The sequence below is a fragment of the Natator depressus genome, chromosome 5 (assembly GCF_965152275.1).
Source record: "Natator depressus isolate rNatDep1 chromosome 5, rNatDep2.hap1, whole genome shotgun sequence".
NCBI classification, from domain to species: Eukaryota; Metazoa; Chordata; order Testudines; family Cheloniidae; genus Natator; species Natator depressus.
In genome coordinates, this window is record NC_134238.1 from 119,187,582 (window position 1) to 119,467,806 (window position 280,225).

The following is a 280,225-nucleotide window of genomic DNA, read 5'->3' on the forward strand; positions in this document are numbered from 1 at the left end:
ACCTTGGTTAATGTGTGATTTTCTGAAGTTGTGCTTTTCTTGTTAGCTTAGCTTTTATGGTGGTTGTATTGACTGATGATTTATTGCACTGTTATTAAGCAACTAACCTTGAAGAATAAGATAATGGCTACCAAGAGGGGGTTTTTAAAATAAAAACTAAAAACTTCTGAAAGTGAGGCATCAAACAGAAGTGACAGATTGCCCTTTACACTTTGCCGAGCCATTCAGTTTTTGTATGCCATAAGAGGACACTATCTCTTACTCATCTCTACTTATATAGCCTCTGGTACAATGAAGGTTATATGTTAGATATTTTTGTCCTTTTTGCGCTTATTCTTTTCTTTACAATATAAATGTGCTCATCTGCACACGGCACGATCTCTCCCCTCAGCACAGATTTAATGTAATAGCAGGAACAGCGTTGTAATGGTACCACCCTCCTACTACTAAGAGAGCATTACTTTTCCAAGACAAGCGACAAACCGTTTCATAGTGCAGTGTGAAATACTGTCAGTTAAAATTAAACTGTCGTGGTCAAAATGAATTAACAAAATTCATTTGGGAATGCCGGTTCCAGTTCCACGCTCTGATTGTTTGCATCTGCAAGTAAGGCCGCCTCCTTCATTACTGACTTCCAATGGAAGAAGAATCCGAATTTAAACAAGCAGTCAGATCTGCCTGGCAGCCTCTTGCCCCTGTGTGCAGCTGCTGCATCAAAGTCATTGCATAGCTAGAAGTCGCTTGTGCCGGTGGTTTTCAAACTTTTTTTCTGGGGACCCAGTTGAAGCAAATTGTTGATGCCTATGACCCAACGGAGCTGGGGATGAGGGGTTTGGGGTGTGGGAGGGGCTCATGACTGGGGCAGAGGGTTGGGGTTCAGGATGGGGCCAGGAATGAGGGGTTCAAGCTGTGGAAGGCTCAGGGCTGGGGCAGGGGGGTTGGGATACGGGAGTGGGTCAGGGCTCTGGGTTGGGGGTGCAGGCTCTGGGGTGGGGCCAGGGATGAGGGGTTTGAGGTGCAGGAGGAGCTCTGGGTTTGGGGGGGGGCCCAGGGCTGGGGCAGGGGGGCTGGGTGCAGGAGGGGGTCAGGGCTCTGGGCTGGGGGTGCAGGCTCGGGTGGGGCCGGGGATGAGGGGTTTTGGGTGCAGGAAGTGGTTCCGAGTTTGGGGGATACTCGGCTGGGGCAGGGGATTGGGGCGCGGGGCTGGGGCACGGACTTACCTCCGGCGGTTCCTGGTCAGCGGCACAGCCAGGGTGCAGAGGCAGGCTTCCCTGGATGTGGACCATGCTGCACCCTGGAAGTGGCCAGCAGCAAGTGCGACTCCATGCGGCTCTTGCCCCCAGTTGGGAGTGCAGAGCTGGTGCTCAGGGTGGAGGCAGCGCATGGAGCCCAGTGGTCCCCCCTGCCTAGAACCCCCGGACCCACTGCTGGCTGCTTCTGGGGCGCAGCGCGGTGTCGGAACAGGTAGGCACAAGCCTGCCTTAGCTGGGCAGCACCGCCGATGGGACTCTTAATGTCCCTGTCAGCGGTGCAGACCAGAGCCGCTAGGGTCCCTGGGTGCTGAGCAAGGCGACCCAGTGCTTTACATGCCACGACCCAGTACTGGGTCACAACCCAAACTTTGAAAAACATTGGCTTATGCTATAGTAACTGTAACAATAGCTACGGGAGTCAGTGGGTGTTGGCCCCGGCTGTGTGAGGGGTATAACCTTTTATAATCCTGAAGCATATCATCTGTTAAAGGGCCAGGAGCAAAGAACACTCTCTTAAGAGCACAGGCTTTTTGGTAAACAAGTTAAACACCCATTTCATCATTTGCGTTTGCAGGCTGCTCTTCAACCCAAGCACACACATGGCTTTTGTTCCACTCCTTCAAAATCTGAGTGATTTACCTGCTACATGTTTCAACTTAGTTTTTTTGTGATTATTCTGCATTCCACACCAATGTCTATTTTGAAATTCACTTATTTCTAGAGTTGCCAGTTTTGGTTGGATGTATTCCTGGAGATTTAATCACATGACAATCTTTAATTAAAGATTAATCTTTAATTCCTGGAGACTCCCAGCCAATCCTGGAGGGTTGGCAACCCTGTTATTTCCAATGTCACACAAACCAATGTTGTAAAAACTTTCTTTGTAAAATGTATTGAATGACTCAAACAACTGTTTCTGTATTATAAGAGCTTTGCCATCTAGCTGTGTGTTCATGATGTCTTTTGCATTTGAATTTCTTTGCAATTTTTGGTGAGCGCAATACACTTTTGCAAAACAATTGCTTTTGTTGCATGTGTGATCCTGGCCCACTTATGTTAGACATCCTTGCATTGTTTTATGATTGCCCTTACATTTATTGCAAACAAATCTAGTCTCTGCCACTTGTTTTCCCTTGTATTCTGTTTTTCTGAATTTCTAAGTAGTGCTCTTCAGTTCTTTTACTGCTTTGCTTAGACTTTCATTTGGGAAGCATCATTTTTAATAGCTCTGCAAATACCCACTGTTTCAATGGCAAGTCCTTTTTCTCACAATCTTGATTTGACCTGGTTATCAATTATATTGCAAATAGTTGTTAGCTATTCAGTTTCCATTGACTTAGCAATGTAGGTCTGTTATATAACATTAATTGTCACAGTGTGGAGGATTTTACCCTCTTCAGTTTGTCCTTACTCCTTGCTTCCAGGAAAACTTGGAAACACTGCAATCACTGCCTCCACTTCTCTGCCAAGTTCCCTTCTGAACTGATATTTGGGTGGGTTCATTTGCTCCAAATTTCCTTCTGTGCAGGGTGGATTGATTTAAATCAGCGAGCAGGAAAGCTTGATTTAATTAATGGAATTGTGTTTTGCATTTGTGCTTTTAGATTATTTTCCTAAAGAAAGGTTGATTCTTATGGGTTGGTAACCATTAAACATGTTGATTTGCAACTAAATACACTTTACAGTAAAGGTGGTGCTTCTTCTCACATGAGAACGGCCATACTGGGTCAGACCAAAGGTCCATCTAGCCCAGTATCCTGTCTTCTGACAGTCAGTAATGCCAGGTGCCTCAGAGGGAATGAACAGAACAGGTAATCATCAAGTGATCCATCCCCTGTCTCTCATTCCCAGCTTCTGGCAAACAGAGGCTAGGGACACCATCCCTACCCATCCTGGCTAATGGCCATTGATGGACCTATCCTCCATGAACTTATCTAGTTCTTTTTGAACCCTGTTATATTCTTGGCCTTCACAACAACCTCTGGCAAAGAGTTCCACAGGTTGACTGTCCGTTGTGTGAAAAAATACTTCCTTTTGTTTGTTTTAAACCTGCTGCCCATTAATTTCATTTGGTGGCCCCTCGTTCTTGTGTTACGAGGAGTAAATAACACTTCCTTATCTACTTTCTCCATGCCAGTCATGATTTTATAGACCTCTACGATATCCCTCTTTGGTTGTCTCTTTTCCAAGCTGAAAAATCACAGTTTTATTAATCTTTCCTCAAATGGCAACTGTTCTATACCTCTAATCATTTTTGTTGCCTTTTTCTGAACCTTTTCCAGTTCCAATATATCTTTTTTTGAGATGGGGCGACCACATCTGCACTTTTTTTGTGGACTGTTATAAATTTACAACAAAATATCCAACCAATTAATTGTTTTTCAGTTTCAAGGCCCTTCCTCCTCTGCCCCACACAATTTGCTACTAGGTGGAAATCTTATAGATCAGTTCTCATCCCTAGAGTAATTTTGTATGGTTAAGTAAGAAAACAGATATGTTTATAAAAGAAATGCTAACAAACCGTTACCCACAGCAACCCAAACAGTGGCATCACATCTGCATCATCATTCAAATTTTTTGGAAGATTTTTTTCCTCCCCTATTTTATGATTAAAGATAAAAAGATGACATTTTTCTATTCTTCCTTTTTTGTAGCAACTGTCATTGCCACACTGTTTTTGTTGTTGCTATCATTTTATGTGTGCATTCAAATCTCCCACAATATGATTGGATACCTCCTTACAATCTCATTATTTCACCAGGTTTCAATTCACCTAGAGTTAATTATGCTGAGGTAAGTAAAAATAATGCTGTATACTGAACGCAAATCTGGCAAACTGATGAAGTAACTGCAGTATTATTTATTTTTGCTGATTTAAGCAAGATATTAAAATATCAAAAGTTCATAATGTGTCTAGTACTTAAGTGAACTACAGGTATCTCCTTGTGTATATGCATGAATATAATGAGGAGTCCGGTGGCACCTTAAAGACTAACAGATTTATTTGGGCATAAGCTTTCGTGCATAAAAACCCCACTTCTTCCGATGCAACAGATACAGACTAACATGGCTATCCATCTGATGCATGAATATCTGAATATTCTTGATAACCAGGAGGATATACTATATCTATGCACATTTAAGCAATTGTATATCTTAAATATCAATTTATTCAGATTCTTAATTTTCCATTTTTATTATGTTAGAAAATGGTGAAGGATACCTTTCTTATTTACTAGATGATGATTAATGTTTTATCTGTGATTTGTGTCAAGCTCTATTTGGATGGAAATTCAAATTCAAATAAAATGCACAAAATCATTTTACTTTATTTTTTAAATTAAACTACCTTAAAAGTGCTGGATACGAAGGAAAAAAGTTTATCTAAACGTGTTTTGCATTTGAAACTAACTGATATATTAAACAAAGGAAGCACTATCTGCAGTTAGTGACTTTAACTGATGATTTCTGGTCACCAGGTGCTTCAAAATTTTAGAACTAGTAGATCTCATCCTCTCAAATGTAGTTTTTATTCATAGATTGGAAGAGGAAAACAAGCTTTTCTGCTTTTTCAACTCTCAGTTGTTGTCTTAACTTTGAATGAATTAGTTGAATAAACTGAAATGAAGAAAATATTCTCTCTGCAGCTGCAGAAGAGGCTACTCCTGTCAACAGCTGGTTTAGAATTTAACAAACTCTAATTCTGGATCCTGAGCCAGTAACTTCTGCTAATTCAGTAGTTTGATTTTCTTTAAAACTTGGCAGGAAACACGTATCATTTAATATTTTTTGTATTTATTTTAAATTATTTTAACAGAGTGTAATAAGTTTAGGCCTTAACATAAGCTGTCAATTTCAAATTTAATTTTAAATAGGTTTATTTTTTAAATTAAATGTGTTTTATTTTTATTATTTTTTAAACAATGAATTTTATCCACCCTGCTTCTGGGTATAGTGTAATTACTGTAACAAATATTGGGATAAATCCACGCCAATTTACACTCTGTAGGATGTAGTTACCGGTTGATTTACACAGTAATGGGATCGATTGAGATGTTACATCAGCATGGAATTTGGTCCCAACTGTTTAAAAAGTTGTTAGAATTGGTTTAATTTATTGTCCATCATAGTTAAAACCGGGGTGTCAATAATAAGAATTTGTATGGAATTTTACACTCTTTATTTTTACTGCAATCAACGTTATTTTAGAGTATCATGATTTACTTTATCATATTAGTTATATGCTGCTAGATAATCTATTGCTGTTTGCAGTGTTGCTGTAGCTATGTTGGTCCCAGGATATTAGAGAGACCAAGTGGGTGAGGTAATATCTTTCATTGGACTAAATTGTGTAGATGAAAGACAGCCTGAAGAAGAGCTCAAAAGCTTGTCTCTTTCCCCAACAGAAGTTGATCCAATAAAAGATATTACCTCACCCACCTTGTCTTGGTAGATAATCTAGTAATTCAGTAATATTATTGCAGGAGGTAGTTAAGTCATTGGAAGAATACTTCTGTCAGCCTAGCTTTCTCTGCACCGGGAGCTAGGTCAGCTTAAGTATGTTGCTCAGAGAGTGGATTTTTCATATTGCTGAGTGACATAGTTGGGTTGACCTAACTTTTTAGTGCAGACTTAGTCTTAGTCTTTATTCTACTACTCAAAGGTTTAAGTAGCATATTAAAAACTTTCAGCCCATTGCTCCCCATGGGCACTGTTTAGCCCTATGGGTATGTCTTCCCTGCAGAGTTAACTCTGGTGATTGGCACCCGGGTCTCAGGAGTGAGCAGAAACACTGCAAAGCCATACCCGAGTTACTGTGTCCTCACTGGTGCTGCACTCACCCATGTATGGCACTAGGACTTCTGGAGCCATATCCGAAGGTTCTTTGTGATTCAGTAAACTGAGCTACTCAATGATGCTTTCCAGTGAATTGTGGGAGAACGTATCTGACCTTCTGGACAAGGATGGGAGGGCAATTGTGAAAAGGCAGTGGAGGAGGACTATCAGCACTCAAGTGATTTAGTCTGCATCCTCACTGCAAAGTGGGTGGGTTACCAATCTGAGTGAAAGCCTCTTTCAAGCTTTAGCCTACAGTCCCAGATAAGCCAGCTAGCCAGGGTTAAAAGCACCACTAAACTTAGGAGAGAGGGTTTGTGTGTGGATGGGAGGGAGATTGGGGCAACACCTGAATGAGAGCCTGAGTTAACTCTGCAGTGATGACATATGGTAATTCATGTGGATAGTCCCATTTAAGTTAATGGTGCTGAGTTTATGAGTAAGGATTGAAGGATCAGACCCTAAATGCATAGTTTTTATAAGATTGTATTTAATCTAGGGGAAACTATCTGTCAAAGACATTTTCAAAAGTCCCTATATGGTGGAGAGGCTACTGCAACCTTCTTGAAGTTGCACTAAATTATTTTAGTTACTAATTGTTTGGTACATAGTCCAAAACAATGTTAAGGTTTCCAACTAAGTGAATTAAAGCTTGAGGGCAGCAATTTGGTTTCTTTTTCTTTTAAGTCTTTGGAAACATAACATTGACTGGATTCCCCTTCTAATATCCATGACTGACAGCTTGTAACTTACTTTAGTGTTACTGCCGACAAAGATACCCTGCTAGCTATGGACTGGTGGGTAAAATATTACATTTCCCTCTTATATCCTAGCACTAACAGTCTATAGAGTTTTCCTCCATGTTTTTAGTGTTCTCTTACCCTTGTTTTTCTAGGTAACGGGATTACAATCTGCTCATATTGAAAATATTAACACCCTTCAAGGATAATACATAATTTTGCCTCAGGTCTTACAAATGTATTGACCTCAATGGTTACTAAGCAAATATCTACACTACCCATTTTTGTTGACAAAAGTGATGGCGACACCCAAAAGTCGACATAATAAAATCGGAATCTCATGTTTACACTTGCTCCTTCTTGCATCCACAGTGAGGGCACCATCATTGACAGTGTGAGCATTGCATTGTGGGTACCTATCCCACAGTCCAGCTTGACACCTTCTGTCGCTAGGTCTTGTAGGAAAGCAGAGAGGATTGCGGCACATCTTGGGACCTGGCTAAATGTCCTGTGATGCATTGCTTTATGTCCAAGCAGTCCATGGGCTTCCGGCTTTCTTTCGCATCATTTTTGCAACAGCTATTCTCTGCTCTGCACTCCGGCATCTTTGTGGGAAGGGATGGATTCTGCACTGCTCTCCTATGCACTGTTAACTGTCATGAAGACATAGTGGATGGCAATGCAGTTAATTGTCAAGTTCCTAACTGAAGGAGACTTGCAGATGCCCAACATTTTGAGTGATATGAATAGGAGCAACTTTAGATTGCTTTTGGCATTCACAGAGCAGCTGCATAGGATAGACCATTGCTTTGGGGCTTGGGAAACAAGCACTGAATAGTGGGATTGTATTGTCATGCAGGTGTGGGATGAAGATCAGTGGCTACAGAACTTTCAGATGCGGAAAGCCACCTTCCTGGAACTCTGTGCAGAGCTCGCCCCAGACTTGCAGTGCAAGGACACCAGAATGAGAGCTGCCCTCTCGGTAGAGAAGTGTGTGGCAATCGCTGTGTGGAAGCTGGGGGCTACTGATCAGTCACAAATCAATTTGGAGTGGGGAAGTCGACCGTTGGGGCTGCATTAATGCAAGTGTGCAGGGAAATTACAGATATGAAGGACCGTGATTCTGGGAAATGTGCGTGCAATAGTGGATGGCTTTGCAGAAATGGGGTTCCCTAATTGTGGAGGGGCGATAGATGATACACATATTCCAATTTTGGCATCAGACCACCTTGCAACAGAGTACATCAATCGGAAGGGGTACTTCTCCATGGTAATGCAGGTGCTTGTGGATCACTGAGGGCTTTTTACTGACATCAACGCGGGGTGGTCCGGGAAGGTGCATGACGCATGCATCTTCAGGAACGCTGGCCTGTACAGAAAGTTACGAGTGGAGACTTTCTTTCCAAACAAGAAGAGTATAGTGGGGGATGTTAAAATGTCCATTGTGATCCTGGGAGACCTGGCGTACCCCTTACATTCATGGCTCATGAAACCTTACACAGGACACCTGGACAGGAGTAAGGAGCAGTTCAACAGGTGGAGTAGGCTCCAGATGACAGCTGAATGTGCCTTTGGCAGATTAAAGGCACACTGGTGATGCCTTTATGGCAGGCTAGACCTTAATGAGGATAATATTCCCATGGTCATAGCCGCGTGCTGTACATTACATATAATCTCTGTGAGTGCTGACGCAGACCGCTTGGCCACTGATTTTGAACAGCCAGATACCAGGGCTGTCAGAGGAGCCCATAGGGGGGCAGTTCGAATCAGGGAGGCTTTGAGACAGCACTTTGACAATGAGCAGCAATAATGTATATCTCCGTCACAGGGGCTAGTTTTCCTAGGATGCAATGGTGTCATTTTTGGCCTTACATGCCTGTAAGAAAATGATGACAATGCCTGTGCATGTATTGGTAGTGCCTGCAATCTCAATTTGTAGAAAAAATATAAAGGGTGATTCACCATTAAAGAACACCTCGATTTTAGTGAACAAGAAAGAGCTCACATGAACGCCTGATGGGAAAGGAGGAACCAGGGAAGGACAGACCTTCACACCTGTGTGTAGGTCCAGCTATCACTGTAAGTTCTCTGCAGGGGTGGAGTGAAGGGGAAACCGAGAACTCCCACAAAGCGAATAGGAACGTGCAGGTGGAGTTGGATGGGGGCATGGAAAAGTGTTCTGAATGTGTTGCTGGGCCGGATGAGCATGGACCTGCTCAGTCTGCAGCTCTATTAAGGACAGCAGCATCTGCGTTTGCTCCTCCATTACTTTAATCATCCTCTCAGTTGCGTCTTTAACAAACGCTTGAATCTCTTTTCTCTCCTGCCATTTGGCTTCCCAGCACTCCTTATGTTCCCTTTTTTCTGCATTGGAACACTGCAGTACCTCCTGGAACATGTCTTCTTTGCTGTGTCTTGGGCGCTTTCTTATCTGGTGGAGATGCTCGGCAGGGGTGCATGGGATGCTCCTGAAGTCCACATCTGGGGAAGCACAGGGGACAATGCACAGAAGCAGGATTGTTAAATTCATGCACAGCATAGTAACATTTCAGTTAAATTCACCCTTTGCAACATTGTAATCACTGTCTCACTGACCCTAGCCAGGCACACATCTCTGTGAACAGCTAAAGCATGGTGAGTGTTGGTGGGAGAGGGGGGGTTGCTCCACAATGGGGAAAAGAGAGCACAGTGTCTGCAAGGCTCATGCAGCATTCTAAGGAATAAATTCTAAAATTCTCCCACACTTTTCCACAGGCAGGGGTCATTCTAGCAGACATCTCACGGCTAAGGGTAAGCAGGGAAGCGAGGGTACATCTACTCCATGCTTGTGGCTTCCACCCTGCTCCCTATGCTGCTCGCCTATGTGCCGCTTTGGTCCCCGCACAAGTGATTGCTGAATGGTGTGGGAAAGTTTCCTACCATGGGGGATGGAACAAAGCTTCTCTGCCATGCAACCTGCCGCAGAGGATTACTGAGTACCTCCAGGAAACTTTCCTGGAGATCTCTCTGGAGGATTCCTGGTGGGAGATTTTGGCTGCATCAACACCCTGTTCCGCTGTACTGATTAGCTACACAGGGAAATGTCCAGCTCACAGAAACACCACCAGACTCCCACATTTCTATACCCTGAACCCATCTCCGCACTACACAAACCACAGCCACTTGCCAGGCATCTCATCTCCTGCTTCTTGCTCCCCGGAGAGTGTCTGCTGCGACTGGCCAGACACTTCTGGAGTGGAGAACAGTTCCTGGCTGCCTGCCCCACTGGGCAACCCCACCGGGAGCTGCACATCCTCGTCTAACTCCACCTCTTCATCAGTAACTTCGTCTTCCGGGTTAGGTCCTCTCTTTGCTGCATCCATTCCCCCCAAAGTATCCACGGATCTCTTGGCAGTGGAGGTGGGGTCACCACTGAGGATAGTGTTCAGCTCCTTACAGAACTGGCAGGTCTTAGGTGAAGCACCAGAGCATCGGTTTGCCTCTGTCGCCTTATGGTACGTCTGCCTCAGCTCCTTTATCTTCGCTCTGCACTGCAGCGTGTCCTGATCATAGCCCTTTTTGCACAAGCCTCGAGAAATGTGCCTGTAGGTATCCCATTTCCTACGGCTCAAGCACAGCTGGGACTGCACAGCCTCTTCTCCCCATATACTGAGCAGATCCAACAGCTCCGCAGTGGTCCAAGCGGGATAGTGTTTGGTGTGATAACCTGCCATGGTAACCTGGGAAGATGCGAGGAGACCTCTCCACACGGAGCCAGCAGGAAATGGAATTTCAAAAATTCCCAGGGCTTCTAAGGGGAAGGGGTGGATGGTCATTTATCTGGCTGCAGGGCAGTGGAGTTCAAACCGCTGACCAGAGCAGTCATGATGGGCATTGTGGGACACCTCCTGGAGGCCAATAAAAGCGATGAAATCAAGCGTGGTGTCTACACTGACACTCTGTTGAAAAAAAAGTAGAGGAAAAAGACGTAAGTCGCTCATCGGGGTAGATGCATTTAGTCATCAATACTGGGCATTTTTCCCAACAAAAATTGCATCGCAGTGTGTACTCCCGCACTGTTTGGTCAACAAAAAGCAGTTTTGGGCGACAAAACTTGGTAATGTAGACCAGGCCTAATTTAGTATCCAAATTTTTCTTTCATCTTTCTAATTCTCATGTTGACTTTTATTAAGGAATGAGAAAAGCACACTATTCGTTGATTGCCAGTTAAATACTTATTTGAAATTGGTGATTAGGACCTGCATTGAAGGGATATCATCATACACTTTGAGAGACATGGTTCCTCTGATTCCTCTCCCAAGCACAGGACTATCTCTAACCCTTGTGTGGAGTGGGAGGTAGGGGGGATGGCTCTGTGTGTCCTCCTCCCTGCATACCTGCATAAGGACCAGAGATGGAGTGGCCCTGGTTGTGTCACACTGCAAGTTAATAGCAAGACTATACATCCAAAAAAGAAAAAGTTTGTGGGGTTTTTTTAAAGATACTTTATTTTAATGAGCTTTTGCAATGCTTTGAACAAAAGCAGCATTTTATATCTACAATGATGTGAGTCTTCACTCACTTCATCATTTCATCACATCACTTCATCACTCACATTCCCTCAGCTTGGTACTTTGTCTTCCATGCTAAAAACAGGTAAATTTTTCATCTCAGTAATTACCAAGATTGAGCTATCCCAAGGTAAATACCAGTGAGGACAAGTCACTTCAGATTTATCAGAAGGTAAACTGGCTGAGGTCATCTCTATATCCCCACCTGGGATTACGTTGGTGAGTTAATTTTGCAGTAAAACTGAAGTGCCTTGTCTTCACTGTTTTTTTAACCTCAGGATAGCTCCTGTGTGTTAGGTACCCTGAGGTAAAAGTTGTACATTTTTTAGCAGTGAAGACAAGCCTTGAGTATTTACATTGATTCCTTTGTTAGTAACTCATCTGAGAACTTCCCTTTCATATGTAGATCCGGGGGCATAACCCTTAAAGGAGGAAACTGAAACCCTGCATCCAAGCATCAGGGGAATTTGCTGGTGCACAGGAGCTGTAAGGATCATCCTCTCCAGGGTAGACACAAGAAACTCTGTATATGAGCCATAGTGTTAGCTTTATGCCCCTTTGCCTGCACAGGTGGCATTCAGGAATAGGAGGGGGTGTGATGACCAATGTAGCCTACACTCTATTCTTGCTAGTGCAGTAGCCCATAGGAGAGGGTGCAAGTTACAGCAACCCTCACACAGTCAATTATGGGCACATGCAAGTTTCATTTCTGATGTAAAAAGAAAAGGAGTACTTGTGGCACCTTAGAGACTAACAAATTTTTTTGAGCATAAGCCTGCTACTCTGAAACATTTCTGATGTAGTGATAGCAAGTTCTACCTAAACAAAATGTTTGTAATGGCACTTCTTTTTAAAACCATTTCCCTGCAATGTTCAGTAGCAGCATGTACACTGAGAATACTCTGTTGGGATTGGTAAAGCCCCAATCCTTCAAACACTTATACACATGCTTAACTTCACTATCACAAGCAGTCCCATTGATTTCAGTGGGACAATCCATGAAGTTAAGCATGTTTAAATGTTTGCAGGATCAGGACCTCATGTACATCCTAACCTTCTGCTGAAGAAAAGATGGACAGCTCAGCCCTACAGCAAGAAACAAGAACACAGAATTACTCCTTAGATACCGGAAACCATTATTTTTACAAATACTATTGCAGGTATATTAAACTTCTGTGATAAATGCAGCCAACATCACACTTCAAAATTCTTTATCAATTTTGATTTACAGCCAAAATGACAAACAGAATTAAGTGTCTAACCAGTGCTAAATATTCAGATATTTTCAGAGTTTTAATAAGTATTTATTTATCTATTTTAAGTACATGAAACAAAGATCTTTGTTTCTCAACATTATAATTTTTGTCTGACTTCTGTTTAGGAAGAGATAAAATAACAAAATTACCTTATTTTAAAATTGATCTTCTATGCCTTATGAAAGAGACCTATAGAACATAATAGAAAATGGTAACCTTGTATGCATTTTGTAAACTTAATAGAGAAGAGACTCCCTGATTTTATATGAATTCGTATAGGGGATATAATTGTCATATTGTATAGGTTGAAAGAGTAATTTCTGTAGACCCCTATTGGTTTCATTCTTATAAAATTCCAAGGGGCTCTCACATATTTTCTTATAATTACTGATGTCAATAGGGAAACATTTTAAAGAGCTATGATCCAGTTCTGCAAACACTTAACTTTAAGCCTGTGAATAGTCCCATTGACTACAGTGGGACTATCTGAAGCATTGAAAGGTAAGCTCTGCTTAATTGTTTGCAGGATTGAGGTTTTAAAACAGTTTTAGAACCTTTAAAACTGTTAAACTGGGGGATGATATCTTCCTTTCTCCACCCATAGTGCCAAATCAGAGACTATGTATTTATAACTCTTCTAATCTGAAATAGTCCTTCTATAATTTTCTTCCTAATGGTGGTTTTACACTTAGTGTATTAAAACAAATTTTAAAAAGATGAAAATAAGTCCAAAAGCCCACCAAGATTCTTTGCTTAATTAAATTTCCTCCTGTCTCATGAGTCACTGTGAATAATTGCTAAATTGTTTACCAAAGATGTATATAGAAGATAAAAAGCCTATGGCTCACATACTCAGTCCTGGGTCACTTAGAGTTTTATTCAGTTTCTTTTAAATGTAACACACTCCTCCTGGTTAAGTTTAAAAGAAAAAGAAAAAAAAAGAGGAAGTCCAGAAATAATGGAAGGTTTCTCTTTGTAATGCACATGCATAGTTGCAGGGAACAGGGAAAGAAGCTTTGATGCCCTCTTCTTGGAATTGTTTTAACATTTATCTCATGTCTCCTTATCTGATTGTGAAGGCTCAGGTCAGGGAGAATTAAAATTTTCCCATATTCAAGAAACAATTCTCTGTTGTTGCTAGCTTTCTTTCAGATTCTTTTCTTCTCTTTGAGGACAGTTGCAGACAGTGCACCAGAATTACATTCACTCTGTTAGATTCCTTGAGAGGACTTTGTAGCCTGGCCCCAACATAACAGTTAATTTTTGTCTTGTAATTTGAACAATGCACTCCAGCACAGTAGGCTTTAGCAATACAAGCGCTTCCACAATTTTAAAGCTCCTTGACCTTACCTACTTTTCAAGCTGTTCCATGTGTCAGTGACTAGATTAGTTGCAACAAGTATTTTCGTATAATTCTCTGGTTCCTGAGCAGCTTTCATTCCCTGATTGTTTGGATTTTTCTCAGTCTGCTTTTCACTGCCAGTGATCCATTTGCCCAGTTTTTATAAGTTGCAATATACATTTTAAATTGTTTTCTTTTAACGGAGCAGGGAGAATGTCAGCTGTGGGTTAATTATTGCGTAGCATTCCCTCAGAACGGTGCTCTTCTAGTTGCACTTACTGTTAATACAAGCCCAGTTACCTGTCTGGGTATTTCTGCAGTTGATATTCTCTTAGATTATAAACACTTTAGAGCATTATTCATACGCAGGGCCCTACCAAATTCACGGCCATGAAAAACGTGTCACGGACCACGAAATCTGGTCTTCCACCGGTGAAATCTGGTCTTTTGTGTGCTTTTACCCCATACTATACAGATTTCACCGGGGAGACCAGCGTTTCTCAAATTGGGGGGGTCCTGCCCCAACAGGGAGTTGCTGGCGGGGGGCGGGTGTGTCGCAAGATTATTTTAAGGAGGTTGCGCGCTTGCCTTCAGAGCTGGGTGACCAGAGAGCGGTGGCTGTTGGCCGGGTGCCCACTTCTGAAGGCGGCACCCCACAAGCAGCCGCGCAGAAGTAAGGGTGGCAACACCATGCCATGCCACCTTTACTTCTGCGCTGCTGCTGGCGGCGGCTCGGCCTTCACAGCAGCAGCTGCTGCTCTCCAGCCACCCAGCTTTGATGCCAGCACTGCCACCAGCAGCACTGCAGAAGTAAAGGTAGCAGTACAACCCGCCCCTACAATAACCTTGCGACCCCCCTCCACCCGCAACTCCTTTTTGGGTCAGGACCCCTGCAGTTACAACACATTGAAATTTCACATTTAAATATTTGAAATCATGAAATTTATGGTTTTTAAAATCCTAGGAGTGTGAAATTCACCAAAATGGATCGTGAATTTGTGTACACATATGTTCAACACCTGGCACAACTGGGTCCCAGTCCTGAATTAGGGTTTCTAGGCACTATTGCAATGCAAAATGATTATATGGTTTAATTAGCTTTAAAGTAATCCATCTTTTCGTGCTTGTTTTATTCTCTTGTCTTGCACGGTCATATTTTTATTTTACCATCCTGTTAGTACAATCAAAGCACCTGCTGTCTCAAATGTAGCTTTTAGTGATTTATTTTAGCTTATGTAATTGCATCTGTTTTATGCTCATCTGAACCTAGGGTCTGATCCAACGCCTAATGAAGTTTGTGGGAGTCTTTCCATTGTCTTCTATGGGGTTTGGTTCAAGCCCATTAAGATGCTGCTTCATTCCAACAACTGTAGCTTCTACACAAGACTCTTTCTCTCTTACCTCATAATCAAGTTTTGCTAATATAGAAGCTTTAATTGTCTTACTGTCACTGGAAGTGATCTGGTGGTGGGGTCCCATCCCAGCTGGTAACTGTCTTCAGTAACTTGGGTTTCAGATGCATTCAGATTATCTAAGAGGAGCACTCTTCAGTATTTTCCAGTCTTACAGGCAAGACATGAGCCAAATGACCAGTTAAGTGTAACGTTCTTTATACTCTGCAGAATTAGTTGTATTATTCTGGAAAGTATCTAAACTGCCTACTGCCCTACCTTTTCCAGCTGGAATTGTGATTTGTCCATAGCACCCTCTAAACCAAAAGTCACAGACCTATCGGTGTGGACCCACCATGGCCCCAGTCCTACTCAGCAGTGTTAGGTGGATTTATGTCCTCTGTCACTCTGGAGTGACTGCTGTCAAGGTCATCTATTTTCTCTGTCTCAGCAACAGTTGGCTACATCTCAGGTGACAGCTGTGATTAGTATTGTGTAATTAAAAGGTGGAATAGCAAGTATCCCAAGAGGCATCAACAGAACAAGCAAGGGTCAGGCACAAAGAATTCTGAATTATAAAGTTATTTCTCTAGTCAGAGAATATTTTTCATTACTGAAAAGCACTTTGCCTTTTCCCTGCCATTTTTAAACATTCTATCCTCATGCTAGAGCTGTTAAAAACAACTTTGAAAAAAACTGTTTTGACAGAAAGTATCTTTTTCCACTCATCATATCCAAAAATGTACTAGCCTTTCAAAAAATGATTCACCTTAAGACAGAGAGAGTCCTGTAAAGTTTCATTCTGGTATATATCAGTATCAGAAAATTATGAGTGACTGAAAATATGGCTTTAGGATGGAAACTGAATTAACCTTAACTAGAACTGTTGCTGGCATTCAGGCTGTTATGACAGTAGTTCCATGCAGCACTTTATCTATTCAATGCACTTGTACAAACATTAATTGATTTTAAAAGGCCAATAATATACACTAGTAAAAACTTCACAGCAAGTTCTGACACAGCCTGAACACTCTCATACTATACATGACGTTGCATTTCCTTATTATTGTAGCTTTCCAGGGGATTCCTCCCATCCCAGGGACCACTTGAGTTCAGTGTCTGCTTAGAACCAGATCTGACTAAGGGCGTAAGAGCCTTCCCAAAAGTTGGGGAGCGGGGGCTGGAAAGGGTGGGGGTGGGACCGAAGCCGAAAACAGCCGCCTGCCTATGTTGTCCCCCCTGGCCCAGGGGAGGTAAAGGTGGAGGGTCCACGCCAGCTCCCCACAGCTGCCCACTCAGCTCTCCCTGACCCGGCTCCAGCCAGGTGTGGGGGGATCTCGGAGCCGCAGCCTGGCCATGGTAAGAGCTGCGCGGGCAGCTATGGGGAGCCATGATGGACCCTCCACCTGCCCGTGGTGCAGGGGGCCTGAGGAGAGCAGCCCGTGTGCCTGCCCCCTGGGCCTCCCACCCAGGGCAGGTGGAGGGTCCCCACAGCTGCCCACATGGCTCTTATCATGGCCAGCCTGCAGCTCTGAGGTCTCCCCAGCCAGAGTTGGGTCAGGAAGAGCCGCATGGGCTGGGGGCTGTTCTCAGCACCTCCCCCACCCCCCACTGTCCCCATATCTACTCTAGAGACACCATCAGAGGACCCAGCCACACCATCAGGGGCTCATTCATCTGCACATCTACCAATGTGATATATGCCATCATGTGCCAGCAATGCCCCTCTGCCATGTACATTGGCCAAACTGGGCAGTCTCTACATAAAAGAATAAATGGTCACAAATCAGTCATCAGGAATGGTAACATACAAAAGCCAGTAGGAGAACACTTGAATCTCCCTGGATATTCAATAACAGATTGAAAAGTAGCCATCCTTCACCAAAAAAACTTCAAAAACAGACTTCAAAGAGACACTGCAGACTACAATTCATTTGAAAACTTAACACCATTAATTTGGGCTTGAATAGGGACTGGGAGTCGCTGGCTCACTACAAAAGCAATTTTCCCTTTCTTGGTATTGACACCTCCTCATCACTTATTGGGAGTGGACCACATCCACCCTGACTGAATTGGCCTTGTCAGCACTGGTTCTCCACTTGTAAGGCAACTCCCTTCTCTTCATGTGCCAATATATTTATGCCTGTATCTGTAATTTTCACTCCATGCATCTGAAGAAGTGGGGTTTTTACCCACAAAAGCTTATGACCAAATAAATCTGTTAGTCTTCAAGGTGCCACCAGACTCCTCGTTGTTTTTGTCCATTATGGTTAGGGGCGGGGGCTAATTCCCACCCAAACCTACTCCTGGGAGATGTTGACTCTTTTTATCCATACCCGAACCTACAGCCCTTGGGGGTGGGGGAGAGGAGGAGGAGAGGGTCTCTGTTAGAGCCTCTCCCTTCCTCCATCCTTCTGCTGTTGGGGGTGGTGGAAATATTTATTTTCTTGGCTTGTCTGCCATTTGCACAGCCACTTCCCGTTACTCATAGATTCCAAGGTCAAAAAGGACCATCATGATCATCTAGTCTGACCTCCTGCACAATGCAGGCCACAGAACCTCACCCACCCACTCCTGAAATAGACCCCTAACCTCTGACTGAGTTACTAAAGTCCTCAAATCATGGCTTAAAGACTTGACGTTACGGAGAATTCACCATTTACACTCGTTTCAACTTGCAAATGACCCATGCTGCAGAGAAAGGTGAAAAACCTCCAGGGACTCTGCCAATCTAACCTGGGGGAAAATTCCTTCCTGGCCCCAAATATGGCAATCAGTGATACCCTGAGCATGTGGGCAAGACCCACTAGGCAGATACCTGGGAAAGAATTATCTGTAGTAACTCAGAGCCTCCCTGTCTAGTGTCCTGGCTCCAGCCATTGGGGATTTTTGCTACTGGCAGTCACTGATGGGCCACATGCCATTGTAGGCAGTCCCATCTTACCATCCCCCCCATAAACTTATCAAGCTCAGTCTTGAAGCCAGTTAGGTTTTTTGCCCCCACTGCTCCCCGTGGAAGGCTATTCCAGAACTTCACTCCTCTGATGATTAGAAACCTTTGTCTAATTTCAAGCCTAAACTTATTGATGGCCAGTTTATATTACTTTGTTCTAGGGTCCACATTGGCGCTTAACTTAAATAACTACTCCCCCTCTCTAGTATTTATCCCTCTGATATATTTATAGAGAGCAATCCTGTCAGCCTCTTTTTGGTTAGACTAAACAAGCCAAGCTCTCTGAATCTCCACTCATAAGGTAGGTTTTCCATTTCTCAGATCATCCTTGTAGCTCTTCTCTGCACCTGTTCCAGTTTGAATTCATCTTTCTTAAAAATGCAAGACCAGAACTGCACACGGTCTCACCAGTGCCTTGTATAATGGTACTAACCCTGCCCCGTCTCTACTGGAAATACCTCTCTTGATGTACCCTAGTAGTGCATTAGCTTTTCACGGCCACATCACATAGACTGCTCATAGTTATCCTCTGATCAACCAATATATCCAGGTCTTTCCTCTGTTGCTTCCAACTGATAAGTTCCCAGTTTATAGCAAAAATTCTTGTTAGTCTCTAAACGCATGACCTTGCTCTTTGCACTATTAAATTTCAGCCCATTTCTATTACTCCAGTTTACAAGGTCATCCAAATCGTCTTGTATAATATTCCAGTTCTCCTCCGTATGACAATACTCCCAAATTTGTGTCATCTGCAAATTTTATTAGCACACCCATGCTTTTTGTGCCAAGATCAGTAATAAAACTGTTAAATAAGATTGGTCCCAAAACTGATCCCTGAGGAACTCCACTAGTAACCTCCCTCCAGCCTGACAGTTGACCTTTCAGTAAGAGCCGTTGTAGTCTCCCCTTTAACCAGTTCCTTATCCACTTTTCAATTCTCATATTAATCCCCATCTTCTCTAATTTAACTAATAATTTCCCATGTGGAACTGTATCAAATGCCTTACTGTAATCCAGATAGATTAGATCTACTGCATTTCTTTTGTCTAAAAAATCAGTTATCTTCTCAAAGAAGGAGACAACATTGGTCTACCTTTTGTAAAACCATGTTGTATTTTATCTCAGTTACTGTTCACCTCTATGCCCTTAACTACTTTCTCTTTCAAAATTTGTTCCAAGACCTTACACACAATTGAGGTCAAACTAACACGCCTGTAGTTTCCTGGATCACTTTTTTCACCCCTTTCTTAAAAATAGGACCAATGTTAGCAATTCTACAGTCATAAAAGGTATAACACCCAAGTTTACAGATTCATTAAAAATCCTTGCTACCGGGCTTGCAATTTCATGTGCCAGTTCCTTTAATATTCTTGGATGGAGATTATCCTGGCCCCCAGTTTAGTCCCATTAAACTGTTAAAATTGATTTCCATCTCGGATGTGGTAATTTCTACCTCCGTATCCTCATTGCCATTAGCCACCCTGCAACTACCCTTAAGCTCTTCCTTAGCCTCATTAGAAACTGAGGCAAAGTATTTATTTAGGTGTTGGACAGGGCCATGCCTAGATAATCTTTAATCTCCACCCCATCTTCAGTGCTTAGTGGTCCAACTTCTTCTTTCCATGTTTTCTTCTTATTTATATGGCTACAAAACTTTTGACTACTGATTTTAATTCCCTTTGCAAGGGAATTAAACTCTACTTGGCTTTTGGTAGCTCTCACTTCAACCCTACGCTTTCTGACCTCCAAGAGGTAGCTTTCCTTGCTGATCTCCTCCCACCTTCCATTCCTTATAGGGCTTCCGCTTTCTCTTAGTCACCTGTTTGAGATGCTTGCTCATCTAGCTTGGTCTGCAACCCTTCCCTACAAATTTGTTCCCCGTGCTTGGGATGCAGGCTTCAGACAGCTTCTGCAACTTTCTTGAACAGCACATAACTACTCTCTGGGAATGGTACAGGTATCAACAGTTCACAATCAAGCTGGAAGGGGCATATCAAGTGGGGCCCCGCAGGGATCAGTTCTGGGTCCGGTTCTGTTCAATATCTTCATCAATGATTTAGATAGTGGCATAGAGAGTACACTTATAAAATTTGTGGATGATACCAAGCTGGGAGGGGTTGCAAGTGCTTGGAGCATAAAATTAAAATTCAAAATTATCTGGACAAACTGAAGAATTGGTCTGGAGTAAATGGGATGAAATTCAATTGGGACAAATGCAAAGTACTCCACTTAAGAAGGAACAATCAGTTGCATGCATACAAAATGTGAAATGACTACCTAGGAAAGAGTACTTTGGAAAGGGATTTTGGGGGGCGGTCATAGTGGATCACAAGCTGAATATGAGTCAACAGGGTAACACTGTTGTAAAAAAAAGCAAACATCATTCTGGGATGTATTAGCAGGGTGTTGTAAGCAAGACGCCTGAAGTAATTCTTCCACTGTACTCTGCACTGATTAGGCCTCAACTGGAGTATGTGGACAAATTGGAGAAAGTCCAGAGACAAGCAAGAAAAATGATTTAAGGTCTAGAAAACACGACATATGAATGAAGACTGAAAAAACTGGGTTTGTTTAGTCTGGAGAAGAGAAGACTGGGGGGGGACATAACAGTTTTCAAGTACATAAAAGGTTGTTGTAAGGAGGAGGGAGAAAAATTGTTCTCTTTAACCTCTGAGGATAGGACAAAAAGCAATGGGCTTAAATTGCAGCCACGGCAGTTTAGGTTGAACATTAGGAAAAACTTCCTGTCAGGGTGGTTAAGCACTAGAATAAACTGCCTAGGGAATGTTGTGGAACCTCCATCATTGGAGATTTTTTAAGAACAGTTTAGACAAACACCTGTCAGGGATGGTCTAGATCAGAGGTGGGCAAACTACGGCCCACGGGCCACGTCCGGCCCGCGGGACCCTCCTGCCCGGCCCCTGAGCTCCTGGCCCGGGAGGCTAGCCCCCGACCCCTCCCCTGCCGTTCCCCCTCTCCTGCAGCCTCAGCATGCTGCGCCGCCAGTGCAACGCTCTGGGTGGCCGGGCAGTGCAGTTACATAGCCACAGCCTGACCTAGTGCTCCAGGCAGTGCGGTAAGGGGGCAGGGAACAGGGGGTGGTGGATAGGGGTCGGGGCGATCAGAGGGCGGGGAACAGGGGGATTGGATGGGGCAGGGGTCCCAAGGGGGCAGTCAGGAAGGAGAGGAGGTTTCCTAACAGTGATTCTATTTGCTATATGTCTCAAAAACAACAAATACTGGATGTTTTGCTCCAGTGGATGTTCTCCTTTTTCTGGTACCAGGACTGTTCTATGTCTTCCCACTAATTCCAGTGATACCAGTGTTCTCAGAAAACTGAAGCAGGACATCTGTCTTCTGATCATGATAAACTCAGTATGGACCAGGCAGTTTTGGTTCTCCAACCCAATGGATCTGTCAGCCTATCTGCAAATCACCCTCCTGCTTCCTTCCCTGCCAGCATCAAGGCAAGATTCTACACCTGGACCCTGCATCATTACACCTCACAGCCTTAAAGCTGGTTGGATTGTTGGATCATATTAAAGAAGTTCTGTATTAAAATCACAAATGAGTTTGATTCCCCATAGTTTAAATTCCAGGGTATTACTAATTAAGAGGTCTCTTGGTTTTTGGTACTGGTTCTCTCCCTCTCTGTGTGAAACTTGCAAGCCCTAGTACATTCTAAGACAGAGTCTGTTCTCAAAGCAATTCTTTGTAACAACTATTCACAGAGAGAGAGACTCAAAGCAATACTCTGTAACAACAGAAACAGCACCCAGAGACTCCCTGCCCTTTTGTTGTATTCATCTTGCTTTGTTAACAATTGTGATTAAAATAGAGATAGAGGATGTATGTGGATGGATGCTTGGTGTGGATAATAACTGAATGATCAGGGAGGTGCCAGCCTAAGAATCCAGTGTCCATCGGCTGAAGAAGGCGTCAAGTGGAAACAATGAGAGGACCCCCGGAGGGCAGACTGGAATCCACCCAACAGCCTCAAGAATAGGAGAACCAAAGAACAAGATAACATCTGGCAGCACGGAGCCATCAGGAATGTGCCATCTGCTGATTGATTCAGCAACAGCATGATGAAGCAATTCCCACAGACTGGCATAGGAAGAAATTCCTATAAAAATGGACTCTAGAAAGTGAGAACTTTGGGGTCTGATTCTGCAAACCAACTTCCAGGAGCATCAGATGTGTATCTGACAAGGCCCTGCTCCCTCCTCATGTCCAGGCCACCTGGCCAGTGGCTTGGCATGAGCAACTCTAAGGCTAACTATGGTAACAACCTTGCAGAACCTGTGCGTGTGTGTGTGTGTGTGTGTGTGTATATAAATATGAAATTGAATGGAATGTTATAGCTATAACTAACTGCTTACTATGATTCTTTCTGTATTCACAATAAATGTGGCATTTTGCCTTTTCCCCTTTAATAAGATCCTGCTGGTTTTTATTTTATTGGTATAACAGGATTACTTGAACTTCTCTCGTATCAACAGCCATCACCTAACTAGCCGACATAAAGAGAGCAAGTGGCGTTACTCCACAACAGGGATCCCACAAGGCCGAGCTTCTATAAAGTTACCCTGTTGTATTTCCACTGTGAGCTCTTGACTCCTGCATATACTGCAGTAAAATCCTACTCATTCACCATACAAAATGAAAAGGGAAGGGAAAGTTGAACAGCCAATAGGAAAAATATATTGATACACAATGAATGATCTCTAGACTCCTATTGCCACCTATAAGATTAAAAACATTACACCCCATAATACTATGGGTTCTCATCAGGGCCAGCTCCAGGCACCAGCGTTCCAAGCAGGTGCTTGGGACAGCAGTTAGAAAGGGGCGGCAGTTTGGCGGCAGCTTCTCCCCTTTGCTGGCCGCGGCGGCAAATGGGCGGCAACTTCCTTTTGCCGTCTACGGCGGCAGTTTTTTTCACTGCTTGGGGTGGAAAAAACTGTCTAGCCGGCCCTGGTTCTCATGTACCCCATCACCTTTTGGGAGCAGCCTCAGCCTGCAATTCCTTACACATAAGAGACCCTTCCAAACACCCACTTACACCAGCCTGAATTTGGCTTATCACCATGTATATGTGCTGCCACAGATTGAAGATAAAGGAAGGAAATTCTGGCTTTTATTAATGCCATTCCCAAAATGGCTGAAGAGGTTTCTTGTAAGTCATCAAAAGGTGCTCTCTATTCCTACAGAAAGAGGCTTTTCCTGTGTACCTGGCTAGTGCATTGGAGTTCCAAGTGCTGTCCAGAGCGGTCACAATGGAGCACTCTGGGATAGCTTCCGGAGGCCAATACCGTCAATTTGCGTCCACACTACCCCAAATTCGACCCAGCAAGGTTGATTTTAGCGCTACTCCCCTCGTCGGGGAGGAGTACAGAAGTCGATTTTAAGAGCCCTTTAGGTAGACGGAACAGGGTTGCTTGTGTGGACGCAGTCATTTTTAAATTGACCTAACACGGCTAAATTCGACCTAACCCCGTAGTGTAGACCAGGCCTAAGATACAGCCTTTCCTATCCATCCATTCCGCTAAAACTCTAATCCAGTCCTTCATCATATCCTGTCCCAACCTACTGCATCATCATCTTCTGGACTTTACAAGTGCACTCTTGCCCTATTTACATCAATTCAAACCACTGCTACAACGATCATGTTCCTAGCTCGTTGCTCTTGCCATGTCGCAGCTCTCTTGCAGCCCTCAGCTGGCTCCCTTTCTTCATTGCATCAAACCAGTAATTTTCACTTTCAAGGCACTTTGAGGTGTAGCTTTACCCTAACCATCATCATTTCTCATTTCTGTTAGGATGTTATTTCCAGCCTCCACTCTCAGTGATACCCGCCTTCATCATCCACTTGTAAAATTTTCAAACAAGTACCTTTGTGATTTCTACCATGCTGCCCCTCACAAATGGGAGGAGCTCCCATAAACATCCACAAAGCCATCTCATTGTTCTCCGTCAAATTTCTCCTCCTTTGCTGTGATGGCTACAAAAAGCTTGGCAACAGCTAGGCAGCTAGTATGTTGAGACCTCTCCCTGTCGTGCTAACCAATACTGTCTCATTATGTCCTTGTGCTCCTTAATTTGTCTGTATCCACCTGTTGTCTCTTGGCTTATACTTTAGTTTGTAAGCTTGTTAGGGCAGACATCATCTTTCTGTAATGTGTTTCAACAGTGCCTAGCATAGTCCTGGTCCATGAACAGGGCTTTTAGACACTACTGCAATACAAATAATTAATAATAAATAATAAATTCAGAAGTAGTTCATTAGAGAGACAAAGTGGGTGAGGTAGTATCTTTTACTGGACCAACTTCTGGTCTTTCTCACCAACAGAAGTTGGTCCAATAAAAGATATTTCTTCATCCACCTTCTTTCTAATATCCTGGGACCGACACGGCTACAACAACACTGCATACAAGTAATTCATTATTATTTATACAGCACTGTACTATATATATGGTACTTTACAAATAGGTCACCCATGTACAGGATAACCATACAAGAACAAGGATGTGTAGAGACACTATCTGTAGGATACGGGCAATGGAAATATTCACAGGAGAAACATGTATTAAGCAGGGAGCCTGTGTATTCTGAAATTCTACAGCCCTTATCTGGAATTAGCTATAGGATCTACCCTTTGCTGTAGAATCTAAACTCTTATTTAAAACAATTGGTTTCTAGACTTTATGGTTGGAGAAAAACTATGAAACGTGATGAAACCAATGCAGTAAAATCTGTGAACAGCCTCAAACAAAAGTTCAGAGAGAGATGTATTATTAATCTTATTGGGGTGGTAACTCTGAAACCTAAAGATAAGTTAAAATGTCATCATTCTTAACTATTTCATTGTTCATTTTAGCAAAAACATCCACCTAATGTAATCAGCAATCCCAAACTCCTTTGCTTTCAGAGATCTCAAAATTGTCCCCTACCCAACTGTCAAAACCCCCCACATTCCTGCTGACAATTTCTAATGCAGTTACGTGTTGTCCAGGGCCGGATTAAGACCTTTAGAGACGCTAAGCGCTGAAAAGATTATGGTGCCCCCACATATGTAATTAAAAATAAAAACAATACTATACTGTAAAATAAAATTTTATTTTTCGAAATGACACAAAACATGTATGCTGAAATTAAAATAGGTTCTTTCTAGATTTTCTGATATCCAGAATTTTGCAAAGTTCATCTAAGCTGACTCGATGAAGCATGTCCGCTTCCATACACAATAGGGAAAGTGAATCAAGTCTGTCCTGACACATTGTTGTTCTCTAAGGGTTTTTTATTCTTTTCAGCTGAGAAAAAGAGCATTCCGCTTTGCTGGTGCCCTAAGCACGTGCTTAGTCTGCCTATTGGGTAATCCAGCCCTGGTGTTTGTCCCTACAAGACTCTGCCATACTCTAAAATTGAAAAATGCAGCAACAGTGTAAAATAAATTGAATTCAATACCAAAATAAAAAGGACTACTATACCAATTTTATTATTCATTTTCATTCACTTTTAGTTCAATAAATCCCTCCATTTTTAATGAAGCTGAGTCTACTGCAGAATTTCCTGCTTACTGCACTTGAGCTCTTCAGAAGGGCCATGCTGCAGTATTTAGGCCCATTTTGTGCAGACTAGATAGGGTCTTGGTTTTAAGGCATGATTTATAGGAATGCAAGAGGAGGTCCCTGGCACTAAAACGAAGGTAGAAGCTTCTCCAAGCATAGCAGGTAGGTGGAAAGTAACCATAAAATCAAGAGTGGGAGGAAACCAAAGGTACAATTAGGAGACAGGATTGAGACAGACATAAAAAGCAATGGGGAAGAAGGAAGAAACGAAAGAAGAGATTGGTGCAGAATCTTGAAGCAAGAACACAACTTGAAATGTAAAATAATAATAGAGGAAGCCAGTGAAGGGTGTCATATCTGGTAAAGGAACATGGACTGGCTACAGAGCTTGCTTATACACACCACATGTTCATCAGAGGATCCTTTACTGCTCTGTCAGGTATGTCTTTGGTTCGTTTAAATAAGGTGTTTTACACACAGCATCACCTAGTGACTGAACAGTATAAGACAGTTTAGCATTCCATTACATCTCCCTCTTTAAGTTCTACATTCTTGCCATTTACACTCATGCTATCTTTGAAGTTCTGTACATATCAATCTCTTAAGTGTCTCTGAATAGTACTGGTTTTCCAATTACATGTCCTGAATGTGTAACAGCTTGGTCATCTGGTTATCTATTAGTTTCAAAGACTGAATGTGGTCAATTTGGAGTTGTCGTCTTCTTGTGCTGCATCTGCCTCTGTAAAGTTTGCTCTGTTTATTGTTCTTTCTGAGGAACTGTAGCTGTCAATAGTTTTTGCTGAATTCTCCACTGTCAGTGTTGATCACATATGGTCATAGTGCTGAATTCTTTTTCTTTACCACCACTGGAGTTGTCCATCTTTTTTTCCTCCAGCCAATTTGACATGAATATGGTCACCAGGTTATAGACCCAGCGTTTCTTTAACTGAATGACATCTGTTGTAAAAGTGTTAATAAGCTCTTTTAGCCTTTTTAACCAAATTTGGCTACTCTCCATGTCTAGCCACTTTGAAGACATATCTTCATGTCTAGCCAAAGTTGGAACAGAAACTGAGTGGTCTTCCCATGAGGAGTTGTGCTGGTTTATATCCAGTAGCTGCTACTGGTATTGATCTGTAACTCAGAAGAGCAAGGAATGAATCTTCCTGATGCAAGATTTTCTTGGCTGTCTATATAGCTCTCTCAGCCTCTCCATTCACTCGTGAGTAATGTGGGCTGTAATAATATGATCACAATCATATTTCATTTGGAATTAAATTCTGCTGCAGTGAATTGTAGTTCATTATCCATCGCTAGTTGTTCTGGAATATCAAAATGAACAAAAGTACACTTTAGTTTCTTGATAACCCTGCAATGTTATGTCTTTCATGTACGTTATTTCTATATACCTGGAAAAATAGCCCACTACGACCAGATAATGATGTACTCTGAATCACAAATCTGCAGTTAGTTTCTTTGCCCTGGTCTACACTAGGAGTTTAGGTCGAATTTTGCAGCGTTAAATCGATGTAAACCTGCATCCGTCCACACGATGAAGCCCTTTTTTTCGACTTAAAGGGCTCTTAAAATCGATTTCCTTAATCCACCTCTGACAAGTGGATTAGCGCTTAAATCGGCCTTGCTGGGTCGAATTTGGGGTACTGTGGACGCAATTAGATGGTATTGGCCTCCGGGAGCTATCCCAGAGTGCTCTATTGTGACCGCTCTGGACAGCACTCTCAACTCAGATGCACTGGCCAGGTAGACAGGAAAAGGCCCGCAAACTTTTGAATTTCAATTTCCTGTTTGCATGGTCACCTGCAGCTTGCCATGCTGGCCAGAGCTCATCAGCAGAGGTGACCATGCAGTCCCAGAATCGCAAAAGAGCTCCAGCATGGACCGAACGGGAGGTACGGGATCTGATCGCTGTATGGGGAGAGGAATCTGTGCTATCAGAACTCCATTCCAGTTTTCGAAATGCCAAAACATTTGTCAAAATCTCCCAGGGCATGAAGGACAGAGGCCGTAACAGGGACCTGAAGCAATGCCGTGTGAAACTTAAGGAGCTGAGGCAAGCCTACCAGAAAACCAGAGAGGCAAATGGCCGCTCTGGGTCAGAGCCCCAAACATGCCGCTTCTATGATGAGCTGCATGCCATTTTAGGGGGTTCAGCCACCACTACCCCAGCCGTGTTGTTTGACTCCTTCAATGGAGATGGAGGCAACACAGAAGCAGGTTTTGGGGATGAGGAAGATGATGATGATGAAGTTGTAGATAGCTCACAGCAAGGAAGTGGAGAAACCGGTTTTCCCGACAGCCAGGAATTGTTTCTCACCCTGGACCTGGAGGCAGTCCCCCCTGGACCCACCCAAGGCTGCCCCCCGGACCCGCCAGGCGGAGAAGGGACCTCTGGTGAGTGTACCTTTTAAAATACTATACATGGTTTAAAAGCAAGCATGTTTAATGATTAATTTGCCCTGGCACTTGCAGCTTTCCTGGATTACTCCCAAAGCCTTTGCAAAAGGTTTCTGGGGAGGGCAGCCTTATTCCACCCACCATGGTAGGACACTTTACCACACCAGGCCAGTAGCACGTACTCGGGAATCATTGTAGAACAAAGCATTGCAGTGTATGTTTGCTGGCATTCAAACAACATCCGTTCTTTATCTCTCTGTGTTATCCTCAGGAGAACGATATCATTCATGGTCACCTGGTTGAAATAGGGTGCTTTTCTTAAGGGGACATGCAGAGGTGCCCGTTCCTGCTGGGCTGTTTGCCTGTGGCTGAACAGAAATGTTCCCCGCTGTTAGCCACGGGGCGGGGGGTGTGAGGGGCTAGCCACGTGGTGGGGGGAGGCAAAATGCGACCTTGGAACAAAAGCACATGTGCTGTGTATGTAATGTTAACAGCAAGGTTTACCGTGAAAGAGTGTAGCCATTGTTCTAGAAAATGTGTCTTTTTAAATACCACTGCCTCTTTTTTTTTTTCTCCACCAGCTGCATGTGTTTCAAGGATCACAGGATCTTCTCCTTCCCAGAGGCTAGTGAAGATTAGAAGGCGAAAAAAACGCACTCCTGATGAAATGTTCTCTGAGGTCATGGTGTCCTCCCACACTGACATAGCACAGACGAATGCGTGGAGGCAGACAATGTCAGAGTGCAGGAAAGCACAATATGACCGGGAGGAGAGGTGGTGGGCTGAAGAGAGTAAGTGGCGGGCTGAAGAGAGTAAGTGGCAGGCTGAAGAGAGGGCTGAAGCTCAAATGTGGCGGCAACGTGATGAGAGGAGGTAGGATTCAATGCTGAGGCTGCTGGAGGATCAAACCAATATGCTCCAGCGTATGGTTGAGCTGCAGGAAAGGCAGCAGGAGCACAGACTGCCGCTACAGCCCCTGTGTAACCAACCGCCCTCCTCCCCAAGTTCCATAGCCTCCTCACCCAGACGCCCAAGAACGCGGTGGGGGCGCCTCCGGCCACCCAGCCACTCCACCCCAGAGGATTGCCCAAGCAACAGAAGGCTGGCATTCAATAAGTTTTAAAGTTTTAAACTTTTAAAGTGCTGTGTGGCCTTGTCCTTCCCTCCTCCACCACCCTTCCTGGTGCTTCTCTCCTCCACCCCCTCCCCCCTTGGCTACCTTGGTAGCGATCCCCCTATTTGTGTGATGAATGAATAAAGAATGCATGAATGTGAAGCAACAATGACTTTATTGCCTCTCCAAGTGGTGATTGAAGGGAAGAGGGGAGGCTGGTTAGCTTACAGGGAAGTAGAGTGAACCAAGTCGGGGGAGGGGTTTCATCAAGGAGAAACAAACAGAACTTTCACACCGTAGCCTGGCCAGTCATGAAACTGGTTTTCAAAGCTTCTCTGATGCGCACCGCGCCCTCCTGTGCTCTTCTAACCGCCCTGGTGTCCGGCTGTGCGAAACCAGCAGCCAGGCGGTTTGCCTCAACCTCCCACCCCGCCATAAACGTCTCCCCCTTACTCTCACAGATATTATGGAGCGCACAGCAAGCAGTAATAACAGTGGGAATATTGGTTTCGTTGAGGTCTAACCGAGTCAGTAAACTGTGCCAGCACGCTTTTAAACGTTCAAATGCACATTCTACCACCATTCTGCACTTGCTCAGCCTGTAGTTGAACAGCTCCTGACTACTGTCCAGGCTGCCTGTGTATGGCTTCATGAACCATGGCATTAAGGGGTAGTCTGGGTCCCCAAGGATACAGATAGGCATTTCAGCGTCCCCAATGATTATTTTCTGGTCTGGGAATAAAGTCCCTTCTTGCAGCTTTTGAAACAGACCAGTGTTCCTGAAGATGCGAGCGTCATGTACCTTTCCCGGCCATCCCACATTGATGTTGGTGAAACGTCCCTTGTGATCCACCAGTGCTTGCAGCACTATTGAAAAGTACCCCTTGCGGTTTATGTACTCGCCGGCTTGGTGCTTCGGTGCCAAGATAGGGATATGGGTTCCGTCTATAGCCCCACCACAGTTAGGGAATCCCATTGCAGCAAAGCCATCCACTATGACCTGCACATTTCCCAGGGTCACTACGCTTAATATCAGCAGATCTTTGATTGCGTTGGCTACTTGCATCACAGCAGCCCCCACAGTAGATTTGCCCGCTTCAAATTGATTCCCGACTGACCGGTAGCTGTCTGGCGTTGGAAGCTTCCACAGGGCTATTACCACTCGCTTCTCAACTATGAGGGCTGCTCTCATCTTGGTATTCTTGTGCCTCAGGGCAGGGGAAAGCAAGTCACAAAGTTCCATAAAAATGCCCTTATGCATGCGAAAGTTTCGCAGCCACTGGGAATCGTCCCAGACCTGCAACACTATGCGGTCCCACCAGTCTGTGCTTGTTTCCCGAGCCCAGAATCGGCGTTCCACCGCATGAACCTGCCCCATTAGCACCATGATGCCCACATTGCCAGGGCCCATGCTTTGAAAGAAGTCTGTGTCCATGTCCTCATCACTCACGTTACCGCGCTGACGTCGCCTACTCGCCCGGTTTCACTTTGCCAGGTTCTGGTGCTGCATATACTGCTGGATAATGCGCGTGGTGTTTAATGTGCTCCTAATTGCCAAAGTGATCTGAGCGGGCTCCATGCTTGCCGTGGTATGGCGTCTGCACAGAAAAAAGGCGTGGAACGATTGTCTGCCGTTGCCCTGATGGAGGGAGGGGCAACTGACGACATGGCTTACAGGGTTGGCTTACAGGGAATTAAAATCAACAAAGGGGGTGGCTTTGCGAGAAACTGAATGACCCCCTCAAGGATAGAACTCAAAACCTCAAGGATAGAACTCAAAACTGGGTTTATCAGGCTGTTGATTTCACAGAGGGAAGGAGGGAGGGAGGAGAAAATGAATACAAAACAAATCTGGTCTATTTCTTGTTTTGAGCCACTTCATCTATCTTTATACATCTTGCTGGCAGCAGACTGTGCAGTACGACCACTAGCCATCTTCATCTCCTGGGTGCTTGGCAGAAGACAGTGCAGTATGACGACTAGCCATCATCTTCTGCTGGCTGGAGGTTAAAAGACAGCGCACTGCCGGTAGGACTGAATCGCCACAAGACGAAACTTAAAAGGGAAATGACCTGGCTGAGTCACTCCCATGTTTGCCCAGACGCCCGATTAAAAGAGCACCCAGGACTACGTCGATGACGGCTACCAGTCATACTGCACTGTCTGCTGCCAAAAGGCAATTAACTGCTGCTGTATAGCAATGCAGTACCACGTTTGCCAGCACCCAGGAGACATACGGTGATGGTTAGCTGAGCGGGCTCCATGCTTGCCGTGGTATGGCGTCTGCACAGGTAACTCAAGAAAAAAAGGCGCAAAACAATTGTCTGCCCTTGCTTTCACGGAGGGAGGGAGGGAGGGAATGGGGGCCTGACGAAATGTACCCAGAATCATCCGTGACAATGTTTTAGCCCCATCAGGCACTGGGATTTCTACCCAGAATTCAAATGGGCAGCGAAGACTGCAGGAACTGTGGGATAGCCACCCACAGTGCAACGCTCAGGAAGTCGACGATTGCCTCGGTACTGTGGACGCACTCCGCCGACTACATGCACTTAGAGCACTTGTGTGGGGACACACACAATCAGCTGTATAAAACCACTTTCTACAAAACCGACTTCTATAAATTCGACCTAATTTCGTAGTGTAGACATACCCTTTGTTCCAAGGTCTCTCGGGTTAAGAGCACTTGTACATTGTAGATTTGTACTGGATGTTTTTTCAAGAGTCCAAAATCCTCCACAAATTCTTCCATCCTTCTCACTATGCCAATCATGGCTGTCACACCGTGGCTGAGAAAGCTGTTAATCTTTGATTCTTTGATCACATACAAAGACAAAAGCTAGGCATTTGGAATGTAGGTTGCTTCTGTGATGAACTGGCGCATACAGTTCAGAACTGCTAGTTAGAACTGTGAGAGGTAACTTCAGCTCTGGGAGGGGTTGAAGGTGATTGTAACTCCCTTCCGAGAGGACTGTGCCATAAACTCCTAAGCCAATTTTAAAGTCAATAGTCTTGCAATCAATATTCAATTTCACTCTCCAGACAGTCTCCATGTTATCACAAGCGATAGATCCGAGAAACAATGGCTCTTGATTGTTTGTAATATGAGTCAACTTCCTGACTTTGGTATGGCTAACAGCTACAAAATGATCATATTTCATTGCAGTTATTACCACCATGTGCTTCTGGCTGACATGCATCATCTCTTGGGATCTGACTTTTTCCACATCTTGTGCACGTAGGCTGGAATTTGTCCCTCTTATCCTGGGAGTTCTCTCTCTCCTTGCCTGAAGGGTTTTATGATAAACTGTAAACAGACACTTGTGTTAAAAGTTCTTGGCTAGTTTTTCAAGTTTGTCAAGTTGCTCTAGGGTTTGCTATTTCACCAGCTCAGAATGCTTTGCTCTCTGTCTAGCTGTAGCTAGAGTTAAATCTCTTTTCAATTGTAGCTACTGTGATTATCACTACAAAAGTTTTTTTTTTCCTCCTGCTGATAATAGCCCACTTTAATTGATTGGTCTCCTTAAGAGTTGGTATGGCAACTCCCATTTTTTCATGTTCTCTGTATCTATCTATCTTCCTACTATATTTTCCACTGCATGCATCTGATGAAGTGGGCTTTAGCCCACAAAAGCTTATGCTCAAATAAATTTGTTAGTCTCTAAGGTGCTGCTCGTTCTTTCTGTGAAAAGTTTGTGTGTGTCAACCCAGTAACCAACCTCTCTGATATTTTAATATTTTGCATTCTCAAAAATCAGTTTCCAGCCAATGTATGCAGCGCTCTCATAAAACATTCAACATTTTCCCCTGGTTCTTGAATTCTCTGGTGAAAATATGCTCTTTCATAAATCACATTTCTCTGAGGTATAAAGCATGCATCGCATAGTCAGAACTTTCAAAGTCATCTTTGTGACTGTCTTCAGTAAAGTCAAAGGATTTAAAGATATGTTCTGCTGGCTTCCCCGTAGCATAAATTAAAGAAGATACCTGTATATCATCAGTTTCCTTGTGGTGCCTGGTAGCAATGCAAGATCTTGCAAATATTGTTTCTAGTCAGTCATTCTGAAGGTTTGTCAAAGTTGAAGTTCTCTGGGGGCACTGAAGAGTGGCATATTGATGAGATCCTGCAACCTTTGTTGCTTTATTCCTTTAGTTTCTATTCTTAGGCCTGGTCTACACGGGGGGGGGGGGGGCAGGGGGAAATCAAAGATACGCAACTTCAGCTACAAGAATAGCGTAGGTGAAGTCGATGTATCTTAGATCGACTTAAAATCCCCCGTCCCCCCACTCCCCCGTTGATTCCGCTTCCGCCTCTCACCCTGGTGGAGTTCCGGAGTCGACAGCAGAGCGATCAGGGATCGATGCATCGCGCCTACACTAGTCACGATACATCGATCCCCAATAGATCGATCACTACCCGCCAATCCGGCGGGTAGTGTAGACGTGGCCTTAGTTTACTCTTTACACAATGTCATGTTCCTGTGCCAGATATCGACTTGCTTATATATACCATAAGATCTTTCAATGCTGTCAGATATGAGTGAGGTTCCTTTAAATAAGGTATTTTACACACATCGCCACCTAGTGGCCAAACAGTATAATACAGTTTAGTATGCCATTACAAAGAGGGTCAATGAGGGGACAGATATGGTAGGAGTAGCAGAAGAAAGATGATCTTACCACAAACATTTTGGATTAACTGTAGAAGCAAAAGGTGAAATGCAGGGAGGTTGCAGTAACTGAGATGAAATGTAATCAAAGTTCTGTTTAAGAGATGAAATGTCTCATGTCCCATCTCAGGATGGGAGAGTGCTGGAAACCATTGTACTATAGCTAGGATGAAAAACCTTTCATAAGACACTGTGTTTAGAGGCAATATTAAGAGGGGAGTAGGCATGAACTGCACAACAGAAGATGCTTTCAGGTGTCCTTGCTGTTATACAGAAGTGAGATTTTAAAAAGAAAAAAATAATTTAGCTGCATTTTTTTCTAATTTGTTTTAAGTAGGTAGTTACTATATCAATTACATGTTTTACTCCTCCAATCCAATCTCCCAACCCCAGAATATGGCTAATGGGCCTATCAGAAAGCTGCCCCACCATCCTCAGATTTTGATTCAGTCTGGCTCTTATCCTCTCTGCATTCGGACCAGGCACTCTCCTCTTCCTTGGATGATGGTCATTGAAACCACAGGAAAAGGCGGCTGCCAGTCTCCATTGTTGTGCCCGGCTGGGTCCCAACCTGCAGCAGCCCACAGCTGCAACTGCATTGAAAGCATGGAGCATGCCTAGTGCGGAAATAACATTTGGAATTTAACTGCTAAAACCTAAGAAGTTTCTATTGAGCATATGCAAACTGCAAATTTTCAAAGGCTAATAACAAATTTCAACAGTTTTTCACAGGGATGACAAAAGGCACATCCTTGATAAAAAGGTCCCCTGCCGAATTTCAAGTCTCTGTTCTAAAGAAAGGGTGGCACTAGAGATGTTGAAGAAAGCATCACAAGAAATTTTTCACATTGACAGAACAATGTATTCTTTCCCAAGTCTCAAAAATGTCAAGCGTTTTGGCTGAAATTTAAAAAAAAGTCAGTCTGAAGCAAACAGCTGGCATGGAAAATAATCAGTCCAAACAGTTAAAGTCTGGCAAAGTTATAAGCAACTTAAAAAAAGTCTTATTATGGGATGTATGGGGCAACCTTAAGTAATGGGGCTGGCAGCCCCACCTATAATGTTTACCGTAAAAAAAAAAAAAAGAAGAAATTCATCTGAAACATTTTTTGAAGAGATCTTCTGGAACGTGAGGTATTTCCTTGGGGCACAACCTGAATTTGTGGCAAGATACAGCCTTTCAGTATGAGAGGGATTATGCCAAGCTAGATTTTCAGCTATCTAAAATTCAGTTATATTAGTATAAGGTTTGTTCTGCTCTGAAAAGTGACAGTAAAATGGTATCTGGTAGTAGTCATCACTGAAGCACTGGTCACAGAACAAACTGTTGCAAGTTTGGGACAAGATGCCTAGATAGCAAGACTGGTTGGTGGGAGGGCAGAGGAACATAGCTTTACATTCACAAAGGCTCCAAGTAGCCAAATAGTTATGCTGGAGTGTAACACTTGCCCTCAACAGAGGCTCCCTGTCATCTTTTCAGTACAATAGAACAAGGGAAACTTCAAGCAATAGCTAAGTTATCTACAAAATGTAAGCAGGCTGATTCGGTCTCCTTTCCATCTCCCATTGTTTTCTGTGTCCTTTTTTCAGCCTCTGTTCCCCCACAATTTTCCCTACCCAGTCACTTTCTTTGCTGGCAGAGCATGCTACTGACATAGTAGAGGAGTGACAGATTCACCAAGGGAAACAGAGAAGGCAGAAGAATAAAGTACATAATCTGCCTACAATGCCTCTGCAACACAGAGGTTCCCCGATGGTCAGCAGGGGAAGCTTCAGGAGTATACCTGAAACCTGGCTGAATGCATAATGATCCTGAAAGGCTATATAGCATAGGTAGAGCCCTACCAAATTCAGGGTCCATTTTGGTCAATTTCACGGTCATAGGATTTGTTAATTTTATTATTTTAGCTATTTAAATCTGAAATTTCACAGTGTTATAACTGTAGAGGCCCTGACCCAAAAGGGGGTTGTAGGATGGTCACAAGGTTATTGTAGGGGAGGAGTCTCGGTATTGCCACCCCCACCCTTACTTAGTACTGCTGCTGGTGGAAACACTGCCTTGCGAGCTGGGTGGCCGAAGAGCAGCAGCTGCTGGCCAAGAGCCCAGCTCTGAAGACAGCACCACCACCAGCAGTGGTGCAAAAGTAAGAATGGCATGGTAAGTTGTTGCTACCCTTACTTCTGCCTTCGGGGTAGACCCAAGGCTAGCAGCCGCCACTATCCAGCTGCCCAGCTCTGAAGGCAGCAGCACAGAAGATGGCATGGTATTGCCACCCTAACTTCTGTGCTGCTGTTGGCGGGGCCCTGCCTTCAGACCTGGGTTCCTGGGCAGCAGCCACTGCCCTCTGGCCACCCAGCTCTGAAGGCAGCGCAGAAGTAAGGGTGACAGTACCCTGACCCCCACTACACCTTGTAACAACCCCCCCACAAGCCCCTTTTTGGTCAGAAGCCCCAGTTTGAGAAACACTGGTCTGGTCTCCCCCATGAAATCTGTATAGTATAGGGTAAAAGTACAAGAAAGACCAGATTTCCACAGTCCGTGACACGTTTTTCACGGCCTTGAATTTGGTAGGGCCCTAAGCCTAAGTTTGAAAAGGCTGGTAAACACCAGAGTGTCATGGAAGATGCCCAACTCCTGTCAGCCCTGTGCCCTATGGCCTTAGAAGCAAGAAGTGACTATTTCCCACAGCACCAAAAGGTAAAGACTCCCCAGCCTTCCTCTCTGCTTATCTACACAGGCCCGTGACTCCTTAGTCACACCACAGAACTAATACTCACCTCACCGATCATTCCCCCCCGCCCCACTCCCTCCTCCACCCAGATACCGGCCACTGCTCCTCACACTTCCCCTGCTCCTACCCTGACTCCCAGACACACACCCCCTCCCCCTGCTGCTCCTCACACTTCTCCTGCTCCTTCCTAAACTCCCAGACACACCCCCTCCCCCCACTGCTCCTCACACTTCCCCTGCTCCTACCCCGACTCCCAGACACACACACCCCTCCCCCCACTGCTCCTACTCCAACTCCCAGACACACACCCCTCCCCACTGCTCCTCACACTTCCCCTACTCCTACCCCGACTCCCAGACACACACACCCCCTCCCCCCCTGCTCCTCACACTTCCCCTGCTCCTACCCCGACGTCCAGACACACACCCCTCCCCCCCGCTCCTCACACTTCCCCTGCTCCTACCCTGACGTCCAGACACACACCCCCTCCCCCCCGCTCCTCACACTTCCCCTGCTCCTACCCTGACGTCCAGACACACACCCCCTCCCCCGCGCTCCTCACACTTCCCCTACTCCTACCCCGACGTCCAGACACACACCCCCTCCCCCCCTGCTCCTCACACTTCCCCTACTCCTACCCCGACGTCCAGACACACACACCCCTCCCCCCACTTCCCCTACTCCTACCCCGACGTCCAGACACACACACCCTTCCCCCCTTACTCCTCACACTTCCCCTACTCCTACCCCGACGTTCAGACACACACCCCTCCCCCCACCGCTCCTCACACTTCCCCTACTCCTACCCTGACGTCCAGACACACACACCCCTCCCCCCACTTCCCCTACTCCTACCCCGACGTCCAGACACACACACCCTTCCCCCCTTACTCCTCACACTTCCCCTACTCCTACCCCGACGTTCAGACACACACCCCTCCCCCCACCGCTCCTCACACTTCCCCTACTCCTACCCCGACGTCCAGACACACACACCCCTCCCCCCCTGCTCCTCACACTTCCCCTGCTCCTACCCCGACGTCCAGACACACACCCCTCCCCCCCGCTCCTCACACTTCCCCTGCTCCTACCCCGACGTCCAGACACACACCCCTCCCCCCCGCTCCTCACACTTCCCCTGCTCCTACCCCGACGTCCAGACACACACCCCCTCTCCCCCTTGCTCCTCACACTTCCCCTGCTCCTACCCTGACTCCCAGACACACACACCCCTCCCCCCACTGCTCCTCATACTTCCCCTGCTCCTACCCAGACGTCCAGACACACACACCCCTCCCCCCACTTCCCCTGCTCCTACCTCGACGTCCAGACACACACCCCCTCCCCCCTGCTCCTCACACTTCCCCTACTCCTACCCCGACGTCCAGACACACACCCCCTCCCCCCCGCTCCTCACACTTCCCCTGCTCCTACCCTGACGTCCAGACACACACACCCCTCCCCCCACTTCCCCTACTCCTACCCCGACGTCCAGACACACACACCCTTCCCCCCTTGCTCCTCACACTTCCCCTACTCCTACCCCGACGTTCAGACACACACCCCTCCCCCCCCGCTCCTCACACTTCCCCTGCTCCTACCCCGACGTCCAGACACACACCCCTCCCCCCCGCTCCTCACACTTCCCCTGCTCCTACCCCGACGTCCAGACACACACCCCTCCCCCCCGCTCCTCACACTTCCCCTGCTCCTACCCCGACGTCCAGACACACACCCCCTCTCCCCCTTGCTCCTCACACTTCCCCTGCTCCTACCCTGACTCCCAGACACACACACCCCTCCCCCCACTGCTCCTCATACTTCCCCTGCTCCTACCCAGACGTCCAGACACACACACCCCTCCCCCCACTTCCCCTGCTCCTACCTCGACGTCCAGACACACACACCCCTCCCCCCTGCTCCTCACACTTCCCCTGCTCCTACCCTGACGTCCAGACACACGCCCCCTCTCCCCCTTGCTCCTCACACTTCCCCTGCTCCTACCCCGACTCCCAGACACACACCCCCCTCCCCCCACTGCTCCTCATACTTCCCCTGCTCCTACCCAGACGTCCAGACACACACCCCCCTCCCCCCACTTCCCCTGCTCCTACCCCGACGTCCAGACACACACACCCCTCCCCCCTGCTCCTCACACTTCCCCTGCTCCTACCCCGACGTCCAGACACACACACCCCTCCCCCCTGCTCCTCACACTTCCCCTGCTCCTACCCTGACGTCCAGACACACACCCCCTCTCCCCCTTGCTCCTCACACTTCCTCTGCTCCTACCCTGACGTCCAGACACACACTCCCTCCCCCCTTGCTCCTCACACTTCCCCTGCTCCTACCCTGACGTCCAGACACACACCCCCCTCCCCCCACTTCCCCTGCTCCTACCCCGACGTCCAGACACACACACCCCTCCCCCCTGCTCCTCACACTTCCCCTGCTCCTACCCAGACGTCCAGACACACACCCCCCTCCCCCCACTTCCCCTGCTCCTACCCCGACGTCCAGACACACACACCCCTCCCCCCTGCTCCTCACACTTCCCCTGCTCCTACCCCGACGTCCAGACACACACACCCCTCCCCCCTGCTCCTCACACTTCCCCTGCTCCTACCCTGACGTCCAGACACACACCCCCTCTCCCCCTTGCTCCTCACACTTCCTCTGCTCCTACCCTGACGTCCAGACACACACTCCCTCCCCCCTTGCTCCTCACACTTCCCCTGCTCCTACCCTGACGTCCAGACACACACTCCCTCCCCCCTTGCTCCTCACACTTCCCCTACTCTTACCCTGACGTTCAGACACACACCCCCTCCCCCCCCTGCTCCTTACACTTCTCCTGCTCCTACCCCGACGTCCAGACACACACACCCCTCCCCCCCGCTCCTCACACTTCCCCTACTCCTACCCCGACGTCCAGACACACACCCCCTCCCCCTGCTGCTCCTCACACTTCCCTGCTCCTCCCCTTCTGCCCCTCAGTTACCTCCCACTGCTCTTCGCTCTCCTCCCGCCCCGCCGTTGCCCAATCTTCGGCCCGGCCTCGTTTCCTATAAGGCCCTGGAGTGTCGCCCCGCCCCCTCCTGCCGTCGGCCCCGCCCATCACGAGGATGCGTTGCTGCGAGAACAGTGCCTCGGCCACTGGTTGCCATGGGGGTGGGGCTAGGTAACCAGGAGGCGGTCGGGGGGCGGGGCGGGCGGTGACGTGTCGCCCCCATTGTTGTGCCCTTTCCCCCAGTGCCGCTCGGCCGTTGGAATCCAGCGCGCCAGGCCCGAGCCTGCGAGAGACGCGCCGCGCGCCGGCCTTGGGGCTCGCCTTCCACCGCCCCCCCCTCCCCCGCCGCTGTCCCTCTCTCCGTCCGGGGGGCTCGGCCTCCTCGCGGCGCACGCGGCTGTCGGCCATGCTGCCCAACACCGGGTAAGCGGGACCGCTCTGTCCCTGCGAGCATCCGCCCGTGCCCCCCTCCCCCCGTCTGCCTGCGCCCCCCCCCGAGCCCCGCCTGTCTGCCCGCGCCGCCCCCCCCCGAGCCTCGCCTGTCTGCCTGCACCCTTCCCCCCTGCTTCCCCGCCCTTGCCCTTTTCTGTCTGCCATGGGTCCAGCCCCGTGCCCCCCAGGGTCTGTGCCCATTCCCATCCCACCTGTCCTACGTCCATATCCATCCCTCCTTGTGCTTGTCTGTCTGCTCCCCCCCCCGCCGTCAGTCTGTCTGCACCTGTCATATGCGCCCCACTCCCCCCCCCCCCGCTTAAAGTGGTCTGAAAAAAGTGGTTGGGGGGGGCATCATAATATGGAAGCAGCAGCAGCAGCTTTGGTAAGATGGGAGAGTAAAGCTCAGTGACCGTGTCCCCATTCCATTTTTCCCCTTTTCGATTCCCCCCTCTCCAGTTTAAGCTTTGGGGACCCCTCTGCATGCCAGCTTATGCCCCCACCTGCATTCATGTGTCTCAAGCTGTGAGCCAGGGTGCGTGTGTCCAGCGTGCGTGTGTCCAGCTGTGAGCCAGGGTGCGTGTGTCCAGCGTGTCCAGGGTGCTGCGAAATGGGATCATCTCCCTTGTGGTGTATTTTGTGCTTTCTGGACTCAGCTTTGTGGGTGCTATGTTCATCCATAGTGTACTCTGGACAAAGCAACCAGTCACATAAAATATTCTTGAGGGTTTAAAATTTTTTTTTTTAGTAGAGTTAATGTGAGTTGTTCCTTATTTCTCACAGTAATTTGCCTGGTTGTTATTCACATAGCAGTGTGAATGTACTAAGTAACAGCCCCAAAGGACTTGCAATATATAGGCTCCTACACAATTGGGCAGAATAGCAGTGCAGAATGGGCTAGCTAGTTTTAAGTGATTCATTATCAATCATATTTATTACTGTATTGCCTAAGGACCAACCATGAGTGGGATCCTGTTATGTCAGACACTGTACAAATATAGAGTAGTTGACAGTCCCTGTCTTGAAGACCTTTTAATCTAAATAGATGTGAAAGATGGAGGGAACGAGAAAGGAGTATAACATACAAGTAAGTGTCTTAGTGACTGGTTAACCCCCAAAAAGGCTTGTTGAAAAAGAATAGAGGTATATGAGCATATACTCATAGTGATGCTCCCCTTGCCCCCATGAGTTTTCAAGGCCAGGCTCTAAAGTCTGGGAGAGGTAAAGCTCTTCAAAGAAAAGGTTGCCAGAATTGTTTTATAGGAGCCAAACATTGCACTTTTCCATAGTCTTGTTTTCAGAAACTGCTAAACCATTTTGTCTGAAATTTTCCAAAAAGCAACCTGAGGTAGAAGCCTAGCATGGACATTTTTTTGCCCAAACAGTTAAAGTTTGGCAAAGTTGTAAGCAACTGAAAACAAGATGTTATAATGAGATGTGTCAGGTATCCTTAATAATGAGCAGTACTACCAACCCCCCATACAATCTTTATATAATAAAAACGTAGCCTATATTATAGACCTAAAAGGATCTTTTTTCCCTTTTCCATAATAGCCATTTTCCTCTTAATAGGTTGGTTTTCTTTGTGTCGAACAAACCAAAGTACAAAACTATGTTATAACATCCATGTTGTAACTGGGATCCTGATTTTGTAACTGCAGAGTAGATGGGATCAAAGGGAGCTGCCAGGAGAGAAGTTTCAGCAGGGCAAAGGGCATGAGGCCGTTGGTGGGAGGAATTGAATGCAGAGATATGGACAATGAGAGAGCTATGGAGAGTTTTGTATGACTTGCCGAGCAATATATTTAAGACTAGAAGATTTTGCAATGTAAATGATTAATCCAAATTATTTAGTGTAGCCCTTGCTCTAAAAAGTGGATCAACTTCATGGGTTTATATCTTTTGAATTTAGGGACAACTAATGCTTTTTCCTTTTGTTGGCCGTGCTGGCTCTGCAGAAACTAGAATCTAGTCAAGTAACTTTTGAGCTTTATTTGAGTTCTCTTGATCTTATAGCTGCATGTTCACCAATTGACCTCAATCCTGCAGTGGGATCTGCTAGACCAGGCCCCTGCAGGGCTCTGTTGACTTCAGTGGAACTCTGCCGGGGTATACGGATTTGTGCTAGTGGATCCGGTTGCTAGAACAGGTGACTGGGTCCCAGTCTTGCTCTTTCAAGGCCAGAGAATTTTCTCTTTTGAGTGTATTGGGAATAGGAGTGTGCTCAGAGTTTGCAGAAAGCTAGCTGAGACCCAGAGAAAAGTTATGAATAAAGACTGGCCCAGATTTTCAACAGTATGTATGCTGAAGTGCATGTGTGCACAGCACTGTATGTGTGTGTGTGTATGTCTGTATGCAAATTGGGGTTGCTCTTGCGTGGATTTGTGCACATTTGAAAATTTAGATCTTTGGTTTTTCACTAAATAATGGAAAATAGTTGACAGTTACAGATTTTATGCAGAACAACAAAATACACTTCCCTTTTTTGGAAAACCTATCACTTAAGAGAGAGGATTGTCAAATACTTCTTTTAAATTCAGTAATACTTTGCTTATATACCAAATTTTGACCTCAGGCTGTAATATGTTTACAAAGATAAGATAGTTTTATTGCACTCATTTTAAAGTTAGTTTAAATCAAGGTACAGGGAAGGTATAAAGGGCATAATTTTTAAACTTGACATCAATAGGAGCTCACCAACTCTGAAAACCAGAACACTTATTTTTGGGGGGCTTCGACACCTCCCTGCAGCCCCTGGCACATTATGTTAGTGTTGTGATTATGAACTGAAACATCAGATCATGTTTAAGTTAGAACACTGCTGTTTTTATGTTTAGAATTCTGTAATTTATAACACACTTTGCAAGCTGTGTAAGTGGATTATGCTATGCAGAAGAAGTTTGAGATTTCAGTTCAGACACTGCACTCTTACTCTATTATCAGACTGCAGCACTTATAAAAGTTATTGTTTGAAATCATGTGTTGAGTATTCTTGCAAAACGGAGAGGATCCATTTGTGTGGCTCAGGTGGTCTTTTTGGCCCTACTGTCTATAAACATGTTAAATTATCCACCTGCACTGACTCTGTCATATAATGTTGTACTGCAGCTTAATAAGTTTCTGGTATACCTACATTAAAACTTATATATAAGAAATAGTCAAAAATTTTAGCACTAATTGTAATTATTTTTCCTCTTAAAGATAACTTAGAAGTCACTTAATTTATTGTTTTCACACTGGAATAAATGACCACCCCCCCCCCCCCCCCGGTTTCTAGGAAGTTAGCAGGATGTACTCTCTTCATCACGGGTGCAAGCCGTGGCATTGGCAAAGCAATTGCTTTGAAGGCTGCAAAGGACGGTGCAAACATTGTAATAGCTGCTAAGACAGGCGAACCTCATCGCACTCTCCCAGGAACGATCTACACTGCTGCAGAAGAGAGTAAGTTTTAAACAGAGAGGATGGTCTTGTTAATGTGTTTGACTGGGACTCTGGAGACCCAAATTCATTTCCTGGCTCTGCCACAGACTGTGACACCTTGGGCAAATCACTTAGTCTCTCTCAGCTCCAGTTGCCCAAATGTAAACTAGGGATAATACTTGCTCTATCTCACAGGGGTGTTGTCAAGGTAAATGTACTAATGTGTGTGAGGTGTGAAGAGTCTATGGTGATGGAGACTGTGTATCTGTATAAAGTGTATGTGCATAGATATAGATATGTGGATAGAGAGTTTATGGTATTGGCACATACTATTCATTACTTTAAAGTTTCTTTTAAGTGTTTATTAAATGGTAGTCATAGAATAAAGTGTGATGTGATATTCCAGTTGAAAAAAAAACTTCCTAGAATTTGATTATTGTGGTAATGAAATAATAGTTGGTTAGATATGACTTGAGTTTCTTTAATTCCAAATTTTTTACAATTAAAAATATCCATTGAACCATTAATTTAACATGTGCCTCACCTAACAAACATGTTAAAAGTATTTTATTTTAAAGAAGTAGCGCCACTACAATTGTTTCCTTATTTTAAGCCAAGCTACTATTTGTTGCCAAAATAACGCGTGCAAATTTACAGCATTAGAACAGTCAACCCAGGTGCACACCTATGTTTACGCACATACATCAATAGGATCTAGCCCTAAAACAGTATTTAGTTTGGTTATTTCTTTCAAGAATTTTCACAAAAGGAAGAGCATGAGTTAAATTACTCCTGTATGTTTCTTAATAGTGGTATGCTGTAGTCTCCATGATTTATTTGGGGGGAAGCAGTATGATAGAGCGAGAAGCAGCAATCCTTATTTAGGTTGCATAGTATTTTTCAATATAAAAATTCTTCAGACCGTTTTAAAGTGCTCTAGTACTTCTATGGTTTGCAGCAGCTCTTCAAAATTTGTCAGGGGAATAGGTCTGAGGTCGGGAGCCATGTAATTCCAGGCAGGTTTGGTAGGCTTATGAGCCACCTCATGTCAGTTTTATTCACCGCATCCTGCTCTTAACTTGTTACCAACCGTCCCCCGCCCCCAGTTTGCGCATGCAGTGCCCCATCATGCCTCTCACAAAACACATCTGGTCAGGACGCAGACAAAGTAAATTCTCCATCCATTCCCCCCTCAAAGTACCCTTTGGCCTAGGGAATGGTGCACAGGGCTGGGAACAAAGAGACCTCTGCTCACTAGAGCTTACTCTGTTCTTTAAATAAATAAATCGGCTTGCTAGAGAAACACTTCCTTCTTATTTTTCCTGCCTCCAAAGTGTAGAATTCCTCCCTCTATTCCCACAAATTATCCTGGCATGAAGATCAGGATGAGCAATATTTACTCCTGGACCTGTGACTGGCCCTTTTCCAATCAGTTTAAGCAGTATGACGTTGCTTATTTTAAAACAAATATTTTATTTTTTTAAAGGTACATTTGGAACACTACAAATTTATAGTGATTGAAGAACAGGCCATACTTTAACTTTTAGCTTTTTCCCAATAATTTGAAGTATTCCCCCTTTCTCCAAGGAAGTCTCGCTGAAGAATGCATAATTGCAGATTCCCCTTTACCTTTCATCGTCAAACAGTAGAAGATGTTGCTGCATAGGAAAGTTAGTTTTCTCTTAGGAATGAATGTGTCTGTGTGTACTGACCCCCTAATGCCACTGTGTGGGCTTGTGATCCTTTGCAGCTCTTAAATTTTCTGGTTTGCCACAGTTATTAACTCTCATTCCTGTGAGGTGTTGAGCAACTTTGACTCCTATTGAAGCCAGTGGAAGTTGATGGTGCTCTGTAGCTGTAAAGATTGCATCATATGTTTCTGAAGTCTGTTTGATAATCATTACCAATGCTCAGAGAATATTTTATCCCTTTGCTCAGTGTAAGAGCAAGTTCAAAATGAAATGTCTTTTTTTTTTTTCTTTTTTTTCTTTTTCCACTATACAGTTGAAGCTGCTGGAGGAAAGGCTTTACCATGCATCGTCAATGTGAGGGAAGAACAGCAAATAGTTGACGCAGTGGAGAAAGCTGTACAGAAATTTGGAGGTATAATGAGTGATCATGGAGGGTGTTCTGTGTGTGTTAATGAAAAGCCTTCTAAATTTTCTGTCAAAATAGTCAAAAGGTTAGCTTAAAAAAATTGAATAAACTTGGATAGTACACTTTGTTTTTTCTCTGCTTTTTGTTTTAAATGGTAGAGTTTAAAATATTAACACAAAATGAATTATTTTAAAATCAGGAATAGACATTTTGGTGAACAATGCGAGTGCTATCTCCTTGACTGGCACCTTGGAAACTCCTACAAAGAAAGTGGATCTTATGATGAGTGCTAACGCAAGAGGAACCTATCTTGCGTAAGTACTATATGGGGGGAAACTAAATTGTTTAAATACATCAGTAGATTTAATTACATAATTTTCAACCTAGTTAACAATATCACTTCATGCAGTAACTTTTATAGTTATCTTATTATGCTAACTTTTTAATTTGAGGTGAAAGTTTAAGGTATAAGGTGTGTGTGCATGTACACACACGTACATACATGAATGAATAATTGAGAGATTCTGAATGAATGGTTGAAGATTAACTCTTGCAACTCTATTTTGGGTTGAAAGACTAAAGGATGTGTCATTGGAAAGGTTTTCTCCTAGGTTTGCAGTAAGATCTAGGGCACAGATCTACAAAGATATTTAGGCCCCTAACATACTTTGAAAGTAATGGAAGTAAGGAGCATAAATACCTTTGTGGATCTGGTCCTTAATGTCTGATTTTGAATGCTGGTGACTTTGTGACACAGAAGTATTCAGGCTCTCCATACAGGAAACAAACAGCTAAGTTAATGCAGTTCTGGCAAATGAACTTCAGATCGTAAGACCCCAGGTTTTGCTAAAACTTTCCTGTTCTCTTGTTCTAAATGAAATCATTATAAATGTTAAATCACTTTGTATATTTTTGTGATGGGTGTATCTTAATTGTAAATTGCCTTCTTACAAGTGTTCCTTTTCAGCCCTATGAAGGAAAAATGCCTGTCAAATGATTTACAGTAAACAAATCAGAATAATTAAGAAGGAAATCAATTTTCAGTGAAAGAAAATGTGGTCTACAATTCCATCATAACAATATTGCTTTCATTACTTCATCAAATATCACTGAGAGTTGACTCCACAATTGTATGGCTCTTTTTATATTTTGTTCATCTTTCCAAATTGGTAATACACTAAAATGAAATCTCATATTTTCTAGGCACTTAGTGTATCATTTTTTAAAAATTGTTCAGAATTGGGGAAACCTTAATTTTGAGGCTTTCATTCAATTAATGCTTGTGGTGATCAAGGAGCTCTTTGATCTTTTGAATTCTATTCTTCGCACGACATCCGTAGTGCTACATTATTAAGATTAATTTGTTTTTAAAATCATATTGTCTGAGTAATGAACCTAACCTAGTGAAAAGGAATTGCATATTTGTTTGAAATGATTCTGATCTTTTAAAAATAGTATAAAACCTGTGGGGGTGGGGAGGGAGAAGGGGGTTGCTATAAAAGTAGTTTAAAAATGGTAAACAACAAAAACACTTTTCTGTTTCTTATACTATATGTTGTACTAAAGAAGCTATACTTAAGGAGGTGGTCTTTGTTTTAGTTTTTTCCTAACGTAGTTGTAACGTGTTACTTAACTATGGGTAAAGTGCCACAGTTCATTCGGGAAAATCATCCTTTAGAATAACAGGCAGGAAAACATTTCAAGAAAATATTGAAAAACACCCTATGAATGTCTGTTGCTACATTGCCACATCTCTGAATAAGTACTCTTTTCTCGTTTACAATATTACAGTAGTATTTTTCTCAATAATGGCAACCACATTTCCTCGGTCGTGACATTAACTCTGATTAATATCTGTAAGAAGTGCTGACATTGCTATCTCTTCTTTTTTTGCTACAGTGCATTAAAAGGGGAAAATAGCTGTAGTTTTGTGTTGTTACCCATTGACAAATATGAAAGATAAATGACACCCAAAGAAAAATATTTACCAGGTGTTGTCAGTTGGTGTGCGTGTATGCTCTCTCTGTAATGCTGTCCCAGCCATGCACAGATAGTTGGTTCAGCAGACCTCGATAGTACTACCCAGAAAGAAAGATCACCGGCATGGTTCAGTGACAAAGGCACTCGGCCAGGTTTATTGCCCTTAAGGCATGGTATTGGTGCCCTGGCTCTGTGGTTACAGGTGCACTAACACACGAGTGCCCACTGGCAAGGAACAGCTCAGTCAGCACGAGGAATTTCTGTTGTCCCCTCAGCCTCACAAATGGTTAAGGTGATGTATCCCGATATTTATAGACTGAGACGAACAACTTACATATCACCATACGTGTTTCATGACATTTGCTTGTTACCTCCCCTAGTATCTTGCTCCAGGCATTTCTGCTGTCAACCCTCTATCTGGTGTTAGGTCAGGATGTACCTGGGCTAATCTTTTGGAGAGTGTTCACAGACATACCCAGTATCTGTTGCTGCTTAGGAGTGCCTGTGTCCTAGCAACACTAGCAATACCTTGGCCAAGATCATGTGTCAGACAGTAAATTTATAAGCATCAGCTTTAATACATGGCCTGACTTTGGTTCATGACATGGCCTAACTTTGACTATGGTTCAGGCCTCAGATCTTATACCACGCCCACTGCTCCAGGCTCGCTCTGTCTCCTACACCAGGGAATGGTCTTTGTTACTACCACTGTAACTATTAGTTCAGAAGACCTAGGGCATAATCTATCCACACACTTCATCCCCTTTTTTCTTCTTCCCTTGCTGCTTGTGTAGCCAGGTTCTATTAATAAATGTGTGAAAAGTCAGTTCTTTAATGAGATTTGTGGTAAACTCCACGTGCAGGATACTACATTTATTAAGATTAGTAGCATGGTTGTGTGTGGTTTTTAAATTTTCTATTTTATACATGTTCTTATCAACATGGTCTTGGTTCACACACTTGCAGAAAATTAAAGCATACATTAATTTGAGTTATACAGTATCAAAAAAATTGCATTGAAAGGCACTCTCCATCTCAACCAAAACCATCCTTGCCCAACCCTTCCACTGAGAAATATAATGGCTGCACGTGCCTTACAAAGTGCCCAGAAGGTGAATGGACTTGGGCTTGTTGGACCAAAGGAAGAAGCAGATTTCATAGTCATGGCTGTAGCCTTTGGAATTGAAGGCAAACATTGTTTTTCTTCAGATGAGAAGTAATTTAATGTCTGATAACATAAAAATTAAACATTTTGTTTAAATATTTGAGTTCTGGTTGACTGTGAAGCAATTATTAAAGTAGACTGGAAATGTGTTTAATCCTACTTACTATTTTAATACTTTATTGTGGCATAACCTAGAGATCTTAACCAGATTCAGGCCCTGGTGTGCTGTGCACTGTTCAGACTTACAGTAAATGACAATCTCTACTCCCCAAATTGTTGACAGTCTGAAGCCGCACCTCTGTAATTGACTGCACATAACTGCATGTAGTCAGTTGTGGGATAGGGGTCTAAAAGCTTATATCAGTTTCTCGCTACTAACTAACTATCGTAAATTACATCACTTTCCAACAGATATCCATTTGTAGCACTAGGTTTAGAGATGGCAATTGTATTGACCAGCTTTTATAAAAAACAGTTTGCATCTTATTTATGGTAACAAGTGCCTTATACACTGTAAAGTCTTTGGACTTTTGAACTGAAGAAAATGGGTGCAGTTTTCTTTTTAACGGAGAATGGGATTTTCCCTATAGTATGTTTTTGTGAAAGGGAAAATACTTAAAGGATGACATGCATGGCTAATGTGGAAGAAAAACCTCTCTGCTTAATACATTGGATAAATGGTTTAACAGTCTGAAAATATCTAGCTAAAAGTGTCACAATTAGAGCTCCTGAGTGCTGAGCACTTCTGAAAATCTGCCTCCATTTGTGGGTTTTAAGTTGTTTTGGAAAATCTGGCCCAGTGTGCATGCATAAATATTAGGAAGGACTTTTCATTTAGATAAGATGACATTATTATCTTGGTTCTCTGTTTAGATTAAGCAGAATATTGATATGAGGGCAGGTGCAAAGGGGGGGGGGGGGAGGGGGACAGGGATAGCTCTGGTTTGAGCATTGGCCTGCTAAACCCAGGGTTGTGAGATCAATCCTTAAGGGGGCCATTTAGGGATCTGTGGCAAAAATTGGGGTTTGGTCCTGCTTTGAGCAGGGAGTTGGACTAGATGACCTCCTGAGATAGATAGATATAATATATAATTTTTTATAATTAAAAAAAAAATGGAGTAGATTACTTTGAGATCTTTTATTTTAAAAGATGCTGTGTGTCCACTGGCATCTTTAAAAGATAGTGGCTTTGCCAAAATTATAAAATTTTTGTTTAAAAGAGATGCACCTGACAACTACTAACATGTCTAATTTTTGTTTCATTTTCAGGTCTAAAATATGCCTTCCTCACTTAAGAAGGAGTAACATTGCTCATATCCTTAACATTAGCCCACCACTTAACCTGAATCCCATATGGTTCAAAAATCATTGTGGTAGGTGGTGTTATATTTACTTATTTTTAAAATGTTTTTAAAATGAATAATTATGAAATGCACAAGAGTGACAGGCCTGGATACTGAAGCCCTTGCTTTACCATAGCCTGTACTGTACCTGTTGTTTCTGGGGAAGCCTAAACAACATGCCTCATGACTATTTCAGGGGTGAGAGGGTAATTCACTCTCCATGGCCCTGTTAGTCCTTTCCCATATAAAGAATACCATTGACATAATTCCATGAAACACCATGGTAGATGGTAATAGTTGTCCTAATCATTTCCTTACCTAAAAAACAGACAAAATTACCCCCGATTTGTCATTCTTTTATAAGAATAATGAAATACAATTTTCTAGTCATGTGGGCCAGAAGCAAGTCATAGACCCTATGTGTACGGAACAGCTTGATGACAATTCTGCTGTCTCTGTGCTCTTCAAAGTGTTTTGTGCCAAAGGATGGCAAAAACTTAATTTTTCAAACCTACAGTGAAACTAGATCACCTTCTTTGCCTGTAGTTTCTGTAGTTGCCATTTTAGTACAGTTGAAACAATAATAAATGGCAACATAAAGAAGTTAATCTTGACAGAACAAGAAGCGATGGTCTCAAGTTGCAGTGGGGGAGGTCTAGGTTGGCTATTAGGACACACTATTTCACTAGGAGGGTGGTGAAGCACTGGAATGGGTTACCTAGGGAGGTGGTGGAATATCCATCCTTAGAGGTTTTTAAGGCCCAGCTTGACAAAGCCCTGGCTGGGATGGTTTAGTTGGTGTTGGTCCTGCTTTGAGCAGGGGGTTGGACTAGATGACCTCCTGAGGTCTCTTCCAACTCTAATCTTGTATGATTCTAGATTCAAAACTTTTAGTTAATTAAAAAGTTCAATGCAGACCCATTCTCTTCCCAGTTCTTACTTTATGCAGATTGTTCCACGCTAAGGAACTTCTTTTTAATAAATAATTACACTACATCAAGGAGTAAAGAATTAAATCAGTGAATCTTAAAATTTTGTCACAGACATTACGTTTTTACCTGACTAAATAAAATTCTTACTTTGTCTTAGCTTATACCATTTCTAAATATGGCATGTCTATGTGCGTGCTGGGGATGGCAGAAGAATTTAGAGGAGAAGTTGCAGTCAATGCTTTATGGCCTCAAACAGGTGACTTGTTTTAAGATACTATAATGTTCTCTTTGATGTTAGTAGTTGTATTTCTTCTCTGCTCAACCTTCCATCTTGCAGACCTCGTGTATGTCACTTTGAATAGGCTTTCTTAAGATTGTTCAGAGCAGGTATTTGAAAATGAGTTCACTGTTCTGAGGGGTGGGGTTTTTTTCTTTGTTTTTTGTTGGTTTTCATTGCTCAGATTCAGTGTTTTTCCTACAAAATACTGGTGTCTGGTAGATGCACCACTCTTTCATAGTTGTTAGGCCACTGACTGTAATCAAATGGCTGACCGCATGCTCTGCAAATAGTGAGTGGCTGCTTACTAGCAGCTTATTTATGCCTTACATTTGACTGAAGCAACCTGTGGAGTGTTTGGCTCACTTGACCCGCTTTAAAAAAAAATATTTTTAAAGGTTTCATTTGCCCATTGCTTTTCTGAAGTTCATTTACTCTGTTCCCTTTTTAACGTGCACAGGACTCTGATGTGAACAGCATCACAAAGGGATTATCATTTGTTATGTTATCTTTAATATGTGCTGTGCATCTGTGCCTCTGAGAAGATATTTGACAAGAAGCAAGTTCTGATAGTGTTTGGAAGGCCTGACTACTTTGTCCTGCCTCAGCGCAGGGGGCTGGGCTTGATGACTCTTTGAGATCCCTTCCAGTCCTACGTTTTTATGATTCTATGATATTTAAATACTTATCAGATTCCTCTCAGCCTTCTCTTCTCTTCTCTAGAATAAATGTGCCCAGTTATATAAACTTTTCCTTTTAGGTCATGTTTTCTAAACCTTTTATTTTTTGTTGCTTTCCTCTGGACTCTGTCTAGTTTGTTCACATCTTTCTTATAGTGTGGTGTCCAAAACTGGACACAGTACTACCACTCAGGCCCCACCGGTGCCGAGTAGAGTGGGACAGTTACCTCCCAAGTCTTACATGCAACGCTCCTGTTACTACACCCCAGAATACTAGCCTTTTTTGAAGCTGCATCATGTTGTTCACTCATATTCAATTTGTGACCCACTATAAGCCCCAGATTCTTTTCAGTGGTACTGTCACCTAGTCAGTTATTCCCCATTTTGTAGGTGTGCATTTGATTTTTTTTTTTCCATTGTAAGTGAAGTACTGTGCACGTTGTTGAATTTCATCTTGTTGATTTCAGACCAATTCTCCAATTGGTCAAGAATTCTGAATTCTAATCCTGCCCTCCAAAGTGCTCATAAAAGGTTGTTATAAAGAGGACTTACAATCAATTGGTCTTCATGTCTGCCGAAGTTGGGACAAGAAGTGATTGGCTTATTTTGCAGCAAGGGAGATATAGGTTGGATGTTAGGAAAAGTAAGCATAATTAAGCACTGGAACACAGGGTACCTAGAGAGTTTGTGGAATCCCCATCACTGGAAACTTTTAAGAACAGGTTAGAAAAACACCTGTCAAAGATAGTCTAGATATACTTGGTCCTGCCTCAGCATGGGGTGATCGATTAGATGAGATTGTACTGGCACAACAACTTTGGTTTAAAAAAAGTCACATATCTAATTGAAATAATTATACTGGTACAAAAACTGTATGTAGACGGGGCCTTAGTCTCTCATTTTGAAGAAAACAATAATTGAACCAAGTAAGATTATTTTGAGAATCAAAGGTATGGGCTACATTATACTTTATTCTAGTGTTTTCCTTTGCAAAATTTAGATATTTTCCTTCTCTTCCACCTGCACAATAAGTTACACTATCCCTGTAGAAACAGACAGATCTACACATTAGTGATTTAAAGCAAATGAATGTAGGAAGGTCCAAATGTGTTTCTTAACATTTGTTCTTATTTCTCATTAGTCTGTCCAGAGCTGCTCATTACTTTAGACATAAATAACTTAACTAAAAATCTCTTATGACCCCTTGAGCAGCAAAGTAAATCTGTCGAGTTTATATTTTAAAGGTTTTGATTTTTTTGGATGTTTGTTAATTGTTTAAGTGTTCAGTTTGTAATGCTTTGACTGGAGGTAACCAGATTTAAAGTTGCGGGGAACAGCTTGAAAAATAGAACATAACTCTTCTCAGTATTTTATCCATCTTCTAAGGCTTACCCTCTCTGCACATAGGTCAATATGGCTTAAATGTCTTTTTAATTTAGGATATATTATAAGGCATAGCCACTTACAGATGTGATTTGAAAAAAGGAAAAGTGCTATACAGGATCATAGGGACAGCTTTCATATGCTGCTTATACTCATTCGAATATGAAGAGTACATGCATGCTTAGAATTCTAGCATATTGGGCACATACACTGAGTAATAAGGTTTGCACCTTTGCACCACTAATATATTTCAAAATTGTACTTTAATTGTATTCTTAAATGATTCAACTTATGTGCTTCAAAGGAAAGTGTGAAACAACTGTGGAACTAGAAAATTGCAAACTCTAGTGGCACTCCAATAAAAAAGGGACTTGTTGCTGTTGATTAAAATGTCCTAAAAAAGAAATCAGATGTTTCTATCAATTACATCTTTGTGAATCTGTGTCTGAGAAGTAGCTGGAATTCTCTTCCTTCCTTTCCCTCCCTCCTTTGCTCCAAAAGCTTTATGGTCATTTTGACCTACTGCTATTATCATAAGTTAAACTATCAAACAAAGTTAAAAAACTGAATTAAATTTTGTATGTGAATTTAGTACTTACAACAGGTGGTGAATTGACACTCTCCGAGATTGAAGTCCTTTCTTTGAACAAAAGAACAGGTAGAACAGATGGCAAAAATGAAGCTTCTGCATGCTGCCCTGCCAATATGCTTCAGCCCCGACTTGGGGAGATCACCTCTAGCATTTGTCTATACTAGGAGACTTTCCTAGTTAAACACAGTTCATAATAGCTAAGTTAGCTGACCTGGTGCTAACCACAACTTTATGACAAGTAGAGAAAAGGGCAAGTTAGGGTAAGCCACTTGTAGTTAAAACCAGGGCCGTCCTTAGGATTTATGGGGCCCTACGCAGTATTATTAAACTGGTGCCTCTATGCCCGATGGCAGCCCGGGCTTGCAGCCCCAGGGTGGGGGAGGGCAGCAAAGGATATGGAGACGCCCGGCCCGCCTCATGGCGACGGAGAATCACAGTTCCCTGCAGAGACCCCCGTACCCTCTCCCTCACGCAGAACCCTCTGTGTTTCTTCTCTAAAAGAAGGTAAGTTTTTTAGGATTTAAATAGCTCTGATTCCATAGAAACTGCCTCTCCTAACCCAACTGAGTTATTCTGTGGTCTTCTTTTTTTTCCTGCCCTGACGCTGGATCCTGTAGGAGAGTCCAAGCTTAAAGGCTGTGTTCCTTGCAGAAGCAAAATGTCTGTGACAGACTCCTGTATATCTGATGTTCTTGTGGCTTGGGTAGAAGGGCTTTTGCCCAACAGATATTTGTTTGCTACTCTGGCCCACAAGGATCTTGAGTATTGGCTTCAGTGCATGCAGATGGAAGAAGCTCCTGTAGCTCTCCAGGTTCACAGTCTCTGCTCCTTCAAAACCCTAATCCCTGTGGCTGTCCAAGTTCAGGTCAGAGAGATGCTCTATTCTGAGAGGGCCTTGGAAGCCAAAAACAGCTTGGGTTTTGTCACTAAAGTTGTCTTTCTCATTATCAAGTAACAAGGAGAAGGCACCAAAATGGATTGATTTAAATCAACAAGTAGTAAACCTTGGTTTACCTACTTGATTTTAATCTTGTTTTGCATTTGTACTTCTTAGTCCTTTTCCTAAAGAAAGGTTGATGCTTATTGGTTGGTAACCATTAAAACATGTTGATTTGCAACTAAATGTACCATTTACCCAAAATTTGATGTTACAATGTATGCTCCTGGTTGGCAAGAAGTATTTGTGCATATTTATTTAAGCAGTTATATAGTTTAACATCTATTTATTCAGATTCCTAACTTTTCCATTTTTATTATGTTAGAAAATGGTGATTGACACATTTCTTATTTACTAGAGGATTAATCTTTTTACTCATGTTTTATGTGAAGCTCTACTTGGCTGGAAAGTGAAATTCAATTTAAAAACACATCATTTAAGGATTTTTTTTTTATTAGATTAAATAAAACTACCTTAAATGTGCTGGATACATAAGAGAAAAAAGTAGTTTTTATCAAATATGTCTTGCATTTAAAAGTGATTTTAAAAAAAAAAGTATTATAAAGGTATACTTCATTGGATGGAGGGATGCACTAGATTACCTCATGAGGTCCCTTCCAGCTCTACATTTCTATGATTATTTGTAGTTAGCAGAGTGAACTGATTTTATGGTTACGCTATCCTTCAGGACTTTAGAACTCATGGATCGCATCCACTCACCAGTTTTTATTTAGACACTGGAAGAGGAAAAGAGGCTTGCCTGCTTTTTCAACTCTAAGTTGGAGTCTTAAATTTAAACGAACTAGTCAGTGAACTAAACTAGTTGAGTAAACTGAAATTAAGATATTCTCTCTGTGCTTCACAAATTGTGGGTCCGGATGCTTAGTCAGTGACTTCTACCAGCTCAGTAGTTTGATTTAAAAAAACAAAACAAAAACTTCTTCATCAAATGTGTACTGCTCGAATATTTTTCAATTTAAATTATTTTTATATAATAAGTAATATAGCAAGTTTAGGACTTAACATAGGTTGCCAGAATTTCAAATTTAATTTTAAGTATTTTTATTTTTAAAAAGAAAAATGTATTTATATCAAACCAGTTTTTTGACCATTCATCACTTTGTTTTTTAAATCCACTCTGGATGGAACCTTCACTCCCTCTGAGTTCCATTTCTGTTGCAAGAGATCTAAGTGTGGTGCATTCAGCAGGGAAATTGTCCAGTTCCAAAAAAGGAACTTTTAATTCTTGGAGTACTGAGGGAGAAGTCTTCATCCACAATTCTAGGGCCTGTGTTGCCTTCCCTGCTGCTGAATGAAGGATCAGCTTCCCCCAAAGAGGTTGCACTCCCTTCTTCTGGTCTTAGCCCCTCTTGGCTCTGTAGGAGATTCAGGAGAGAGGCTATCCACTCTCCCCTGCCCTAGACTCTAACCTTCATTTTAGTTGAGTAGAAGCCCATTTCTAAATACTTCATCACTGAGGAGGGTGCCAAGGATTTCCACAGTCTGCCTTGCTGCTGTCTGGAATAAAGCGCGAGGCTCGCTGTTTTGGGGGCCCTTGTTTCCCTACACCTCATACTAGGCATTCCTTGGTTCTACTTTCAGTACTTCAGTACAACCCCTCCCCGTTGGGGTTTCAAGCCCCGCTTTGGCCTTCATGGGCTAACTTCAGTTTATCCTTATGGAGGCTGTCCACCATCTCCCACCATAGAGTCAGCAATCAAAGAGGTGGGGTGGGAGAGGAAATGGTTCTTTTGTCTCCCCACGCCATATTCCATTCCTATGAAATTGGCCTCTAAACCTGTGTAATTCCAAAAGGGTGGTAGAACTAATAGCACCTGTGCAATCACACATAACAGGCGCTCTCAGTCCTGGCTAAGTAAACATGTTCAAACTTGATATTTTTTGTGTGGAAAGTTACTACTTTTAATTATACACCTCTACCCTGATATAATGTGACCCCATATAATACGAATTCGGATATAACGCGGTAAAGCAGCGCTCCGGGGGGGCGGGGCTGTGCACTCCAGTGGATCAAAGCAAGTTCGATATAACGCGGTTTCACCTATAATGCGGTAAGATTTTTTTGGCTCCCAAGGACAGCGTTATATCGGGGTAGAGGTGTTTTTGAACATATATCACCCTATCTTTTTTTTTTAAAGCACTTGTATCTTACAAATTAAGTATTTAAAAATACTGTTGGATACACTAGAAGCTCTCTCTATTTTGTGTGAGGCTCATCACAGGAGCCTTCAAAACCTGATGCACTGAAGAGCCACTCTTCAAGCAACAACAACATATTCTAATAAATTTCTTTTGTTTATAAAGTGCCCTCTGTGCGAGTCTGCACAGTAATTTATAAGGTAATTAAAAACTTTCTGTAAAATCAAATATTCTATATGCAGACTAAACTTTATAGTAGTGAATGTCTTCCCTAATTCACTTTAAGAGCATTAGAAACGTAAGGTAAGGCTTTCAAAGTATCTGTAATTCAATGTCTGCCTCCATGATCACAGTATCCTAAATTAAGGAGGAGGAATAATAGCTTAAAATCTTTTGAATGTACAAAAGCAGTCTCAAAATGTTTATCTTCAAAATACATGAAAAAGAAAGATTACCTGAAAATTGTTATCACGTCCTAAGAGAGAAGAATGAAGTAGTTGTGTGGCATCTAAAATACTGTGAACCATTATCTTTTTAATGAATCCACTGAAATTTAATGTGAATCTATTTGATTAACTTTGTTCCCTGTAGCTTATCACTTTGCTAAAATGGATGTAAATTATTTCTTATTAACGCTTGATTTTGGTTTAAGCAGATGTCTGGTCTTCTATTCATGGAGAAAATCAAGCTTGTCTGAAACCAAAAGAATAAATGTATTTGAGTGAAGCCCTGCCTGCTCTGTGGGGATCATAAAGATTCCATGGACTTTTCTGAAGAGTAGGGGGAAAAGCCTATTGTCATAGAATCATAGAATATCAGGGTTGGAGGGGACCTCAGGAAGTCATCTAGTCCAACCCCCTGCTCAAAGCAGGACCAATCCCCAATTAAATCATCCCAGCCAGGGCTTTGACAAGACTGACCGTAAAAACCTCTAAGGAAGGAGATTCCACCACTTCCCTAGGTAACCCATTCCAGTGCTTCACCACCCTCCTAGTGAAACTAGGAAAAACTCCTAGTGAAAAAGTTTTTCCTAATATCCAACCTAAACCTCCCTCACTGCAACTTGAGACCATTACTCCTTGTTCTGTCATCTGGTACCACTGAGAACGGTCTAGAGCCATCCTTGTTGGAACCCCCTTTCAGGTAGTTGAAAGCAGCTATCAAATCCCCCCTCATTCTTCTCTTCTGCAGACTAAATAATCCCAGTTCCCTCAGCCTCTCCTCATAAATCATGTGCTCCAGCCCCCTAATCATTTTTGTTGCTGTCCGTTGGACTCTTTCCAATTTTTCCACATCCTTCTTATAGTGTGGGGCTCAAAACTGGACACAGTACTCCAGATGAGGCCTCACCAATTCCGAATAGACGGGAATGATCACGTCCGTCAATCTGCTGGCAATGCTCCTACTTATACACCCCCAAATGCTGTTAGCCTTCTTGGCAACAAGGGCATACTGTTGACTCATATCCAGCTTCTCGTCCACTGTAACCCCTAGGTCCTTTTCTGCAGAACTGCTGCCTAGCCCCTAGGTCCCTAGTCTGTAGCAGTGCATGGGATTCTTTAGTCGTAAGTGCAGGACTCTGCACTTGTCCTTGTTGAACGTCATCAGATTTCTTTTGGCACATTCCTCTAACCTGTCTAGGTCCCTCTGTATCCTATCCCTACCCTACAGGGTATCTACCAGTTCTCCCAGTTTAGTGTCATCTGCAAACTTGCTGAGGGTGCAATCCATGCCATCCTCCAGATCGTTAATGAAGATATTGAACAAAACCGGCCCCAGGACCAACCCTTGGGGCACTCTGCTCGATACCGGCTGCCAACTAGACATGGAGCCATTGATCACTACCTGTTGAGCCCAATGATCTAGCCAGCTTTCTGTCCACCTTATAGTCGATTCATCCAGTCCATACTTGTTTAACTTGCTGGCAAGAATACTGTGGGAGACAGTATCGAAAGCTTTGCTAAAGTCAAGGAACAACACGTCCACTGCTTTCCCCTCATCCACAGAGCCAGTTATCTCATCATAGAAGGCAATTAGGTTAGTCAGGCATGACTTGCCCTTGGTGAATCCATGCTGACTGTTCCTGATCACTTTCCTCTCCTCAAAGTGCTTCAAAATTATTCCTTGAGGACGTGCTCCATGATGTTTCCAGGGACTGAGGTGAGGCTGACTGGCCTGTAGTTCTCAGGATCCTCCTCCTTCCCTTTTTTAAAGATGGGCACTACATTAGCCTTTCTCCAGTCATCCGGGACTTCCCCGGATCGCCATGAGTTTTCAAAGATAATGGTCAATGGCTCTGCAATCACATCCGCCAACTCCTTTAGCACTCTTGGATGCAACGCATCCGGCCCCATGAACTTGTGCTCGTCCAGCTTTTCTAAATAGTCCTGAACTACTTCTTTCTCCACAGAGGGCTGGTCACCTCCTCCCCATGCTGTGCTTCCCAGTGCAGTAGTCTGGGAGTTGACCTTGTTTGTGAAGACAGAGGCAAAAAAAAGCATTGAGTACATTAGCTTTCTCCACATCCTCTGTCACTAGGTTGCCTCCCTCATTCAGTAAGGGGCTCACACTTTCCTTGACTTTCTTCTTGTTGCTAACATACCTGAAGAAACCCTTCTTGTTACTCTTAACATCTCTTGCTAGCTGCAACTCCAGGTGTGATTTGGCCTTCCTGATTTCACTCCTGCATCCCCGAGCAATATTTTTATACTCCTCCCTGGTCATTTGTCTAATCTTCCTCTTCTTGTAAACTTCTTTTTTGTGTTCAAGATCAGCAAGGATTTCACTGTGAAGCCAAGCTGGTCGCCTGCCATATTTACTATTCTTTCTACACATCGGGATGGTTTGTCCCTGTAATCTCAATAAGGATTCTTTAAAATACAGCCAGCTCTCCTGGACTCCTTTCCCCCTCATGATGTTCTCCCAGGGGATCCTGCCCATCAGTTCCCTGAGGGAGTCAAAGTCTGCTTTTCTGAGGTCCAGGGTCCGTATTCTGCTGCTCTCCTTTCTTCCTTTTGTCAGGATCCTGAACTCAATTATCTCATGGTCACTGCCTCCCAGGTTCCCATCCACTTTTGCTTCCCCTACTAATTCTTCCCAGTTTGTGAGCAGCAGGTCAAGAAGAGCTCTGCCCCTAGTTGGTTCCTCCCTCACTTGCACCAGGAAATTGTCCCCTACACTTTCCAAAAACTTCCTGGATTGTCTGTGCACTGCTGTATTGCTCTCCCAGCAGATATCAGGGTGATTGAAGTCCCCCATAAGAACCAGGGCCTGTGATCTAATAACTTCTGTTAGTTGCCTGAAGAATGCCTTGTCCACGTCATCCACCTGGTCTGGTGGTCTATAGCAGACTCTCACCACGACATCACCCTTGTTGCTCACACTTCTAAACTTAATCCAGAGACTCTCAGGTTTTTCTGCAGTTTCATACTTGAGCTCTGAGCAGTCATACTGCTCTCTTACATACAATGCAACTCCCCCACCTTTTCTGCCCTGTCTGTACTTCCTGAACAGTTTATATCCGTCCATGACAGTACTCCAGTCATGTGAGTTATTCCAATCACATCATAATTCCTTGACTGTGCCAGGACTTCCACTTTTCCCTGCTTGTTTCCCAGGCTTCTTCAATTTGTGTATAGGCACTTAAGATAACTTACTGATCATCCTGCTTTCTCAGTATGAGGCAGGAGTCCTCCCCTCTTGTGCTCTCCTGCTTGTGCTTCCTCCTGGTATCCCACTTCCCCACTTACTTTAGGGCTTTGGTCTCCTTCCCCCGGTGAACCTAATTTAAAGCCCTCCTCACTATTTTAGCCAGCCTGCTGCAAAGATGCTATTCCCTCTCTTCATTAGGTGGAGCCCCTCTTTGCCTAGCAGTCCTTCTTGAACACCATCCCATGGTCAAAGAATCCAAAGCCTTCTCTCCGACACCACCTGTGTAGCCATTCGTTGACTTCCATGATTTGACAGTCCTTGGACAATTCTATTCCATCTTCATTCTTTATTCTTTATTAGTAATAACTTAGTGAGTTTTTTCAGTATTCTGTGTTAATTAGTGCTACAGTTCTTCTCTTTGCATGAAAATAAAACTATGTACTTTGTATCTGTGTGCAGTCGGAGAAAGGAGAAGAACTTTAAAACATCAGTGCTGACCATCAGATTTTCTTTTTTTCTCCCTGAACTTTTTAGCTATACATACGTCTGCTATGGATATGCTGGGAGGAGCCGGTGTGGAACAGCAATGCAGAAAAACTGATATCCTTGCAGATGCTGCATATTGCATTTTAACAAAACCAAAAAGTTTCACAGGAAACTTTGTTATTGATGAAAATCTGCTGAGAGAAGAAGGAATTAAGAATTTTGATGTATATGCAGTTGCACCAGGTAAGAAAGGACATAATGTTAAGAAAGGAAATAAGCTACAAGTAAGTTTATAATCTGTTCTTCTGCTAAAGACCTGTGGATGTTCAGTCCCATGGTACCCTTCTGCATTCCCAGAAACAGTTGGCCCAATCTTCCAGAGCTTCCACTAACTAAATCTTAGTTAACGAAAGGAAAATGTTTCCATGTCACTGATTTACGCAACCTGTTATTCCTCAGCCTGTGATTTCTCTCTCCCCTCCTCAGGCACCCTCTGCTTTTTCTTTTCAATGAAAGGTTTTCCATTGCAACTGCACAAGACTTCTAGTTCTGTTTTATACTTCTTGGAGAACAGACCAAAGTCATAAGTAAAATCTGTCTCTAAAACAAAATATTAGGTACCTGGCTTTCCCTTGCTACTGACTTTTGCTTTCCAGAAGCTGTACAATACCTATTTAGAAGCCTAGACTTTGTTTAATACTGATACAAAAATAGATTATTATTTTTGCTGTTTATCTTCACCTTCCTCACATTATTTTATTTTAGGTCATCCATTGCTACCAGACTTCTTTCTAGATGTAGATCCTAATACTCTAGCTATGAAAATGGAAGCACATGGTAAGAAATTAAGTACTTACATGAAATTCATTCACTGAACCTAATTTCCAATGTTGAAGCTGAAACATAAACGTTGTTCAATATATTTCCTTCCAAGAACTTGGTCTCATGTAAGATACTTGGGGGCAAAAATGGTGTGTGTGTGTGTGTGTGTGTGTTTGGAGGCACTGGCAATGGCTCCCCAGTTAAGGTGGGGTCAAAAACATTTTGCCTTTGATAGGACCTTCACTGTTTCTGATTCAGAGAGTTTTGCCTTACTTTAAAAATTAAAAGCGGGAAGCACTCTTCATAGGTCTGAGTTTTTGGGGGAATCGGGGTCATCAGTGCTTCCTGGAAAAAGAAATAAACAGTCAAAAGCATACTTCTCAGAAATCTTTTGTGATCTGCCTCGCCTAATTGTATACCCTTCTATATAATAATTATAGCTAACTTCCACATTCAAACAGATGTAAACATCACCCTGATTGGAACTGGAGTACTTGTGGCACCTTAGAGACTAACCAGTTTATTTGAGCATAAGCTTTCGTGAGCTACAGCGCACTTCATCGGATGCATACTGTGGAAAATACAGAAGATGTTTGTTTTTATACACAGAAATCATGAAAAAATGGGTGTTTATCACTACAAAAGGTTTTCTCTTCCCCCACCCCACTCTCCTGCTGGTAATAGCTTATGTAAAGTGATCACTCTCCTTACAATGTGTATGATAATCAAGGTGGGGCATTTCCAGCACAAATCCAGGTTTTCTCCCCACACCCACTCTCCTGTTGGTTCCCCCCCCCCCCCCCCCCCGACGTTCTTGTTAAACCCTGGATTTGTGCTGGAAATGGTCCATCTTGATTATCATACACATTGTAAGGAGAGTGATCACTTTACATAAGCTATTACCAACAGGAGAGTCTATAAAAGTATGATTACATGCTGTTCCGCAGGATGGTCTTACGGTTAAGGCACCAGAGTGGGATGCAAGATAATTGTGTGGTTTGTTTTTTGTTTTCCTTTCCCCCAGCTCTGCCACAGACATCTTAGATGATGGTAGTCATTTAAGCCACAGTTTTCAGAGGCAATATTATTTGTTAGTCTTTAGTTGTTTTTGTAACCTGTAATCTGAAAATGATTAATGTAATGTGCTTTTTAAAAAAGCAAACTTTACATAAGAAAACAATGAGCAAGAACAAATCACTTCATAGAATATTCAGCACTATTTTATCACTCAGTTAACTTAATATAGAATTAATTTTCTAAAATATTTTTTAAAAACACTATGCAATCTAATATTAAGTGTAAATTACAAATAAAATCCTCATAGTTAAACACTTATATTGTGCTTAATGTATACGTATCTACTAATCAAAATTCTGACCATCAGTATGGTAGGAGGATGGATCAGTTTACTCCTTTCAAGCCTTCTGGATAACTAACTGCTGAAAGCGACTGCGCATACACATTCTTTACGCAAAATATGTGACTGTTTTGCCTGTCGCAATAATTGACCTTATTCAGTACATACATAACCATTTAAAAGAGAGCCTAGAAAATAATTTTAGTATAATATTACACTCTTTACATAGAGTTTGTTGTAAATAAATTGTGAAAAGGTCAGAATTAAGATTTAATTCAATTTGTTACTGGGGGGGGTTTTCTGTATGTGTGTGTGGGAGGCGAAATATGAATCATGGAAATGTAGGGCTGGCAGAGTCCTTGAGAAGTCATCTAGGCCAGTGGTTCTCAACCTTTTTGGGCTCAGGACCCATTTGTAAATGTTTATGGCCCATTGCAACCCAGAAAATAGTCTGGGGGTGGAGGCCCTTGGGTGGCTTCAGTCGGGTCCTGCCCCCCTCCCCCCCACCAGGGGGGAGGGTTGGGTCTTGCCTGGCACTTACCCCACAGTGGCAGCTCCGACAGCTCCTGTGCTGTGGGGCTAGCTGGGCTTGGCTCTCTGGTCCAGGCGTTGCAACGTCTGTCCTTGGACTGGACCAAATTTGTGTGAGTGGAGTTGTGACCTGGCTCATAGGGTTGCAGTGCCACTCTCTCAAATTTGGCCTACCCGGACTTCCATCATTATGATGGCTGGGCCAAACCTGAGTGGCACTGGGACCCCAGAGAAGGGGTTCTCATGACAGACTTTTTGGTGGCCTCAGAGTGCAGCCGCTTTCACACTTTCCCCTAAAATACTTAATTAGCTTTAAGAAAAACAAATAAATATGCACATATACACGTCCAAATCATTGTAATTTATTTATTGCTAGCTAGTAAGTGTTGTGAAAAGTGATATTCACATACAAATATCACTGTTCACAACAGACTTAATTTGTCCCCATGCTTGGCAGGGCTGAATAAGCCCTGGACGATGGGATAGGGGGGCTAGAGCCTGAAGCCCCACCGCTGGAGCCTACAGAGAGAGAGACACGCACACACACGCACGCTGTAGTCCATCCCCTATTCTGAGCAGGACCAATATAGCTACGCCGTCCCTCAGTGGAGTGTGGGTCATTACAGAGTAAGCTTCAGTTCTTCATCCTCTTTCTTTTTAATATCCACATTGACTAAAAATGCACTTTTCATTCTAAATTTGCTAATTCTTTCTTTTGTTTGGCAGTTGATAAAATATACTTCCTCAGTCTTAAGATCTAGAATGCTGTTGAAGTTTTGAAATGCAGTATGTACTTTTAAACAGATTTTTCTAGCGCAATGGTGTAAAAAAGTATCTACTTTATTCAGTGGAAAAAACCCATCTTCTAGGTGCTTCACCAGTGTTCAGAGAGGGGAAGAAAATAGAATCAGCCAAGCATGAAGGCCCCGATGCAGCCAAGCATGAAGGCCCCGATGGAGCTGAGTCTGCTGCTGCTAAGCCTTTGGGACCTGTTGCAGAAACATTTAAAATTATTCAGGGAGCAATCAGTGAAGATGTTGTAAGGTCTACCCAAGGTGTTTATCTGTTTGAACTATCTGGTAAGGAAGACTTTCTTCTGTTAAATCTTCAGCTACAAATTTACAGTGAAATACATTCAGCATTTGCACAGAGAAAAACTTCATTCTTAGTTCATCCACAGATACAGCGAGTGAAGAGGTTTTTTGTTTGAAACCTTGAAGAATGTGGACACAAGACCTCTTCCCTTCCATTCGTGAAACACTAAACCATTTAAATTAACATAACACTATTATCATAATGTCTTATTACACAATTGACAGCAAGAAAAGTTACCTCCTAGATCGTCAGGAGTTAGGCACAAACTTGTATTTGATGCGCTGTAAACTATTTCCATTGTTCTTGTTTGTAGGTGACGAAGGAGGGACTTGGTACATTGATCTTAAGAACAAAGCTGGGAGCGCAGGAATTGGAGAGCCACCTGTGAAAGTAGATGTGGTTATGAGCATGTCTAGCAATGACTTTGTGAAAATGTTTTCAGGTGAGTAACAAAAGGTTTTACCAAAGTTGAGCCAGGTTTATTAGTGTTTAGAATTATTCAAATGACTAATTGATAATTAGATATTTCTCTCGTTATATGTTCTCATAACCAGATGAATCTTAGGCTTTTGGTAGCTCTAGTGAAAAAATATTATTCCCTGATCTCTCTCCATCTCTTCACTTGTTCTGGTCTGAGAATATGAACCGTGGTGCTATCTTCATGTCACTGAAATCTTAACAGCTAGTTAAGACACTCTCACTTTCCTTCCCAACTTTTAAGATGTTTAAGAAAGGACTCAATAGGTCCATTGATCTTTCTACTAGGTCCAGGCCCAAATAACCTCTCTAAAATTTTTCACACTTACAGTGTGTGAGTATAATGCATCCACAGAGTGCACAAAATTAGTTTTGTTCCAATGTACTGATATCAAATGCACACTCCAGCGCTTGTTTATAAGTGGTATTCAGTGAGTAAAAAGTAGTTTTTGTTCGTTTCAGACTACAAACACGTAAACTTTTGCTAACACTGAATAATTGAGATCAATTTTAACTACAGATCTTGGTAGCAAAATAAGTTAGTTCATTTGTCTCTCTGACCCCTGGAGACTTGAGTTCAAAATACTCAGCTCAAGTAAGATTGCTGTTCTTAATCTAGTCCTTGTTTGGTCATATAACAAAGTCACAATATTCTGCTGCACTCTGGCATTATTAGCAGGCCCAGAATAGGGCTAACAGGAAGTGTATTGGTGAGAAGGAATTGAAAATACTTTTGGAAAGGAAAAATTTCTCCACCGTTTTTAAAAATTGTATTTGGATGCTGTGTTATCTGATACTTTTTCCAGTTTTCCAGTTGAAATAACTATTAACACTCATAGATATTCAGAAGAGACATAGCCAAAATCATAAATTCATCACATACAAAACTGTATATTAGTCATTATGATAAAGTCCACAAAAAGTCACCATAGAATTGTTGGCTCAGAAAAGGGAATATCTCTTAAGCCCTGATTCATCAGTCCATTCCTGTTCAGCAAAACACTTCAGTACATACTTAACTTCAGGTATGTGCTGAAGAGCTTTGCTAAACTGGAACCTTAGGGAAAAAATATTTAATCAAAGAGAAGTGCAATTTGGCTTTCTTAACACTAATCAAAAAGCACCAAAAAATTATATTGAAGAGAAGTTTTTTATAGCATCTGAGAATTAGTAGTCTTTTTTAGTGATGTGTTGTCCCCAGTGCACATCTGTACTACTTTTCTTTTTCCTGATAACATGTTTATTCCCTCTTTTTAGGCAAACTAAAGCCAACCATGGCCTTCATGTCAGGAAAACTGAAAATTAAAGGTAACATGGCCTTAGCAATGAAGTTGGAAAAAATGATGACTCAATTCAGCTCCAAACTGTGACGGGAAGGCTTATTGTTTGGAACATTGTCCTTTAATAAAAATGTAACACTCTTTGTTGTTTAAAACACTAATCCTTGCTTTTTTTTTGATGTATTATGAAAAATATGGAATTGACCTGATGAAATGTGGAATTGCTAGAGGAAGAATAACTTGACATTATTCTAATTAGGACAACAGATCCATCATATGGCATCACATTCCAGATCTCCTCCTCCTCTCCACTGGGGTCTTGCACTCTTTGTGGGGCTGGAAGGTATTTCCATTTCTTCTTTAGGCTCCTCCTTGGCTTTGAGACTTCCTTGTCCCAATCATCATTTTTCTAATGAAGGAGGTTTATATTGGATTTTCTTCAAGCTACTCAGTTGCACTGAGGAGCAGTTAAAATAAAGTGAAGGTGACCGCAGGTGTTTCTTTTCTTCAAGGGCTATACACTCTCTGTCCCCTGTGCTGAAAGAGCTTCAGAGCTGTTGAGAGATTTGAATCAGTTTACCATAATAGCCTTGCGTGGCTATATGATTAGTAGTCTAACAATTTAAAATTATTTACTTTTCTTTTTCTTGTGCTCTCAACATAAAAATTTGAATTGATGTTTTGAGGGTTTGTGTACCTTTTTTATGTTTTAAAGAAATTTTTTATACTAAACCTTTTACTGTGGAAACTGATTTCTGCTAAAGAGTTCTAAAACTTCTAAGCCAAACTCAGGAACTCTTGGTAAAAGTATACTAATAAAAAACAAACTATAAGCCTTTGTGGCTAGGTGCCTAAATAGTTCAATCAAATAACAATGTTTTTTACAGAGAATATTTTAAACATAATTGATTTGTTGCTGGAAACTATTCCTGCCAAGCTGTACTCAAATTAAATAAATAAAGAGCAGTATTTTCTATCAGAGTGCATGAGCAGACGTATCTAGAAGTGCCAAATAAGGAGCAATTTTGTTAATTTTGAATAGCTTGATATAATTAAAAGAAATAAAGATATTGAGAGAATTCTGATCTTCAAGGAAAAATTGTCTTCATGAAAGAGCTTATTAACAAAGAACGCTTTGTAACAATAAAAATATTAAGTGCATTCTGAAATTTCCTGATAGCAGAAAATATTTCACAAATCTCAAATGAACACACATGCTCATGGAGCATGTTTCTAAACCCTTTCATAAAACCTTACAGAAAGTTGAACAGAGCAATGAGTCCAAGCTATGGGAGCAAGATTACTTACTTGTATTTCTTCTCTATCATCAACCCCATGTCCTTAACATTTCTACCTTACCAGGCCATAACCCTACATGCAGAAGCTCTTATTTTTCAAGATTTCTTTAGGAGTGTTGAACTGAAGGTCATATGCCTTCCTAAACACATGCACATTACCCAAAGTTAGTGAAAGAGAAAGTCTTTCTTGGCTGCGTCTCCAGTTTATAAATAAGTTTTATGCTAATAGTTGGTATGTTGCTTGCTTGTGTATTCAGTAATGCAGCTCTTGGACAAAAACAGCTAGTGGCTATTAAAGGGCAAGTGGTGATGGGCTATGGTGTCTATATAACATTGTGCATAGACTGCTCCTTTGAAATATCATGATCGCATTGGTGACCCATGCTTCTGTCCTTGTTTGATATCTGTCACGTGGGCACATAATCTATAAATAACAAAGAAAAATAAAGTTCACAGACCCTTGTGCCTAAGGGTGAGTCTGAACACAAATTGCACCACTATAAGATTTGTGGACAAAGTGCAGCTGAATTACTAAAAAATGTATACAGTATAGGTAGATAACTCAGTGTCATCCACACTGCCTGCAGGCTCACTGCTTTATGAGAAATGTTTGCTGTCTGTTGTGGGATAACTGCCATGTATTGTGAGATGCACTATTACTGTAATCATGTTGGTCCCAGAGAGACTTTTTTTGTTTTGGTTTTCACCAAAAAGGTTAGTAGCGATTGGATGTCTACCATAGTGAATGCCAGTGAAAATGAGGTAGGATCAGAGCCTAAAATAGGCAAAGACCAAGTTAAAAATTACTTAGACAAGCTAGAGGTCTTCAGGTCACCAGGACCTGATGGAAATACACTCTAGCATACTCAAGGAACTGACTGAGGGGATATCTGAGCCATTAGAGATTATCTTGGAAAAGACATGGAAGATGGGGGATATTCCAGAGGACTGGAAAAGGGCAAACATAGTGCCTATCTGTCAAAAGGGAAATATGAACAGTCTGGGGAATTACAGACCAGTCAGCTTAACTTCAGTACCAGAACGATAATAGAGCAAATAATTAAACAGTCAATTTGCAAACACCTAGACGATAATAAGGTGATAACAGTGAGCATGGATTTGTCAAGAACAAATTGTGTCAAACTAACATAATAGCTTTCTTTGACAGGGTAATAAGCCTTGTGGATGGGGGGAAGTGGTAGATGTGGTATATCTTGATTTTAGTAAAGCTTTTGATACTGTCTTGCATGACCTCCTAAACGAACTAGGGAAATACAACCTAAATGGAGCTACTGTAAGGTGGGTGCATAACTGCAAAACCATTCCGAGAGACTAGTTATCGGTGGATCACAGTCAAGCTGGAAGAGCATATCGTGTGGGGTCCTGCAGGGATCAGTTCTGTTCACTGTCTTCATCAATGATTTAGATAATGGCATAGAGTGTACACTTACAAAGTTTGCGGATGATAATAAGCTGGGAGGGGTTGCAAGTGCTTTGGAGGATAGGATTAAAATTCAAAATGATCTGGACAAACTGGAGAAATGGTCTGAAGTAAATGGGATGAAATTCAATAAGGACAAATGCAAAGTGCTCCACTTAGGAAGGAACAATCAGTTGCGCACACATAAAATGGGGAATGACTGTCCAAGAAGGATACTATAGAAAGGGATCTGGGGGTCATAGTGGATCACAAGCTAAATATGAGTCAACAGTGTAACATTGTTGCAAAAAAAGGAAACCTCATTCTGGGATATTTTAACAGGAGTGTTGTAAGCAAGACACGAAAAGTAATTCTTCGCTGATTAGGCCTCAATTGGAGTATTGTGTCTAGTTCTGGGAGCCATGTTTAGGAAAAATGTGGACAAATTGGAGATAGTCCAGAGGAGAGCAACAGAAATGATTAAAGGTCTAGAAAACCTGACCTATGAGGGAAGATTGAAAAAACTGGGTTTGTTTAGTCTGGAGAAGAGAAATGTGAGGGGGACATAACAATTTTCAAGTACATAAAGGGTTGTTACCAGGAGGAGAGAGGAAAATTGTTCTCTTTAACCTCTGAGGATAGGAGAAGAAGCAATGGACTTAAATTGCAGCAAAGGGGGTTTAGGTTGGACATTAGAAAAAACTTCCTGTCGGGGTGGTGAAGCATTGGAACAAATTGCCGAGGGAGGTTGTGGAATCTCCATCATTGGAGATTTTTAAGAGCAGGTTAGACAAACACCTGTCAGGGATGGTCTAGATAATACTTAGTCTTGCCAAGTGTGCGGTGGACTGTACTAGACGACCTCTCAGGGTCCCTTCCAGGCCTATGATTCTGTGGTATCATAAGCAAACTAGGGAAATGTGATCTAGATGAAATTACTATAAGGTAGGTGCACACTGCTTGAAAGACTGTACTCAGAGAAGTTACCAATGGTTTGCTGTCAAAATAGGAGGGTGTATCTAATACTGGGTCTAGTCCTGGGTCCAGTATTATTCAATATTTTCCAAAATGACTTGGATAATGGAGTGGAGAATATGCTTATAAAATTTGCAGATGACATCAAACTGGGAGGGGTTGCAAGCACTTTGGAAGACAGTATTAGAATTAAAAATGACCACGAGAAACCTGGAGAATTGGTCTGAATTCAGGAGGAAATTCAATAAAGCAGTGGTTCTCAACTTATTACACATTGTGGGCCGTCCAGCTGCCTGCCCCGGACCCCCACCTTGCAGCTGCCCTGGACCTTGCAGGGCTGGCTCTCCACCCTGGACCCCAGGTGGTGGGCTGGCTGCCCAGACCCTCACCACATGGAGTGGGCAGCCATGCGGCTACCCCGGACTCCAGAGTTTGTGGGACGAGCCAGTTGTCCCAGAGTTTGTGTGGCAGAAGCAGCCCCGGACCCTGCCATGTGGGGTGGGCTGGCTGCCCTGGCCCCCTGCCACACGGCTGCCCCAGAGCTTGCGGGGATGGCCGGCAGCCCCGGACCCCGCCATGCAGGACTCGACAGGAGCCTCTGACCCCAGACTCCCACCATGTGGGGAGAGCGAGCAGCCCCGCCCCAACCGCGCTGGGCGACAAGAAATAGTTATCCCACTCTACTTTGCACTGTTGAGGTCTCATCTGGAGTAGTGTGTCCAGTTCTGGCTGCCACACTTTAGGAAAGATACGGACATATTGGAGAGAGTCCAGAGGACAGCAACAAAAATGATAAAAAGGTCTAGAAAACTTGACCTCTGAGGGAAGGTTAAATAAATGGGGCATGTTTAGTCTTGAGAAAAGAAGACTAAGGGCTGTTATAAAAAAGATGGTGATCAGTTTTTCTCCATGTCCGTTGAAGGAAGGATGAGAAGTAATGGGCTGAATCTGCAGCAAGGGAGATTTAGGTTAAATATTAAGAAAAACTTTCTAACTATAAGAGTAGTTAAGTACTAGAATAGGCTTCAAAGGGAGTTGATGGAATCCCTACTGTTTGAGGTCTTTAAGGACAGGTTAGAGAAATAACTGTCAGAGATGGTTTAGGTAGGGGGCTGGAGGTCCCTTTCTCCCCTACATTTCTATTATTCTGCATTACACAAATTATGTTAAAAGAATATTATGGATGCAGAGTCAAATACTCAGGAAATGCCACAATTACTTGCTGATGCAACCTCAATTGGGTCCTCTTGTGTGTATGCATTATTATGATATAGTAAAATTACGTGATCACAAACTATTTTTTATACAGGACCCCTGCCTCATTCAGTGCCTAGGATGGACAGTGTTTTGGGGATGAATCAGGGCTGTGTAGTGAAGGGAGCTGTTGTCAGTAGGACCCCTGCTTCATTTGTTGCAGATGCTGGAAGTTGTGTAGTGAATGTTTGCAGGAAGAAAAAGGATGCTTATGTGCTTAAGAAAGTTGAATGAAACTCTGGAGAAATTGGATTCTGCCTGTGCCACCGAGTTGCTGTGTGGTGTTAGGCAAGTCACTTTAAACCAGACTTTTAACAGGTGGCTACTGCTTGTGTGTCCCTCATTTTCTGGATGCCCAATGTCAGACCCTGGGGTCTCATTTGTGAGTGTTCAGCACTTGTGCAGCTGCAGCTGAAATCAATGGGAGCTGTGCTTTGAACATAAGACGTGCTATATAATGCTAAGTACTCTGAAAAATCACACCCAAGGCATCGCAAATTATATACCCAAAATTAGTGTGTGTTTTATTCTTTGTGGCTCAGTTCCCATCCATAAAATTGGGATAATACTACCTCACTTCACAGGGTATTGTGAAAATAATGTGTGTAAAGCACTTAGATACTCTAGTTTCAAGCACCATAAAAATGTTCATGAGGAAATGAATAACAAAGAGTAGGGGTTGAATAGTGTTCAGTACATAGGGCTTAGGGCCACCCACTGAGCAATGAAGAGAAAACATATATTAAATAGCTGCTCAAGTGAGCATTGACCATCCTGTGCACTAAATGAGGTAGGAGTCCTGTGGAAAAATACTAACCGATTATATAGATTGTCATAATGCACAGGCACTGAATTAAGGTTGAACAGGCGATCATAATTCTGGCACTTCCTAATCTTTGAATGCATGATTTTCTTATTTTTTTCATCTTTAATGCTCTTTTAATGGTGTGTGTGTGTAATTTTCTAGGTTTTTTAAAAAGCAAAGTGAAAAAACAGTAATTCCATCATGTGGTATCATACTGACGCCCATATGGGTCATCAGCAGGGCTGGAGCCTTCATATCCTCAGTCCAGACCTCTGCCACTTGAGTTAGTAGAGCACCCAAAAGCCGTAGTAGATTGTCCTGTATCTGGACCAGCCACTAGAGGCAGAAGGGGAATGAGACACACCCTTTGGTAGTGGGTTTCAGTTGTTCGCTGACAGCAAAGGAATATTTTTAGGTTTCAGAGAAATCACAGGTTCTATCCTAGGCTTGAGGGGAGAGTTCTCTAGTGGTTTCAGACCCATCTGAGCCTGTCCTGTTGTACGTCCCCTGTCTCCACATTCATTCTCAGTCTCCTGCCAGGCTCCTTGTCCCAGTCTACTCCCTCTGCCTTGCCCCCCATGTTGGCCCTTGTGTCCTCTGCAACTGCATCAGACTGTTTTCTCCTCCATAGTGCCTGGGCCCAGCAGTGGGAGCAAAGGAGATACAGCGTCCCTGTTCTCAGTTCAACTGCCTGGCACCACAATCCGGGAGCAGGATTTTCCAGGGAATTGGCGCAAGCTCAGTACAAAAGGAATCTTTGGAGAAGCTAACTGCCAAACCCTAACAAGTCTTCACTGAGCATTTGTAAACCATGATTTTTTTTTATTTTTTATTTTTTTTTAGATTAATGAGTTGGCCAGATTTGGGTGCCTTTTCATGGGAACAGCCAAAGGCACATCCCTGTCACAAATTTCAGGTCCCTGCTCCAAAGCATGAAGGTACTAGAGCTTCTCAATGAGATGGTTGTAAGGATTTTTTAAAATATGGACAAAATATGTTTTGCCCTCTTCTCATCCTCAGAAATGACTGAACCATTTGTGCTGAAGCTTTTGAAAACAATTCAGCCTAAGTCAGACACCTGGCATGGAAAACTTCAGCCCAAATGGCTAAAGTTTGTCAAAGCTTAGAAGCACCCGAGAACAGGATTTTATCATGCAAAATGTTGGGCAATGTAAACTAAAGGTGGTGCTACCAGCTCTGCAGAATAAAATGGTGATATTTTATAAAATTAACTAAGTACAAAAAACAATCAATTTTTTTTCTTTTTGTATGGTAACAAAAAAATCCAGACCTATTTGTTCTTTGTTCAGTGCCTGCAGAGAGCCCTTAGATGTTCTACTTTCCTATGGTTTCACATTTTAATACATTTAGAGCAGACCTCTTTAAGCCTTTTTTAAAAAAAGGAAATACATTTATTTTCAAATAAGCTGTGAAATAAACCTCTTCAGAGAGATTATCTCTGCTGTGAGCAGTGATAGATTTTCATGAAAGCTTTTTGTAACTTTCTTATGCATGTGGTGTTTGTGTGTTCTGACCTTTTATGTTTGTTTCAGACGGAATAGCTTTGACCTTTTGAGATGTACTACAACTGGATAGACGTACATGTACAGATTCCCAGCGTGATGTTGTGCATTTCAGTTAGTCCAGCAAATGTCATGATATTCTTAGTGCAGGATTAAATACATCTTGTTTTAGTTTGTTTTACCTTTTCAGCAGGATTTTTCTTTTCCTGCAGCATAAAAGCCTGATTATCAGGTTATAAAATGAAAAGCACATGGCAAAGCACGCTTGTTCAAGGGTCACTAATCTTCAGACTGTCATCATGGTATGGTATATTGACTAAGAAACTCTACTCCCCAGGACCAGTGGAAGTTCATAGGTACAGAAGACTCTTTTGAATCATGGCTATGGAGCTCTCTTCCTTGTGGCCTGGGGACTGCTCCCAAATGAGAGCTAGTCACTATTTTCAACAACATTTCTGTCTCTGATTAGTACATTTTAAAAAATCTACTAAATTTTCAACCACCTTGACTATGCCCTCTGCTATTTTCCACTCAGATATCTCTCACCTCTTCAGCGTGACTTTTTCACATGGCAAGCATACCTAAAATAAGTGATTTAACTAAATCAGAATCTGGAATGGAGGGGGAAAAATAATACCATTAATGTCATTCTGATCTATATTTATCAGGTGCTCCCAGTATGGTGATGTTTACTGTAAAAACCTACATATAAGAATTCTTGAAGCACGTTGATCTTCAGTTGGTTTGCTTTGGCTGCTTGTTAACAGCAGGTGTACCACTGCTAGCTAATTACAACTATTGGACATGGGTGGCTTATTTATCCTCTGATTTTTTGGCACTTCTAGGGAGCATTTTATACCTTGAAAAAAGAAAAGGAGTACTTGTGGCACCTTGGAGACTAGCCAATTTATTTGAGCATAAGCTTTCGTGAGCTACAGCTCACTTCCTCGGATGCATACTGTGGAAAATACAGAAGATGTTCTTATACATGCAAACCATGAATAAATGGGTGTTTACCACTACAAAAGGTTTTCTCTCCCCCCACCCCACTCTCCTGCTGGTAATAGCTTATCTAAAGTGATCACTCTCCTTACAATATGTATGATAATCAAGGTGGGCCATTTCCAGCACAAATCCAGGGTTTAACAAGCACGTCTGAGGAATGCGGGGGGATGGAGAGGGGTTAGGAAAAAACAAGGGGAAATAGGTTACCTTGCATAATGACTTAGCCACTCCCAGTCTCTATTCAAGCCTAAGTTAATTGTATCCAATTTGCAAATGAATTCCAATTCAACAGTCTCTCGCTGGAGTCTGGTTTTGAAGTTTTTCTGTTGTAATATCGCAACTTTCATGTCTGTAATCGCGTGACCAGAGAGATTGAAGTGTTCTCCGACTGGTTTATGAACGATTACAGACATGAAAGTTGCGATATTACAACAGAAAAACTTCAAAACCAGACTCCAGCGAGAGACTGTTGAATTGGAATTCATTTGCAAATTGGATACAATTAACTTAGGCTTGAATAGAGACTGGGAGTAGCTAAGTCATTATGCAAGGTAACCTATTTCCCCTTGTTTTTTCCTAACTCCACCCCCGCCCCACCCCCCGTTCCTCAGAGGTTCTTGTTAAACCCTGGATTTGTGCTGGAAATGGCCCACCTTGATTATCATACACATTGTAAGGAGAGTGATCACTTTAGATAAGCTATTACCAGCAGGAGAGTGGGTTGGGGGGAGAGAAAACCTTTTGTAGTGGTAAACACCCATTTTTTCATGGTTTGTATGTATAAGAACATCTTCTGTATTTTCCACAGTATGCATCCAATGAAGTGAGCTGTAGCTCACGAAAGCTTATGCTCAAATAAATTGGTTAGTCTCTAAGGTGCCACAAGTACTCCTTTTCTTTTTGCGAATACAGACTAACACGGCTGTTACTCTGAAACCTGTTTTTATACCTTGGTTACAAGGTATGAGGAGAATGCACTCTTCTACTAAACCTTCCCTGCTTTTAAAGTTACTGATTGACAAGGTTACTGGGCAACTTCACTGGCTAGAATGAATTTACACACGCAACTTGGTAGATAGTGGTTGTCAGTGTTAGAAATGTGCAGCGTTATTGTCCCACTTGTTACAGGAGCTGTTCCAAGTAAACGCAGTAATGTTTACTGCATTTACTCCTCCACCCTCCCCAAGTAGATCAAAAGTAGAAACAGGAGTACAGAGTAGGAAAGTGAACAAAAGCATAGAGCCTCTCGCTAGAAAAGTATCTGTAGAGTTGGCCCAGAGCTCAGCTCATTAACACAGTGAACCTTCCCCAGTGCAAGTGCCAGTTAGGTCTTTTCAAACAGCAGGAGTTTTCCTGAGCAGCTATGTTTTCATTTAAAGGGGCCATTCCCTATGGGCCAAACTGGCATTTTACACTGTCTCTGGCCTCTCAGGCCATTCTGGCTCTGCTGCTCAGCAGGTGATGGGGCCTCCTGCCCTAGGTAGCTATGTGTATGTTTGTGGGAAGTCGTGGGGGCTTAGTCCAGACTCCAAAGGGGACTGAGAAGGGCAGACCCAGCCTGGCTCTCTCCCTCACGTTGCCCCTGCCCCAGAAACAGCTGGGACTATTACTAATAAATTATCCATGTTCTAACAAATAATCCCTTGTTCTAAATATTATGGATTCCTCTTGGCCTGCCACAAGCCCCAGTAACTCCTGTGACATTCCTTCCTTGTGAAAGCCCCTGGACTCTAGGAATTTGATTCCCACACTGGTCTGCTAGAGCCCAGACTGGTTAATCTGGGCACAGAGCAAACCCTATCTGTTCTATAAGGCAGACTGTGGGATAGGAGGTTTGGTTAGTTTTGATTGGCAGGTGGTGCACAAAGCAATGTAAGCAGATTTCATTGCATTTTATTATAAGTTTTGTATGTAATTATTCTGATTTTTTTATGGTTGGAAAAGTACCCAGAACCCTGAGTGGAGGCTTTCTAATTGGGTTATATAAAAATATATGAAAGTAAGTGAGAGTTTTGCATGCAATAAGAGTGGAGGATCAGAGAATAATAAGTATGTCCTATGATCACTCCTTTAGGTCTCCTACGAGACTCAGGATTTAGCAAAACTACTAAACTGTGCTCATGAGATCGAAGTTAGAGCCCATCCAATAAACACTTCCCATCTAAGGATATTACACAGTAAATAAAACAGTTTTTTGCAATGCACATGGTTGCAGTTCCCCTCGGCATAGCTGAGTTGTAAGTAATCTAATATCTAAACAAATCTTTGGCTACAAGATAGCAATAGGCTGTCTAAAACTTCAGACACAGAGTCTAACTTTTTCAAGTAACAGCAAACAGATGGCTCATCCCAAAGAGGAATATTTCTCTCTTGATCAATGGCACAGAGTTCTGCAGGGAGAGGATTGCTGCTTTAGCATCATCTTGGATGTTTGATGCCTTTTCCACAGTGCCTTCTGTATGCTCCCCATTACCCAGCAGCAATGTCTTCTCCCTGTCAGCGGCTGGATGGGGAATAGGGGAAAGAGACAATAGACCTTCTACCCGGTGAGTGGAGAGCTCTCTTCCACAGAGCAGGTAGGAGAAGGGAAAACTGGACATCCACAGGCAGAGAGTAAGAACCCCTAGCCCTGCCAGCAGCTAAGAGAAGAGAGAGAAACCCATTGCTGGGTTACAGAAACCAGAGGGAGAGAGAGGACCCCAGCCCTCTCGAGGCCTGATCCAGAACTCATTGAAGTCAATGGAAAAGACTCCCCATTGACTTCTCTGGGCTTTAGATCAAATCTATACCATGAGACAGGAGGGTGAATGGAGCAAGTGGGTAGCAACTGGGCTGAGATTGTGAGGGTAGTAACTGGTGCTTGGGAGGGGCGGGAAGAGAGTAGTCACCACAACTTAACCCCTGTGTGAAAGGTGCTGTGGGTTTTTTCTTACTTTAAATGAATGAGTAGATGAATTACACACATGTTTTTTTTCTCAGCTATTCCTATATGATCCAAGAGTTTCTTCTCAAGTTCAGACTATCTAATAGCTCCCAGAATATTTTTGCCAGACAAATGGGATGTAGGTGGGGACATCTTATGCTCCCATCCCAGCATCGCATTGGGAGTGAAGAGCCTGAGATCATGATAACTAAACCAAACCAAATCCTTTCAGTTATATCCTCTTGAGTCTCCCATGGAAAAGGGAGGAAAAAATAATCATCTGATTGCCTTAGGTGAAGTAGGGAGGAAAGTAGCCCACTGCCTGGTTGGGTTTATTTTCTTTATGGGAGGGGCTATGATATGTACAATAGAAAATATCCTACAGAAATAACATCCAGGTGATGCTATCGAAAGGGGAAGGTGACTGTTCACACTAATATGTGTTACACAAATGTTCACAAGTGTACACAAAAATTGTGTTAAATCTTGTACAAAGTATGCCTTGTTGAGGTATTGTTGGAAAAGTTATAATCTGCTGAGTATTATCTTGGTACAATGTGTGTATCGACATTGTGTGTGGAGTTGTGAAATTTTGCCATATGTTTGTAACTCAAACATTTGAGCCTGAGAAACACCCACAGGTTGGCTCTTCAGGAATAACAAAGGAATTGTAAACAAGCGCCTGTCATGCCATTTCTGAAGTACCTCAAATGGCAGGTACACAGAAGGTGCAAGCAAAAATTTGCAATTCATATGAAGGACTGATGGCAAAGCACATACACTATGTAATTGCCTGACCCCATGACACAGCCAGAATTTTTCCAGCAAAAAGTGTCAAGATCTAAAAAGGGAGGAAAAAAGGCCCCTGGCCACCTTTACTTTACCCCATCCCTGAACTGGTGAATTCTGACAGGAAATTTTAAACAAAAAAACTGTAGTCCCCAAAGACTATTTGGCTAACCCAGAGAGACATATAGAAAACTAACAGTTTTAACATCACTGCTATCATTTTGGAATACATACTTTGATTCAACTGTAGTGTATTTTGTTTGCTTTAATCTTTTAATAACTCTCATTTCTTTTTCTTAGTTAATAAATCTTTAGTTAGTTTAGTAAAGGATTGGCTGCAACATTGTCTTTTGTGTAAGGTCCTGAGCATTCATTGATCTGGGTAAGTGACCATCCCCTGGGGCTGGAAGTCCTAGTGTATGATGATTTTGGTTTTAATAACCTGTCATAGAATCATAGAACTGTAACGAACCTCGAGGGGTTATCTAGTCCAGTTCTCTGCACTCAAGGCAGGACTAAGTATTATCTAGACCATCCCTGACAGGTGTTTGTCCAACCTGCTCTTAAAAATCCCCAATGCTGGAGATTCCATAACCTCCCTCGGCAATTTATTCCAGTGCTTAACCACTCTGACAGTTAGGAAATTTTTCCTAATGTCCAACCTAAACTGCCCTTGCTGCAATTTAAGCCCATTGCTTCTTGTCCTATCCTCAGAGGTTAAGAAGAACAATTTTTCTCCCTCCTCCTTATAACAACATTTTATGTACTTGAAAACTGTTATCATGTCCCCCCTCACACTTCTCTTTTCCAGACTAAACAAACTCAGTTTTTTCAGTCTTCCCTCATACATCATGTTTTCTAGACCTTTAATCATTTTTGTTGCTCTTCTCTGGACTTTCTCCAATTTGTCCACATCTTTCCTGAAATGTGGCTCCCAGAACTGGACACAATACTTCAGCTGAGGCCTAATCAGTGTGGAGTGGAGCGGAAGAATTACTTCTCGTGTCTTGCTTACAATACTCCTGCTAATACATCCCAGAATTATGTTTGCTTTTTTTGCAACAGCGTTACACTGTTGACTCATATTTAGCTTGTGATCCACTATGACGCCGAGATCCCTTTCCGCCATACTCCTTCTTAAGCAGTCATTTCCCATTTTGTATGTGTGCAACTGATTGTTCCTTCCTAAGTGTAGTCTAGTTTGAGACCTCATCACAGAAGTCTAGTTTGTCTGGTTGGTAATATAGGCTGGAGTGTCTAATGGGACTGGACGTGGCTCCCTGTTAAGCTAGTATAGCGATCCAGGAGCACACATTTGTTGCTGGTTTGATTAAATTTAATTATAAAATGTGCCACCAGTGTGAGAGTGTCTGCCCAGATTTTTGGACACTCTGACCTGAGATTGGCCCTCTCCGTTGTGATCCATATCAGGCATGGTGGCACCAGCCTTCATGTTTTTCTTGTAGATGATGATTATTTCTATTACAGTAACACTGAGAGGCCCCAAATTAGGTCATGACCCTGTTGCGCTTGGTGCCGTAGATGCGCATAGTAAGAGACAGCCCCTGCTCTGACACACTTGTCTAAATGGCCACATCAGATAAAAGATGCATCATTAGATGTACTGTGTGCTGTAAAGTACATTAGAAAATAATGCCAGGGCAATGGCTAGAGACCACGAAGTGTCATCATTCCTTAAATATTGAAAACATATAGTCCATTATCCTTAGCCAATAAAAAAAAGACTTACTGTACATTGTCAAGACTTCATCCAAACATCTATCCTGTAATTACCATGCGTTTGTACTGCCAGATTACCTACTTTTGTTTCAAATGGGTTTCATATTCAATGATTATTACACATGCTTCCCATACCAATTATTCCGGCTTTAGTTTAAATTAGGGCTGTCAAGCGATTAAAAAAATTAATTGGGCGATTAATCGCACTGTTAACAATAAAATACCATTTATTTAAATATTTTTGGATCTTTTCTACATTTTCAAATATATTGATTTCAATTACAACACAGAATACAAAGTGTACAGTGCTCACTTTATATTTATTTTTGATTACAAGTATTTGCACTGTAAAAAAAACAAAAGAAATAGTATTTTTCAATTCACCTAATACAAGTACTGTACTGCAATCTCTTTATCATGAAAGTTGAACTTACAAATGTAGAATTATGTACAAAAAAAACCTGCATTCAAAAATAAAACAATGGAAAATTTTAGAGCCTGCAAGTCCACTCAGTCCTACTTCTTGTTCAGCCAATTGCTCAGACAAACAAGTTTGTTTACATTTGCAGAAGATAATACTTCTTGTTTACAATGTCACCTGAAAGTGAGAACAGGCGTTCTCATGGCACTGTTGTAGCTGGCGTCACAAGATATTTACTTGCCAGATGTATTAAAGATTCATATAACCCTTCATGCTTCAGTCACCATTCCAGGGGACATGCATCCGTGCTGATGATGGGTTCTGCTCGATAACAATCCAAAGCAGTGTGGACCGATGCATGTTCATTTTCATTATCTGAGTCAGATGCCATCAGCAGAAGGTTGATTTTCTTTTTTGGTGGTTCGGGTTCTGTAGTTTCCACATCGTAGTGTTGCTCTTTTAAGACTTCTGAAAGCATGTGCCACATCTTGCCGCTCTCAGATTTTGGAAGGCACTTCAGATTCTTAAACCTTGGGTTGAGTGCTGTAGCTATCTTTAGAAATCTCACATTGGTACCTTCTTTGCGTTTTGTCAAATCTGCAGTGAAAGTGTTTTTAAAATTAACAACATGTGCTGGGTCATCATTCAAGACTGCTATAACATGAAATATGTGGCAGAACGAAGGTAAAATAGAACAGGGGACGTACAATTTTCCTCCAAGGAGTTGAGTCACAAATTGAATTTACGCATTATTTTTTTAATGAGCGTCATCAGCATGAAAGCATGTCCTCTGGAATGGTGACTGAAGCATGAAGGGACATATGAATCTTTAACACATCTGGCAAGTAAATATCTTGTGACGCCAGCTACAACAGTGCCATGAGAACGCCTGTTCTCACTTTCAGGTGACATTGTAAACAAGAAGCATTATCTTCTGCAAATGTAAACAAACTTGTTTGTCTGAGCAATTGGCTGAACAAGAAGTAGGACTGAGTGGACTTGCAGGCTCTAAAATTTTCCATTGTTTTATTTTTGAGTGCAGTTATGTAACAAAAAAAATCTACATTTGTAAGTTGCACTTTCACGACAAAGCGATTGCACTACAGTCCTTGTATGAGGTAAATTGAAAAATACTATTTCATCATTTTTACAATGCAAATATTTATGATAAAAATAATATACACTTTGATTTCAATTACAACACAGACTAGAACACATATGAAAATGTAGAAAAACATCCAAAATATTTAATAAATTTCAATTGGTATTCTATTGTTTAACAGTGCAATTAAACTGTGATTAATTGTGATTAATTTTTTTAATCGTGATTAATTTTTTTGAGTTAATCGTTTGAGTTAACTGTGATTAATCAACAGCCCTAGTTTAAATCACTCTGCTCTACCTGTACATTTCTGTGTTATGTAACTGCTGATATGTCCGCACGGTTAGCACCGTTATTTCCTACTCCATAAGGATAAGGGGAAACTGGCATCTGAGATACCAATATGTGCAGTGGTAGTTAAAATAGGGAGCTCATATTAAGGTAGGGAGAGCCAGGGAAGGTCTTCCTCTGCTTTTAGCAAAGGCATGAGAGCTGTACGCCTGCCTTCTCCCCCTCAGTTTAATCCCAATTATGTGGTGGTTTGGCAAATGGTGACTTTTTAATGATGAGGACTCTGTGCATTTTGTAACACTTCTTTATCCCTTGTTCCTGTGTCTTTTTGGTTTGACTTCCACACTTTTTTCCAGTATTTCCCCAGCATCTGGAATTTTTATTTAAAATAGAATGAATCGCTAACGCTGAAAGAGATTTATTCTTAATACGGGTTTTTTTGGGGGGGAGTGGGAGTTCCTAAGTGCTTTGTCTTGGAAGCAAATGTTCAAAGGTATCAGCAGTCCCTTTAATCCATATTACATGGTTTATTCAGAGATTACAATATGAATTCCATTTATATGTTCACGGGTAAGTTTCCAGCTGCTTTCTTGAGGCCTTAAAAACCATAAGCAGCGCTGAAAAGGACACCTGTCCAATAGCCCCAAACCACACTGGATAACAGATGGCTGCAGAAGTGAATCAAATGCTGCATTTTATTTGAGGCACTTGGATGGCACCGTAAACCTTGAGAACAGTTTAGGACCTTTGCCTAACCTTTGTCTTTGGAATGTTCAGTCTTGTAGCTGCACCATGCCCCAATCTTCAGTCTGCTTCTAGACCCTTACAGAGCCCTTCAGGGGGTCTAGCAGATGGGAGAGATGGTGCTATAAGATGACTGGTTCCCTCATTCTGCCTGCAGAGGGAAGAGCCTCAGTCAGTGACCTCTCCGTGCACACATTCCAAGGGCATATTGATCTAGCTTTTGCTTCTTTTGTGTTGCTCACGAGAAATGAGTCATTAGCTTAAAATAAAAAAGTTATTTCTCCACTGAGCTTCCCAATGCCGCCTCTCCACTCTGAGTGCAATCTTCTCAGGCCAGGGACTACCTAGTACTTGTGCAGAGCCTATCAGCGGCATGTTAAAACAGAGGAAGGGTGGTCCAGTGGTTAGAGCAGTACACCAATCCTTGCTGTGTTATAGAGTTCCTGTGTGACTGTGCACATGTCACTTGGTCTTTCTGTGCCTCACAGAGGTGTTGTGAGTTTAAATACATTGCAGGTTACAGGGTGTTCAGATCCTACCGTAATGGAGGCCATGCAAGTACCTAAGACAATAGAATGAACATTCGCCACTGAAGGCAGAGTTGTCACTGATCTTGCCAAGGTCTAAGTCTCAAGCTCTTGGCTTTTCTTTATGTGGTGATAAATATCAGCTGCATCTCCCACAATCCTTTGGGTGTGTCTGCATTGCCCTCGGTGGCCTCAGGAGAAACATGCCCCAGCACGTGCCAGGTAAGTGAAGGACAAAATAATTGATAAAAATGTATTATTTTGGTAATTTTGAACAATACATATTCTGTTCCTGCTATTAAATTCAGTGGACCAGGACCTGACCGTCAGTGATTTTAGTTCTTAAATAACTTTCTTTACATAATAATACAAACTTTTTATTTGTTTGATTTTTCACCTGTAAGGACCAGTCTCCCATACTCAGTGAATATGGATCATGTTATGAATGGTGCTTTACTGTGACTAGATACAGAGGCTGAACTTTCAAATTTGGAGTTTCCAAGTTTTGTTTTGTTTGTTGTAATATTATCAAAACCCTCATTTCCTATATTTTGTTATGTGAATTGTTGCTGTTTTCTTCTTCGCCTTACATTGGGCAGTTCCATGGAAAATATCTAAATACAACAACTCCTGATCTGTAAAGAGTCCACTACTCATTCACTAAAATCAGGGTGCTTATTTTGGCTGCATGTGTTCCCATTTACTGGTCAGACTTTTTCCTGACCTGCACAGTGAGGTTAATGCAATTAGACTGGGTCTAGAAACCTTGGCTCAGATTCTGATTTCAGCTACACCAGTGTAAATCCAGAGAAATGCTACTGAAGATGCTGGTTTACCAAGAGCCCCTCTGCACCCAGTGTTGGGCCTTTCCTCTGCCTCAGTTTCCCCTTACTGTCAGTCATTCACTGGCTCCCAGCAATGACAGATTCTGCAATGGCCTAGCCCTCCAGCTAAATCCAAAAAGTCCACCCCATCCTGGTGAACCAGAGTCCAAATGAAACACTGTCCTTCTCTTGGGCTCTAGTCATACTATTCACCCTCCAGTTATTAGCAGGGGTTGCTGCACCCCAAGAAAAAGTGGCAGCAGAGGGGGAACCTACACCCACCCTCTACTATGAGTTCCCAGCTCTGAGAAACCTCACCAACCAGGCTATCTGCTCTTCCCTCATCGCTGAAAGCTGCCCTATTTTCTTCCCAAGGCCGCTTCGTATGCTCCGATTCCTCCTGGCTGCCCTCCCACACTTTAGCGAGCACTGACTTCCAAGTCTGCTCCTGTTTCCTCTCCCTGCAGTCCCCCTTTGTTCAGCTGTGCAGGCTGACCCACAGACCTGCTCTGAGTCACCTATTTGTCACTCACCTCCCCTATCTGGGAAGGTGAGTGAAGTCTGGCACAGGTACAGCTGAGCTCCAGCCCTCTTAAAGAGCCAGCCCATCCTGTGACAGAAGTCTGATGGAGGTACATTTGGGTGCCTGAGATCAGAATGGTACCCATCATGATGCGTGAGACGCGTGCAGCATTCTGTGAGGTTCCAGATGAAAACTTGAAGCCAGTTTATCTGCCCGTGGCTGACTAACACTTGTTGGATAACTTCGATGCCAAAATGGCCCTCCTGCCATACATAAACTAGCTGATTATGATGTAACCCCATCTGAGCCCGACACAGAAAACGAGACATGGAAGAGGATGATTCTTGTGACTGCTTTTGGTTCAATTCACTTTCACAGGATCTGCATCCTGCAAGAGACTGCAGCTTGTGGAAAGACAATTTCCAAATAAAATGACGTCCCAGTTCAACGCTTTGCACTTAGGAACTGAGGAGCCAGTTTTGTGTGTGTATCTGAGTGGCTTTGGGTGGGGTGGAGTGGGGAGGCGAGGGGAGTGGGTGAGGAGTGATTAGATCAGTATTTTAAACGGATCAAGAGCCTGATGAATGTTCCAATGAAGAAAGTGGAATATTTACATCAAATCTGGGGCCCTGACTGTGATAACGTTTTACTGGTGTCAGACAGGAGTCCATCCTCTGAAGCTGGAGGAGGTATACTGGTGTAATCCTTGTGTAAGTCAGATCAGAATCAGATCCCTAAGTCAGTGCTGGCTCCATTGATTTCATGATGACTTCTCTGGCATTGATGCTTTACTGCACTTCGAGATTAGCTCCAATTAAGCCACTGAAGCATCTCTGTGAAGCTCTGTGTCAGCTCCATGGATTTCAGTGGAGCTGAATTCCAAATGCGCTAGCACAGTGTGGCTAAATTAGGTCCTGCTCGCTCTAAAAATAGCAAAAGGCAGCCGTCCTGATTAAAATCTAATTATGTTTGGGAGACTAATTCTTTCCCCATCCGTTCTTTTTGGTCTCATCCCAACTGCTCCTGTGATGGCTCCTTAACATATGTCCAACCTCTAGTCAGAAGCAGGGACCACACCATTTGTGTTATTCTTCCCATGTCTCTCCTTATCGCCCATTCACCCAGCTCAGCAACTTTCATGCGGCTCCTCTCCTGCAGACAGAGCTGGGGGACTTCCAGGGGTGCAGAGCAGAGCATGGCTGTTACATCTGCTGTGCCATGGGCACTGAGCCTTCGTGTATTCACTTTAAAGCCCTGCTCTGTGAAAAGTACAGGGGGCTTCAGAGCAGCCTGGACTCGGGTGAGAAAAGGCCAGAGATGGGGGATGGGGTAGGAGAGAAGAGAGGTGTAGGTGGATGGGTGGAATGGAAGTAGGAATCTGGGGAGAGAAGAGGAAGAAGGAAGGGCATCGCAGAGATAAAGAAGAGTAAGAGATACAATAACAGGGAGGTTGCTGCCTGCCACCTCGCTGACACTGCTGGTGGTCTTGAGGTGCGATACACCATGGTCTCTCCCACCATTCCTCAGCATTCACAGTCTCCTTGAAGAGCATGGCTGGGTCAAGGAGACAGAACCACTGTCTCAACAGACAGAACCACTTCTTTCATAGAATCGTAGACTATCATGGTTGAAAGGGACCTCAGGAGGTCATCTAGTCCAACCCCCTGCTCAAAGCAGGACCAATCTCCAATTTTTGCCCCTGATCCCTAAATGGCCCCCTCAAGGATTGAACTCACAACCCTGGGTTTAGCAGGCCAATGCTCAAACCACTGAGCTATCCCCCTCCCTTTCCTCTGCTCGCTGTGCTGGCTGTTTGTGCCAAGTGTAGTAGGAAGTGCTGCTCATCAGGAACTGGGGCAGGAGAATAGACCATGATCCAGCAGCTCCTCCATACCGGCAGCAGGAATCAAGGGAGAGGTGACAGGATCAGAGGGAGGAAGCAAAGCTCTAGACAAAATCCAGATCTCCCTCCAGAATCCAAGACCTCTCCCCTCAGGATTCTGGTTGGAACTGGCAGCCTCTGCTCTTCATCAGAAGAAATGGCACTGATATCAGCTCCCTTGGCTGTGAAAACCTGCCCCCACTTTATGGCTCAGGTTTGCAAGGGGGAGCTTTTACTGGATCCTCAGCTGCTTCTCTGTGTGTGGGTGTCAGCAGCTGCCAAGGTTACTTTCCATCACCTACGTTTGCCCAGGAGGCTAGGTCCTAGTGCATGCAAAGTTTGCCAGGGTGATTCATGCCTTTGTCCAATGAAACTATACCTGCAGACCGCTCAGAAAGTTCAGGTGATACAGATGAGGTTGCTGGCTTGTTGGGTGCTATTCCGTGCAAGGAGTTCATCAAGCCAGTGCTCTGTGCCAGCTTCCAGCCTGCTGCTAGGAACAATGGAAAGTGTCACTTCAGCACACAGTCCCCCATTTTTACTCAGAAGGCAAGAATGTTTCTTGACTTTCCCTATTAGTCCACAACAGCTCACATTTGCTGACCCTCCTGGCCTATCAGTTCTCCCAGCTTTTTCTGTGGGACATTGGAGGGCTTTGAATTTATACATTGTTTTAAGTTATTTTGTTTTTATTGATATAGGGTCTGATCCTGCAGATGTGTGATGGAACACACCCTTGTGTTCACACCTTCCACACGATTGTAACCTTTCTATGACGTATGCCTTGCAAAGTATCATTTGAAAACTCGTAACTTGCTGATTAGTAATATCGTGGTAAAGTGCACATAGCAACATTATAAAGTTATGAACATATGTTGAAATCATGACTGAAGTGTGTTTCCCAGATACATCTGGGAGTGGCTATACCAGTTTCTCAAAGACAAAGTGCAAGCTGACGCCCCAGCCAGGTGTCAATGAAGCTGATGGGCCAGGCCCGTTACCTTCGAAGTGGCCATTCTTTGGCAAGGAAGGGGGGCAGGGACAAAGAGAGCTGCATCTTAGCAAAGAAACAGCACGGAGTCTCTGTACCCCAGCAGACTGTATCCTGGTTCTCAACTAGAAATGTTTTTCAAAGAGGAAATAAGAAAACTATAAAAGGAGGGACAAATGCCCCAAGACACGCCCCCTCTCTCCTTGGCATTGCATCTAAGAAGACAAAGGAAAACAGCTGTTGGAGTTTTGGGGAAAGGATCCTGACCTAAAGAGTTTGGTCAGTAATACTGCTGGAAACATGGGGTGGGAAACTTTGCTTTGAATCTAATATACTTTGTTAAGTTAGTCAATACAAAGCATTTTATCTTTTTTTTTCTTGTAACTATTTCTGACTTTTATGCCTCATTACTTGTACTCCCTTAAAATCTCTCTTTGTAGTTAATAAACTTGTTTTATTGTTTTATGTAATCCAGTGTGTTCAAGTTCAAGTGTCTGGGTAACTCCATTTAGGGTGGCAATTTGTGTGTATATTAGTCCCTCAGAGGAATAATGGACTTAATATGTTCGTATGGTCCAGGACACACATTTCTGGGGGGAAATCCAGGACTGGGGGTGTGTTGGGGTCATCCTGCAGTATATAACCAAGGGTGGTTGAAAGCCAGGGTGTGACTGGGAGGCTGTATTTACACAAACATATGGGAATAGCCTGCATGCCGGTGGCTGTTTGTGACCAGTCCAGGTTGGAGCCTAAGCAGCAAGACATTGCAAGGCACCCTAGGTTACAGAGCAGGGGTGACACAGCCCCCTACTGGTCTGGCTTGCACCGTGGTATGTCACAGTATGGAGCTCCAACTGACTATAGTGAGAGCTATTAGTAGGTGTTCTGTGGTACTCTTATCCACAGGATCTTGAGCGTCTCACTTCTAATAACACATTCATCCTCACAACACCCTTCTTGTGTGAGACTGGCAAGTATGATTATTACAGATGGGGAAACTGAGAGGTTAAATGACTTGTCTGAGGTTACACAAGAAAGTTTGTGGTAGAGGTTGGAATAGAACTCAGCCCTCTTCCTTCCCTGTCTACTGCCTTAACTATAAGACCATGCCTCCTCCCTCCAGGGCACTCACTACCCACTAAGAGGTGCTTAGCATCTGACAGAATTGGGCTCACTGTTTTTATGTGCTCCCAGAGCTCTGGGTGGATGCATTTTAAACTGAAAAAAGGATGTGAGGAGAAAAATTACTAGTAAGAACATAACTCATAGCACAGCTCATCAGTAGGGTTAAACATAGGACCTTCAACACCAAGCACTGATCTCTACCACTTGAGCTAAAGAAGTAACTCCATTACCTGGTAGCAGCAGTATGCAATTATCCTTCATCGAGGGCCGGGTTCTACTGGAGTGGAAAGAAAAGCACACTGTGCAATCATGCTTCAAGAGTAGTTATTAATATAAGCAGCTCACGAATACTCTTCATCTGAAATTGTAATACAGTGCTGACCTGATGGTGACATTATTAAGCTAGTTGGGCTCTTCTGTAGTGTGTATGATGTGAACCAGAAGCCTCTGATACAATTACAGGCCTATGTACAACATGCTGATAATAGGATGGAAGCAACTACGTCAGAGCTTTGAGAAGCGTTTTCAAAATTCTCCTTAATTAATGAGTATGCACACAGTTTTTGCCTGTGGCCGCCACCAATTATCAAGAAGGGGCTGAAAGAAAAACCAGGTGGGGGATGGGTACTGTTTTGGCTTATGATCAAATAAAATTGAGCAATGAAAAAGAGGAGAAAGAGGATAAACAGGGAAAAAAATAGAAAGGAAGAGGGAGAAAAAGCAGGCAATAGAAATGGGAAAGAAAAGGCAATAGAAATAGGATAGTGCTAAATGTTATATATACAGAGAACATGAAACAATGGGTGTTACCATACACACTGTAACGAGAGTGATCAGGTAAGGTGAGCTATTACCAGCAGGAGAGAAAAAAAACCTTTTGTAGTGATAATCAAGGTGGGCCATTTCCAGCAGTTGACAGGAACATGTGAGGAACAGTGGGGGGGAGGGGGGGATTTCCCCATGTTTATTTCCCCCTCCCCCCACTGTTCCTCACATGTTCTTGTCAACTGCTGGAAATGGCCCACCTTGATTATCAGTACAAAAGTTTTTTTTTCTCTCCTGCTGGTAATAGCTCACCTTACCTGATCACTCTCGTTACAGTGTGTATGGTAACACCCATTGTTTCATGTTCTCTGTGTATATAAAATCTCCCCACTGTATTTTCTACTGCATGTATCCGATGAAGTGAGCTGTAGCTCACGAAAGCTTATGCTCAAATAAATTTGTTGGTTTCTAAGGTGCCACAAGTACTCCTTTTCTTTTTGCGGATACAGACTAACACGGCTGCTACTCTGAAACCTGCTAAATGTTAGTCACTTTGATTGTATTGGCATATATTACTTCCTAAATTGTATTGCTCCAGAAGATAATATTTAGATGTCTCACAGCTCCACATGTTAGGAGGCAGAGAAGGGGGAGGGGAGGGGGGGCTGCTATCAGGTTGCTGTTAATGGCCTTGGGAATTTCTCTTTCATTTCACTGCTGAGTGTGTAACTAGATACATGAGGTGTGTATTTTAAAAAGTTCTGTTCCACAGGTGAAATCCTGGCCCCTTTAAAGTAAATGGCAACACTTCCATTGACTTCAGTGCGGCTTGGATTTCACCCCACATATCACAAAAACATTTACTCCAGATTGCAAGCCCTGGATAATTCTGATATTGAGGGGAAGTGGCAGGTTGAGGCATTAAAAATAAGAGATTATGACAGAAGAGAGATCCTTTGGGACCCAATCCTGCAGCCCTTACATGATTGCTCATTATTCCCTTCAATAAGGACTTCTTCCCTGTGTAAGGGTTGCAGGATTGTGACTTTGACTTTTAAAGTATTAAAGAATTCTGTAGAATTGTAGTAACAGGACAGTAACTTCTTACTGTAAATAATAATAAGAGAGATTAGCAAGATTAACTTTATGATCAAATTAGCACTACTACATCAAAGGCAAGCCTGGAAAAAGCATTGTTTTGGCATTAATATGCTGCCAGATTGCATCTATTACACTGTTGTTTAAGCAATATTGCCATTGAAGCTAGTAACGTGTTAGCCCATTCAAATTTCCTGAAAGTTGGCACAAGGAAGACAAGAAGAAGAAACCACTGGGTTCAGAGCAGCCAGTTCTTTTTCCAGCAGCACCTGTCACTTTCTCCCTCCAGAGTGACACAATGAAGAAGGGAGGAAATCCCAACTCAAGAGTGGAACAGTAAAGAGAATTCAGTTTGGCAAGAGTCCTGTTCATTGCAGGAGAAACCAAACACAGAGAGATAATAATGCAAAGTGCATGTTCGGTTATTTATAATTAAATGCAAAAAACCTATCAGTGTAATGTTACATGTGAGATTTTTCATTACACACTGCGACAGATAAAGCAACTTCCTGCAATATCTTTGGGAGATCATACTGTATTAAGTATATAAATGGTTTATGTATCATTGTGGGTCATGGATTGTATGCACTGCATGTGGGGAGGGTTACCACAGCTCTGCCAGGGAAGGAAAACAGCTGGGGATGATTAAGGCTAAGCACGCAGGTTTTTAGACCTCCAGAGAGCTACTACACCTCCTGGGGAGGCTTGCATATTCTGGTTCAAACTGTGTTCTCCAGAGGCCAGCAGACAAAGAAGGGACTTTTGGATAAATAACTCACGCTTAAACTGTCTTGGGACCTTCATTCTCGTTCCTGATCTAAACACTGATATGAACTTGGTGTGGCAGATGTGAGACCTGGGTGTCCAAAGGGCCATACTGAACAATGTGCCAGACAAGAATAAACTCTTGGAACAAAACATGTTAAGTATCTTTTCTGGGGAATATCTAGGGGGAGGTGAATGCAAATTCTCTATCTCCGATTATGCAAAAATCCAGCTTTTTGAAGCTATCAATGCTTAATTTGTGCCAGAGCTTGTCAGGGCTGAACCCTGGCACGTCTAGCCTTGGCAGTTCATGGCCTGGGCACCTCTGGGCTCCCAGCCAGCAGCTGACATTCTCTGGCCGACCAGCTCTGAAGGCAGCATCACTGCCAGCAGCAGCACAGCGGTAAGGGTGGCAATACCCCATACCTTGCCACCCCTACTTCTGCCTTGCTGCGGTGGTGGCACTGCTTTCGGAGCCGGGCACCCACCAGCAGCTGCCACTCTCTGGCCACCCAGCTTGAGCCCCGGCATCTCTCTCATTACAAATTAAACACTGGAAGCTATTCCCTGAGGAGTAAGCCATTGTCTGCTGATTACCTGTTACATGAGTCCAAGATCAAGGGCCCAAGCCATATAAAAGAAAGACTGGGCGATTCATGATTGTTCTGGTTCTGAATCTCAGACAGTTATGAACTTGTAACCAGGGAGAAAACCCAGTTGTGGGGTTTGAAAGACTGACACCTACCAAAGCCCTATGTTGGAGTTAGGGGTAACCACTGGAAGTATGCATGTAAATTATTGTATTGTTTTTATATGTTTTTCTCTGTAAACCATCTATCTTAAGAATAAATTTGCTTGCTTAGAAGAAGCTGTGTGGTTGTAACTTATAACTGCTGGCAATACTCTGGTCATAGCCCTCAGAAAGAAAGTGAAGTGCAGGTGCTGGACTTTTGGGCAGATGGACTTGCTAGAGATATCACCATCACCGGGAGCTGTGCAGCCTTAAAACCCCGGTCAGGAGAGAGTGAGACACAGGTCTCCACCAAAGACAAGGTGATGGCTGGAAGCCAGAAACCTTGCAGTGGGTGTCCTCGAGGGACCATGGCAGGGGAAACACAGGTGCAGTTACCCTGAAACTGTGATGCACACAAGTCAGGAAATTCAATTATTTGGTTTCCACAGCAAATATAATTTGGCTTCTTGCATATACGGAGTATTTTTTTACGATATATAGTGTTATGTATATGTATGCATATATATGTGCATACATGTCATACACTCAGGCACACATCTTTTCACTCACACACACACATATATACAAATGTTAAATAATAATATATATTTATATACACATAAAATGGCCAAGTAGCAGCTGCTGCGGGAACTATGGGCCAGAACCTGAGCTGGTGTAAATCAACATAACTCCACTGGAACAATTGCAATTTACATCGGCTGAGAATCTGGCTCTTTAACTTTGACACTCTTGACTTTTATACATTTAAAATTTCAGCAGTAATCTTGCTTTTTTATTTCATTCCTTCTTTTTTTTTTTAGTTTTCTTTTTATATTTTCTTTTTTTAAAACAACTATACTTATGTGGCTGTATTAAAGCCCCATGTTTGAATGATACTCCTTGTAGCTGTACATGATTTTCAAATATAGAACTGGACAGGGCCATATGCTACCCTGTGTTGGTTTTCCAGAGCAGGGTTTAGAATTCCCTTCAGTATCCACTCACAGTTTCCTCCGTCATCCTGGTTCCGATTCAGCATAGCACTTAAGCACATGCTTAACTTTAAGCACATGAGTAGTCCAAATGACTTCAGTGGCTCTACTCACTTGCTTGAAGTTAAGCATGTGTACACCCAAGTTAGGACCAGGCCTGCCTTGCTATGTCTGAGGTCAGAGTACAGTCATCTAGCAAAGGGATTCAAAGAAGGCTGAGAAATGTTGGTTAAATACATGTTTGCATCTTTGGCTGCTATAGTAAATGCTGCTTCTCTTACACACACACACCGGCCTGGTCTTCACTAGGAAAAAGGTGTATTTTTAACAGGTTAGAGTAGCCAAGGCAACTTTAGTTTTAACATATGCTATTTGGTCAAGGTAAATGTTAAGGTTAGCCCTTGGAAGCTAACACGTGTCAAAACTACTGTTGTTTTTTTAAAGGATTACACACACACCCCCCTCTCCATTTTTTTCTTCTTCCCTCTTTCCTTTAGTTTAACAACAGCGTTTACCCTCCCACGGCCAAAGCCAGGAAAGGACAGGATAGGATTCCTGTGCAATTTCCCGCAGCTCCACCAAGCAGCAGCACCGCCTCATCAAACACAACTGGGGAGAGAGAACTAGCCCAGCACTTTAATTAATCCCTGTTTAAACCCCCCCCCCCCCCGCTCCAATCTCCCAAAATAAAAACCGCAAAGAATATGGCCAGAGCTGCTTTAATTTAATAAGAGCGAGGCACAGATGTGTCTCCCGCGTGCGTTCCCAGCTGCTTCTCCTTGGACCCAGAGGAAGGGAAGAGGTTTCACAGCTGTCCTAAGGCGGGTATTTGCTTGACATTGTGTTTAAAGTGCTGTTTATTGCCTCGCCATTGAATAACAGGCTCCCTCCCTCTCCCTCCAGCTCCTCCATCTTTCTCCCTCCTGGATGAGATATTAACCACCACAGCCCTCTGGCTGGCACAGGGGAGGGGGAGTTTCTGCACAAAGCAATCACAGCCAGCGCCAAACGCAAGCTGCTTTCATCTCTGTAACTTTGTCCCTCCTCCCCGTCTAAAAATAATACATCTGAGGGGATTGGGGGGGGGTGTTTTCCTGGGTGGGGGGTGGAATTAGCTGTTAGGAGCCCATTTTAAGTAGCACTTTAAGTTCCTAAATTAGGGACACATATCGCATGATTCAATATTTACAATATAAATCTAAAATAACATTAAATGGTAGCTCATTGGGGGTGGGGGTTGGAGTTCCTACCTGGACCCTGTGAACGGTGTCTGGCTCCGACTGAGGGGTGGGGGATTTTTGCATTTCAGTGAAATTCACAATTTCGGAGAGCGCGTCTTAAAATCTCCTTCAGCCCAATTGTCCTATACAAACTGTGTGTGCGTGTCCTAAACCGTGCGTGTGTGTGTAATATAAAATCTGTGTCGATATACACGTACACACAGACGCTACATGAGTGTGCACACTATATATTTATGTGTGTGTGTGTGTGTGTGTATAGGTGGTATATAACACATTGTGTGTCTAGATCCTGGATATGCGTATCTATACACACATACCATATGTGCGTTTAGTGTGGGGGTCTACACATGCTGTTATACAATGCAGAAGGTGTTATATTATGTGCAGGATACATATGTGTGTCTATAAACACACTTTTAAGATCCATGCGTGTATCCCCACGTACAGTGTGTCCACACTGCGTATACACAGTGATACGTGCAATAGGGTGTGCGCTGTAATCTCCAGTGCGCACAGGTGGGCTGTCTGGGGGCCGTAGCGGCATCCAATGCGGATTTCTAGCTCGCACCTTTCTGGATGATCAGCCCCCCAGGAGCTGTAGATACACAGACTATTATACTGCTGAGGCTTTCCTGTTATCCACCCCACCCCCTTCTGCAGGCAGAGTCCGGGCTGGCAGCTGGGGGGGGGGAGGGCGAGGGCAGGGCTGTGTGTGTGTGTGTGTGTGTTATTGCACACTTCCTGTGGTATATTTATGACCAGGGCTTCGATTTCCGGTAGCTGATACGAGCTCTCTCTGTGTCTCTCTCCCTGAGCATTGAATATCAGCGGGCGGAGGCGGAGGGGGGCCTGGCGCGCGCGCGCGCACGCACAAGACAGACACACAGACACAGACACACACAGTGTGGGGGGTGGCGGAGGACAGAGGGAGAAGCCAGTGACCGGGGGATGGGAGACACCTTCCCCTCCCCACTGCCACCCCCTCACCATATCCTCCTGCCAGCCCCAGCCAATACAGGGGATAGACCACAGCCTCCCCCCGCCCGCATTCCTATGGACAGACACCTGCAGGTAGGTGGCTGCTGGAGGGGGGGGGGGGGACAGCAGGGTGTGGGACACTCGGTGTCTCTCTTTGTGTGCAGGGGAAGGAGGGCGCTTCTGAAACCGGTGTGGCTCTGTACTCAGTGTCCCTCTCTTTGTGTAGGGGGCAGTTAGGAAGTGTGTGTGTGTGTGTGTGATGGAGATCTGTGTGTGCGCGTATGCACACAGAGTGTCTCTTGCGTTTGAGGGCGAGGGGGGCGATAGGATGGTTATTGAATGGCGGAGAGAGGTTTAGGTGAGAGAAGTTACGTACAGAGTGTGTGTGTGTGTGAGTCTGTGTGTGTGTTGGGGGTAAGTGGAGGAGGGTCAGGAGAGCATCAACCAAATGATTCAAATAAGCCAACACTAGACAACTTATTAGCTATCAGTTCTTCCTCTTCGCTTTTTTTTTTTTACAAAGTTTTTAGGGCATAAATCAATCAGCTGACCCCACCTTTTCTTTTCTTATCCCCTAGTTCTTGTGCCCCTGTTTGGATGGCAGTGTGTTATGTGGGGGGAGCTCTTGGGCTGTGAGGTGTGTATTGGGAGGGGGTTGGCTGTGTACAGAGGTGTGTGTGTATGTCTTGGGGAGGAACGGTCGAGTGGAAAGGGGGGTGTGTTGAGAGGGTGGTATGGGGTTGTGAGGAGAAGAGACTGTATTGGGGAGGAATGGTTGTGTGTGTGTCTGTGGTATGGCTTGTGGGGGGAAAGGACTATATTGGGGAGGAATGGTTGTGTGGAGAGAGGTGTGTGTGTTGGGGAGGAATGGTTGTGTGGAGAGAGGGGTGTGTGTGTGTATGGGGAGGAATGGTTGTGTGGAGGGATGTGTATGGGGAGGAATGGTTGTGTGGAGAGGGGTGGTGTATGTGTTGGGGAGGAATGGTTGTGTGGAGGGATGTGTATGGGGGAGGAATGGTTGTGTGGAGAGGGGTGGTGTGTGTGTGTGTGTGTGTGTGTCGGAGAGGAATGGTTGTGTGGAGAGGGGTGGTGTGTGTGTGTGTGTCGGAGAGGAATGGTTGTGTGGAGGGATGTGTATGTGGGAGGAATGGTTGTGTGGAGAGAGGGGTGCGTGTGTGTGTGTGTTGGGGAGGAATGGTTGTGTGGAGAGAGGGGTGCGTGTGTGTGTGTCGGGGAGGAATGGTTGTGTGGAGAGAGGGGTGCGTGTGTGTGTGTGTGTCGGGGAGGAATGGTTGTGTGGAGGGATGTGTATGTGGGAGGAATGGTTGTGTGGAGAGAGGGGTGTGCGTGTGTGTGTTGGGGAGGAATGGTTGTGTGGAGAGAGGTGTGTGTGTGTGTGTCGGGGAGGAATGGTTGTGTGGAGAGAGGGGTGTGTGTGTGTGTTGGGGAGGAATGGTTGTGTGGAGAGAGGTGTGTGTGTGTGTCGGGGAGGAATGGTTGTGTGGAGAGAGGGGTGTGTGTGTGTGTTGGGGAGGAATGGTTGTGTGGAGAGAGGGGTGTGTGTGTGTGTGTTGGGGAGGAATGGTTGTGTGGAGGGATGTGTATGTGGGAGGAATGGTTGTGTGGAGAGAGGGGTGTGTGTGTGTGTGTGTGTGTCGGGGAGGAATGGTTGTGTAGTGGGGGGACAGACACTCTCTCTGTGTGAGAGATCAGGTCATGCAGAGGGAGAGAATGGGCTGATTTCCCTTTTTACTTCTACTTCTTCCTGCAGAAACGAACCGCTCTCTCTGACCCCCGGCCCCTATCGAGGCGAGGGGGAGAGTTACCCCCCAGCTCCGAGTTTCCCACGTCCCCCAGTGGCGCGTGCTGCAGGGCAGAGCCGGGCGCGGGCGCGGGCGCTGGGGAAGGGGCCAGCTCGCTCTTACTCCTCTTTGCTGCGCGCTGGCCGGCTCCCCGCGCGGTGTGTTATTTATTGTTTCTAACGGGGGAGGAGGAGGAGGTGTCTTTGTCTGCGAGGCTGCGCACAGGGGCTGGTGTTTGGTGTCAAGGAAGAAACCCACCCAGGGGTGGGTTTGGCTGGGAGAACTGGCGAGAGGCTGCAGGAGTTGAGCTGTGTAGGTTATTTCAGAGCTCAGATTCCAGAGGAGGGGGGAGGTGGCTTTGCTTTTGGATGGCTTGGATCGATTTTATTTCTTTGTATTTGACGCGCTCCTTCTGGAAGCAAAAGTTCTGCATTTTTTTTTTTTGCCATTGCTTTTAGGATTTGGGATGTAAAATAACCCCCCTCTCCCCACCTGACATCTTTACACAGGTGGCTTATTGAAGCGAAAGTTTAGCGAAGTGTTGTCTGTACATCTTTAGAGATAGAGGCTGAGGTATCTGCGTAGGAGGGAAACGTCTGGACGTGTTTTTATAGGGCAAACAGAGTTTCTCTCTAGAGATGTAGTGCGTTTAGGTAAACGGCTTGATATTGATTGTGGTACCTTGAACATATGCAGAAACGATTAGAGGATGAACTGGATTTAGCTGTTGTCTTGCAGACGCTGATCAACCCTCCATCCCCTTTTAGTATAGCTTTGCGGTTGCAAGTATGGTTGTGTGGACGCAACCTTTAAATTGCTTGATTTCCCCTCCCCCCCCTTGAGAAGCAGAATCTTTTATAATCAATGCTCTTTTTGTAGTAAGTCTTCTATATCAAACGTTGGAAGCGTCTCTTGTGAATGATTGCAATGGCGTTGTTGCAGGAAATGCAAAAGATCCAATTGTTGGTAGTGAACAAGCTGTAGAAACGCTTAAAACCATAACCCATCTTGAACCTGGCTTGTCAGAAAGACAAATCAGGAGTGACAGAGGAAACCAGAGTATTGTAAAGCAAGTACAGAAGGACACTCAAGCAAAGGAAAACAAAGAAACATTTTGTAGTGGAAAGATATATGGAGCCTTCTATGGTTTAATTTCGGCAGTTAAAAAAAGCAGAATCTCTTTCCATCAGAAAGGACTAGTTAGTATATGTTAAAACTCACCTTCCTCCCTGGTGTTAGTGGTTATAAATATCACATGTACTCAGCTGGATATTAAATAACACTAAATGAAAATTATTATTTCCTAAAAAAATCAAGCTGAGTTATTAGTGACAATAGGCAATTCAATGGGTAAAAATATAGGTTGGATTTCAATAGTAGAATTTTTATTATAAGATGCTTGCTTCTCTTCCTCCCCTCCCCCCCCCCCAGTTATATTATCAGCATTAGTTGTGCTGTAGAATTGTAAAAACAACAGGAGGACTTGTGGCACCTTTGAGACTAACAAATTTATTAAAGCATAAGCTTTCATGAGCTACAGCCCACTTCATCGGATGCACTGATAAAGTGAGCTGTAGCTCACAAAAGCTTATGCTCTAATAAATTTGTTAGTCTCTAAGGTGCCACAAGTCCTCCTGTTGTTTTTGCGGATACAGACTAACACGGCTGCTACTCTGAAACCAGTTAGAATTGTAGATAGTCAGGGTTTGAGCTTGCATCATTAAGCTTAATTGGATTTTTTTCTATTGATCTTAATGGGAGCAGGAGCAAGCCCTTAGAGTGTACTTGCTAATATATACAAGAATGTGCAAAAATAATTGCGTCCCTTTGACATTCATTGTGCTTAGAGGTTTTTTTTATATTTAAAACAAAAATATCTTGAAAATGTTGACTGGGTGTAAGATCTGTTGGTTTTTTTTTTTAAAAAAATATATATATATAATAATCTAAATCCTTCTTTTTCCTAACTTTACAGTTACTCTAAAGCCAAAAGTACAACTAGTCTTATGACTTCCTCAGGCCCCTACAATGAATCTGCCACTCATCTTGGATTAAAACCCAGAGCATTGGCCTGCTAAACCCAGGGTTGTGAGTTCAATCCTTGAGGGGCCATTTAGGGATCTGGGGCAAAAATTGGGGATTGGTCCTGCTTTGAGCAGGGGATGGGACTAGATGACCTCCTGAGGTCCCTTCCAACCCTGATATTCTATGACTGCCTCCTTCTTATTTTTGACTTTAAGCAAAATATATTTTTCAATATTGTGCTAAAGTTTATCAGCCCTTTGAAGTATTATAAAAAGTAAACTAACAAATTGAGTTAGTTGTTTACATACTTTACACCCTGCCAGCAATAGAGATAAGACTTAACAAAGAGATATTGTATAAACTAAATATTAACGGAAAGTGTTCAGGTGGATAATGGATTGTGCTAAATTATGTGCAGTTTAAGGCTCTTCTGAGATATGTAGTGTAGTTCTTCTTTGTAACAGTGACAGAAAACCAGTTCTCAGCTAAACAGCATTACATAGACATTGTTTTCTGTTTAGAATAGCTGAATTTCTGCAAGTTAAACAAAATTTTGTTGAAAAACAGTAACACCTTTCTAGCATCTTTAACATTTTTTATTTGGTTACTATTGATAGGCTGATTTTTACTGAGCAGATATATAGATAACGGTCTCTCTTTTAATCTTCTCCTGTATGCTCTTACAATGAATGCATTCTACGTTAGTACTGTAACTTCCAATGTGCATACACTAAGAAGTTCCCTGTATTTGAGTTCTTGGGAGGATATACTGTATATATGATGTATACTTTTTTGTACAGTTGCAAAATAATGGCTCACTGTGGCTGCGTTCGCAGAGCGCTAAAATTCAGTTTACTTTGTTAGCCTTTCACATTTGACAGTTATCAAATATACTGTACCTTCATTAAAGTGTGCCTTAAATCTCATCTTGATGTTAGTTTAGTTGAATGTTTTAAATGAGTAGTGTTGTGACTAATTTTAGCTGAATGGAAAACCAGAGAGTTTCAGCAATATGATTGTCTGGCATGTCCAATATACCTCTTAACCTTGCAGCATGCTCATTAGCTTTGCTCTAGATGGTTGTCTGTGGTCTGATGCTTTGAACACACCAAGGGGAACCAGGAAGATTCTAATACAGTTTTGGCACTGATTCTCTTTTACCCTTTGGGCGAGTCACTCAGTTTCCTGCATCTGTGAAATGGGGATAATAATACTTATTTACCCAATTCACAAGGGCGTTGTGAAGATTAACTAGTGTTTGTAAAATACTTCAAAGAAATATATATGGAAATTAATCCTCTCTAGGATTATTATACATCTGATAATTCAAGTGATAATTCAAGATGAGTGCAAGGCTTTGCTTTCAAATGCTATCACTTAGAGATGTTTTTTGCAAAACAAAGTAGAGGGAGGTGAATATGGAAGAAAAGGTAAATGAGCATGAATTCTAAACAGTTTTACACAGTTCACGTTTGTAATGAAAAATATTTTAAATAAAACAAAAACTGAAGTTAAATGTTTTCTTAATGTATCTGCATAGTAGCCCAAAGCAACTTGAAAGAGTTCTGTCTTTTTAAAAGACCCATGGAGAATGACTGCTTCATCTTAAATTATTTGACCTTGGTGCTGATTGGTTGATTTATGAACTTTATTTACCCACAGGACTGGAGAATTCTGTTGCAAGACAGAAATTACAGTGTACCAGTGCTCTAGTTCGTTTCCTAGGTAACAAATATACGGCACAGATTCCATAATGACGCCCTTGGTTGGCTAGTTATTGTGTACATTTCTTGTTTAGTAAATCTGAGTCCTGAAATAAATAAAAAAGTTTTGTTTATAAGACTGTTCCAAACACAAACTGTCAAAAGCAAAATGGAAATGGAAGGCTTCTACGCTGTGGGAATTTATTGCATTCTATCTAAAGTAATACATAGATATAAAGGAAAGTTTCAATATAAATGAATGTTACAGTTATACACTGGTCCTATTTGAAAAGTCTTTGGTGAAAAGAATAAATCTAAAAACTGTACTGCATTTTACTCAAGCTTGTATACCTCTCTCAAGTCTGACATTACATTTGCAAGGCAATAAGTTATTTAGTATCTTCACTGTGCTGTACTCATTGGCTATAGTAAATGGTTCCTCATTTCCCAGTCCACCAGTTATCAAAATTCCATGCTGTTCGCATTGCTGAACAGTTCCTTCCTTTATCCAGTCCCCTTTTCTGTTACTTTTCCCTCAGTCTGTTGTCTGGTGCCTTTCCAGTGGAAACCTTTTAATGAGCAAAGGTTCTCATGTGAATAAGAATTTGCAGGATTGGGGCCAACAATATTTTAGGTTTCATTCTGTGATCTTTCCCAATAGAAAATATTCACTCATTCCTTTTTCTTTCCTATGATATGAACTGAAGAGTTATTATCATCTTAAAAATCACACTGTCTGATATTTATAACAGTAGGTAAAAAAACACCACCTAAAATAACTGAAAGAAATTAGAGGGGGGGAAAACAGTCTCTCTCTCTCTCTCTCTCTCTCTCTCTCTGCAACCTCCTCCCCCACAGTTAATTTATGTCCTGCATTTGTCAGCTCTTTTTATGTACTCAGTTCATTGTTTCCCCTTTCTTACAGCAACAGGTGAGAGAAAAATATTTTTAAAAATAGGAACAATTGACTGTAAATCCACAAAAATGGGCAAGTCTAGTACCTGAAACCACTTTACAACTCCTCTTTTAAAACTGACTAGATTTCAAGTTGATGATATCCTCTTCAATGATCCATACCATATATCAAAAGCCTTAATTATTTTCTACTCTTCCACTTTCCAGGTCCAACTTTAACCAGTAACTTCTTAGCAAAAGGCTGGGGCAACAGAAATCTACCAAAAAACTGACTTTTGTGGTGGTCTGATTCAAAATCTATGGAATTTCTGCAGCAATTTTTGTTGATTTTTATTTTACTTGGATATGTTCTTATACTGTAATGCCAAGGAGAAGTAGAGTCAATGAGAAAATATTTATTAGTCAACTAAACTGAAATGCTTTCTCTGCTGCTGTACACCACCTGTTCCAAGAGCAGTTTTGAATTAGAGCTGATGTGATTAACTGAATATTTTCAGTGTTGGATTAAAATGGTAGGGCAATTAAAAAGAAAAAGCAACAACTTTGATCACGTAACAAATTTAAAAATCTAAGATGGCATCACAACTAAAAATGAAAAAGTAATAAAAAAACCTGTTTCAATTTGTAGCTCCATAATGACTTCCACCTTCATCTTAAACTTGGTATCATTTTAAAGCACCAATCCCACATGGTTTAGGGCTTGTTGGCATGTAAACAAACAGTAGTAATTTTTAAAAAAAGATGATGATAATGTCAGGTACTGTAAATTTGACCATAGATTTAGGATGTTATTTTTTAAAAGGTCTGCAAATGCTAAAATTCGTAGGCTGACCACATAGGCTACCACAACTGACCACCGCTTGGCTAAGAATTGTACATACTGCTAGTCAGTGCAACAAATATAATACAATATTTCAGTACAATCTTCCAACTTTTCTCTCCCACCTCTTTTTGTTTTGTTTTTCAGGCCCTGATTCTGCTAAGACCTATGCACATGCTTAACTTTATGAACGTGAGTAATCCCAATAATTTCAATATGGCTATTCACATGTGTAAAATTAAGCATGGATGTTAATCTTTGCAAGATCAGGGACTTCGATTGTAAGCTCTTTTGAGTAGCATTTGTCATTTATTATATATAGGTATATAGTGTGTATATATATATATATGGCCCATCCTGGTTGATGCCTCCAGGAACTACTGTAAATAATAACAAATATTGTCAGGAAATGGATTTTTTAAATGTCCATAGCCATTTTAAAAAGCTTTGTTTTATGATACATAAAGAAAAGATTTTGTCACTGAGGTCACAGAAGTCATGGATTCCGTGACTGTCAGAGACCTCTGTGACATTTTCTATATCTTCAGCCCTGAGCCGGGAGTGGTGGGGTCCCTGGAGCTCCAATTTGCCATGGGTGATGGGGGCCCTGGAGCTCTGAGCTGCCACAGGGGGCTGTAGCGCTGTCATTCTCTCCTTCCTACTCCCTTTCAGCCCTTCGTTATTTTTAGTAAAAGTCACAGACAGGTCACGGGCTTCTGTGAATTTTTGTTTATTGCCTGCGACCTGTCCGTGACTTTTACTAAAAATAATGGAGACAAAATCTTAACCTTAATGATGTACTTTTATGGATTTAAACATCCTCGTGCACTGTCTGAAACCCAAATACTTGTATCTGAGGCCTGGTCTATACTGGGGTGGGGATCGATCTAAGTTACACAACTTCAGCTATGTGAATGATGTAGCTGAAGTTGATGTACACAGACCTACTCACCGCAGTGTCTTCACTGCGGTGAGTCGACTCTTGCCACTCCCCCGTTGACTCTGCCTGTGGCTCTTGCACTGGTGGAGAACAGGAGTCGACGGGAGAGCGCTTGGGGGTCGATTTATCGTGTCTACACTAGATGCGATAAATCGACCCCCACTGGATCGATCGCTGCCTGCCGATCCGACGGGTCGTATAGACATTCCCTTAGTCTCTTGCTAATACATGAGAAATAGCATTGAAACTGATTAGATACAGTGTGAAAAAGCCAACCTGATTACTCAGTTTTGTCCAAACTGAGTCAAAGAAACGAAGTATTCAAGCAGCATAAATAGTGAAAATTAAATAGTTATTAAAACTAGGAGAATTTTAAATGATCTCAGGAATTGTATTTCCAAAGGAGTGTGATTTAGTGGGTAGAGTAGCTAACTATGGCTCAAGAGTCTGAATTGTATAAGTGATTTTGCCAGTGACTTGCGTGTGACCTTGGACAAGACACTTAATGTATGTCCTCAGTGCAGAGTAAACTCTGGTTACCCACACTCAAGTTGCTCCTCGCAAGTTAGCCTAGCTCACGTGAGAGTGGCGACACTGAAAAACAACACTCAAGTTGCTGTGTCTGTGGCTTGCACTGTATGCTTTCATGTGTGGTACTAAGGGTGCAACTACACTTTGAGCTCAGGTGTGGTTGCCAGCTGGAGGAGACATACTCGGGTGAGCTCAGACCAAGCTAGCATGCTAAAATTAGATGGGTAGCCACGGGGGTGCACATGGCGGAGGGGCTAGCTGCCCAAGTACGTACCTAGGGTCTCCGAGGGAACCCTCCTCTGGGCAGTTAGCTCCTCCTCCTGCTCATGCCACAGTGGCTAGACCTCTATTTTTATTGCACTAGCTCACTCAAATCTAGCACAGGTATGTCTCCTTGAGCTGGAAATTACATCTCCAGCTCAAAGTGTAGGTGTACCCTAAGGCTTTTGGGGTTGCACTGCAGTAAGCTGAGCTGCTCTATGAATTCTTTCCCTTTCTGGGCACATGGAGGAAATTGTGAGACAGCGTTGGAGGACTAGCAGGACCTGAGTGGAGCTAGTCTGTATCCACACTGCAGGGTTGCTAACAGCTTATGAGATGTGCTAACTCCAGTTTTAACCTATATCAGGGTAATCAATTGTTTTTTTGCCAAGGTCCAAATTTCTTGGTCAGGGTATAGTCAAGGTCCAGACTCCAGAGAAAATTAATACAAAAATAATAATAAGGATACTAATAAGTAAAAGATGTCATGGTCTGTTCAAAAGCGTCTGGTGGTCTGGATTTGGCCTCAGTTCACCTGTTGACTGCCCCGGTATATCCTTTGACAGGCCAGCCAACTTGAATTAAAAGCACCAATGCACTTGGGTTAAGACCTTTTGTATAGGACAGGACCCAACTTAAAGGCAAACTCTAGTTAGCGTTACAGGGATGACAAGCTCCAACTATCTGACCCTAGCTGTAAAACAGAATAGCCCTTGTCTGTTTCTCAGGGATATTGTGAGGAGTAATCCATTAATGTCTGTAAAGTGCTTGGAGTTCTGTGGAAGAGCAGTGCTATAGAAGTGCAGAGGAAATTAATTTTTATAATGTAACTTCTTTTAACCTAACTATGTCCCTTTAATAAATGGAAACAGAGGTGCTGGGCTGGGAAGCCAAAAGTGGCTGTAAAAGTTATGGGAAAGCACAACATTATTTTGCTGAAAATTATTTATACTCCTGTTCTTTAAATCCTTTGCTATTGCAACAGATATATAAATAGCATGTCTGCATTTGTGTTCTCTGCCTGCTCTCTCATTGGTGGCTTGGGTTGTTTTTTCTTGGACATGTCTTCAGCTTTATCCTTCTCATATATACCACTGATACTAGCCCCCCTCCAAAGATGGTCTCCGGGGGCCAATTCAGGAAAGTATGTAGGCAGTGGTTAAGTCCATCCTTATTCAGAACAGTACTTAAGCACATGTTTAAAGCTAACCACATGTGCAAAGTTAACCATGCTAAAGTGATGTCTATGGGACTTAAGAATGTGCTTAAGTGCTGTTCTGAATAGGGAGGTTTAGATGAAATGACTATAAGCTAGGTGCATAGATAGTCTCACCTTTGGTCAGAGTGTAAGTGTGGAAAATTTCAGCCCAAAAGGCAAATGTTTTGGGATGAAATGTGAAAAAAGTGAAATTTTGGGATGAAATGTGAAATTGGTACTCTTTTATAACCTTACCTATAGCAGTTGTAGCCTGTACCTGCTTTACATCTTGGCATCTTTTCCCCATAGATCTTCCAAGTTTTCACTGGATTTAATTTATTTGCACTAACAGTTTGAAGGGATACTATTTAACTCTTTGTTCTAATTTCATATTGCCCCAGTATAAAATGCACTTGCACGCCGTGTGCTTCCTCATGCTGGTCTGAAATTTAACATACAGACTGGATTTGAAAAATTCCACTTGAACTTGTGCAGTTTTAGAGACAGCTATGAGGTGTCCATGACATGGAATGATTCTGTGCTGTAGCCAGACACTTTTCTGTAGACTTCCTTTACGCTCACTTTGCTGAAATGGGTAATGTCACTGTAACTGGACAGGAATTTGAATTGGACTTATTATAGGGTAAAATGGAAGGTGACCCAGCTTTTCCCCATAGAGCCAAACCCTGGGTCTGCCTATGCTAGAGTGGGAAGGTGTAAATTCCAGCTTGAGGAGACATGTCAGCACTAGCTCTGATTGAGCGAGTGCACTAAAAATAGAAATGTAGCCATAGAGGCAGGGATTAGCTGCCCTGAGTATGATCCCATCTGAGTATGGCTAGCTGTCCCAAATATGATCCCCTCCTGCCACTTGTGCTCTCATGGCTACGCTTCTATTTTAATGCGCTAGCTTGATCTGAGCTAGTGTGGGTGAGTCTCCTCCATCTGGAATTTACACCTTCCATGTAGACATGTCTGATGTCAGTGTAGACATGTCTGATGGAGCTAGAGGCTGCCACAAGTTGCTTCCCTACCAATGGTTGGCTGCCTGAAATGAAGCTGGCTCCATTCATTGGCATCTAATGTAATCTTTTGCCACAAGGAGAGACAGCTCAATAGCATGAGAAGCATCAGTGCCTAGTGGACTGAGCACAAGGGGCTCTTCTGTTTTAATTCCAGCTCTGACACTTACTTCCTTTGTGGCATTGGTCAAATCACTTATGTTTTGTGACTTAATTTCCTTATCTGTAAAATGGAGATGATGATGATTATAATGCACACTTATTATACCCACCCAACAGGGATTTTGTGTTGGTGAATCAGATAACGTTTCCAAAATGCAATATAAAAATTAGTTTTGCCAACACATGAAGACTGGGGAAGACATGGGAGAGAGACGTGAAAACAGAAGTGGCAGAAAAATGGCACTCTGGAGCAAAGAACACGTAAAATAGAAGGGGGATAGACAATGTAATTGGTACACTTTTTCTTTCAAGAGACCTGCATGCAAGTTTGTCCCAGGATGGTAGAGAAATATGTTAGTGAAAATTAGCTGACACACCTCTAATCAGGAACTTTTCATAGTTGTTACACGCAGTGTGTTTTTTTGGATCCAGGACTGACTATTGACCATTCTATACCTCAGACCTGTATGTTTTGGGGGCAGTGGAATTCTAAATTTGGTGGTGGAAGGCAAGAAGCAAAATGGGGGAGAAAACATTTCTTTGCACACTTATATTACATAGTTCTGATTGATTGCTGTTGAACTCGCTTGAATGCAAGTAATTTTACCAGGTGACCTGTATTCAGCGTAGGGAAATACGGTCACCCTAAGTACAGCAGAATCTCCTCAGATTTCTCTTATCTGCATAGGGCATGAATGTCTTTAACGTCTTCTTTTGACTTTATATGGCAGCTTTACATGAACAAAATCTCCCATTTGAAACTTTTGAGGTTTATCCTCTGGCTTACAATCTGCATCCTGTTTGTATTTCTCTTGTTTGTTCTTAACACATTCATGAATAGTTTCATTGGAAGGTTTGGTTGAAAAAGGAGAACATGTAAGCCCTTGACAGGTAGTAAGTTGTGCATTGGCCTTGCGTCCTCTTACACAGTTCAGAGGATGATACTCTTGTTGTTGAGTGTGTAGTGGTCCAGTAAGCAAACGGTGTTTTGCGTAAAGCTTTCCATGGTTTGTTCATTCTCTTGACTAGACCATTGGCTCTCAATGGTATAAAGAAATGGTTTGTGCTCGACACCATTGTTATTGAGGTAGTGTTGCTTTTCAGCAAAGGTCAATTGCATTCCATTGTCCGATACCAATTCCTTGGGAAATCCTTCTTGAGTGAAGACCAATGACAGGAACTTTATCATTAATTCAGTGGTAACCTTTACAGTGAATGTAATTTCCTACCACTTTGAATGATCATCTACCATTACTATGACAAACCTTTGCATAACAGACTGATCTTCTTCAAATGATCCCATTATATCGAGAACCGTTTTCTTTCATGGACAATTGGGATTGTCAACTGGTGTGAGAGGGATACTGAAGGTTTTCCGTGACTTATAACTACTTGCACAAGCCATGCAATTCTTTATTATTTCCTCAACCTGCTTGTCCACCCCTGGCCATTAGAAGTCTTGTCACAGTTGTCTTTCAGTTAGACTCCTCCTTAGATGTCCTTCTTGTGCCAGGTGGATCAATCATTCTCTCAGATGTGTAGGCACAACAAAATGGCCATTTCTCAAAATGCATTCATTTACAAGGGACAGGTCTTGTGATACGTGTCTATATGGTTGCAAGTGTTCTGGCATCCTCATCTTATAAGGCCACCCATCGACTATATAAGGCTTTAGGTCCTGAAGTACTTTGTCTTCTCTCATGGCTGTTGCTCACTCTGATTCTGTGATCACTCCTTGAGTTGCAGCAGAGATTTGTGCAAAGACAGTCTCTTCATCATTGTTCACAATTGCACCCTCATGATAAGGTATGGGCAGGCCAAGCAGACAATCTTCAGTGGTATTCCTGGCACCTGCAAGATACTGTCTGGAAATCTAAGTCCATTACTTTGGTGGCCCATTTGGCAATTCTTGGTGCTGCTAATCCAGAGCCTAGTGTGGTAAAGAAAACTGAAAGAGGTTTGTGATCAGATCTTAAGATAAATCTCCTATCCCACGGGTAGGTTCTGAACGTTCTTACTGCCCAGAAACATGCCAGAGCTTCTTTCTCAATGACAGAATAGGAATTTTCTGGATGAGTCAGGGTTCTGGAGGCAAATGCAATAGTGACTTCTTGTCCATTTTTTAGCTGAGTTAAGACAGCAGCATACTCTCAAGCATCTGTTGTGACAATTGTGTGCTTCTCAGAATCAAAAGGGCTAAGAGCTGGGCTGGTGGAAATTGCATGTTTTATCTCATTAAAGCTGTTCTTGCACACTTCATCTCATTCAATCCTCACATCCTTTTTAGGTGATGACTCAAAGGAACTACTTTTATAGTAAATTGCTGTAAAAACATAGAATAGCATTCACACAATCCCAAGAAGGATTGAAATTAGTCCTTGTTGTCAGGCTCTGGTGAATCATGAATGGCTTTCACTAGGTCTTCTTTTGGTTGTATGCCATTCTGAGAGAATGTGTGTACTAGATATGTCAGATTGTACAGAATTGCCATTTCTTGTTGCTCTTGGTAAGTCCTTGTGGCCAAAGCTTTTCTAGAACCTATTTTAGGATGACATCATGTTTGGATACATCTTTGTCATACACTAGAATGACAAGGTGGGTGAGGTAATATCCAGCTTTTCTTTTCTTGGTCTGAGGAAGCTCGAAAGCTTGTCTCTTGCACCAACAGAAGTTGGACCAATAACAGATATTACCTCACCCACCTTGTCTCTCTAATATCCTGGGACCAACAGAGCTACAACAACACTGCATATAAACTAGAATGTCATCTTGAAAGTAAGTAACGCCCCTTGTCTCTCCAAAGATCCCATGCATCATTCTCTGGAATACGGATGCTGCAGAGACTAACCCAAATGGCATCCACTTGAATTGGAACAAACCTTCTGGAGTGATGAAAGCTGTGTACTTGCGGGATTCTTCCATTAAGGTGATCTGGAGGTAAGCGGTGGATCAATCAAGGGTTGTAAAGACTCTTGCCTCCTTCAAGGTGAGCAGCATTTTGTTGATGTTGGGTAGAGGATGACAATCCACAACACGTTGGAGTTTAGCACGCTAAAGTCCACACACATGCAGATAGCACGATTAGCCTTCCTGGCAACAATGTCAAGAGAAACCCATTCTGATGAATCAACTGGTTCAATGATCTCTGCTTTGCATAGTTTCAGAATCTCCTCTTTGAGTGGTTGTCTCAATGCAATTGGTATGTTTCGCACTTTATGCTATACAGGCACCACTTTGTTTTTTAGCTGGATCTTGTGCTTTGAACTTTTTTGTAACACCTGTGGTATCGGTGAAAACTTCTGGAAAGTTGGAGACAATTCCTGTTTATAGCCTATCCTCAGTTTGCAGGACAGGTTCTGTACTATTCAGATCTAATATCATCTGAAGATCCCTTTGATTCTTTCCTAAACTAGAAATTGCCTTTTGGACTACATAGATTTCCCCTCGGGTATTATGGCTTTTGTACTTGAGAGCAGCTGCAAAAAAGACCATTGATGGGGTTGGGAGATACCCAGGGTATGATGTTCTTGTCTGGAGGATACAACTCAGTTGGGAGCTGGAAAATAGCACAGTTTAGAGGTGGCTGGGAATTATAGTGTAAGCAGAACCAGAATCCACTAATGTCCTCCTCTCAGGGCCATTGACTCACACTTGGTGGTGTGGTGATCTCCTCTCACATTCCAAACACCATCAGGATTCAGTTCACCATCATCCTCATGAGTGAAGACTCCAGATACAACACTGCTGGCAGACTTACAGATTTTTGCAAAATGTCCTTTTTTGTTGCAGTTCTTCCATACTGATTTCTTGGCAGGGCATCCTTGAAAGTCTGCCTTATGACCTGTGCACTGCATCTGTAGCTTTGGTAGCAATGTGGTGTGTGGGAGGCAATGTGGATGTAGACTTGGGAACATTGTAGGTTGCAGTCTTGTACTGGACTGCATTAATCTCTGCAGGCTGGAAGACATCTGGTGTCATGGAAAGTGACTTAGAACAATGGATGGCACTTTCCATTCATCAGGTGGTTTCTCCAAGGTAAGTCCTTTTGTCATGAGGAGTCATTCACAAATCTGAAAACTGGTTGTCCTCATGACAATTTGATTTCTGATCATTTCATCTGGGAAACTGGCAAATTCACAGATTGCACTCGGCACACATAATATAGCTACGTAGTGGTTGATGGCATCTGTGCATTGGAATAGAATTTGGAGTGTTTGGCAACAGCATTTAATAGAGAAATAAAATAACCATCCGGCCTCGGAAAGCAGCACCATACAGATCTTGCCATATCTTATGGCAAGTCAGTAATGGGAGGCAGATGCTTGAAGATTCACTGCCCTTCAGGACCAAGGCAATGGAAAAGTAAGGCTTTCCACTTTTCTGGAGTGTAAGTAGAAGGTTTTATAGCAAGCGTACAGTTGCTGACGTAACACTTCTGTGGGAAGTTGTTCCCGTGGGAGTAGAGCAGGGGTGGGCAAACTTTCTTGGCCTGAGGGCCGCATCGGGTTTCTGAAATTGAATGGAGAGCCGGTTAGGGGAGGCTGTGCCTCCCCAAACAGCCAGGCATGGCCCGTCCCCCGCCCCCTACCCGACACCCCCTGCTTCTCACCCCCTGACAGCCCCCCGGGGACCCCTGCCCCATCCCCCCACCCTGCTGCTCTGGGTCCCCTGACCACCCCCGGACCTCCCACCCCAACTGCCCCCCCTGCTGCCCCATCCAACCCCCGCTCTGTCCTGACTGCCCCCCTGGGACCCCTGCCCCATCCAACCACCCCTTCTCCCTGACCGCCCCTGGACCCCTCGCCCCTAACTGCCCCCCCACCCATCCAACCCCCCTTCTCCTTCCTGACTGCCCCCTCCAGGACCCCTGCCCCCATTCAACCCCCTGTTCCCCACCTCTGACTGCCCCGACCCCTATCCACGCCCCTGACCACCCCCCAAACTCCCCTGCCCTCACTGCCTGGAGCACCGGAGGCTGGCAGCGTGGCTGCCCAGGACAGGCAGCTGCGCCACACAGAGCACCAGGACAGGCCAGGCTCTGCAGCCCCGCCGCCCAGAGCATTGCGCTGGCAGCGAGGTGAAACTGCGGGGGAGGGAAGACAGCAGGGGAGGGGCCAGGGGCTAGCCTTCCGGGCCAGGAGCTCAGGGGCCAGGCAGGATGGTTCTGCGGGCTGGATGTGGCCCATGGGCCGTAGTTTGCCCACCTCTGGAGTAGAGGATCACCTGGAGCAGGCATGAAGAACAGTGAAGGCGGAACTTCTGCTACAGTAATAAGTGTGGAAGCAAGTTGGGGTACTCAGAACTGCAGAGGAACGTGCTGGCTGGGAAAAGGGAGCCCTATATAGGCATGGCCCCTTTAAATTTCTCTTCTCAGCAAGCAGTATTTGCAGATAGCAGCAACTTTAGACCTGTGGAGTTTTCCTGGGCGCAGCAACAGGAGATCACAGCAACAGGAATCATGAGGCACTTGGTTAAGTTGGATTTCTGTTTCTCTGTGGTTCTTTTGTGCTTGTTGCCAGTTAGTTCTGTACCTGAATCCCTTTTGAGGAAGACTTGGGAAGCTTTGTAATAGCAAAGGGCAAAGTTTATTCTCCCCTCACTCTTTCACAGAGCTCACATTCTTTCTTTCCTTCTCCTCTCTCTCCTCCTCCTTCCCCAATGCATCCTGGGAATTCTTCTGTCAACCTAGCTACCACCTCTTAGCCCTGGTCTACACTGTGTGTGGGCGTGGGTGGGATCAATCTAAGCTACGCAACTTCAGCTACGTGAATAACGTCGCTGAAGTTGACGTAGTTAGACGGACTTTCCGTGGTGTCTTCACTGCGGTGAGTCGACTGCTGCTGCTCCCCTGCTGACTCTGCCTGCGCCTCTTGCGGTGCTGGAGTACAGGAGTCGACGGGAGAGCGCTCGGGGGTCGATTTATTGTGTCTAGACTAGACGCGATAAATCGACCCCTGCTGGATCGATCGCTGCCCACCGATCCGGCGGGTAGTGTAGACGTACCCTGGGTGAGGTGAATTACTTTCATCAACAGGAAAATGCCTCCCTTTGGCATAGGTAGTGTCTACTGAAGCTGCAGCACTGCAGCTGTACTGTTTGTCGTGGTTTAAGTGTGGACATGCTCTACGTTGCTGGATGAATTCTTCCATCAGCCTGGCTGCTTCCTCTCGAGGGAGTGAATTTACTTCAGTGACGGAAGAACCTCTTCTATCCCAGTAGCAAGTGTCTACACTATAGCCTTACAGCTGCATAGCTGCAGTGCCACCGCTGTGCCATTGTGGTGCTTGTAGTGTAGACAGACCCTAACTCTCCATGTAGACACCGTTATGGCGTGCCAAAAGTCGCAGAGGGCAGCAAGCTAGTGTGCTGTAGATTCACTTGGCTCGCCACACATTAACTCGCTGCACAGCCAAGCCTTCAGTGTCAATTAACTTAATACAGGCTCTGGTGACAAATTCAACTCTAAGACTGACAGACACAAATTCAAACATGCTAGAACCTCATGCAGCTCTCTCATTTAATTGTATAAAAATATTGGTAATTTTTTATTCTGCCAGACCCCCCCCCCCCATTCACACAACTTCCCTTCATGGAGTAATAGTCCTAAGAATTTTATTAATGGTACATTTTCAGATTTTACTACCTTTTGAAATTTATACTATGCATTTAATAACATATGTATATGGTGTTGGATATATTTTGGGGATATCGATTTAACAACCAAACAGGGTGGTTAAAGTTTTGTTGAACGGGTTGTGTAAATCTATTGGGATGATAATGACAGACTAAAGATTATATGCCTGTGGGGAACTGGCTGGATACCTTAGCTTTATGAATATTGACATTCCTGATTTCCAGTGTAAAAGCACTTCTTAGATGTATTCTGTATATTCTTTTGTTTTCCCTCCCATCTCTACCCCATAAATCAGTTTCACTGACTTAGCTGTCAATGCACTATGGGTTCAATCCTACATTGTGCTGAGCACGCTGGCTCCAATCCAGCAAAGCACTTAAGGACATGCTTAACTTTAAGTGTGTGAGTAGTCCTACTGAAGTCAGTAGTGTGTATGTGGTAGAACTGGTCAAACAATATTAGTGAACAATGTTACCAGGGAATTATTTTTCCTGTCAATTGCCAAATAATCTGGGAATATATACACTTTCATTCATTTTTCTCTTTACTCCTGTGTCTAATTAATCTGTTCTGAAATGCAGAGCACTCTGATCATGCTCTGGGGGAGTCAGGCAGGCCTTGGGAGTGGTGCAGTCACAAAAAGCTATTGGACACACACAGAATAGACTTGACTTTGCAGTTCTTTTGAAATGCGGGAATATTCATTACGTTGAGCCTTGCAATGAAGCTGCTATACATGATAGTAGAGCATTGTTGGAATATAGAAACAGACAATTTTGTATGGAAGATGGTTATTCAACGGGGCATTAATTTACAAGAAACATTCCACACTTTAATTGAGCACTTTTAAATACACTGCATCTGCTTTAATAGACTGCTCTCACTGTATGCATATGTACAATCTCAAAGATGGATAAAAATTGTTTCAGTCTATCTGGAAACCAAGGAGAAATAGCAGCTTAGAGCCATATAGCTATGCATTATTAAACATTGGAAATTTTTGTTTTTGTGTAAACATCCAATGCTTCCCTGTTGGCTAGTTAACCCCATAAAGCTAAGTGACCTGGTTTTCAATCAGACACTGAAAACTATTTTTCTCATGTATACTGTCCTCCTAGCTACTAATTAAATTGTGCTGCTTTGTTAGATTAGCTCTTGGTTTTTACAGGCCATTTAACTCTTGAAAAAGTATTTAAATAGGGTAGTACAATGAGGATTAAAATGAGAGAAATAAAAACCAGGTATGATTGCTGATTGTTTGCTGATTGATTGTTACAAATTCTACCAGAGTTCTTTGCTTTCTATTTATTTAAAAAATGTAAAATGTTTTATAAGGACACAGAACTTGTCCTACTGGATCAGCCAATTTATTCATCTACTCAGGCTCCCTGCCTGAAGCAGAAGCCAACACCCAATGCTTCAGTGGAAACTTCTCTCCTCACTCTAGTATTTTGCCTATGGCCAAATCTCGATGCTAGTTCCCTGCCCATGTATCCGAACTGGGCACTGGGTAGATGTACAGGGCAAGCCGACTTATTATTTAGATTTGTGGAGGTTTGGCTATGGATTTTATTATGTTAGTATTAATTATTGTTATTGCCGTGCCTTTATGTGCATTAAAAAGTTGCAAAGGTGAATACAGCACTTATACGAGAAAAATCTAGCTGCACCATGTCTTTGAGTAGCCTGTAAAATGTGTAATTTCCGCAGGTTGACAGTGTTGTTCACTGCTTATAGCAGGGTTTTCTTTTATTTGTTCTGAATGTGCTAAACTCTTGTTCTTGTGTTGTGGGGCAGAGTGAGTTGCAGGGCTGATGTATTTTCACTGTTCTATTTAACACTTTGACCACTTTAGTCAAATCCTCTCTAAATCTTCTAGGCTAAATAGCCATAGGGTTTTGCCATTCCTCTAACCATCTTTGTTCCTGCCCTTTGGGTCTCTTTAGTTTCCTAGGTATCTCTTTAAAGCAAATATTGTGGGGTTTTTTTTGTTGTTTTTGTTTAAGTATAACTTTCCATTCTCATGACGTGAGATGCATCTTAGCTCAATTTAATATGATTATATTTCCTACTTCTTTCTTTTAGTGCCTTTTCTTAACTTCTGATGTGCACTGAGCAGAGGCTTCATTGAGCCTATCTAAGTTAGCCCTCCAGACTTTTTCTGTAGAGGATCCTGCATGTTGAGATGACCAACTTGCATTCCTCCTCCAAGTCATTAATCAGTATGGAGCCAATCATATGTGAGAGCATGAAGGGGGCCATTTAGTAGTGAGTCACGTGCCTCCTGTGCGGAAAGGGGCGTCAGCTCTCTCTGCAGCAGAGATCCTCTTTGTCCCTAGGCCTATTGAAGAGGGAAGGGGCTTGTGGCACATGCACCATCCTAACTCCAATGCTATAGAGAATTTCCCCATACAGGGAATACAGTCCTAGCCTGTATTAACTTTCTATGCCCTTCCCCACTCCCAGTAAGGGAATGACCTCTGAGGAGAGTGCCTGGGCAGCCTCGAGATGTGTGGGGAAGCCCTGGCAGTACAGAGAGCACAGGGCTTCCATGTGGATGAAACTGGCTTCCTGCTGTTCCTCCAGAATTTGTGGAAATTATGGGCCAGCCCTATGGTAGTGGGGATGTGGGTGGGGGAGGAGGAAACTCTGCTCCATGATACAATGGTTGGGGAGAAATCTTTTGAGAGAGACCTTGTGAGATGAGTGCTTGGGGTCTAAATACCCAATACCATCCCAATACCATCCAGGGACTTTCTACTATTAACGTGCACATGCCTCCCAATGCTGAGGAGGAGTTGCTCACCTTTACCCTTTGGGTCTGTCTGTGATAACCATGCCATAAAACCATGCACTAGGAGCTTCCACATTCTTACATGGCTCTTTATCTGCTACTGTTATGGATGGGAAAACATGATTGTGGAACTGCGTTTTAGCCTAGGTTAAGCTCGGGTCTGTAATGCACTTCTAGAAATGTTTTCTCCATGCACCCTGGACATAAGAGTTAGAACTCACTCACTCCTAACTAGTGGAGAGCATCATATGCTAGCATTGTCCTTCTTATAATGTGGACAGGTCCTCTGTTCCCATCACTTAAATAATTTTAATTCATAAAGTTGAACCTTTTCTGTATGGTTATTTATTTTCCTTCATAATATTTTATAAGGTATCTTCTTAAAAGCTAAAAGACCAAGTGGCTAACCCGCATCCATTTTATCCACCTTTAGCTACGTTTATTAACTGTTTCTAAGAACTCATTAGAGACTAACAACTTTCCCTTTCACAAGCCACACAGGTTAGACCTTATCAGGTTATATTTGTTCAAGTGTTTCACTATTCTGTCCTTAATTACCCTCTCAGTCAGTGGAATAATATACCGCATATTTGAAAGCTAATATGTGTATATCACTTTCTCTGTGTTTACAGTTATACTGTAAGGCGTTTAGTAGGATGTCAGCATAAGATTTCTGCTGATATGACATCTTATATGAACAACGACGACTTGTTTTGGTAGGTTTCTGGGGATTGACAAAAGAAAACAACCTTACAATTTTTCACATGGCTTGACCCACTCGGTTGTTTAGTGGAAAGTATTTGAGTAGGCGGCAAATGAAATTGCTTTTACATTTTCAAGACACATAAGATAGAAAATAGAAAAGACAGCACTAGATAAACGTGCTGCATATATAATAATATTACTGCCAAGGAAATTTAATTCAGTCTTCAGTGATGGGTTTGGGCAGATGTGTTGCACTGAGTTAGAGATAAGGTAATGCATGTGGTGCGGTCTCAAGTAACTAGGAACGGAATGAAATTGATATTTTGCATTAGTCGTGTATTATTTATTGTATCTGATATAAGCGTACAGCAGATACCTGATACTGCCACCATCTGCATGATATCGGATACTCCCTGGCTATATGGCAGGGAGGAATGGGGGCTATTTTAACTTCCTGCAATAGCTGATGCAGATAAAATTAAATTGACTTAAAAACTTCTACTGTTGGGTTAGTGCATGTTTGGATCAGCTATTGTTTCGCTGAGAAATGCTATAATTTAAAATCAGCGTTTCTACTTGGAGTTAAAAAGTTAGTCCCTAGTAAACACAGTGCTGTCCTTCAGGGGTTGGTGGTATTAAAAAAATCAGCAATTATGATTAACCCTACAATAACAAACCAGAATTCATGTACGAAGAAAGGAGGAAAATATCTGCAAGAAGACGTTTCAATTTCAGGCTATTTTTGAAGTTATGATAAACTGGGAAGGGGGAGAGATTTTAACAGTTAAGATATATACTTTGACTGTATCCTGTGAATCGATAAATGTCAATCATATCCTTAGAGGGATGATGAGAGAAGACAGAAATCGTAACTCATGAAACAGCAGGGAAGTTCTCAAACTCTTCAGGAGACAATAAGTTAATGTTAGAGGTTGTGACTTAGTAAAGACATCCTTACAGGCACATGCTTCCCGGCTTTATCTAATGGTGGTGTGGGCCTAAAATTCCAGAGAGCATACCTCAAAAGCACAAACAGAAGTGGGCATTTGAAGAAAGAGCTACTGCACCTGGACTTAAATCTCTCTTGTGCGCAAAAAAAAAAAAAAAAAAAAAATGGAAGCAGATTCTCGTAATCAAAATACTAGCATTTCCTGCTAAATTATTTAAGGCATAATTATCTAGCTAGGTTCTTACATGTCTTCCATCATTTATAGTATAGGCATGCATCACATATATTAATGTGTTTGTCCTCACAATACTCTTTGTGGCACAGAAATATTTCCCCTATTTTATAGGTGGGGACCAGAGGCACAGAGAGACAAAGTGACTTGCCCAAAGTCAAACATGGCAGAGTGGGGAATTGGATCCTGGTTTCGCAACTGCAAGGCAAGCACTGTAACCAAGAGACTGCCCTTCCTTTCTACCTGTCAGATGATAAGTACTGTAGGATAACAGAAGGAATCTAGGTGGTTCTGTAACGTGGTTTTCTAGACCTGTGCAATCCCTTCCAAGTTCACACATTCTGAAATGTGAAAATGTTTGCATTTTAATAAATGTTTTTCCTGTGGCCGAGTCTCACTGTTGAATGCAAAGGCAAAGCCAGGTTTGACATGCTAGTTTTCTGATTCACTGATGGAACAGAACTCTGATTCAAGGAAAAGAGATTTCCCCTTGTAAAACTGGGCTAGAATTATTACATGAACCAAAATATAAATTAATAATGAGATGGTTCCCTATAAATGGGGAATTGCAGAAGGGGCAATGTTATAGGCCAGTCAGACAGACATGAAGGTGAGAGAAAATGAGTTTCCTCTAGCTCTTCCACCTGGATCAGAGAGCACAACTAAATTGCATCTGATCTCTGTAATTACCAGAAAATGACTTCTGAAGAGCTAGGCTGACACTCCCAATCACGTGGGATAGGCCCAGCCAATGACAGACACAGGAAAAATATATGTGACTTGTCCCATGTGATCTATTGCAGTCAGCCAGGCTCAAATTCAAAATGCATGACATACTGTAGCTCTGCTGAAACCTGTGCATCTCCAGATGGAGCAAAAAAGTTTGGAAAAAACTTCTACAAACGGTTCAGGCTGATTTTCAGGTCAAGCCTGTCAATCCATCATGAGGGAGGCTCCAGTGACGACAACAAAAGGTGAGAAACCTTAAACCAACTGCCAAGAACCAAGCGGTACAAAAATATAACAAAAACATTTTATGTGAACAACTGAACGGCGGTGCCCTGGCTGTCTAGTGGCAACTTGTCATGTGTGAATCCACACTCCTTCCCTGGTGCTTAGGAAAGCTAGGAGTGTTGTGGAAGCAGAACACACAGCAGACAGGACAAAGAGAGTAACCTCAAATACCTCATTAGCGACGCTTTCTGGTGAAAGTATGGAGCAGCATTCACAGACTCCTGGGGGCCGTGCACAGCTGTTTCTTTGGAGAAGAGGTCTCTAGGAAGCTACACCTTTAAGACGAAGGGGTATGTGTAGTGGTTTTGGGGCAAAACCAGAGGAAAACATGACACATCAAGTTGGAGAGAAGGAAGAGAAAGGGATTAATTTTAAATGCATGGGACACACTCGTATATTACGTTGAGGCGGACCATACAGTAACCCTGCCTTTGTGAAGGAAGGAAAATGGTTAAATTAGAGTACACGCCCTATTTTACCCTTACTTGCCTAGCATGTCCATCAGGGACTCTACTGAACAAGTAGGGATGAAGTGGGCTGAGAGAATGTTGCAGGCAGTTGTGGGTTGACAGGTTCTGAGGATGTGGAACTGGCTGCTAGGAGTGAAAATCCAGACCCTGTCGTGGTGCCAGATTATTCCCCATAGTTAAGGCTATGTGTATGTCTTGGAGGTCACGGAAGTCACAGAATCCATGGCTTCCAGAGACCTCCGTGACCTTCTCTGCTTCAGCCCCAGGGGCTGCAGGACTCTGGAGCTGACAGCCAGTGCGGCCCTGGCAGGGTTCCAGTGAGAGGCAACAGCAGCGACAGGAGGCCCCCTGCAAAACTCCAGCGACAGGTGACAGATTCCTGAGGGGGCCCTCCTCAGGGGTGCAGCGACGGGCAACAGCCTCGTGCAGGGATGGGGATGCCTCGGGCGAGCGGCTGGGGGAGTCCCATTTTCTCTTTGGGAAATATGGTCGCCCTGCAGCTCCCAGCCGCCGTGGGCAGAGGGGGAACCCCACAGCTCCCAGCCAAGACGGTGGCGGGGGAAACCATGGAGCCACAACAGCAAAAGTCACAGACAGGTAACGGCTTCCGGGAATTTTTGTTTATTGCCCATGACCTGTCCATGACTTTTACTAAAAATAACGGTGACAAAATCTTAGCCTTACCCATAGTGAATGGAGAAATTCAGCTAGAAACTATCATAAAGGGTAATCCTTATTTTGTGTGATAAGGCATCTTTGATAAATTCTGCAAGCATTACAAAGGTCGTCCTAAGTATGTCTATGTGCACACAGCTCACATTCTACTGTATGAAGTGAGTAGTACTGGCAAGTCCAGTTCATGTTTTGAGCCAAATTCTATCCTGACTTACAGTCTGTGCCATCATTCAAATGATGTGATGTGCAGAATTGGTTATGATGGGCTATAAATTAACACAGAATTTGGCCCAGTGTGTAGTAGGTGTTGCAAGGGCTCTCATTGCCAGGGAAGCAAGTGTGACTAAATAAGCAAATCTATTGTACGCCACTCAAAAATGTTACATCTGTATGCTCACATGGGAGCTTCCACTGATGTGAGGCTCACTTATGCCATGCATGGCATGAAACTAAGCGACTGAGCTGCAGATCTCTGTGGACCACCAGTTACTCTCTTAAGGAGAAATCCTGTCTCTCTTCCTCCATGGGTGTGGAGGAACCTTTGGCAATGGAACCAATATGGTTCCGCTGTGACTGTGTGGGGCTTGAGTTGTGCACCACCTGTGTGTCATGAGACCCCATCTGCAGGACTTTGAGTGACCTTACACTGGGAGAACTGGAGGAGGGGCCAAAGTTTCCACTAACCTCCCTCCTCCCTTCACCCCTGGGGGACTGTTAGGACCAGAGCAGCCTCAGCACAGTGGCTCCAGTCTCACTATGGTCTGTGATGGGCAGTTCCTTCCTTTTTGCGCCTTTAACCACCCCCAGGTTAGAGTAAAGGACTCTACGATTTTTTACAAAAAGAAGGATGGGTGCCCTTGTGATTAAAGCATTGGACTGGGACAGAGGCGATCTGGTTTCATTCCTGCCTCTGCCACAGGTCTTCTGTGTCATCTTGGGCAAGTCACTTAATCTTTCCGTGCCTTCCCCATCCGTGAGTAGGAATGATAAAATCAATAATACTTTGAAGCACTCAGACACTGTGGGGAAGGGGACCATAGAGGTACTTAGAAATTCTCAGTAGGCATGAGCATCACTAAAAGCTGATTAATGAATTTTGACGTTAGACAGGATTCTGATTTTTGTCGGTGTGCTAATTGTTGAAATGTTCTCTAACTTTTTTCCATATGCTTTATATGTATTTAGTCATATATAGAGTGTGCAAAGAAAAATCTTACAACTAAGACAAATGATCCCATCCTCTGTCTTCATTGAAAAGAGCTGAGCACATGGCATCAACATTGTTTTCTCGATTGATGTAATTTATTAAATTTGGGGCCTTTTTGCTAACATTCCTTCCTTAATTTTGATTTGCCTGACTTTTTTTCAGTTTGTAGTACAGCCTTAATTTGTGACTTCAGTTTCTACAGGTTGAACCTCTCTAGTCCGACACCCTCGGGACCTGACCGGTGCCGAACCAGAGAATTTGCTGAACCACGGGAGGTCAATGCAGAGTGCCAGCAGGTCCCAATAGGCGTGGAAAGTAGGGGTGCAGGGGATGTTCCAGCACCCCCAGGCTTTGTGCCCAGTGCGGGCTCCGATGCCTGCCCCAGGTCCCAGCTACCGGCCCCTTGCATGGGGTCCCAGCCGCCGGCCCCAGGTTCTCCCCTTCCCTCCCGGGGCTTAAAAGCCGCGAATCAGCTGTTCGCAGCGCTCTGGAAGCGCTGGGAGGGAGGAGGAAGAGTTGGTAAGTGCAGGGCTGCTGGTGCGAGAGAGGCATGGGGGGCAGAGGGGAGAGCTTGGTGCCAGTGGATACTGTGCACCCGCTAATTTTTCCCCGTGGGTGCTCCAGTGCCTATGCCTGACCACGGATGTTCCTGGACCAGGGAGTGCCGGATTACAGAGGTTCAAACTGTATTAAATTCCTTGGCAAGAGGAAACAATTGGATTGGTATTTAAGCATGTAAATTGCACAGTAATAAAAAAACCAAATTGACACGCTCGTTTAGCCCAGCACCTAAAGCTGCACATCTGAGATGTGACTGTGATTTGTGGTTGCACAGCTTTCCTTTGGCAAGCAGGCAGGTTCTGTGTTTGTTCTGAATTACGTGGGCAAGGAAGACAAGGTGGGTCCTTCTAAATTGGTTCAATAAAAGATATTACCTCACCCACCTTGTCTCTCTAATTTTCTGGGACCGACACAGCTTCAACAACACTGCGCACATCAGATAAGGAAGTCCATTTTAAAAGTCACCATGTGATTGTAACCGGATAGCAGTTTGTCAACATGATACTCCACTCTGTGAATGTGAAACTGGGGGTCCATATGACTTGATAGCATCTCATTCCACCAGGTTGACCTAAAAAACAACAACAAAAAAACCTTGGTGGGATTAAATTAGGGATTAGCAAAGCTTGCTTTTCCTGCTGTAACCTTATCTCGTGCTTTTGGATCTGGACTCCATCTGTTAAATTACAACTCCAACCTCTGGCCAGCAGTAGCTCTGACTGTGCTGGACTCACGGACAATGGGCCAAATTTTCTGCTGGTGTAAATGGGTGCTGCTCCACTAATTTCAGTGGAGTCCAGGAGTTCCAGGGGAAGGCAGACAAGAGTGGTCTTTGAGACTGTGAGATTCTATCGCATCCTCACCTTTGGGACAATGTCCAAAATAATGCTGTTTGCCAGAAAATGTTTGCCCCAAACACTCCTTTTACCTCCCCCCATTTATTTGTTTTGCATATTGAAGACACTGAAAACCAACATCTAGACGTCTTGTCTATGTTTTTGTTTGTTGAGCATGCTGTTCTTAGCGATGAAGTTTTTAACTTGCACAGCTGTGTGGCAGAGAGAGGGTCTTTCTAACTGTCATTATTGCTATCTAGCATCTTTTAAAAGTAATCAGACAAGAGTTTTTAATTTGTTGCCTTTTTGATTTTGGCAGAATTAATCTTCAGCTCAACAGTTATTCTAAACACAAGCCTTATAAAATGCTCTACGTGGCTTTATTTTCGTATGTGTCCATTTTAGAACTATTTCTCAGACAGTGTGTTCCAATCTGGCACCTATTAAGCAGGCTAAATTTCCATTGACTTCAGTGGGAGGGGTGCTTGCTTTGCAGACTTCAGAATGAGGCTCCAGCGTAGTATGTCATGGCCAAGGTGTGGCTCTAAATCAGATTTTTAACATGGTTTGCTTCACCATGTTAGGCCAAACTAAAGTGGGTCATAACCTGGACCACAACAGAATTTAAGCCCAGCAAACCTCATAGTCTAAGAAACTATGCTGGGGACAGAATGGTCTAACTACTTGTTGGGGAGTGTGAAATGAAAGTACCCTCCAACAGAGTATGAATGATCAATTGCAAGATATTCAGAGAATTGTTTGACCCTGAAATATGTAGAAAGGGCCACATGGGCAGTGAAACGGTTGATCTGATTCTAATTTCCCTTACAGACATGTAAATCAGGAGAAGCTTCATGGAAATCAGTGGAGTTTTACTGCAGGAAAACAAGTGAGAGTGATACCGAAGAGAGATCCACTTTCTTCATGTTGGGAATGCAGAACACTGCATGGCTGAGTTAGCTCATCATGGTTTGCCGAAAGCTCTGAGTTTTACAGGGATCTATCTGGTGGATGGTAAAAACCTCTCCCTACATTTGTGTCATTTTAGCAAGAGTGATTGAGAATGGGTTTTTCAACAGTGTAAGAATAAGACACAGAAACAGCTCTCAGAGATCAGATTCCACTTTGGGACCAAAAACCAGGACCCAAACTGTCTGAGGAAAAAATAGTTTGAATGCAAAATGAATATCTACCAGAGATCGATCAATATGCAAAATCAATATCTACCAGAGATAGAAAATCCAGCATGGGAGTGATTACTCCTCCGTACCAAAAACACACTGGGGTTAACACTGGCCAAAAACTGAGCAGCAATGGCCGGGAAAGGGACAAGGCCGCTCATTCCCACTTCAGCCTGCATTAGCACGGCTCTATAGGAACCCCCAACAGGACTTCAGTTTGTTTTCTCCCTCCCCAACCTTTTTGGAAGCCCTGAGAGGAGCAAATGGGGTACTAAGAAGTGCCCTTCTTTAGTAGAATGCCCCCTGAAGTGCAATAGGCCGGACTGGCACATAGAAATGTGCCATGTATGTCCCTGTGCCAGCATTAGTGAGTCTGGCCCCATGTTTGAACACTTCTACAGAAAGAATTTTAATAATTTTAGGCATAATCTATTTTATCCCTTAATTTAAAGTTTAGGACTTTCAAGGCTGATGATGAGGTTAGTGCTTTCTCTATGAGGGAAATAAGTAAAGAGTTATTAATGGAATATAAAAGACAGTGGCATGGTGTGATTTAAAAGTATTTTTTATCCATTAGGCCTTGATTACAGTATGTTACCCAATATTTCTAACTGGCTTTAAATTTGGATGCAAATTTTTTCATATCCTGGCTCATCTCTAGGAGAGCTTTCATGTTACTATTTTTTCATATAACTTCAAAGTCTTGTCTAGGAACTATTTTAGGGACTTAACTGCATATGATCTATTATGCACAGTTGCATACCAGCTTGTTCAAAGATTAGTCTTCTGTCTATTTCTAGTATTTTTGCAAGTCTGTACTCTTTTGCAATTTTTAAAGAATCTTTTCCAGCTTGGCATTTGAAAGAGAGAGCCTTGTATGTAAACTAGAGAGCATGACCTGCATGGTTCTGCTAGTATTCTAAAATTCCTGACCATTATTCATAATCTGCAAGGTTTAAAAGACAGCTTAGAATGTCACTTTTATTGAGAACTGAGTCTTTACAAATTCTCTTGCTCGGCTCAAAATCATCTGTGAATAAAAATATAACAATAGCTATTTAAAAAAATCTAAATTCTGGTGTAGAGCAGTTTCCTCCTCATGCAGAAAAGTTGTGAGTTCCTGCAATAGTTTTCATTTTCTGTAAAAGATTAACTCTATATTTAGTGTAATAGCTGCTAAATTGCAGTCTGTGACCATTCTGATGACACTTAAGCTGAGCCAGCGGTGTAGCCCGGACGGGACACTTGGATGGGCCCTGATTTCAGGTGGGTGGTCAATGCTGGGGAGGGGGAGGCAAGAGGGATGGGGAAAAAGGGATCAGGGCTAGCTGGACAGGGTGAGGTGAGGCAGCCTTGCAGGAGGCGATGGACACTCTGGTCAAGACCGCCTCCGGCCCCAGGCGCGCAGCCAGGGAGTGGGGTCAGGGACTCATCCTTCTCCGCCCACCCGGCTCTCCAGATGGGGAGCAGGGTCGGGGCACAGGGGTTTACCCCACTCCACCTGCCCGGCATTCCAGCTGGGGAGTGGGCAAGCCCCCGTGCCCCGACCCTGCTCCCTGGCAGGAGCATGGGGCAGGCAGAGCAGGGCAAGTGCTAGGGCTGGAGCAGAGCCTGGGCTGGGGGTGGGGCCTGGATGCTAAGTGCGTGGGCTGCGGCCCACCTGTGCCTACGCCCCTGAGCTGAACATTTGTCTATATTAAGAAAATTTACACTGGTTACCCTTGTGCCAATTTCCTTATTGTAGACAATTGCATTGTAGTCAGAGAAATCCTACAAGTCAAAAAGACACAAACCAACACTGAAAAAGTAAAATTTCTCTGGACAAAATGGTGCTCTCACTTATGCATGAGTGACTGCACTGGCTTTGCATACTTCAGATAGCCTAGTAAAAGAACTAACAGCATCAGCGTTCCATAGTATTTTGTGTGTATATCGATAATAGCATTCTTTTACATTTTCACAGACTGAGTATGGACTTTCTCTTTAGAGGCAAGTGTTCTGGAAAAAAGAAAGAGAAGAGAAACATCTCACTTTCAGGCTCTGAATTTGATCCCTATTATTACATTCACATGAAACTAGAGATGACATACACTGATGATTGTGGACTCAGAAAATTGTAAAATTTTAAAATCTTTCAAGTCTGTCACATTTTCATCATTTGGGGATGGCCATTAAGCACAGGCTATGGCAAACTTTGACAGTTTTGATACAGTAAACAGATAACATGTGACTTTATGTTCAGATCACACTGAAAAATTGTATAAAAAAGAGACCATTCAGGAGCAGATTAAAAAGAAAGGTTTGGTCCACAAAACCCCTTTTTGCTAGCTACATTTTTTAGAATGTTTAAGATATTAAATTTATTTGCAACATACTGTTCAGTGATGATTTTACAGATCACATTATCTTCATCTAAAATGCCCATAGGGTGAACTTGGAACTAGTGAAAATGAAAGATTAATAGGAATGATTTGAGGTTACCACAGAGTTTTTTACCCACCTTGGCAACATGCCTCCATGCTGACATACAACACCATTGCTATTTCAGTCCTGACGCTCCCTTGCCTGTGACTGTCAGCTGCATTATACTATATGTTGGTTTCTCCATTGTATTTGCAAAAACCCAAGCTATTTTATGCAGGGTTGATAACCGTCTGTCAGAGATGATGCTGGCCTTGAACCGGCTGACTGAGTCCCATCAACGAAACCTGTAAGATTATTATACAGAGGTTTTATCCAAACATTCACTCGGCTGCCTTTGATATGTCTGATAGAGTTGCCAGATCTTTAGCATCCGGAGTGCTGTTAGAGTATGTCTACACAGCAGCTGGGAGGGTGTTTCCCAGCCTGGGTAGAAAGATACATGCTAGCTCTGCTTGAGTTAGTGCACTAAAAATAACAGTGCAGTCATCACAGCACGAGAGGCAGCATGGGCTGGCTGCCTGAGTACAACCCTGCTCAGCCCTCTGGGTATGTACTCAAGCAAATACCCTGAGCTGCCACCAATGTTGTCTCGGTCACACTGCCATTTTTAGGTGCTAGCTCAAACATGTTGACCCGAGCTGGGAATTGCACCTCCCTTCTGTTGTGTGGATGCACCCCTTCTTTAGATGAGGCAGTGTAGCCTTTAACATATGTTTGCTGATCAAGTTGCAGTCTAGGTGGGAAAGCTTTTGTCAACCAGTTTTTCCCTTCTGCCTCTTTCAAAACTTCCTGGCTTTTCGTTCTCTGCATGTGTCATGACAAGCTCCCATGCTCTGGTAATGCTTGCATGTCTCAAACTCATAGACTTTAAGGCCAGAAGGGACCATCACGATCATCTAATCTGACCTCCTGCACGTTGCAGGCCACAGAACCTCTCCCACCACTCCCACTGCCTAACCTCTGGCTGAGTTACTGAAGTCCTCAAATCATGACTTAAAGACTTCAAGTTACAGAGAATCCACCATTTACACTAGTTTAAACCTGCAAGTGATCTTTGCCCCATGCTGCAGAGGAAGGCGAAACACTTTCTTCCCCCTGGGTGTCTGCCAATCTGACCCAGGGGGAAATTTCTTCCCGACTCTGAATATGGCGATCAGTTAGACCCTGTGCATGTAGGCGAGACCCACCAGCCATACACCTGGGAAGGAATTCTCTGTAGTAACTCAGAGCCCTCCCCATCTAGGGTCCTATCACCGGCCATTGGAGATATTTGCTGCTAGCAGTCACAGGTTGGCTAACATGCCATTGTAGGCAGTCTTCTCATATAATCCCCTCCATAAATTTTTCAAGCTCAGTCTTGAAGCCAGTTAGGTATTTTTGCCCCCACTGCTCCCCTTGGAAGGCTATTGCAGAACTTCACTCTGATGGTTAGAAACCTTCACCTAAATGCAAGCCTGAACTTGTTGATGGCCAATTTATATCCATTTGTTCTTGTATCCACACTGACACTTAACTTAAATAATTCCTCTCCCTCTCTGGTATTTATCCCTCTGATGTATTTATAGAGAGCAATCATATCTCTACTCAGCCTTCTTTTGGTTAAGCTAAACAAGCCAAGCTCTTTGAGTCTCCTCTCATAAGGCAGGTTTTCCATTTCTCGGATCATCCTAGTAGCCCTTCTCTGCACCTGTTCCAGTTTGAATTCATCTTCCTTAAACATGGATACCAGAATTGCACACAGTATTCTAGATGAGGTCTCACCAGTGCCTTGTATAATGGTACTAACACTTCCCTGTCTCTACTGGAAATACCTCACCTGTTGCATCACACGACTGCATTAGTCTTTTTCACAGTCACATCATTGGAGTTCATAGTCCTCCTGTGATCAACCAATACGCCCAGGTCTTTCTCCTACTCTGTCACTTCCAATTGATGTCCCCAGTGTACAGCAAAGCTCCTTGTTGTTGGTCCCTAAATGCATGACCTTGTGCTTTGCTCTATTAAATTTCATCACATTTCTATTACTCCAGTTTTCAAGGTCATCCAGATCTTCTAGTATGATATTCCAGTCCTCCTCCATACTGGCAATACCTCCCAATTTTGTGTCATCTGCAAATTTTATTAGCACGCTTTTTGTGCATGGACCATTAATAAAAATGTTAAATAAGATTGGTCCCAAGACCGATCCCTGAGGAACTCCACTAGTAACCTCTCTCAAGCCTGACAGCTCACCTTTCTGCTTGACCTGTTGTAGTTTCCCCTTTGACCAGTTCCTTATGCACCTTTCAATTCTCAGATTAATCCCCATCTTCTCCAATTCAACTAATAATTTCCCATTTGGAACTGTATCAAATGCCTTACTGTAGTCCAGCTAGATTAGATCTACTGCATTTCTTTTGTCTAAAAAATCAGTTATTTTCTCTTTCAATTGGTCAGTTCTTTCCTTGATCTTTCTCTAGTGCTGACAGTATTTTCTTCCCCACCACCCTGCCATCTTTTTTACATCACACACATCTTGGACAGGTTTTGCACTGTTTTTAAAAGTGGCCAAGATCAGTTTTTCCCTTTGTATAGCAAAGCCCAGGTTTCCCGTTGCAAATGAGACACCAGATGCTCTAACAAAGTCTACCCCACTTTCTGGGATTCCATATTTATTTTAGACTCTTACAGAACAAAATATGAAAAAAGCAAGCAAACAAACAAACCAAAACCCCCAAATTCCAAAACACCCTCCACTGGGCGCTCTACCTCATCTCTGAGGTCAGATGCTTCTGTTATAGTCTTTTAACAGCAGCAGTTTTAAGACACCCCCTCCAAAAATGTAGATAATCCAAAGTATAGAATTATCACTTCTCACAATTATCTGAGCTAGGATCCTTATTGTGAGCTCAGTGGTTGGTCTGTGAGCTCACAGGCCCTCTTCCCAAGGAAGATAAATGTTTCCTGGCAGGTTAATTGGCAGCATTCTGAGGGTCTCCTGCCAAACAAGCCAACTTGTTGAACCCCTTGTTGGTCCTAGATAACCCCCTGCAATAGAGCCTGAAGCAGTGGGATTTCTTTCCAGGGAGTTTCTCCTAGTTTAGAATGGGTTTTTTTCCTGCCCAGAAGGGTCATTTTCTTGCACCATGACACGCCCCTAAAGCTAGTCTCACCAGACTGCATTTTCACAGACTGTTTAGAAAGCTCTGAAAAGGTTTGAAATGTGAAGAAAAGGTGACAGCCGTATCTAGCGAACAGACACCATTTTTCAGAGTGGTGTTATATGCACATGCTAAATTCTTCAGTAAAGTGTAATTGAAGGTGGACCTCAATAAACCATCAATGTGTTTCTCCTATTCTTGTCTAGACTTTGGGGCAAACGGTTTCCGCTTCCTACATGGAATGGATGAATTCCTTTAGAAATATCATTATTTATTTATTATTGTGGGTGACCCCACAAGAAGTCACTGTGTTTCCTTGAAAACTATGCCAGGGCAGGTATTTAAAGGAATATTTTCTGGTCTATCAAAGAACGTGGCTAAAGTTCATTCAATCGGACAAGTTACAGGAGCAGACAGCAGTAATCAGCCTGGCCCCAGTACATAGGTTGAGATTTGTGAGTTAGCCATTTGGGGCCTGATCCAAAAAGACCAGTAAAGTTAATGGAAAGACTCCTGTTGTCCTCAGTGGGCTTTGGATCAGGGCCCAGATGCAAAGTAAGAGCCTAACTACCTTTGGGCATCTGGGCCCAGGAACCTTAGAGATTATGCCAGTGAACTTTACTTCTGGTAATTCAGCTAGGTCCCAACAGCTGTTTGTAACTGACTATCTAATTACCACCCTTTCAGTCTGTAGAGTGAATATTTAACACAAAAGGCTCTACTCTATCTCACAAAGACTGAGCCATGCTGAAGGAGACATTCAAAAACAAACAGATTAGACTGCAGTAGCTGGGGGCACTTGGCCTCATTCTGACTGATCTCACAGCACCACGAAACTCCATTGACTTCAGTGGAATGAGAACTGGTACAAAGGATCAAATTAATCTGTTTTGTAATGACATTGGCTTCGATGGACTTACACAAGGGATGGATTTTGTCCCATCCCTTCAGAGACACTAGCAGGAGCAAGATGAACAGCTACACCTCTGCTGGTTCTCGCATATATACAGGGAGAGTGGTGCCATGGCAAAGGGGGAGCCAGTCATATGGGCTGTCCTTGTTCTGGTTTAGTTTCAGATTGTATGGGAAGGCTGGGAGGGGGAAAGTAATTTAAAGTGAATAGCTGGCAAATTAATATTCCTTTCAGAACTATGGAGCTTACGTTGTTTTGATGGCTAAACGCAGAAGTTCAAGTCTCAACTGTTTTAGTGGAAACACAAAACTCTGAAGACAGTGGATTGTAAGTGGAGGAAGAAATTATTTCCATAATAGGTCCCTCTTCCTCCTCTCATCTTTGCCTGTGCATCATAGTTACACATGGGGTCACCTGGGCCCTTCTGGTAACAGTCCCTTAGGCAGAACATCTTGAATAGAGGGCCATTAGCTCTGGAAAGCAGCTGGTAGTCATCAGGGCTTGGTGCAAAGTCCATCTCTGTTCTGAAGATTGCAGTGGGAAATGTCTATCTTGAGGAAGCCCATTATGTTATGTAAATGCACCTAGAGGATGCTTGATGGGCACATTCAATAAATATAATGTGAAATAATGAGCAATTTTGGGTTTGCTTTAAAATTCATTTGGTTATATTTTCCAGTCTACACTTATGTTTTGTTAATGATTTGAGAGCTCAGTGTTTTAAAAAATTAATCTTAAAATCTTGCAGTTTTACTCTAAACATTCCTTATCATTCAAAAATTAGCGTTAGCTTTTATACTATCGCCTGGATCTTGCCAGCCTTTACGTCATGCGCCACAAGGAGCACAAAGGTTTTGTGCCTTAGCATGAGGCATCAGGGAGGGCACATGTAGGTGACAGTATAGCTAAGCACTGTGGGTTTGATTTCTAGAGAATCTCCAGACATTGAAATCAATAGGAGCTCTGGGTGCTCAGCAGCTCGGTGAATCAGTTCATAATTACAGTCCCCCAAACTGAGCAGTAGAAAGTCCAAAGATCCTTTCATGTCTGGTCCCTTGGGCCAGATTCTGCCACCATTACAGTAAGTAGTTACTGAGCATTCCTGCTCGTTTCAATAGCCCTACTTGAGGAGAGAGGTCATGCTCAGCATGAGGAAGGCTGTCAGAATCTGATCTACACTGCTGGGAACACAATGGAAGGAACTGGCCTATACTCTTGGGTTGGGAACACAAAAGCAAAGGTGAGCAGGGCAAAGGTGGAGAATGGGCGTGTGTGAGGAGTCGTGGGCTTATGTGTGAACCTTGACAGACAAATAAGGGAGGAGTCCTTGTGGCATCTTAGAGACTAACAAATTTATTTGGGCATAAGCTTTTGTGGGCGAAAACCCACTTCATCAGATGCATTGGAGAATGCCTTCTTGTTATTTTTGCTGGTACAGACTAACACGGCTACCACTCTGAAATAAGGGAGGGATTCTCTCACCTAGTAGGGTCCAGCTGGGGAAGAATTCCCCTGAGGCAGCCATTGTGAGGGACAGCTGTTCACTACGCTAGTCAGGACCCCTTGCAAACCCTGACTTGAAACCACGTTAGTTCCCCTTCACCTTGCACTGAGCCTTTCTAGGCCGTGCCTCTGGAAGACATAGCATACAATGTCAGCCAAGGTGTTTAGCTTATGCTCCCCCTTGGCCTCAATTCCACTCCTAGGTGGGAGTAAATTATCATCTTCACAGCATTATTCTCATTCGTGAGATGGTTCCTCTGCACTTCCTGAACTGCTCACTCTCTCTTTTTACCTTGCACTTACAACACAACACACTGCTGCAACCTTGCCGCTGCACCGAGCAGGTTCAAGGCCTACATAGCTGACATTTGTTTCAGTGTGAACAGAGTAAAGTGATGATAGCCACTTAGAAATAAATACAAGCAGTAACAACATTGTTGTTAATTGGGGGGGAATTCTCCAGGCAGTTAGTGGTTTGTAGAGGGTTTAATTTTGTGAAAAATACCAAATGCTTTTGGGCTAATAACCTGATGCTATTCTTTAAAGTCAAAATAAATCATCTTCTTCCTCAGCTGGCTAAAGGAATCTCCTCAGCCAAACTGTTTGCTGCCTGTTAAGCACTTGTTGTGCTGGCAGCGGTAGTTGAAACCATGCCATACTTGGCAGTGAAAGAATCTTCCCTGAAGACATGCCATCAGCTGAGGATTAGCTCTAGGCCAATGGAAAGGGTGTGGCAGAGTGCCATGATATTTTAATGAATGGAAAACTGTATTGTCCATTAAGATGTTCCACGTTCTGGAAAAGAAAAATTCTTAGCATCATTTATTATATCAGTTACTGGTATTATTTTTTTGTTATGGGTGCAATTCTGATCCCACTGGAGTCAACTCCCATTGACTTCAGTGGGGTGAGGATTTTATCCTATATGTTTAGACACATGTAAAAATGAAAACGCTTGCTACCCAAAGTGATTTGATAGACACGCACAATCGGGCCCACTTGGAAATGGTTTTTTTCTTTTTTTTTTAATCATTGTGTGCTTCTAAATAACTTCTTGTGGCACTGTTTAAAAACATTAACAAATAATATAGGCTCCCAAAATGTGTAGCTGCTATACGGGTTGATTATGGAGAGTTGCCACTTTCTATTTCTAGGCTGCTGGTTGGAATCCACACCAGGCTGCTAGGGAATACTGACTAATTATTAGGGTTGGGGGAATCTCTTGTAGTTCCAGGGCTCAGAAACTTGTCAAACTATTTTTGAGATTTGCAAAACTAGCTGAATCTGTGATCCCTTTCCCTGTACTTTATATCTCTTATTTCCCCAAGAGATAGTTACTTTAAAAAATGTTTTTTGGGTTGAAAAGAATCATTGCTATTTATTAGGGGTGGGAAATTGCCTTTTACTCACACAGTAGCATGGCACAATCGGGTGTCTCACACATGGTCTATTATAGTGCAACTATTTTAAAAAAGTTTTTCTCTCTCCTTTCTGCGCCTCTCTTCATAGTCTCTCTCTTAAGCAGAATGTAAATGCAATAATATTTGAGTCTGAATTCAACTTTCAAACCCCTAATGTCTGAGTGGGTTTGAAATTAGAGAAAATTAGTTCACCCAACCCTAGTCATTACTATCTGATGACTGACTGGTGGCCTGTGTGAAATGACTGAATCGTTGTCAATCTCGGTCCTAAGGGTTCATATCACAAGTGACAACTCTGTGGCAACTTCAGCAAAGAGGTCAAAAATTGGTGGGCCAGAGACTGAACTCTCACTGCTAGTGGTGGTTGCTTCAGGATGTGGGCTGAGACAGCAGCAGGACGCTGTGGGGAAGTTTGCACAGCTGCTGCCCTATTTGCAGATAAACAGAAGAGGGCTTGTCAATTTCTATAGTTCTACAAGCATTACACATTTCACTTAAGAAAATAAACAAGCTGGTAAAATAATATATAATTGCCCAATGGCCAAAACTTTTAATCAGCTACAAGTTTATATAACATCAATAAAACTGCTAGTGTAAAAGTTGTGAGCCTTGTGGGTTAAGGGCTCAGATTTCTCTCTTTATAAGTATAAAAATAAAGAAACTTGCAAATGAAACTTCCGCTTCCCTTCTCGTTGGTGATGGAATAACATCCCAGTGGCAGCCACAGCGTTTGCTCATATGGAGGAGTCATGTTAAGGAAGTATGTATGTATTTCTAGCTGCTGCTTAGTGTGATTTAGCAGCTGGAAATGAGGAGTGCCAGCACGATGTGACCAACCAGCAAGTGTTCAGCAGTGGTCTGAGACCCACTGGTGTAGGAGTTAATACAAAATTGCCAGTCCCAGTGTTAAAAAAAATCACAAGTCAGGCCCCAAATATCATGAGATTGGCTTAAAAATCAAGAACTTTTTTGAAAAACAAGAAATTTGAGGCGGTCTTCTCATTTGCCTTCTGGTGTTGGAGCCATTAGGGTTCACATTTTCAAGCTTTTTACTGCAACCAGGAGGGTTAGAAATTTACTTTGTTTATTTTAATGAAAGCTTGGTTTTTGAGTAATAACATGGTTCCAGGAACTTGGACTTTAAGCAAAACACTAAATATCGTAAGTCTCATGATAAATTTGTGTGAGATGGGAACAGTGTTGATAGAAATGGGTCATACTGTTTGCTTTGGCGCAAATCCATGGCAGAAGGCACTGTAGTCCAAAAAGATATGCCAGCAGTGCTAACGAATGCTGTTGTGACGTACAGGCTGTTCAGCATGAGCCAGTGCTGATCTGGACAGAGTTAGCCATCAAAGGAAATCCATTCTTATCTTATGTGGCTTTGTGAGGGCAAAGTGTTGCATACTTCTGCAGTTTCCTATCTCCTTGGAACCATTTCCCCAGGTCATGCTTCAGGCATATACATGGTGTGGAGGGCACTGGTGGTGCTGTATGGCATAATACCACATAGTTGCACTTCACCTCATATATTCACAGATCTATCCAGTTCTGTGTATAGTCCCTGGGCCTCTTTACTGCCTCCTGTTCCTTGCCAACGTGTCTCCAGTGGAGCCGGGACCCTCAGTTTCCTTGCCGCCTGCAGAACCCATTCATGGGGTGATTTCAGAGCAAGGAAGGGGAACCTTGCCTAAGCCAACACTGACCTAGTCAGGATTACTAGAGGCAGAAAAAAGTCAGATGTTGCTGGTCCCCCATCACTGTCCTCTCCAGCCTCTGGCTGACTCACTCCTCACTTGTCAAACCATCACTGGGAGAGCTTGTAGAGAGCCAAGAGGAAGGGGAAACGATGCAATGTAGGTGGCGCCCTCTCTTCACCTCCCCTCTCTTTACCACTCCCTTTCTGAGGTATTCCATTCTTCCATCTATGCAAGCAGCCAGAGGAGACACCTTGGTATATGGCTGTCACCTTTGTCAAATGCATTCCATGGTGTAGGTTAGTGAGGGAGGAATTCAAGCCAGACTGGTTACTGATACGGGGGCTTGCTATTGGACAGTGTTTACGCTGGTGTATCATCTAGGAGAGAGCACTTTGGGGCTGCTTCCTGCCATCCTTTGGGCTGTCAGAACTCAACAGGAGTTTCACCTGCATGTGGTGGCCTGACATGCTCCTGTGTTATAATGGGAAAGAGGGATTGTAAGAGATCCCTTTGCTATTATTTAAAATAGTTTGGTCATTAAATATGTACCATGAAAAGAGACGTTCTGGGTTACAGCCAATCAAAGGATGACTTTTTGAATGTCCTCCTTTGCCTTGAGGGAAGGGGGTTGCAACCTTAAGACAGGCTAGTGGAGGCTTGTGGTGTGTACTAAAATGAAAGTTTGCAGTAATCACCATAGCAGCTGGTAGTAAATGAGGTTAAAAAACTAAATATGTCAAGGCATGCTGAGATCAAGTCTGATTCTTAATTTAGGGTCCAGATTACTGTATTGAATTTTCAGCACCTATAGATGATTCACACAGGATTAGACATTGCTGGGCTCTAACCAGCAGAAAATCCCTCTAGAATAATAAGGCTTTGCGGTTTTTAATGCAGTTAAAATACCAGCATTATTCACATTGGAGACTTAGCTCAGTTTTGCCAGCTACTGTATGATTTCCGAGTACTCATGTAAGTAGGCTGTAAAGCATGAGTCATCTTATTGAAAACTGCCAGTTAGATAGAAAGACTTAAACAACCTTCATGATGTGATTTAGCAAGTAAGACTGGACTGCCAGCCAGCAAAGAGCAGTCTGAATGAATGGAAAAACTACCCCTTTGGGAGGCCAATTCTTTTTACCTTTTTTTTTCTGACAACTGAATATAATTTTCCCCCTCTTCTATGAAGTTTCCAAAATAAGCTTCTAGGGTCAAATCATTTCCCTTTGCTAAGAGAGAGGTTTGGCACAGGGTGGTAGGGGAAGCAATTTCTCTGTACACTACTGCAATGTCAGGATTGCAATAGTCCCTATTGCTTCTGCACCTTTGGTTTGCAGGAGGCTGTGGCCAGTGGGTCTGCAACCTGGTGGTTTCACCGGATTCATCCTTAATCTTTTCTAGTGTGGTTCTACTCTGCAAAAGTGGCATTATGGGGTCCCATGTTTATTTTCCCTGTAATAACTTCTGTATCAAATGTACTCCATTTACGAGTAAAAAGATGTTGTCTTCTTCAGACTTCCAGCCCTTCAGACTCAACCTGAGCTCCCAGGGTCAAGCTGGGTTCTTTGCTTCTTCTGCATTGTCACTCGCAATAAAGGTTCTGCCAGCCAAAATGGGCCTCCAACCGCATCTGTGCAACAGCACTGCCCTCCAGTTATGCCCATAGCTACACCTGTGGAAGCCCGGGCTTGTCCGAGGATCTGCATAGGTGTAGCTGATTGGAACGTAGTGAACAGTCCTCCTGATGATGTACAAACAGAATCCGCAGCTCATTCCGCCTTCCCTGTCCGCAGTGCTAACAGGAGCCAAAGGTAGCATCTGCTCATTTCTATCAATGAAGTGAGCAGACAGAATTCTGAGAATGGTTGAGTAAGGAGGTGCCACGTTTACAGAATTGCTTTTAAAACAACACTATATGGGGAAGAGCAGGGAGCCCTTGTGGGACTGGTCTCCCCCATATGCAGCTGTGGTGAAGCACTGGTTCCACTGTACCTGGGGACCTCAGGAACCAGGGAGGTGGGCACAGGTCCTGTTTGCTGGTGTGAAAAAAGGGAGGAGAGAGTCGGAAGAGCAATCTAGAATGGGCCTGTCTGATGTCCTGAACTGTACTTTTACTAGGCTGTCTTTGCCCCTTTTTAGATACATTTTAATTCAACTTTCTCCAGAAGACCATTTTCTGCTACTGTGCCAGTGAAACGTATCTGACCTGAAATGTCAAGAACGTGCATTTACACTCTAATGGAAATACCAAAAACTTCACCTTTAAAAAAAAAAAAAAAAAAAGCACAGATGTGAAATGTATGATACAAATTCTTAGTCCTGAGCATAGGATTTACTAGCTTGAATAGTGCCACTGAAAACAATGAGGTTACTCAATAAATTTGTTAGTCTCTAAGGTGCCACAAGTACTCCTTTTCTTTTTGCGGATACAGACTAACACGGCTGCTACTCTGAAACCTGTCAAGTGAATATGCCCGGCAGGTTTTTCATGATCAGGCCTTTAATTGTATTTGTTATTCTGTATGTAGGTCCCAATCCTGCAATGACCTCTGGGTAGGCACTGGGAAGCAGGTTTAAAACAAAAGGAAGTATTTTTTCACACAACACACAGTCAACCTGTGGAACTCCTTGCTAGAGGATGTTGTGAAGACTAAAACTATAACAGCGTTCAAAAAAGAACTAGATAAGTTCATGGGAGGATAGGTCCATCAATGGTTACTAGCCAGGATGGGCAGGGATGGTGTCCCTAGCCTCTGTTTGCCAGAAGCTGGGAATGGACGACAGGGAATGGATCACTTGATGATTACCTGCTCTGTTCATTCCCTCTGAACTTGGCATTGGCTACGGTTGGAAGACAGGATACTAGGCTAGAAGAACCTTTGGTCTGACCTCATATGGCCGTTCTTATGTTCTTTATATGCACAAAGCTCATTGTGGCATCAGGGCCACAGTTTGCAAAGCGTGTTGGGAATAAAAGATGCTGTATTATAAAAATGGGATTCTCTATGGTATGGTTTGAGCTGTTAAATTGGAGCCAGCCTTTTCCTAATGATAAAACGTACTTGACATTTACATCATGTTTTAATTATTTTTTTAGCTTTGAGACACACACAGAGTAGCCAAGTATTCACCTGTTGATGTTACCAGGTTAAATGTCAGTTGGATGCATTATCAAGGGAAGATCAGTAACAATATACTTGTCTTTGAGCAATAGTATTATTATTTTTGCCTCTAAAATATTTGTGTGGGGATGGGTGGATGTATGGGACATGAGGTGTGAGTGAGCTCCGTATCAAATTGGTTTTAGGAAACTACATAGGGCCTGATTTTCAAACATGCAAAACACCCATGACGCCAACTAAAGTCAGCAGGTGCTCAGCATCTCTCAGAAGTCAGGTCCATAGGGTTCAGAAATCACCATAACGAAAAAGTAAGGGCATGCCTCCCTGCCAATCTGTAAAGACTGAGCCCATGAGAGGGACCTGGTTATATTTAATTGGCTCAGGAAGTCAATGGAGTTACACCAGGTGTAAATGAGAAGCAAAATCAGGCCCCATGTATCTCTTCTTCTATAGTATCATAATTTCATGGGTATATTCTGATTAAGTGACCTGTGGGGAGGTAGCAGATGGCAAGTTAGAGAATACAGTGATATACTCCGGAGAACATAAACTTAATCTCTGTTACCTTAGAAGAAGAAGAAGAAGAAGAAGAACTGAGGACATTTAAATTCAATGTTGTGCCAAATAAAGGTGAAATTTCAAGTTATGTGCATTCCTTCTTCGTAAACCTTTCTTGCAATTGAAATAGCCTTTAGTTTAAAAGTAAGACTGCACTGTAAAAAGGGATACTGTCAAGTGAGCTTTTTAAGGATTTAAATTTTTTAGAAAGTGTTTTCAAACTTACATACTTCTTTTCAGAGTTTTTGCTTCAGAGAATGTTCTAAGTATCCCCGCGGTTTGGCTAGATTTGCCATATGACTGCCCTTATTAAAGCAGCATTGTGGTAGCCGTGTCAGTCCCAAGATATGAGAGAGAGAAGGTGGGTGAGATCCAGGGCTTTGGAGCTGTGCTCCAGCTCCGCTCCCGCTCCACGCAAAAACCTGCAGCTCCACTGCTCCGGAGCTGCTCCACGCTCCAGCGCCAGGCTCTGCTCCAAAGCCCTGGATTGGTCCAATAAAAGATATCACCTCACCCATCGTGTCACTCTAATATTTAAGGCAGGGCAATGGGAAAAAGGCTCCTTGGTTCCTATAACTCTTGCTGTTTGGAGTCGAAAAACTGCCGTGCTAAAAGAGCTGACGTACTCGTTATTTTCCATCTGGTTAAAACGATAGGCTGGGACAGCAGTGTTCTGAGTTCAGTTCCTGGCTCTGCTCTAGATTTCTGGTGTGAATTTAGGCAAGTCACTTAAGGCGAAATCCTGACCATAATTGAGGTCAAAGGGAGTTTTCCCACTGACTTAACTGAGATGAGGATTTCACCCACAGTCTCGCTGAAACTGAGATGGGAATAATAGTACTTTCCCACCTCATAGACGTAGTACGAGGCTAAATATATTAACAATTATGATGGGCTCAGATATTACAGTAGGTAGATGAGATCATTTGACTCTATCTAGGTTCTTATATAGATTCTATCTTGAAATGAGAGTTGGTGGTTTTTTGTTTGGGGTTTTTTTTGTCATTAATATAGAGTTGTTTTACTAACTGGACCTTATTTCCATCTCTGGCCAAAGGAGATTTTTGTTGCTTAATTAAAAGTGAAAAGATTTGCATAGCAAGATAATGAACATTGAGTACAGATTATACAGTCCAAAATAGTGCTCACAAATACTGCAATTACCACAACAAATGACTTTTCATTTTTATTTTTAAGTGAATTTGCTTTCAGTGTTTTTGCTAATTGTAAACATTCTGGTGAACAAGTTTACTGGCAAAAATGCAAAGGTGTTTTCTGTAAACTTTATGCCAACGTTGGATGCTAGCTGGAAATGCATATTTTGAATTAGTAAAAATGAGCATTCACATTGAAATCTTGATTCTAAATATTATATTAATCCAGTCAGAGAACAGAAACATACTATACCATATCTAATTGTATAATGAAAAACGAACTCCTGGAGCTTCAGTATCAAAATACTTTCAACAAACTGCGCAGAAAAATATCTACAGTACAAAAACTATATATAGAAATTACTTGTGAACAATTTCTATGCTTCTAACTCAGTTATGTTCCATTTCTTTGCTTTTCTTTAACATATCTATGCCAGCATTGTATGGCTCTGGATTTTCCCACTCCCTTATTGAATCTTTCTGTTTGCTTAAGTGAATGAAGCATCTATCCCATCTCAGATTGTCTCTTTTATGGCTGCATGTGATTGAAGGGGCTGAGAAACCATTATAAAATCTATTAGACAGTTTAATGCTCGCTTGGCCAGGTGTAAACTTGCTGCACTCCTCAGCAGTCAATTGGGCTTGATCCTTAAAGGTGCTTAGCAGCCTCGATTCCCGCTGAAATCAATTGGAGTTGAAGGTTCTCACCAGTGGGATGAGATTTTGTCTTCAGGCTAACTTTATTTGAAAGATGGAACATGAGCAGGACATGCAATTTGGGGCAAGTAAAAGACTGAAAATTCAACAATTTCTTGTCCTCTGTGTGGAGTGCCAGAAATGATATTTTTTCCAGTATTTATTAACTTAGCCCAAGATTTCAATGCCTCTTGTTATGGGTTCTTAGATAGACATTTTTGAGAAGGGAACAAACGCTGTGTTTTGCTATTGATGCCAATGGAATCAAAATTTGGCTCTATGAACTTGGAAGGTTTGATAAAGCAACAGAAGTTTTAATTGTCAATATTCAGTAGAATCACTCTTCTCGACAAGCTTGAAGCTAGTAGAAAGCAGGGATTTCTATTAGCCACTGGACACTTAGCGGCTACAATAGCCAGGTGGAAGATAACAAAGAACCAATCACACAGTTACTTTGGTTTTAATTCAAGGAAAGATTATCAGTTTTAGGCCCTCAAGTGGGTTTCTTTGCATTTCCTTTAAAAAGGAAGATGCATTTCAAATAGTTCAAGAATTACATTAAATCTGATCAATGCGTGCGGAAGATTGAACTCAGTGCCTGTAATGCTAGTTTCAGATTCAGGCTAAAAATTATAGTTAGCGGTTTTTTAATTTTTTTTTATTAAGTCTATCAGATATAAAGATTTGTACATGCAACTGTTTTTTCGATTTGAGTGTCAACAGGTCGAATTAGATTGTCAATAGTAGCGAACTTGCCTGTTTAAAAAGCTGTTTTATCTCAATGTAGATTTGAGGTGCATAGAGAGCTTTTTTTTCCCCTATTGTTTAAGACAGCATTTTATAGATAGAGTGAGAAGAGAGAAGGTGCTTAAAAATTAATGCTATGTTGACAAGTGTCTTTTAGAGCCTATTATATGATAACAAGATGGTTTACCTATAATTTGTGTATGGTTATTTGCCTTTGTAAACATTTTTGTATAAGGAATATATAGAAGTAGGTCTCCACTCCTTTGTTTGCAGAAGAAGAATATGTGTTATGTTCTTATTTAACAGTACACAGTTACAACTGTTGAAAACATGTAACCTAAAAATTGCCTTTAATTTTCTTTTCTTTAGGAAAGGAGTTATTGATCCTATAACATGGAGGATTGCCTTCATACCTCTTCTGAAAACCTTTCCAAACTGGTCAGTTGGGCCCACAGCCATGGGACCATCTGCAGCCTCATTCCAAATCTAAAGCACTTGCTTTCTGAAGGTTCCCATGGCAACCTGACAGCTATGTGGGGCTGTAGCGCAGGCCATGCGTATCATTGGCCACTGACTGCTACCTGCAGGGCTGGGTCCCAGGAAAGAGTATGTTTCCAGGACAACAGAAGCTTCAACTCGGACAGTCCCAGCATCATAGGTGTGCCCTCGGAGACACAGACTAGCCCAGTAGAGAGGTACCCTGGGAGACCAGTGAAAGCAAAGTTGGATTGTAACAGAACCAGGGACTCCTGTGATTTCTCTTACTGCAGTGAGCCTTCAGAGCTAGATGAAGCCGTGGAAGAATACGAAGATGAGGCTACCCTCTTTGACATGGTTTGCGAGTCCTCAGTGACAGATGAGGATAGTGACTTTGAACCTCATACCCAAAGATCTCAAACCATTTCCCGCAAAAGGCCTGGTGCGGGCCAATCCTCATCATCTCTTTCAGGCTCCCAGTCTCAGGTCATTGATGAAAGCTGTAACAATGTGATCGTCAAAAAGATTAAGCAAGAAATCCCTGAAGATTATTATATTGTGGCTAATGCAGAACTTACCGGTGGCATTGATGGACCTGCATTATCGCTGACGCAGATGTCAAAGCCCAAGCCTCAGACTCATGCTGGACCTTCCTATATTGGCCCCTCTAAGCCCACCCCCGCTGTAGCACCTTCTCTCAGTGCTGAGCTAGACTTACAAAACGTGTCTGTTTCTCCCCCTGTCATATCGAGGCCTGCGGTTCAGAAGCCTGCAAGAGTAACTCTGGCTTCCCCAAACAGAGGACCAGCTAGCACCCCTACAGCCAACCAACAGGTCGCGCTCCAGATGCCAGTCAGTACTTCCAATACCAGCAAACAGATTAGCATTCCTTTATCAGCCCTGCAGCTCCCTGGACAAGAAGAGCAAGCTGCTTCAGAAGACCTTCTCCAACCCGTGCCAAATCAGGGTCCAGCCGGCGAAGTAGCATTATCTCCTTCAATTAGCGCAGAGCCGGAAGTCAGCTCTAGTCAGCAACAACCTAACGCTGCGCCTATCATCACCGCCGAGGCAACAGTACAGTCAATACCAGGTATGAAACTATGGGAAACTCATACTGTCATGCAGGGAATTCAGTGTCATTCTAAAGGACACATTTCTAAAACAAGAATTGCAGTTGAGAAAGTAAAATATTGATCATGGTCACCATGGGTTACAGGAAGGTATTACTAGATAAATCAATAGCTAAGCACCCTCTATTGGAAGGGTGTTTGGAAAGCTTTCATTTAATAGAGCCCATAAGCACTTGATGTAGGATCGTGTTAATCCAGGGATACTTCATAAAGGAACCAGCAGACTTTTTCTCTAAAACAGATAGATCTCAAAGTAGATTACATTTGACAGCCACATAGTTCTGTAGTGCAATATCTATATGGGACGGTATGCAGCTATCTAGTTATACAAAGGAGTTTTGAGACAGAAAAGCAGACTGTTCGATTCATTTGCTACATCAGAAAGATAAAATCTTAGTAAAAGCAATCTACAGTAGTGGTCAGTGCTTTCCTCTCCTTTCCTTATTCCTATCAAGAGAGCTGACATTTGAAATGCAGAAGCAGGGGAGAGGTGTAACAGTAATGGCTGGAGAGAAGTTTGTCCTATTATAAATCTTTATTACGTTTTTTCACCAACTCGTAAATCACAGCAGCCTGGAGAGAATGGAGAGAGAGACATATACATTTAAACCTTAAAGTAAGAGTGCTTATACTTTAAATGAAGCAAAAGAGATCCTTTCCCATTTTTAGTGAACATTTTCTTTTCAGCGTATCCTTGTATTTCTTTGTGCCTCCCCCTGCCCTCAATACAATGATGATAAGTCTAACCAAATAAGTATTATGAAAACATAAATTTCTCAAAACAACACATTTCTGTTGATTAATCTTTTCATGCCAGCAATTCTGGAGGGAAATCAAATGCTTTGCATGGGGAAATCTGGTTCTCGGCACCAGGTGATTGAACAGTTAGATACTACCTGTTACACTGTGATCTTTACTGTTGTTGTCAAACAAAATGTTAGCTGTATGTAAAATTTCCAATGTTATTCAATAAAACCCAGCAAAGCACCATAAGATAGAAAATGCAGAAGTTAGTGTTTTTCATTTTGCAACTAATGACTCTCATTTCTATCCATTAGACACTTCCTCACAGCAGTCCTGTCAGGTGTAAATTATTTGATGGGGATCCTTCTATAAAACCCCAGCTAAATTCAGATCTGATTCTGTAGGTTAAGTCCTAGGGAGATGGATTGGTGGGCAGAGGTCAGATGTGGTAGTCAAAGGTTCATGGAAAATTCGTTTATCACATAGTTCTTCAATTCATCAAATAGCTATCACCTTCACATATGTTAGCAAGCCAGGTTCTGCAGTCAGTGATATCTGTGGAATTTCAACTTGCTGAGTCACAAACTTCAGTGGGTGCACTGGTATAACCCAGGGCAGAATTCTACTCTGATATGTGTTATCTCTGAGATTCCTTTGTTTTCTACAGGGTAGTAAAAATAATTTCAGTCTGCTGTAGCCAGCAGTTAACAGAGGAATGACCTGCAGCTGTACATTGGCAATGTTTTCATCAGCTCTTAGAAACTAAGCAACGTCAGGCCTGGTTATTACTTGGAATGGAGACTGCTAATGAAAATCTGAATGCTGCCCCTGAAGTGGTGCTGGTTAGGTTGACCTCTTCCTTGTGAATCAGTTCTGAACTAGTGTCCTAGGGAGATAGAGGTTTTCTCTAGGATAAGATGCAAAATCAAGGCTTTCACTAAAGATGTCACAGCACTTTTTCCAAAGGCAGTGATGTTTTCTTAGCTTCCTAGTAGTTTTAGCTAACTAAAATATTGTATACTTCCTGTCTTAACTCTTATGTAGTATTCCTTTATGCTGTTAAGCAGCTTCCATGTTCCACCCCAGAGATTACTGCATTTCAGCAAAGGGTAAAGGGATTGCTGTGTAGGTAAGGCTTGATCCTGCAGTCCTTAGTCATGCCAATAAACACATTGAATTCAATGGGGACTTCTCATGTGGGAAAGGAATAACTGAACTAATAAATGTTTGTTTGAACCACAAATTTGTATTAATAAGTGTTTGTACCAAAAAAACCCCACAATTCTGCAAAGATGATCGAGCTGCTAAAATGTGAGACATGATTTTAAAACCGAGTGGGGTTAATTGAAAAGTGAAAGAGATTCCGCACCTATCATAAATTTTTTAGGCTGTCTCCGGGCTGGATTTCTTATCAGACAGTAATTCACTACAAGTGGTGAATGATTTCACATGGAATTTGAATTCCACTAAATCGTGAGAGGAGGATTGTCCATCCTACATGACACTTTTCTATCTGAGCTCCCTATAAACCAGGAGCAATATAACTTTTTACTCAGTAGGGAGAATGAACTGGATTTGAAAACAGGAACCTTTGCCATTGGTTTATAGACTCAGTTATAGTGATAGTTTCTTAACAAAAATACTACTGAAAATAAACATGGAGTTTAAATTCTGTCTTTTCCCCAACAACTGCTTTCTTATTTCCAAAGTAACACCTAAGGCCCTGATCCTGCTAAGATTGGTGCACATGCTTAACTTTGTGCACTGCTGATGTCAGTGGGGCTAACTCAGTGTGTAAAGCAAAACACATGGGTGGATCTTTGCAGGATCAGGGTCCACGCTGATTAGTTGTGATTACTAGCTGCAGCCACCACAGTGAAGACATATTGTTTAACGTATTCCTGTAACAGGGGATGCACTCTTGAGCAATTTTTTCCAAAGATTACAGTACATGCTTTGCAATGTAAAAAGGTTGATAATGGTATGTTTGGTATTGGACTGGATTCGGATCAGCCTCCAAAATGCGTGGTCATACTGTTTTTACAATTCTTCCTCTCTATACCATCCATCCAACCTGGCTGCCTGCTTCAGACCTGTGAAAGGGCAGAGGATTGAAGAATTTTATACTTGCACAAGATTCTTGTCCATTGCACTTCCCTGCTTGCTCATAAAAAGCTGGGTAGACAGAGTAGGGGGGGCCTGTAAAAATGCAAACTTGGCCAGGAATCAGAATAAAAAACCTTTTCCGGCTCCCACTGAATTCAATGATAAAACTCCCATTGATTTTATTGGTATCAGGGTACTGCTTGTGTCTTGTAGATGGAGTGATGCAACTGGGATTCAACTCTTAGGTCTTGAAAGCCCTCAAACTTGTCTCTGCTTTAACTAAGGTTGTGTTTTTGAACAGATTTAGTTAAATCAGCTCAACCCCCGGGTCGTGAACTCTTATATCAGTTTTAAACTGGCTTAAATCAATTTAGCTTAATTCAGTAAGAGATCGGCTTAAGTTGCATCGATATAAGCCATCTTGAAATCAGTTTGAATGTCCACACTGGGATTTTGCACTGGTTTAACTTAATCTAATTTTAAAGTGATTTTAGTTAAACTGGTATAACTTTGTATATAGACAGAGGACCAGATTTACAAAGATATTTAGGCCCCAAAAAATGCAATTAGACAGTTACTGGGATTTATAAAAGCACTAGGTGCTAACTTGGAATGAGTTCAGGGCTCAGTCTGAGGATGGTGGCTTATGTTGAATTAATTTCTTAAATTGTATAGTTTATTTTTCGAGCATAACAAATAGGAACTCCTCTGTGTTTACAAGTTGATTACTGTACAAGTTGAAAAACTGATTACTGTAACCTGCTATACTCATTAACTCTGGACAATTCCCCATCTTATGCCATGCAAGAAATGGCTAATATCTAGGTTTTTTGTGTGGAGTGACTGAGGGAGCTATGTCCGAGAAGCCTGTGCTCCCAGAAAGATCTTTGTCACCTTTCCTGTTGCCAATTCCTGACGAGTCCTTCAGGACAGGAACCGGCAAGGGGAAGGTCTGTTGCACTGCTGAAGCTGTAATGTGAACAGGAAGCATCAGGCTTTCAGAGGGCAAGGTGTGGCTGGGTGGGATGCCCTCTGAGAGGGTATCGCTACATGTGGAAAAGACCTTGTTTACTTGCTGGAGGGCAGGGAGGGAGCTGTAGCTCAGAGGGAGATGTAGGGAGGTAGCATTGCTAAAGTACTTAAGAGGAATGACTAGTCTTCAGCACTGTGTTGCAGAACGCTCAGGGTGGGTGTGTCCTAGGAGTCCACAATGTCGTAATTTATCTCTTTGGTCAGACACTGTCCCAGCAACATGAACACAGCAGAAGAGGGTTCCCTTAGGATCCATTGAGAGGGTTTCACATTCAAATATACTAACTGGGAAAAGGACACCAAGAATTACTGGATGAGGTTCTCTGGCCTGTGTTATGCAGTATGTCAGACTAGCAGCTGCTCATAGAGGTCCCACCTGGCCTTGTGATCTTCGAAATATGAAACATATGTAATAGAGTAAAACCTCTGAACGGTAAGTGTGATCATGAGATTTGTCAGCTCCATGGCAAATCCTATCCATCCTTCACCAGCATGATGGTGGTTACAAAGTTGGGTGCTGCTTTTCCATGAAGGTAGAGTCAGGACAAGAAACGGGACCCCTTTAGCCACCATCCCTCCCTCCCTCCCTCCCTCTGGCAGAAGCCTCAAACATCCTTCCTCCCCACGTGGTTACCAGAAATTAGCTATACACTAAACATGAGGCCAGATTATGCGAGGGCCTACGCTGGATCTGTGCACAGCTGCACTGGCCCTTAGGGAGCTTTGGGAGGCATCATGCAAGGGGCGTTGGCCTGCTGCACCATCCTTTAAAAGGATGAAGGATGCTGCTTGTTGTGCATTTGGCTAATCTTGCTGTCCCGTGTGGGTGTACCACCTTCTCCTCATCCCAGGGGGTGCTAGCAGGGATTCCTGGATTCTGTATAGGCTCTTTATATCCTTCCCTTGCCGTGCACAGCTTATGCTGTTAGGTCCCCCCCAAAATCATGAGATTTATAAGAATATAATACATTTTTGGTTCTTTTTATTTGCCTTCTGTTTTTTTGAGCTTTTCAGGGACACATTTTCAAATTTTTCTCTGCAACCAGAAGGACTAGAAACATCCTTTTTATATTAAATGAGAGCACATAATCATATGACTCCTGGATCTGGAACTTTCAGAGAAACACGAAATTATTACGAGACTTATGATAAAATCACGGGAGCTGGCAACAATATGGCAAGGTCTAGCCGCAGACTGGCACTAAACTAAATCATAGGTTCCCCTTACACTGTAAGTACTATTTTATCAGGCTATTTTAAGGATATTCTCCTAATAAGCAGAGAAGCCTCCTCCTTGCATGAGTAAGTATATATGCATATGTATAGCTCTTTGGAAGACAGAGGGTCAAATTCATCCCTGATGTAACTCAGCTGAAGTTAGTGGAATTATGCCAGCGGTACATGTAGCACAGAGTGATCAATCATGTGAAAGTTACAAAACCCAATTTAAAATCTTTCCTAAATACTAAAAAAAAAACCCCTGCTAATAGATCCCTGTAATTATAATTTTACATGGCAGAATTGATGACTTTTGGCTAAATCAGTTGCTGAAGGCTGCCTCTGGGGTCATATATTGCTAAAAGTGGTCAAATGAACAATTAAACCACTGTTGTAGATGTGTGAGACAGTTTTTCTCTTAGCCTTAGAGTAAAGAGATCAGAGGCCACTGGCAACTCATTCAACATCATAATTTATTTTGATTCTAGCTCCATAGCTGAACTAAAAATAACTTGAGCAGAGATAAATCATATAAAAATATACCCCTATGTTTGTAAAAGCTGCAAAGACCTTGCTTACATGGAAGAATAAAATGAAATAATTACCCTTGAATCATCAGAAAATCCAATAAGTTAAATTAACCTCTCCTATATTACTACTGGCCTCTGATCTGCCAACACTGGTTTCACTGCTTGAGTCCCACCCATAGCAAGAATACACCTATGAAGATTACATATAATATTGCTCAGCAGAATATCAGGCTCCGTATTTTTATAAGCACCCTCTATGTTTATGTCCCAAAGCAGTCAAATGATAAATTAATGTTTTGGGGCCTTAAATCTGGAAGCTCTGCTTCTCAGGCTAACATTTGAATTTGTCAGATATTGTGAAGGGGGGACCAATCTGAAAACCAAACAGGAACATATTAAAGAAAATGTATTTCACCCTTGAATAGTTGTATTGATATATTGTTTATGTTCTCAGTATCTACAACATAGCAATGGAAGTTTAATAATAATAATAGTAGTAGTAACAATAATACAAAATTATGCATTATTATGTGCTTCCTGCTATAGGTTTTTATGACGTCATCAATGTTTGCAAGAGAATCCTGAACTCCGCTCTCAGCAAGCATTATGAAATCTTTTAGTTTACTTTATAAATGTATGTATTTCAATTTTTAAGGTTCCATCTGTATTTTCTGTGGTCAAAATTCACCCCAGGTATGGAAGGCTCATATAAAACCCTCTGCAATGCTGACAATCAGCCATGGGGTGCCCATGCAAAGGGTGTCATGAATGATACATGGAATCACAGCATACCTTAAACAGGAAGCATTTATTAAAAAAAAGCAACTGCAAACTACAGATGCAAAAAATAGGTTTCTACACTGCTTGAGTTCTGCCTTTGTCTCCTTTGTTTACCATAGGCCACACCCTGTCTGGAACTCTGAACAGCAGAGACATCTAGTGGCTATATAATATATTGCAACATATAAACAGAGTGGTGTCTTCACACCCTGCTCAGAACTCAAGTAGGCTGGCATGTAAGCAAGGGGAAACAGCAGCTTGGAGATGTGCTGGGACCACGGAATCTGCAATTACACAGAAGCAGAGGCCAAGAATTCTGATGTAATATCAGCAGCTACTATTATAGCTTATGAGGGTTCTCTGCCTGGAAGGGGGAAGGGAGTTGAATCTGTGCCCCTACACCCCCATAGAATTCCCTGCATTATGTGTGGTCTTCAGCAGTTTTTGCATTTATTTTCTTAAAATATATTTTCAGTTCAACTTCAAAATGGTGACTGTCTGCTGGGGAATGGTTCTTTGGGTTCTAAGGAGAATTGTTTTAAACACAGATCATACTGCTGAGAATCTTTTAAATGAATTTTTAAATAGAGGTTTTCAGATGAAAAAACAACAGCACAAAATATCAAATGAGACGGTGTGAGAATGTATGAAAGAAAAATGGGCCATTTCAATAAATTTTTTAGCAATGCCACCTAATGTAAACTCAAAAAATACCCCTCTCCTGCACAAATGAAAAAAGAAAGGGAATAAAAGTGGAGAAGAGGTGTAGTAGAAAACAACCATTTTTGCAGAACCCATATAAACCAATTTGTGCACTCTCTCTCTCTCTCACTCTGCCAGCTCTGCAAAAGGTTATCTAACAAATGTTATTGCTAGGAACATGCCAAGTCTTTAACGATACTGATACACGCAGGAAGACAAGACTCATATGAATTCCAGCTCCATTGAAAACACAGGAGAAAACATGGGCAAGAGCCAGCATGTCTGGGCTGGACATTTATTTATTTGTTTTGTGGGGTGAGAGGTCACTTTCTATTCAATGTGATGCTCTTGGATAGTGCTCAGTGTTTGCTGTTGTTCCACTTAATACTGGGGCTACCCTGGTCTTACAAATTGTGGTGCCCAAAGCTAGAGAGAGGATGGGAGGGATCTGGTTGTGAGGTTCGTGGTCAGTGAAGCAGATGGGGTGGACAAGACAAGTGAGGCAACAAGAGTGTTTAGTAGTCACTTGCTTTGCTGGTCTAGTTAAGGCTGGCCCCATCTGCCTTGAAATAGGAACTGCAAATAGGGCTTGACCCAAAGCCCATTAACATCAATGGAAGGACTCGCCCTGATGTCTGTGGGTTTTGGATCAGGCCCATACTTTGGTAAAGGTGAGTATCAGAGAGTTGTCTGGTTTTGTTGAATCCTAACACTTTCAACAGCAACGGTGTCCCAGGAGGCTATGAGTCCACCTATCTGCGTGAGGAGAGAATGCCACTTTTACAAGGGCTGTTCTACAAAGCCAGGGCATGGTGACCTTCAAGTACTTCAGTTTCCCTTTTATATTCATTACTTCGCTTGTTAGGAAGCTTGCTCTATCTCGTCTCCCTGTTTGTGCCCTTGCAATGTGCCCTGTTTGTGCCTTTGCAAAATCCACGTATAAAATAAAATGGAATTCTACCCATTGCCAAGAGTACATTGTTTTCTAGTTGTAGATACGAACAAGAGAAAGATTTGCTGAAGAGAGAAAATATGTTTTTAAAATTAGTTTGGGAACACACAACCCGCCCCAGAAACCTGGTAGCAGATTTTTTATCACCTCTGGTGCAATCCAGTGTATTGTTTATTGAGGCCCCAATTCAGCAAAGCATTTAAGCACGTGCGTAAGTCCATCCTTGTTCAACAAAGCATGCGTAATGTTAAGCACGTGCTTAAGAGTATTTCTGAATAGAGATGAGCTGTTGTCTGGAGCATTACAGGTGAGCTGCAAGGCAGAAACAAATTGAAGTGTTTGTTTCCTTAATTGCACCATTATAAAATCAGACTTGTGAACTCTTTTCACCAAATCTTTTGGTTTCTCCTGCTTGTTCTGTCAGATGCCGCCTCTTTTCTCCTTTGTGAGGAGGGAGAGCTGCAGCTCAGGTTATGGCCTTATGACATCCCTATTCAGGTCCCCAAAAGATCTTGCCGAGACCCTTCAGAAAAGAGCAAGATGTGAGAACCTGACCATTCAAATGAACAAAACCAAGCAGAAAATAGGTATGAAGATGCTTACAGACATCACAATGGGTCAGTAAAAGGGCAAAACCAATTTCTTTTTGTTGTTGCTTTGCAGTTCATCTGTACGTTGAGAGACATGGGTAGCTGAGATAGCCTCATAAATAAGCATTAACATCCGCCTGTTTTACAGTATGATGTCTTGAAATGTTAAGATTAAGTGTAAAATCCTGACCATATTGAACTCAGTGGCAAATTTACTATTGACTTCAGTGCAGCTAGGATTTCACCTGCCACTGAAGGTGTATTATTTTTTAGCTTGGGTAGATGTACACGCACTAGCTTTGATTGAGCTATCGCATTAAAAATAGCAATGTAGCCACAGCACCATGGGCAGCCGCTCAGGCTAGGCAACCAAGCACGATTTCTTCCAAAATCCTGAGTACATTAGTGTTCTGTTCACCAGAGATTAACCTTTGTGGCTGATGGCTCATGGAAACTCCATTAGTTTGTTAGTTACAGAGGTGGTTCCCTTTTTATTTCAAGGGGTAGGGGTTAAGAACATAAGAACGGCCGCACTGGGTCAGACCAAAGGTCCATCTAGCCCAGTATCCTGTCTTCTGACAGTGGCCAATGCCAGGTGCCCCAGAGGGAATGAACAGAACAGGTAATCATCAAGTGATCCATCCCTGTCGCCCATTCCCAGCTTCTGGCAAACAGAGGCGAGGGACACCATCCCTGCCCATCCTGGCTACTAGCCATTGATTTTCCTATCCTCCATGAACGTATCTAGTTATTTCTGCAACAGTAGTGGCTGCCTAGTGCCTAAATTGACATGACATGGACAACTAGCACTACTTCCTTTCAGGACATGAAATTTGCCATGTGTTTATAAAAATTGGCTCAAAAAATGATCTCACATTGATTACAGTCAGTTTGTCCCCTCCTGGAGAAAGGAGTCTTCCCTGATTTTTAAAAAGTTAGGTATGCAATTGTACATGCACAACTTAGCAAATAATTGTGCACCTGCTATGCACATGCAAGATTGCACCAATGTCCCATAATATTAAATGGGATTTACATGACACAGCTCATTTGCTTTTAACATTTATCTTGAAATATTTGCTGTCTTCTCTAATGAATATCACAAAAACATTATGTTCAAATATTCTTTCTATTCTTGAAAAGAACAGACACTGTTTTCTTATTTCCTTTGTGTAGCTACTGGAGTCTCAAATGCCATATGTAAAATTACTCTGGTACCTTACATTAATTAGTAGCAATTTTCTAAGATACGATTCAATCATATCTTTTGGCCTACTTACAGAAAGTAGCATCTCCGCACCCATTAGGGTTATTACTTTCTCGATAGATGGTAATGAATGTTAAGCTTTGCATGTAGAGCCTAATTTATTAGCGTGTATGTCTCCATTTCTTTGCAATGTATCATGTGTTCATTTTTATATTTTTGTATCTTACATCTTTGTTTGGAAGCTGCCCTTGATTAGTAAGAGTTGCCGCACAATGCCATTCAAGCCACAGAGGAGAGTATGTATATTTATTAGAGGACACTGTCAATTTAAAGCCACAGGGGGAAATAATCAAATTAGACCATGCAGGTGAGATCCTTCCTCTGGCCTCTTTATGCTGGATAATAGGACTATAGCTGCAGAAAGGGGCAATAAAAGCCCTATTTCTGGCCAGGGGAGGGATTCTTCCAGTGCAGACACTGCAGAGAAGACAACCATAAGGCTATCCTTTGTAGACACCCACCCTGCGACAAGCCAGAGGCAAGACTGGTGTCCGGAGAGGTGTGTCAGAGCAGGGATCCAGCCCCAGGGCTGTCTAAGTTATACTGGGGGCCTCTCCAGCCCCTGAAACTGCCAGCAATAGCGCAAATGCAAAGGTGCTTAACGCTTTTCTCCTGGGCTGCAAGTGAGAGGCCCAGCACAGAATCTCACCTTGCATCTCCCATAGGAAGGTATGGGACAGTAGTTAGTCGCCTTAGAGTGACAGTATTTTATCTTCATGTTTTGATAAATAAGATACCCATTTTACGTCAAATCCTGGTCCAATTGAAATCAGCGGGTGTTTTGCCATTGGCTTTGGAAAGACCAAGATTTGGCTATTTATATTTAACCCTGGTAGGTCACCAACCTCCTAGTTCAGGAAAGCACTTAAATACATGCTTAAATCCACCCTGTTTAGGAAGGAATGGATCTTAAATACATGCTTAAAGTTGAACATGTGCTCAAGTGCTTTCCTGTATAGGGATGCTCACCTGAATCTGGGACTAAGGGTTTGTCTATGCTTGAAATGTTACAGTGGCATAAAAAGTTGGATCCAAAGTGGCATGGTTTAAATCTAAATGCAAAGCACATTTTGAGTAACATATTCTTATTGTGACAGTTTTGTTGAACATTTACTCTCTTTTTTCTATTTGTTCCAATTTTACAGAAATGGTTGAAGTAAAAATTATTTTCCCTACAAACTACACTATGACCATATTGAAATATTTTAATCGTTCTAGATTTTTAAAATTAACTATATTGTAATAGAACATTCTATTCATTTTTGAGGAAAATATACAGCAAACCTTTCAAAATTACATGCTGCTATTTACACAGGATATATAATAGAGATAATTACCAGTGAAAATTTAACTCAAAAGTCATAGAATCATAGAATATCAGGGTTGGAAGGGACCTCAGGAGGTCATCTAGTCCAATCCCCTCCTCAAAGCAGGACCAATCCCCAATTAAATCAAGTCCACTTGGAACATTCTGCAAGGGTCAGGCTTCTGGGTCTGATGGGAACAGCTAAGTGGAGTTTGCAGGGGACAACTGTCCAAATCGGCTCAAAACTATGCTCACGAGATTTTCGAGAGCAGGGACTGAGGTTTGCAAATGGTGCGGACTTTGAGCTCATGACTCTGCTCAAATGGATTTGAGCTTCAGGTCTATTGCCTAAACCACCAAACAGCTGATCTACAGATAATGACTTTTGATAACTAATAAACTGGGCTGGATTAGAACCACTGACCTGCAGGTAAAAGATTTTGTGTTTAATCAGATTTAGGCCAGTAAGTGTGTTGGCTACATTTTGCTCTCAGCATGTACCTATGACTCCCATTAACATTAATAACAGTAGGGCACATGCAATGAGAGAAGTATATATGCCTCCACACTGAATAAACTTACTATAGGCTGTAGATTAACAATAACCCTGTATTCTGCTATTGTTTTTCAGTAACTACATATGCATGATGAAAACAACCTTTCAAGCTAAACATATAACCATTGGGGTAATACTTAACCATTAATTTGCTAAAATATCTATGTACGTGTGTAATTATTTTGTTCTGTGTTTGTACAGCTCTTCGCACAGGGAGATCCTGGTCCATGACTGAAACTCTTAGGTGCTACAGTAATACAAATTAATAATAATATTGTGATGACTAAAGCACCATAGGCATGCATGGCACTTCAAAGAATGAATAAAGACTTGACAGGAGGAGATAACGGCATAGAACTGGGGATAGAGAAGAGGAGGGAGAAAGCAAGAATATGGAATTATGCAGTCACTAAGGAAGCCAGGGTGGGACTTTCAGAAGTGCTTAGTGATGGCCTAACTCTTCTTCAGTGGGAATTTTGCTGTTGACTGCAGAGTTATGCCAGTGCTGAGAACTTTTGCAAATCCCACCCTAGTGTCCTATGTCTAGGTGGTTACACTTTTTACAAAGTGAATATTGTTTGGATTTGATGTAATGAAGCCGTGAACACATCTGTATTTTCTATTAGGAGTGTCAAGCGATTAAAAAATACAGTAACTCCTCACTTAAAGTCATCCTGGTTAACGTTGTTACGTTGCTGATCAATTAGAGAACATGCTTGTTTAAAGTTGTGCAATGCTTCGTTTGGCAGCCGCCTGCTTTGTCCACTGCTTGCAGGAAGAGCAGCCCATTGCAGCGAGCTGGTGGGAGCTTGGAACCAGGGTGGACCGGCAACCCCCCTATCAGCTCCTTGCTTCCCTAAGTTCCCTGTGCAGCAGCTGCCCAGCAGGCTATTAATTGCCGGCAGTTCAGCTGTCCCTCCCCCCACAGCCATGTGCTGCTCCTGCCTTCTGCCTTGGAGCTGCTCTCCAGAGCCTCCTGCTTGCTGTACGGGGGATGGGGGGAAAAGGGAGGCTAATGTCAGGGTGTCCCCCTGCTCCTGCACCCCACTTACCCCATCTTCCATAGAGCAGGGGGGATACAAGACAGGGCTCAGGACGGAGGGAGCTTCCTGGCGGCAGCTGCAGTCTCAGCTTGCTGATCTACTTAACAAAGCAGTGTACTTAAAGGTGGGGTCAGCATACTTAAAGGAGCAATGTGCATCTCTCTCTCTCACACAGGGTGTGTGTCTCTGTCTTTGTCTGCCATGCTGTCTCCCCTCCCTCCATTCGTGCTGCCTTATAGAGTGTGAGGCTACATTAACAACAATGAGTTAACCCTTGAGGGCTCAGCCAATTGCTAGTTCATCATTTAGCAGTAAGGCATTCCCTGGGAAATATCCCACCTCTGACTTCACCACCTCAACCAAGCTTCACAATCATCATTGCTGTATACAGTATTAAATTGTTTGTTTAAAAATTATACTCTGTGTGTGTGTGTGTGTGTGTGTGTGTCTATATATAGTCTTCTGTCTGGTAAAGAAAAATTTCCCTGGAACCTAACCCCCCCTATTTACATTAATTCTTATGGGGAAATTGGATTAGCTGAACATCGTTTCGCTTAAAGTCGCATTTTTCAGGAACATAACTACAGAGAAGTGAGGAGTTACTGTAATAGAATACCATTTATTTAAATATTTTTGGATGTTTTCTACATTTTCAAATATATTGATTTCAATTATAATACAGAATACAAAGAGTACCGTGCTCACTTTATATTTATTTTTGATTACAAATATTTGCACTGTAAAAAACAAAAGAAATAGTATTTTTCAATTCACCTAATACAAGTACTGTAGTGCAATCTCTTTATCATGAATGTTGAACTTAAAAATGTAGAATTATGTACAAAAAATAATTGCATTCAAAAATAAAACAATGTAAAACTTTAGAGCCTACAAGTCCACTCAGTCCTATTTCTTGTTCAGTCAGTCACTCAGACAAACAAGTTTGTTTACATTTGCAGGAGACAGTGCTGCCTGCTTCTTGTACATAATGTCACCTGAAACTGAGAACAGGCATTCTCATGGCACTGTTGCAGCTGGCGTCGGAAGATATTTACGTGCCAGATGCACTAAAGATTCATATGTCCCTTCATGTGTCAGCCACCATTCCAGAGGACATGCGTCCATGCTGATGACAGATTTTGCTCGATAATGATCCAAAGCAGCGTGGACCGACACATGTTCATTTTCATCATCTGAGTCAGATGCCACCAGCAGAAGATTGATTTTTTTTTTTTTTTGGTGGTTCGGGTTCTGTAGTTTCTGCATCAGAGCGTTTCTCTTTTAAGACTTCTGAAAGCATGCTCCACGCCTCATCCCTCTCAGATTTTGGAAGGTGCTTCAGATTCTTAAACCTTGGGATGAGTGCTGTAGCTATCTTCAGAAATCTCACATTGGTGCCTTCTTTGCATTTTGTCAAATCTGCAGCGAAAGTGTTCTTAAAATGAACATGTGCTGAGTCATCTGAGACTACTGTAACATGAAATATATGGTAGAATGTGGGTAAAACAGAGCTGGAGACATACAATTCTCCCCCAAAGAGTTCTGTCACAAATTTACGCATTATTTTTTTAACAAGCATCATCAGCATGGAAGCATGTCCTTGGGAATGGTGGCCAAAGCATGAACGGGCATACGAATGTTTAGCATATCTGGCACGTAAATACCTTGCAATGCCAGCTACAAAAGTCCCATGCAAATGCCGGTTCTCACTTTCTGGTGACATTGTAAATAAGAAGCGGGCAGCATTATCTCCAGTAAATGTAAACAAACTTGTTTGTCTTAGCCATTGGCTGAACAAGAAGTAGGACTGAGTGGACTTATAGGCTCTAAAGTTTTGCATTGGTTTGTTTTTGGGTGCAGTTATGTAACAAAAAAAATCTACATTTGTAAGTTGCATTTTCATGATAAAGAGATTGCACTACAGGACTTGTATGAGGTGAACTGAAAAAATACTATTTCTTTTATCATTTTTACAGTGCAAATATTTGTAATAAAAAAGAATATAAAATGGACACTGTACACTTTGTATTCTGTGTTGTAATTGAAATCAATATATTTGAAAATGTACAAAAACATCCAAAATATTTAATACATTTCAATTGGTATTCTATTGATTAACAGTGCGATTAAAACTGCGATTAATCGCAATGAATTTTTTTTAGTTAATCGCATGAGTTAAGTGCGATTAATCAACAGCCTATTTCTAATGCTAATTTATAAACTGTAATCTTTTGATAGACCTCAGGGGTGAAACAGAGGTCATCTGAGTCATTGATTGGATAGAAGCACTCAAGGGAAAACCCAGGTGCTGCAGGAGGCAGAGTTGGCAAATGAGTAGGGTGTTCTTCTGCTGAGGTACTGCACCGATGCCATATCTTGTGGCTTGGCAACTGTGCTGTCCCACTGTTACTACATCAGTAGAACTGCAACAGTGGGAAAATTGAAGGAAAAGCTCGGTGCAGACACAGCTGTAAGGTGCAAAACCAAGGTCCCTTGTGAATATAAGACACTAACAATGGTGGTATTAGCCTCTGAGACCTAGCCAAATTCCCATGTAAGTTGTTTATTTTATTCCTGCCTAAATTCAGCCTGCAGTTTCAACTGGATACTTGGCTTCTTGTTGCAAACCTGTCAGGCCCTGATCCAAGCAAAACACAAATGGAATCTCATGAATAGTCCCAGTTGATTTCAGTGGGACTTAAGCATATGTTTAAAGTTAAACACACACTTAAGTACTTTGCTGGAGTGAGGTGTGCCACATGTGCTGAAGTGCTGAGCTGAAAAGGGAAGGGATTACTGGAGCTGTTTTGCTACAGAGGGATGGAATTATGCATGTGCTTTGCTGAATTGAGACCTTAAATTCTGAAGTGAAAGTGCACTCTGAAAACTGCAGGGTTTCTATCCACACTTCTCCTTCGAGCTGCAGACATATTATCCATTCTGGCTTTTTGTAGAGAAGGAAGGAAGAAGAGATAGGGAAAGAGAATATCCAGTTTTTCAGTTGGATTTTACCGGAAAGTTCAGAGAAAGGAAAAAAGGGGGCTGCTGCCTTGTTTGGAGCTTGAGGTAGGGGGAAGGGGAAACTTGGCTAAAAATATGTTTGTCTTCAGAAACATTCGGAGATGGGAAAAGTCCATTGCATATCTGTTCTAAACTAGGTCACCCATCTGTAATGTAAATCTTAATTTGGTTTTGTGCCAAACATTACACTCAGGGTGCAATGGTATCAATAGATCTAACCTTTGAAAAATCTGGATGTACTTGTGTCCCAATGATCTTTGCCCTAGGTTGTTTTATTCTTTTTCTTATCCCACTTCGGCCCTCACCGACTCTATTTATCTATTTACTGCCCTCATATTGTGGCCAGTAACGCCCGATAGATGGAGGAACTACATAAATTAGGACATTTTCTTATGTGAATTGGTGTAATTTTCTCTCCTATCCACTAATCTGGGCAATCTTCCCCTAAGTGTAGTGTGTTCATGCCTTCATTCATATATGTGCCGCCCTATGGGTCTTTTCTCTTCTCACTGATTCTTCTGAAATGCAAATGTACACTCCGCATTCATCCTGCCAATTCTTTGAGACTTGCCCTGTGTCGCTGACTAGACCTCAGGAAACAAATTAAGGGACAGGAAAATTATTTTTAGCATTCCAACTCCAGTTGTTCAGCCATATGCTGTTGTCTGTTTTGCTTTTCACTAATTTTCTCTCTCTGTATCGCTTTTTACTGCCTCCCTCTTCCAGTCTCCTGGTTTCTGCTAGCTGTCAAGTGAAGGGATGTCACCTGTTGACAAATAACGTGCCCAACACACCACGCACTAATGTGATTCTTAAATAAATCTGAATAATTTACGTTAGCACAAAGTGGGATAGTCATAAATATATACATAATCCATGTATCCATAATTATGTACATAAAACTGTTGCCCATCTTAGCCCTTGCAGGAATTAGTCAATGTCGTGTTTGCTCTGAATTAATTCAGTAGCAGTGGTACAGATTATTCAGATGCTTTTGGGGAATAACAAATTATTTTGATGGAAATAACAAAACAAAACAAACAGCAAAAACTCCACTGTATAATTATGGCAGAGAGATAACAATATCCTGAGCTCCATGGGCATACACACACACACTACTACAGAGGAAAAGATTTGAAAATCCTGAACGTATTTAAACACTCTATAGCAAACTGGAAACTTCAGCTTAATGTGAAACCAATGCAGCTAAAATAAAGTGGGTTTAAATGTGAATCTAAAGATGGAAAGAAAAAATGAACCTTTGAAAATTATTTGCTGTGTTAAGTGTAATATTTTACTCTTTGTAAAGATTTTCTACCCAACAAGAATCTTGTAAACAGCTGGATGCTAGACATAATTAAAGGGCATGTGGGTATGTAACCTGACAGAAACAAGGGAAATTCAGTTGTTAAAATGTCCATTAAAATAGTCCCACTGCATTGTAAAATGTGAAGCCTTTGGATATTGCGTTCTTGTTCTGCATAATTTGCTCCATTCATATGGGATAATATACAGCCAGGAAAGGAAAGGTAAATTGTTTAAGGCAGTCACTCTGCCCAGCTAGAATCTCAGAAATAAAAGCACAGATTCTTTAACAAAGCTGTGTTAGGTCTATTACTACACTAAATCAAAGGGGGAAAGAGTGTTAAAACGAGACTCTCTAGGAACCGTGGCACCATGTTTTGTGTTATCAGAGAGGGATGGCCATAGCTCACTACACATGTTATGTATTACACCTGCAGCAGATAGTTCAGACAGATCAGAAAAGGGTACCTTTGATTCACTACCATTGGCAGTATAATAAAACGGGGTGTATGTGGCTGGGGGGTGGTGGGATGTCTGCAGTCTCTAATAAGCAATATATCAACTAAGCACTGTCAGGTTTTTGTAGAAAGTTCCCCAACATGATTTATTGCATTAATTACAGTCATGTGGGCTTCATGCTCCTAAGCCTGAAATTGCAATCATATTCTAAAGTTGATTTAAGAATATGCTTTGGCCAAGACTAACGTGCAGCTTATTATGATTAATGTAATAAAATATTTATTACATACTTCTTTTTCTTTTCTTTGTTTCTGTTTGCTGCCCTAGTTAGTGTCTCATTCCAAAGCTGTGACATACAATTAGATTTCAAATTACAAGGATCCTCATCTGTTTTTCATCTACTTCTTCATTGTTTCCCTCATTTTTACATCCTTTTTGTTCATTTTCTCGCTGCATTTTCTAACTCTGTTTCTTATCTGCTGTCTGGAGTGCATTTAAATCAAGAGCAGGCAAATTGTGCTCTGTGAACGTGTAGCTGTGGCTCTCCCCTTTGAGACCAAGTGCATTGTTATTGGCAATGTGCTCGTTAAAATAAAGGCATCTACGCTCCCTAGTACAACACTGTGGCCCTTCTGTGGGGCAACCACATTAAAAAAAATAATAACTGGGGGGCTCTGCATGGGAATGTGTTAATCCTCTACCAGTATTGAGTGGGAACTAGAGCTCAGTCAACCTAACTTCGATTCCTGGAACAAATTATTAAACAATAAGGAATAATAGGGTGATAGGTAATAGCTAACATGGATTTGTCAAGAATAAATCCTGGCAAACCAACCTACTTTCCTTCTTTGAAAGGGTTACTGGCTTAGTAGATGAGGGTAGGGGAAGCAGTAGATGTGATACATCTTGACTTTAATAAGGATTTTGATACAGTCCAACATGACATTCTTATTAACAAACTAGGAAAGAGTGGTCTAGATTATATTACTATAAGGTGGGTGCACAACTGGTTGAAAGATTGTACTTAAAGAGCAGTAATCAAGGTTTGCTGTCAAACTGGCAGGATGTATCTAGTTGGGTCTCCCAAAGTTCCATTATTCAATATTTTCATTAATGACGTGGATGCTGGAATGGAGACTATGCTCATAAAATTTGCAGATGACACCAAGCTGGGAGGGTTGCCAGCACTTTGTAGGGGAGGATTAGGATTCAAAATGTCCATGACAAATTGGAGAATTGGTCTGAAATCAACTGAATAAAATTTCATAAAGACAAATGCAAAGGTACTTCACTAAGGAAGGAAAAATCAAATGCCCAATTATAAAATGGGGAATTACTGGCTAGGCAGTAGTATGGCAGAAAAGGATCGGAGGGTTAAAGTGGATCACAAATTGAAGACGAGCTAACAATGTGATGCAGTTGCAAACAAGGCTAATATCATCCTGGAGTGTATTAACAGCAGTGTCATATATAAGACATGGGAGGTAATTGTCTTGCTTTACTCAGCACTGGTGAGGCCTCAGCTGGAGAACTGGGTCCAGTTCTGGGCGCTGCACTTTAAGAAAGATATAGACACATTGGAGCAAGAATAATGAGAAAGGGTTTAGAGAACCTGATTAGTGAGGAAAGGTTAAAAAAGTTGGGCATGTTTAGTCTTGACAAAAAGATGACTGAGGGGGGACTGATTACAGTCTTCAAAGGGCTGCTATAAGAGATGGAGATCCATTGTTCTCCATGTCCACTGACAGTAAGACAAAAAGTAATGGGCTTAATCTGCAGCAAGAGAGATTTTGGTTAGATGTTGGGACGCATTTTTAACTATAAGGATAGTTAAGCACTAGAATAGGCTTCCAAGGGAGGTTGTGGAATCCCCATTATTGGAGGTTTTTAAGAGCAGATGAGAGAAACACCTGTCAGGGGTGGGTTAGGTTTATTTGGTCCTGCTTCAGTGCAGGGGACTGGATTAGATGGCTTCGTGAGGTCCCTTCCCGCCCTACATTTCTATGATTCTATAAAGCAGAGACTAAACGGTTAGGGGGTGGGTACATGTTCCTCCTGTTCTCTGCCCCTTTACTCCTCCCCTCTGAGGGGAATAAATGCTGTGTATTATTTATCTCATATGATCCATAGCAAACCAGGCACCCAAAAAGGCATCTTCGGTCATTCTAACCTTAGTCAATATGATCACAACATACTATATTATCATTATCATCATTGTGGTAATACCTAGAGGGCACAAACTGGGATTAAGGTTCCTTTTTGTCTTTTAGACATCTTTTATGTGTATTTGGCTACCGTATGTTATCATCCTGGTTTCTAAGAATAACAGTAGTGTTGTATTGCAACTTTCCAGACAATAGTTTACGTGTTATATCTAACTTCTCTGTTTGTATGCTGTGAAATATAGATCCATGTTCATAGATCTTAGATGGTCTAAAGATTCTCATAGATCATAAAGGGGTCCGAGTATTTTTATGAACTACCGCCAAGAATCCTGCAGGTGTTAATAACTAGGCACAGTAAGCATTCATACAGAGCATATAAACCTCACAAGGGCTCCTGTGGTGGTTTGCTCCATGTGAATATCTTACAAATGCAGAAATAATGCATTCCATCTTCCGAGGCCAGCGATGCACACCAATACATCACACAGCAGTTGATGTTTAAAAAAAAATTAGGTATTCCCAGACAAAAACTTCATGACAGTAAGCTAAGGCTCTAAATCGCTTACAGTAGCTTAAATGGGAAACACTGTAAAATAACCTTGTAGTTAAGAAACACCAACCCAAACACACAAACAGCCTCCAAATCAGCCAGCCAGAAGTGTCAATGTTAAGGTTACACTTAAAATAAAATAAAAACCACAAAAACCTTGAAAGTACATCTCAGGCCCTGCATTCCGAGGTTGCTACTAAAGTATTGCAAACGTTGAAAAGGAAAAGCATGAATCTCCTAAATAAATAAAAGAAGGGTGGGTCAAGAAGGGGGGAGAGGAAAGTGTCCTTTTAATTTTAATTTGAGGTAGGTTGTTTTCTTCTAAATAACTAAACAGCCAGGGCCAGATCCTCAGTTTGTGTATATCTGCAAAGCTCCACAGAAGCCAAAGGAACCCTGCCAATTTAAACCAGCTGAGGATGTGACCAGTTATGTATCAGTTGCATCTACTGTTTATGGGCCTGATCCTGTAAGGTTCTGAGGGAGTTCAGAGAACTCAGAGCCTTGTAGAGTTGGGCTTCAAATTTTGTAGCATTCATGTGTGAAATCCTGGCCCCATTCAAGTCAATGGCAGGTCTGCCATTGATTTCAATGGGCCAGGATTTTATCCCATGTCTTTAAAGGGTATGTTGGTCAGGTCTGGATTTAGGGGCAAGTGACCCAGGTAACCGCTGGGAGTTCCTGGCTTGGAAGGTGCCGGGTTCGGGGTGTTGTGCATGAATAAATATAGATTTACAGTTCCTAGCTTGCAAATTATTCGTCTATATGACAGGGATAAATCATGCATGCAAATTGTGCATCAAAGTTGTGAAATGGGCTACAAATGCAATCAAAAATAAGGTATTCAAAAATTTAACAAACTGTGTGGGGCAGGAGTGCGCCGAAGATGCTCCTCGCCTGGGGTGGCATCTGGTCTAGGGCCAGCCCTGATTGTGGTAAAAGTGGAAGAAAAGAATACATGCTGAAAAACCAAACTACAGCTAGAGTCTGCGTTAACATCTGTTCAGATGTACATACTGTAACAAATGAACAGACGACTAATGTTTATTTTAGAAACTCTTACTTTATTGAGATATCAGGTTACAAATATTCTTGTGCTCATTTACTTGGACTCGGCATTCACTTTTCTTCAAGGAAATCTGAATATGTCTTAATTTGGACTCATGGAAATATTTCACTTGTAATTTTGGGGAAGTTAATTGATCATAAATGTAATTTGTGTTGACCAGAAAACCTTAAGAGCCTGTGCAAATGGGTTTTAATTAAGAAATATTAGCAATCTTAGAGATTTTACATGCCATTGAAAGCACTTGATAAAAACATAAAAATATAGAGTTTTTGGCCTAAGCATTGTGGTGTTTAGAGGAGGGAATGTTAACTGATAGGGAGAATTCCATGGCAATATAAATGACTATGGTAAAAATTCAAGCAAAATGTCTGGTGTGGGGTTTTTTTTTCCTTGAAAGTGATCGTTAGTCACTGTGTTATTCCTTTGATACTGCACAGTTCAGAAGCTGTTATATGTCAAAACTGATAAATATATATTTTGCAACTGAAGCCCTTCTGCACTTTTTGTATGTATGTGTATATGGGCGGAGGAGAAGCTGCCAAGCAAAGTCAATTCTTAACAGATAGTGAGGGAATAAAAATGCCAGAAATATCGTTCTACAAGTGCTGTGCTGTCTGTTATTAAAGGATGTCTTACTCTTGGAGTGGTTCTGCATAGTCTCAGGCACGATTTATCAATGAGACCTCTTAGTCTGGGAAGGGGTGGTTTCCCATCTTTACAACACTGAGAAGAGAGATTGACTTTCCAATGTTCTTTCTAGGACAGGATGAAGAGCCAGATAGCTGTCTTCTGAATTCCGTGATCATAAAGGTTGCTTGTATTCTGGGTATGGCCTTGCCTGTAAATGTGACATTAGCATTTACTGTGAGCAAGTCTCTAGAATAACTGTATTGTAGTGCTAGGCACGAAACCTGCAAGGTGCTGTGTGTTGTGTTTTCAGCACGGAGTTGTGAGCACTTAGCACCACAAGGCATATTTTTGACAGCAGGGCACGTTTTTGTTCACTTGTATTAGAATATTCTTTAGGCAGTAGGTTTGCACTTAAGAATCTATTCTAATCAGAGAGAGAATTGGCCAGTGCACAAACTCTGGGTATGTGTATGCTGCAAATGAATGTGTAATTGCAATGCGGACAGGCATACCCATGCTAGCTTTAACCTAGCTAGCCAAGGTAACAGTAGTAGTGTAGACGTAGTGGCATAGGCTTCAGCACAGCTAACAACTTGACTATGTACCCTGGCTCTCCGGTGGGCTTGTATTTTGGTTGCTAGTCTGTGCTGAAGCCCATCCCACCACATCTTCACTACTGTAGCTTAAAGCGATCACAGGGATCATAGAATCATAGAATATCAGGGTTGGAAGGGACCCCAGGAGGTCATCTAGTCCAACCCCCTGCTCAAAGCAGGACCAATCCCCAATTTTTGCCCCAAATGGCCCCCTCAAGGTTTGAACTCAGAACCCTGGGTTTAGCAGGCCAATGCTCAGCCTGTGCTGCAATCTAGGGTGACCAGATAGCAAGTGTGAAAATCTGGCACAGGGTGTGGGTGGTAATAGGCATCTATATAAGACAAAGCCCCAAAGATCAGGGCTGTCCCTATAAAATCAGGATATCTGGTCACCCTACTGCAATCAGGCCTTCCCTTGGAGTATAGACATTCCCTTTGACTGGTGACATGTGCAGCTTATAAGAAAACCACATCACAACTAGCATCATATTTCTGCCAAGATCTAACTGTCTATAGGTTCAAAGTTAAACTGAATTTGAGACTACCTGTAGTAGCTCCATCTGGTGACTGTCAGTAATGTTATAAACCATTTGCTTTTGAACCTTAAAGAAACCAGCATCTGAGTCGAACTAAAACAAATTTTTGTCTCCTTTGTGTATAACTACAGAAGAGTTTAAATGCAGCTGTCTTACTCAGTGTTACCCAATGACTTTTCATGCTGAAATAAAAACAACCCTCAATTTGTAATTCAATTGTTAGTGTTAGACCTTATGCATACTGCAATCAGAATAGAAAAAAATCCAAACCATGTTAGTTACATCTGAGTTAAACACAGCTGTAGTTTAGTGAGGAAGGATGATCTGGTTGTTAAAGTGCTAGTCTGGGACTCAGAAGATCTGTGTTCAGTTCCTGCTCCACCACAGACTTTCTGTGTGACTATGGGCAGGTCACTTAGGCCCAGATCCACAAAGGTAGTTAGGTGCCTAAATACCTTTGAGGATCTGTCCCTTAATCTCTTTGTGCCTCGGTTTCCCTTCTGTAAAAGGGGGATAATAGTATTTTCCCACCTTGAGGGGTGTTGTGAGCACAAATACATTAAACAACATGAGATGCTTCAATACTACAGTAAAGTGGGGCTGCATAGATCAGTATGGACATCAGTATGTTTCAAAGCTATTTTATTAACTAATGCTGCCAGCAAACTCAGTCAAGTACAGTTTGAATAGCCTAGGTTCTCAGGAAAAAACTGGTCAGAGATCTGTTCTGAATGGAACCCAGCAGTATTTCAGGTTGTTACGAGCAGGGTTCTGTCCTGAGAATACACAAGATTGTATCAATGCTATATATGTTTTTAATTTTTTTTTCTTTCTACCAAGCAGCAAAATAATTTGTTAGGACTTCAGAAAAACCCCGGCTCCGCAGAGCGCATAATGCAAATTCACATGACACAGCAAGGGCGGGATATGGACAGGAAAAGGGGAAAAGCAAGACAAAGGTGACTATGACAGGCTCAGTTAAGAGTAACATTAGGCCTCGGAATCAGTGGATATTGACCGCTCTCCTGGGACAGGGATGTGGACCTTTGTTCCCCCGACCGAGATCATATGGCTGAGACCAGGAAATGAACTCCAGTTCCTTAGCAGCACTCCTAAGTGTCAGATCCTTATTATATAAGGCCTGTACGCTTCTTTGTGGCTACATTAACCTTTTTTTTTTAAACCTTTCCTTCTTCCTCATTTCCTATAGGTGAGATGCGGGGAGTTAAGATTTTAATGAGGCCAGGGAGAATAGAAACAGAGTTATTTGCCCCCTTCCAACTCTTGTAGAATACAGGTTGCTGCTTGAAATCTCTGTTGGGTAGACATTGGTTGTGTCAGAATTATATTTCTCCGGCATGATTCTGCACGGCATTACCCGTGGCTTCTGCCAATGGAGGAGTGACATTTTAACGTAATCGGCCTGATTCGCCACAGTTACATCGGCATAAAATCAGAGTAACACAGTGGCGAATCAGGCCCATTACGCCAGACTCTCAGCTGGTGTAAATGGCTGTAGGTCTGCTGATTCCCATGAAGCTCTGCTGATTTACACCAGTGGAGCACCTGCCCCATTATGTTTAAAAGTCCCTGCCTCCCACGCAAAGTGACACGTCAGACCACTGAAATAACTAATCAGAAGATAGTGATAGTAGAGAGGTTACATTGGATATGGTTGCCAAAGGCGCTGATTTGTTAATAGTAACTACCAGGCATCTTTAAAGCACAGAGGATTTATAACAGCTTACTTGCAGATATGAAATTTATCTTCACAAGTTCAGAAAAGATGAGTGACTGTGTGATGCTCCTGTGTTGTGACAAGCCATCCTTTAACAAGTGATGATTTATGGCATATTTAACAGGAAGCTGTTGTATGTGCTGTGTATACAGAAGCAGTATTTTAAAAGTGTGTATGGCGGTGGAAAAGTGGACTGCCAGTCAAAATTAACAATTAACTTAGGCTTGAATAGAGACTGGGAGTGGCTAAGTCATTATGCAAGGTAACCTATTTCCCCTTGTTTTTTCCTACCCACCCCCCTCCTCAGACATTCTTGTTAAACCCTGGATTTGTGCTGGAAATGGCCCACCTTGATTATCATACACATTGTAAGGAGAGTGGTCACTTTAGATAAGCTATTACCAGCAGGAGAGTGGGTTTGTGTGGGGGGGTGGGGTGGGGGGGGTAGAAAACCTGGATTTGTGCTGGAAATGGCCCAACTTGATTATCATACACATTGTAAGGAGAGTGATCACTTTAGATAAGCTATTACCAGCAGGAGAGTGGGGTGGGAGGAGGTATTTTTTCATGCTTTGTGTGTATATAAAAAGATCTTCTACACTTTCCACAGTATGCATCCGATGAAGTGAGCTGTAGCTCACGAAAGCTTATGCTCAAATAAATTGGTTAGTCTCTAAGGTGCCACAAGTACTCCTTTTCTTTTTGCGAATACAGACTAACACGGCTGTTACTCTGAAACCAGTCAAAATACTGATGACTTATAAATGGTGGTTGATGTACTGAAGTAAATGTTTGTTCCCATGCTTTAAACAGCACCAGCTCTTTATTTCAACACTGTACCCTACCAGAATAAAAGGATTTCTCCCAGGCATTGACCCATGTTAGTCTCCATTGTGGTATACTGGGGTTCTTTTATCTCAACATCAATATTGTGGTTAGTCTTCAAAACAGAGCTGTTACTTTTTATTCACACGTTCACTGCAGAAACCTGATTCAGCAGTGTTCTTTTGACAGCTGGCATGTGCTTCAAAGGGGATGTATACAGTCCTTGACCCTTACAATTCCACTTATCCTGCATGGGGATCAACGTCCCATGGGTGGGTTCCACTGAATGCATGGCCTTGTGGTTAAGAAGCAAGACTGGGACCAGGAGATCTGATATGGGCTCTGTTCCTGGCCCTCCTGCATGACTTTGGGCAAGTCACTATCCATAAAATGGGGCTGCTAATACTAGTTGTCTACTCTGGAGGAATGCACCTTCCCAATCTTGGGTTGCTCTGGGGGCTGGAGAGGCCCCCAGGATAATTTAGGCAGCCCTGTCTGAAATCTCTGCAGCCCCATCTGTCCTTGACACAGCCTTCTGGTCCCAGACGCACCCTGGCACACCCCCTACTCTGCAGCTTTTGATGGGGGTCCTCGGAGAGTAGCCTTATGTCTGTGTTCTCTGTCCTGGGGGAATCTTCTCCCGGCTGGAGCCAGGGCTTTTAGGGCCCTTTTACACTGCGCTGGCCTAGTGTATAGGGGCCAGAGCAGGAATGAGGCTCTCATTCCAGGACAGAATTAAGCAGCAGCACTCAAGTTGATTAGGGACTGAACCTACAAGATACCGAGCACCTCCTATGTGGGTCTGATCTCTCTCTGCTCCCCCCGGAGTTAATGAGAACACTCAGTGCCTCACAGGAGGTACTCAAGGGAGATGATCTTCAGACATAGGCAAAAGGTGGTTTTGCCCTATGCTGAGGCTCTATACAGTAGCGATGACCTATTTCAGTTACACAGGAAGAAAGAAAAGGAGGACTTATGGCACCTTAGACACTAACAAATTTATTTGTGCATAAGCTTTCGTGAGCTCCAGCTTACTTCATCAGATGCATTCAGTGAACAATACAGTGGGGAGATTTATATACACAGAGAACATGAAACAATGGGCGTTACCGTACACACTGTAACCAGAGTGATCACTTAAGGTGAGCTATTACTGGGGGGGGGGGGGGGACGGACACGGCTTTTGTAGTGATAATCAAGGTGGGCCATTTCCAGCAGTTGACAAGAACGTCTGAGGAACAGTAGGGGGTAGCGGGGGATAAACATGGGGAAATAGTTTTACTTTGTGTAATGACCCATCCACTCCCAGTCTCTATTCAAGCCTAAGTTAATTGTATCATTCTGCTTTTAGGCCCTGATTCAGCAAAGCACTGAAGCACACGAGTCAGTGGGATCCTCGTGTACTTTGTTGAATCAAGGCTTTAATACCCTAATAAGGCTATACTGTACATACACAGAAATGGAAGGATAGGATAACATAACCCTTTACAGTGACAGCAAGAGCAGGATTTTAGCCTTGTGTCTCTTCCAAATCATGTCTGTTTAGTTCCCTGACCTCCCTCTGCCCCACCCTCCAAAAAAAAGTTTTACTAATGCTAATAGTGCAGAAATAATGCAGCTGTTGAAAAACAGTTCATTTTTATTCATCATCAGCAGAAGTGCCAGCTGATTTCTGAGTCCAGATCCTTATTGTTGGTGATGATGAGATTGAAAGCAGATAGAATGCAGTTGGATTTTCAGATACTAAAGTCATCGTGTTTTGCTGGCTATTAGGGAAAAAAAACATAGTTACTTAAAAACTAAGCAATTTTCAATATGGAAGTAATTAACGGAAAATAAATATGGAACAGCATTTTTACAGAACTTCTGTTTTGATCCTAATTACACTCTTGGAAACATTCATCATATGATATACAGTATGGTGACTGTATTATGCTTTTTTCTTTGTCTTGATAAGTGAATATAGGACAATATAACTCCTATGTTTATCTGAACAATAGATGAAATACTGGAGTTGAATAGCTATCTCAAGATGCATCCATGTTGAGTCCTTGGAGACTCACTAGTTCTTTTGAATTATGTGTATATTAGAAACATTTCATCTTTGTCACAATGATCAAAGGAAAAATGTAAATATGACACCTTGTCAGACTTAAACATCTGACATCCAAATTACATACCTGTCAACATTTCAGGAAGAAAATGAAAGTGATAAATAGCAATCAAAGAGGGTGGGCATCCAGTACATTGTTCTGCCTTTAGTCCTGTCTCCTCTTTAAATTTCACAGATTTCCTCTTCCTCCTGCAATTCACTATAATGAGCGGGGGATCTGGGGTGATTGGAGAGCAGCCCTGAATATCATGGTTATGGTGTATCACAGTGCCGTCAGGGGAGGAGTAAGCTCTGCAGCACCTGGGCTCCATACAGGGCTTCTTTCCCTTCTGCAGGCAGGGCTGAGAGTGAGAACCATTCACAGGGCTAACAAGATGGGGGGCTGGAAGTGCTGGGAGTGCTTTTCATGAGAGAACGGACTCTTCTAATCTAATCTGGGAAAGTGGCCAGTTCCAGCTCCTCCTAGTGCCCAGAATTGAGGTCCAGACAATATGTAACTTCAGACCAACTGAAACATCTGGCTTATCCTCCAAAACACTTTAAAATGTGGATGATGCCAGTGTTTGAGGGCTAGCAGAAGAAAGATTGAATTTGTGAGCATCACCCACTAAACACTGGTGAGTTAACTGGCCTGATGTTATTTTGGCCTGATTTAAACAGGCCAAAGTGTTTAAACAGGAAGAGTGGGTAGTGCACATTGTCTTGTACAACATTTGTAAGTGCTATGTAAATTGAAAAATCCAGCTGTTTGCTAGGTGTTACTGTGTTCTCACTGAAATGCAAATGCCAGTACCTATTTGCGGTTGTAAATAAGGACACTCTTAAAGGCGACCTGCAAAGGGCAAAACAAAATGAAATGGTATCTAATGTTGTTTTTTAATTACGTATAAAAAGGCCTGAATCATTTCTGCTTGTTAATTGGGAAAATGTCAGAACCGAGTTCCTTTAACTACAACAGAGCATAGCTAATTCTTTGTGCTTGTCACTGAAATTTTCCTTCTTTGTGTTTGTTGTTTATCATTTTCTAATACCATTAAGCATTGTCATATACCTGAAGAGACCATTCCATCTTTGTGCTTCTAAATTACATCCTTGTATAGATGGGTAATTTGCACATGTAAAGAAAATAGTCTTTCAATATCACATGTAATTTAAATGTAAGGACCATTTTCCTTTTTATGCTTTTCATGCCATGATCAGCAAGAAAATTAGTATCTCAACAAAAGTTACCTTTAGTGATGGCTTGAACTCTGATTAACAATTGTGGTTTGATATGTCACTGATCACAAAGACCTATAAAAATATCCTTGTAGACCAGCATAAAATTGTTTTCAGATTTTGATCTTCTGCCAAGGTTTCCAGCATGAAAGAAAGGTCAGTTCCTCAAGGAGAAATGGTTCCACTCTCAAGAAGAAACCTGATTGTGTAGGTGATCTTAAGTCTAAGTGAATTTGTGGAGTGCTGTCTTGGTAGCTACTGATGTTTTTCTTCTCTGTCCCCTAAAGATGAAATATTCTCCATCTTTCATATCTGTACACTTGTAAACAGGGGCGGATTTAGGGGCAGGTGATCCAGGCGACTGCCTGGGGTGCTGAGCTCAGGGTCCTGTGCATGAATAAATACAGATTTACAGATCCTAGTGTGCAAATTTATCGTCTTATATGACCGGGAAAAATCATACATGCAAATTATGCATCAAAGTTGTGAAATGGGCTACAAATGCAATAAAAAATAAGGTACTCAGAAGTTTAACAAATGGGAGGAGGGGTCCCAAAGATGGTCCTCGCCTGGGGTGCCATTTGGTCTAGGGCCGGCCCTGCTTGTAAACTATGGATTGCACTGTAGTATGGTTATTTGCAAACCCTTTGTGTTTGGGTGTGCTGTGTTATAATGTTCTGTACATTTCTGTCTATATTTATTTAGTACTTGAAAATACATCTCATTAAAGATACTTTTTAATGGAATAAATATGATGCTTTAGTTTTTGTTTTGTTTTTTAATTGGAACCAGTACAACCTCTGGTTTCACAAATGAAGCAATTCAGAATGGGTTTAGCTACTCGAATTGGGCCCCTGCGCACAGCAGTGGAATCAATCTACAAGTTTTCTATCTCACATTTGTTCGAAAATGCAGACTTGCCTCTAGTCCCAGACTTGTCCACAAATCTCCATGCGCCCAAGTGTGCGCCAGTGACAGGAGGAGCTCATTTTGATTGTTTTTTTGCCATACTCTAGTAACATCATTTGTGAAACTGAAGTTGGCTTTTCAAACATGAGACAGGTATGTAATAATGTTTTCCAATGATCTTTGTGAAATTGATTTTTTTTTCCTTTCTTAAGGAAATTATTTTGGGGGCAAACATGTCGCACAAACTCATTGTTCCCTTGTCTATTCTTTTCCCTCTGTCAGACCAGGATGAGAGATCAGCGGAACTCAGCAGGGAGCAGAATGAGAAAACCATTCGCAGCACTCAGACAGCTCTCCGTAACTTCAGAGAGTTTCTCATCTCCAAATATCCCTCAGAAACCCGGGAAATCTATGTCATCCCTTGCAAAGAGCTCGATGCATACCTAGCCTCCTTCTTTGTGGATGCCAGACAGAAGGATGGCTCAGAATATGAGCCAAACAGCTTGGCCAACTATCAGTGCGGGCTGGAGCGCTATCTCAAAGAACACAGGTATGGATACAGTATTACAAGGGATAAAGAGTTCAAGAGATCCCAAGACGCTTTGAAGCAAAAGCAGATAGAGCTGAGGTGTAAAGGCAAAGGAAACAAGCCACACAAATCCATGAAGCTGACCTTTGCTGATGAGCTTATCCTACGCAAAAGAGGCTTGTTGAGTCGATATAATCCCGAGGGGCTGCTGAACCTTGTCTGGCTAAATAATACTAAGGCGTTTGGACACTGCACAGGTTTTCATGGGTCCACCCTCAAATGGGGGGATATCAGGCTCCGGGTGACAGAAACAGGCTTGGAATATTTGGAGTGGATGGGGCAAGAGACTGGTGATATGAATGCCAAAACCAAGAGAGGAGGGACTGATTCCAGAGTCTATGCCACCCAGCATGCTCCACAGACCTGCCCAGTGCAAGACTACAAGGAGTACGCTCAAAGACGGCCCCCTGCAATGCGATACGAAGATGCTCCTTTCTACCTGTCCATCAAGCCGGTTGTCAATTTGGCTGCACTTCATTGGTACAACTGTCAAGCCCTGGGGAAGAACAAGCTTGCAAAGATGGTAAAGACGATGTGCGAGAAGGGCAACATCCCTGGCAGAAAGACCAACTTCAGCGTCTACCAGAGCTGCAGCACCCTGTCCGAAGCACAGAGTAACCAGCTGGTGCTAATCTGTAACAATTTAAGTCAACAAGCTGCCCAGTCTATGGCAAGCCACTCCAGTTCTGGCAACTTCATAGTGTCGGCTTCTTATGACTCTTCCTCCGACACAGCTTGAAAGGTGGATTTCAATTGAACAGTTTTTTGTTAAGCGTTGAATTTATGCCCAATAATACACATCAACTGTGATTGTACACTACTTCCCCACACCTTCCCAGTGTTAATTCACTTTATAAAAAATATAAATATATAATATATTTTTCTTTTTACAAATAAGTCGATAGAAATAGTTTAGTATTACTAACATAGTATTTATAGTGTTTAATACAAAAATGAAAGCTACTTATGGGTTATAATATAATTGCAGATTTTACAAGGGCAAAATGGTTCTCAGGCAACACAAGAGAGACTGGAAATACAGTTTTTAACATGCATGCAAACAATGAGTGTAAATCCCCATGGAGGCTTACATCTTAAATCTGTTTTAAATCATCTTTGTAAAGCTTCTTATTTTGATCTCCAAGGTAGAAGGAGACAAACTTAGACAAACTGGCTGTTGCTTCTTACCTGAAAGCTTGTTCTAGTTCAGCCAGACCAGGAAATAAGAGGTGTATCCGTGTAAGCTTGTAAAATCATTTAGAGCAGATTTTGTTTTCTTATTATTGTGGTTCCTGAGGCTCATTTATGCCAGCTGGAAAAATATATAATATTCCTAAACAAAGTCCACTGAAGACTATTTTTTAACTATTTTTTGTTGTTGATTTTCTGTGATCAAAAATGTCGCTGGTCTTTAGACTATGAAATATTGTTTTGAACAATATGCAAAGGTGTAATGGCAAAAAGACTGTTATACAAATAATCTTTACTGTTTCAAACTAAGCATTGGTCATTAGTATTTTGTTTTATGTTATCCATGGAAATGCAACGTGAGCTTCTACTAAATTAGAATTTCAGCCACTCTTTCAATTTTCCAGGGAATGCAACAGTGCTGAAAAATCAGAAATCTCTTCCCAGGCCATAAAAATAGAATACAGATAAATCAAATGTGTCTTAAATTGTCATTCAACATCCATAGGAGGCATAATAGACAATTTAAATGATTTTTATATTTAATATGTGAGGGGGTAAATTAAATTCTTAAAATACTAGAAAACACAGTGAGCTAAATTCAGCTATTAACACACAGTTCCCACCGAAGACAATAAGTGTGAATATGAAAGCAGAATTTGGCTCTTAAAGACTAAATAATGACTGTTATCTTTCCAGCTGATTTACTTTGCAGTATAATTGTTAGTTAAACACAGGGAGGACACTAACAAATTAAACATTTCAGTTGGAACCTTTACATTATAATCCCTAACCTTTAAAATTAAGTATGATCATTTTGATGGTAATTGAACTGAGTTTATGCTGCATTACATATGAAAATGCTTTGCTAAGGTACCCTAGCACTGCAAAGATGAGACTTTAGACAAAACCACTAGCAAGTTGATCTGATGGCCATTGAAGTTAATGGGAGTCCATCCATTGACTTCAACGGGTGCTCGATCAGGTCATAGGTGAGCAAGCTGTCTGTTTCTTCGTTTACATTCTTTAGATCTGCAACTCTGTAGTGAGTGACATTTAAACCAGTGGAGAATAAAGGGAGGGTGAGAATAAGGGTAGCAAAAAGAAATAGAAACTGACCAACCCAATGAATATACTTTAACGGGTGCAAGGATAAAATTTTCTCCTATGCAGAGGATTAGCACAAGGTTCTATGCATCACTTCAGCCTTATTCTGAGGTCTTCAGTGGAATGTTAGTAGCATGTCGACCTTGTGTTGACCCTCTGCACAAGCATGAATTTCACCCCCAAAGAATCTCTCTCCCACCTGACCTTGTAACACATATCAACTCTAAAGCAACTTGTGTGTGGCACAATCTGCTTTTGAACTCCCAGTGATACCTACATATCAGTGCACCTGTGGCACTACAGGGCTTTGATTTCTTGTGTGCTTGCTAAACCAGAGTTTTGGACAAGAGGGTAAAATCACCAAGAGCTACTACTCTACCCATCTTTCCGGTCCCTGAGTTACTAACAGATACAGTACCCTTTCTTCCCCACTGTTGAGGACTTTGGGGTAGACGTTTGTTTGGCTGGAGTCAGGTCAAGATAGCTGATAGCTCATACTGCAAGTTCTTACTGGCTCTACAAGAGGCATTGGTCTTGATTTTGAACATTGCATTTGAGGCCAAAACTTACGCCCATGGGCATTAGCGTCAGGTGTGCCACTGAGTTCAGTGGATCAGGATACTTGGCCCTTTAGGGTGTGTTTACACGGGAGTTGGAGCTGTGATTGGAGAACAGATTGGCGTACCCATGCTAGCTTCAACCTCACTCCCACATGTAAAAACAGCAGCGCCAGTGGGGCGGCCTGGGCTAGCAATGTGAGTATGTGCCCAGGCTCACTGATGTGCTCGTGCGGCCTGGGCTGAGCTAGCTTGGGTATCCCACCTGTGCTGCAGTCAGACCTCCGATTGCAGTACAGACATAACCTGAGTGAAAGAGGAGGGAAAATAATGGACAGTAGGTGCTGGCGATGGGCCTCCTAGGGCTTTTAGATGGTGCCTGCAAATAAATGTGCCAATGCCCCACACCATTTGGATATCCAAATGCCATTCCTGTGACTCACCCACATGCCCTGTCCTAACATGCTTCCTTGGAGAGACTTGTGGTGGCGACTGTCTCTGTGATGTTCAAGGTGCTGTAGAATCCCCTTGTTTGACCTCTCTGCTCCCACAGAACAGAACTGCAGTGTCTTTAGGGCATCTGGCTCCTCCCGCGGCTGAGCAGGAGACACAGGGCACCCGTTGAACCGAGTGGCAACACCACCATGAGAGATAGTAATGCATCCCTCTCGCGGGTCTGGTCAGTATTATGGAACCCGTGTAGGTAGGACCTGGAATTGTTAGCTGAGATGAATTGGTTTGCGGTGTGATTTCTGCCTTTTCATATTTTCTGATCAAGCTTTGTCTCCCTGATTGGCCCCATACAGCGTAAAAAGAAATACATTTCTCCACCAAACACTTGAAACGCTGCTTTGTGCATGCGAGGGTTGTGTTTTAGGGTATGTGTCCACGCAGCAGCTGCAGTAGAATGGGTGGCGGCTTGCTCTAGCCAGCCAGGTACGTACCCAAAGGGTCAGGTGAAATTGTGCTCGGGTGGGTTGCCGGAGCTGCTGCTCATATTGCTATTTTTAGCATGCTAGCTTCTGCAGAGCTAGCACCTGTCTGTCTACCCATGCTGGGAATTACACCTCCCAGCTGCAGTGTAGTCATCCCCTTAGACTTACCAGAGCCTTTTACTCTGTCTGGCTGGAGGCAAGTCTAATCAGAGTAGATCATTAAGGAAGAAAAGGCACTAAGATTGCTGAATGCACTTGGGGAGCAAAAGCAGTTCCATTGCTTTTTGCTTCTCAATCCATATTTCCCATACCCTTCCTGCCAACTCCCATTTCCACAGTGTTTGTCTGTTTGGCATTTACAAGTTTGAGTTTGGGTTCACGTCATAGGCAGGGCATTAATCTAGATATAACCATGAAAGATAGCAGCTCTGCTAGTTCCCATGCTTAGGAATCATTGTGTATTTTGGAGATTGGGAGGGAGGGGCATGTTTATTGCATTTATTTTATTTTTAAATACATGTTTGTGTATTTAGCCTTTTCTTTTGTACTTTCTGACAGCCCTAACAAGTAACTCAGGGTTACAATAGACTGAACTTGCCATGCCAGTGGCAGAATGCTGGAAAGCTTTGCTAGGGATGGTCAGCGCAATACAGAGCTCTCTAGTTAGACTCTTTGTTGAGGTAGCTTTGAACACATAGGGCCAGAATCTGATATCTGTATAGTATGGTTGCCACTGGCTATGCCCCCACTGCCAGCCTGACCCTCCTCCCCCCAGCAGCCTGCCCCCACACCCATCCTGCCCTAGGAGCCCGTGGCATGTTACACACACTCAGAGCAAGACCAGGGCATCGGCTGGACTTCAGCGTGTTGTCCCCCAGCTGCAACTCACATGGCCAGCAGCAAATAAAACCTGACATGCCACATCCGCTGACCAGGAACAAGCAAGGCAGCAGAAAAACTGGCCTGGCCAGGTGGCAACCCTACTGAGTAGCACCATACTCCAACAGTAGACCCATTGGCGTCAAAGGGCACTTGGACGAAGGTGCTATTCAGTCTGAGTAATGGTATCCGAATCTGGACCATAAAGGAGGTGCTATATACGTCTTTATTAATATGCCTGCTGTACGTTTTAATTTAACCTGTCAAAATAGAGCTTTGAGAAGTGAGTTCAAGTACTTCTCTCTTTTTTAACTTTGGGAAAAATGAGTGTAATGACTCTTCCTGTGCGATATTTGCTTGTTGAATTAGCTGTAAGTGGGAATGTTATTGTCTCCGCAGTGTGAAGCTTTCCTGTTAGTAAAGCCACAGCAGTGCAGCCAGGACATAGTTCCGTAAATTGCCACAAGCCTTTTAACCCTTTATTTCTACAGAAACCAGGGGCTAGATTCTGTCACCCTTACTCCATGATCAGTCCCACTGAAATCAAAGGGACTAGTCGTGAAATAAGGTATTACTCATAGCCAATGACCTGAGCCATGTGAAATGATGGAGGAGTTGGGAAACTTGTAAAAATGCCTTGAGAGTCTTTGTCTGTGCTATTGACTGACTCCTGTCCTAATGTAAACACTGGCGTGGGCTCTGTGCATTTTAAACCAAGTTAAGAAAAGTAGCACCGTTTAAAAGTGTTTAGTATGGTTCGCATCAATATGACGGCCCTCATTTACACCTAAGCAAACCCACTGGCTTGAGTGGGGTAACTTGGGCATAACTGAGTACAAAATTTGGTCCTCTAATTTATTTTAAAGTCTTAATACAGCTACACAAACCCTGAGCAGGAGAGAGATTTCAGAGCCACTGTTTTTGTTGTGCAAAGTAGGCTTTGCTGAGGTTACTGCATGACCACATTGTCCGTTCTTGCAAAACAACTCGCAGTAAAAAGCATGACACTAACAAGTGTAGTAAATGTAAGGCAAACCGTCTGTTTAAAAAGCCAAGAAACAAACCTGGACATGTGTTATGATCACCCATTAAAATAGACACAGGTGAGTTCATCTGAAAGTGGTCCTTCAAATACATGCATATGAGTCTATTTGAATGACTGGACATTCAGATATGTGCCCCTATGGATACTAGAACTGAATGCTTATGCCTTGTTTTAATAATCACTGGTGTCTATCTCTGGGGTTATTTCATGTTTGCACAAAACACCTGTTTCACTATGTGATACTCCATGCTTGAGATGGGTGAACTCTGGAGTTTTGTGAACCTTACAGTCTATTATTTGTGTTTGAAAAGGCTTGCACAACTAGTTCAAGTATATGAATCTTACCTGGGTTACACAAACTTCCACGTAGCTATGCTTTTAAATACATGCAGTTAGCATAAAAAGCCTACAGGTTAACTGTAATTACATTGCAATGTGCATAAAAAACCCTCTTCAGTTATTTTGTGTAATAATTCTACAATAATAGTGTACAAGCAACGTAACCTTGGACAATATAACAGTGCAGAACAGCTGTACTTGTCACACAGGTCTGTTTCTTGAAGGACACCAACATTGTGGAACTATTTCATATTAATATGCATTTCTCAGAAGCTACAGAGCATTGATATTTAATCCATTGTGTACTTACAGCTTTGTTTCGGCATATGAGGTGTTTTACAGGTTACATTAATACACACACTTTGCTCAAGTGTTTGATTAGAAGGAAAATCACATTTTATTACGCTGCTGGTATAGCTGATGTGCAGCACAAAACAGTATTGCCTAGTAGGAGGTGGCTTTGTGCTTTCACACTGCCTGGATTCTGGGCTGGACAAGGGGCCAGAATGGCCCTAATGTAAATTAAAATCCCCATAGCACCATGTACTATCCCTATTCTATTTAGATTCCTATATGTCCCTCATTGCCGTAGTATCTGAGTATGTTCCAAACGTGCATTAAATTACATGACTAGCATCTGTTATGTATGGTTCTTCCTTTTTCTCTTCCCCTCCCCAAGGACAATTTGTAGAAGTTTGTGATGGGGTCCTGACCCCTGCCATCCTCGATCCACCCCCTCCTTTCCTGATCCTGACATGTCCCCTACACCAGTGGTTGTGAGAAGGCAGCTCGCTTTCCCTGCACCAGGAAAATCCTTCCTCTGTCTATGGTGGCACATTCATGGCACCTGCACACTGGAGCGGGGGACAGAGTCTTTCCCCCTGAGTGTGCCTATTTCTACTCCTAACAGACACACCTGTGGTCCCTGGAGCACCGGGCCCTAGCATTCTGGTAATTGCAGGCTTAGATTTCGTAGTATGCGATCACTGAAAGGAACACCAGTGTGTCTATTTGAATGACCACACAAGCCTAGAGATGCATCTCATTGACTTATCTCATACCTGAAATCATTTAACACATGTCATTGCAGGAGATCTTTCCCACCCTGCCACGCAGGTGAGCATAGGTGAAATTCACCTTTGCACAAGGTCTATGCACCATTCAAGTCTAACAAAAGTCCTCAGAATAGGATTCAAATGGGACCTAGTGTCACTTGGCACAGGGGGTTCATTTCATCCTATAAATAGTGCCAGATATCAGGAAATAGCACTGTATCTTGTCCCATAACTCCTTGCGTTCCTCAGGGGGTTAAGGGAGCTGTGAAATCATGCTAATTTGACACAGATATATGGTATAATCTGTCCTAAGTTAAATTAAACCATTTGTTACCTTTGTGCTCATCTGGACCAGGTTTAAGATGTACAGTACATCGTTAAACATGACTGGAAACAGATACGCGTTTTGCTACACGAGATGCTACTTCTGTTGTCACATAAAAAGGCCATTCTGTTCTGACTCAGGCTATTCTGTTCTAACTCACCCAGGGACAATGAATTTTCTTTTTGCGCTTTCATGTATGTACTGGAATCTATTCTCCCATTAAGGGGGAACAGTACATAGGAAAAGATCCCAAAACGTAGATTTATTCATGGAGAGTAAACTCAAACTGTAACTTAGAACTATTTTTTAAAGTTCTGATTCTGAACCCTTTTGATTAAAAACCTTTGGTTGAAATACACCCATCAGAGTAGGAGCCAGGGAAGCCCCCCAAAGCAATTAAACCACTGGGATTCTGCTACCATGCAGGCAGGAAGCTGCAAAGTAGACACATGAGGCTACTACATAGCTCCTTCTTGTTCTAGGCATCCCAAGTGTTTTACGAAACAGTGCGTTACCATAGACACTGGGTGCCGGCTTTTCCAAACTGTTCCAGCAGTTTTATGGTGGTGTATCTCCACCGTAGCCGATAGAGTTACACCAGTGGAAAATCAGTCTGTGATAGTAAAGTGACTGCAGAGGTCAGTATGGCAGCCATTATCAACTCAGCAACAGAGCCTTAGTCCTAGTGTATCATATGTGTCTGTGTGTAAGTAGTAGCTTTTCTTTTGATTGTACAGGACAAGAGTGTCAGAACACAGCCGGCCATTCTGATGCGAACCGCAGCTTTCTCTGCCCTGTTTTTCTTAACGTCTCTCAGCTGTGCCGTATCCCCAGCGCATCTCTGCCCGTGATAGAAACGATAAGGGTGCTAGCACAGAGGAGCCGCCATGCCAGTACTTTCATCACCCTGTCATCTCGATGGGATCGGAACGGGGTTACGTGAAGCATTGCTAAGGCACTACGGTAGTGCTCCCACCATTCCTGGCACCAGCACAGCTGCACCAGTTGGGGTCCAACCCTGGGAGATTGAGAGAAAAGTGCCAGAGTAAATACAGGTAGCTAGTTATGCGTTTGTGGCTTGCAGTCTCAGGAAGGAAACAGCGAGTTTGTTATTCTTGATAATAAGCATTCATGTTAGGGAAATGGTCAAACCGACAGTGACATGTGGAGTCCCAGTTCCTCCTGATGAAGAAACGTCCGTTTAGTACAAAATTGGCTTGTAACATGGAAGTAACATTTTTCATACAATACAGTTTCCCTATTGGTGTGAGAAATTTCTTTCCCATCTTCTGTTTTCTCACTGAATCGATTAATATTAGGAGGTAATAGATACAAAATTCTATTAGTTTGATTGTGCAAATGATTTATTTGCTGCTAAATGAGTTCTCTTTGTATCGATAATGGACCTACAGTTGAAAAGGGATTAGGAGGTTAGTTCATTACAGAGCAAAGTGAAGTATCTTTAACAGTCATCTGTTTTGCAGTTTAATTTGGATCTTCAGTAATGAATGGACACTACATCCATTATGGTTGGGACTTTCAGTAGCCTAAGGGAGTTAGGTGCTCAGTCTCAATGAAATTCAATGGGATTTGGGTGCCTAAAGCTGGTACGCCTTTGAAAATCCCACTTTATATCCATTGCATTAATGGGTTATGTGTTTTTTTCCCATTGTTATTTTCTACTGTCTATAAATCTCATGTAAGTAACTGAGTTGCCAACTGAGGTGAAAAATTAATAAAACACAAGTTTTTATTTGGCATAAAAAACCTGATTATTTGATGCTGAAAGAAAATAGACCTTTTAATTCAGTTTCAGAGATATTATCCTTGCTATTTTTTAATAGTCTACTTGTTATAAAAAGACAGTCTGACACTTCCTACGCCTGGAATTTGACCTGCTTTACAATAGCTATAATCTTGTGGAAAATGTCCTGCACATCCTCAGGGCAGTCGTCTCAGCTTGCGTAAATTGGTGTGTAGCTCCATTGACTTTCATGGAGTTAGGCCAGCTTAACCCAGCAGAGAATCCAACCCAGAGTATTTATTGGATTTGGGTATTTTTATTGAAATCCACCTCTCCTTCATTAAGAAATTTAAAACACCTCAGGCAATAACCATGGCTTTTATAGGGCCTAGATTTTTTTAAAAAGTTTTGTGCTCTGCTTATGCAGCTACATCAGAAAGAATGCAAAAAAACCCCACATGTAAAACCCTAATGAATTCTAGAGATGAGTTTATACCCTCTGTGATGTAAGTGCTCAAAAAAGTGATATTTAGTGCTATTTTAACTAATAGAAATTTTTCACAGGAGACTAGAAGATTTGAAGGGTGCAGGTCATCAGAAAGGGAGCCTTTCCCTTGTAGGTCATTGGTTTAAATCAGGTCCATGTTGACAGTGACTAGAGTTCATTCTGTCTCATAGTTATTTGGCTAGTTACCATATATGAGACGACTTGGTGGTCTCGATGTAATGCCTAATGGAGATGATTGATGAATGTGTCTGTATCACTAAAAACGTCACTGTTGTTTACAGCAGCCGGAATACTTGGTGGTAGTTTCAGTAAAGGCCAAATGAGATGAGGAATTTTAGAGGGCAGCATGAGGAACTTGCACTGCGACAGCTGCAACTTCATAGAATCATAGAAGTCTAGGACTGGGAGGGACCTTGAGAGGTCATCTAGTCCAGTCCCCAGCATTCAAGGCAGGACTATGTAATAAATAGCCCATTCCTGACAGGTGTTTGACTAACCGGTTCTTAAAAACTTCCAGTGATTGAGATTCCACAACCTCCTTTCATGTATGTTAGCAGGAATAGAGCTCAGGAGCTTTGATTCTAAATGGTATGCTTGTGGTAGAAGCACTCTTACCTTCTGTGGGCCAACATGTAGGGCATGTCTACACTTACCTCTGGAGCAATCAATCCAGCAGGGGTCGATTTATCGCGTCTAGCGAAGACACGATAAATCAACCGCCAAGTGCTCTCCCATCGACTCCGGTACTCCACTGGAGCAAGAGGCACAGGCGGAGTCGACGGGGGAACGTCAGCAGTTGACTTACCGCAGTGAAGACATGTATTTATTATTCATGTCGCTGAAGTTGCGTAACTTAGATCGATCCCCCCGCAGTGTAGACCAGGCCGTAGAGGACAACATAATCACATACACTTCACCAGCATTGCACTTTGACCCACAAGCATTGACATCCTTTTTTTCCTCTTGAGTTATGCTTTCAATATCAGTCTTGAGAAAACCCAAAGTGAAAAGAAATCAAAACAACTGATTTTCCCCCTGATTTCACATCAAAACTACACAAAACTTTCACTCAGTTTCAACAGGAAACCATAAATCAGCCCAAGTTGGTTTGAAATTGGGGCTAACTTTGCATCGCGCAACCCAAAACAGAACCTGCAACCCAGTAACAATTTTGCAATGATTTCAGATTTTATTGTGCGTCCTGCTCTCATGGCAGCCATCTAGCTTTGTGTTACAACAGAAAGCTTTGTAAAGGAGATAGAAGGGGTTTAGATGTTTTTATTTAATATGTTGACAGGCTTTACTAGTTTCCCTTGTCTTAGTGTTTGGTTACAGGATACTGTAATGTATATATATGGCTTCTAGAATCTTTCTGGTCAAATTAGACTGTGAAATGACTATGCGACTTTCACTCTGGGGTAATCACCAGTTTGCTCTGCATTGCTGCTGATTGGATTCCCCATCTGTGGTTAAAAGTATTTAATGTTTTTACTTCTCACCTAAGGAACATCAGGCTTGAGAACAGACCAGTTAAAGAAATCGTTTCCTAGGATTTAAGGCTCGAGAAATAAAAGCAAAGTTTAGAAGAAAAGGGAAAAAAAGGAGCGATACTGGGCTTCTATATGATTTTGAATAACTTCATTCAGGAAGACAAATATGCTCATAGCAAAGAAGAGAGAGCAGCCAATGAGTTACGATTGTGGTAGTAATTTTCTTATGAGTTAATTTTTTTCCCTGTGCGCCAGTCATAGGTCCAAATCTTACAAGCTCTGACTAAAATGGGAATTTTGTGCATAAAATACTTGCAAGATTGGATCCTAAATGTAACTCATATATATGTATACATATATGTGCGTGTGACTTATACTGCGTCTCTATACATAATATATATACTGTACATTTATATAGATACAGAAAGTATTAGAGCATATACAGAAAAAATCTTACTCATTTGTTCATTAATTTTATTTCAGAATTGTTTTCTGAATATCTGTTCTTCCTGTGACCTATATAATATATTTTTGGGACTTATTCTGCCTTCTTTACTCAGGAAGAATCAGGCTCACTTTAGGGAATATTTTAGCTGAAAAATGAGATCTTAATAGATTATAAAATCATGCCATAGAAATTCTTGCCAATTTCATAGCACGAGATGAAGGAAGGAAAGAAAATGCTTTCTAAATAAACATGCTTCCTGCCCATTGATCCATACTGACAGCTTCCATGTACTAGAGGAGGAGTTTTAGAGGCTTGATTGACTAAACTCTTTGAGGGTTGCATGGGGTTTAAGTGAGGGCAGAACTTGGTCCTAAATGTATAAATTTTAGCCAAACTCCAACTGTTCTCTGCAGAATAGAAAGGAGGGATTTCATTAGGTAGGGGGCATAAGACTGCCAAGTGACATAAGCTACTACAGAAATAAATTTGGTGCTGTACACGCTCACTTCATTTCACTTCTGAACTCTTTTTGCCATTACACAGGGATGGAGGTGTCCACAGTTCTTCGGCACTCCTTCAGGTCTCTGGAATGTGTTCGTAGGTCTTGGAGTTCCAGTCCTTTTCTCTTCAAACTTCTCTTGACCAGAGTCTTTCCATCATATCCTGTCTTGCTGTCCTCTTCCTCCCATGCTTTCTTTGCTTGGTTGTTCTTTTCCAAGTCTTCTCCAGTCCGCCTCAAACATGTGGTCTCCAGCTATCTGTCATTGAGAGCTAGGGTGACCGGATGTCCTGATTTTATAGGGACAGTCCCTATATTTGGGGCTTTTTCTTACATAGGCTCCTAATACCCCCCACCCCCATCCCGATATTTCACACTTGCTATCTGGTCACCCTATTGAGAGCCCCAAGTTCATTTTCCCCCAATCTCTTCCATGTGCATCCTGTCTACTTTCTGCTTGCCTGCCATCTTCCTCAGTATGTTGTTTTCTACTGCCTGTTTCTTCTTTTCTTCCAGCTAGGTAAAACACACCATATATCAGGCAGGGACAAACTCATACAGCATGCACTTTTCCTTTCAGTTTGTTACTTAACTGCCAGTCCCACAGGTCACCTTTTCTACTGCCACTCATGCACATTGGGTGCTGTGTACACTCAGCTGAAATACAAAGTACATAATTGTCAAGCCTGGCTACCAGCTCTCCTTTTTGGTTCTCAGTGGGCACTGACAAGCCCAAATTTAGTCTTTGGGTTTCTGACATGCTAGTTTGAGAGCTTAGGTGTGGAACTGGCTGCCCTCACTTGGGCACCCAAGTGTGTGATTTGGGCCCTACACTTCCAAAGATAAGGACCTATTCTCTTTGTCCTCTAGGACTTTGCACAGAACTCACATTGAAACGAGGGTGAATCTCATACATAGAACAAAGAGTCATTATGGCTTTTAGAAATACAATCCATATTGTCTTTTACTGTAGGTTTAAAAATTAAATAAATACGGCATTTTATCTTATTCTTGATATTTCAGGACATTTATTCAGTCTCCACCATCTACACTGCTGAAATCTGAGAATCCCTACATTTGGTAATAAAAACAGCAACAGAGACTAACACAGGATCTGGAATGTCCTGCAGAGAGATTCAGATCTTTAGCATGTGAGATAATAATGTTTCTGTTTTGGGGCTTAATTCTGCTCTCAGTTACTGTCATGGAACCCTACTGGCAGGGCCTGCTCCAGGCACCAGCTTTCCAAGCAGGTGCTTGGGGCGGCATTCAGAATGGGGCAGCAGTCCGTGTCCCACGGCCGCAATTTGGCGGCAGCTCCACCGCTCTTCCGGGGGCGGCGGCAATTCGGTGGCGACTGCTTGGGGCGGCAAAATTGGTAGAGCCGCCCCTGCTACTGGGATAACTTCAGTGGCATTGCACCACTGTAGACTAGAGCAGAATCTGGCTTTCTGATAGAACCCAATTCAACAAGGAATTTACATAAGCAGTGGGACTTAAGCACGTGCCTTATGCCCTGATCCAGCAAAGCTGCTATGCATGTACTTTAAGCATGTGAATAGATACTGACTTCACTGAGATGACCCATATGTTTAAAGCTAAGCACATGCCTAAGTGCTTTGCTGGATCAGTACCTTTGTATCTATATTATTTCTTGTCTTGGTGAACAATACCCGTGCAATGTAGCGTTCGGGAGCTGTCATAATCTACCCGGTCATGGCAAGGTAAAAGAGAAAGAGATTGGATTACTAAGAAGAATGTAAGTGAAATGTTGATGAAGATAATTGAATGGCACAGAGAAAGAGAGGGAGTTTTGCAAACACAATACAACTCTGTCTTTTTTCTAAAGAATGCAAACATAATCTTGGTCTTTGACCAGCCTTTTAATGTCCTGTTTTGTTTTACACGGGAATTAAAAAATATTTTCCATTTGTTTTAATTATCTACTCACTTTAACTTTGACCTTTGAAAAGTGTTTTGCTATGACATCCATTGGTCTCATGGTGAGCAGTGCTAGGACAACAGCAGCAAAAATAAATCTTTTAATTTATTTTACCTACTATGTTTAATCCCTTTAATCTGTTAATAATTTGTGTTTTCTTCCTTTTTGCAAAACAGCAGTTTTAGCACTGTTAAGCATGATTTTCGGGGACATATGTTGTTTCACTATAACAAAATTTTCACTGAACAATTTTCCTAAGTGATCAATCCATTTTCAGTATGAAATCTTACTCTAAAACCAACTTTATCTTACTGACTTTTTCTAACTGTGCCCTCATTATAGTTAAAACTCAACTTTTTAACAGCATTTTTTAAAAGGTAGATTTTGTTATTTTTCTTTTGTTTTATAAACAGTGTTTGTTAAAAAAGATTACTGTCTTGCCAAAAAAAGATGATGATTTCTATGCATTGGGTGATTCAGTGATGTTGAGATTTTGCATGTCTTGTAGGTGCTCTTACATATGTACATTTGTGATATCTGTAGAAATGTTAACCATGTCAATCAATGGCTATTAGCCAGGATGGGCAGGGATGCAAAACCATGCTCTGAAGTGTCCCTAGCCTGTGTTTGCCAGAAGCTGGGAATGGGTGACGGGGGATGGATCACTTGATGATAACCTGTTCTGTTCATTCCCTCTGGGGAACCTGGCACTGGCCACTGTCAGAAGACAGGATACTGGGCTAGATGGACCTTTGGTCTGACCCAGTGTGGCCGTTCTTATGTTCTTATGTATTGCTGCTATAACCACTTATTGTAGTTAACTGAAAAATCTGTACTAAGAGGCTGTGCCAGTTAATAGTTTTATGTATGACATGATAAACTGTGTACTCTGCTGTTTGTTTAATGTTGTGAGCCAGTATTTAGTGCCTTCTGTAGAAGGAAACAATATGTTGTGGTAGACAGGAGGTGCCAAATTTACAATATCCTGTTCCCCACAAGTGACCACACACCAGGCTAAAAAAAATCATCTCCAGCTTTTAAAAAAAAAAAATTCTAAAAGTGACTGGAAAATGTCATGGATTTTTTCTTGTTTATTAATGTATTATTTACTAAATCAGATACATGTGAAGACGCAGAGTGATTGGTAAGAAGGAACATGTTGCTGGACAGCATTTTTTTATTTTATTTTTTTAATGTTTGGTCTGCATGTGTTGCAGAATAACGGGAGAAGAGTTTGATATCTGAAATGGTGATTTTAGTATTAAATCAAATCATTAGGAAAACCTTTTAAATTCGTAATGGAACAGTCTTAAAAACTGTATTGACCTGAAACTGAAGTGATACAGGAATTATGCGTTCCGGTGTTGGCTTTCCAAGTGGTCCTGATTCTGATCTCCCTTGCACCCAGTGTAACTGAGGAGTAACTCCTCCAAGCTCTATTGAAATCAATGGAATTACGCTGCTGTAAAACTACTGTGAGATTAGAGTCAAGCCCAATAGTTTTGGCCTCCCTCTTTTCAGGTATCTTCATGCCAGACCCGTTGTATCATAATTCTGACATTTCATTTTCAAAAAGTCACTTTTCTCCTCTCACTGAAGAAGCTGAAAATATGAATGTAAAAAACAAAGTAGATGAATTCATCTTGATTTTGATCTGAGTTTTAACAGGGTGAAATCTGTAGATTCCTTTTTTAAGTGGAAAACCAAATAACATGAGTTTACTGGAAGGGTTTAGGATGGAGAGGGATGATCTACTGAAAAACTTGGGAAGACTTTTGAAACCAAAATACCAAGTTGCCAGAAAAGCAATATTACTTGAAAAATATCAGTGATTAAAATTCATCCCTTGACTAACTGTATTAAAGTCAAGTCTATACCCCAGGAATGAATTTGACCTCAAAAAATCTTAAAAGCACTTGTAATTGCAACCTTCCTCCAAAAAGACTGCTAAGCCAAGATTTTCAAAAGTGACTAGTGGGTGCATCACTTTTCGGGTGTCCAACTTGTGACCCCTTAAAAGACCTGATTTTCTGAAGGTGGGTGCTCAGCACTTTCTGAAAATCATGGCTCTATGTCTCCCAAAAATCAAGGCAAGCAAAATCACTAGTCACTTCTGAAAATATTATCCACATTTAAATGTATAAAGTCTAGTTATGACTATTTGGTGTGTTCCAGCCTCCTACATAGTGCTTTTCAGCAGTTGACCTCAAAGCACTTCACAAGCTTTTTAATATATTACTCCTTACAACACCCCTGGGAGGTAGGGGAGTGCTATTATCCCCATTTTACAGATGGGGAACTGAGGTTCAGAGTGGCTAAGTGATTTTCCCAAGATCACAGAGGAAGTCTGTGGCGGAGAAGGGAATTGAATCTGTGTCCCCCATGTCCGAGGCTAACGCCATAACCCTTTCCAGAGATCTTGGGCCTGATTCTCAGCTGGTGTAAATTGGTGTAGCTTCATTGTCTTCAGTTTGGCTCCTTTGTTGCTGAGATGACTCCATTTTTAACATTTGCTACTTTTAAAGTCAACTTTGACCAACTGCAAGTTGATTCTCCACGGCTTTGTCTGTCTGGTAGCCATTGACACATGAACAAAACGCATGTAAAATGCCACCACTGGCATGAGTGCAGAATTCTGATTTGGGAGAGTTTACACCCACTCGGTACAGATGTTAAATGGCTACCCGAAGTGTGAAGCGGTGGAGGACCACGCCCTTCATCTGTGCTCCTATGCCAGTCACTGCCGTATCCTGCTCTTGAGTCTGTCACGCATCAGAGTCACTGCTTCAGAGGGTTAATGGCTGCACAGCATTTATTCAGCATTTTTCTATCCAACACACCAGTTTGCCAAAAATTACACTGGGTCCCTCCAGTACAAAAGCTGTTTTTTCATGGCTCCCATGCCTTTGTCGCTCATGGCGGAAGCTGGATGTGTTCTTGCCAAACTAGATCGCCGTAGTGATTGACGTTATTTCGTTAGTGCACTGCAATCTGGAAAGGTGATCATAACTCTACCGGCATAAACCTGGGACAAGGAAATGGACTGCTGCCCTCCGAGTGTAAAAGGCTCTGCTGGTACATGTTCGTCTCCTACCACTGCTTATGGAGCCCCCAGCTCTGGGAAAGCTACTCATTTGGTTGTGCTAATACTGTGGTGGACTGAATACTGCTTTCCACTTGCTTGAGTCCTTCTACTCACTTACTCAGTTATGAATTATGCATCCTTGGGGTCGCCTCTTTTACAATCACTGACGTGTCTGGGGAAACCTTATATAAGTTTAACCACATTACAGGAAAAGGTACTTTTAGAAAATATTTTAATGTTCTGGGCTGGGATTCTGAAAGGCGCCTAAGGGAGTTATATATCCAAATTCCACTGAAATTCAGATGCCTAATTCTCTTAGGCTCCTTTGAAAATCCCAGTCCTAAACGTAACCAGTTATTTTAAAACAAAGATCTCCGTATGAAAAAGTAATCTATTTTTAGTATTAAAATAGGGTTCTGTGTAAAAATGGCATCCTCTTCCTCAGCAAATCTGCTCCCTCTGTGTATTCTGAGTCTCATTTGTTTGTTTTAGTGGGGAAAAGGTAAGATTTCGATGTATTTTAATACTTCAGAACCAGTACATCTCTGGGAAAGTTATTTGGATTCTTTTCTAATTTGTGCATCATCAACAAAACTGTTAACTAAGATCCATTCAGCCCCAGTGCCTTCAAATTATGCCCTCAGTGGAGGAAATAAGATTGCACCAGTGTAACAGAGTGGGGAATATGAGGGAAATGAGGCTGAACAATGGTAACTGAAGACATAATCTTGGTCACTTGATCTTTGTTATTGGTGGTGGGTGAGTCATAAAGAACCCATCTTGGGACTCAGATCCTAGGCTAAGATTGCCACTTGTTATCTTTGCACATTTGATTTGGACTCAGCAAAGAGCCATAAGTGTGGAACCCCACAATGCCATTTCTACCAAGTAACTTTTTAGAGTAGAACTGCAGGAAGTGTTGGATCTTTGGCTGGTGTCAACCACTGAAATCAATGAAGTTACTGCTTTTTGCACCAGCTGAGGATCTGGCCCTTATGTACATTAGGTGTGATTAAAATAGTCTACTTTTCTATAAGGTCTATTTACCTCTCCACAAAGACAGATGCCACCTTTTGTTCTCATATGTCTGACCCTCAGACTTTAACTGGGATGGAATGAACACTTTATGCCATACATCTACTTCCCGGTAATTTATTTCAGAGCTCTCCTGGAACAGTGCTGCTGTTACACACTTTGCAAAAGAAACAGGGAAACACTGAATAGGTAAGGAGAAGAAAGTGAAAACAAGAATTTCATACAGTGGCTGTGTTCCTGCCTTTTCTCACCTCTCAGATCACTTTAAGTATTTAAAAAGAACAAGTTTAGTTGCTTATTAACTGGAGTAGATCATTAACTTTTGTCTTGCCATTGACTGATCTTCAGATTGCTAAGCGAGTCTGATGTTTTAGCATTTCAGCTCATTGTTTATTTCCCCCCATGAGTGCATTTTAAAAGTCTAGTTTTTCTGAACAACAGATTGATTTCATGGTATGTACAATGTTTGCTACTATTGTAGTGTGACTTTATTGTTTTTAAATATTTGTTTTGGTACAGCCTTAAACTTCCAGAACTAAGAAGAGCATTTCAAAATTAAGCAACCGATAACGTCATTGATGTCTGTGATAAGTGCATGCTTTATTCACAGTATTTTGTCTGTAATGGGGTATGGTGACCAATTCTCATTTATGTAATAAACTGTTTTCTGAAAAGGTGGCTACTTTCTTTAATCACATGAAACCAATGTACTTTAAAATTTGAAGCACATTATAGAAAAGAACCCAACCCACTCACAAGCCTTTCAGGTATGGATATCAACACAGCTGTGAAATTCTTGTGAGCCAGTAAAACATTCTGAGAAGATGCATGCAAACAAGCCCATGAAAAACTAGTTCCTGCCCAGCCTTGTATAAATTCATTGACTTCACCCAGGCCTCGATTCAGGAAAGCATTAGGCACGTACTTAAGTCCATCCTTATTCAGGAACACGCTTAAAAATGTGCTTTAGTTACAGTGACGTCAATGGGATTGAAACCCAGGCTTCAAGTGCCCTTCCTGAATAAGGACGTTTTCCCGAATCGGGGCCCGAGGTTGGATTCAGTGAAGATGGGGGGATATTTTGGCTCTAAGTGTCCCATTTTGCTTTTAGAATTTCCATAACTGGGACTGCCCGTCTCACAAGAGAGCAACGTTTTCAATTGAAATGGGGTTTTCCAAGCCCAAGGCAGTGTCTGTGTTTTGTCCAACTAGCCAGTGTGGTGACATGCTTTCCTAATGGCTAATCTCTGTGTGTGCGTGTATGTGTGAGAGCAATTTTAAAAGTTCTTTAGGTAGTCAACAGAAATTACTTAAGGAAGGGTTTTGACTTAAACCTACAATAGAAGTAGACTCAGATCCAAGGCTGTGAACCTGGGATGACAGTCTCTTCCCAAGCCTGAACTTTCACTGTTCTAGAATACGGTATTAATATGTAAGACAAATCTGAGTCACAAACTCTATTATTTTAACCATGCCAATAAAGCAAAATATCCCAAATTAAAAATCTGGCAGCTGTAAGAGAAGCCTCCAGAGCAGCTGCTTGTATGATGACAGCAGTGTGGAAGGAAGAGATTATCAGACAATCTCAAGTGCTTACGATAGGGGCATGACAAAAAAATAGACATAAAACAACCAATGATAACTGTTAACTAAGCAAAGGCAGCATGTTCCAGGTTTGCTTGGGGAGAACAGGGCAGGCAAATGTGAGATGATTAAGCGGGGGGCAGGGGAAGAGCTAGGAGTTGTTTTCTCCTTTTGTCTCAGCTTTGGATCTTCATAAATTGACAAACTCTGCTAAATGGGGAACCATGTCGCTGAGCAGTGGCAGTTTGTGGGGTCATTGTGATGCTCCTTTGTCCAAGCCCATGAAATCTCTTCTGAATGTCTGGTGATCTTGGGATGTATTGAAGAACTGATTTGAAGTTAGTTTTAATGCTGGTTAGCTTTAAAGCCTCTTCAGTGACTCCAGCAGTAGGCAGAAAGAGGGACCAGGACAATTTGTATCATATCTCCATACTCAGAACATCTCTGCTTCTGCAAACAGTGGAATGAGTGCAGGTTCCTTCCTGCCCCGTTATGCACTTGGCTGACCATCCCTGGGACAGGTCAGCATGAACTGCAGCCAGTGTACTTGGCCTTCTGGGACTTAGACATGCCATACAGCTGTGTAAATGCTGATCAGGACCGGGCCTTAAATGTTTGAGGAAGAAATATTGGCCAGAAACTGATCTTGTAAGCTTTGCTCTATCTTTCAGCTGTGCAACTAACACGTATCACTGTCATGCTTTTATTGAAATTTCATAATCCAGACATTGTTTACAAATGACATGTTAATTGACGTAGAAGTAGCTCAGGGATATTATGGCACGATGCCTATGCAGATGTATTTAAGAGACAAGAGTTCACATATTAGTGAGCTAGGGTTTGAAATTAGTTTATAATTTATTCCAAAAACAAGTGGAACTTGGCAGCTGTTCCTGGAAAGACGTGTGAGATATCTCTTTAGAATAAATCAGCATTTGTGTGTGTTATAACGCTAGCTTTTGGCAATGTGAGTCATCTTGCAGCAGTTTGGCAGAATATTTTGAAAAAAAATGAGAGAGAGCTATGAAGTTACCTCCTTTTTTATGTAAACATTCTCTGTTTGTAGATCCAAATCCTGGTAGGCACCTCATGGAAAATCTGCAGGTAGGAGTTGAAATGTGGAGCAGAAACTGACTGTCGCTATGCCTCAAAAACCTATGGAGAAACCACACCAAAGTCCCTTCGTGAGATGAGCAAAGACTCAAATAGTGGTAGCTCGAGGTTAGAATTGTAGATGGGGCATTGTAACTCACCTCAGCTCTACATGTTCGTTAAGAATACTTGTTTTGACCTAGACTTCTTGCTTTGTTTTCCATACAAAACAACTCATAAGACACATGGTATTGAGGAAGATTCAGTGTCACTCATTAGCATTTGGAAGGAGATTCCGGAACATAGGAAGCATGGAGCTCTCGTCTAAGAGCACTTTTGGAAGCATCTCTCAATGCTGGGTTGTGTTTGGGGAGTTGCATATGTCTGTTCTCCAGGAGAGAATAATGGAAAGGGCATCATTGTTTGTTCAGATAAGGTTGCCCTGGACAGTAATTTCAGATTACAGGATCAGCTACCACTCTTGCTCTGTGCACAGAGCTCCCTTTTATGTCAGGGACAGCAAGCACACTGATCAGTAAGTAGCTCATAGTATCTTGCAGGTCTCCTTTTGGAGGAAAACTACATTTTTAGGAAGTGGGAATGATGCTGAGATATTAAAATAAATCACATTTTCAGCCTCTCAATTTTGATGGTGTCTCATTAACCCTCCTTGCAAATTTCTATGTCCTTGCTCACCTTAAACACAAAAAATATAACCCCTGCCTCAAGGATAGTGCAGAGAGTATAGAGCTATCGGACCCATAGGGACACTTAAAGTTCTGGTATACGGTAAACACACTACAGCGCTTGTTGGACAGACTTGGAGCATGTACATATTTTTGACAGGGAGGAAATAATATCACTAGTTGTTTTTATCATTATCTTAATTGCAGAAGGCTAGTGAGCAGATTTTGCACCGGGTACATTTTCGCTATGATTTTGCAACATGCTTTAAAAAATATTGACATTGCGGGAGCACCTTAGAGAGTCAATCAAAAAGGGACCACTTTCAAATGAGTCTGCCGCTTGCCTCAGGCTCCACAGTGCTTTTGAAAATGGAACTTAGGCAAGCACCTCAGCGACTTGAAAATGTAACCCGAAAAGTCTAACTTAGAGCTGACATCCACACAATGAGTTGTGTCTAGATACTGTCGTGACTCCTATCCGTGCACAAAGCTATCCTTCATGTGCGCTACAATGTGTTCATACACAATTTTAAACAGTTAGAACTTGACTCTCTGTAGACTGATGACTAGGCGTGATATATTTTTGCAAGTGCATAAATACCCTGAAGTTAAGGGGATTTTGGGATGATAAAAGCAAGGGGGATTTGTCACACGCTACACAGACGAAAAATGCAAATGACTGTCTCCTGGCAGCCTTGGGCATCTCTGATTTAGGCCCGGTTCTAAAAAGCACTTAAGCACATGCTTAATTGTAATGGTTCATTGGGATTTAAGCATGTGCTTAAAATTAAAAACATGCTTAAGTGTCTTGGGGCTTGATCCAAAGCCATGGAAATCAATGGAAATCTTTCCATTGACTTTAATGGGCTTTGGATAGGCTCGTGATGAACAGGGATGGAACACTCACGTACTTAAAATGAAGTCCGTGTTTGAGTGTGGTGTTGGATCAAGGTCCTTGTCTTTTCCAATGCTGCCTTGCTGTGTTAGATAGTACTGATTGCTAGAATTAGTGGAGTAAACTGCTTTCTCCTGGAACACAGGAGATTAGAATGCAAATGTAGAATATATTTACAACAAAAACGATCTGTTCCCCAGATAACTGAATATTCGGTGGCTCCTGTTCCCATGTTTATCTGACACACTGATCCAGATGGCAACCTGCCTTCCTCGGTGCCATCTTATTACTTCAGTTTTGTTTTGTTAAAAACAATCTCTTTTTCTGTGTATACCTGAACTACCCACAGTGATGATGGTAACTATCAATTTGTGAATCAGCTAGTTCGGTTCTCAAGCTTTAATAACAACGTAAGCTGAGTTATATGGGATCTTCAATCGAAAGAAAAAGCCGGGGGAGAGCGGGGAGTTGTGTGTAGAATAAAAGTTATGAGGATTTTATTTGATATTAGTAACATCTTACAAGTATATTGAGTGTTTCGTCCGAAGTATTGCAAAACAGCTGTCTTTCTGTTATGAGCTTTTTCAGCGCCTAGCACAGTGGGGGCTGACTGGGGCTCTTAGTTGCTACCGCAATACAAATAAATAATAATAAAATATTAGAGACGAGCCTGAACCAAACCTCGATGTCTTGAACACCCTGGAACTTTGGAAAAGTGTGGGCCCAGTGCTTAACCACCTGTCAGATTATATCCTGTACCTCAGAGACGTCTGCCTTCTGCTGGGACTCAAGGAAGCTGCACCGGTGATGCTGTGTCTCAAAAATGTATTTCAATTGTAATTGTAATCTCAATTTTCAAATCTGTGCGTCTAAAGTTAGGCTCCTATGTGGATAATTTTAAAAGCACCTGCGGCTATTAGGAGCACAAGTCCCACTGACTTTAAGTGACAGTGGTGCTCCTAAATCCCTTGGGCACTTTTGAAACTCTTCCCCCTAAATCTCATATTTAGGCTAATAACAAGAAGTGGGCCTGGTTTTCCAAAGGACTGAGTGGTTGCTGCTCCCAGTGATAGCCCTTGGACCAGCTGGCAGTGTGACCGAATCCTAGAAATGTAGGACTGGCAGGCACCTTGAGGGGTTGTCAAGTCCAGCCGGAGGATGTCTTCACAGATGGCACTCTGGGAAAGCAGAGGGGGGCAGGTGGCTTGTACAGAAATTTGGCACAAAGTGGATACTGTTGATTAAGTGTGCTCAGCAATTGCCTCAGGCAAGCAGAAGGCATCAAATACAGGGAAAGGGCTTGCCTGAGGGTTGCCAGAAGAAGGGGGCACAAAGTACCGAGGGATCTTTGCCTACTGTAGTCACTGAAAGGTGAGCTAAAGCAATGGGGGACTCATCCAAGAGGACCCACTGGAAGAGTGCATCTGTGATGCCTGCAGTTCCCTTCCGTGCTTGACTCGAGACATGATCAATGCAGCTGAGGGGAGGGGCCACAAAGGGGCCTGGGGCTGCTCCGACAACTGTTCTAATTTGCATTGGCAGTGCAATGGGTGTGAGAGATGCCCCAGGCATGCTCTCCACACCAGCACTGGGATGGCATAGGAGCTGCTACTGTGGTTCTAGATGCTACTCAGTGATCCCCCTGCACTGGGAGGGGAGGCTCGAGGAGCTGGATCTCCTGACTGTAGGGAGCAGTGCAGAGCAGTGCCAGCATGCTGGGGCGTCAAGTCCTAGATCTGCACCCGTTAGAAACGAACCAGTGTGGACAGTATCAAGCCTTGCTTGGAGATGAGCCAATCATAGCAGTACTGGCAATGCTTGTGCTGCATTCGGAAGGCCTCGGTGTGTGAACGCCGAGGGTTTACAAGGCAAGCAGGTATCTCCTCAATGGGCAGTGGCCACAGCTTAGTTCAGTACTGCAGGCAGACTTTCAAAGAGAAGAGTGCTAGCCACCCATAACATTTCCTGCAGTAGCCTGGATTTTTTTCGCTATCTCCTATCCAGTTACTTACCAGGGCCAGCCCACCTCATCTTGTGATATCGTAACCCAGGGCGGCCAATGCTCCTGGCTATTGCCAGATGTTCTTCTGCAGGAATGTCACATGCAATAGTGAGCAAGTAACTAGGCAGCCAAACCTTGCAAAAATTTGATTGCAAACAGAGGAACATGGGAACCTCATGCCTTCTGAATTGTTTGACGTGAACATTTTTGCTGATAGTGAATCCTATGCTGCCTGAAAATTGCCTTTCCGATCAAAAGGAGAATAGCCAGCTGTTTTCAGAAGTCCTTTGTATGTTTATTTAATAGCTGTAGTATATAGAAAGAGGATAGCATCCCTTTAAATAGTTTGTAAGTCCTCTAGGGGCACTGACCATGCTCTCTGTGTTCTAGAAGCTGCTAGAAACCAAGCCGAGCAACAGCACGTATATGTAGGTAGGCCTTGTTTATAGTCAGTAAACACAGTTATTTGTTCCCGGGTGGTTCCGTCATATCTTGTGCAAGAGTAAAAGTCACAATATTCTTACCCATAAAAACCCTCCAAACGCTCACTGATTGTATAAAGGGTTTGAGGCTGGGTCGTCAATTTTTGAGATCTTTTTTTCTAAGGGTACGTCTACCTTGCAGTAAAAGACCTGCGGCGGTGAGTCTCAGAGCCCAACTGGTCAATTAACGTGGGTGCCAGGGCTAAAAATAGCAGTGTAGACATCTGGGCTCACGCTGGAGGCCTGGCGTGAAACCCCCTAACGGGGAGGGTCTCAACACAGCTCTTTTTAACCCTGTGAGCGCGAGTCAATTGATCCAGGCACTGAGACGCACTGGCACGGGTCTGTTATTGCAGTGCAGACATTCCCAAAGCAGCTACTGACACTGCATATTTTGCATTGCCTAACGACTGGGGCAAACCTTTGACTTGAATGGGAGCGGGGGTCAGCCAGCACTGGATGCTTTTGAAAATCCCATGCCAAGGGCATGAAGAGTGTTCTAAGGCCTAGCCTTGGTCCCAACAGTGTGCAAGCCAGATGCTTAGATGGAGCCTGTGGGTTGGAGGGGGCACCACACTTCTACCTCCCTGCATAAAGCTTACATGGCCCCCACCCCAACTACACACCATTCTCAGGAGCCGACTCACAGCGCAGTTACCATGTACAGTCATCAGGCACTGGGAAATGATGGCGGGGAGGCCCTGGGCATCCAGCATCCCTTTAGAGCCAGGATCCTTCCTGGCTGACTTATAGCTGGGGAGAAAATGCATGGGGCATTGTGGAAGCAGAGACGCGGGCTCTCAAGCTGCCCCATGACAACTGGAGGGGAAAGCCCCTTAGCGACACCCCCTCTCGCCCATATGACAATCTCATTGTCATTTAAAGAGGCTGGGAACCTTCTCCCCTCCTTCACTGCTGGGGATGTGCAGTGATTACCAGAACCCTAGAGCTGCAGTAACTTCTGCACCCTCTGTGGCGGCAGTGTTGGGGCCAGGGGAGCTGGGGAGGTATATCGGGCTGCTTCTGAGGGGAGCAGCCCTTTCCACGAGTTCTCACAATTCTGGAATGTGGCTCCCCTCCCCTTCATCTGCCACCCCGGCTGGCAGACCTGCCGAGCAGCCAACTGGGTGCACAGGTGACTCTAGCAGCCCGTTGGGGCTTATGTTGGCCTTGGCTGCTACATAAACTGGCTTTGGGCCCATAAAAAGTACACTTAAATATAGTGGATGTAATAAAATGATAGTGGTATCATAAAAATGTATTACTCTTTTCATAAGAGATAGTAAGGGCTTAAATACCGACAATAGGGTCCTTCATCAATCCGCTCCATTCAGTTCCCATCTGTGCTGCTGAGGAGAATTTAAGAAACGAGCACCGAGTGTCTTCCCTGTAATCCTGGCCTCACATCAGCTAACGCCATCTCTGACAGCTGCCTCTGTTGGCTCCACTACGTCTCTGGGCCTGATCCGGCACTGTTTGCACTGAGTGCAAAGAGGGTAGAAAGCCCCATGGTGGGAGGGAGTGGAGAATTCCGGCTGAGTAGCGTTTCACACCCAGTTTGCACAGGTATGCCTGACTGCTCAGTGCGCCAGGCAGTGGAGAATCAGGACCAATGTGCAATGGAGCATTTCTTTTTAACAGCTAAGACAGTTCATTAAGGCAAATCCTTGATGTTTCTTCCCACTGTTTTTTCCCCTCATTGCACCTGTCCCCCCACCCCCCGCGGCAGAAGGTTCTGCATCGCCCCATCTGTATCATTTACTATATTTAGCAAAACAAATTTAATTCTGGGGCAACCTCAAGATGACCCCATATTGATCCCATATTGGAAACACTATTCCACATTCTAGAGTTCCAATAAAAGTGCTTGAATAGCTTCATGGGACTTCGCCGTTTTCGTGACTTCATTTCTCAATATTTCTACTCGGGCCCATGTAGACAATTCCAAGTTGCTCTAAACCTGATTAACTAAAGAGTCCAACAAAGTTACGTTGTTTTGATCCCTACCTTTGTTTGTTTTCTAGCATACTCGACTAAGCTCAACAAATTTCCTGTCTTTAATTTCGAGGATGACCTAAAGTACCTGTGTATCAGTGCTGTAAGCCCAAACACTACAAAGGCTACTCTGTATGCTCTGAATGTGTGGAGATACTGGTGCATGACAAAAGGCCTTAAAGACTACATGGATATCACTAAGGTAAGCACTGTTAAATCACTGAGACCGTCCTCTGGTCAAGTCAAGCTGACCCACGAGTGGGAGAGACACGGCTGGGTAAAGGTGAGGATTTAAACCTTCTTTATGCTCCCATGATCCCAATATTAGCCAGGGACCAACCCAGTCCCCAGAATAAGTCTGTAGTCTTCTCTAATTTGCACCTTCTTGCCTCCTGCCCCGTGGGGCTGTTCCATCAGCCAGGGACAGCCTAGGTACAGGGGAGTTCTGGCCACACCCACATTTTGCCCAACCACGGCCCCTGCGCTGGCAGCCCAGAAATGGCAGGATATTCATGTCCTTGCCCAAAGAACACACTTTTTATCTAAGGGGCCTTATTTCTCTCTAGGGGTCAGGTACTAAAGCCCCAGTCCAGCAAGCACTTAAGCATGTGCTTAACTTTAAGTCTGTAGTTCTACTTAGATGTTTCAAGTTAAGCATGTACTCTGCTACAGTGGAGCCTAAGAATTTGTCTTGTCTGAAGTAATACAGGAAAAAAATAAAAATAACCCTGCAACAGTGATAAAAATCTACTCTATGACCAAAGCAGTAACAGGGACGTTAGATACCAGCACTCAGCACACAAGGGTGCAGAGTCGAGACATCCTTACAACTGATGCAATAGAGATCCTAGACGCTGTGTGCATCAGGAAGCCTGCTGGTTAAGGGAAGGGTTTCTTGTGTTAGTGAGATTAACGACAGTGCATGCTGGGCATCTAAGGAATGTCGGTCGAGTCCCAAGGATGTGATACAACATTAGAACACCAAGGACTGCTTGTCCCACTACGACCTGTAATGTCAGGAAATACTTTTGTTTTCAGTTTCGAAGGTGTCCATTTTAAGAAGGCTGTTGCCACTTGGACTTGCATCTGTTTGCATAATTTACAGATGTGTTTGTAATCCAGAAGCAGAAATGAGAGCGCCAAAATAAACCTATGCAGGTTAACAAAGTCTGATTGCAGGGCAAGTATGACATACAAATGGCCCAGATAAGTGCTTGTGATTACAGACAAAGGGTCCCTGAATGCTTTTTAATTCTCAGACTCTAGGAATCAAAGGCGATATTGTCCTCCATCCCTCCTGTTATCGCAAGCATCTCATTATGACCAGCTTAATGCTTTCCTTTAATTATGAGATTTATAGAGGCTGTAAGTATATCTCAGTGAAAAGGAGGAACGGAAAGTTTCCCTGGCTAGAGCTTAAAAGGGAAAAGTACAGAATATAAGGCATGCACTGTACTCCATGCATCAGACTATATTCATACTAGGTGAAATCCTGATTCCAGTGAAGTCAACGGCAAAACTCCCATTGACTTCAGTGGGGCCAGGATTTCACCCTCCATTTCTTAAAATGTGGGGGTTGGTGTTGTGGTGGAAAGGGCCCCACCCTAAGCATCAGAATGTGTCATCTCTCTCACCTTTCATTAATCCTGGTCCCCTAATACCAGTGGGGTCCTCGTCTCTGCAAAGCAGTGTCCTAGCAGAGGAGTGCTCAACCCTTTTATTCCAGGCTGCCTTTTTTTCTCCATATAGCTATATTTCCCATTCCTGTCAGTACAGCAGCCATATACATTGCATTCTCTTTGTAGTTACACAAATATGCACCCTTCTTCCAAACCTGCAAGGTTACTACATTCTTTTTGGGAAGACGGGAGCATGTTGCATCTTGCACCTTTCCTCCGTGCAGAGCGTGAAAAGATCTGGAACTTGGGTCTTCCCACTTAGTAGCATCTTTCACCATCCACAAGCAGGCTGACCTATGACAGCGATAGAATAGAAATGGACCCGAGCCACAGCCCTGGATCTGAAAAGTGCTACATTTTGGAGAAATTTGAAACCGAAGTTCACTGCTGCTCAATATCTGTCATGGGACAGACCTAAGCCCTAGATGTGAACATCACTGCAGTTTGGGAAAATTTGGACCTAAATCCAAACTTGTCAGTGCAGGCTTGTCACTAATAAAGAATTTTATCCCTGCATGTAGTAACACTGACATTTGCATTTCTCTTGTTCCAGATTCCAGCCTCAAAGCTGAATGAACTCCTTGAGGACTTCTACATTACGGTGAAGAAAACGGATGGTTCGGACTTCCTAGCCACGTCCTTGCATGCTATCCGCCGAGGCCTGGACCGGATTCTGAAGAACGCTGGGGTGGGATTTTCCATCACCAGCAGCACCTTCACATCCTCCACCAAAAAGTTGAAGGAGAAACTCCGGGTGCTCAGCAAGGCTGGGATGTCTGGTGCTCGCTCTCGAAACATTGTCTATTTTTCTCTGTCTGATGAAGAAGAGATGTGGAAAACAGGATGCTTGGGTGACGAGAGTCCGGTAGCCCTACTGTCCACAGTGGTGAAATATAACAGCCAGTACCTGAACATGAGGACTTTGCAGGAGCATGCAGACTTAATGTACGGGGACATTGAATTACTCAAAGATTCACAAAACAGGCCCTTTTTTGCCCGAACGGACAGCGTGAAACGAGAACACAGGGTGAGCTCTAACAAAGTGTGTTATGGCCAGATATACCATGAGCACTCCAAAGGACACAAGCTGTGTCCCTACTGCCTCCTTTATAAGTACATGTACATCCACCGGCCCCCAACCCAGATGGAAGCAAAGTCTCCTTTCTATCTGACTGCACGGAAGGAGATTAGCGGCATGGGAAATGTGTGGTACGAGGAACAAAGAATGGGTCTCCGCTCCCTGAGGGGAGTCGTCCCAAAGCTGGCTAAAAAAGTCAAACTTGACCACTGTGAAAACTTCACTTTTGTTTCATTCACTCAGGCTTCCAGAAAGTTTGGCTCTCTTAACTCCTATCAACAAGTCTGACATCCATGTTCTAACACCATCCATGTGTTCAGTCAGTCGTACACGAAGGGGGCATTGAACTAAAGGAGCTTATTTCAGTAGCCAGACCTCTATAGACAAGCAGAAAGATGATGGCCTGCTGATGACTCGCTTTGATCCTTATCGAAGCAGCTGCTACTGAGAAAAATTGAGCTCTTTTCCAAATGTGTGTTAATTATATTCTATTATTGAGACAATATATTGCTGCATATACAAGAATGCTACAGGAGTGAGGAAATCAGTTAATTACAGTGCCTTTTAGCACAGGTTTTTCTCAACAACTACTACATTAAACTGGTCCAGACATAAAATTCCCAGTAGGTCAGTAGCTTTAATACATTGTGAAGAAAGTAAGTTGCTATTAAATAATAATTTAAAAAGTGGAAAGAGTGAGAAATTAAATGTTTCCTGGGGAAAAATTGCACTTGACACTTTTCTGTTTCGTTGATGGATAATCTACTTTTGAAAAGCAAGCAGCATCACTTGATGGAAGATCCTGCAGCTTTCTTCTGCTACAATGTTTGGAAAGCATGAACTTGGGTTATGGAAGCTCTCTGTAGTGGTTGTCACCTGCTTTCCATTGTCCATTGCTTTCCATTCCATTGGGGCAATTTTATGAAACCAGATTCATGTACACACATGTTTTTAAGAACTATATTTCCTACGCAATGGATGACCTGTGCTATCATGGATTTTTCTCCTTAACAAGTATGGCTTGGATTAAGGGAGCTATTATCAAAGACTGGTAACTCTTGAAGCAGAAGTGCCTATGTTTTCTTTCATAGTTATCATACAAAGGTTATTTTCTTGTGAACCATTATTAGATTTTTCCCATCTGGGCGGTATATAATGAATATAGATATTTTTCCAATATACAATAATTTACACTGGATCTATAGATACTACTAAAGGTAATTCCTGGATTTACCAAACAAACAAACAAACATGGTTACAGCATCCTCGAGGGACAGCTTTTTGAATCATTAATTTATAAAAGTTAAGTCCAAATATTTCAAAAAGGCCAACTAGTGATTTTGGGTGCCCTGCTTTTGAGACACCCTAAAGGGACCTGATTTCAGCATTGTCTGAAAGTCAGATCTCTTTACAATGTCACAAGTTTGGCACCCAAACACTGAAGCTCTCAAAATCACTAGTCACTTTTGTAAAATCTTGGTCTGCACTCTTAGGGTTCAATCCAGTGCCATTCAAGTCAATGGGAAGACCCCTATTGACTGAAATGGGAGGTGCATCGGGCCCTTAAGTCACAAGAAGATGTGTCATAGAAGACCTTGCACCTATTTTAGGGAAGTAGGAGTTTTACCATGCGTGGCTCATTGTTCTAGTACAAATGACCAGGCTGTCATCTTCCAATGTATCACGAAGCTGTGACATCATTATGGAATCTGGGGACACATCAAGCAATCATTTGTATACCAAGGTTGTTTTACACCTTTAAATCATAGCTCAAGACCCATAGTTATGTGAATACAGATATATAGAAATAAAATCAGGCTTTATTTTTTGGACGCTTCATGCACACGTTGCTCGTATACTTCTAGCAAGAACTCGATTTCTAGTATCTATTTATTATCCATGAGTTCTAAAATATAGTTTTACTTCTGTCTTTTAAATGTGTGTGCACAGCATTAAATGTTAGTTTAGTTTTAAGAAAGTCATTCACTGGACCGGGAAAGACAGAGCAGCATTAGCAAGGGAAATATCCACCATAAGCTACCAACTAGACCCTTGTGCAGGCTGTGTCGCTTATTTTCCTCCTTCTGTTTGTTTCCTTACTAAGGACCTGATCCTGTGGGGTCTGAGTACCCTCCACTCCCCTTTGACGGCAGGGCGAATTGACGATGCTCATGCGTATATATGATCAGACTCCGCCCTAGTAAATGTAGTGTGAAAGCTGTGGGGTTAGGAACTTTGGTTAAGCTGTATTTCTTTCGGAGAACTGTACAATGTAGCTTGATGTATATTTCTGATATTGTTGGTGCTGATGTCTGAAAGAAAACATACATTTCTCTGTACACTTTACCTCTTCTTGGTTTACATCATTTTCCTTTATTTGACTGACTCTGGTAAAGGGAATATCCTGAAACAATGTTTTGTCAGTTCTCTGAGGTTGATCTTCATGTAGGAGACTGGCAGGTAGGAGATTGTATGTGCGGTGCACTGTAGCATCACAAAGGCATTCCAGCAAATAACTGGACATTACTGACAGAAAAGCAAAAGCTCTATTTACATAGTATGGTTAGTTTTCCTTTTAAAGAGATTATTTATTTCGGCTCTCACCTCTGCCTTGCACCTTTGTGCAGTCATTTGCACCTCTGCAAAGTCAGTGCAAAATGCTGACAGATTAGTAGCAGTTGTTGGTTAGTAGTATACCTCTGCCCAGGTATAAATGGCAGCCCAAGCGGCAGGGCTGTGAAGAATTTAGTCTTGGACGTGTCAATTTTAATGACAAAAATTTCCAAACCCAGATGCATAAAGTCAGGCTTTTAAATCCACAGTTGGCACCTAAATATGTGGCCTAATCTTCAGAGATCCTGAACTTCGGCAGCTCCCTTGGGACTTGATGTTGCTCAGCAATTTCCAGGATCAGGCATTGGGAGAGGGCATCCCTATTAAAAGTATTAGGGGAGAGATTTCCAAATGCACAAAGGGGCACTAGGCATGAAGCTAAATGTGACTGCTTATAGCAGAATTTGGCTAAAATTTCGTTAATTCCCTTCTGAACTCTATTTGGACAGAACAATTGCATTTCATTATTGTGTTCCAGAACTCTCTCTACAAGGAGAAACTAATTCACAAGTATTATCTGATAAAATACTATACAGTGAAGAAAAATCCTACTTCTTTGCTTTAAGAAGTGATTAGTGCAAATAAGATTTTTTTTTTTAGTACTAGTATAGATTCCCTCCCACGCCCCCAAATTTTTTTCATGGTATTAATAGCCATAATTTGAATTAAATGGTGCCCCGCTGTCCTAACATGTGAATCTATATTATCCAAGGAAAGCATTTATCCTATTCCTGATCTGCTAGCAGTGAAGATGAGCTTTCCATGTTTTGCAAACATTTGTATTATCTGCATTTGAAAAGCAAATAGAGCACCGAAGGGCAGCAGATGCCAGACAAGCTCAGACAGGCATAGAATCAGACAGCTTGTTATCCTGCATTTGGCCTATCAATCTGATACCTGATACTTCACAGGATACCCATAATGCACCCTGTGTACCACAAAGCTTTTTCTAGGGATTGGGTGAGAAGACGCTACCCTATGAGCTGAAAAAAATAACACCTAATGCTTTTGTGAAGGAAAGTCTGTCTTGATCCTGTTTAACAATGTCTTTTTTTTAAACTGTTCTTAAGTTTGATAATTTGGTGGCTCTGTTCTGATTTATAATCAGTGTTTGCTCTGAAATAAAAGCAATATTCATCTTTGCAAAATGTGAGATGGGACTAAATATTTCAGAATCTAATTTTTTTTTGAAGTAGAGAACAACATTTGATCGTTTAATGATCAGTTTTTTAAAAAATTATTTGTTTATTCCCTAAACTTTCTCTGTGGTACAGTCAGTAAAAGATCTTCATTTTGTCTTTTAACTTTTAGAATTAATGATACTGGAGCCATTGTTACTTATCTGAGTAAACTGGATTTTTAAAAGCATCAAAGATAGGCTCAGGTTATTGTTTTTGCATTATACTGGTATCTAGAGGCCTCATCTGAGATCAGGGCCACATTGTGCTGGGCAGCACCCATACACAATCCATGTTGCAAATGGCTTACAATTGAAATAGACAAGAAATGAGAAGTTAAAAAGGCACAAAGATCTGAACAGACTTCCCCAGGGTCACACAGCAGGTTGGGGGGAATAGCATCCAGGTCTCCTGAATCCAAGTCTACTGCCCTATCCCCTGGGCTATGCAATCAATCTTGCATTCACCAAGTTACACTTCTGAACAGAACTTCACTGGGAGTCCTCTGAGTGTAGCAGGAAGGCAGCATCATAGAGTATCAGGGTTGGAAGGGACCTCAGGAGGTCATCTAGTCCAAGCCCCTACTCAAAGCAGGGCCAATCCCCAATTTTTGCTCCCGATCCCTAAATGGCCCCCTCAAGGATTGAACTCACAACCCTGGGTTTAGCAGGCGAATGCACAAACTACTGAGCTATCCCTCCCCCCATCATTTTAGACCATAAGCATTAATGAACTGGAAAGCACTGGGATGTTACCAGAGGAGATTGCATCTGTTTATTTAACTGTGTGGCCGAGCTATGGTGACAAGCTGCATTTGTGCATCATCTGTTTGGGAGTTTTGCCAGAGCAAGGACTGCAGAGCAGGCCATGAGGGGAATTACTGCCCAAAAGCCCCATTATTTTGAGATGGTGGCGCTGGTCCTGAGCTGCTGCTGAGGAGCGCTTGGTGCAACTGGAGTGGAACGAAGCCGGCTTGACACCATCTTTTTGCACTCCTGCCTTCCTGAGGCTGCCTGGATGCCGTTCCAGTCCCTGGCACTAATTATGATGGCCTGAAGCTGCTCCAATTTATATTTCCTGCCAAGAGCCCCAACTGGCCCTTCCAGCAGCCATCATGGGGCACAGTGGGAAATCAGACCCTGTGTTTTATGTTTCCAAAGGGCTTGTTCACTTCCATCTTGGGTTCTGCTCTATCCCTGTTCAGAACGCTGGTAGTGAGGACACCCTTCGGAAAAAGTGAGGTATAAATTCTTTAAATGTATATTTCTTGTGGTTCCATATAGAGGGGTTCCATTCAAATTCCTCTTATATCACTGTATTGTGATACTTGGCAAAGGCTGACTTTTGAACGATGGCCACTGCACTATTTACTATGTTGTGCTTTAAAAATGGAAATTTTCAGAGATCTCCCCCTCCCCCCCTGCATTTTCCCTCTCCCAAATCAATTGTCTTCATTACCTAAGGATCGTGTCTTTATCTTGCTGTGCTGTGCACCATGGTCAAGGTTTTCAAAGGTCATTAGCAGGACCCTACCAAATTCACAGCCGTGAAAAAGGCGTCATGGACCACGAAATCTGGTCTCCCGTGTGAAATCTGGTCTTTTTTATACTTTTACCCTATACTATACAGATTGTATGGGGGAGACCAGCGTTTCCCAAACTGGGGGGCTTGTGGGGGGTTTGTGGGGGGTTGCAAGGTTACTGGTGGTGGGGGTGGGGTCACGGTATTACCACCCTTGCTTCTGGGCTGCCTTCAGAGCTGGGCAGCTGGAGAGTGGCGCCCGGCCACCCTCACTTCTGCGCTGCGGCTGGCAGGGGCGCTGCCTTCAGAGCTGGGCTCCCAGCCAGCTGCCGCTGCTCTTTGGCCACCCAGCTCTGAAGATGGTGCCACCATCAGTAACAGTGCAGAATCAAGGGTGGCAATACCGACCCCCCCCCATTTCGGGTCAGGACCCCTACAGATACAACACTGTGACATTTCAGATTTGAATATCTAAAAATCATGAAATTTACTATTTTAAAATTTTTATGACTATGAAATTGACCAAAATGGACTGTGAATTTCATAGGGCCCTGGTCATGAGTGACTAGTGAGAGGGCTGGGTTTTGGGGGATCATCTTGACACACCCACAGGGGCCTGATTTTCAGAGGGTGGGTATTCAGGGCCCTTTCAAATGTCTCAAGTTGGGCCCTCCAATGCGGAGGTATCCAAACTCACTATTTACTTTTTTAAATCTTGCCAAGTCTGGGAACTACTCCCATTTGTACACGTATTAATCGCCTTGTAAAGGTGGGACTATAGACCTCAGTGCTTTATAGTAAACAGAGCTGGGTTTATTAGCTTAACTTCCTTTGCAACACCGTGTTCTGGAAATCCTGAATCCTGATGACAAAGTACATCATCCTTAATGCAGGGACTCTTAAACTCCTCAATGCCAAGGCATTAGGCCAACATTTATGTTACACAGATCAGAGCACTACCTCTATTCCAAATGTGTGTTTGTCTCTTTGCAGTGTTTTCATTTTGAAGAGTGTCCTTTTGATGGCTGGACGTGTAGGGGCATGATGCCAGGAAAGTATCTGGTCCAGTGTAGTGAATCCCAGGATAGGAGATGCGTTGATCCCAGGGTAGGAGAGAGACAAGGTGGGTGAGGTAATATCTTTCATTGGCCCAATTTCTGTTGGTGAACAGGACAACCTTTCAAGCTTCACAGAGCACTCTGGATACCTTCTCCAGATCTGAAGAAAAGCTCTAGGAAGCTCAAAAGCTTGTCCCTTCCACCAAGAGAAGTTGGTCAGATAAAAGATATTACCTGACCCACTCTGCCTCTATTATTATTTAGTAAGATTCTCTAAAAAACACTGTGCTGTTAGACACTTCAAATCCTTCCATGTGGCAACGAGTCTCATACAAGCTATTAACAATATACCAAGGCCCTAGCCATGTGGAAATGTGCGTGCAGTGGGCACATTCACTCACACGTACATACATACGTATGTATCACCAGGAACCAGAAGTAACAACTTCTAAATTCATTGTATGCAATCAGTATAATGGAGTAAATGTTGTTCTGTGTAAACGGAACAAAGTGAATTTGGAGCAGGTTGGGAGTATAGCAAGTGTGGGGAAGGAGATGATTGGCAGAATCTCTTTGTCAATCACAGCTCCAGAGGGGGTCAGTTAGCAAATATTCTATATGAACAACATCTTTCAAATATTCATGTCCAGGAGTCCTCGCCTTACCCGCTGATTGCAAATTAAAGTAACAGGAAGAGTTTAACATACTTTTTATTTTCAGTAGCACTCAACCGTTTCCTTTTAATCTAGTAATAAAACACTGAGTAGTTTATATTTTTCTTTCTGGAGCACATTTGTCCTCTTTTTTCAGAGATATTCCATGATGTAAGGAAGAATTTCCATGCACAAATCCCCCCAGCCCCTGGCACTTGCTTTCTGTGTGATTCATTCTCTCTCTCTCACTCAAAAGAATGTAAGAGCCAAAGTGATAGGTGGCCTCAAATATTATAGTTATTAACAATGATTTTGTTAAGGAATTTTGTTAAGGAATAAATATGTTTAATAAAGGGAGCTTTTTTTCTCTTAAACAGCCCCAGCATATTGATCAAGAATATTCTAATGCTTTTATTTACTCTGCATGTATTTTACAGAATAATGTAGAAAGTGACATAGTCATTGCTTTCCTTTTTAATGCACTGGAAATCTTCCCAGTACTACTTCAGAGTGCAACAGGCAATCAATTAACATCCAGAATGATTTCCTTGTATTGCTTTGATCTTTCTCCTCTGCACATATACTGACTTCTGATGTGTGTATGAATGTATCATCATATCTGCAACCTATTTCTGCACAGTCTCTAGGTAAGCAGGTTTGCAAGAAGGCATGTTTCAGTTCTGGTAAATGATACTTAATCGCTTTATCCAGCTTGGTGAAAAATAAACCAATAAAAAGCTTTTTAAATGGACTTATGGTGGAGGCATCATCCAAGCTATTGAGTTAAAAGCGTGGGTCACTGCATGTCTGTCAGTACGAGGACAGTGAACCAGATTTTGCCTTTGGATTTGTCCATGGGGGTGTTCTATATGAGCCTGCCAAGGTAAAACTTAGCTCTGCAGACACATAAGAATACATATTTCCAAGTTAAATCCAGCTCTCGCTATAAATTAATAAATGATGAATCGGTGTATTAATAAATGATTAATCAATTGTTATAGAGCCCAAGAGGTCGATAGGTGGCTTATTACAATGGCATATAGCCATTTACTACATCTTCTACTGATACGCTTATAACAATCTAGAATACATATTGTCATGTCTTTAACACTCCTAAAACATCTATTAATCATATGTAATAACTTTTTGTAAACAGAACCTTAATATAAAGTGACCAAAATCCAAGTTCTGTCAAAAACTTGTTTATCCTCACATTTCTGAAGTGTGTTTTGAAACAGACATCTGCCTCCCTTGGCTGGAGCACACACTATAACATGGGTTAAGGGAAGGTTTAATGTCTCGTTAACTTTTCTCTTTTGAAATAAACGTCTGATATAAAATCAGGACTCTCAGTCGCCTCTCCAGTGACTTCCAAACCTTCCTTCCAAAGCAAAAGTGAATCATACCAGAGGTAAGTGTTTTAAAAGGAATGCCACAGTGGTGTTAAAAGGACTGATGTCACTGGTCCAGATTCAACTCACTCATTTTGTTTGTAATAATCTTTTCCTTATTTTTTCCCCATGCAAAACAACTAAAACACACCTGGTGAGAAAAAAACAAGCAAAGGGAAAATGAAGGATCTATTTCACCACTGCGGTGTAGCCCCGTTGATTTCACTTCCATCGATGGGGGGATGACCTCAGAAGAATGGATCCCTTAGTGTGGAAAGCAGTAAAAGAATGTGCTATCAAGCACTATGGTTCTGTCCAGCCTTATCTTTATCTGACGTACTGGAAGTACAGCAATGGCTAGCGAGAAGCTGAGCCAGATTGAACCAGGTTTGTCTCAGGATGGACTGGAGTCCAGTCTAATTCTGGGCATCTGAAACACCAGAGGAAATCAAAGCAGGCTCTGACTAAAGGAGAGGAGCTCGACCTAACTATGTCAGGTGGGAAAGTGTGAGAGCGTGGGGCTGTCAGGAGAGGAGGCCTGCCTGCCCACAGGCCAGCCTCCATCACCAGACACTCACCCCTTCTGGAGGGGAAGGGGAGAAGAGGTGAAGTAGGACAACATAATATGATTTGGGGTTTGAAGAATCCTTATGTAGGTTCCAGGTCTCTCTCAGTTCCCCCCATCACTGATACTAACACAAACTGAAAGATGCTAGGGATACTAAGTGGTGTAATTTAATGGTTCTATGTGGTTTTGGATAAATCTGTTGCTTTAAACCATTCACAGGTTATCTGTGTATTCCCAGAGTGCCTAAGGGGGAAAAGTCAGCCTTTGGGGGGTAATTAGAGACAGAATTCTGCTCTTGCGGAAAGGCAGTCAAGAGTTTTAACCACTAGGATTCTCCTGTATCACTGTACAAAACCTACACACCCATCCTCTGTTTCCCCACACTTTACACCTCAACCCTTAGGCCCTTCTTTGAGCCTGCTGTCCTTCTGATGGAGGAGGGCTGGGCTCGAAAGTCAGTCAGAGCTTTGTTGATGCACAGCATTCCCTTTCCTTGTGGGCTGCATGACCTGCAGATATATAAAGAGAGACCTTCGCTGATGGCTTAGTCAGTGAGTGGGTTCGCTGCAGTTCTTTTCCTGTTGAGCTACACCCGATGCCAACTCCAGAGTCCGCTCTTTGATGTTATCATCTGTGTCACTACAGTGTACTGCGGTGCATCGATATAGGATTAAACGTAACCTGGCTTGGGTACAGGGGCATCCGGCTCTGACCCGGGAAGGTCAGGTTGATGAATGGGCACTACTGCCCTGTATCACAAATATTCTCTGGGTTTCTATGCCTGATTCGTGCTCACACAGATGGCTGCGCCGTGGATTAGGGATGCTGTACCACCATTGTTTGGGGATATGTTGGCTGATAGCCAATGGTCATTGACTTCTGACAGGGAGGGAGCCAAGCAATGGGAGGTGGGGGGATGTGGCTGGAAGATGAAAAGGGGCAGGGGAAGGTGTCTGGAGCAGGGCCTGAAGTAGCAGGAAGGAATGGGTGTACGGGCTCCGGGGCCAGGATGGCAGGAAGGAGAATCAGCCGGTGAGAACGGGTGGAGGGGAATCTGGAGCCGAGGTTGTGACAGAGGGAGAGAAGAGACGGGAGTGGTGAGAGCGATGAGGCAGGCATTGGTGGCAAGAACACAGCCTCCGACAGGGCCGTCCCTAGCCATTTTGGTGCTCTACACAGCCCCCCCGTAGGGCGGCGGGCTGGCCCCAGGCCTCCGCGGGGGGTGGAGGGGGCAGGAGCAGGCTTGGGGGGCAGGGGGGAAACCGCCCCCCAGCACAAGCCAGCAGAGCGGAGCGGGCTGGGGCCAGGTCACCCCACTTCTCACCACCCGGTGAGCACAGAGCAGGCCCAACCCCTGCTGCAGTCCTCAGGGGAAGGGGTAGAGTGGGGGGGGGCGGGACTGGGGTGGAGCAGGGGTGGGGACCATGTGGAAGAGCTGGAGCAGGGGCTGGAGCAGCGCACAGCTGCGTAGGACACCAGGACATTTGGTGCCCCAAATTTCCTGGTGCCCTTTGCACTTGCGTACTTTGCGTATGGGTAAGGATGGCCCTGGCCTCCGAGATAGGCTATCAGTAGTGCAAGTCTTAGGGTATGTCTACACTACGGAATAAGGTCGAATTTATAGAAGTCGGTTTTTTAGAAATCGGTTTTATATATTCGAGTGTGTGTGTCCCCACAGAAGTGCATTAAGTGCATTAACTCGGCGGAGTGCTTCCACAGTACCGAGGCTAGAGTCGACTTCTGGAGCGTTGCACTGTGGGTAGCTATCCCACAGTTCCCGCAGTCTCCGCTGCCCATTGGAATTCTGGGTTGAGATCCCAATGCCTGATGGGGCTGAAACATTGTCGCGGGTGGTTCTGGGTACATATCGTCAGTCCCCCCCTTCCCTCCCTCCCTCCGTGAAAGCAAGGGCAGACAATTGTTTCGCGCCTTTTTTCCTGAGTTACCTGTGCGGACGCCATATCACCGCAAGCATGGAGCCCGCTCAGGTAACCGTCACCGTATGTCTCCTGGGTGCTGGCAGACGTGGCACGGCATTGCTACACAGTAGCAGCAACCCATTGCCTTGTGGCAGCAGACGGTACAATACGACTGGTAGCCGTCCTCGTCATGTCCGAGGTGCTCCTGGTCGCCTGTGTGATCAGGAGCGCCTGGGCAGACATGGGCGCAGGGACTAAATTTTTAGTGACTTGACCAGGTCATTTTTTTTAGTCCGGCAGTCAGTCCTATTGAACCGTCTTATGGTGAGCAGGCAGGCAATATGTCCTTCTGCACCGTCTGCTGCCAGCCAAAGATGTAAAAGATAGATGGAGTGGATCAAAACAAGAAATAGACCAGATTTGTTTGTACTCATTTGCCTCCTCCCCTGTCTAGGGGAATCATTCCTCTAGGTCACACTGCAGTCACTCACAGAGAAGGTGCAGCGAGGTAGATCTAGCCATGTATCAATCAGAGGCCAGGCTAACCTCCTTGTTCCAATAAGAACAATAACTTAGGTGCACCATTTCTTATTGGAACCCTCCGTGAACTCTACCCTTGTAAGCCGTGTCCTCAGTCGCCCCTCCCTGCGTCAGAGCAACAGCAAACAATCGTGCATCTGAGTTGAGAGTGCTGTCCAGAGCAGTCACAATGGAGCACTCTGATTGGGCTAAAACATTGTCGCGGGTGGTTCTGGGTACATATTGTCCGGCCCCCGTTCCCTCCCTCCCTCCGTGAAGGCAAGGGCAGACAATTGTTTCGCGCCTTTTTTCCTGAGTTACCTGTGCGGACGCCATACCACCGCAAGCATGGAGCCCGCTCAGGTAACCGTCACCATATGTCTCCTGGGTGCTGGCAGACGCGGTACGGCATTGCTACACAGTAGCAGCAACCCATTGCCTTCTGGCAGCAGACGGTACAGTACGACTGGTAGCCGTCCTCGTCATGTCCGAGGTGTTCCTGGTCGCCTGTGTGAGGTCGATCAGGAGCGCCTGGGCAGACATGGGCGCAGGGACTAAATTTTTAGTGACTTGACCAGGTCATTTTTTTTAGTCCGGCAGTCAGTCCTATTGAACCGTCTTATGGTGAGCAGGCAGGCAATATGGATTGCTAGCAGTCCTATTGCACCGTCTTCTGCCGAGCAGCCATGAGATGTGGATGGCATGCAGTCCTTCTGCACCGTCTGCTGCTAGCCAAAGATGTAAAAGATAGATGGAGTGGATCAAAACAAGAAATAGACCAGATTTGTTTGTACTCATTTGCCTCCTCCCCTGTCTAGGGGAATCATTCCTCTAGGTCACACTGCAGTCACTCACAGAGAAGGTGCAGCGAGGTAGATCTAGCCATGTATCAATCAGAGGCCAGGCTAACCTCCTTGTTCCAATAAGAACAATAACTTAGGTGCACCATTTCTTATTGGAACCCTCCGTGAACTCTACCCTTGTAAGCCGTGTCCTCAGTCGCCCCTCCCTGCGTCAGAGCAACGGCAAACAATCGTGCATCTGAGTTGAGAGTGCTGTCCAGAGCAGCCCAATGGAGCACTCTGATTGGGCTAAAACATTGTCGCGGGTGGTTCTGGGTACATATTGTCCGGCCCCCGTTCCCTCCCTCCCTCCGTGAAGGCAAGGGCAGACAATTGTTTCGCGCCTTTTTTCCTGAGTTACCTGTGCGGACGCCATACCACCGCAAGCATGGAGCCCGCTCAGGTAACCATCACCATATGTCTCCTGGGTGCTGGCAGACGCGGTACGGCATTGCTACACAGTAGCAGCAACCCATTGCCTTCTGGCAGCAGACGGTGCAGTATGACTGGTACCCGTCCTCGTCATGTCCGAGGTGCTCCTGGCCACGTCGGCTGGGAGCGCCTGGGCAGACATGGGCGCAGGGACTAAATTTTTGGTGACTTGACCAGGTCATTCTCTTTAGTCCTGCAGTCAGTCGTATTGAACCGTCTAATGGTGAGCAGGCAGGCAATACGGATTGCTAGCAGTCGTATTGTACCATCTTCTGCCGGGCAGGCAAGAGATGACGATGGCTAGCAATCGTATTGTACCATCTTCTGCCGGGCAGGCAAGAGATGACGATGGCTAGCAATCGTACTGTGCCATCTTCTGCCAGGCAGGCAAGAGATGAGGATGGCTAGCAGTCGTACTGTGCCATCTTCTGCCGAGCAGTCATGAGATGTGGATGGCTTGCAGTCCTTCTGCACCGTCTGCTGCCAGCCAAAGATGTAAAAGATAGATGGAGTGGATCAAAACAAGAAATAGACCAGATTTGTTTTGTACTCATTTGCCTCCTGCCCTGTCTAGGGGACTCATTCCTCTAGGTCACACTGCAGTCACTCACAGAGAAGGTGCAGCGAGGTAGATCTAGCCATGTATCAATCAGAGGCCAGGCTAACCTCCTTGTTCCAATAAGAACAATAACTTAGGTGCACCATTTCTTATTGGAACCCTCCGTGAAGTCCTGCCTGAACTACTCCTTGATGTAAAGCCACCCCCTTTGTGGATTTTAGCCTCCTGAAGCCAACCCTGTAAGCCGTGTCGTCAGTCGCCCCTCCCTCCGTCAGAGCAACGGCAGACAATCATTCCGCGCCTTTTTTCTGTGCGGACGCCATACCAAGGCAAGCATGGAGTCCGCTCAGCTCACTTTGGCAATTAGGAGCACATTAAACACCACACGCATTATCCAGCAGTATATGCAGCACCAGAACCTGGCAAAGCGCTACCGGGCGAGGAGGCGACGTCAGCGCGGTCACGTGAGTGATCAGGACATGGACACAGATTTCTCTGAAAGCATGGGCCCTGCCAATGCATGCATAATGGTGCTAATGGGGCAGGTTCATGCTGTGGAACGCCGATTCTGGGCTCGGGAAACAAGCACAGACTAGTGGGACCGCATAGTGTTGCAGGTCTGGGACGATTCCCAGTGGCTGCGAAACTTTCGCATGCGTAAGGGCACTTTCATGGAACTTTGTGACTTGCTTTCCCCTGCCCTGAAGCGCATGAATACCAAGATGAGAGCAGCCCTCACAGTTGAGAAACGAGTGGCGATAGCCCTGTGGAAGCTTGCAACGCCAGACAGCTACCGGTCAGTTGGGAATCAATTTGGAGTGGGCAAATCTACTGTGGGGGCTGCTGTGATGCAAGTAGCCCACGCAATCAAAGATCTGCTGATATCAAGGGTAGTGACCTTGGGAAATGTGCAGGTCATAGTGGATGGCTTTGCTGCAATGGGATTCCCTAACTGTGGTGGGGCCATAGACGGAACCCATATCCCTATCTTGGCACCGGAGCACCAAGCCGGCGAGTACATAAACCGCAAGGGGTACTTTTCAATAGTGCTGCAAGCTCTGGTGGATCACAAGGGACGTTTCACCAACATCAACGTGGGATGGCCGGGAAAGGTACATGACGCTCGCATCTTCAGGAACTCTGGTCTGTTTCAAAAGCTTCAAGAAGGGACTTTATTCCCAGACCAGAAAATAACTGTTGGTGATGTTGAAATGCCTATATGTATCCTTGGGGACCCAGCCTACCCCTTAATGCCATGGCTCATGAAGCCGTACACAGGCAGCCTGGACAGCAGTCAGGAGCTGTTCAACTACAGGCTGAGCAAGTGCAGAATGGTGGTAGAATGTGCATTTGGACGTTTAAAGGCGCGCTGGCGCAGTTTACTGACTCGGTTAGACCTCAGCGAAACCAATATTCCCACTGTTATTACTGCTTGCTGTGTGCTCCACAATATCTGTGAGAGTAAGGGGGAGACGTTTATGGCGGGGTGGGAGGTTGAGGCAAATCGCCTGGCTGCTGGTTATGCGCAGCCAGACACCAGGGCGGTTAGAAGAGCACAGGAGGGTGCGGTACGCATCAGAGAGGCTTTGAAAACCAGTTTCATGACTGGCCAGGCTACGGTGTGAAAGTTCTGTTTGTTTCTCCTTGATGAAACCCCCTGCCCCTTGGTTCACTCTACTTCCTTGTAAGCTAACCACCCTCCCCTCCTCCCTTTGATCACCTCTTGCAGAGGCAATAAAGTCATTGTTGCTTCACATTCATGCATTCTTTATTCATTCATCACACAAATAGGGGGATGACTACCAAGGTAGCCCAGGAGGGGTGGTGGAGGAGGGAAGGAAAATGCCACACAGCACTTTAAAAGTTTACAACTTTAAAATTTATTGAATGACAGCCTTCTTTTTTTGGGGCAATCCTCTGTGGCGGAGTGGCTGGTTGGCCGGTGGCCCCCCCACCGCGTTCTTGGGCGTCTGGGTGTGGAGGCTATGGAACTTGGGGAGGAGGGCGGTTGGTTACACAGGGGCTGTAGTGGCAGTCTGTGCTCCAGCTGCCTTTGCTGCAGCTCAACCATACACTGGAGCATACTGGTTTGGTCCTCCAGCAGCCTCAGCATTGAATCCTGCCTCCTCTCATCACGCTGTCGCCACATTCGAGCTTCAGCCCTCTCTTCAGCCCGCCACTTACTCTCTTCAGCCCGCCACTTACTCTCTTCAGCCCGCCACCTCTCCTCCTGGTCATTTTGTGCTTTCCTGCACTCTGACATTATTTGCCTCCACGCATTCGTCTGTGCTCTGTCAGTGTGGGAGGACAGCATGAGCTCGGAGAACATTTCATCTCGAGTGCGTTTTTTTTTCTTTCTAATCTTCACTAGCCTCTGGGAAGGAGAAGATCCTGTGATCATTGAAACACATGCAGCTGGTGGAGAAAAGAAAAGGGACAGCGGTATTTAAAAAGACACATTTTATAAAACACTGGCTACACTCTTTCCGGGTAAACCTTGCTGTTAACATTACATACACAGCACATGTGCTTTCGTTACAAGGTCGCATTTTGCCTCCCCCCACCGCGTGGCTACCCCCTCAACCCTCCCCCCTCCCTGTGGCTAACAGCGGGGAACATTTCTGTTCAGCCGCAGGCAAACAGCCCAGCAGGAATGGGCTCCTCTGAGTGTCCCCTGAAGAAAAGCACCCTATTTCAACCAGGTGACCATGGATTATATCTCACTCTCCTGAGGATAACACATGAACGGATGTTGCTTGAACGCCAGCAAACATACACTGCAATGCTTTGTTGTACAATGATTCCCGAGTACGTGTTACTGGCCTGGAGTGGTATAGTGTCCTACCATGAAGGACGCAATAAGTCTGCCCTCCCCAGAAACCTTTTGCAAAGGCTTTGGGAGTATATCCAGGAGAGCCGCGAATGCCAGGGCAGAGTAATCCTTTCACATGCTTGCTTTTAAACCATGTATAGTATTTTAAAAGGTACACTCACCGGAGGTCCCTTCTCCGCCTGCTGGGTCCAGGAGGCAGCCTTGGGTGGGTTCAGGGGGTACTGGCTCCAGGTCCAGGGTGAGAAACAGTTCCTGGCTGTCGGGAAAACCGGTTTCTCCGCTTGCTTGCTGTGAGCTATCTACAACCTCGTCATCATCATCATCTTCTTCGTCCCCAAAACCTGCTTCCGTATTGCCTCCATCTCCATTGAAGGAGTCAAACAACACGGCTGGGGTAGTGGTGGCTGAACCCCCTAAAATGGCATGCAGCTCATCATAGAAGCGGCATGTTTGGGGCTCTGACCCGGAGCGGCCGTTTGCCTCTCTGGTTTTCTGGTAGGCTTGCCTCAGCTCCTTCAGTTTCACGCGGCACTGCTTCGGGTCCCTGTTATGGCCTCTGTCCTTCATGCCCTGGGAGATCTTGACAAAGGTTTTGGCATTTCGAAAACTGGAACGGAGTTCTGATAGCACGGATTCCTCTCCCCATACAGCGATCAGATCCCGTACCTCCCGTTCGGTCCATGCTGGAGCTCTTTTGCGATTCTGAGACTCCATCATGGTCACCTCTGCTGATGAGCTCTGCATGGTCACCTGCAGCTTGCCACGCTGGCCAAACAGGAAATGAGATTCAAAAGTTCACGGTTCTTTTCCTGTCTACCTGGCCAGTGCATCTGAGTTGAGAGTGCTGTCCAGAGCGGTCAAAATGGAGCACTCTGGGATAGCTCCCGGAGGCCAATACCATCGAATTGTGTCCACAGTACCTCAAATTCGACCCGGCAAGGCCGATTTAAGCGCTAATCCGCTTGTCAGGGGTGGAGTAAGGAAATCGATTTTAAGAGCCCTTTAAGTCGAAATAAAGGGCTTCATCGTGTGGACGGGTGCAGGTTTACATGTATTTAATGCTGCTAAATTCGACCTAAAGTCCTAGTGTAGACCAGGGCATAGAGCTGAGGTTGGGGGAAAGTTGCACGTAGGACAGCCAGCAGGGGCTGGCAGGATTTGGGTGATACTTTGAATGACTGCTGCCATGTCATGTCAGCCATTTTAACTGTGGGTTGAATTGGGCCAGCTGACACTGAGTTGGCAAACCAGTGCTTTTCCCTTGGTGCTTCAGCTTGTGCTCCAGAATCTGTTTGCACTTTAGAAAAAGCTAGTCTCTAGCTCTTACGGTTGCAAAGAGTGCCAAACAAAGCAGCTATGGCTGCCTGAGTCTGCAGAGAGCCTGAAAGAGTAGCTCTGAAAGGCATGAACTGATAGTATTCATCTGAGTAGGATGTTGATTCTGAAGCCGAATGATAAGTTAACTAGTTTGCTGCTGATTAAAACATACTGAAAAGCAGAGGGGTGCTCACATTATGAAGAGCTGGACAATTTACTGTGAGTTGCAACTTGCTCTGGCACTGCGTGTGAGTGGGTTATCATCAAAATTCAGAAAAGTATCCCACCCTTTCCCTTTTTTTTCCTTTTCCCCAATCCCTGACCTTTCAGGAGGGGCAAAACTGAACCAAAACCTCAGATCCAAACCCTGGGGAAGCTTGCACCCGGCTCTGAACTTCTGTGGCTTGGGTCTGTGCAACGCTTAATTTGTAATTTGCAACGAGGTGCCGGGGCTCAAGCAATTTTTTTTTTTTAAACTTTCAGAACTGGCAAGCCCAGACGTGCCAGGGCTCTGAACTGCCAAGTCTAGAGCTGCTGGAGCTCAGCCCTGGCACAAATTAAACACTGGGTCTGTGACCATCTATCACGCCAGAATCCAACGTGCAACCTTTTTCGATACGAGGACGTGCTTTGAAAGAAATCAAATCAGAGAGAGACATTCATTGTGGCCTCAAGACAAATGGTGAGTCCAGGTCATGTCCCATACTAAAGTTATGTTGCTACCGTTAACAAAAAAATCCATGCTACTTACCCCAAAACAGAAACACTGCTGAGTAATAGTAGTTGGCAGAAAATGAACGACAGAGCATGTAAGCGGCCTTAGTATTTGCTTATTAATCAAATGTCAAGGGAGATTTTTCTCCAGTAAAGGAATCGGGGGGGGGGCAGGGGGGAATGGTGAATAACTCTTGGTATTGGAAGCTGGCATCTCTTTCACTTCTCAGAAGCAAGGATTTACTGGAAAAGAATGCTCAGAGGTGTAATACAGGTCTTCATTTCCTGGCCCCCGTCACATGATATGTTTGTTCTTTAGCAGCTAATAGCATCTCCGAAATCTACACAGGGAGCTGCATTCCTCACACTGCTGCGTGTCACCTAGGCCTTGTCCACACTAGCCTTCTTTCCCTAATGTCTCTTTCCAATAGCAGCCGCAGTGGGAGCACGGGTGTAGATCCAATGTTAGCAGCCACGGGTGTTCTAACCACACGGCTGATCTTGACCTGCTCTGAGCAGCTTTACATGACACAGTGGGTAAATTGCCCCCAGCACCTTGTCTACACTAGAGTTCAGTTGGTAACAATGATGGGAAACTTTAGGGAGAGGAAAGTTTAGTGTAGACATGGTCGTGTGGTAGCAAACACTGTCACCTTCTTCCCTCACTTCTTAACAGATGAGCGCAGGAGGAACTGAGGTCCAGATACTTTGCTTCGACATGAATATAGCTCTAAATGCTGGGTTGATGTACGTGGCCTGTTAATTCTTTAGGCACATGAACTGGCCGAGCCGGCAGTCACCGTTCCCTAACCAGGGCTTGCTAGGGGAATGCTTTCTGCCCATTCGGAGATGTCATACAGCAGATAGACCAACATTTTCCAAACGCTTTTTCTGACAGTCAGCAGCAGACATCCTGTCTTCTCCTAAAGTCAAGTCTGAGTGATTGATTCTGCTCCACTCGGAGAGCCCGTGTGGGGTCAGCGACCCTGATAACATCTGCCATCTGGAACGAGGACTTGTGGCTGTATCATTCTGGTTGCTGAGGCAGTCCCAGTGCTGCCTGTTCCTGCACTTTCTTCTTCCTCAGCTTTGGGAGACCTTTCGGTTTGTGCTTGAGAATTCACGCCGCTTGCTCGCACTAGTGAAAAGCAGTCGGGATTCTGCTGCACACACAAACCTGTTCCACAGAGCCACCTTCCCAGCTCCATGCAGAACTAACTGCATGGAGTGGGTGAGATGTCGCTGTTTCCCGCTTGCAGCAAAATGATTTGCCCTCTTGGTTGCAGGGAGAAGCGGTGGAACAGCATGTTCGTGGCCATCAGAATGAGTGGCAGCAGAATCCTAGGAAGCAGAAGACGGATTTGCAGCAGCACTAAGAATGGAGATGAGCTCTGGCAGAAGCCAGGAAGCCAGCAGGCCCTCCCAGGCTACATTGACAGGTAGCGGGATCAGGCCCCATTTGTTGCATATTTAATAAGCTAAACAGGAAGATTTTCTCCAAATCTATAACCAGCCTCAACACAGGGAACTGGTAAAAAGCCTTCTCCTGACCTGTAGGTGGCGGTATTGGTGCATCACAGATGGTGACAAGGAAGATTACCTCATACCTTGAGCCATGCAGAAAATCCATGGCAAATACTGGGGAAATGGGCATGCAATGAAGAGAGATGAGAATAGGCTTGTTCAGGACCGGCTCTAGGGACCAGCAAAGCAAGCACAGGCTTGGAGCGGCACAATTCCAGGGCGGTATTCCGGCCACGCTTTTTTTTTTTTTTTTTTTTTGCTTGAGCGGTTGCGCTCTCGGTTGGGGCGGCAAAAAACCTAGAGCCGGCCCTGGGTTTGTTAGTCTCTAGAGGGATTATGCTCTCCCTCAACCACCCCCTGCACTCACTGATTTATGAGTCTGCATTTGCAGTGGTTGAAGAGGCAGCCAGATGCCTGCATTCCAAGCTAAGGGGCAAGGCACAAGCTCAGCAGCTGCAGACAGATGCTCTTCTTGGCCCTAAGCCCATTTTACATTTAAAATGGCACGTGTGAAAATCCACAGGTTCGCTTGAGTCAACCTTATCCCCAATCACTGCAGTTCAGAGGCGGAGCTCTTGGCCTGAGCTGTTGTTTGTGGCACAGGGAGTGATGAGTTCTGTAACTCAGAGGAAAGCACCAATAAATAATAAGAAGAAAATCATCCCTCCATCTCCTCACTCTGGCAGGTTTACAGTGCTATATATGAGAGCACACTCAGTGGCAGAGGGGCTTTCATGCTGGAACGTTCAATTTTCCAGCCAGCAAGCAGAAACACCTTGTTACTTGCTTGAAATTTCAGCTCCTTCAGGGCCAAAGGCTTGATCCTGCATTCCTAGCACACCCTCATCATCTCCCACTGACTTCACTGGGGTATTTAGATGAGGTGGGGAATTAGATGCAGGATTAGGTCCCAAGTAAGAGTAGCGAAAAGGTGCTGTTAATATTTGCAATTGGATGTGCAGTGAAGGAACAGATGGTTGAATGTTGCAATAGAACACTATGGTTACCCCAATGGTAAATGCTGCAGCTATTTAATAGATCTATCAAAGAAGGAGATTTATTTCAAATAACGGGGTCCAGATTTGCAAGAGGGCTTCAATCCATTTTGTGCGGGTATGTCTCTAAGATTTTTTTTAATGGATATCTAAAATTAATTAGGCACCTAAATAAGCACCAGCAGCTTCAGTACAGTGTTCGGATAGAACTACAAAATCTCTGAATATGGCCTGAAATAGCTTTTCTACACCTAAAAAGTCACATCCTTAAACCCTCTTACGTAATGGCCTTTCAGGGCTAGAGGTTGGCTAAATTTTTTTAGGACACTGAAACTATTAGCAACTTCAAGTCAAATTCACAAATAGTTTCGCCAGAAACAAACATTTTCATTTTGGCCATTTTCATTTCAAAAGGGTATTTTGTTTCAAAATGTAGCTATGTAAAAAAAACCCAAAAGCGCTTGAGCATTTGCAGAACACTAAGAACATGACTGGTTCAGCTGCTTGCAATGAGAATACTTCTGGGCTTAAACCAGAATGAAACCAGTGAGAACTGAGAGTGCTTAGCACTTTGAAGGAGTCTCAAAGCAAGGAAGGAGCCCTTACAGATCTGAAGTGTCCACGCTTCCTCTTCTTGCTCACAATGATATATAGCACAATTGTGGGCCATTTGAGGCTCAGCCTTCTCTGACTGTTAATGACAGTGAAATATTACATTTTGATTTACATGGAATGGGAATAGGTAAATCACAAAATCATGGCTCGTGTCTCGTCTGAGTTTTGACTTCTTTTTAACTTTCAAATCCTTTACCTGGATCTGAATACAAAAGATTTAAAGACACAGTTACAATCCCGTATGTGAAACATCACTATAATATGATACAGAAAAGTTAATGTTAGCGGTTAAATAATGTATTATAGTCCAGACAGGGAAGATCCAACGGAGGCTCACGTTGTTGGCTTTGTTCCTCACAAAAACGGTCTCGGTTTTGAAAAACTGACCTATTTACTGTGGGACTGTAGGATGCCTTTTGTAACTCACAGTAATTATTATTTACAGAGATATTTCTGAAGTTGGTGTGCCTGTCAGATTAAGGACTACAATTTACACTACACTGCATGCATTAGGAAATCCCTGAGGTATATTACCTTCTGCTACTTGAAAGCAATACAGCAGGAAATAGATCACAGGAAATAAGTTTTTAAAAAAATGTCAGGGGGAAAGAAGGATGGGGGATAGGCTTCCATTCTTAAGGTTATTTAAGAAAAGAGAGAGACGATATTCCCCTTAGTGTTTGTATCCTAGTGATGGATCTTTATAAGGACGAATAAGCAGTGTATACTGAATAGACACAGAGGAAGTGGCATATAGTGAACTATGATATAATGCAACTCTGCTTCTTGTGCAGGGGGGTTGAAAGTCCTGAATTGGTTCCATGCTTAGCAATATTCACTTGGCAATTTGCAGGTGAAATTCACCCCTCCTTGCGCAGAGCTGGTGTTATCAGGCTTTGTGTGGGGCACACTGTGGGGTAAGAGGGCTGAAGTTTACAACCCTTCCGGGTGATGGGATGGGGGTGCCCTTATGTTGCCTAGTTCAGCCTATGAGATAGAGGAGCAGTGCTGCCTCTGCCATCCCACCTCGCACCCTGTGGGCTCACTGGATCTGTGTAAGCCTGGATCCTGCGGCCACTAGCCCACTTTATCCCTGGCTCTGCCCAAGTTGTCCATTCGATGCAGTGGCACACCAGGGGAAGGACAAGAGTGGGGCCAGTGGACCCATTAGTACATGAGTCCACTGTCAATTGCCTTCCACTGAGTTGGGGAAGGGGAATGAGTCATAATAGCTACTGGGGCACCAGGGTTGCAGTAGGCCCCAGGGAACAACTTCTCCATGGCCTGTGGGGAAGGATTCCTCCCCACAACCAGCACAGAATTCTATGCGCCAAGCCCAATAACTCATGCTCTGTGTAGGGGAAAAGGGAGGGCTTGGGATCACGATGCATACAATAACTATTCCTACAAGATACCATGCCTTAGTAATGACCGGAAGCGTTGTAGCGTTGATTCTGATTTATGGGAGTCTTTCCACTGACTTCAGTGGTCTTTGGATCAGGCTCTATAAGAACCAGTCTGCATCTCCTTTTTCCTTGCTTTGCCAGGGTTTAGACACTCAAATATAAAAACCTAGCTGTTCATGCTGAGCACTGGCAAAGACTAAATCTTCATCAGCAGCACAGCTAAGTGCATTAAGAATCTGGTGAGTTACCTTCCTGATTGTGTCATGAAACATTTCTGTAGCTGATCGTACTTTAAATGTTCCCAGAAGGAAATTTCCTCTCCTCTCTGATCCTTGTCTTCACTATATCTCCTGAAATATACATGTGATCTCATTTATTGCTGTAATAGATCTTGTTTAATGCTCCTGGCATTTGTCACTGGTGTCACAAACCAGCAAAAGTGGGAGTAATAAAAGAGCGAGACCAAGGTGAGAATGAAGAAGTGGAATTGAAAGAGAAATAAAGACCCACCTCTACAGCTCCTGCCTGAAGCTGGGCCCGTTAAGGTCTGTCAAGGTCTCCAGCTCCAAAGCAGAGCAGCGTTAATAAAATGTGCATGAAACTGCTGCACTAGGAAGTTGTACCCCGGAAAGCTTGGAGAATGGGCTAAAAATAGACTATAAAATTAGAGAGCTAAAAGTACATGAGAAATAGGTTAGCTAGGAGGGGGAAGGGAAATAGACACATCACATTTGTAAGGGAGGGCTGAGCAATGAACTCATGCAAGACTGAGAAACAGGTCAAGAGAAATTTTTGTTTCCATTAAGACCCCAATTCAGCAGTGCATCCATAGCTGGGAAAGTGCATAAGCACATACTTAGGTGCTTTGCTAAATAAGGACTGACACAAGCATGTGAAGCTTTGCTGAATTGGGGCCCGAGTGAATGACCAAGAAGTCATTAGACATGAGATCTCCCATTTTCATATGGATTAATTCTTTGTGCTGTCCTAAACCTATGTGAATAGATTATACGGTCATGTGTTTTGTCCCATTTCCCAAACCTGTGATGAATAGACTGTTCCTTGTCTGGGTTCTGAAACTCTGGCTAACTAATGCCAATCTTCTTGTAAGGTAGTTTAGAGGGAAAATTCTGCTCTGAAGTGATTGATTACTTAATTTGCTCTCTGAACTGCTGTGTTTAGGAGCCTTCTGCAGATCCAAATTCTGTCAGACACAGGCCCAGACACTTTCTCTATAGCGTCTTGTTCATCTGAACTACATAGTCCATCTTCCTCGCCTTTTCTCAGATGAAATGGAACATGCCTAGTAGGACTGTACCACAGCCAGCCAATGAAGCTGAGATGGACGAGGCTACTCCGATGTCTCTCCCTCCGAGGGAGAGCACTGGTGCTTAACCAACTAGTCCTGTCCACGCTCTGGTACCGGCTCAACACCCTGGCCCCGGCCCCGGGTTTCGTGACCCACCTCCGGAGATTGATTCTAGAGTTCTTTTGGTCAGGAATGCACTGGGCCCCTGTTGGAGTTCTTCATTTACCCCTGAAGGAAGGAGGACAGGGCCTGAAGTGTCTGTACACTCAGGTCCGTGTTTTCCGCCTCCAGGCCCTGCAGAGGCTCCTTTACAGTGCAGGTAGTTCGACGTGGAGCATACTGGCGCACGCCTTCCTGCGCCGCTTCCAAGGGCTCCGATACGACCGGCAGCTCTTTTACCTTTGTCCGAGAGGTTTTCCGCGAGACCTCTCCGGGCTGCCAGTCTTCTACCAGGACCTCCTCCGGACCTGGAAACTGTTTCTAACGACCAGGTCCGTGGCGGCCACCGCGGGAGCAGATCTCCTCACGGAGCCCCTGCTACACAACCCCCAACTCCGTGTGCAGGTGGCGGAGTCCCGCTCGGTGCGCCAGAGGTTGGTCTTGGCGGAAGTCACGAGGGTCGGAGACCTCCTGGACTACGACCGGAGAGACTGGCTGGATCCCCTGACACTCGCTCGGCGCATGGGGCTCTCCAGCCCCCTACTCCCCGGCGCGTACTTCAGGAGGTGAAGGCCGCTTTGACCCCCCGCTGCTCAGGCTTATGTCAACCGAGCCTTGCGCGAGGGCGCACCACGCCCATCCTTTACCCCAGGCCCGCCGGACCTGTCCATTGGGCCCCTACCCTGCCGATCCTGACAAACCCCTCACCCTTTCACTGCGAGCCGGCTGCATGAACTGCAGCCGGTCAGTTTTCAACTTGCACCACGGAAATATTTGTATACACTCACGCGTCACACCCTTCACGCCCACACCCTGGTGTCCCGCCCCGACACAAAGTGGCGGGACCTCCTGCCACCTTTGGAGGGTGAGCAACCTCGGTGGGCCAGCTTGTATTCCACCTTGGTCCCGAGGCCTGTCGGAGACATCAGTTGGCGGCTCCTTCACGGAGCCGTGAGCACGGGCGTGTTTTTGACATGGTTTACTTCCATCCCAGATACTTGCCCTTTTTGTAATGTGAGGGAAACCCTGGCGCACGTCTATTTAGAGTGTGCCAGATTGCAGCCCCTTTTTCGGCTCCTCACAAATATTTTGTTGTGCTTCTGGCTTCATTTTTCCCCCCACCTCTTTATCTATACACTCCCCATCCATGGCCCCACAAAGTCGCGGGATCTCCTGGTTAACCTCCTCCTAGCTTTGGCAAAAACAGCCATTTATAAAACCAGAGAGAGGAGGTTGGCCCATGAAACGTCCTGCGATTGTAAGGCCTTTTTCCTATCCTCAGTACATTCACGTATCCGGGCGGAGTTCCTCTGGGCGGCGTCCACCGACTCCCTTGACACCTTTGAAGAGTGGTGGGCCTGTCCGGGGTTCTCTGCTCGGTGACCCCATCCGGTTCCCTCCGTCTAACCCTTTGATTGAGGGGAAGAGCGAGAGACACCAGCCCCAGCCGTTGCCGCTGTGGATACCATCGTTACTGTCATCCAGGAGGGCCCTATAATACGTGGGTGTCTATCCCCCCACCCCCAAACTGCCCACCCCGCAGCCGTGCCCATCTTGCCGGGTACTCTCGGGGGGGGGATAATCGGTGACACTGGGCGCGGCACTAGGTAACTCGAGGGGGTGGAAGACCACGAGTGTCGAGGAAGCCCCCCCGCTCTAGGCCACCAGGTAACTCAGGAGGGTGGAAGACCACGAGTGTCGAGGAAGCCCCCCCACTCTGCGCCCAGGCTAGCCTGAACACTTCTCCCTCCTGAAAGCTGCTGTGTTATACCTTCTGTTTGCGTTGTTTTGTTGCATACTTTGATTTGGTTCTTTGGTAATTCTTGTAATTGTCACAATAAATTTTTTTTTTCTGTTTCAAAAAAAAAAAAAAAATGAAGCTGAGTGCTGAGCTCCTCTGAAAACCAGGCCTCCTTTTAGCTTAAATGCTTTGTAGTGGTGCAGGTGGCCCACTCCAGCAGGGGGTGTGGCAGAAGCAGCCAGGGAGGCTGTAGAAACCTGCAGCTAATTAGGGCGAGACTTGTTAGGAGCCAGACAGGAGACAGCTGCTGGGGCAGCCCAGATTTAAGGACAAGTCAGGGAGGAGGACTGGCTTCCAGGGATAGCACCTGGGATAGAGCAGTACTGGGCAGGCGCAGGGTGAGCTCTGGCCTGTTGCCTGCTAGGCTGTAGGCCCCTGCCAGAAAGGACCAAGAAGGTGCAAGGGCCAAGGGGAAGTGGCCCAGGGACGATAGGCAGACAAATGGAGAGAAGGAGGGCAAGGAGGCTGCTGCTAGAGTAGTGGGCAGGCCTGGGTCCCCTGCTTCCCCCTTGCACTGCACCTGGCCGTGGAGGAGCATGGCCAATACAGACTGCAACTTGCCCCTGAAGTGAGGGGCTAGACTCTGGGTTGTGGTTGGTCCCTGCGGCGGGTGCAAGCCAAAGGATTGCCATGACCTCTGGAAGCGGGGTGAGAAAGAAGTAGTGGGCACTGCCGGAGGGCAGTGTCCTGAGGAGGACACCGCCGAGCAAGGGAGCAACGTGGGTCTGAAACAGCGGAGTAGAGCAGACAATGGGCAAGACACCACCTGCAGAGGGCACTCTGGCGCTGGACAGAGCAACTCCTGGAGCAACCAGCAGGAGGCGCCAGCGGTGGTGAGTCCTCGCCATTACAATGATCATGTGTTTTGTTCCATTTCCCAAACCTATGATGAATAGACTGTTCCTTGTCTGGGTACTGAAACTCTGGCTAACTAATGCTCATCTTCTTGTAATGTAGTTTAGAGGGGAAATTCTGAAGTGATTGAAATCTATTACTTAATTCGCTCTCTGAACTGTTGTGTTTAGGAGTCTTCTGCAGATCCAAATTCTGTCAGACACAGGCCCAGACACTTTCTCTATAGCGTCTTGTTCGTCTGAACTACATAATCCATCTTCCTCTCCTTTTCTCAGATGAAATGGAACATGCCTAGGGGGACTGTACCACAGCCAGCCAATGGAGCTGAGTGCTGAGCTCCTCTGAAAACCAGGCCCCCTTTTAGCTTAGGCACTTGCGCGGGGTGCCTAACTTTAGGCACCTTAACTTTGAATATTTTGCCTTCTTTTGACTTGCCCCAGGTTGCACAGTGAGTCAGTGATGGAGGCAATAGGGAAATGGAACCCAGGAGTCCTGACTCTCAGCTCCATTCTCCAAATGTTAGACAAACACTCCCCTTATAATTGGAAGGGAGAACAAGATACAAACACTCTCAACCCAAACTGAACACAGCTGAGCGATCCTGGAGGCCTGTTCTCGCTCTCCATTGTTTGTCTCTATTGCAGTAGAGACAGGAGCCCCGTCACAGGAGGCACTGCGCACACATAACAAAACCAGGGTCGCGATCCTGAAGAGCCTGCCACCCAAGTACAAATCACAGAGATGGAGGGAGCACAAGGTAGCAGTGAGACGTTCATGATCAGTGTCCTTAAAATCTCTGCCAAGGCTCCATGAGATCTCATTTGGTGATAAACACTAATACATAAGTCAGGCTAGAGGCATTACTATTATTATTAATGATGGCGGTCCCCATTATGCTCGGTATCATGCAGCCACAGAACCAAATGATGATTCCTGCCCCAATGAGCTCAGGAATTATACTTCAGTACAGCCAGGTTCCAGGCTTTAAATGGACAGTCAGTTAGAACTGCAGCAGTGCCAAAAAGATAGGGGGAAGTGAGTGGGGCAATGCCCAGTGGGACTGCAGAGCATTGAAAAGCGAGTCTGAAGAGAGCAGGGACATGGTTGATGGCCCTCGTTGTTGTATGTGGAGATGTTCCGCTGAAAGCCAGAACCGGACAATATGTCTTAATTTGGATAAGATGACAACCACCTGGTGCTTGCAGAGGATGCCAAGAGCTCTTAATTCAGCAACATGTGTCAGCCGGTTGTGCACAGTTCAGACAACGGCCATTCTGGTTCCCTGGGGCTGACAAACCATCTGTGAGGGCAGAATTTGAGACCTGTTTCCCTAACTGCATCCGCTTCATGTGGACTGTGATGATCCATGGTGGCAAACCCACAGGCTCTACATTCCCCAGCTGGTTGATTATGGCTCCCACTGGCATGTGGAACAGAAGGCAGCTCTGACTACCCAGGCTCTGACCCACCTAGTAGTCGCTCTAGCCGTTCACCCCCAAGTGGCCACCTACGGACAGTGCACTGAAGGTCTGACATGATCCAACCAAGAGAGGGCACCAGTGTGCTGATGCCTAATACATTACAGGCCAGGCAGACAAAACTATGCAGCTAGATCATCTCAGCTGTGCTGGTGTTACAGGGGTATCTTCATGCAGATTTCCCCCCCCCCATGCTAGCATGGGTGGGGTATCTGTGGTACCATCCTCCCTAGCCCACACCTCAACCATAAGAGTCCCAGGCTCTGCTCCCTGTTTTCTGGCCTTCAGCAACCTGGGCAAAAATGTGACCACTCCAGAGGCAAGCGAGCAACTCCTGGAAACAGAGTTAAGAAGCAGAGAATCAAAGAACCCTCAAGTTTTCTAGCTTGTAGGGGGAAGGTGATGCCTTGAACATAAAATGGAATGGAAGGAAGAGCTAGAGGATGAGGGATGCTGAGATCTCATAGCCCATATAGAGAGATGGGAACCAGCAGCTCCTGGCTTCTAATCCTGTCTCTGCTACTGACTTGCTGTGATCTTGCAGATGCCACTTGATCTCTCTGACTTTGCTTCCTTTTTTTGTAAAATGGGGATAAGAGAGTTACTTACATGCCTCACGTAGTTGTAATGAGATTCTCTGAAGATGCTACATACATGACAGGTATTATATTTATTATTCGTTATTAATGATGGCAAAGCATTTCTGTGGTATGAATGAGTCCCTCTCTCCATTGGCCACTAACCCATATGCACGCTCACTGGTCTTTAATTTACACTTATTAAAATAAATTAATATAACCCATGGATGAGATCAGGCAGGCTTCGAACAACTGATTTTTACATATAAAGCTGGAGTCTACAAAAACTCCATGCCAACAGCAGCATCTGCTGTCACAAAAGCATCCAGATTACTGAGTTTAATGATAACGGATAGAACTCCATGTCGCTGCCTTGCATAATTCAATGCCTGAATGAGCTTGGCTAGGAGGAGTAACTGGTGAGGGAGGGTAGAATCAGTGGCTGATCAGCAGCCTGGCATCGTATCTCAGACTCCCACTGTAGCAATGATTTTTCACCCCAGAGTGACTGAAGCTCTTTCCCCTGCTCTCTTTCACACTCCCTGCATTTAAGGAAAGAGGAGAAATCATTTCGCCAGGGGAAAATTGTCATCTGCTGGAAGGGGCCTCCTTAACCGACAATAGGAACAAGGTACTGAGGACAAAGTGCCATCCACAGTAGGCTGTAGTAGGCTGTGTAAATCCAGCAATGGTGCAGACTCTCATTGTAGGGGGCTTATTTCCTGGCCGTGTGTGAAATCTGCTTAGCCTAGTAGTCTTCAGAGTGCCTTTGCTGGTTGTTACAGAAAGCTCTGTAAAGTACACTTCTGCCCCGAGAAGGATTTCCCATTGCCTACATGAGTGTTTCACAGCTTATTAGTCAGCCAATTTACAGACATGATGGGTTTACTAGCAGTGTTGACAGGATTTTCAGCCAGTCTTTAGTGGAACATATATCAGGCAAGTTGACTTATTCTGAGCTCTGGATGACTGAGATTTTCCAGCTGGGTGAGGGCATTCCTCATTGCAATGTCCCCAAATTAGGAGTACCTCTGTGGCCACCAAGCCATCACAGTGACAAAGGGGTGGGGCTGCCTGTCCCTCATTTAGCTTTTGCCCCAATGATCCATGGACCCACTCCGTTTCTGCATCCATATTGGGATAAGGGCATTATCTTCAGCAGAGGTGGAGCTACCCACTCAGTGAGCATGCCCAAGCGACTGCCCTCCGGGAAGCACTATGGGAAAGCTGGTTGAGGAGCAATTATAAGGTCCATGACCTTGGCCTTCAGTGCTTCCAGCTGCTTGTCTTGTGTGGCCTTATTCCGCATGGGATCTCTCTGGAGAATGCAGATTCTATCCCCTGTCTCCACCACTCTCAATATAGGCCCTGTGAAGTATCTGGCACAGTCCCAACAGTACTGTGAAGGGCAGAAGTAGTCTCCAACAGTACCTTTCCGAGTGTTCAGCACACAACAGGTGCCACCCAGCCTCCCCAACGTCTCAGCCTTTGATAGGGTCACCAGTGCCCTCTGGGTTTTTTTTTAAGGGGATGCAGCATTTGCCAATGAGGAAGAACATCTTGTGGGCATGAAAGCTAATTTTAGCAAGTGGTTCTTGCTGGGTGGGAATGTCACAGCTGGGTACAGCTAGCAGAAATGAGTGGAGCACAGCCAGGGTTCCACGGCCTCTGTTGCTGCCCTGTGGCTCCATGTTTCACTATTCTAGAGTGACTGGCCTTTCCTGAGTAATTGCCTTTGGTGCCGGATATGGTGCAGAAGCCAAGGAAAGCAAGGACCCAGAAAGCTGGGCTTTGTCTGCGATTAAGCATTCCAAGACACCCCTACTCGTGCAAGCTTTTCCATAAGTGCTGACTCAGTTTCCTCTAGCATCTGGTCTACTGTCAATATCCTCCTTATCTTTGTTCTTTTAAGTCAGGGGTTAAATCCTGGCCTCACTGAAGTCAATGGTAAAGCTAACCTCAGTAGAGGCAGGATTTCAAGCATGGTGCTGAGTGGTCCATGGGATATTTGCCTCATACATTGGAATTGTATTGTTTCAACCTAAGCCACAGACAGAGGATCCAGATACTATTCTGCATCATCAACAAAGCGCCTGTAATAAATAAAAACAAAAGAATAAATATTGGGATTAAAATACCGGAGCAATCCCCATGAGATTGCTCCATTCTGTTGAGCCTCTATATTAGGTGGGAGACCAATAACTTTAGTATAGAAATGTGTATTAAAAATAATTAAGGAATGAGAGGAGGAAAATCAAGCAAAGGATCTAGACCTGGAAAAGGACTTGAGGAAAAAGAGAGCACTGGTAAGGGGAAAGCTGCTGTTGTGATTAATGCAGTGGGCTTGGACTCAGGAGTGCTAGGTTCAGTTCCTGCCTCTGCCACAGCCTAACTGTGGAACTCTGGGTAAGTCACTTAGCACCAAATTTTGAAAAGTATTTAGATACCTAAAGAAGCTATGGGATATTCAAAAGCAATTGGGTGCCTAACTCCCATTGATTTAAATAGGAGTTAGGCACCTTGGTCTGAAAACCCCTCTAACTGGCTATCTGCATCTTCAAGTGGCTACATACCTTCAAAAATCTGACTCTTGGTTTCTCTCTCCTTCAGTTCCTCACCTGTAAAATGAGTACAATATCTGTTCCCACCTTTCGTTTACCCTGTCTGTTTAGTTTGCAAGCTTTCAGTGCAGGGATTGTCTCTCTTTTCACGTGTATGGACAGCCCCCAGCACAAAGGGACCCTGATCCAAGATGGAGCCTTGAGGTGCTGCCATAGTAAAAATAATAAATGTAAGAATAAGAAGTTAGAGTAGAGAAAATGCCTTTTGGGAAAAACGGGGTGGATCACACTAGAGTTTTATAGGAGGTCAAACTGCACTTGTAAACCTCCTGTAGGGGGCAGCAGATGAAAATGTTGAAAGCACTCAAGCCGCCCAATCATGTTGACTTGACATAATTTAGGCAGAAAATGCTGCAATCCGAAAGCGTATATAGGTAACTGGTCAAAGCATTTGTATGTGCTTCATCTTCGGAAACACAGCCAGGGATCTACTCAAATGGAATAGGTTCAGCGTGTATCCGTGTATCCGTACACTTCGGAAACTTTTCTTCAGCTGCAAGTGTTCATTCAGATGAAGGGCTAATAGTTTTGAGCCACAACTAGACATGTTACTGCCAAATCTCTAATGGTTTCCCACTGTTTTCAGCTTTTAAATTGTAGCGTATGGATCTGTTCCCAAGAAAGTTATCTGGCATTTAGTTTGTTCGTTCCACCACCAATATATTGTCCTTGAGGAAATAGTCGGTGTGGGAAGTGAACCACAGAAAATATCAAATCATGGATGGCAGGCTGTGTATACGATAAAGAGCATGTCTCCATATTCCATTAAAACATCTATAGTATAAAGAATGTTAGGGTTGCACAGTTAAGAACTCAATATCAGGAAATGCCAGGGTTAAGGCTGCACCTGTATAAAGGGCCATGGGATTTAGTTTAGCCGTGGCACGATAGTCTTTGTGGAACTCCTCTGTGGCCCGGAGCACAGGATTCATCCACTAGCTATTCAGGAAGGCACGCACTAGCAGTACTAACTTCAAACTGATCCTGCTCTCAGGAATACCACATGAATGGCCTTGCTGCTCCATGGAGAAGGCCCCATGCACCTTCTTTCCCCTTTTTGTATCCCCATGCAACCCAGGGCACTACTAAGAATTAAGATATTGGTGGGCTGGTTTAAGTGCAATGCCTTGAGATGCTATGTATGGTAGGATACATTTTAAAAAAGGTTAAAGCTTTCCTATGCTTGTATCTGGATTATTACAATATCCAGTGCCAGAGAGGTGAACAGCCACCTACTGTGAAATAGTGATTATTGGAGCTGGGACCACACCAAAAGGGATCAAAGAGCCCTTGGCCCTGGAAAAGTTCAGACAAACTCTGAACCTCAAGCCCACCATGACTGATTGATTATATCCCCCCACTTCCCTTAAGCATGTGGCCTCTGAGGAACTGATTTTTCAGAAGGATGGTGAAGTAATTACAGTAGATGGGAGAAAGTCAGAGGCAAGGTGCAGCCAGATAGTCACCCAGGCCCTGCCTACAGCAGACCTGCTTGTTCAAACAGCTCTTCTTTCGCATTCAAAGCACTGCTCCAGTGTGAGTGCTGCAGTAGGGATGGGAGTGAGCTCAGCACTCAAACCTTTAACAAATGCTCTTCAGGGAACTCTTTTATATCACAAGGCCAGTACCACTGCAGCAGCACTGGGGAGCAGCACTGTCAATAGAAAAGCATTTGGAAGGACTTTCCATGAAGAGTCAGACTACCTCCTAGCAAAGGCAGCTGAATGCTTCAGAAGAAACCACTCCCGGCCTCAATGCCCTGGGTTTATGTTGTCACACCCTCCCCTGAGATAATACACACAGGGAATACTCTGTCCTCCTCCAAATTTATTCTCCTGTTTCCTTTGGAAAGTGTCATGAGGAAATTGTCAAGGCTTCATACAAGAAACCACTTCATGATGACATCAAAGGGAACAGAATGGCTCAGAGCCAGGACTGGGTAGGTGGCCCGCACTCGAATGGTTTGGCAAGGCTTCATCAACCTTATTTGTGCTATGAGCACCATAAAGCCAGTTAAACCTAAACATGAAAATAAATCTAGGCCTCCCTAAGAAGAATAGATAATGACTTTTCCCCACACAACATTTCCCTTTGAGGAAGGGTCACCCAGTATTACTTACCTATAGTCGTGTTGGACTTGATAAGACTGCGTTTCTGAAGAGAAGCAAGAAGGTGGCTTTAGGAAGCTCTTTTCTGCATATCCCATCAGGATGAATGGGAGGGGTTGTTTTGTTTTGGTATAAACATTTCTACTCCAGATCTGCATTGAGCAAGCAGTAGAGCCAGATCTTCAGCTGGGCGAGGTCAACATAGCTCTATTGGCTTTGATGGAGATTTATCAATGTACACTGAGACTCTGGCCCTGAGAGAGGCAAACCTATCTGAGCAGGTTCTGGCCACACTGCCAAGGCACTGTGAGGGAAGAAAGTGATGCTGCTGCATGAAGTATATCTTTGTGACTCCAGAATAACAGGTGACAAAACACGGGTACGGAAAATATATAATAGCCAAATTATAGAAGATCCCCCAATGTAGACTGTCTAGAAGTTGCAGCAACCCTCTTGTAACTTTTTATTAGCAACTTTTGAGAGGCTCTAATTATGATGAATTTTTGTCCAACGATCTTAATTGACTAGTGTCTGAAGAAAAGGAAGCATCAGAAAAAAAGGGAGAGATTTGATTGAGTTGTGAGAGCATGGAAAACAAAACCAGCTAAGAGAATTCAAGGTTAAGGCTGACATTGTCCTCAGACTCTGTGATTCCCAAACTTTTTAGCACTGCGGCATCTTACAGGTATTTTAAAACTTGGTGGCTTTCCCCAACCATTTCTTTTTTTTAAACCAACTGAGGACACTAGATACAACACGCACACAGTGCAGATGATTGGCTTTATTCAACTAAATACAGTTTAATTATATAATCCAATCAAATATGGGTTTTTAAAACTAAAATCTGAAAATATGGATTTTTGGTGTGCTCAGAAACAGTGTGCAATTTTAGTGAGGATGGGTCTGTTCCGAACTCCATAGTCATGCAGTGTTTAGTTGAATCTCTGATAGCACCAGCGGTAAGGCATTTTCAAAATTCAAACAATTTCTGTTTAATTTTTTCACATTGCTGAAAACCCAGACTCCCAGAACTAACAGGAAGCAAACAGAAGCTGCATTTTCATAGCTTTACCACGGAGTTCTTCATGCTCTCCTTTAGCTATGAAAACTGTCTTCAGCATATGATCACTTGACAATTCTGAGATTTTCTTGAGCTGAGATGCAATGGACTCATCTGCTACTGAGAACAGCCTTCAAATCTAATCAGTATCATCAACTTCAGCTGAACACTTCAGACATAGGCTTAGCACTTGGTAAAAATCATTCAATTACAAAGCTAATATGTACTTGTCTCTCCCTCACCCATTCCCCGATCTGCTGGTGCTACTAGCCCTGGGAGTATTTCTTTGCTCTTCACTCCAGCAGGGGGCTTTCAGGCAAAGAACTTCCTACTGAATGTTTCCCCCATCGGGGAACCTCTCTGCTGAAGGCCCCCTGGGGCAGGACTAGATTTAAACCAACGTGAGACACTCAGTCAGATTTGGCTAAGACTCACCTTGAACGTTCTGCGTGATTAGCAATTTTGCCCATTGTGTAGATGGCTCTTGAATGTCCAACTTTTTTTTTGGCCCCTTAGAGACTAACAAATTTATTTGAGCATAAGCTTTCGTGGGCTAAAAGCCACTTCATTGGATGCATGCAGTGGAAAATACAGTAGGTAGATAGATAAATATATACACACACACACACACAGAGAACATGGAAAAAATGTGTGTTGCCATACCCACTATAACGAGAGTGATCAGTTAAGGTGAGCTATTATCAGCAGGATCAAAAAACCCTTTTGGAGTGATCATCAGGATGGCCCATTTCCAACAGTTGACAAGAAGGTGTGAGTAACAGTAGGGGGAAAAAATAAGCACGGGGATATAGTTTTACTTTGTGTAATGACCCATCCACTCCAGTCCTTATTCAAGCCTAACTGAATGGTGTCCAGTTTGCAAATTAATTCCAACAAGCCATTACCCTCTGATCCCACTGAGGGTTACCAAAAGAAACTACACCATCTGCTCAAGAAACTCCCTGAAAAAGCACAAGAACAAATCTGCACAGACACACCTCTAGAACCCCGACCAGGGGTATTCAATCTGCTACGCAAGATCCATAAACCTGGAAATCCTGGATGCCCCATCATCTCAGGCATTGGCACCCTGACAGCAGGATTGTCTGGCTATGTAGACTCCCTCCTCAGGCCCTACACTACCAGCACTCCCAGCTATCTTCGAGACACCACCGACTTCCTGAGGAAACTACAATCCATTGGTGATCTTCCTGAAAACACCATCCTGGCCACTATGGATGTAGAAGCCCTCTACACCAACATTCCACACAAAGATGGACTACAGGCCATGAGGAACAGTATCCCCAATAATGTCACGGCAAACCTGGTGGCTGAATTTTGTGACTTTGTCCTCACCCCTAACTATTTCACATTTGGGGACAATGTATACCTTCAAATCAGTGGCACTGCTATGAGTACCCGCATGGCTCCACAGTATGACAACATTTTTGTGGCTGACTTAGAACAACACTTCCTCAGCTCTCCTCCCCTAATGCCCCTACTCTACTTGTGCTACACTGATGACATCTTCATCATCTGGACCCATGGAAAAGAAGCCCTTGAGGAATTCCACCATGATTTCAACAATTTCCATCCCACCATCAACCTCAGCCTGGACCAGTCCACACAAGAGATCCACTTCCTGGACACTATGGTGCTAATAAGCAATGGTCACATAAACACTACCCTATACCAGAACCCTACTGACCGCTATTCCTACCCACATGCCTCCAGCTTTCACCCAGACCACACCACACGATCCATTGTCTACAGCCAAGCTCTACGATACAACCGCATTTGCTCCAACCCCTCAGACAGAGACAAACACCTACAAGATCTCTATCAAGCATTCTTACAACTACAATACCCACCTGCTGAAGTGAAGAAACAGATTGACAGAGCCAGAAGAGTATCCAGAAGTCACCTACTACAGGACAGGCCCAACAAAGAAAATAAGAGAACGCCACTAGCCATCACCTTCAGCCCCCAACGAAAACCTCTCCAGCACATCATCAAGGATCTACAACCTATCCTGAAGGACAATCCCTCACTCTCACAGATCTTGGGAAACAGGCCAGTCCTTGCTTACAGACAGCCCCCCAACCTGAAGCAAATACTCACCAGCAACCACACAACAGAACCACTAACCCAGGAACCTATCCTTGCAACAAAGCCCGAGGCCAACTCTGTCCACATCTATTCAGGGGACACCATCATAGGACCTATTCACATCAGCCACACTATCAGAGGCTAGTTCACCTGCACATCTACCAATGTGATATATGCCAGCAATGCCCCTCTGCCATGTACATTGGCCAAACTGGACAGTCTCTACATAAAAGAATAAATGGACACAAATCAGACCTCAAGAATTAACATTCAAAAACCAGTCGGCGAACACTTCAATCTCCCTGGTCACTCGATTACAGACCTAAAGGTGGCAATACTACAACAAAAAAACTTCAATGAGAGACTGCTGAATTGGAATTAATTTACAAACTGGACACCATTCAATTAGGTTTGAATAAAGACTGGGAGTGGATGTCATTACACAAAGTAAAACTATTTCCCCATGCTTATTTTCCCCCCTACTGTTACTCTCACCTTCTTGTCAAGTGTTGGAAATGGGCCATCCTGATTATCACTACAAAAGGGTTTTTCTCTCCTGCTGGTAATAGCTCACCTTAACTGATCACTCTTGTCATAGTGTATATGGCAACACCCATTTTTTCATGTTCTCGCTCTGTGTGGTGTGTGTATTTATATATCTTCCTACTGTATTTTCCACTGGATGCATCTGATGAAGTGGGTTTTAGCCCACGAAAGCTTATGCTCTAATAAATTTGTCAGTCTCTAAGGTGCCACAAGGACTCCCTGTTCTTTTTGCTGATACAGAACACGGCTACCACCCTACAACTTTTTTTTTTATCACAATAGGGGAATTTTGTGTAGAAGTCACTCAGACAGGAGATACATATGTTTTTTTTAAATGATGGATCACCTGACCAGACATTGGGACTACTCCTTTCCCCCATTTTGATGGACACTATGGCCTAGAGTCTGATCTAGAGTGAATCTGAAGTAATGCTATTGACTTACTCTCCATGTATACCCCCATGAGGTCAGAATCTGTCCTGGGCATACAGGGGGGCAGTTGGTATTGTAGAGATTTGATGAACATGGTTCTTGTGTAAATGTCATTGTTCCAGGTATGTTTAAATACAGAGGCACATAATAGATGAAAAACATGGCTCATATTCATGAGTACATAGGTGATCACAGTGAAGGATAGCAGCAGAAGTCTGACCACTAGATTTTCCTCATGTATAGAGGCACCTTATGAAGAAACCCAAGCATGTAATGTTGGTTGGGGTGATTACAATTGTTAATCTTTTGAACATACAATTTCAGGAGGAGAGACTGCTGCTTAGATGACTGTATAGGTGATGTATGAATTAGTTTAATGCTGATTAATAGTGGAAAAGAAAAGGTAAGTGTGGTAAGACAAATTGAGGCATATGACACTAATTACTAGACTCTGGTTTCACAGACAGAAGCTTCCACATACACTATTTGTATTGCTGACAGTTAATTATACCTAGATGTATTACCAAGTCCCTTGCAATTACACACAACAGTTATAAGCATTATAACTTAAAAATACCCTTCCAGCTGCTCCACGTTGTGAGTATTTTTAAAATTCTTCCAGCTCTGAATCTAGGTCCTCTTCCTCCTATTGTAAATCCTTCTGTAACTAGCTGAATGCTGTGTTATCCCTCAACATGTTGGGCCTGACCCCAGCTAGTGTAAACGGGCACAGTTCCATCTACTTCACTGGCTCTATGCTGATTTAGACAAGGTCAGGGTCGTGCCTGTTTTGGTGCTTGTACCACTTATCTGCAGCCTGCGTGAGACCCCTGAACAGTTATCTTCCCATTCTTTTCTATTGAGAAGCTGGCAGCTGGGGCAGGCCAACCCTTCCCCTCCTCCACAAAACCCCACTCCTAACTATAAAGCTAAAATCCACTTCCTTGTTTTACATTCCTGGATATATGTGTGTGGTAGTTGCCATTTAAATAAGATTCCACATTTTGAGCAATTTGTGGTGAAATATCTGCTCTTCTGTAAACTGAGATTCATGCATGTCAACTTTTTCAAAATACCCACAGCCATTTGGCTCACGTCATAGAACAGGAGCTGGAAGTTTCAATTTGTAAAGTAAAGCAAGCTTTAAAGATAGTCACATAATAGCCATCACCAGGAATGAGAGGTGTGTGTGAGAGGGGAATGGTGGGATATTCTAAGTTTTGCCCTCAAAATAAGCCCCACACATCTGAGTCAAAGTGAGACTCATAGTAGATTGTGCAGCTAGTCAAAATATGACTGTACAGCAGAGTGCCACTGGGCTCCTTGAGCATGGCTTCACTTTGCTGGGATTCAATATGCCCACTGTTTGTTAGGTTCCTTGGCTAGGCTCCTTCATGGAGATGTCTAAGAAATACCATTTTTCATTTACCACCTTCTTGTGGGACCAGTTCGAGGCGGTACTCACTGCAAACTGTGCAGATCAGTAACTCTCCCTCTTTTTCATACATGAAAAATGAAACTTAACATTGAAATTTAAAATCATCACTGGGGCACCTGAGTTAACCCCCCATGGGGATGAATGGGGCAGTTCTAACCTATTGGTCCTGGCTCTCTACACTCACCTCTGCATCACTTATACTCAGTTCATGTTTTTGAAGTAGTCTTTACAACCACAATAGCTTGTGACTTTCATTTAAAAAAAAAAAAAGTAAGCTGAGATTTCAGAGAATAAGATAGGTACCAGTATAGCATATGGGAGTGTACCAGCAGATTCCAAACTCAGATCTTCACTACTTTCTCTTACTTTTTTAAGCTACTTGGCACCAATATCCCAGGGTTGGTCTACATGGGAAAACTGACCAGCAGAATTTTAAGGGAGTATAACTAAACCAATAAAGCTATACCAGTATTGTGCAGACTATTCCAAAATAAGGGACTTTATTCTGGTATTATTATTCTGCTTCCAAAATAACTTATCCAATCAATAGACTTTGTAGGCCAAGCTTCAGCCTGGTGCTGAAGTGGGATGCCAGAACTGAAATGAGCCTGGAAAAGGATTTACAGAGACAGAATCAAAACTTTTAATTGAGCAGTACAAACACTTTAAAAGGCACTGAAATAATAATAAAACCCTAAAAGTGTGACACACTGAATTGGGCAGATTTTGAACTTATGGGTAACATTTTCAAAAGTGCCTAAAACTTATGATCCTAAGTTTCATGGGACTTAAATGCTTTGGGAATTTTTATCCCATGTCACTAGAAAAGTTGAGGATAATTGGATACAAGATTATTTGTTGGCAAGGTTAATACTTAGGTTTTATATATTCTATAACAGATAGAGATACTATGTGCCATTGTCTCAAAACTACCTGGGAAACCAGGACACTGTTACAAAGACTAAACATAAAAACCATTAGGGTGCACTAATGTTCCTGCACAGCGTGAATGCAAGTAACTGTATCTACTGAATCCATGTCTGTCTTAGGATAGACAAAGATGACTTTGCTTTCATTAAGGCCAGGTACAGTACATAGATACTATGACAGATACTTTAGAAATGCAGATTAGAACAAGCATCTATTAAATTCTGGATGTGGCATCCTTCCTTCCGACTAAAGGAAATCGGAAAAATAAAATGTATGTGCGATATGTCAGGCAAACAGTCTTACTCTGAGTTGACAAAAGAAATTAAGTAAAGAAGAATACTGTTGGTTCCATAATAATCCAAAGCACCTCTTCTCAGGTGAAGCCAGACTCAACCATGGAAGACAAGCATATGAGTCCAGAATGAAACAGGCTTTTTAAAAATAAAAGTCAAATATTTAAAAAAAACCTCAGTTTTTTTAAACAGCTCACATAATCTGTTTTCACAAATCATGTAAAGTAGTTGTGAAAGATGGCAGCTTCGACAATGGGCAAAATATCATCTCCTTCATTCTGGGAAATAACCGCCCTCATTCCGACTCTAGTCGAGGCAAGACAGGAAGAATAAGATTTCCAAATGCAGAGTCTTGGGTTATGAAATATCCTGAAGAATGTGCATGTGCATGCTGGAAAGAGAAAAATACTTGTTTAAATCATTAACCCCCACAGTTCCAAAATAATTCAGGATTTAAACTTCATGGTTTGCATTTATTTTACATTTGTCTGAGCCTGCTCATAAGCTTTGGTAATCAAAACTTCCAAACAGATGAATGAGAGAGTCTGCTTCTAATAGCCCACTGGGATTCCAATTAGGGGCCCACTCCTGCTTCCATTGATTTGGGACCTCTATTGGTCTCATTGTGTATGTGAGGTTTCACTCCACAATCTTTATGAAAATATGCTTATGATATGAATGACATAACTAAGATGTACTTTACGCAAGATGGGTCTTGTAAGTTATCATTGGAAAGGTTATAATTTACTGAATGTGATGATCCAATGGGTATGCCTGTACCATTTCTGGGTTGGAAGTTAGGAATATTGACTATGTATCTATTTCAACTATGCTACTTTCAGTGATGCCCCCTGCTAACACTTCAGGTGCAACAATGGAAAAGCCAGACAGGGATAATGGCCCATCAGCGAGGACAATGGACTGTGTAAAGGCTCGGCCTTCCTGCGGACACTCCCTACTGCCACTGACTCATGGATGCTGTGATACTAGTGTCAGATGTTCTTATCACCTGATACTAAACATTACCTGGGACTTCTTGTAACTTTCCACTGGAAGTGAAGGGGGTTAAGTTTGAGAAACAAAGGATTCCCACCTTATGTAAATCCTATTTAAGGGTGGGGAGGAAGGCAAATGTGGGGGGGGGGGAGAAGAGAGACTCCTCTCCATGGCCTGTCTGCGCAAGAAAGACCGCTAAAGCCACCTGAAGGGAGGGCAAGGGGGAGTCCAGAATGAGACAAGGGTCCAGTCTGAAAAGGAATATAACTGGAACTCTGAACCACAAACTTTGCAACATGCCTAAAACATTTTAGGGTGAGAATTTACATTTTGTAACCTGTTAAGTATATTGATCTTAGCTTGTGAATTTTGCTTTATTTGGTCAGTAATCTGCTTTGTTCGGTCAGTTATCTCTTATATTCACTTAAAATTCACCTTTTGTAGTTTATAAAAGGTATTTCTTGTTTAGAACATAACCCAGTTTATGTAAGTTCTAACTGGGCAGGCAAGTAGTTGTGCATATCCCCCTCCACACTGAGGGAGGGGGTGAATTTTATAAAACCTTTGGGTTTGTACCCCTTAAAGGAAGTGGGCACCAGAGTGTTGGGGCAAGTCCCTAAGGCTGAATCTTTCCAGAGTGGCTCTATCTCTGTGCAGCTGGGTGTGGCCCTGCCTGTGTGCTTAGCTGGAAGAGGCTTGTGAGCCTAATCCAGCAAGGCCAGGTAAAGGGGACCCAGGCTGGCAGAACAGGCTGACTCCATGGTACCCCAGCACATCAGGTGACACCCCAGAGGGCCCAAACCAGTCACAGTGTATTTAAGTCAGAGCTAACTAGAAAAGCCACAGGCACATGCCGCGATGTGCATGCTCTCTTGCAGTACCAATTGTTCCTATAAGGTCAGGTTAGTCAAAGCCCCAAGGCCCCTTGCTACTTCCTACTGCCAAAGTGATGAGGCCAGAGATCTCTAACCTCTCTCCACCTCTGCTTTTTTTTTTATTGTGATGCCAGCTAGAATTTTGCCTCTAGAGTTCATTCGTGCTGCTAACATTTGGGGTTTTTTTAAATTGTTTTACAACAATGTAATGGTGTAACAGCAATTTGGTAGTGCAAACCAACCTGCTGACATTGTATTATGGAAATAAGGAACTGGAGGCATGGTGAAGGGTTGGAATTTCATTACTGTTGCCAAATATAGGAAAAAAATCTTTAAGAAGAAACCCTTCTAAGGATACTTTACCTAAGCTCTGTAGGTACAAGGTTGTTCTCTGCCTGGGTTACAAAACAAAAACAAAGGACGACAGGGCTGCTCACCTGTAATGCTGCTTTTTGCTGTGCTGCTATGTGCTGCTGCTCAGCATGATCACGGAAATCCTTGTTAAGGGACGATCTTGCAAGAGCAATGCTGTAATAGAGACGAGGAAGGTATCATTGATCATCTGTAAGAAAAGCTGCATTTTTGTCATGTTGGGTCATGGGTATAATGGAGTCCATGATTTTCTATGGATTTGGCGTTTTGTTTGGGTTTTAAATCCAGGACTTGACATTTTGGATTTTTTATATGCAAGTGAGAAAATGCAATAGCAGTAACTGAACCACTTAGCTGAGAATACCGAACGTTGCCACACTAAACCCAGAAGCCAAACGGAGACTTGGAGCCCGATTCTGAATCATCTCACTGTTAGCGTAACTCCACTGATGTCAATCGAAATACTCTGGTGTCATGCCAGAGTCATTTGACATTCTGTTTCTTAACTATAGCTTTTGCCCTTTTCACCATTGCCACCCAGTGACTTTCCTAAAATAGTATTTGTGATGAAACAATAGGTGATAAAACAATAGCACTAACCATGGGTCCATATTCTTCATGATGGGAAGATCAGATGTTTGGCAGAATGGCTGCAGAACTCTGCATATAGGAAAAGGGTTTCCTATTGATACAGAACTCAGACAAAGGCCCTTTTTTGCTAAAGTGGTAATAAACTACAGAATATAAAATGATTGCTCAGATATCTGCGGGCAACAAATAATATTTTAGGTTTCAATTTGAAAAAAAAAATCATTGAGACATAAGTCCAAACAAAATATTACCTTTCCTTAATTTGTTGTTATATAGAGCCCAATCCAGCTCTCACTGATTTTGATAGGAGACACTTTAATGTTTAAAGTGCCAGATTTTTAAAAGAACTCCTCACCCAACAGCTCCCATTAAGGGCAATCAGAGCTGCTTCATGCTAAACACTTCTACTGAACTGGAAAAAACACCCTGTAAAAGTAGCAGTTCTCTTGTTAAGACCTATGTGAATACTTGGAGCCAAGTAGTGACCCTCTGAACAGAAGGATTTATAACAAACACTATACTGCAGTGCTTTAAAAAAGAAACTGGAATAGAATACTATTTTCACTTATTTTATTAGGGGGAAGATAAAAATGAATACTTTTCTCAAGTCCCTTGCACTTAATACTGTATCCTAAAATGAACTAACGATCCAATTCAATATTTTGAGATAAACTTCAGACCGACACAGTTTATATTTTTTTATACTTGTCAAGAGAGCTCCTGTGTCCTTAAACACGAGGCTCACATATGCCAAGAGTAGAAACCTGCAACATGCCCATACAGAACAGCTAGAACGGAGACCAAGTACTTTTTTTGTATACTCCTAAATATTCTAGACTGCCTACAGTTGGTTTGCTATCTAGATTTAAAAGGGTACATTTTGAAGCACAAGTAATAGCATATTAGCTTAATATTTTCTAGGAGCACGCTCCTGTAAAAGGGCTTGCTTAGCAGTCGTGAAGCACCCCTATTTCTCTCTCTCTCAAGTGGAAAGCATGCAGGTCAAGATTCAGAATCCACAAACAAATATAAATCATTCTCACACTGGTTATTGGGGACATGCAGCACACAATTCTAACATGTATTTTGTTTAGATCTATAGATTACCTGTAAGGAAAGAACATATTTGATTTTCTTTGATGTACAAGTATTGTCCAAACAAGGTATATGAACATAAAGTACCTGGCTCCAGGGTGATTTGTGGAAGACTGGTTTTGCATAAGTAATTTTCTCTTCTCCTTGTCTAGTTCTGCCAAGATTGCAACCCTATTTTTATTCTGAAAACCTGGTAAGAATCAGAAAAATATTAGATTTGCCTTTTTACATGGGGCACCTATAACCTTATGGAATTAAAGTCACTGCACGGTATGACATGATGATGAATATACTAATCTTCAAAGCTTTGCACCAATCTGAAAGGCTATTAATAAATAGGTTTTATTTTTCCTCGCCTCATTTTACAACATGAAATGGCTTCCTATAGATCATAAATTTAAAATATATTAGCTATCATCTCTAGTTAGGTTTTTTCAGGAACCAGTTTTACAGCTATAGCCAAGGTGTGTATCTGTTAAATATTTGGCTTTGATAGTGTCAGAAGACAAATTAAGTTTATCAGATTTTTTTTTTTTAGTGAATGGACATGCAGTTTAAAGCATGACAAGACTGAATGAATGAATGAATGCATTTCATAGGACATGATTCTTTATACCTGAGTCAGGGAGAACTCATGAACTATAATGGGAGTTTTGCTTGAATAATGAGTAAACAATCAGGCCTATTTGCAATAAAATTAGACACATGACAAAATTCTCCTTTCTGATCCATCTAGTCTCTCTCTAAACTGCCATAACCTCTCACTGAAGTTGGAGTTCTGGCATGACTGGTAATCAGAGTATTGTAGTTAGTTTCTACTGTATAGATCTAAAAATGGTTTTGCCCTTACTTGGTTCACTGAATGTTCCTACAGAGCAGAAAGGAATCTTTGGTGCAAGGGAAAGTTTCAGGAGGCAGAATGAGGAAGGAGGGAAACCGGGACATGCTTAAAATGGCTGCCATCTTAAGGAGCCACTATTTTGTGTATTTTATATCTGCTTTAAAAGACTTGTACCAATACAAATCTAGGACAAGGCTGAGTCCCACGCGAGGACCAACTGTCAAGAACTTACTCTGATTTCTCTCAGTGCCTCATTCCTAAATCACAAAACACTGTCAAAAAATAGCCTCACGTTTAGGCTTTCAGTGACGAATGCAAGATCAGTTGTCAAAAAAATGAGAGGCCATCCATCACCCGAGGAACGTGATGTTGCCAGTATAACATCTGTCTAGATGACTCAGCTGACCCTGCTCTGGGACAGGAAAACAGCTGTAATTTTTGCACTCTGATCTTAGATATTTGATACCAGTACCATCCCAGGGACATTTTAAGTACTTCTAAATATTACACAAGCCCTGAGCTAAATCCAACATGTTAACGTGTGACTACTCCAGGCATTCTTTAGCCACACGTTTACAAGTGAACATACTAGATCTGGTCAGTGGAATGGGAGTAGGCTTCGCATAGAGAACCACCCCCACTGCAATCTGATCTTTCTTAAAATACATGGACCAAATGCATACTTGAAAATCAGAGCACTGGGTGGGTGGGGTAAATGAGGGACACCTTTTTAATAGGTATTTTTAGCCAAGATTTACATTATGCTGGTTATATAAATTCATGGAATCTAGAACCATAGGACTGGAAGGGACCTTGAGAGGTTATCTAGTCCAGTCCCCTGCACTCATGGCAGGACGAAGTATTATCTAGACCATTCCTGATGGGTGGTTGTCTAACCTGCTCTTAAAAATCTCCAATGATGGCGATTCCACAACGTCCCTAGGCAATTTATTCCAGTGCTTAACCACCCTGACAGTTGGGAAGTTTTTCCTAATGTCCAACCTAAACATCCATTGCTGCAATTTAAGCCCATTGCTTCTTATCCTACCCTCAGAGGTTAAAAAGAACAATTCTCCTCCCTCCTCCTTGTAACAACCTTTTATGTACTGAAACTGTTATCATATCCCCTCGGTTGTCTCTTTTCCAGACTAAACAAACCCAATTTTTTCAATCTTTCCTCATAGGTCAGGTTTTCTAGACCTTTAATCATTTTTGTTGTTCCTCTCTGGACTTTCTCCAATTTGACCACATCTTTCCTGAAATGTGGCACCCAGAACTGGACACAATACTCCAGTTGAGGCCTAATCAGCGTGCAGTAGAGTGGAAGAATTACTTCTCGAGTCTTGCTTACAACACTCCTAATACATTCCATAACAATGTTTGCTTTTTTGCAACAGTGTTACAATGACTCATATTTAGCTTGTAGTCCACTGTGACCCCCAGATCCCTTTCCGCCGTACTCCTTCCTAAGCAGTCATTTCCCATTTTATGTGTGTGCAACTGATTGTTCCTTCCTAGGTGAAGAACTTTGCATTTGTCCTTATTGAATTTCATCCTATTTACTTCAGACCATTTCTCCAGTTTGTCCAGATCATTTTGAAATTTTAATCCTATCCTCCAAAGCACTTGCAACCCCTCCCAGCTTGGTATTATCCGCAAACTTTGTAAGTGTACTCTCTCTATACCATAAATAAATCATCAGTGATTTAGATAAACAGAACCAGACCCAGAACTGATCCCTGCGGAACCCCACTTGTTATGCCCTTCCAGCATGACTGTGAACCACTGATAACTACTCTCTGGGAATGGTTTTCCAACCAGTTTTGCACCCCCAATTAATCTTGTTTTCATCATGAAACCAGTTATATGCTTCAATAATTTGAGAGTAGGATAAAAATAAGCTATTTTAAACTGCAATCCAAATATCTGTAATCCAAATATCTGTAAAGGATTATGAACTAAGTATGAATTAAGCCACAGTGGAAGGTAGTGTTATATACTGGAAACACTACAGGGGAAAAGCAGGGATCTTTGTCCTTCTACTACCTCTTCTCTTTCCCCATCTCCCCAATACTAAAGCATAAAGTGGTTATAATTTCAGAAAAAACAGAGTCCGGCACATCAAAAAAGGAGGAATAAAGCATTGGCACGGCTGCTGTCCATTAAGCAATTTGATTCAGTAATTATAATTTCAACTGTAAGTAATTTGATTAACAGTATTCATGTAATTGAAGAGTGTTCTGTGGGGGGAAAATACCCAAACATAATATATAATCACAGGGGAAAAGTCTTATTTAGAGAGAAACTAGCATCTTCAGTAAATTCATTCTTATCAGATCTGGCAACACTTAAGATAGTCTTGTTTAAAAGCACTTCGTTAAAGAAAACAAGTGAAGAAGCTACAACGGTAATGCAACAATTTTGCTACACTATTTTAATTCCTCTGTTCTGCCTTTATACAATTCCTCTACCAAAACATGATTATACAAAGAAATATTACCACTGTCACTAAGGGCCTGATTTAAACATACAAATGCGAAGAGCTTTAGATTAAGAATTCCTCTAATGAAGAACTTTCAATTCACACCTCCACTAGTTGAGTAGTTTCCTTCTAATAGCACTTAGAATATCTACACTTTACCAAAATTTAACCTCAGAACATCCCTGTTATGTAGATGGGCAAGTAGTACCATCCCTCTTTTGCTGACAGGGATGGTGAGATGAAATGATTTGCCCAAGGCCACATAACAAGCCAATGGCAGAGCTGGCTCTAAAACTCAGGACAAGATATTTACAGCTCAAATCTGCCCTTTTAAAGTTTGGCTTCTGTAACTTCAAGTGCCATGTTCTGTACTCAGTGGGTGAGCTGAAAACCTACTTGCGTCAATGTGATTTTCATATGCAAAACCAGTGTGGAACATACCCTGAATTGCATGAGAATCCACTTCAGAGAAGCAAAAAGCAGAGTTTACTGAAAATTGATGCCCAAGAGGACTTAGCTTACACAAAGGGGGGGGGGGGGGGGGGATTCCTGTTCATGGAATTCTGAACTTTGGGTCCCAAAGCAAGAGAAAGTAGCATGGATTTCTTTACAAACTCTCTCCTGCTTCCCCAATGCCTTGTCTTCTCCCAGAATGAACATGACCCCTACCCCAAGGATATTTTTACAAGAAAATCTGAAGCAGTAAAAGCAATGACCTATAAAGATTCCCCTCATAAGACTTATCAGGCTTGAACACCCAGCTACAGATTGTATAAGTGTAACTGATGGCCTAATTTGGCCCACAAAACCATGTTTCCCCTACTGATGAGGTTATGCAATATGGGGGGGGGGGAATATTGACTTTAAAAGGTGAGGTTGAGATAGCAGGGTTGGCAGTTGGAAGAATCTTTTTATTTGTAGTCTGAGCACATGTGAACTGAATCACTGAGAAACAATGAAACTCATAATGCCACTTTTTGGACCACTTTTCAGAACAGAGTCACAGCTTGAACCCAGATGTAGATATGTACTGTACGCTGAGTCTCACTGCATTTAAAAATATACCACAACCACATTCCTTGTTCTTTCTGCTCAATTCAGAATATGTTTCAAAGTAATTTCTCTATCAAAATACAAATCATCATAATGGTGATCTTCATTCTATGAGGAAATATCTGAAATAGCAGAATCATAATTTATGCAACATTTTGGGTTTCTAGGCAATCTGTAAGTAATTACTCCACCATTTTTCATATGTTAATTGTATTTTGTGATTGCAGTAGTCACAATATAGCAGACTATTGCACAATTTTTTGGTGTAATTTACATTCTATGGTCTCATATGTTCTGCAGCAGTTAAGCAAAATGAATATTAGTAACTCATTAAATTACACTTGAATTATTATTAATATTTTATCTGTCCCTCACGACTATGACCACATATACAGATGTGTTCATCATAATTTGTTCATTAGGTTATGGATGCAAAGACCTCCAGGGAATGTCAAATCTACTAATGCCCTCAAGGGCGAGGTTTTGCATTTGGATCTCTGAAGAGTTGTACAATTGCTAGATGACTCCTTGATTACATCATCCAAGGCAGGAGGACAATTTTCTTCTTTACACTGTATTGTGAACTAAGTTGGCTTAGTGATTCACCAGTTTCATAAGACTGCCCTTGGCTAACATACTCACTTTGAAACCAGTCCCTGCACCCTCTATATGAGGCTTTGTCAGCAGCGGGGGGAAAGGGGGGGGGGGAAGGAGAGAGAATGTTTAACCAACAATCAGTACTGCTTAAAGTGAATAAATGGCAGCTAGAAGAGATGCAAAAGCACCTAACAGAGAGAATAACAGCACAGTGAAAATTATACTTTTGAGGCACTGATGTTGGCTTCTGTTTAAATTGTTTAAATTAAATTATCTTCTGTTTAAATTGCAGAGTTCCGTTGTGCAGGTGAGCAAGGAAAATTTAGCCCTGTGAGAGAAAAATAGGCGGAACATATTTCTTCCATTTCTCTGAAGTGGGGCCTAGAGGGAAGAGCATTTTCCCAAAACGTAGCTATTGTGTTGCTACCATCACACTAATGCTTACAAGAAGGTCACACATAGAATAAAACCTATGATGCTGTCACACAAGACATATACCTTCTTTATTCCCAGCTTTGGGCATGAGTGTATCATCATCAGCAGTCCTATTAATACATGTAACAAATGGTTAAGAATGTATTACCATTTATTGCCAAGCACTCAGTTTATTTCTTGCTTTAAAAGCTTATTTTCAAAATGCACCAGAGTGGTCTGTAAACACTTCCTGAGGACACGGTACACCACACTAAAAGCTTTTCCTTTTCTTTATTAGAGGAAATATATAAGTGGTCCATGGTATAAAAGCCCCAAAGTAAATTTTATTCAGAGTCCTATTTGGCTTTGCAGTCCTCCTACACATCTCACCTTTGAAACTCTAAGAAAGGAGTGCTTTTATAATGTGTTCTGATGAAACTAAAATAAACTTGTTTAGCAAAACCTTAACATTTATAGTTTGAGTTCACAGCTGTAAGGACATGGAAATACACTGCTGATACAGTATCTTCAAAAAAAATTTTGTTCAATTGCTTGGAGCAAAAATATACAAGATGATGTTTACTTGTATAACAAATGTGTGTTTCTTTTGGTAAGTCTGAATAAGTTACTTGTTCACACCCATTCTGCTTAATTTTTGAAGTGAAGTCCTTAACCTTGTGCTTTTGATTAGGAAGCAAAGCATCAAAGAATAAATTCCCTGAATAGCATCAATATTTGTGCTATTCAGCAAGCCTGACAGACATACTTGGCTCATGCATTGCTTATTGTTATCAGTCTGGATCTAGGCTAGTACTCTTTGGCTAGGCAGAACTAGATCACTGCTGAATCCTTCTGACTCCCCATTTCTTCTTTTTGTCTTAGTCCCCTTCTTTTGCCCATTTACCTTTTTTGGTTCTTTAAAGCTTTGAGGGTTTTTTGAATACTTTTGTTTATAATATAAAACAAATATTCAGCCCCTTGAGTGATTCTTAGGGGAGTACTCAAGAAATAAAATTAAATAATTGCAGTTTTCCTTTCTAAGTTATAAGCTACCTAAACTTTGGGGGAGGAAGAAGAAGAAATCATGCGAGTCAGACTTGTACATTTATATTCAAATCTTTAGAAGTGAAGCTCTAAATTCAGTATTGGAATATGTTAGTCTCTGTAATGATGGAGTTAAACTGATTTTTACAGCCAAAAACAAGGCTTACCATGTATTTAAAAGGGATGGTGTTTAAGGCCAAATCCTGCAAAGGTATGCCCAGGCTGAATCCCATTTGAAGTCAATGGGACTATCCCTCAATCTTTTTTTGCAGAATTCCACAAAGCTTTTTATAAGTACTTTCTTCTGCAAATCACTCCATCTGTTCCCCACCTCCAAATCCATCTATATGATACAACAATCTTTCTTTCTTGTCCAATATTGGTCTGGGCTTATACACAAATCCTATATTCCACTTCAGAGGTGCCTGTACTTCAGTATCTAAAAGTCTGGTATTGCAAAAACTTATGTGGGAGAGTAGCCCCATTGCATTTAGGTGTACAGTTACTTGCGTGCTAGGGTTTACAGGTTTGGGAGCACAGGCCACTATCCTGGAAGACATTCAGTGCAGGAGGCTGTTCATAGGGCTCTACCCACACAAGACAACTTGGAATTGGGGCCATACTTTGTAAACCACATTGGGATCACTGTTCAACAAACCAGTATTTCCCAATAACCAAGCACACTATTTTTTGCCTCCTGTTGCTGTTTTTAATTTCAATTTTTGCCTTGGTAAAATGTTAAAATAAGCCAGATTTTTTTTTTAAAGTTCCATTAAGAGTTCTTTGGGTACTAAATTCACAATTAGACAAATTTAAATGTACAACAGTTGTCTAAGGTTACCATATGTCCGTATTTTCCCGGACATGTCTGGCTTTTTGGTTCTTAAATTGCCATCCGGGAGGAATTTTTAAATATCTAAAAACATCTGGGATTTTGCCATTATTATTTTTCCCCAAAGAAGAGTTGATCATTCAAGAAAGAGAGTGCCAGCTTTTTTCCCCTAGCTCCCAGCGCTTGTGCCGCAAAACAGCTGTTTTGCGCGGCTGGGAGGGAGAACGCGGTGCGCTCGGTGGAGGAGGCGGGGCCGGGGCAGGGATTTGGGGAAGAGGTCCAATGGGGCAGGGAGGGGGCGGAGTTGGGGCAGGGACTTTGGGAAAGGGGTTGGAATGGGGACGGGAAAGGGGTGGAGTTGGGGCAGGACCAGGGGGGCACAAGCAAATACCTCCCCCATGGAATGTCCTTTTTTTCGAATGTTCAAATATGGTAACTCTATAGTTGTCATAATGTAAACAAGCTTTAAAAAATAGTTGGCATTACTTTGTTTTGTTTCTTTGTGGTCTCGAGCTTTTGTTATCTATTCTTGATGGCTAAGATCTCCTCATCTTTTGTTCTCAATTGCAGAACTGTGCCTCTTTGGACCTTCAGTATGCTCCCAGATGCACAGTGTGGCAACCAAGAGTCAAATTCAGTGTACAAGAGCCGCTGAGAATAGCAAAATAACTGGAACTTAAAAAAATACTACATCACTGTAAAGTCTCATTTGTTTTCTTTTGGGATTTGAGTTTAAAGAGACATGCACTAACTCTGTGCTTCCAGTATAATTAGTAGTTTTGTATTTCTCTTACCCCTTTTCCCCCCTTAAAAAAGTTAAAACAAAAAAGAATCTAGTTCTAGTGAGATTTTGCTTGTTTTCTAATCTACAATCTTGGAAACTGGATTCCTGCCTCAAAAAATGGCAGAAATTGTTTCCCCTTAAATTATACTTCTAGGATGAAATCCTGGTCCGAATGACTTCAATGGGACCAGAACACCACCTTTAATTTTTCTCCTTAACAGACCTGAACAATGAATGAATAAAACAAAAGCAAAGTGTCTGCAGTTGAAGAGATATAAACAAAAAATACCTAGTTTGAAAATTACCTTGACCTGGAGGGTTTGCTGCCATCTTGCTACTTTCAGGAGTAATTACCCAATTATAGTTAGAACTCTCAATTTAACGCAAATCTGCAAAAATGGACAAAACATAAAATATTAACATTCTTTGAAATTAAATCCTAGCTCTCATTCAATGTGGGTTATGAAAGAGACATTACATTTAGGAACTGTTACAATGTGTCAGTCTGATTCAATGTAACAGTTGATCAAATTATTGAATTCTCTGTTATTGTAGTGTTGGCCGAGTGTTATTTTGAAATCTGAGTTTTTACAAGACAGTCTGCTCAGTCCATCTTTTGTGACAGGAACCAACAGTGTCTAATATCTGTGAATTTGTTTCTCCCACTCCTGACTTCTAGAGGGTATACACCAAGAACATATTTAGGTTTATTATTAAACACGGCATTAAGTTTCACTCACACATTTTCTATTAACTCATTTAGAAAGATTCCAAAGTTTTATTAGCTAGACATTTAAGTTTCTAATCAACCCATCATATCCCTAAGACAGCAAGAACCACTTTCTGACTCAGTCATGAGAGACTTGATTTTGCTCCCAATGAGTTTCATGATGAAACTTGCAAAGACTTCAGGATCTGATCCATACTTTAAAGTCTGCTGTAGTACGTCAGTTGCATGCAGAAATTAAAAACCATAATAAATCACATAGTATAAGTTAAGTTATTTATGTAGCACCAAAAACATCACACACACGTTATATGATTTATTATTTATATGGAGAGGGCTCAGGCAACACAATATGCACTAATCTCTCTCTCACACAAAATCCCTACCCTAAAACATTTTATTATCTAAGGTGCTGATTCTTCTAACCCTTATTACTGGGTTTAATGCTTATAACCTGTAAGGTAACAATGAGGTACTAGGGCTACATCTGGGAGTAAGTATTTGAAGCAGCAGCCATAAGGCTGTGTCACTAGACTTTATTCCCTAATGCTGATGCCACTGGTGCAGCTCCACCAAGGAGAGCAACAGTGGGACTGCTAGCACAGACTGGACCTTCAGGCTTGATCCATGTTGTCTAATCCTGCTCAGAGCAGGACGAGCTGCAATGGTAAGTAAGGTCCCCCAGCAGTCACCTGCTCTCACTGGTTGGGGCCGGTGATAGTAGCAATGGTGGGTTGTTTTAGGTGGAAATACTAATGCCAACAATGCCTAAGGGAAGATAAATACAAAGGGAGAGGAGAGGGGCAGGTCAAGCTGTGGCAGTAAGATCAGGTGGCTGCTTTGCTTATCAGGGCACGTAGTGGGAGAGCAAGGTAGGCTTGTTCAGGTCTGGCTCAGAGGGGAAGAGTCTAGTATAGAGAGGGACTTTGGGAGAAGACAGGAGCTGGGGGCTCCAGGTGCAGGAGGGATGGAGGAGACGGGGTACTCCTGGCCTGGAGCTGTCAGGGCAGGTACACCAAGGTTCCCTCCTCCGGACACAGCACCCCTTACTGGCTGCCAGAGAACCAGGCCAGGACTCAGGTCCACACAGTCCTGGTGGGCCCGAGGGCCAGGAGTGCATGTGACTCATATCCCCACAGGAGCCTGCCTCAGCCTGGGCACGCCCACGCCGGGGAAGGCCAGTGAGTTCAGGGGCACCTAACCCCAGGGCCAGCTACAGCACCCAGACCCAAAGCCCCATGCAGCGCTGAGTCACACCCACCCCCCCTCCCTGACACTGCTGAGGGGCAGGCCCCACTGGAGCTGGCTTGACAGCTCCCCCCGCTAAGCCCCCACTTCCCCCAATGCAGCCTTGGACTCTTCTTCCCCCCCCCCACCTCCACACCACCCTGCTCTACCCCCCAAACTGGTGGCTTGGATTCTCCCCCCCAGCTCCACACCACCCTGCTCTACCCCCCAAACTGGTGGCTTGGATTCTCCCCCCCCAGCTCCACACCACCCTGCTCTACCCCCCCCCACCAGCTGGTGGCTTGGATTCTCCCCCCCCCCCGCTCCACACCACCCTGCTCTACCCCCCCTCCAGCTGGTGGCTTGGATTCTCCCCCCCCCCCTCAGCTCCACACCACCCTGCTCTACCCCCCCCCAGCTGGTGGCTTGAATTCTCCCCCCCCCCAGCTCCACACCACCCTGCTCTACCCCCCCCTCCAGCTGGTGGCTTGAATTCTCCCCCCCCAGCTCCACACCACCCTGCTCTACCCCCCCTCCAGCTGGTGGCTTGAATTCTCCCCCCCCCAGCTCCACACCACCCTGCTCTAGCTCCCCTACCCCCAGCTGGTGGCTTGGATTCTCCCCCCCCCAGCTCCACACCACCCTGCTCTACCCCCTCCCCAGCTGGTGGCTTGGATTCTCCCCCCCCCCCCCAGCTCCACACCACCCTGCTCTACTCCCCCCCCAAACTGGTGGCTTGGATTCTCCCCCCCCAGCTCCACACCACCCTGCTCTACCCCCCCCCACCAGCTGGTGGCTTGGATTCTCCCCCCCCCCCCCCGCTCCACACCACCCTGCTCTACCCCCCCTCCAGCTGGTGGCTTGGATTCTCCCCCCCCCCCCCTCAGCTCCACACCACCCTGCTCTACCCCCCCCAGCTGGTGGCTTGAATTCTCCCCCCCCCCCCCAGCTCCACACCACCCTGCTCTACCCCCCCCTCCAGCTGGTGGCTTGAATTCTCCCCCCCCAGCTCCACACCACCCTGCTCTACCCCCCCTCCAGCTGGTGGCTTGAATTCTCCCCCCCCCAGCTCCACACCACCCTGCTCTAGCTCCCCTACCCCCAGCTGGTGGCTTGGATTCTCCCCCCCCCCCCCAGCTCCACACCACCCTGCTCTACCCCCCCCCCCAGCTGGTGGCTTGGATTCTCCCCCCCCCCCAGCTCCACACCACCCTGCTCTACCCCCCCCCAGCTGGTGGCTTGGATTCTTCCCCCCCAGCTCCACACAACCCTGCTCTACCCCCCCCTCCAGCTGGTGGCTTGAATTCTCCCCCCCCCCCCAGCTCCACACCACCCTGCTCTACCCCCCCCCAGCTGGTGGCTTGGATTCTCCCCCCCCAGCTCCACACAACCCTGCTCTACCCCCCCCTCCAGCTGGTGGCTTGAATTCTCCCCCCCCCCCCAGCTCCACACCACCCTGCTCTACCCCCCCCCTCCAGCTGGTGGCTTGAATTCTCCCCCCCCAGCTCCACACCACCCTGCTCTACCTCCCCTACCCCCAGCTAGTGGCTTGAATTCTCCCCCCCCCCCAGCTCCACACCACCCTGCTCTACCTCCCCTACCCCCAGCTAGTGGCTTGGATTCTCTCCCCCCCGCTCCACACCACCCTGCTCTACCCCCCGCCCCACCAGCTGGTGGCTTGGATTCTCCCCCCCTTCAGGCTTGGACTCTTCTCCCCGCCCAGCTGCAGGCTTGAACTCTTCCTTCGCCCTCAGGCCCCTCAAAGCTGGGCGCACCCCCCAGGCTCTCCCCCCTCCCTCCGCTGCACGGTTGGACTCCCCCAAAAAAGATGAACTCACCACACACCCCGTTCATGACGCACAGCACGCGCGACATGCACAGCCGGCTCCGTTTTGTTCCCCGGGCGAGACTGAAACACGTCACCGCTCCCGTGGGCGGAAGCAAGCTTGGTTTGACGGGCAGCCTTTGGTGGCCAATCACCTTAGGCGATGGGAGGAGCCGCTCACGTGATGATTCCGTTGCGCAGCGCCACCTTTCGAGCGCGCGGGGAGCTGTAGGGCTGGAGAGAGGGGTGGGCGGGGCCTGTGTCTTGGCAACAAGAAGCGGGCGGAGCGACGGTGCATCTCCGCGGCCGTGCTGGGGCTTCGCTTGGCCTGCGGACCCTCGGCCGCCGATAGGGCGCGGTGGGACCGGGCGGGCTCCTTGGGAGCTGGGCGAGCGCCCGGGGGGGAGGGGTTCACTGAGAGGGCACCCTGGGGTGGGGCTCCTTGGGGAGCGCCCGGGGGGGAGGGGTTCACTGAGAGGGCACCCTGGGGTGGGGCTCCTTGGGGCGCGCCCGGGAGGGAGGGGTTCACTGAGGGGGCACCCTGGGGTGGGGCTCCTTGGGGCGCGCCCAGGGGGGAGGGGGTTCACTGAGAGGGCACCCTGGGGTGGGGCTCCTTGGGGCGTGCCCAGGGGGGAGGGGGTTCACTGAGAGGGCACCCTGGGGTGGGGCTCCTTGGGGAGCGCCCGGGGGGGAGGGGTTCACTGAGAGGGCACCCTGGGGTGGGGCTCCTTGGGGCGTGCCCAGGGGGGAGGGGGTTCACTGAGAGGGCACCCTGGGGTGGGGCTCCTTGGGGAGCGCCTGGGGGGGAGGGGGTTCACTGAGAGGGCACCCTGGGGTGGGGCTCCTTGGGGAGCGCCCGGGGGGGAGGGGTTCACTGAGAGGGCACCCTGGGGTGGGGCTCCTTGGGGCGCGCCCAGGGGGGAGGGGGTTCACTGAGAGGGCACCCTGGGGTGGGGCTCCTTGGGGCGCGCCCGGGAGGGAGGGGTTCACTGAGGGGGCACCCTGGGGTGGGGCTCCTTGGGGCACGCCCAGGGGGGAGGGGGTTCACTGAGAGGGCACCCTGGGGTGGGGCTCCTTGGGGAGCGCCCGGGGGCGAGGGGGTTCACTGAGAGAGCACCCTGGGGTGGGGCTCCTTGGGGCATGCCCAGGTAGGAGGGGGTTCACTGAGAGGGCACTTTATGAACTGCTTGTAAATTGCTACATCTGTTAATCCTGTGTATAATACCCATAACCTGTGCTATAAGGTAGTACTTGAGTGTCTGCTATATAGCTGTAAAATGTTTGTTCTGAACTATGTATCTCACCAAACAAGAGAAAACTTGCCTACTGTAAAATGTTAAATGCCTATGAAAGGTATTACCTTTTCTTGCCTGTCAGGAAGGACTATCAAAACTAAATGGGGTGTTGTGGAACATCGCAATACAAAGACTTTGCTAATTTGCAAAAGGGCTTATCCCATCTTGAATGAATATTGAAAGAAGGAAATAAAGATAGCTGACATGAAAAATTTTCATCTCTTTCCTGTTTGCACTCTCACAGAGCTGGAGCTATGAAACAGAAACAGGGATTCCCCAGGGTCAGCCTGGTTTAGCCCTAAAGGACATTCGGTAGTGACAGATTACTACAACTCTGTCACCTTTTGGAACCACAGAATGTAACTCATTTGTGTGTATATGTTTGCCCGCTTTAACCTGTGAATAATTTTCTCATTTCTTTTTCCTAGTTAGTTAGTTTACAAGTGTTGTCTTTGGTATGAGATCTGAGGTACAAATTGACCTTGGGTAAGTGACTGGGCTCTTGGGACTGGAAGCAACCTGACTCTTTTGTGAGTGATGGTACATGGCAACCAACTATCACTAAGTCCAGCTTGCCTGGGTGGCAAGATAGTCCTCTTGGCCATTTCAGTCTGTCTTTGACTCTATGGTAAGACTGTTACAGTGCTTCACATTTGCTACTGGGTTGGTGAAATCTAATGATAGAACATACAACCTGTTTGGGGTGTCTGCCCTGCTTTTTGACAGTCTGCTCTGAGGTTGGCACACATGGTCGTGACCAACTCCAGGCAGAGTGATACAGAGCTTAAAACATTAAAAAGGATTTTGAATGGTTCACATGTGATGCACCAATATGAACGCAGGAACAATTTATGGCAAAGTGCAAAGATCACAAATTCTGAGGGTATTTGGGGTATGCTGCTCACTAGCTAATTTTAAATGGAAAAAAATGTGGCCAAGAATTGAACAGACCTGTTTAATTTTTAATGATGGCCATGGATTCTAGAAAGACTATCTTGCATGAATTCCAGAAGAGTTTGTATATCCATGTTGTAAATCGTTTTTTTATTTTTATTTATGAGCACCAAGTGACAGCATTGTAGATAAGCACATCCTTTTGGGGGAGATTAATGCTAACCTGAAGAACAATCATTGCATCATCTACAGATTAATTGTTACATTACTTGGTACCTAAATACTTTAAACCCATTAAATCAAAATCGGTAATACTGTTATTTGAAGTGTGGTCCTTTAAATGTGTAAGTTTGCTCACCTAATAAAACCTCTCAAGAACAAATAATCCAGTGCTAAAAATATAAATAAATATTTTACCACTAGGCTGCAAACAGGTGTGGAGAGGGGGGGTTTAAATTTAGCAAACCAAAACTAGTATTTTTTTTGTATATTCAAATCTCTTTTTAGGACTGATGCCACACAGATGCTATTTAAGTTTTCAACTCCATTTTTTAAAGCGACAGCAAGCTTTTTCATGAAGTAATGAGGATGAATTTTATGCAAATCAAGTGGAAAATATAGGTACAGAAAATGGTACAATGTTAATAATGGCAAGTGTCAGATCAAAGGCTCTGACCAGCCAAAGACCTGAATTTATTACTAGCAATCAAGCCTTGTAATATTGAGTTTTAGGACTCAGGTGATTTGAGTCAATTTATATGACAGAAATCTTAAGAGTTTACACAAATGAGAGATTGTTACATACAACTATTTTATATTACATCTTTTCTCATTTGAGTCATTTTAATGTATTAACCAGTGGCCTGGATGCCCAGGGCAACATCCAGAGATTTAAAAAAAAAAAAAAAAAAAAAAAAAAGTATAACTTTTTTCCATGTTCATGTTGTCTTGACTTAAACAGGTGTTTTGCTCTGGTTCACAGGACAGCTATCACATCATTTGCAGATTGTTGCTAAAGTAGTCATGTGTATACCTGAAGCTTTGCGTGTTTGCTGAATTTGGTGCCTATAATAGAGGCAGTTTATGGGTGGTGGCAGAAGCAAATTCAACTCATCTGCAAATGCAACTGTAAAATTGTGCAATTAGGTGAAATAGAAAAAGTCTGATACATATGTGTGAATTAAAGATGTGTAAGTCTAGAAATTCTCAGAAAGAAGTGTCAGGACTTTGTTATTAGGTAGGAAACAATTCTGCATGTTGCTGAGTGCTTCAACCAAAATGCTAGTGTCAACTCCCAGTCTGAATAGTATGTTGAAGCTTAACACCTATCTGCATTAAGTGCTTACAAGACTCTAGTTTTACTGTAGTATCTGATAGGTTTCAGAGTAGCAGCCGTGTTAGTCTGTATCCGCAAAAAGAAAAGGAGGACTTGTGGCACCTTAGAGACTAACAAATTTATTTGAGCATAAGCTTTCGTGAGCTAGAGCTCACTTCGATGTAGTATCTGAGTATCTCAATCCTTTTATGAATTTACTCTTAGAGCACACCTGTGATGTAGGTAAGTGCTATTATCCCTCTTTTATAGATGGGGAACCGAGGCTCAGAGATATTGTGACTTGCTCAAGGTAACGGAGTTGAACCAGGCTCTCCTGATTATCATACCCTATCACTGGAGCATTTTTCCTCTCTATTATTTGTTAGTCCTCATCACCTTGATGGATCAGGCTCCGAACTGGAACAGTGGCCCTTTGGCCCTTATCCATTTGCCAATTTTACTTAAGATGAAGGTTACCTTGCTATCTATACTATTCCTTTGTACAGTATTTCCCTATACTTACTATAGGAAATAGTCTGTATCCACAAAAAACAACTTATGCCCAAATAAATCTGTTAGTCTTTAAGGTGCCACTGGACTCCTCATCGTTTTTTGTGGATACAGACTAACACGGCTACCCCTCTGATACTTGAATATATCAAATACGGAGATTATCTAATTGCAAATACTTATTTAGTTAAGGAACATGGCAAGTTTTCAAGGTCCACTACTATAACCAGCTATAGAAAACAATGAAAATCTACATATTTCTTGGTGCACAAATATCAATAATAAAAAGTGAATTAAATTTATTTCGAACAAAATACAGTCCAGTCCATGCCAATTTAAAATATTCAGTGTCATATGTGCATTTAGACTCAGTGAGAGGAGGAGAGTATCCTATTAACCAAGGAGGCCCTCTGCCAGTGACATCTGTGCATACTTTTCAAAACGTCATTAAGCTTTAAAACTGGACAAGTTCCTCACTACCGATTCATAACTTTCATGTTTATAATTAGATTATGCAACCAAAACCAACACCTGAAGAGCAGATAAACATCTGGCAAATTTAGAACTGCCTTGCTTTTGTTGTTTTAGGACAGTTTAAAACTTATGCTAGTAACTTTCTACTGTTGAAAGTAAATGGCTGACAGTACTATGGATTTCTATTATTTTCAGCTCTTTTCTATGACTATCTAAATCCTGTTTAAGTTAACAATCACTAATGCAATTTTGTTCCCCTCCCTGATGAACAAGGATCCAGCTCTGGGGAGTTGGATCTGTCCCTAAGGCAACAATTTTTATGCTCCTCTCCCTTGTTCATCAGGGAGGGGAACAAAATTGCATTAGTGATTGTTAAAATGCAGTGACAGGGAGGGTGGCATTCAGAGGGGAATGGTGGCTACATGGCATGTCTCTTCCATGCTCTTCTGCATAACTACTGACAGCTCCCCTGCGCCAACAAGATACAATGGAATTCAGTCCATACCCAGAGGCAGATGTAGGTGAAATCAGGGAAAAGCCTCTGCAAGTGTCATGTTCCCACCATAGGAAAGCACTATAACATACAGAGCAAACTGGCAGCGTAAATGGATGCTGAAAGTTTAAACATTAACTACTCGTGCAAATGTCATATGTGCGCAGAGGGGGAAAGGGACAACCTAGATGGGAGAGCAACTGAAAGGCAAACGTAGGGACAGATATTGTTCATGGCTGTAATGAGATCTCTGTGGTTTGGCCCACATTTCCTTGCAGATTCTCTAGGCTAACATACTTCCAGCCACTGTCTGTGGCACATTTTCAGGGCAAGGACTGGCCTCCTCTCCTTTCCTCTTCTAAACAAGTGTTGTTTTAGCAATTTGTCATCTCTTCCCTCATTTGTCCATGCAGCAGTTTGCTTTTCCTGGGGCTATCAGGTGCTCACGTGTTACTTTTGCTTTTGATTATTAGGATGTTACTCTGTTACCTATACCCACTGATCTAGATCAAAGTTGGTTTTTTTTAATAAAGGTAATGAACATCACCTACAGTTGTAGCACTGAGTATCTGATTTTAAAGACGACCCTATGGCTGCAATTAAAATTATCCTCCAGCATTAAAAATATTTCTGTAATCACTGAATCATGTGATGTATGAGCATGAAAGAATTTTGCTTCAAAAATACTGTTTAGGTGAAATTTTAATATTAGATTCCTTAAAGATTTGTAGTGATTTGTCATATTTCATGAGCTTATAGCTTATATTTTAACCATATTGTGATAAGTTATAAATACTATTTTTTTCTAATTTTCTTTAACTGTTACAAAAATTCATGACAAAATCTTAACTTAGAAATGTCTTGAAACTCACCTAACCAATCTGACCATGCTTTCTGTCCATCTGCTCTAGCTATCTATTTGTAAAGCTCCTGTCACCATAGTATTGAAGCAGTATATCTCACTGAATAAACAAACCAAAAGGAATTAAATGGAGACCGCTAATGAGCTACAGCCTTTCAGGGTGGGTTTCGCCAGCAGCATAAACATATTACCCACTAAAGGCTGCTTGTGCCTAGAGAAGTTGAGATACAGTTTAGGATAATTTTACATCAACAATTTACAGATTGCTTGGCATATGTGTAAATGGTATACATGATGACTCACTGGGCTGTGAAGGCTTAGTTGGAGTTTGGGATGGATCCATTACTCATGAGTGACAAATCTGCCAGTGAGTTATGCGGGTCACTGCAAATGCACCCTCTTGTATTCTGTATTTGCCATGTGTATTACAAAACAAACAAACAATTTTAGGAATGTTTTAGTGAGTTCTTAAGCATTTTATTAAAGGTATTTTATATCCCTTTGCCTGTAAAGCTAGCTGCCTTGGTTACCATGAATCCAACTGTGCAAGTTAAAGGCACATAATCAATTCATTTCTTGCTTGACTGCATTTTATCACAAGCTTCCATAATTTTTCACATGCTTATTACCTTCACACAAGTGCATGTATTACCTCCACAGCTTTAAAGGCTTTGACCGAACAAAGATTCACAAACAACACTATGTGCTTAACTTTGTATGTACATGACTAGCCCCACTGACTTCAATGGGACTTCTCCGATGTATAAAAGTTAAGCATACGTGTCAGTCTTTTTAGTAGGGGATGGGGGCAAAACCTTATCCTGCAGCTCTGCAGGGCAAGAAACAGGAGCTGCGTGCTGCTGGGAAGGAGAGATTCTGCCCTTCCCAAAGGGACACATGAAGTCATTGTACCTTATATTCACGAGTCAATATGTATTACATATTTCATGATAATTTTATATATGCATATACACATGTGTGTAAAATACCTACATAGATACTATGCCTCTCTGCAAATCAAACAAAAAGAAAAATGATGAATAAGGAAGCAGATAAGGGAGAGAGTCAAGGGAGGAGCATCAAAAAGAGGGGAGAGTTTTCATTTGCAGACACGACCAACTGGCTAAACTTTAAGATACGTTTCGGACACACTCCAACTCATCTTATCTACAGTACTTTTACTGTAGAAAGCAGGGTGGATTTGATTTAAATCACTAGTCAGGAAGACTCGATTTAATCATGGATTTCTACATAAAAGGGCATTCTTGTTGGTTGTTATAACCTTAATACATATTCTTCACAACTCAGAGATCGATGTAGGTTTCATTTTTAGAAGGTACACACTATACATTTTTTAAGTGATTTATTTGGAAAACTTTTCAGATTCATTTTACAGCTATATCAGAAAATGAATGATTGGTTATTTCATTTACCAAAGGTGATTGAAGCAGATATTTATGAAGTCATTGAGAGGTGAACTATCTCCAATTCAACAGGTTAATCATTAATATTTGGAGGATTTTCTTGCCATGCTGTATTAGGAGGAGAACATCTCCAGACAGATATTTAAGTTGTTTTATTTAACTAAAACAACAACATTATGTAGTCTGGATTTTTTTCTTCAACCACAAACATAATATTTTAACAAAACACACATATGAATTTTTGAATTTAGTTAAACATTCAAGTTTTTTAAAATCAGGTTTGTTTTTATTAAAATTGTTTTAAACTAAAATAGTTAAATATTTTTTAAAAAAAAAACCAAATAGACTATGTCAGCCAGGTCAACATGAGAAACTTAAAATATTGGCTTCTGCAGCTCAGTCATCTTCACCTTCATTTTCCTGTTTGTTCATAATATGGAAAAGAAAAACAAGGTTTCCTGCTTTTTCGGGTCCCAAACGATTTCTCAGTTTGGAATGAATTGGTCCAAAGGAAGAAAATATTCTTTCTACAACAGCAGAAGAAGCTACTGCTGTTAAAAGTGAGATTATCACTTCAACAGTCTCTGAATCCAGGTGCTTAAGTGACTTCCACCAGTTCACTGGTGTGACTTTCTTTAAAACATCATCAGGAAACATATATTTCTTGAATGGTTCTTATTCCCAAACTGGGTCTCTTTCACGGCCTGCTGCCCTTATAGGTTTTCCCTTTTAGTGAGAGAATGGTATGGTAGATCTCAAATCAATGAAGGCTACACTCACAAAGACCTCAAGACTTCTGGAATATGCTGCTCAAACAGTTTCACTTTTGTTTCTACTGCCTGTCTCTCCCTTCTCACATTTATCTCCAGACTTCTTCTCCTTGTCCAGATCTATTCCATCCCCAACAATCTTCTATTCATTGAACTTTTTGAAACTTTGCACTTTTAGAGAGAGGTAAGAGATTGACTCTGAGTACACAAATTTGCAGAGGGACAATAGGGTTGAGGTCTGTTATTTCTCACCTCTATATATTATTTACTTAAAACATTTTTGCTGTTAACAAGCATGTTATCTCTGAAGACACAAATCCACAGTTTGAGAACTGCAAAACTAAGCATCTCTGATGGTATCTTCTAGACTGAGCACTGAGTCCCATTGGGTAGATAGAAAGATTAACCTAAATAATCTCTGCAGAAGCCCATAGAACACCATAAAATTGGGTCCCTAATCCATGAACTATTGGAACTCATTTACAAAACTTTTCTTAAACATTACGTGACTATATTGTTTCATACTATAAGAATTAGAATTTATAATCCCTATTCCATGATGTGATATTTTTGAGCTATAATGTATCTTAATTAAAATGATCTTTAGATAGGCTTTTTTCCTCAAAAAGCATTTTATCAAAAAAATCCAATTTAAATAAAAAAAATCCGAATTTTTTTAAAAAAAATCATTGATTTTTATCCACCCTGGTGGGAAGTGTGCACTGGAGTAGGCTCCTAAACATGTACGTGTTAATGTTAATAACACACTGAACAATAAGAAGTAGAGCTATGGCAACTCCTATAGAGCAACAGCTGTTCTGGAAAGTAAATTCAACCTCAGTCCTTCCTCTCCCCACTCTCTCCCTCTACAATCGTTATAAGTCCAGGTGCCATTTTACACATTATCCTCTAAACAACAAGGTAAAGATAAAGGCAAAGATACATAATCAGAAGAGTTCTTACCATTTATTGTAAGCTAATTGAGGGACGCTTCGTCCCCCACACTGAGCAACTGTGATGCCATCTGCCGTGGTAAATACATACTTGGAATAAATACCTGATTGTCTGCAACTCCAGGGACAAAATAGCAGATTTGCACCAATGCCGGCTTATGGTGCCTACCCTTAGATCTGTAAATGGGCTATCATGCAGGTATTTTCCCATTACTCAAGAAGAAGATTAATAGCAATTGCTACAATTCCTGCTGTGCATAAAAGCACCTTATTACCTAAATGTTGTATTGTTGACTTTGTTAGCGCTAGCACTTGTTGCTGTTTTTATTCAGTCCTCTTTTCTCCTCCAACATATTTTAAAATTGTAATGATATATAGATATAAAAATGTGTAAACCTATTAGGGATTTTGCTTGGCAGTAAATGAAAGACCAAATTCTGCCCTGCAGATCTGTACAAGCTGCTATAGACCGCTGCTACCAAAGTCCCCTGTGTATCTGAGGTTGGAGTTTGTCTATACTAAGATTTTTGCATATAAATTCCCACGCTTGCTAATGTTGGCCCATTTCCAACTATGGTAGGTAGCAACCATGGGAGCTGTGGTGAAGAGGAGGCTTCTATGGCTGTCAGTTTTTAACACTGTGGTTTAGACCTGCTCTGAGGAGGTTAAGACAATATAGCATTAAACACCAAAAGCAGCACTACCTTGTCTACACTAGTGCTCCCACGATTGCTACCACCAGTTGAAGACCAAGAATGGGACTTTTTTTTCCAAAAGATCCCTTGAGTAGACACCAGTATATCCGAGTAAGGCAAGATTTCCAAGACTGCATTTTAAGCATGTAGTTGGGGCAATGATGTCCACATGCAAAGGATCAGAATTATGTTCAGGAGTTAATTGAATCATGTGCTGCAAATCAAAATGTAGGCTATAATCTGACCTGGTTGTGCACTGATCCTACAACTACCCGCTACGTGAAGAGCTCCCAATGAAGGCAAATGGAGTGGGTGCAGGGTCAGGGCCAGGCCCCTAACAGTCTGAACAGCTTCTCAGATTTTCAACAAATGTCAAGAAAAATGTAAGTGCCCCCAAGTGGACAGCTATCCATACCCACTTGCTCATTAACATAGGGGCCCCCATTCAATCTGTGCTCTCATTTGAACTGCATGTCAAACTGTGACATTTAGCCACATGTCTAAAGAGAGGTAGTGCAGAGCTGAGCTGCCCCAAGGAGCTCAGAGCTCTTTGAACACTAGCCAGGCCACTATGTCCACACAGTATCTGTGATGGATGGTGCACCATCTGGGCCAGTCTGTAATGGAGAGAGAAAGCCTTAGCCCCAGATTCTCCCTGCCCCCTTAGGGCCACACTGAGGAGCAATCCTTATGCTCCCCCAAGCACAGAGCCTACAGTCATGTGAGGCTCTTTGCTCACTCCTGCCTTTATCATCCATGTAAAGACTTATCACAGCCTGACCCTGCTCAGACAGCTTCTATCAGATCCTTTCCCCTCCTCATTTAAACAAACAATCCTTGCATTAAAGAAAAAACAACAACAAAGTAGCATGTGAAAATGTATGTGAAGTGATGTAGAGATGAAAGGTTTTCTTGCAAAATAGTCATTGTAGTTAATACGACATCTGAAATTCTTGATCCCCTGAACCAGCTCAGAAACTAACCCTTTGCCTGTTTATCCAATTCTAGCAGCATAAAAATGTCCTCTGTTCTGTTTTGTTGTTTTTCAGTAGGTCTCATGGAAGAATGAAGAATTGTTAGGATTTTGCTTAGCCTGTTTGTCAGCTTTTCATTTGGAATGAGAGAGAGAGAATTTGAAGTTGAGCCTCTCTTGAATAAAAAGAAAAGGAGTACTTGTGGCACCTTAGAGACTAACCAATTTATTTGAGCATAAGCTTTCGTGAGCTGTAGCTCACAAAAGCTTATGCTCAAATAAATTGGTTAGTCTCTAAGGTGCCACAAGTACTCCTTTTCTTTTTGCGAATACAGACTAACACGGCTGTTACTCTGAAACCTCTCTTGAATAAGTTATTTGGCATGTTAATTACTTAATTTTCATCTCACATGCTGTATTTTGATAGGGTTGTTTGTTTGGCAGCTGATTTTCAAACTTGGTAACACCCTAATTCAAAATAAATTAAAAATAGAGCAATGAAAACATTTTTGACATATGGTAACAATCAAATTCGTAGCATGGTAATTTGACCTATAAGGAATGGAACAGAACATTGCAAACAGCACTTTTAAATCACAGTTTCTTAAGTATGAGATCCCTAGACAAAATGTAGGAGCCTATTTCTGTACTCCTAACTATGTAGAAAATACACTTTTCTTCTTCAAAACTTGGCTGTCACTCCATAGGCCTGCTTGCATAGGGCCAGATCTTGCAACAGGGATCTTTAAGTGAAGATGCATGACTCCCAGCCTCTGATGTAATAGGAGTGCTGTGGGGTCTTGCCACCTGGATTCAGGACCTGGCTGTATTTTTTGTTCTTTTATTTAATGCACAGTAGGTTTGGGGCTTCTCAATGCTCCCTGTTGAAAAATGTTGACGCCCACACAGGTGCTTCCAATCAAGCTTATAACAGAGTGTTGCCAACTCTTGTGAGTTTAACACAAGTCTCATGATATTGTGGGTTTTTCCTCAGAGCACCAGCTCCTGGAGTCAAGTGATTACATGACAACCTCAGCTCCCTTTTAAAAAAGAAATTAAGTTCCTATCTGTTGCAGTACAGGAGAAAGCTGGAAGATGTGACTTGAGTGTATCCCAAAGGCTCTGAGACCAGAAAGCAAAGAAAAAGAACCCAAGTGTTACTGTTATTTTTAAAAGTCCCATGATTTCTAAGCTAATTTAATGGATTTTTGAGGCCTGACTCCTGATTTTTGAACTTTTTGGGATGGAAATGCTATGTTTTGTACCTGCAACTCAACCAGCTATACAAACACCATTGGAAATTAGGAGCCTAATATCTTTGAGATCTGAATCTTCACCATTAAGAGACTCATGTTAATACTAATCAGTACAAAATTGTGGCTATTCAGGGTTTTGCAGAATGCAAGTTATAAAGAAAAAAGTTATTTGGCAAAGGTTCAAAGTTAAATAACCTATGAATGATGCAGCAAAGAGAACTACTGTACAATTAAATATCTTGGCATTACAGTAATGTGCAGAAAAATAAGGAACGTGTAACTGAAGCATGACAATGATTTCTGTCCCTCTGCACTGTCAGACATTAAGAACATAACAAGAACAAGATAAAAAGCAATGTGTGGTTCATATAATCTGAGACTTGTATGAAGATTTGCAGCCTTCAATCCTGCAAAATTACCCGTGGTTTAAATGTGGTGTTTTTGTTTGTTTTCCTTATTATGAACCGCAGGATCAAGTGTAAAGTTATTTAAAAGGAGGAAAAAACAAATTTTAACTTTGCATTTGATCTTTTCTAACAAACCCAGTACACTGCATGATTTTCATAATATGTAAATTTAACAAAGCATATTCTCTTATGCAAATAAAACTGTCTCCTATGTCAAGAGTTACCCAATACTAAACTCCAGGCACAGGACAGAGAGGAAGAGAAACAGATATGGCACAAATAGAATGAACAATTGATTTAATTATACAACAGATGCAGAATGATCCTACAACTGAGTCGTACTATAGCTGGGTTTGCCTGTTTGTCTGAGTCAGGGAGGCCCATGTAAAGTGCCTTTGCATTTCTTCCAACAAGACTTCAGCCTGTTTGTATTCTGGAGTTCATAAATCTTCTTGCAGTTTGCATCTAGTGAGACAATTTATTATTTTAAAAATTGGTTTGGATCTAAAAAACTCCTTTTCCTCAGTCGGAATATGAACAAGAGGCTGCTAGGCTCTCCAACACCACTTTCTACAAGCCATTACCCTCTGATCCCACTGAGGGTTACCAAAAGAAACTACACCATCCGCTCAAGAAACTCCCTGAAAAAGCACAAGAACAAATCTGCACAGACACACCCCTAGAACCCCGACCAGGGGTATTCTATCTGCTTCCCAAGATCCATAAACCTGGAAATCCTGGATGCCCCATCATCTCAGACATTGGTACCCTGACAGCAGGATTGTCTGGCTATGTAGACTCCCTCCTCAGGCCCTACGCTCCCAGCGATCTTCGAGACACCACTGACTTCCTGAGGAAACTACAATCCATCGGTGATCTTCCTGAAAACACCATCCTGGCCACTATGGATGTAGAAGCCCTCTACACCAACATTCCACACAAAGATGGACTAGGCTGCCAGGAACAGTATCCCCGATAATGTCACGGCAAACCTGGTGGCTGAACTTTGTGACTTTGTCCTCACCCCTAACTATTTCACATTTGGGGACAATGTATACCTTCAAATCAGCGGCACTGCTATGGGTACCCGCATGGCCCCACAATATGCCAACATTTTTATGGCTGACTTAGAACAACGCTTCCTCAGCTCTCCTCCCCTAATGCTCCTACTCTACTTGTGCTACACTGATGACATCTTCATCATCTGGACCCATGGAAAAGAAGCCCTTGAGGAATTCCACCATGATTTCAACAATTTCCACCCCACCATCAACCTCAGCCTGGACCAGTCCACACAAGAGATCCACTTCCTGGACACTACGGTGCTAATAAGCAATGGTCACATAAACGCTACCCTATACCAGAACCCTACTGACCGCTATACTTACCTACATGCCTCCAGCTTTCATCCAGACCACACCACACGATCCATTGTCTACAGCCAAGCTCTACGATACAACCGCATTTGCTCCAACCCCTCAGACAGAGACAAACACCTACAAGATCTCTATCAAGCATTCTTACAACTACAATACCCACCTGCTGAAGTGAAGAAACAGATTGACAGAGCCAGAAGAGTACCCAGAAGTCACCTACTACAGGATAGGCCCAACAAAGAAAATAACAGAACGCCACTAGCCGTCACCTTCAGCCCCCAACTAAAACCTCTCCAACGCATCATCAAGGATCTACAAGGATCCTGAAGGACGACCCATCACTCTCACAGATCTTGGGAGACAGGCCAGTCCTTGCTTACAGACAGCCCCCCAACGTGAAGCAAATACTCCCCAGCAACCACACACCAGAACCACTAACCCAGGAACCTATCCTTGCAACAAAGCCTGTTGCCAACTGTGTCCACATATCTATTCAGGGGACACCATCATAGGGCCTAATCACATCAGCCACACCATCAGAGGCTCGTTCACCTGCACATCTACCAATGTGATATATGCCATCATGTGCCAGCAATGCCCCTCTGCCATGCACATTGGTCAAACTGGACAGTCTCTACGTAAAAGAATAAATGGACACAAATCAGACCTCAAGAATTACAACATTCAAAAGCCAGTCAGAGAACACTTCAATCTCTCTGGTCACTCGATTACAGACCTAAAAATGGCAATACTTCAACAAAAAAAACTTCAAAAACAGACTCCAAGGAGAGACTGCTGAATTGGAATTAATTTGCAAACTGGATACAATTAACTTAGGCTTGAATAGAGACTGGGAGTGGATGGGTCATTACACAAAGTAAAACTATTTGCCCATGTTTATCCCCCCCCCCCCACCGCCCACTGTTCCTCAGATGTTCTTGTCAACTGCTGGAAATGGCCCACCTTGATTATCGCTACAAAAGATCCCCCCCCACCACTCTCCTGCTGGTAATAGCTCACCTTAAGTGATCACTCTCCTTACAGTGTGTATGGTAACACCCATTGTTTCATGTTCTCTGTGTATATAAATCTCCCCACTGTATTTTCCACTGAATGCATCCGATGAAGTGAGCTGTAGCTCACGAAAGCTTATGCTCAAATAAATTGGTTAGTCTCTAAGGTGCCACAAGTCCTCCTTTCCTTTTTTCCTCAGTAGTTAGTGTCAGGAGGATAAGGATGACGTGTATCAGATCCAGTTAGACACAGTCCAGGCAATTTACAGAAATGAGATTAGTAAGCAGAGAGGCAGAAAAATACATCGCATGCCCATACTACATTCTCCGTGAGCTAGACCAATAAATAAATCATTGCAACGGAGCTCTGAGTTTTAACCATGTGCTGGGGAATTATACTAAGTAGTGACCTCACAACATCATTCTAGAAACTGGTTGCTCAGGCATAGTGGTGGATGTGATATTAAAATATGCCTAGATAGATGGGTATAAATGAGAACAGAATTTCTACCTAGGCAATGGTTTTCTGGTGTAATTGAGAGCGGAATTTTGCCCCAGAGAGGCAAGTTCTGAAATCACTGCATGTATGCTTCATTTGGAGATTTGGGCTGGAGCTGGTAACTCTGCCCAGTGACTGGTTGGAGGAATGGATGAGAAGAACTGCTGCTAACTGGTAAGCTGTTGGTAAAAGAGGTATGGAGTCCAAGGTTGCAGAAATCCTCCTCTGAGGTCACCCGAAGGAAATTAATTCTCCCAAAAGCATGCCAGATGAGAAAACCTGTCTAACGGGTGATCACAATGGTTTCTGTGTAGATTTTATATACATTGGGAAATAATTTAGAGTCTATTAAGATACTGTATGTGTGACATGATTTATGGTGTTCCATATTGTTTTTTTCTGAAACAGTTGTTTAAAAAATATAGCCAGCAAGTACAACACACACAGCATGATGGCAAATGGATTCTGACTGGGGCCTTCGAGGGCTATCACAACATAAATAGTAAATAATAGTAAGTTATTTATAGTCGGAATCCAATTTCATAGCTTTTCCTTCACAAAATAGCACTTCCTTGTGTAATGAATGTGCATTGTGCTCCTATTCCTATATTCATACCTCTGCCATATTTATGCAGGCCCAAACCTGTAAACACTCACATGCTTAACTCTACACAGTCAGTATGTACTACTCACATGCAAGAAATTACACACCTGCATAAACGCTTGCAGGATCAGGATCCGAGGCGGTAATGTTTTAAAGGGATTATAATCAGAAGCGTTTTGCTTAATAGTGATCCTCTCTCCATAACATACTACTCTATTACGTCTAATTAGTGCTGCATAAATAGTTCACAAATAATTTATACAACAAATATAGCTTCTTTATCTGCTCGGGGAATATTTGAAAACAGACTGCAATTGCCTCCAATGTATTAATTATTCAAAAGCTTTCAGCACATTTTTAACTCGATGCACTGATGGCTAAATTCTCTCTGAGGTTTCGACACATGCTATCCACACTGTGTTGGTTAGTTGTGAAAGTTCACACAAATCGCTCACGGGGCCCTTGGTAAATGTGCAGAGGCCAGTATAAAAACGGCTAAGTTAAATAGTTCCCCATTTAAGTTTGTTCTAAACAGCAAAGTTTTTTACAAAAACTAGTAAGAATGAAAAGCGTAAAACAGATCTTCCTTAAAAATGCAAATTCAAAAAAAAATTTAAGTGTTCCTTTGCAGGGAAGTCAAATACATTCTCTGATGGTGAAACTGACTCGTGGTGAGAGAGCGGCTGAGTGATTGAGCTTGAAAAGTCTCCCATCCTCAGGCCTAATTGGTCAGGAGATGTGCCCCATTACTAGGCCACAGTGGGGTTTGGAAGTCCATGAGCTAATTAGCCAATTAACAGACAAGTGGTTCAAAAAGAGCACAGGAAGTAAGTAAGTGAGGAAAAAGGGGAGGGTGAGAAAGTTAACAGAGTCTGACAAGGGGTGCTCTCTGGTAAAGGCCTCATTAAAGGTGCGCAGATATGTATTGGTGGGGGGAATTAGACACTGTAGATAAAGTACATACTGGTGTTTTCAAGCAAAAGGGTCTCCGAGCCATTTGTGTTCATGGAAGAGGCAGGGGCACCATGTATGTACCCTGTCATGCTAATCTAGTATCAGTGTTCAAGTAGAGTGAAAGTAAACAAAGGAGAAATATTGAACAGGACACTATTTATTACAGAAACCCCTAGTGGCCCCATTTGTGCAAGGCTCTGTACAAACACACATCTCTGTGTTAGAGACTCTACAGATACAGAGTTGGTTACAACACTTCAAAATTTGGAATTTTCAATGAAAAAAGGTGAAACATTTTCCTGGTTTTTAATACCAGCTCCTTGTACAGTCTAAGGCCCAGATACTGTATATCAATGGAACTGCCTACGGTGCATAAAGTTAAGCACATACATAAGTCTTTACAGAATCAGGGGTTAAATAAACAAGATGGAGAAAGGAAAATTGAGGGGTGAAGTGACTTGCCTTAGATACTACAGCAACTCAGTGGTAGATTTTAGGGGACTAGAGGTGAAATCCTGGACACACTGAAGTCAATGGGAGTTTCACCATTGACTTCACTGAGGCCAGGATTTCACCCAGGTCTCCTGAGTCCCTGAGCAGTGCCCTATCCACTGGAGCACATTACCTGTAAGGGGACCTATTGCTACTCCCATTAAATTACTTGGGATTTTTGTTGAGCAGAATTGAGTCCAGGGTGTCATATATTTGTTACATTTTAGGAATCTGAAGTTTTATCCAAAATACAGAAAAGGCGTTTGTTAAATATATGACTTTTACCTTGATAGTGTCTCTTTTACACTTACTGGTGACCTCTGAATTCAGATTCCCCTTGCAAAGACTTGTGCACATCCTGAACAGTTATTCACTGTGAGTATTCCCACTGAAATTTTGAAAATACTCATGTGCATAATGGTCCTGACTGGGGCTCCAGTTGGGCAAAGATTTATTTTTAAGTATGTGAGTAGTCTCAAATTAAGCCCAGGGGAAAATTTTTGCTAAATTGGGGCCCTAACCAAACAGACAGCAAGGACTGGCTTCAAAAGGGCTTGTTTGGCGTGATCATTATTATTTGTAGTATCACAGCAACACCTCAGAGGTCCCAACCAGGAATGAGGACCCATTGTGCAAGGTGCTGTACAAATAAAGAGCAAAATTTAGGCCTGGTCTACAGTACGCAGTTATTTCGGAATTAGCCGAGTTAATTCAAAATAAAACTGATTCCGTCCACACGACCAAACTGGTTTTTTCGATTTAAAGGGCTCTTTAATCCTATTTCTGTACTCCACCTTGGCAAGTGGAGTAGCGCTAAAATTGAGATTGTAGTTCCCGGTTACAGGTACTATGGACGCAATTCGATGTTATTGGCCTCCAGGAGCTATCCCAGAATGCTCCCTTGTGACCGTTCTGGACAACACTCTCAACTCCGATGCACTAGCCAGGTAGGCAGTAAAAGCCTGGGGAACTTTTGAATTTCATTTCCTGTTTGGTCACCATCAGCACAGGTGACCATCAGTACAGTCCACCATCACAGGCGACCATGCAGAGTCCACCATCACAAGGGACCATGCAGTCCTGGATTCGCAGACGAGCTCCAGCTTGGTCCGAACAGGAGGTACTGGATCTCATTGCATGTTGGGGAGACGAATCTGTTATGGCAGAACTACGTTCCAAAAAAAGAAACGCAAATACGTATGCTAAAGTCTCCAGGGCCATGATGGAAAGATGCTACTCCCACACCACGCTTGGACGCATCTGTGGTTACTAGGAATGATTTGTCAAAGTCTGGGACCCTTAGCACAGGGTCAGACATGAGTGTCACTTTAAGCTGGTCAAAGGCCGTCTGACATTCTTCAGTCCACTGAATGGCATTTGGCTGTTTCTTTTTGGTTAGGTCTGTCAGTGGGGCAGTGATTTGGCTGTATTGAGGTACAAATCGCCTGTAATATCCGGCCAAGCCTAAGAAGGATTGGACCTGTTTCTTTGACCTTGGGACAGGCCACTTTTGGATAGCATCCACTTTGGCCTGTAGGGGGTTGATAGTTCCTTGACCCACCTGGTGTCCAAGGTAAGTCACTTTGTTTAGGCCTATTTGACACTTCTTAGCCTTAACAGTTAGTCCTGCCACCCTTATGCGCTCAAAGACTTTTTGTAGATGTTCCAGGTGTTCTGCCCAGGAATCTGAAAATATGGCCACATCGTCAAGGTAGGCGACTGCATATTCTCCTAATCCCACTAGGAGACCATCTACAAGTCTTTGGAAGGTGGCGGGTGCATTCCACAGCCCAAAAGGGAGCACATTAGATTCATACAGCCCGAGATGTGTGGTGAAGGCTGACCTTTCCTTGGCAGATTCATCTAGCGGTACCTGCCAGTACCCCTTGGTTAAGTCCTAGGTAGAGATGAACTGGGCCTGTCCCAGTTTCTCTAGTAGTTCATCTGTGCGTGGCACTGGATAGTTGTCTGGGCGAGTTACAGCATTTAGCTCACGGTAGTCCATGCAAAAACGTATCTCCCCATCTGGTTTGGGAACTAGAACCACTGGAGATGCCCATGCACTGCCAGAGGGGCGGATTACACCCATCTGTAGCATACCCTATAGATCTCCCATTCTATAGCAGTTTTAGCTTGAGGAGACACCCGGTAAGGTTGGGCTTTAATTGGGTGAGCATTACCTGTGTCAATGGAGTGGTATGCCCGTTCAGTCAGTCCTGGGGTGGCTGAGAACGTCGGCATGTAGCTAGTGCACAGCTCCTTGATCTGCAATAGCTGCGTACGCCCAAGGGTCATGGACAGGTTCACCTCTTCCATGCCACCATCACTTTTCCCTTCATAGTAGATACCTTCAGGCCACTCAGCGTCATCTCCTCCCTGGGCTGTAAACTGACAAACCTTTAATTCTCTGGAATAAAAGGGCTTTAGAAATTAATATGGTACACTTTAGGCTTTTGGTTGGAGGTGGGGAATGCTATGAGACAATTAACAGCTCCCAGGCGCTCTTGAACTGTGAATGGCCCTTCGCACGATGCTTCCATTTTATGGGCCTGGAGCACCTTTAAGACCGTGACTTGGTCCCCTACTTTGAAGGAACGTTCTCTGGCATGTTTATCAGACCAGGCTTTTTGCTCTTTTTGAGCATCCTGTAGGTTTTCTTTAGCAAGGGCTAAAGAGGTTTGGAGGGTGTTTTGTAGGTTGGTTACAAAGTTCAGAAGGTTAGTTCCTGGAGAAGGTGTAAACTCCTCCCATTGCTGCTTCACCAACTGTAATGGCCCCTTAGCCTCGCGGCCACATACAAGTTCAAATAGAGAAAACCCTAACCTGGGATGTGGTACAGCTCTGTAGGCAAAGAGCAACTGCTGCAACACTAGGTCCCAATCATTGGAGTGCTCATTTACGAATTTATGTATCATGGCCCCCAAAGTTCCATTAAATTTCTCCACCAGCTCATTTGTTTGATGATGGTAAGGGGTGGCAACCAAGTGATTCACCCCATGAGCTTCCCAAAGGCTTTCCATAGTTCCTGCCAGGAAATTAGTTCCTGCATCTGTAAGGATGTCTGAGGACCAACTTACCCTGGCAAAACTGTCTGCTAGTGCCTGGCACACACTTTTAGCGCTGGTGTTGCTTAGAGCTACTGCTTCCGGCCATCGGGAGGCAAAAATCCATGAAAGTCAGTATGTACTACTTTCCTTTGGATGTCTTTTTCGGAAAAGGACCCAGAATATCTACAGCTACTCGCTGAAATGGAACCTCAATGATGGGGAGTGGCTGGAGAGGGGCTGGTCTTGTGGGTTTCCCACTCTTTGGCATACCTCACAAGAT

General features: G+C 43.1%; 5 protein-coding genes across 11 annotated transcripts; 2 read left to right on the forward strand and 3 right to left on the reverse strand.

The window, feature by feature from the left end:
• Positions 1-8,570: 8,570 nt before the first annotated feature.
• LOC141987075 (uncharacterized) lies at positions 8,571-10,594 on the reverse strand. Its single transcript, XM_074952117.1, has 2 exons — positions 9,996-10,594; positions 8,571-9,310 (listed from the first exon to the last, which is right to left on the reverse strand). Exons 1-2 carry the CDS (start codon positions 10,540-10,542, stop codon positions 8,904-8,906), a joined length of 954 nt encoding a protein of 317 aa, XP_074808218.1. The 5' UTR covers positions 10,543-10,594; the 3' UTR covers positions 8,571-8,903.
• A 29,506-nt stretch (positions 10,595-40,100) lies between these two features.
• HSDL2 (hydroxysteroid dehydrogenase like 2) lies at positions 40,101-67,086 on the forward strand. 4 transcript variants are annotated; one of them, XM_074953524.1, is made up of 11 exons: positions 40,101-40,257; positions 43,544-43,707; positions 45,691-45,789; positions 45,983-46,097; positions 50,198-50,301; positions 51,361-51,459; positions 61,418-61,612; positions 62,135-62,206; positions 64,928-65,158; positions 65,488-65,616; positions 66,909-67,086. In XM_074953524.1, the coding sequence occupies exons 1-11, from the start codon at positions 40,241-40,243 to the stop codon at positions 67,019-67,021; spliced, it is 1,338 nt and encodes a 445-aa protein (XP_074809625.1). In that variant the 5' UTR covers positions 40,101-40,240; the 3' UTR covers positions 67,022-67,086. The 4 variants fall into 4 exon arrangements, with proteins under 4 accessions (XP_074809625.1, XP_074809626.1, XP_074809623.1 ...); XM_074953525.1 differs by having other exon boundaries at positions 40,103-40,257; positions 64,949-65,158; XM_074953522.1 differs by lacking the exon at positions 40,101-40,257 and adding an exon at positions 42,036-42,094.
• A 28,372-nt stretch (positions 67,087-95,458) lies between these two features.
• KIAA1958 (KIAA1958 ortholog) lies at positions 95,459-207,838 on the forward strand. 2 transcript variants are annotated; one of them, XM_074953527.1, is made up of 7 exons: positions 95,459-95,758; positions 103,078-103,122; positions 109,848-109,981; positions 123,953-124,135; positions 142,050-143,247; positions 200,783-200,955; positions 202,986-207,838. In XM_074953527.1, the coding sequence occupies exons 5-7, from the start codon at positions 142,074-142,076 to the stop codon at positions 203,796-203,798; spliced, it is 2,160 nt and encodes a 719-aa protein (XP_074809628.1). In that variant the 5' UTR covers positions 95,459-95,758; positions 103,078-103,122; positions 109,848-109,981; positions 123,953-124,135; positions 142,050-142,073; the 3' UTR covers positions 203,799-207,838. The 2 variants fall into 2 exon arrangements, with proteins under 2 accessions (XP_074809628.1, XP_074809627.1); XM_074953526.1 differs by lacking the exons at positions 103,078-103,122; positions 109,848-109,981; positions 123,953-124,135; positions 200,783-200,955; positions 202,986-207,838 and adding an exon at positions 173,530-175,181.
• Positions 207,839-218,636: 10,798 nt separating this feature from the next.
• LOC141987993 (uncharacterized) lies at positions 218,637-220,229 on the reverse strand. The gene is made up of 2 exons (XM_074953816.1): positions 219,758-220,229; positions 218,637-219,178 (listed from the first exon to the last, which is right to left on the reverse strand). Exons 1-2 carry the CDS (start codon positions 220,161-220,163, stop codon positions 218,637-218,639), a joined length of 948 nt encoding a protein of 315 aa, XP_074809917.1. The 5' UTR covers positions 220,164-220,229.
• Positions 220,230-243,145: 22,916 nt separating this feature from the next.
• Positions 243,146-259,746, reverse strand: INIP (INTS3 and NABP interacting protein). 3 transcript variants are annotated; one of them, XM_074952118.1, is made up of 6 exons: positions 259,653-259,746; positions 256,166-256,249; positions 247,901-248,003; positions 246,728-246,787; positions 246,193-246,283; positions 243,146-244,275 (listed from the first exon to the last, which is right to left on the reverse strand). In XM_074952118.1, exons 2-6 carry the CDS (start codon positions 256,188-256,190, stop codon positions 244,180-244,182), a joined length of 375 nt encoding a protein of 124 aa, XP_074808219.1. In that variant the 5' UTR covers positions 256,191-256,249; positions 259,653-259,746; the 3' UTR covers positions 243,146-244,179. The 3 variants fall into 3 exon arrangements, with proteins under 3 accessions (XP_074808219.1, XP_074808221.1, XP_074808220.1); XM_074952119.1 differs by lacking the exon at positions 246,728-246,787 and having other exon boundaries at positions 243,151-244,275; XM_074952120.1 differs by lacking the exons at positions 246,728-246,787; positions 259,653-259,746 and having other exon boundaries at positions 243,150-244,275; positions 256,166-256,196.
• Between the last annotated feature and the right edge of the window lie 20,479 nt (positions 259,747-280,225).

Bases quoted from the DNA above. Each gene is read 5' to 3' on its own strand.
- INIP (XM_074952118.1), bottom strand. From the start codon at position 256,190: ATGGCAGCAAACCCTCCAGGTCAAG. The intron at 248,004-256,165 runs GTAATTTTCAAA...GATTCTTACCAG, and splicing joins AGCAAACCCTCCAGGTCAAG to GTTTTCAGAATAAAAATAGG. The intron at 246,284-246,727 runs GTTAGTGCTATT...TCTCTATTACAG, and splicing joins ATGAAGAATATGGACCCATG to CATTGCTCTTGCAAGATCGT.
- LOC141987993 (XM_074953816.1), bottom strand. From the start codon at position 220,163: ATGAAGGACAGAGGCCATAACAGGGACCCGAAGCAGTGCCGCGTGAAA. The intron at 219,179-219,757 runs GTGAGTGTACCT...TTTCTCCACCAG, and splicing joins AGGCGGAGAAGGGACCTCCG to CTGCATGTGTTTCAATGATC.
- KIAA1958 (XM_074953526.1), top strand. From the start codon at position 142,074: ATGGAGGATTGCCTTCATACCTCTTCTGAAAACCTTTCCAAACTGGTC. The intron at 143,248-173,529 runs GTATGAAACTAT...TCCCTCTGTCAG, and splicing joins AACAGTACAGTCAATACCAG to ACCAGGATGAGAGATCAGCG.
- LOC141987075 (XM_074952117.1), bottom strand. From the start codon at position 10,542: ATGGCAGGTTATCACACCAAACACTATCCCGCTTGGACCACTGCGGAG. The intron at 9,311-9,995 runs GCAAGTGGCTGT...GTGCTTCCCCAG, and splicing joins AGCAGGAGATGAGATGCCTG to ATGTGGACTTCAGGAGCATC.
- HSDL2 (XM_074953522.1), top strand. From the start codon at position 42,051: ATGACTTGCCGAGCAATATATTTAAGACTAGAAGATTTTGCAAT. The intron at 51,460-61,417 runs GTGACTTGTTTT...TGAACTTTTTAG, and splicing joins TGCTTTATGGCCTCAAACAG to CTATACATACGTCTGCTATG. The intron at 61,613-62,134 runs GTAAGAAAGGAC...ATTTTATTTTAG, and splicing joins TGTATATGCAGTTGCACCAG to GTCATCCATTGCTACCAGAC.